At 41.0% G+C, this 243,793-nt stretch overlaps 3 protein-coding genes and 1 long non-coding RNA gene across 10 annotated transcripts; 2 read left to right on the forward strand and 2 right to left on the reverse strand.

The window, feature by feature from the left end:
- Window positions 1-3,784: 3,784 nt before the first annotated feature.
- igsf9ba (immunoglobulin superfamily, member 9Ba) lies at window positions 3,785-61,888 on the forward strand. Of its 3 annotated transcripts, none has more exons than XM_046389405.1 (21): window positions 3,785-4,164; window positions 17,885-18,082; window positions 25,006-25,152; window positions 31,311-31,462; window positions 35,664-35,781; window positions 40,692-40,833; window positions 42,815-42,960; window positions 44,943-45,085; window positions 45,494-45,634; window positions 45,727-45,846; window positions 45,974-46,124; window positions 48,295-48,418; window positions 49,913-50,088; window positions 52,544-52,770; window positions 53,165-53,249; window positions 53,368-53,529; window positions 54,076-54,121; window positions 55,029-55,115; window positions 55,833-57,452; window positions 58,886-58,928; window positions 61,382-61,512. In XM_046389405.1, the coding sequence occupies exons 1-20, from the start codon at window positions 4,101-4,103 to the stop codon at window positions 58,926-58,928; spliced, it is 4,092 nt and encodes a 1,363-aa protein (XP_046245361.1). In that variant the 5' UTR covers window positions 3,785-4,100; the 3' UTR covers window positions 61,382-61,512. The 3 variants fall into 3 exon arrangements, with proteins under 3 accessions (XP_046245361.1, XP_046245359.1, XP_046245360.1); XM_046389403.1 differs by lacking the exon at window positions 58,886-58,928 and adding an exon at window positions 61,607-61,888 and having other exon boundaries at window positions 3,786-4,164; XM_046389404.1 differs by lacking the exons at window positions 55,029-55,115; window positions 58,886-58,928 and adding an exon at window positions 61,607-61,888 and having other exon boundaries at window positions 3,787-4,164.
- Window positions 61,889-67,759: 5,871 nt separating this feature from the next.
- On the forward strand, window positions 67,760-96,139 carry arhgap32a (Rho GTPase activating protein 32a). 2 transcript variants are annotated; one of them, XM_046389402.1, is made up of 22 exons: window positions 67,760-68,484; window positions 74,574-74,687; window positions 75,587-75,692; window positions 76,472-76,563; window positions 76,885-76,969; window positions 80,523-80,609; window positions 80,701-80,838; window positions 81,032-81,124; window positions 81,907-82,029; window positions 82,151-82,228; window positions 83,002-83,083; window positions 83,192-83,341; window positions 84,375-84,477; window positions 85,284-85,428; window positions 86,202-86,284; window positions 86,763-86,870; window positions 90,537-90,682; window positions 90,771-90,984; window positions 91,534-91,679; window positions 91,794-91,868; window positions 91,984-92,658; window positions 92,834-96,139. In XM_046389402.1, exons 2-22 carry the CDS (start codon window positions 74,599-74,601, stop codon window positions 95,104-95,106), a joined length of 5,091 nt encoding a protein of 1,696 aa, XP_046245358.1. In that variant the 5' UTR covers window positions 67,760-68,484; window positions 74,574-74,598; the 3' UTR covers window positions 95,107-96,139. The 2 variants fall into 2 exon arrangements, with proteins under 2 accessions (XP_046245358.1, XP_046245357.1); XM_046389401.1 differs by having other exon boundaries at window positions 67,761-68,484; window positions 91,531-91,679.
- Window positions 96,140-107,995: 11,856 nt separating this feature from the next.
- On the reverse strand, window positions 107,996-240,623 carry cadm1b (cell adhesion molecule 1b). Of its 4 annotated transcripts, XM_046389406.1 has the most exons (11): window positions 240,481-240,604; window positions 149,831-149,851; window positions 144,194-144,340; window positions 139,273-139,425; window positions 137,520-137,657; window positions 132,766-132,924; window positions 131,107-131,203; window positions 130,637-130,809; window positions 121,125-121,175; window positions 112,160-112,288; window positions 107,996-112,010 (listed from the first exon to the last, which is right to left on the reverse strand). In XM_046389406.1, the coding sequence occupies exons 1-11, from the start codon at window positions 240,554-240,556 to the stop codon at window positions 111,892-111,894; spliced, it is 1,263 nt and encodes a 420-aa protein (XP_046245362.1). In that variant the 5' UTR covers window positions 240,557-240,604; the 3' UTR covers window positions 107,996-111,891. The 4 variants fall into 4 exon arrangements, with proteins under 4 accessions (XP_046245362.1, XP_046245363.1, XP_046245364.1 ...); XM_046389407.1 differs by lacking the exon at window positions 149,831-149,851 and having other exon boundaries at window positions 240,481-240,623; XM_046389408.1 differs by lacking the exon at window positions 121,125-121,175.
- LOC124059434 lies at window positions 222,091-223,727 on the reverse strand. The gene is made up of 3 exons (XR_006843390.1): window positions 223,633-223,727; window positions 223,260-223,521; window positions 222,091-223,063 (listed from the first exon to the last, which is right to left on the reverse strand). It is a non-coding gene; the product is annotated as an uncharacterized LOC124059434 (long non-coding RNA).
- Window positions 240,624-243,793: the final 3,170 nt, after the last annotated feature.

Here is a 243,793-nt window from a genome sequence, read left to right on the forward strand (position 1 = left end):
AGTCATACTCCATATTAGCATATGCAAATCCAAATGTATTCTATACTCTATATATATATATATACTACAGTGCATATGTAGATTATTCTGCACTTGATTTTTGGACTTCAGGTTAATGCTAAACTGCATTTCAATACTTGTACTCTGCATATGCCAAGACTATAAAGTTGAACTCAGTCTAAGTTAGAGCCACAACATTAAAAACATCCATCTATTAGTTTTTCAATTAATTGTTTATAAAATAACAAAAACAAAAAACAAAACACACATTTAATAAGCTGGGAACAACAAATGTTGCATTTTTGCTTAGAAAAACTACCAGAATATTTGATTAATTAGCTAAATATTTACCAATATTTAATTCCCTGTTGATAAGACACAACTATCTGGTGCCTCATATCATCTTTAATAATGACAGTCAAAAACAGAATATCCGGAACCACAGCAGCTTATCTCCAAATGTTATGAATTTTAAAAATAAAATGTATTATAGTACACAGTTTGTGTACAATAGTGGTACTTTATACTCCACTGATACAGTTAAAGACTCACTGGATTGATTATACTGTACTGCTGAAATTTTGAAATGTTCACACCAATGGGATTTCTTCTTAACTCCCAGTTTTCTTACTATGATTGTATCTTCACCTGCTTAAATAGACGAGAAAGTGAATGGTTTGTGTGCAATTCATTTCTAAAGATGGATGAAGTGAATAACAAACAAACGAAACCCACAAAAGAAAACAGCTGGAAATCGTTTTGTCTCTTGTGCACAACACTGCTGACCACTACTGGTCAAAAGTGTGAATTATACTTGGAAGCAGCATGAGACTATAAGGACATACACGGCTTGTAAAATACCATAAACAGACATGCGACAGAACATCTGTTCAGCAGCTGGCGTGCGCGACGTCTTGTTTGGTGCATGCAGGTTATTTCAGCTGCAGGCTGACTGACTGATGCCGGTGGAGGCCCTCAGTGTACACATCCATACGTCTCTGTCACTAAGGCATCTGAGGCTGTGCGAGCGTTTGGGTCTACGCTTAGTCACACCAATGAACGGTTTTACACAGCGTGGGGGATAAAGGAACAGTGCAAGAATTCGCTCTGGTTTTGGTTAAACGTCTTAGAAATGCCATAATTGGGATATTTTCTCAGTTTTCAGTTTATCCTCCTGTTTTACTGGACAGAAAATAAAGACATCAAAACGTTGCCTGCCAGCAGTGACAGACTGAGAAGATCCCACTGGACAATGACCCTAAAAATAAACCAATGTGCTACACTTGAAGACAAATATCTATTAATTTTTTATCCCATTATTTTTGGTAGCGCACCTGAAAGGCAGCAGATACAATGACTTTAATCTTTACTTGCTTCAGGACTTGTCAGAAAAGAAAACACTTTCTTTTTTTATTGAATGCTGCTTAAAAGTACCTTGTTATTGTTAATTCTGCTGCATAGCCGAGAAAAATAAAGAAAAAGCAAAGCAGTAAAGTTAACCTAGTTTCAGATTCGGATTCAGAGTTTTCCAGAGTGCGTTCATGCAACAGTTTCAAAAATAGTTGAGGGGACGCAGTGGCCATTAATGGGATAAATCCTATTTCTGATCACTGAGAGGCTGCAAAGTCAAACAGGCACATGAGACTCCCTGCAAGAGGAATCTGATGAATCTTGCATGTAACAGAGGACATGAGTGTTTTCTACAAACAATAATCCTGAAGTTGTTTTTTTTTTAAGGCAGCACCACTGGTCCCTATTTCATTTACAATTCAGAAACGCTTCATGTTCCCTCCGTCCCCTTTGGTGAGATAGCCGTCCCATCTCCCCTAACAGTTACGTAAGAGATTATCTTAACTGTTCTTAACTTTTCTCTGCCCTGCTTGTAGGAAATCAAATTTCATCATGGAAATATATATATAAAACAAAATCTCCTGTGGTTTATGAAGCAAATGCCATTTACTGTGGAACCAGACTTTGTGCTCATCGAGCCTCCTGAAGCCATAGGCCTACAGCATGTTCTGCTGTTCTGTCAGCACTTCTGTAACTTTGTGTGAGGGTTGGACGGGGGTGTGTCGGCATAATGTGACCTTGTTTTGCCATGCAGCAGTCACAGCACACTACTGCACACCTCCCCTGACAGTAATTGTGAGAATCTGATGGATGCTCCACCTTCAAAACGGCTTGGTCACTGACAGTAACAATTGCTGCATGCAGTCCTGTCTGAGGAGTTTAAAACGTCCTGTTTATGCTGCTCTCTTACAGGCACAGCATTTGTAAGAGGAGGTTTTTCTTTTTAGCTGCAAACCCTGGATCTCCCATCTGCACTTGCTTCCAGTGAAACACGTACAGGACAGGATGTATGTTTCCCAGCCGGGAGGGTGGAGCTCACAGAGCTGGGGAGTATCATCCAGATGTTACCTCATCCCAATCTGCTCACTATATTCTATTGTGTAAAAGGCTGTCTCTGTTTTAGGGCAGCCCCAACCCTTTTGGCTTGAAGTCCTTTAAAGTGAAGCAATGTTGACCCGTGTGTGAGCGGTAAGAAGTTGGACCAAGGAGTCATGTTTCCTTATCAGAATCCTTCGTCTGAGCAGTTTTTTTTAGAGGCCTTGAGTGGTAAAACAGCCCAGAGTTTCACAATAAAAACAAAGATGAGAGAAATGTCAGAAAAAATAATAAACACAAGTGTTTAAATGTGTAACAGTAAGATATTCTTGTTCTTGTTTTTCTCATTTCTCCCATCTTGTTCATCATCTGGCAACCTCTCGGGCTGATTCGACTGTTTTTGAGAAACACTAACATACAGGCAGTGGAAACATTTAAGGACAAATCTGAACAAATGTGAGTGAACAGACATAACAAACGCATATAAAACAGGGCGTCAGCGAGCGGTTTGATTTGTAGACGGTAATGTGACAGTCTCCGACCGAGAAAAAAACAAAAAGAGAGAAGAAGGGTGGGGAGGAGCGCAGACAGACACACTCAAATGCCGAGACAAAAATGTGACAAAAAGATTTGCAAAATGTGGTCCCGAGACGATCCTCCCAGACCACCTATAGCATGTTTATCTCCCAGTCCCACGCAGCAGCAGCAGCAGCCGCTGTGTGAGCGCAGATCTGGGCTGATGTCGAGCAGCCGGAGGCGCACATCAGGCGTCATGAATCCTCTGTGGTCATGCATGTAGGAAACAGAGGGAGTGAGTCTGAGGGAGCCTTATCAGTGCTAACCATGTGTGCGCAGTGGGCAGCATGATGGAGCTGCATCGTCGCGCTCGCGGCCATCGAGGAAAAACAGGCGAAGTGTATTGTATCTGTCGCCACACCCATCACATAGAGCCAGACACGGCGAGGGGGGAAAAAACTGAGAAAAATGAGAGTTTTATGTTGGTGACAACGGCATGACAACAGCCGAGGGCTATGGCTGAGCGACAGATGAGTCACACACACACACACACATACACGCATCCACCAGCGCCCCACCACCACCACCACCTCCCCATTTTTCATCGATACAGTAAACCTGCACTACCAGCAGGATGGCACCGATATTGATATGGCGAACGGCGCAAAAAAAAAGGGCTGAGTGCGTGGATGGTCGACGGGCGGCGGTGGGTGCACGTGGGGGCCAGTGTAAGGAGAGGTATTTAAAGATGTGGACACGTCTCTCTGTCAATGCGCATGATACTGCGGCTCCACTACTATGGCACGCTCCAACTCACCTTGAATCGGCGCACGGCCGCTCTCCTGTCATTCGGGTGCGGGGCCGTACGGAGAACCAATACACGCCCCAAAACCTCAATCAGCAGCCAATCCGATGACAGAAGAGGCGGACCTGTGGCTGCATTCTCACACTTGGTTTCACTATGCGCTCGTAAAACGGCTCTGTCTACTACAAACGCGGCGGTGCAGGTGCTCTGTCTCTTCGGGAGAGGATGCGGATGGAAGGACGGGGGAGGGAAGGGATGAAGGGAAACGCCACGAGGAAAGAAAACAGGATATGAAAAGGGGCTTTTGTTAAGAGACCGTGAGGTGCAAGGTCGAATATGAGAGATTGGTTGAACGGGGCACTTTGCGTGGTAATAGCTGGTCGGCAATAGTACTATGATTTGGTATGTGGCCACTCTGATAGCAAGTGTATTCAGCACCAGAGGAACGGCCGCTCAAGGTGAGTTGAAGTGCAATATATCTTGTGCCGCACATAGCATATGATTTCTGCTGCCTCGGTGTGCGCTCGGTCCTGCTTTTTGTATTCGCATGACATTTTTTTTTTTTTTTCCTGTGGTGGGGTGTTAGGTCATAAACTGTCGGGCTATTTCATTCTAACAAATGGCTGCAAATCTTACATATCACGTGAAAGTTCAGCCCTGGTTAAATCGTATCAGTGAAACAACAATTGTCTTGAAATGGCCTGGCTCACATGCGTGATGTGTGAGACTGTATCATTCACATGTCTGTGATACTAAATGCCACTGAGCAGAAGGACTGACCGTGACAAATATAGCTCGATTGATGTAGCCGTGTGGGTTAGGCCTGTATTGGGACGTCTGTGGGGTTCGTTTGCGTGATAAAACAACGAGCAAATTGGAAATAACGTCCCCGCTGCTGAAGGGGGAAATGTGTGCTTTGTATCATAGCAAGCGGTCCCATTTGAGTTCTCCAGAGAGGGGTGTGACCGTCTCAGCCCTCAAGACGGAAAAGTATCTAAATAATGCATTGCGTGTCAGATAAAATGCACTCTTGAATTGACAGAGCCCATTGCTGCATGCATGGGATTCATATGGAGAATTTCACACCGCACATGGATGCAACCACAGTGCTGTGCTGTGTGATGCACTTAGCACATTCATGCTGCAAGACTCGCATAGTGCTGGTCTAAAGTGGTTCATAAACTAGTCATTCCTGGAGCCACAAATGGCACAATATTCCCTTTGTGCTTATTTTTCTCAGCACTCTGTATTGACCCATGTACTTACTTAACCTTGCCTTTCCACTCGTGTCCAGACGAGGGAGACATGTGCCAAGCTGTCGCCTGGTAACTGATCCCAATGACCCCACATACCCAGTCAAAACTGGTCTGCTCACAGGTCTGGCTCCTCCTGTGATGACAGTCAGATCCAAGCCAAGCACAGTGTGAAAACTTCCTCTAATGATGCAGCGAAACACGTTTGATTTAGGAACAGAGAACCTCTCATGGGTGTGATTGTTTGAAGCAGAAGTTCTCCATTTTATGAAGGCGTAGATGTGGCTTAATAATATCGACTCAGAGGTGTTCTGCACTGCACTGAAGGTGATTTACTTTTGAATAGGCTTACAGGCTGTACCAGAGAGTCACAAATCACAACGTACTCTTCTAGTAATTACAAATGAGAGCTGGTCTATTTCTTCCATTACAGTGTCCCAGAATATGGTGTCTGAACCCAGTCTGCTGCTGCAGACAATCTCTGAATTGCGTGTTAGCTCATTTTCACCCCTCTTTTGCTAACGATAAAGATAATACATCCATCTGTCATCAGAGTTTGACATTTTATTTAAAAAACTCATCCAGTTTTGACCTCTTAAATGCTTCGTTTTCTAATTATTTGTATCATAATCCATTGGCAGTCTGAGGAACATGTGAAAAGTCCCAAATAAGTACAATACACAAGAAAAGAAGTCGCAGTGTGTTTGAACACGTCGACACTTTGGGATGTAAGCTTATTCGTTTTATTGTTGGGACTCATTTAAGCTGAAATCTTATACGATAAGCTTCCTGTTGAACGCCAAAGGATTGTCACCTGTTTTAGCACTAAACACTTGCACTGAACACAAGCAGAATATAGTGGGAAAAGACAATAGACGGTAATCTGTCATCACCTTATTAGCTGGCAGTGTTAGCACATTATGATGCCGCCAGGGCAGAGAAAATTAGGTAGCTCATCATGAAAATGGTCACTGAAGATATGCTCCTTTTAAGCATCCAATGTGGATGGAGGAGGCTTCCATGAGCCAATGGTGTTTGTTGAGCCTTAGTACAAACTATAAACTATCCTGGCGAACAACAGCTACAAGAGTAGAGAACATATAACATTATGAGTTTAGCTGAGGGCTGATCAGCAAATTGCAGATGAGGTAGCTAATAGGCTACTACTGACAGTGTTGTTAAAGATCTGTGGCTATTGCTAACCGTAACCTCAACCCATATTTTCGCTTGGATCTTCATTTTGCGATTACTCGATAATAACTCAATTACTCAAGTACTCGAAAACGGAAATGACTTAAAATATGCATCCTTAATTAGGGCTGCTTTGTTTTGGCTAAAGGAAGGAGAGTAACTGTTTTACCGAGCAGAACGTCTTCTATAAGAGATCAGATGTAACTTTCAGTTAGCAAACACGTTCAGGTAATACATGAAACTCACCTTGGTCTGCACGTCACCGATCTTAAAGCTAGAAAGTGTTACCTTTGGAAATTAAGACCAGCAAGAAACAGACATAGTGGCCTTAAAGATGGCGTCATCTGCAAATGGAAGCACTTAGAAAGAGTGTGTGTAGGAACATTTATCAGTGGACATGGAATAGATTGAAATCCTTTTGAGAAGTAACACAAAGTTATGGGTAATCAAACCACTATTTAAGTTATTTACTGCATAAATATGTCAAACTTATGTCGCTAACAACCTGTCAAATATGAAGATAAGCTAGCCTTATTTTTTTTTTCGTAGCTGTATGCTGTCACAGGCATTTGTAACTACCTTTAGGAATTATCCACTGAACAAAAGGGAAAAATAGAAAAAATAACTACTAGTGAGTATCATCATTGCATCCCTGTACTAGGTTGTTGTCATAGAGAGGCTGTCAGATAAGTAGAGTCAAATGTGCATGAAATGTTATCGTAGTCAAGGAAACCTGAAAACGCAAAGGGTTCAGTTTTAGTTGGGTTTTTTGTGGCTGGTACGATGGTGTTCACAGAAGTCATTTCACAGAATCCATGCATATAAACTGAGGGTGTCAAGACAAAATGTCATCTGTGACGGTAAATTTGCCTGATAAAGGCAACTGAAGCGGGACTCAAGCAGTGAATCATGTCAAAAGTAAGTGCCTGAATATGCAAGCAGCATTTCACAAACACAAACAAACTGTAGTGCTCTACCTGTATTGTAACTGACCCCTAGCACAAAAGTGACAACTACTCGACTGACTGCAATACAAGGTCATGGCATGGTGGAGAATACTGGAGGAATAATTTGTAACATAAAGTTTTGAATTGTTGTAAGATCCTTCTTCATACTATTGTAAAACGCTGTGCATTGTTTTGGTGTCTGATAGTGATAAGCCTTCAAACCCACAGAGCTTTTACTCAGACCGGCCCTTCTGGATCTTATTTCTCAGACAATACGCCCCCACCAACGCAGCTCATTGCATTGTTGAATACAAGACTGTTTTCAGTCTAAACATGTGGTAAACAGCCTTGCTCCCTGCAGCCGATAACTTCACTTGCACCTTGTCGACCATCTCATGAATTTGGCAGTCTTCTTATTCTTGGCAAGTGTTGGAAGTGTTGGGTTTTGCAGTGAGCTGTTGTATTAGCCTGCAGATTAGCTGTTTCATTAAACAATAAGTTAAATTGAAAAAAGATGGAAAATAGCTTATAGAGCTTTAAAGTGAATATTAATTAGAAAAAAAATCCAGTCAGTTACAAATTTAAAATTAATTATAAACAACTGACGCAGTCCACTACTTTCTGAAATGATAGTTGAATTCTGTTGTGCATGAAGAAAAACAAACCTATTTACAAAAACTCTTCAGTGAATATAAGTTGAGTATATGGACCACTATTTTTCAATGATTACGTTGTGCTGCAGGACTCTTTACAACCAGTTACCACATCAGTAAGTGTAGCTGAGGTATGAGCTAATCAGTCACAGTAAATGGACAGTCAAAGAAGTTTTCTTGTGCCAAGTGGCCATTGGGGAGACAACATATGGTCAGGGAGAGTTGAGGTTAGTTCAACAAAGTCAATGGTGACTTGGCAACCAATCAAGGTGACGCAAGAGGGACGCTGATGGCAATACAGGAGTAATTAAATGTCATTGGCAAGTGTCGGGGAGTGGTGTATTTGAAGGACTGCTTTTAGCTTGAGTCACTGATGGCAGACTGTCTTCTCTCAGGTCCTGTGCTGGGACTTGGTGTTTTTTTAAGCATTTGCTCAACTGGCTCTTGGGCAGATGGTGTCCATCTGTATTTCCCTTCTTGTGAGCCTCCTCCTTGATGTTTCACATGGATTTCAAGCTCCCTTGTGAACCGTGGCTCGGCACACTTGTTCTTGTCACTGCGTTTCTTCTGAAGGTGCTCTTTATCAAACGCAGAGATATATAGAAGCAGACAGTATTTTATGAAGGTGTCGAAACTGCCAGTCATACACAAGGCCTCCCAGTAGCACCAAAGCAGTTTCTTGAAACCCTCCTCCTGTGTCTGGGGTCCAGCTTCAGATTATGGTTCAGAGAGATTGGGCTGTCTTCATTTTTCTTCTAGATGTTGAAAAGCTTGGACATTATGTGAGGCTGATTTCCATGAGATGGTTGAGGATATGTTTTGACAGCTGTGAATTTGTCTAACATCTGTAGTGTTTTCAAAAGTTTTAACGATACGGGTGAGGGATGTGTTTGCCTTTCTTAAAGCAGCTGCCTCAGTGTAATTTAGTGATGTTTTGTGTTTTGACTGCTTTTCTTGTCAGTATTTGTTAAAAATCAGGGTACAAACCTCATAAAATAACAGAACATCACTTTTGTAAAAGAGTGAAGTGGAGTTTGACCCTCAGCGTCTATAAGAACCTGATGATATTTCAGTGTTTGCAGTCTGGTGATGGGTACTAAATGATGCAGTCCCACAGGGTAGCAGAGACTGGGTCATTCATTTTTAAAAGCTGTCAATCCTGCCAGGAAAGAAGTAGTTTTTGAAGAATGTTGCTGGTTTTAGCATTATATATTTTAACCAAAATATGTCGCACAACTCTTCTCCAGTACACCATGGTGGACGGATCCCCTGATGAAGGCAAGACAGACAAAAAAAGTTGTGAAAACGTGCTACTTGTTTTAATTCTGTGTGCGTCCTCAAAGTCAGAATTTTTTAAAATATATATAATGAAGAGCAAATGAGAAGCCAGTTTTATAGAAAAATAAATAAATAAATCAGTCACTGTCTTCTAGTACATCAGGAGCACAAAGAGAACAGGTACAGACGTGGAGCAGAAGTTGTAAACTACCTCTGAGGTCACTGTACGCTGCTGACTACAATATACTACAATCTGTGCTATGTGCTGGTGTTACCATGTGTTGCTATAGTGATAAGGCCAGTAGTACTTATTGTCAGCAGTGAAGGAAGTATTCAGATCCTTTACTTATCCTTTACTTGTAAAATAAGTAATTCTACAGTGTAAAAATACTGCCACTACAAGTAAAATCCTGAATTAAAAATGCTGCTTAAGTGAAAGTATCAGCAGCAAAATGCCTCAGAAGTATCAACTCATCGTTATCATCATCATCATCGAATCATTTTTCTGTTGCAGTTGTTCAAGGTGGAGCTTATTTAAACTATTTTATATAATGTTGTATAATTACATCTATGGAAATAGTCATGTTTTATAATCCAATGCCACTTAAAATATTAATTTGAGATGTACAAGTAACTATAGCTGTCATATTAATGTATTGGACTCAAAAGTACTGAAATGTTGTGGAAAAAAAACTCAAGCAAATACCACTAACTGCATTTCATAAAACCCTAATTCAACGTCCTGTTTTCTCAGAGCATCAGGACACTGCACTAGCTCAGTTGTTATCATCATTAATCTTTATTTTCAGCAGCATTGTGTCATTTCTTTTCTCATCTGTCCAGTTTTTTGTCAGCTATGAATGTATGTTTTTAACAGATTTTGCTTGACTTAACCAGCCCGCCAACACATTCTGAAATGATTTGGTCCAACCAGTTCATTTTCCAGCAGACAAACAGTACAACTTCATCTCTCTTATTCATTTTTTTCACTGCTGCACTTTCTCGATCACAATCATAAGAGAAAAGCTTAGTAATGAGCTCAGGAATGGGCAAGTGCTCAGGCTATGGATGGCAGACTTTCAGTACTGGGCATGTGCCAGCTCTTTCTGGTGATGCCCCCCTCCCTCGCCTCACCTCTTCTCTCCTCCATCAGCTTGTCCCAGCAGACTTTCCTTGCAAACAAAAGCCTGCAGCATTCTGGGAAAGCCAGTTTTTCAAATCGTGTCGTTCTGGTTGGATGGGCTGCTCTGCCAATCACTAAACCGTCATCCCTCTGAAAGCGTGCACGGCTGTTCATAGTAATAGAAGTGAAATATGATATTGTGTTGATGTTACACTTACCGTAGGTCCAGTTATGTGATCTTTACAGTGAAATGTATCCGTCTTATTATGCAGACCTGCCATTGATCAGGCACTCGACCGATAAATGAACTTAATGATTAAAAAAAGGGGTTCCAGTGATTTAAAGTAAGAGAAAGAAAAAAACAATAGTCAGCGGTTCACTATAATGTGATGCAGGTTTTAAAAGTTACTGAGGTCATGATTCAGGCTGTGAAGTTTTCTTTTAAAGTTTTGTACATTGAAGTTTTGCATGGCTGAGACTCACATTGAAAATTTCACTTGACAGTTAAACATTTGGTTGGTATCATCCACACTTTAAGCATGCTGTAATTTAACTTATTCCACATGATACAATTTAACATTTCACATCATTATTCCGATTTTAAGATCTGCAAAATATTGGAAATAAAACATATGAATAACAAATCTCCACATCATATCCCTGCTCCAGAGGATGGATTTTTACTTAGCAAGTGAAAAAAACTTTGATTTTTCCTGTAATGTTGTCTTGCTTCCCTTCAGAAATGCTCTCATTAAGTCGGTTAAGTTAACACATTATGAACACGTATTTCTGTGTGAATGCTTTCAGTGCATTTTACTTACAGGAAAATAAATGTGTCCAAGGTATTTGTTGATATTTCAGACTCAATTTATGCCTTCCCTGTCATAACATGTAAAACTATCAGACAGTAATGTTAGCCAGGAAGTGGTTGAATACTAACTGTTAGCTAATACTATTAGCTGTTGTCTAATGTTGGTTAAAATATTATCAGATATGTCAGTATCTGTTGTCTTTTCATTTGCTGATTAGTCAGAAAGTGGTGAAACGATTTGTCAATTTGTCAGACTCACTAAGTTGCAGCATTTGGGATTCCCACCCAGAGTGTGATATTCGAGGAAAGTAGCTGTGAAAGTGGCTGTGAATGAATGGTCTATAGGCAGGACTGGAAAATACCCTTTGGTGTGCAGAATGTAATGTAAAATCTTTGAAACAAAGTCGTGGGAAGTAAATGGAATTATGCGTGTAAGTTAATAGTTATTATGTGTAGATGTAAGCAGAGTTTGTGTCAGACTTTCTCATTGTCCGTCACAAAACACAGTCATTGTGCCTTAAAGGACAAATATGAGCAATGCAATTCTACAGAATGAAATAGTTAAAATATGAGCTATGAATATACATATCTGTGTATATGAATTTCCTGATCCTGCAAGCACTCACTTCACTGGGAGGAAATCCTGCAGCATGCGCCCTTTTTCTGCACCAGGTGCTCCAAGGCCTTCAGACTGTAGCCGGCTGCTAGCAGGACACTGAAGATGCATTGAGTACAGTGTCGAGGTCAGGTATAAGACCCACATGCTGCGAGAATAATCTTTGTTTGATAGATTATGTAACCGGTGCGATGTACAGCTCGTCATCTGGTTATTGACAGGGTTACTGATATCGTATTGATATTACTGATATTTTTTTCGTTTTTTGTTTTGTCTGGTTTTTGGTTTGAACGTACACATTATGGTACATGTTGCTTGTCGCAGGGTGGTAAATGTAACTAGAACCCCAAAATTGCAGAAGCATACATCACAAATAACCAGGTGAATGTCCAAATATGGCCAAAACCGGGATACCACAGCACGTGTTCTCACCGTCTAAATCTCTCTACTGTTTTCTGATGCAGGAAGAGTTTATATTCAAGTTCTGACCATATTGAATTATACAGACCCAGATTAACACACTGATATGTATAGATGCACACACGTATGTCTCCAACGCCACACACACACATACACTCACTCAGGCCTTTCTCTGATGTGACCTTCAGCACATGCAGGCTGGCATTCAATTACCGCCCCGTCAGTGGCCCATCCAGCCCAGTGGCTGCACGTCCTTGAGATTCTCTCTCCAGCCTCCGTCCAGTCTATATTCCATTACATCCTCCACATCGGGCACTCTGTCCAGCACAAAGCAGCACTCATATCCTGTGAGGCACACACACACAGTTTGATGTATCCTTTACAAAATCTCTAACTGCAGTGAGCAATGGTTATCCTCGCTCATTCGCTGAATCAAATCCAAGCATGAGGTAGATATTAGATTTTAGTGTTACTGGGTGAAATATTGTGCTGGTGTTGCCCAACACGAGAAAATCCAAGCTCTGCTCCGCAAAAATTGTGTCTTATTGATTGAACTCCCTCAGTTTTCTTATTTTTCCACAATATTGTTCAGTGTGTTATTGGACGTCGTTAGAGTCCAAACATTTCACCGGCTCTGCTCGGCCTGATTGTTGCCCCAAAATTGCCCTTAGAGTCTATTTACTGTAGAAATCTGTGATAATTGCTGAAAGTACAGTGCAGTGTGTTTTTCAGCCACGGTCGCCTAAAAAAAATGCTCTGAGTTGAAATCTGTGGATTTAACCCTGCTTGCCCCACTGTTGTGCATTGATGATTCGAGTGCTGGTCTGCACAGCTGTTTATTGACCTCCTACAGATGTCCCTTAGTTTTGTTACATCCCATTATATGTATCAGTGAACAGTTTTCTTTGACTGCTTCACTCAGTTTTTAATATTTGTTAACCTTTGTGCTTTGCTGATATTTTTTAAAAATGTATCTCTTAAAAAGCTTCGTAAAACACCTCTTGGAAAAAGAATTAAATATATGAAGATAGTTAATGATTATTGACTGAGCTGTTAAATAAAAGCAAAGTTCACACTAGAGCTTCTGTATTGACAGAAAAATAATTGCCAACTACTTTTATAACCCGGGTGGAACGTGGGTGGAGCTGAGGCAAGCCAAATGAAGCCACTGATTCCTGAAAACACATCCACCTAACTTGGAGCAGTGACACATATAAAGATGGACGATGTGGCTCCACTTCCTTCCTTTGTACAAAGGTGAAGCCAAAATATTCCTGATATGAGCACTGGCATCATGTGCTTCCTACCCATACACCCACCTGAACCAATCGTTAGCAGCAGTTGTCAGTCATCTCGCTCCCTTTTTATAGCATGAAACTGAACAAATATCAGCTTTATAAGAACTACCTAAAATCACAGCAACCATCTTTGGGAAAAATTTATTTGATGTGTATTTATACAGTGGCTTGGAGCTATGAAGCTAGGTGAAGCTAAAAAGCTAGGCTAATAACAGAGAGAAGGCACCTTGTGTGTATGTCTGTGTGTTTGAATTCAGTTTAGCCTCTACCTTAAACTAAACTAAACTTGGTCGTCAGCCGTGAGACTCCTGTGTCTTTTCTTTTTCCCATATCCTCTCTGTATGTTCATAGAGCAAAGTACATTCCCCCTCCATTCAGCAGTCGAGTGAGAGAGAATTACAGTGGCCTACATTACAGTGGATTTTGGCAGTTCCACCCTCACTGCTGCTGACGTTGAGAAGCAAGAGTGAAGATAAATCCGCTTTTTAATTCCAAAAGTTTGAAAAATAAACTCTGCACTCTTCTTCCCGTCGGTAAACGGCTCCAGATCAGAGCCGCGGCAGAATCTGGTGACTCCGGGTGTTTATTTCTCCCGAGGCTTTGGGCTCTTCCTTCAGCTCTCCTCGGCTTTCTCCGGCTCTTTCTGGCCCGTTGCAGCTGCGTACCGGCTGGTGTCTGTCCCACACCACAAACACAACCGAAAGGTCAAGTTCAGTGACTCAGATTAGCTGAAGTGAAGCCTAGCGAACTTGTGACTGAGCTGTCACTCAAAGCAGCCACACCTTTCGTTGGAGGTTTCCGCATGCTAATTTGCTGAACAACAGACACAAAGATGGTCTGGTATCTGGTTGATAAGCAGTATAGATTTAGAAAGAAATGAGCCGGTGTCAGTCATATGCATTCAGTATCAACTATTATTAAAACTGCGTGACACAATCCACTTTGTATGTTTTGTTGACTTTCAAAAGGCATTTGACAGGATGATTAGAAATTTCCTTGCCTTGGAACTCATGGAAGTGGTTTTATGTATTTACTGATGGGTTTGATACGCATTTTGTATATCTATGGAAATAATGTGTGTTTTAATGGTGTTTCTATTAAGCTTTGTGTAGAAGCCAAAGATGTTTAGTTGTACATCTGATCTGGTGTTTGCTTTTTTGTGAACTATCTGATCATTTTTACCACAAAAATGTATTCGTGTAGGATTTGTAGAGGTTGAATCTTGTGATTTATGGACTTCTGACACCTCTGACAACATCCACAAGTAAATTTTGGACTTTTTGCTACCTTACCATCATCTTCAGGAAAATGTAACAGGCGTTTTTCACTATTTTACTGACCAAACGATTAATCAGGAAAATAGCCTTCAGATTAATCAGTAATGAAAAACTAATTCACAACTGTTGTACTGTGTGTTTAACCTTTGCCAGACAATGATAAATTATCCCTGCTGTAGTTTGCTTTTGTGCATGAAGTGCCTTGCTGTACAGATGATTTATCTGGCAGTTGACTGAATTGTCACCCTTCAGAAACTCATGACTGTAGCAGTAAATCCGCTCTTTGCCGAGGATAGATACATAAAGCATATTGGTCTGCCGGATTTATTAGCTGTCTGCTGTCTCTTTATGCAGATCTTACTCAACAGATTTCTACCTTTTCAGGCCTTATTCTGCAACTTCAATTCAGTTCAGATAACATTTACAGTACCAAGGCAATCAGCTCTTAACTGTACTGTTTATTTGGAAGATCTTAAGCATGGACCCTTGTATAACATTTATGTCTTGTTGAGATCATAAATATTTTCCCCTGACTAAGCCCCCATAAACCCTGCTGGGCCACCATGTCTCCATTAAGGAAATGAAAAAGGCACAAGTGGTGACCAACCCTGCGCTGATAGTCCCCTCATGAGGATCCCATAAAAGAATCAGAGATATTAGCCCTACAGTATATTAACTCAAGCCTTTAACGTCTTTTCTCTGTCCAAGATATGCTCCCGTTGCCACCAAGATCCAAAAATAATTCCACCCAGAAACCCAATCCTCTAAACTTCTGCAACCTGAACTGTCTGCAGAGAAAACAATGGATTTCAGCAGCATGCAGTCGTGCCACAAGGTTTGAGCCTGTGCTTCATGTCAAGTGACTCTACTTACTCAAACCAAACAATGTATCCAGTGTGTTTCATTATGGATGCGAGCCTGCTCTCTGTTCTCTCCTGAAAGTCATAGAGTGCAAGTGCAGGGCCCATAAACAAAGACAGGAGACACTCCACTTTTTCTTCCATAATTTGTTATCCAACAATCCTGATCTGAAAGCCTACAACATGTAGTAATAACAGTCATAATAAAGATACATACAGAATATTTTACAGTCAAAAAATCAACTTGTCTAATAGTGACACTTTCTGAATTACCTCAAACTTAGATTGACATTTCTGTACTGCAGAACAACACAAATGCTACAAAAATACTGATAGATCTTCAATAATCTACTATCAGCTGATGCGTTGACATATAGTGAGGTCTAGATGTGCTGGTAGACAGATTTTATTACATTTGGACGGAGCCAGGCTAGCCGTTTCCCTCTGTTGCCAGTTTTTATGCTAAGCTAAGCTAACTGGCTGCTTTAGCCTTTTATTTCACAGACGGACACAAGATTGGTATCAGTTTTCTCATCTAATTGTTGACAGGAAGCATTTCCCAAAATGTTCCCAAATTGAACCATTATTTTGAGGCACCCACGCTGGGATTCATTATCTGATTTCAAATTGACTGGACGTTCCTAAAGAGCATTTAACAAGAAACCTTGGAGCATATGCCTCAGCAGACGCCCTGCATGGGCCGTTGAAAGGGGTTATTATAATCTGTTTTAAAGGTGTTATAAATGAGGCTGCAATGGAGCGTGCTCAGGTGTGAATTTCAGGCTTTTTGCAAGCCTGAAAGGATTAGTTTAGCAGATTTCTGATTTTGCTGTGCTCATAACTGCATGGGACAGGTTTCCTCTGAACGTATTAAAAAGGTCATGGCTTGTACAGATTGCAGGGCAGAGCGTCATGCCTGCAGAAGCTCTCTGCAACAATCTTCTCTCCTCTCCCTCAGTCTCATCAGTCTTTATGCATTTCGACAAGCAACATTGTGCTTGATCAAACACCAACTCCCCCTCTGTTTCATCTTAATGAAAAATGAATTATTACCGGCATGATTTAGATCTTTTTCTTTGATGTAAAGCCTCTGCGGCATGTAGCTGTCAGTCAGCTGCACTAAGATGTTTGACTCACAACATTTGCGGAGTGTTTATTGGGTATTAATCCTGAGTTAGGTCAGTATTCAGACTTGTGCAGCTTTGTGTATTCACATGCTGGTCATGTGCGGTTCACTGAGACATGCACATGTGTTTCATTTGTGTTGTTCAGCAGAGCTCAGAGTAGCACAGCATTGCTGGTTTTCCCCTCTTAACAAAGAGGCACATTAGCACAAGCAGATTCCAGCACCGAGGCCCATAACTGGCAGACCACATCTCTCCTTTTTAAAAAGTGTAATTTGATTAAATCTGCTCTGTTTCAGTCCAGAATCTGTGCTGGCTGAAACGAATAAAGTGGATTAACTCTGTCACAGGATGATGCAGATTAAACTGGTAAACACAATCACTAAGTGATGCATATGGCCTTTAGGGACAAGTTTTATTTTTCAGGCAGAACTGGGTGAAAATATTGAGGTTTTAACTCCAGCGTGTGCAGGTGAAAAGGCACAGGGATGGTGGTGGAAGGTGGAGAAGAGAAACATCATAACAGATAATAACCAGTGCAGCTTGAGCCCATAATACCCGCAAGTCCCACCGTATTTGTTCTTCTTGTAAAATTAGTTAATGCAAATGATACTGCTAATGAAAGCATTAAGTTATTCAGCTGGTGTTTCTCTGGAGTGATACGTCAGCATGTCTCTTGATCCCTGAAGCGATTTTCCCCCTGGGCGAGGGCGGGTAGTCATGCTTGCTCTGACAGTGGAGATACAGCCAGTTCAATGAAAGCGGGGGTGGCAGCTGGAGAAAATCCATTCCCAGAATGAGCGTTCTGCAGAGGCAGGTATGCCGACCTTTCAGTCATCTGATAGGTCAACGCTCGGCAGCGTGCCTGGACATTCGTGGCTAGACGCCAGGCCTGGTGGTGCTCATAGTAAAGCTTATCTGAGCAGCAGCCAGCTATGATCAATGGAACCCCTTGGCAGCTCATTAATAGTACAGTATGGCACAACCACAAAACACTCACCAACAGATGTAGGTGACAGATGATGATAGGCTGTTTTGTTGCGGGATGAGGAGCGCTGATGAAAGGGAGATGGTTTACCCGTGTAAAAGGTGACCACTCTGCACAGCCATCTCAATGTAGGCCGTGATTACCTTGAGCAAAATGTAGTTCGCCACCGAATTATTGTTCCCGAATCAGCCCTGGACAACTTGAACATTTTTCTGCAGGAATTGGATGGAGAAGAATATGCCTGCAGCTTGTTTCCTTGCATGCCGCATTCCTGCCCCCATTGAGAAAAACGCTCGTCCTTTGTAGTGAAATGCTGCCTCTTCTTCTTCTTTCTCTCAGGTGCCCACGGAGTGAGAGAGGAGCCCCGGTTTGTGACGGCGCGCGCCGGAGAGAGCGTGATCCTGGGGTGTGACGTGTCCCCTCCCCTGGACGGCCAGCAGCCTCCCTATGTGGTGGAGTGGTTCAAGTTTGGAGTGCCTATTCCCTTCTTCATCAACTTCCGCTTCTACCCTCCTCATGTGGATCCAGAGTACACTGGTGAGATGAGATACTGTGAAAAGTCTGTTTCATTTGTAGCAGATTCAGTTGACTTAATGAGCATTTGGAGGCGTGTCGGCGCGGATCGGGATCAGAGCCTTTGCACTGTAGTTTGCCTGGCGCATTAAATCCACAGGACTTTGTGTTGTTGACGCTGCAGATTCACAGCGCATGAAAATAAGCAGGGACCATAAAAGATGGAAGGTTGTCGTGATGTCACCACCACAGGGAGACTAAAACACATGTAATCCACATACTCTGAGACTACACTCTGCACCAGTTTCATGTGTTCAAGGTTTTGAATTGCATTTTACCACATGTGAAAGATGGCGGCTTGAAGATAAAATCTTACTCGAAGCTGCAACGTACAGCTGCACGGATTTAAAGGAGTAGTCTGACGTTTTGGGATGCAAGCTTGTTTGCTTCCTTGCCGAGAGTTAAATGAGATTTTCGATGCCACTCTGATGTCGTAGCATTAAGACTGGAACCAGGAGGGAAACACTCTAGCCGCTTATCTCCACCCTGAGACCTCAGTAATTATCACATTAGAACTCGTTTGTTTTGTGTTAATTAGTGAGCTTTAGAGGTGGATCTTGTTACATTACACACAATAATAATGATATAATAATGATATAGTACATAAATGTGACAAATTTTAGCTTCTGTAAACATTTCTGGGATTATACAGGGTCTTGATTTCCCTATACCGCTGCAGACCCTTATGAACTTCTGGCTGAGAGCAGAGCCATATTATCGTGTACATACTCCTCCCAGTCCTGTTTTATTGAGAAGATTGACCTGTAATTTCAGTGTGCTCCAGCGTGTTTTCCTTACATCAGCTGTTTGGGTTTTAGGTATTCTTCTCCTTTCTGTTCTAACATGGCGTTCGGGGCTGTGCAGGGGCATCTGCTGCCTGTGAGTGCATAGAGGGAATTAACTGTGTCTCAGCAATTTATGACTGCATTGTACGTACATTCCTTCCTACACACTCCAGTGACAATGCAGCACATATAGTATAGAGTCAATACAGTATATTGAAAAGAAAGAACCCCTACATGCTGTACATCTGGAATGGGGGTTTGTGAACTCTGAGGAAGAAGTATTCTGATGAAAATAAAGCATGAAAAGCTATAAGCAACAAATTAATGCCATTTGTTAAACCCGCATACCCTGGCTGTTAAAACACGGAAAACATAAAACTGACATGCACTAGTTATCAGAGATGTGTTTTTATTGTTTTCTCTACCCTCTTTGATATTAACTTGTGGGAAAAATGATAGAAACGCCATACAATTCAAGTGCACCACAATCTGCAGCCAAGCCGCAACTGAATGTGTTATGTCTTTTTCGGGTGAAATTGTTAATTTATGCTGCCTGCAGATACAGAGCATTGGTGGGATTATTTTTGACTCATGTCTCTTGCAACCTGTTAAATTTAAGTCCATTATTCACTCTTTATGCGCCAAATGTTCCGCTGTGTTCACCAGCTAGTTTGCCAGCTTCGTTTCTCTGATGTTTGCTGCCGGGCCTGGTGGGGTACAGTAGGTTTTTAGGACTTTTTTGCTGCAAACAGCGGGGGCCAAAAAGCGTCAGTTTGCAGCCTAAGTAACTGAAACTAACTGAACGGTGCTATAAAGAGCTGAAGGGAATTTGGGTGTTTGGTGCTAATTCTTTGTGGATTCATTATGATGAGCAACCAACCCCCATCCATCATTGCCAGTAAAATATTGAATATAGCAGCTTTAAATTTTAATTAAACCAATATATGTGATAGGATGAAATATGTTTTTCTTCACATTCATCACAGCGTTGCAGAACCTTAAAATCTCCCTCTCTGGCTTAGACAATCTTGCCACTGCCTTCACTCAGACTACTTGCAGCAGGAAATTGGTTCTTCTGATGTTGCTTCAGTGTCTGAGACAAGATGGCGAGCTGTCAGAATGGGGTCAGAATTATCCTTTCCTGTTCCCACCTCTTTACCAAGTACAAAACCCCTCCCTGACCTGGTAATGTGCTGTGAAATAAAGGCAAAGGATGGTTTGTCGAAAAGCTGGAGGACTCATCTCCCTTGTGTGAGACATAACAGTTTTTTTCTTACACAAATATAGTGGAAATGGTGTAAATGATATTGAATTTATTGAAATTTCTCCCCATGGGCCTCTCAAGCAGGGTCATCACCGGAAAGAAGACTTAATGGCAGTGACTCACCGTCTGGGGAACCCTCCTTTCTGTTTTGTGGTAGCTCCTGCAGATGCTGCTGGAGTGTTTTCTTTGTTTACCGTAACCTTCTGACTAGCAGCGGGGTATGAACAAACAGCGCTTTTCAAACAGCATCTCACTCCTCTGTGCACGCTCTGGCTCTGGTGGGCCTTTGCCATGTGGCATCAAGTCCACTGTTGAGGAATTACCAGTGAACAGATGCAGCATGAATATGGCCAGTCTCATTACATAGATTAAAGTTTGTTCTGGGGATTGCATGTGCATGGTGACAGTGTTACAGTCGCACTGGACTGTAGTTGCCGAGATACACTTTGGTGCCATGCAGTCTCAGAGCTCATTTGGGCTGCTTCCATGGATTGTTATCACTCATTATGAATGAGTTTGGTAAATAGGCTAAATGTGATATTATTCCATCACACAGCTGCTACCAAACCAGAAGAGATTATCTGTGCATACTGTACTTACAGTATGGACAAATCCAGATATTTTCACCATGCAGAGTTGTGCAGATTGGAGACTTTAGTAGAGGGTAAATCCATCTATGGGTTTATCATTTTGTCTGGGTTAGTGAGCGTTACCATTGTACAGTTTTCCTTGTTGCTATTTGATAATAGACAGTACACTATATGCACAAAAGTATTGGGACACCTGACCATTTCAACAACAGAAACATTAATGACAGCCATAACAGCTTCCACTCTTCTGGGAAGTTCATCCATTCATGCAGTAGAGCATTTGTGAGGTCAGACACTGATGTTGGACAACAAGGCCTGGCTAAAAGTCTCTGTTCCAGTTCATCCCAAAGTTGTTTGATTGGGTTGATGTCAGGGCTCAGTGTGGGCCAGTCAAGTTCCTCCACCCTAAACTCATCCAGCCATGTCTTTATGGGGCTTTCCTTTGTGCACAGTTATGCTGGAATAGAAAAGGGCCTTCAACAAACTGTTGCCACAGTGTCTTGGTATGCCGAAGCATTCAGATTTCCCTTCACTGGAAGTAAGGGGCCAAGTCTAAGCCCTGATAAACAGCCCCATACCACACCTGAATTCTATAAAGATCAATCTATATAGTGTATAGTAATGCTAATATGTAATTCAAGACCCCCAAAGAAAATTCTTTTTTTTTTTCCTCCACATCACAGCTGTGTGTTTTCCAAGTCTAATTCACTGCTAAGTGAGAAATTGCCCTTATATTTCCATGCAGACTAAAATCTATCCTGGATCATCTGTCCCTGCAGCTATATGGAAATTACAACATTTAAAAACATCTTTTTTTGTGCCCACTCAAGCAATGATGCAATCAATAATTCAGATGTGCAGCTTGTGAAATTTTAGTGTCAGATTGTCCCGCTTTGGGACAAGCTATTGGGAAACTAAATCATATCTCCCCCCAGCAGCAGCTTTAGTGAGCGCCTGTGCAAGAATAATATGGATATGTATGTAAAACAGTCTCGTCCTTTCAGGAGCTTTTTTCCGGCACTGTAGGCTACAGGGCTCTGATTTAAAATCCTACATTTTTTCTTACTGTTAAAAGAAGGGGAGAGTTAATGAGTGTGTGAACATACAGATTAAAGTATTTATTAGGGCTTTTTGTTGTTTTGTAAAGTGCTGTATTCTCCTAGAACTGAAGTAGCAGCCACAATATTTCCCAGTTGGCAAAAAGAACAACAAGCTAGCGGACAAACGGCTGCAAAACCTGAATCACTCCATCACAATCTAAACAAAATCCAATATCAACTCTAATTCATGTAATTTTGTAATTAAGTCATTAACAAGCCCCTCAAAATATACCGTGCCTACTAGCTGTGCATTTATATTTATAATTTATATTTTATTAGATATTCCGCGACCCTGACGGATAAGCGGTATAGAAAACGGATGGATGGATGGCCTTTATTTGATATTTTATTTTATATGTTTTCTATTTCTATCTTTTTTTTTGTTCCTATCTTTTCGTTGTCTTGGCAGAGAAAATATCTGTAAGAAAGAAAGAATTTCCCCTCAGGGATAAATAAATGAATTATGATCTTATTGGCCCCAAAGATGTTTTATCTTTTGAGAATAAGACCTGTCTGCCTGGACTGTACATAGTTTATTTTAGGGACACACACTGCACCCCACTGTAGCTAACATCTTCATTCAAAGTCCTAGTCAAAGAGGTAGCATCTCAGTTACTGTCCTCTCCAAATGGGGCGGTGAACAGAGCAGATGTGATCATTTTATTTGCCTTAGTATGGCGAAAGCATGACCTGCCCTATTCATGCCTTTGCTAGCCTAAGAGAAAAAACTGGCTTTCAGCACACTACTGAAATATGTGCTGGATGCAGGGGGATTTAGTTGGCATGTGCAGACTAAGTAGGAATACACCTTATGTGTGTGTATACCATGCACTACACCACTGAAGGTTTCCCTCTTTTCATCATAGCGCTTTGGGATGTAAAGTTGCTCTTTTTACCGTAGCTTACCGTGTCTGCCAACTTTGTCACTTCCGATCTTTCGCGTCTGCTCTTCAGAGCTTTCCTATCTAAAGCCGTGACGTGATCTGAACGAGGCGTTAGCTCGTCTGTTTTCACAGTAGACAGAACCCTGTGCTGTGTAAGTGGTGTATGCCCTGGGGGCCGGACCTGACGTGGATACAGTGCTGTTAACTCTGTTTACAGCAGCACCCTCTCACTCTCTGACAAATGGGAGCTGAGGTTGATTCCTACCCTTCACGCCACCACCCGCCCCACTCAGCACTTCAATGCTCAGGCAAAAATAGACCTGACTTTTAAAGACAGGCTACCTTTTTGCTGCAAGTCTGCAGTCCCCACTCTTCTCTCCTTCTATTGATTTTCTGCTAACAAAAAAGAAAAAAAACAAAACAAAAAAACTGTCAGTTTTCTACCCCAACTATGGCAGCAGTCACACGGTTAGCCTATCTATTGCCTTTATATACAGTGCTGCCAGAGCAATTCAACCCGCCCTCAACGTCAATATATTCGCTTGACATTCAGTCTGAAGTAACAGGAAGCGGTGCTTACAGTACATCTACACATCAAAGTTGGGAAAAACGCTCCATCTGAGAACACTCGTCAGACTGAGCAGAAGCGAGTGTTTTAGTCTGTCGGGCTGTCAGAAGCAGCCATGTGAGCAGTGAGCTGGAGGCTTGAAGACAGACAGCTTAGCAGTTGAAGATTTCACCGCCTGGTTTCCTGAACTTCTCTCATCCCTTGTGATTTCCTCCTTTTAGAATTCCAATTTATCCTCAGCCTTGAAGAAAGAAAAAAAAACGAAGTGGGGATGGAGGAGTTTCAGAAGAAATAGATGATTTCTGTGAGGTGGAAGGCTGGTCTTTCTCCACAGTCACATCAAATACTTTATTTTAATCGAGCAGTAGGTGCAGGTAGTTTTGTGGATGAATCTCAGGGCTGGAATGTGGCTGGTTTGTTCTCAAGCAAGACGGCTGTTGGTTAAAGGAATAGTTCAGCATTTTGAGGAATACGTTTATCTGCTTTCTTGCCAAAACTTAGATGAGAAGATCGGGTCTTAGCTTCATATCTGACGTCTAACAGATCTACGGCCAGGAGGTTACCTTAACATCAGCTTAGCAGTAAGACAGGAAGCTGGGGGAAGCAAACCAGCACGGTTCTGTCCAACGGTAATCAACTAAAAATCACTAATTGATATGATGTAACTCATTTCAGAAATTAGCTTTGTTGAGTCAAACAATCGTCCTGCACACAACACATGACACTCGGTTGTGTGCAGACATGTTAAATTGTGGTGTTTGTTGAGTTTTAAACGCAGTGGTAGGCACATTTTGTTACCTTTGGACAAAGCCAGGCTGTTTCTCCCTGTTCCAACTTTACGCTCAGCTAACCGTCTCCTGGTAGTGCTATCGCTCTTCTCATTTTGCAAAAAAAAAGCAGATAAGCAAATTTCCCCAAATGTCAAAACTATTGTTCTCAGTCTACAAACTGAATTTCTTGGGCTAATAATCCTATGAGTTTGTGTATCTAGAGTTGGCACGCTCTTTATATCCATTTGTGTTCCTTCCAACTGTCAAAAGACTTGCAAGTCAGGCTGATTGAAGGCTCCAAATTGCACACAGGCAGGACTGTACAGTAAGTATTAGAGACTGTCTGTCTCTCTTAACTCTGTGAGAGACTGGCAACATGTCCGGGGTGTTTTCCTGTCTTCCAGTGCTTGGAAAGCCTCCAGACTGCTGCAATCCCTGAATAGGAATGAGCAGGTATAGAAAAAGAACCAAAGAATGAATATGTTTGCTTGGACTTTGTGCAGACTTGTGGTGTTTTAATAAAGACTGAGTGTATGGAGTCCTTGCTGAGAAAAGAAAATAAGAGAAGGCGGGATTTGTATAATGTTGCGCTGACGGTACTTGACGGAGGAATATATTTTATTTGTCTTTTTAATCTCTTTAAAAGACTAACTAAAGCACTGTTTTTAATCTGCACGACTTGGAAGGCTACAGCTGATACAAAAGGAAATCTGTTTCATTCTGCAAGAAGGAGAGGTTGAAGTAAAGCACTTAACCCCCAGCTGCTATGACGAATCTTTGTGGAGCCCAGCAAAGCTTTTAGGTGCGAGTTTGAAAAGGAGCGCTTGTCCATTGCTGCTAAATAGCATGTAGGTATTTTTGAAGTCATTCAAAGACAAATGCACAAGTTGTTAATTCTGGTGAGGTTTTCTTTTTTTTGTCTCCAGGAAGAGCCTCTCTGCACGGGAAGGCCTCCCTACAGATCGACCCAGTACGCTCCGAGGACCAGGGCTGGTACGAGTGCAGGGTCCTGATGCTGGAGCAACAGTACGACACCTTCCACAACGGCAGCTGGGTGCACCTCACAGTCAACGGTGAGTCACCTGCCCGCGGTGCCCGCTCTCTCACCTGGGAACATATGTGTTAGAGGGTGTGAAGAGAGAAAAAATAAATGGAAAACCTGCTTCATGCTCTTAAGCTCCATATGAAATAAGGTAGCGTTTTCTAGACGACATCGAGCCTAAGTACCTCGAGGTCAAATGTACTAGAACAGGAAGTTTCTTTTCTGTGTGGAGTCGGTAGTGATTTGAAGTTTTGAGGACATTCAGTTTTGTTTACTTCCAGCTATGCTGACTTTGTATGCGTCAGGTTTTTTAAGGTTTTTCACTCAGTTTTGGTTTGTCTTAAAAGTTTAGCAACAGCGAAAACAGAAATGATTAGTTGACAAATTAGTTGTCTAAATGTTTGTAAATTGAACGTCTATGGGTCAGATGGGCAAAAACAAGACATTTAAAGACTCCACTGAGAAATTACTGGCATTTTATAAAATTAAATATTTAAGTATACATTTTAAATTAGACTCCCCTGTGCTGAACGTAGAGACTGAAAGGACAGACTTAAAATGGCAATTTTGATTCCTTTTTGTGGACCAACCTTTCTTGTACGCTGCTGGACTTTAGAAAATAAAGAAAAATGAAGAAACTAAGCCCTTTCAAACAGCCTCTCAGTCACACTGGTCCTACAGAGTAAATTATTAACACCCCAATCCAGTCGCCCATTGGTGACGGTTTATGGTTTTCTGTGTTTTTCTCAGACCCAGTTGAATGAGTGATAGTTACACCCTGCTTTAGATCATTCCTGCAGATCCTTCCAAAGGCCTCGGGGGAAAAAAAGAAAGGTGATGAGAAGCTGGTTAGGGGAGAATTGATTGTGTCCTGTTTAAGGCGGTTCCGGCAGGGATCGTCTGTGGTAGTCTGAGAGCTATCAAACTGATGACCAGGCGGAAAAAAATCTGCACCTTTGCATTTCCCAGGAAAGCCCCAGTGGCTCAGAGAATCCTGTGTGAAGTGTGTCTTCACACTGTTGGAGCGCACCAGAGACTACAGACACAATGGTGCCTGATGTGTTTTATGTTTTGTTTTTTTTTCTTTACAAAGCTCTGCATCTGTTTCAAATGAGGTATGCTTTTTTTAGACAGGTATTCCATTAAGCTGCTTCATATGTTTTGCAGGTAGTAAATTCTTTCTGTTTTGCACAATGCAGCAAAGATGCGGTCAAGTAAGTGCAGGAAATTCATGTGGCCTTGTTGCGTTCGTTGCATTTAAGTTTCTGCAGTCGGTTAATACAAACCTGGGGGGAATATTTCCTCAACAACCGGCTTTTAAAAAAAAAAATATTCCAGGCCAGAAGCGGTGATTTTCTTGTGTTAAAGCTTCACAGGTCTCAGACATCAGAGGGCTGTAATCCTTTGCGTTGTCAGGGAGAGATTTTGAGAAGCGCTGTCAAGCGTATTCACGTATATATTTTTGGTGCTTGTGAGTGCTGTGCGAAGCTCATGCATATTCGATTTCATCATCATGCATATGTTTTATAATGGATGCGATCCTTGTGTTTGAATAATGATTACAACGTGCTGTATGCGAAATACTGTGTAAAGAGCCATTTACAAAGTCCACTGCACAGCATAATCACTTTGGAATGAAAAATGCTGATCTGTGTAAATGCTTATTATCAATGCAGAACATAATGTTTTTCTTTTGTGCGTGCTGGTGCGTCGTGAGTGTGTTCATGCACCACGCAGTGTAAATGGGGGTTCTGCGCTGTGTTCTGTGCGCGGCGCATTGCATCAGCATTGACATGAGAGCATCTCATTGTGTGGATTTGTATGCGGCTTAACGAGATCTTTGTCTGCCGGTTGAAGTTGAAGTCGGAGAGTGAATAGGTCATACCCTGCCGTCACCTGCACACTTCCTGTGATGTTTGGTGTTTGGGAAAATGTCTATGGTGTGTGTGTGTGTGTGTGTGTATCAGTGTTTTGTTGTGTATGCATCTCTGTAGCTTGCCTCATCAGTATTCACTCTTAACTGCTCCCTCCCTCCCTCTTCTGCTGCTCTCAACTCCTGTCAAGCCTTTCAACAGAAACCAAGCTCTTTGGGCTGTAGCAGAACTAATAATATCCCTGAATGTCATATGTATTTTGCATATTACGTGATGGCATTTTACATGACCTTATGCATGTAATGTGTCTAGCTACAGGGATACAGAAAGCCTGCGTTTGTGCTCGGGGGAGGAAGTGTTTGACTGGTACAAGTATTTAGTTTTTCCCGGGGCTGTTATTTGAATTTAAAGACAGACGTTCATGGAAATACCAAAAGCTGCAGTCGTTCCAGAGAGCAGATATCCAGAAAGGGAATTCGTATGAAGACTTTATGCTACTGTTGCCCTATAAATGGGTGTCTGTGATCGAAGCAGGTGCCATTTTCGCCTGGCCTCCACACAGACACTGAGGACCCCCATTTCCTTTGGCTGTTGGTATTTGCATACACTCCTCCTTTGAGTTCCTGTGTGCTGGCCTTAACTTCCTGCCAAGCGGACAGGGAATTCATGCCCACTCAGTGGCAGGTGTCAGATGGCAAGGCCTTGTGCCCAAAAAAGACACTAAGGCCACTCTGTCTCTTTGCCCTCCCTCATTCTCATCCTCTCCTCTCTAGCGTCGTCTCGCCTGTCCTTCCCTTCTCTTTAACTCAGCATCAGCAAGCTTATCAGACGTGGAAAACGCACAAGTGCAAGCACATTTCACGTGATTTTGAGTTAACAATCTACCCTGCAACACACACACACATATAAAAAGGAAAAGAAGAAACACTGACCCTGCCGCAGTGTCACTGGGTTACTGATGGGCTGGCATTTAGGGCCCATTTGGTCGACCCAGCTGGGGCCCAAATGCCAGCTCGTTTGTCCACTGGCTCCATGTGTGTCGGTGCTCGTCACTCACAAACAGGCCCACTGTGGCTACAAAGTGGAGCCCATGTGAACGATCATCCTCAGGACCATGTGGGATACAAATTAAAATTGCAGTCGGGGACAAATGGACAGAACCTTTAAATAAGACGCGTTCGGAATCAGACTACACACTTTCAATGCAGTAGTGGTCCAACCAGAGAGACAACGCAGGGGATAAAAGTTGTGAGGTGTCACATGATGGCGCTGTGTGACATTGACCCAGAGGTGCAGAGAGATGTAACACAGCTGTAAACATGGCAGACATTTCTACTTCACTGCAGTAAAACGGCAAAGTTAAGCTCGTGAACAAGAGTGAAGAAGTGATTTAAACATGAATTAAATGTTCATCAAAAGTCATGTTTTGGCTCCACTCTTTGGATTAACATTTAATTTATGTTAAAATAACTTCACCCTTGTTCATTCGTTCACTGCTCCCTACCTAACAGACAGTAGATCTTTGTGTAGCGAGCAGTAAACTGAAAACTTTGCAGTTGAAAACAACACTCTGATTTGGAAGACGTTGTTTTGTGGGAATGTTGGTAGAAAGTACCTGACATGCACTCTGGGAACTTTATAAAGCATATATTTTACACCCAGTATTCAGACAGTCACGTAAAATGACAAATTCACTTCACTATATAGAAAACAGGAAGCAATATCAGGGGCAGCCTGTCATATTGTAATGACTATTGTAGTAATTATTAGTTTAGTTTTGCGCATAGCGTTCATTTCAACTTACTTGCCACACTTACTAACAGAAAACAAATGGATCATCACTGATGAGTAATAACATCATTCAGTGTCCTTAAGATATGTGAACCTGCTTCTTTGGTATTGTCAGCTGAACTGTGACTTCGCAACCTATTATTGGTCAGCGACGTAGCTGCAAGACGTTTAATTTGTGTCAAAAGTGGGGACTTCAAACTATGAACAGGTTTTTAAATTTTGTAGTATGTCAAGTAAAGTTATGATGAACAATATATGCAATGCTTTTTCCTGAACATTGTCGTCACATTTGCTGCGTATTTGGTGCGAGTTTCAGAATCAATATAAATAAATTTTATAAATAATTTGTGTGTGTGTTTTATTGTGACACCTGATTGTGTTGTAAATAGCTAGTACATAAAACGCCTGAGGCATTTACTGCATTTTAAGGTAAATAGTTGTAAAGAACTTGTTGTTTGCTAAATTTGTACATAATTTTTGAGATTTACAATTTATAGGCAAGGCAAGGTAAACCATTTTTAAGCTGAAATTTAAAGGTAAAATCAAAAGTAGTCAAAAACAGACAATGTCTCCAGAGGGTTAATGTATATAATTGATGACGAGCTGGAGAAAGTAGGGCAGCAATGAGATGCTCAGCTTACTGCTTTTCTGTAGACCAACTCCCAGGTTCCCCAGCCACGGAGACACTTCCCTCCGTGACAAACCGTACCTGACGGCGTGATCCAACTCCCAGGTTCACTGTTGTACCTGCTGTTGTCACCGCCATGTGTGCCACCTAATTCCTTGCAACTGATGTTTAATCCCCTGAGAAAAATCTGAATTAGGATCAGAATTAATGTAAGCGCCCGTGTCAGAATTTAAAAATACTCCATTACAAGTATTAAAAGTAAAAATACTCACTCTGCAGAAATCAATCAAAGTGTAAGCAGCATTTTACCATTGAGGTCGTTTCCCAACCTGGCGGTGTAAAACGATAAATCTTGTCATTGTGGACCTCAAAAAGTTATTTAAAACTATGTGAAAAGTTTAGAGGTTGAATCTTTTCTTGATTCCGCTGCTGACATTTAAATAAATTTATTTTATTACCATTTCATCTTGTTGAACAATTTGGTTTAGTCACGTCAGCGAGACACAATTAAATAAATATCCAATTAAATATCTTATCTGATAAAAGCACAAGGTGATGGTGAAGCATCCTCCCTCGATCACTAAAATGATGCGTCATGATGCGTTTAATGCAGCTGCTGACACCACATGAGCTAAGAGACGCATAAAGCGGTCATGCATTTTATTAGCATCTCCATTAATCTACTGTATCATATAATGATGTGAGTATTAGCGAGTGAGAGGGCAGCATGGACAGGCAGATGTCTAAATGTGCTAATTGGACGATTTGTTTACTCCATGCCAGGTGCTTGTGTGCAGTCTGAAGCATGGCAGGCCTCCCAGCGGCGAGCAGTGACCCACTTGAATAGTAGCGCTTTAAACACAGTGCCACTATTTATAATCAAAATGTTATGTTGAGACACAGAAAGCAGCTGGCTGAGGAAGCTGCAGTTTATTGGCCTGCAGTACGTGGTGAAGAGCTCCCTTGTGGCTGTTAGTGAACCTCAGAAACATCAGGTGGAAGTGCTGTGATGTCGCTAAGTGGTTTCTGCAGGTATTCTGGTGTCTAACTGATTCAGAAAACGGTGGCATCACCTGTTATGAGAGCAACTTTCTGTCCAAGAGGGCTCTTCTTCCTCTTCTTCTCCCGTCCTCCCTCACCAAATGCACAATTGTTGCACAGGCACAGAAAATGGACCAGCATCATGCATTAATTAGGACGAATGAGAGTCAGCCAGACTTTTTGTCCTACTGGCCAATGACGGTACTACAACAACAACAAAATAAAAATCCCCTGTGGCCCAAAAAGGAATTTCCTCATATATCAGTCTATGAGAACGGGTATTTTCTTTTCTTAGACATTTCTCAGAGACCTTGACAAATTTTATTTTTATGTACATGATGTCGTGCCAGTGTAAAGTCTGTTGGCCCGAGCAGGACATGCAGTTTTCAAACAAATGGATGTTGTCTTGGAGTCCAGTTCTTATGTAACCCGCCTCGTCCGTAGCCAGGATCGCATTAAGGGAGTTTTGGCCAGCAATGAAAATGTGTGATTATTAAGAAATAGGGCGGCATGGTGGTGTGGCGGTTAGCACTGTCACTGTCGCTGTCATGTTCTCCCTGTGCCTGTGTGGGTTTTCTCCAGGTATGTTATTACTCTTGCAGGTAAAGTACTGAACAAAAGTTTTGACCTGATGATGATACCACTAGATTCACTTTAGGATTCATTTTGTAGGAACCATGAATGTCAAAGTTTTGTGCCAAGTGTTGTAATAGTTGGACCAGTTTGGTAGAGTTGTTAGTATAAATCCAAAAACCTGTGGAACCTTAGCGCGGTTTAATGACGAATTTGAATGACTGTAATAATAATTGAACTGTTGTAACTGTGGTAATGATCCATGTGTTTCTTCCTCCACAGCCCCACCTTCATTTACAGCAACACCGCCACAGTATGTGGAGGCGAAGGAAGGGGGAAGCACGCTGCTTAGCTGCTCTGCCCAGGGAAATCCAAAACCAATGATCAGCTGGCTGCGGGAGGGGGAGGAACTTGCAACCAACGCAAAATACTCGGTAAGAATGATGCTGAGTAATGTGCATAATTTAGATTGTGGACAAATACAGAAGCAGGGTTTGTGCACAGATGGTGTCATCCAGGAGTCCATCTGCACTGGAAGCGTGTTATGGACTGTAATTCACTCAAAATCATATCACTTTGTTTTGTTGTTGTGCTGCAAAGGAAAACACATTTTCTTGTGGCAAAACTTCCATCAAGAGTTCAGTCTTTGAAATCCGTTGTGCCGAGACAAGAATGTAGTTCTCAGAGTGTTTCATACATTTTAAACACAGTAAGTCAATGTTTTTAGTTGACAGCTAATTAAAAGCTTCAGTCCTTCGACTGGTTAATGATGGCGGCCAATCATTGTAGTGGCACATAGCTAATTCCACCTCGAATCACTTAAGCAATGTTTAAAAAAAGCCACTGGCAGCACACCTCGCATTTCTGAGCCGTCTTTGTTGTCTGGTGATGCATAATTTTTTTTATTCAAATGGATAAACTCCCAAAACTAGACAGTCTGATGTCATGACAAGATTATTTCTGGCGCAGCCTCGGTGTGGTTTGACAGCAGAGAAATGTCTCAGCTGCTTAAACCATCAACAGCTAACATCAGGTTTGCGATATTAGTCGCGCAGAATCAAACACGTGTAACGCGCCGTTCCATTATGGATGACTCACAGACGCCAAGAGCTTCTGAAGACGATGAGGCATCGCAGCCGCACGACGTTGCATCTTTAGCAAAAGGGGCAAATGTCACTTTTTCTCGAGTGGAGAAGCTCTTGCTGTCCTGCTCTCACTATACTATCACTAACGCTCCGCCTACATGAAACATTGGTACGCTGCCGACTGTCAGGAGCCATTCTTGCAAAAGTAGGAATTTGAAGTCGATGAGGGAGGTCAGGCCGCACAGAAAATTAAATCAGAGCGGCTCATTACATTACAAAAAAATAACTCAAAGGAAAGCTTTGAACATAACAGGTTGTTGATTCTGCATAACAAGAACAGCAGCATCGAAGCGGATCTTTTTATACTGCTTGTAATTGTTTCTGGAACTTATTGAAAGGGTGGATGCCTCCTTCCTCCTTCTGCCTGCCTTCACAGTCTCATATGTCACTGATATTGCAGTCTGCTGCCTGTGTGTGATGCAGGAAGTGAGAGGAGCCTACAGGGCCTCTTTCTCTTTCATTTTACCTCATTTGCTCCGCCATCTCTCCCTCTTTTTAACACCATTCCCCCCCGTAAATGATTAGACAACATTCTGATTCGTTATTAATCTCTCGCTTCTTCATCAATATTACACGAGTCTTAATATGAATGTTACACAAAAAAAAAAGGAAAACCACCGGTGAGATCCGGGTGCCATGCTTGCTGGTTTCACCGTCATATACTGAAAAGCAGCATAAGCGGTGCGTTTATGAGCTTTCTCCCTCCAGTTGGTGGTGTCGGGTGTACGCTCAAGCAAAAACCTTAAACTTGGGAAAGCTCCGTCTTGTGGTGAGAAGAAGAGAGCTCAGCGTGTTTGTGAGCGAACACGATGGCTTATTTGCTCACCCACACGCTCACATCCATGGAGACCTCATGGAGAAAGGCAGGAATGTGACAGACGGGGTTAGAGAGAAAGAGCAGGAATCCTCCTCCTCCTCCTCCTCCTCCTCCTCCTCCTCCTCCCTTTCTACTTTATTACCTTATTTATTTGCACAGGAAAAAAAAAGAACCATAAAACAAAGATACTAAGCAAAGCAGTTGTGCAGGAGAGGACAGAAACCTGGGTGGGAGTATAAGGAAAGCAGGAAAACAACAGGAGCCTCCTGCTGTTTCAGAGGCCAACATCAGCCTCTCTGGATGTGACAGAAAGTGAGATTCTGCCCTCATCTCATGCCTCACCTGCTTCTTCTTTCTTCTGCTGTGGCCTTCCTCCCTCCCCCCCTTCACCGCATCCACTGCCAGCTTCCTCCTCCTTTTCTTTAATCTTCTCTCCCTCACGTTGGATTGAGTACAGCTACGGCACAGAAAGTATTGGTTTGGACAGACGACCATTACATATCATCAGATCCTGTTAAGTTTACTGTCTCGGAAGCCTGCTGCAGCCGCTGCTGCAGGCAGCACTGTAGGAGTGTTAGGATTTGATCCAACAGAGATTTGATTTTGATAGATTCAGAGCAATGTAAAATCCCAAGGAATGTAGTTTAACTGCGTGCTCAGACAGAACGTGAGGTGAATTTTAAGAGAATGCATACAAAGTTAATGGAAAGATGCCATTAGGCAGAAAGTCGCCCAGAGCGTCGCAGCCTGACACAGAAAGTGGAACTGTTTGGACTTGAGCGTATTTAGCTTAATCGGCTTCGTAAACATACAGAGATGAGAGGAAAGAGGAGAGAGACTGCAGGGGGAATATCAGAAAGAAATGAAATCTCTGGTGAGCTCTGAGATTGGTCAGAAACAAACAAACACACACACACACACAAACACACTCACAGTTGATGCAGCTTAGCTTACAGCTCTGTACAGTTGCTACAGTTGAATGTTTGGGGTAAATCAACGTGGCTAAGACGCACTGTTTTCTATGAGGCACGACCTTAGCAAGGCATTCTGGGAGTCGTTTGTGTCTGCTGTTAGGGGAAAGATCATTGCTGTACTGTACTTTCTGGGATCCCTGGTCTCTTCACATATGTGCAAAAGCAAACTTGGCACGTCATGTAAATTGCTGGAGAAAGTGCAAGTTGTTTATTTATTTCTGGTTGCTAATGAGCAAGCTTGTCACTAACTCGTGAGTGTTGACTGAGCAGCGTGATATGTTCACCTCATGCGCTCCTACACTTACTTTATTATTATCGATGCCTACCTCTGTTTTTCACTATCCACTTTGCTGCTGTAACAATGTGAATTTCCCCATTGTGGGACAATAAAGGAAATCGTTTCTTATCCTATCTTATATATATTTGCTTGCCAGCACCTTTTGCATTTCACTTTTACTGCTCTATATTTATGAATTCTCTAAAAGACTCAGCAGTGATAAAAATCACATCATGTCTCACTGAGAGGCTCTTATTTTGAAGGCCTAACAGCAGCTTAGTAAAAGTTACCCGTATGTGAAGGAGGTTAAACAGGAACACAGAAACATGCCAGACCAGCCAGACAGTAGTCAGTGCAAAAATGATATTTAAAAAAAAAACTGTTTAAATCCCTTCATAAATGGCAAGCCTTAAAGTTGATGTTTCACAACACTTCAATGTTTAGTTTACACTTCCAGCTCTCAGCAGGCCAAACGCGTCGTGTGTTACAGCAGCGATGCACAAAGTGTGATCTCGTGGCCGACAAACCGAGTGACGATGATTCAGTTTGCTAACAGAAGCTGAATGGTGCTCGGGTTGATCCACTAGTCGCATCTCTTGGCTGTAAACCCTTTGAGAAACAGATGAATAGGAATAAATGCACAGCCGTTGCAGATCCCCCCCCTCAGCTACATGAATGGACAGACCACAGCTGTGTGTGACTTGAATGGACAGAGCCTCTCGCAACCTGTTGCATAATTTATGAGGGTGTTTCTGTTAGGTTTGGTTAACGCGTTTCTTCGCCATTTATTGGTCCTCGTCCGCGGCTGCAACTCTGGGACGCCCAGCAACTTGGAGTTGGATGTTTCCAAGGTCACCGTGTGCAGGAATCAGATCTGGAGTTAATTAAAGCGAGACACATTCATGATTTAAGTGTGTGATGTGTTTTCTTTAGGCCTTCACCGCAACAACTTTGATCAGTGGGGGAATGTAATTGGATACTAAACTACTGCACTTATGAGTGAAATTAGAATTTTAGATACTTTAACTATTTTATGCCACTTCACTACCTTTCAGAGGATAATGTTGTACTTTTTGCTCTGCTTTCTTAGACAGCAGTGAAGATTTTACGGATCAAAAGTTCATAAAATCATTAAAAGCATATAAAGTTCGAGAAGAATAGATTTGTTTGCTTAATCAGTTAGTCAGAATTAATCTGCAACAGTTTTGCACACCAAGAAAATGATTCAGACTTTAGATGAACAAATGAAATTTGGACATTTTTTGCTTGGAAAATAAATTACATTTTCTTACATTTTCTGTTAATCAAAAAAATTGGTCAATCATTGGATCATCAATCTGAAACACGACTTGTGTTTATCACATCTTCTTCATGTTTCGTGTCGGAGGTTTGACGTTTATCTCGTCCTGCATGTAACCACAGGTACACGATGGCAGCCTAACCATCCTTGGCATCACTAGAGATGACAGAGGGGCGTACACATGCCGAGCCTACAGTGACCAGGGAGAGGTGCTCCACACGACCCGTCTGCTGGTTCAAGGTATTGTATCCTCTGTAGCAAGAGCCCACAATGTAAGAGCGTATTAACAAGCTTTCAAAGGCAAACAGAAAAAAAAAACAAAAACAGGACATGTTTCCAGCCTTTTACCTTCAGTCACATCTTGCATTTTCATCACTAAGGTCCTTTAGATTCATTAGTTATACCTGATGGCGTTTACTGTAGCAGCATTTAAAAGCAAAGCCGTGCAGGTCTCTGGTGTGCTGATGTATGTAACATACCCTCCGAGTCTGTATCAGTCGGTCAATAGCTCAGTCTGGGGCCTCTGTGTGTGCACAGCCATGTGTGCACAACAGGGCCTGTCTGTTAGAACGTCACTGTCTGTGTCCGGTCCATTAACTAGTCTCTGTGCTAGACACAGATCAGATGGATGGCTGTGATGCCAGCCCGCACTTGTCTCAGTCTCCCGATACTGCAGGGATGGAGGGAGGGGGGTGTTAACAGTGTGTATTTAATAAGAAAATGAGCTTCTTGTCTTTATGGGGGAGTAACGAAAGGTCTGTTTCAGCACTTCTGTTGGTGCAAACAGGGCAGAAGAGTTACTCTCCTCTTTTTAGTAAGTATCAAATCGTTGTGTGAAGAGTGAAACCAGTGGTGCATGTGATGCAACTGTATCAAGTCTGCAGGCCTCCAGTGGACCCACTAATAGTGCAATATCTATGTTATCTGAACCACAGCACGCTGGAGCAGTCGTAGTTCACTTGTGCACTACCTGTGCATAAGGCAGGAACACCTGAGATCGTGAAGCAGACGATACAAGAACGCTGCGGTTAAAACTGTCATATCGCACCAGCTATCGCTCAGTATTTCTTGGCGTATTGGAAGTAAAAAGTAAAAAGTTGTAATGCTGAATGAGATGTGATGAGGGCCTTCAGATTCAGATTTATTCAACAGCTATTAAACATTTGATAGTAAGGATTTTCCACGTTATTCTTAAAATAGTAAAACTTTGTGCTCAGGATATTGTAATATTTTCCTCACAATATTTCAACTTCATTCTCAAAAATGAAAAATGTTTATACAACTGGACTTACTTATAATTGTTAGTAGGATTTCAGTTAAGACTGTTTTCATCATTGATTAATCTGCTGATTGTTCTCTCAGTCGTTTTTTTTTTCTTTCTGTAAAGTCTTTGAAAATAATGAAATGTGCCCAATGCAATTGCCCAGAGGTCCAAAGTGAGATGTTTAAATTGTTTATTTTGTCTGACCAACAGTCCAGCAACCAGTGATGTTCATTTAGTTCATTTAAAATGATATTAAAAGGGAGAAAAGCACAAAATTCTCACTTTGAAGAAGCTGATAAATCTGCTGCTTTTGTCATTTTTGGCTTGAAAAATGACTGGAATCATTAATCAATCATCTAAATAGTCGCAAATTAATTTTATGTTGACTGAAGGATCGATTCGGCTGTGTAATATTCATAATTATTTCTTCCACCTGGGGAAGCGACTTAATTTGTTGCTCATTTAATTTACTGGTTCAGACAAAAACAGACAAATCCATACCACAGCCGTATATGTCATTGCATCTTATTGATTGATTAATGGCTGACCCGCTCTACCACCTGAGCTTTCTATCAATAACACAGCAAAACATTCATTGTGTGTGAAGTGTAAACACAGAAATGCAACAGACTTCCTTCCTTCTTGGATCCTATAAAAGCAGTTCTTATTGTGGGACTAGTTTATCTGATTACGCCACGCTGAAAGCTGTTCCTGTCCTCCTCAGAGGAGGGCTCAAACTACCAGCATCACGTGCGGCTCGGTGAGATCAGCGGTTTGAGGTGATTGCATGAGTGAAGTAGTGTGTGGGTGCAGCAACACAAACCAGACGACAAACTGTGCTCCGCGGGGTTTTAGAGAGGAGCGGCAATGGCGTCCGTGCTGCTGCTGATGAGCCCAGTGGGGTGAACTACCAAGTGAGATTAATGGGTTGGTGAAGTACACTGAGCCTAAAGCCTGGGTTTTCGGTGTGACGAAGGCGGCTCCCTTTTAACCTGGCCACATCACCATGGTAACTTATGCTGCACACCCAGACAGGTCTGGAGGAGGTTACGCTCAGAGAGTTTCAGATTAAAATGGCTCCGAAAAGTGCAGCCTTTTGTTCTCCGAGCGATGCAGAGTCTCAGCTGAGGGAACGTCTTATCAGTGCAAACTTCCTCAGCCGTATGTTAATAATGGCAGATGGCAGAAAATACATATATAAAATCTGTATGTATATATATTTTTTTATACTTTAAATTTGAGAGAAGGCAAAGATTGACGAAGGCGCAGCAACTACAGAGCACTTTGTGTGGTGTTTTTATTCTTGGTCCGGCTGCTTCCTGCTGATGACTGTTTCACACTGCTGGTATTGCAGCTAAGGCTGATTAAAAATCAGTGCAATGAATTTAACTTTGATTTGTCCAAAAACCAAAGTAATTTCTGAATGCAGTTCTTTTGCCTAATGTTTAAATCTACTGTATGAAGGTTCAAATTTCAGAGCTTTCCAGCATGCGCTTGTTATGTCATCTTATTTGCAGCAGGTTCTTCATAGCGCTTCGTTATGACAACCTGTTCCTCTTTACTGAAGGTCACGTGATCGGTCTTGTCTCGCGTAGCCCTTGTTTTGTAGTATACCCCTCAGGTGTTACCCGTACCTGCAGCTGACCCTCTGCCCCGCCCACCTCCATTACCTGCCAGGACGGCAGACAGAAACAGACAGGCAGGGCGGAGAGAGTTGTCACACGAACGCCAGAATAATTTTTGATTTCAAACGTACAGTCAGGTGCAACAGTGAAGCAAGAAAAATAAAATGTTTGCACTGGGGTCGAGTTCGGTTGAATATTGACACGAAAAGCGATGTGAGACAAAATGCGGTGTGTGATTAGGACTCAGAGCAATAACAAGCAGATTTCGGAGGAGTCGTGATTCTCGCTCCGCTGATCTGTTTTTAATTGTTCTGTGAGACGCCCTCACAGCGCCGTCAGTCGTCCCACCTGATGCATAAAGCTCCGCACGCTGAGAGGAAAATAACCAGGAGGCTTGTATCTGGGCCCACTCATAAAAGACAGCTTACCTTTCATGGCTTCTGCTGTTTTATCGAGAGCTAAGAGCAAACCTCGAGTACCTCGGGTGATGAAAAGTTTACAATGTGAAGCATGCATAAGCTCCAACGCCCCATGCTGTAAAAGCTGCCTGCTCACTGTATTTTACATCAGACTGTGGTGATATATTATAAATAATACGTCTGTATGTGTGTGTGTGTGTGCTTTCTCATCCAGATCCTAAAAAAAAATGTTGACCTCCCCAAAGTGGAAGCAGAAAAGGCCTGCATGTTTTTATGATTTGATGATGCAGATTATCTATTTTACACTTGATGGAACAAGTTGTGATTTGTTTTTGTTTTACGTCATCTTTCACTCAGTTAAATCATGTCAGGCCCACAAAAAACTCCCAGTGACTTTTAAAAAAAAGGCTGAATAGGTTGTCTGAAAAGATCAAACTCGGTTTTTATTCTTTGGACGTTTGTTGAAATTGTTTCAGTTTCGTTTGTCTGACATTTCTGAATGTTTCAAATGGAAGTATTCGAGTGAAAGAGAACAGCACAGTGACGAGGTAGATCCAAAGTGATGCTTCTCATATTTAGGAATAATAACGTTATTAAGATATAACACTTACATTTGGTAGAAATTCTGCTCATAAGGTTTTTATGCAGGCTGGAGTGAACAGGAAGTACTCAGTTAAAGTAAAACCACAAAACTGTGGTCGTGTTGCACCACAACACAGGAGTGCAGGCCAGAGGACTGAACCCCGATGCAGAGTCATAAAGGGCAAGCAGGCCGAGATCCAAAAACAATATTCTTTTATTTTTTAACAAAGAACTCAAAAACTGGCGCACACTTACTGTGGCTCCAGGATCAACAAAAAGTACTAAAAAGCTGTGGCAAAAACATGGCAAGACGAGAGAAGAATGTCCTGGCTTGGAATCGTGGAGACAAAACAACAACCTGACAAAGAGTGATGGGGAAGACGAGGACTAAATAGACAACATAACAGGAGACGAGTGAAGCACATTAAGGGAGGAGAAAGCAATCAGGATAAACCAAAGCAAAGCTACATGAAACAGACACATAAGGGAAGTGACGCTTTCAAAATAAAACAGGACATGACAAAAACTTAGAAGCTAATACATGGAAACACATGACAAGGCAACTTGAAACATGGCACATGGACTGAAAACCAAAAGACAAAGCATAACTTAAACACAAGGCGTGACAGCATCGTTTGACTTGATGTTCTTTGTATAGGCCGTTAATAAGTTTTCAATTTTACACATGTGTCTTATGTGTTTATATAGTGGGTTTTGAACGTTGTGCATAAAAACGCTTGTGTGAATAAAATGTAGCTCTAATGGAGACAAATCTGTGCAGACTGGAAATGGACAATTCATCCATTTGGCAGAAACTCTTATTTTAACAAACAAACAAACAAAAAAGTGTTAGTTAGTGTCCTGTGTGTAGTTTCTGTCTAAAGCAAGTGAAACATCAAAAGCTATCCAGCTATGATCTTTTTTTTTTATAGCAGCAGTTGATCAGATGACTGCGTAATGTGAAAGTTGTCAGTCTGCACTTCCCCTCATCTCTGCATTTCCTGTTTTGGTTTGCTCTCAGCGCTCTCGGACTCAACGGGGGGCCGGGTTCATGGAGAGCGCTCTTTAAACCCCATGCCAACCCAGCACCAAACCAGCAGTTTAGAGTTAGCAGCTAGCTGAGCCGTCATTTCTGTCAGGCGCTGCGGGAGACCTAAAATAAGAGCTCTGAAAGAATGTCGTCGAATGTGTTGTGTCATGCTGTAGTAGTCTGTTATGTTACATCTGCATAATTAATTCAAACTTTTTTTTTTCTCTTAGGGCCTCCATACATCGTCTCTCCACCTGAAAACGTCACTGTCAACATATCCCAGAATGCACTCTTCACCTGCCAAGCGGAGGCGTATCCTGGCAACCTGACCTACACCTGGTACTGGGAGGAGGATAACGTCTACTTCAAGAAGTAAAGTTATGATCAAGTTCACTTCTGTACCGTAGCCGCTGTAACCCTCCGTAGGGAGACATCTTAGTTAAGACTTAAAGGCCCGTCGCTCGGAGGCTCAGCCATTTAAATCACCACCATGCAGGCTGCACAATGCATTTGTGATGCGAGTGACATTGAGAGCCTCTGAGCCCTTCGCTGTGCTGTATTTTCAGCGCGTGTTTTGATATGTGTGTGCGTGTCTGTGCCCTGTCCTACTGTGGCCCCGGAGGCAGTAAGAGCGAGCTTGGCGGGGGCCCGTCTGGAAAGCGCCAGGCGAGTTAGTGCACTCTGATGACAACATCACATGACTCAGGCCTTGTGTCATCGTATGCCTCTCATGCAGTGATGATCTGAAGCGTAGCCAGGACCTCCGCGGGCTCCCCAGAGCAGGTCTTTAGAGCCTGAGAGGGTTTTACAGCCAGCGAGTGACAGACAGAACAAGTGGGAAGGGAGAACAAGTGAATGGGTGTTTGACTCGCAGTGAAAACAAGCGTCTGAGGAAATGCAGTCAAGCGTCCAGTCTAATTTTAAGCAGTTTTCATGGCGACAGTCTTGTTTAGGAAATGGGAAGTTATTCAGTTATAAGAGTTGTTGTATTCTCTCTTATATGTTCCATTTGTATGGTATACATTTCAGAGCACTGTATTATTTTTGTTAGAAGTTCTGGTTAAATATAATCTGCGTTTAAGAACAGCTCACTGGGACAGCTCATGCCGTCCATCCTCAGCCCAGCGCGACGATCTCGACAGTCTTTCAGTCCAGTTCAAACTGTGCTTGTGTTCGCACAGAAAGCAAAGCAGATGTTGGCCTTGTGTTATTTGCACAAGTTCGTGTTTGGTTGCCCCAAACATCCAGAACACTTTACTGTACGTTAGCCATGAGCTAGTGAGCAATGACAGGCACTGAGTGTGTGTGTGTGTGTGTGTGTGTGTGTGTTCAGTTCACTTTCCCTCCAGTCTCTTTTCTTGCGCCTCTCCTGTCTGTATGTTCATGAGCACTTCCCCTCAGCAGTCAAAAAGGGCGAACTGAGTCTCTTTACTGTAGCCTACGCTGCACCTCAGCTCACTGCTGTAGGCCGAGTGAGGAAGGAGATTACAATATTTAATCCCAAAAGTTTAAAAAAGTGCGCTCTGAGCACTCACCAGGTACATGGTAGGCTCTCTAATTTAATTTCCATTGAGATAGTTTTGTTTCTCATTCATCTCAGCCTGTCTCTGATGTGATCACATCGATCAGTAATGTTTTATAGTAATAATACGTCTCACTTGCGGTGTGCTAATCCCAGAAAACTAAAAACAAACTATAGGCACAAGGTAAATCTGTCTAACTAATACTAACTAATGCTTTACAAATCAGTTAAGAGCCATTAACAGAAACAACAGTTGAGCTGCCAAGCTTTGGTAATGATTATTAAAAGCTCACGAAGTTGTTGATTAATGGATTTTGTGCAGTCAGTCAAACTTCGTTCCTCTTTATTAATGGCCCATAACTAATCTGAACACCTTTAATAAATGATTTACTATCCTTTCATAGAGCCAACCTATAAACTCTATCTTATAAATAACGATTACTTCATTTAAAGACATCTTCTGTTTGCGCCTCGGTGCTTTTCCATGATAAAAGTGTTTTTCGTTTTTTCACTGTGTGGACAGCAGGACAGCAGCTCCGTCATCTCTGTGCCCGATTTTAATGATGAAATCGGGTAGAGGCGTGTTTCATCTTAAACATGTCGGCTGCGTCTGAGTTAGCAGATCTGTTTGAATCTCTTGCTCTGTGCTGTGTGCCCTCTGGAAGAGGCCCTCTCAAAGAGCTGAACTGCTGTTTGACTCTCTGCTGCTCTCTTATGGCATCTTGATGTATTTCAGCCAACAAAAGAAAAGAAAAAAAAAAAAAAAAAGATGGCTGCCCTGTCATGTCAGTGCGTTTCAGTGTGTGACAAAACGTCTGCTTCTTCTCGCAGTGATCTGAAGCTCCGAGTGCGCATCCTCATCGACGGCACCCTCATCATCTTCCGGGTCAAGCCGGAGGATGCCGGGAAATACACCTGCAGTCCGAGCAACAGCCTCGGCATCTCGCCCTCGGCATCGGCCTACCTGACTGTTCAGTGTGAGTGTTACCGTGGCAACAAAGTGGAGGGGGAGGGGCGGGGAGACGGTACAGCAGCTGTGTGAAGGGAACGGCAGCGGTATGGAGGCTGCTCGTGTTGGAGGCTGCCGTGTTATTTGGCAGCGCTGCTCTGCCGCCGTAATGCAAAGTAAGCTTCTTGAATTTCAAGGTCAGATGTGACAAGCGAGGGAGCTCACGGCCTCTTTGACCATTTTCACGTTCGGAGTGGATTTTATTGATACACTCCAGCCTCATTCCAGTGCACAAAAGATGGAGACCAGCTCGTCCTCAGACTCCATTTCTCCTGGTCTCTTTTAAATCTGGCTCCGCCTAAATGAAACTGTGACCTTCCTGTTCATCGGCTCTGACTGATGAGAGCAAAATGCCACTCCTGGCCATCTGACGTTTCATCGTCAGCCCTTGTGTGTTGAGCTAATTTGCTCCCAAGTTGCTGCTGGTCATTGATTTCTGCGCTACACTATGGGGAAGAGCTGGGGGATTCGCAGCACTGCAGGCACCGATTTCATCACTGGCCTCAAATACATCAGACCATAATGAAGCCAATGTCCTGGATGCTTCTTTCAAAACATAATCTGGGCCTGTATTTATCAAGCGTCTCCGAATCACTCCCAGGAATTGTGCTGAAAGTTAACATAGGACTAAAAATAATGAAACCTGAGAGAACTTTCAGCAAAGAGAAGGACGACTCCTCTTTGTAGTGCGAACCTGAGATGCGAAGTAGAAATTATTTGCAGAAAATGCAGAAAATAGTCCCACTTTTTACAGTTGTATGCATAGTTACCAAGATTGTAAAGGACAAACGGCATTAAAACTCATATTACTATTTACAAATGTGCTATTTAGACTGTGTGTGTAAATATTGGCAAGCCACTCATCTGGCTTGAAGAATAAATGTAGTCAATATGTTAATTAAAATAGCAGGTAATTTCACTCAGCTGCATCCACACCCCACCGTTTTATAGTCTGTGCGAATGCCTCACTGCAGTCACTCGTAGTGATGATGTTGAAAACTCTCCCGCCGCCTGAAGCCTAATCCACTGTCCCATTAATTCCCTTTTTTATGTGCCCTACAAGTAAGGAAATATTGTTACTTTTATAAAAACTCCCAGTCTTGGGAAATACACATGAACACATCTCTCAAATGTTATAGCAACTCTGTTAATTTGAGTAAATAAAAAAAAAAATTAGATAAAATTGAGATTTACTTTCATTATACAGGTGACATAATCTGTTCTCGGGCTCTTCGCTGTATTTTCCTGTGGTTCAGAAAAGTGTAATGTTGTGAGAACATGAGCTGCTGAGAAGAGATCATGTGTTCTCTTTAGTCCGTCTCAAAGGTGACTGTGAAAACGATCTTTGAATAAGCTTTGCCAACCATCCCTATCTCTGCCTGAGTCTGCCTGGTAACTCCTGACTAAATAAAAGCCCTGGGCTTTTCCATCAGGTAGTCTAATACACCACAAATACACTTTATAGACAAAAGTATCCACACACACCTCCTTATGGGGCCGTTCATCAGGGGGTGGACTCGGCTCCTTACTTCCAGTGTGGGGAAATCTTGATGCTTCAGCTAATGAAGACATTTTGGACAATGCTATGCTTTGAACTTTGTGACAACACTTTGGGGAAGGTCCTTTTCTGTTCCAGCATGACTGTGCCTCAGTGCACAAAGCAAAGCTCCATAAAGACATGGTTGGATGAGTTTGGTGTGGAAGAACTTGACTGGCCTGCACAGAGCCCTGACCTCAACCCCATCCAACATCTTTGGGATGAACTGGAACAGAGACTTTTCATCCAACATCAGTGTCTGACCTCACAAATGCTCTACTGCATGAATGGGCAAAAATTCCCACAGAAACACTCCAGAATCTTGTGGAAAGCCTTCACAGAAGAGTGAAATCACACATTTGATTTGAGAATGCATGCAGTATCCCTAACACTGATCTTTCCTTTGCATCCAGACCCTGCCCGAGTGATCAACATGCCCCCGGTCATCTACGTTCCACGGAAACTGCCAGGCATTATCCGCTGCCCGGTGGACGCCAACCCACCTGTGACATCAGTGAAGTGGGAGAAAGACGGCTATCCTCTCAGAGTGGAGAAGGTCAGTGCGTGTCAAGGCTTTGTTTACCCTCCTCTCTCATTGCTACAGTACACTTATAATGTTACACTTTTACCTTAAGTTGGGGTAAGTGAGAAGGATCAGATCTAAGTCCCCCGATTTAACATTTATAAGAAGTATACAAACAAATTTAATTTAATTCAGTTATAAACAGGTCTTACATTTCAAGTGTTTATTAATTTTAAACCTTGTTAATCGTATGAAGACATATTTTACATTATTCCAAATGTGTTTTACTATATTTTCATACATTCATGCCACTACATTTACAAGGGAAACATTTTGCACGCAACTACATTTATTTAAGATCTCATTACTTTTCAGAGTCAGATTCCTTGAGGAAAAAAAATCCTGAAATCAAGCATTTCAAATGCCCCCCTTGTCTTGCAGTACCCCGGTTGGAGCCTGATGCCAGATGGAAGTATCCGGGTGGCAGAGGCCACAGAAGACTCCCTGGGCACCTACACCTGTGTGCCTTACAACGCCCTGGGTACCATGGGCATGTCCCCCCCTGCCACTTTGGTGCTAAAGGTACATCACCGCCCCAGGTTTTGCTCAGTTTCTGCATGTTTTAGCATGGACTGGTGTGCCCATGTTGGTCTGGTGTTTGCGTGTTTATGTAGGATCCCCCTTACTTTAATGTGAGGCCTGGGGGGGAGTACCGTCAGGAGGCTGGGAGAGAGCTAGTTATTCCCTGTGCTGCTTCTGGAGACCCTGATATACCAACCATCACCTGGAGAAAGGTGCAGTAGATGCAACACCCAACCGTTCTAAATAAATCATCTTGTACACTCGTTTCTACCTTTTATGTGCTGAAATACTTGTTTGCACTTCTCAACCATATCGCCATGATTTGCTTGTCCATTGAAGGTGGGGAAGCCAAGCAAGAGTAAGCACAACATCCTACCCAGTGGCAGCTTACAGTTTCTGTCCCTCAGCAAGGAGGACCATGGAGAATGGGAGTGTGTCGCCACCAACGTGGTCACAAGCATCACTGCCAGCACGCGTATCCTCGTCATTGGTAAAGAAAAATTTACGCCCAGCTCAACTGATTTAATCAAAACGTACCTTTCATAGTCATTTTTCGTCCTCTCTTCTGCATGGTTTGAGTGAGTTTCATAAAGAAGACAATCGTCCCTCAAACACCGTGCCTCTACCCGACTTCACCTTGGGCATCATTAAAATTTCATTAGATCTAATCTGTAATAGTTTAATTTAAAGCCCGAACCTGTGACTACATTGTGGTATCCACCAGCCAGCTAAAACGCTGTCACTCCAGCCTTTGTCTGCTCAGTCAGTGCACCAAGGACGTCTTTTTTACATTTAGATTGATTAACTGAAGTGTCAACGAAGGCAAGCAGGGATGTGACGTTCTAACAGATTCTCTGTGTGTACAAACATTGTGGTACAAGAAGCTGGCAAGTTGAACACAGTAGAAAGTCTCCTTTAATACCTGTAATGCAAATTGAAGGCTTTAGGGTGGAATAACTAATCACAGAGTCATTAATAACTGTAGTGTTCTCCTGTCCGGTTGGAGATTGCAGCACTGATTATGCCCTTAGTTTGACTAATTTGTGACAATGTCTTTACCGTTGTAATTGCAGCCATTTTGAGTAGAGAAATGCTCCGCACGAAACTGTATATCAGCCTCATTGACATATGATGACTGACATATATGATAATGCTGCACTGACAATCTGTTTGGTGAGTATGAACTGTTAAAGCCCTGTAGGTTGGAAAGATTTTCAGATGTTTCAGATGCATGATTGAAAATGAGGACTAAATTATTAAATTTTTTGGTGCAGCAAAAAGCAATATTTGTGACTTAAGTGTTCCTTAAAGCTGCACCAGTAACCGCTGCAACATGTAAATGTGTTTGAAGCAATAATTTGACATCGTGGGAAATAGTTCTCATCTAACTTCAGAGTGAGATGAGACGACTAATACCACTCTCCTGTCTGTATGCTACGTATGAAGCGTACGGACAGGACCTCTACCAGACAGTTAGCGTAGCTTAGCATAAAGATTGGAAAACAGGAAGAAAACAGCTAGCTTGGCTCTGTCAAAACTGTCCTGCTAACACCTCAGGGGCAATTAACATGTTACATAGGCTTAAGAAAAGTTTAACTTCATACCATTCAAAGTGACTATTGTTTTGACCATTTACTTTAACTTTGTCGTCACAAGAGTCCAGCAAAAAGGATCCTGTCACCAGCAATTTAGCTGTGCGAAAGACTAGTTCTGAGTCGGACCCCCTTATGTCCTCACTGTAAACCTGAACTCTGCTGTTTCTGCAGGCAATGCAATCAACATATGCAGGACAGGACTTCCATACTTCCCAATAGGATCACATGCTCCTACAGCTCCAAATTACGTAATAAAGGTTTAAGCAGCGTAGACTCAAAGTCACTTTTGTATAAACATTTTTTTTTTGTTTGACATGCAGTGTTTCAATCACATATCATTGCGATCCCCATGGAAACACACATCAGTCTAGAAGTATCCCGATGACTTCATGCTGATTTTTTTACCAATCTGAGCTAATTCTGTTCTGTCTGCAGAGAGTCTGTGAGAGTGGTAGGAATCTTTTCATCTGACCTACACAAGAAAAAGGAAATAAGGTTATTTGTAAGAGGTGTGACATATTCCTTTAAGTCTGAGTTTGTGTATAACCTGCCAGTCTGTCCTGGTACCCCATTGCCCCAGTGTCTGTGGATTTGTTTTAACGTAGCACAGCTGGCAGCGCTCAGCCTGCCTCCGTGTGACCAGCCCTCAGCTGACAGGTGTCACAGGGCGATGGAGACAGCTGTGCTCCTCAGACCACGTTCAGGTCTCTCTTTTATCCCGGTGAAGAGTAACTGGCCTCGAGCCACACGGCACAGCTGTTACGTGGGTGGGAAGAGCAGGGCTGCAGACAGCATCGCTGCTCTTGAACTTGACCTTACGCTGGTCGCCACCTCAGCCGGTATCATTTTATCCACCGAGAGCAGACAGGCACATGATGCAGACAGAGCATTTTAGGGGTGAAAACACCAACAAAATGCTGCTCATTTGACTTGGAGTGCATTGTGTGCCTTAAGTCTAAAATTACCACCTGTAGTTTAATTGCTGCAAGTGATATTAAGTAACTGAGTATTTGTGCTTTTTAAATGTATTTCCTCCCTCTGTCTCTGTCTCTGTAAACCACTCAGGCACCAGCCCACACGCTCCTGGCAATATCCACGTATTGCCCTCGACAACCTCTGCTAATGTGTCCTGGGAAGCAGGTTACGATGGCGGCTTCGAACAGACGTTCTCTGTGTGGTACGGTCCAGTGTAAGTGCTCTTACTTTTCCTCAAATCAATGGCATCGGCCTGCAGATGTGGAAACACTACCTGGAGGTTATCGACCTTGTTTGACACACAGCACGAGTAGGGTTGTCTTTTTTTTTTCTTTTTTTCCTTGCATCTTTTAATGATGATGATAAAATTCGAAAATGGACTTTCCTCTCGTGTAATGATGTTTCACACGGAGTTGAAACGATACATTTATGAGTCAAAGCGCAGTAATTACCTTGGTGAGAGATAATCATATATTAAATACACTTCATGTTACAGCCCAGTGGAGTGGAGCGAAGGGTTGTGGCTGTAACACACAACAAAATACCAGTGACCTGTGGTTTATGTGGCTGCAGTGATTACTGACAGAAGGTTGTAACTCAAGCAGGTAAAATGCACAAAAGAACTAAATAGAAATGTCCAAATCTAAGAATATAAAATGAATTTAAAACGAAGACTTCCTTGCTGTAGTGACTTTATTGCCCAGATGGGATCAGTCAGTTAGTCTTAAAGGTTAGAACTTATTGCCAGTCGTCGTTGTATGAAAGCTCTGTATTTATGACTTGGCTTCGCAGTTGCTTCTGGTAAAACATCTTTAAGAATAAAATATTTTCTTTTAAACTCCATCCATCCTATCCATCCAGTCGATCTATAGCCCCATTTTAAAGGATAATGACACCAAAGGTACTGAATTACTCCAGACTGAATGTTACAATGCTTTATTTCTTAACACTGTTTTTCTTTAACTTTTGTTATCAATCAGCCAAACTTTATTTGTGTAGCACCTTTTGTACAGGGTAGTTTTAACTCAAAATGTGGACAAGCTAATAACGACAGGGTAAACATAAAAAGAATGAATGAGACTAATTAACACAAGTAGTGAAAATGATGAAATGTATTGAAACTAATAAAATAAATTCAAATAGATAAAAAAAACATAAAAGACAACAGCAAATGTAAAGCATAAATATGAAATAATTGGCTACAAAAAATACAAAAAATAAACAATGGCTTTAAGACCTTTAAACTGCTCTCAGATCCTCAGGCAGACTCTTCCAACAGCACCGAGCACAAAAACAAAAAGCTGCCTCACCACAGGTTTTTTGTCCAGCTCTTTGGAACAATGAAAAGCCTTAGAGGACCTGAGGGGCCATACTGGTTCATACATGGCAAGCATGTTAGACAAGTAGGCTGGAACGAGAACTACACAAAGTGCATTAATAAGTTGAATATTTTGACTGAAACAGAAAGACAGTCTTGAAGATAGATAGATAGATAGATAGATAGATAGATAGATAGATAGATAGACTTTATTGATCCCAGGCTGGGGAATTACAGAACAGAGAGATTTCCAAACACTTAGACCTATGCAATGCAGGATTTTGGTGACTGATTTGACTAATTATAGTTAGGACAGAATTCTCCATTACTCAGTTTTACCCTTAAATCGTGTATCATTTTTCTGTTTTTCTGCCTCGTTTCTGCTGTTAGGTCAAAGAGAACAGACTTCGGCCCTCACGACTGGCATTCAATGCCAGTTTCTGGTGCTCAGACCTGGTTGGTGGTGCCAGGACTGGAGCCTGGGACAGAGTACCAGTTCAGTGTGTTGGCACAAAACAAACTGGGCACAGGCCCATTCAGCGAAGTTGTGACAGTCAACACAGCAGGTGGGTGCTTAATCAAAGGCTTTTCCGTCCATATTTGCTGCTTCTTGATTTCAGATTTCAACCCACTGAGTTGCACTGAAAGGCTTCACCATCAGACATGGTACAGAAGATGCTGCCCTCTAGTGATGTTTAAATTAATGTATACAAGGTCATCATTTCCGGTGGGGAAGGGAGGGGAGCGTCCACTCGCTTTTCTTGTTTGATTTTGACTGTCACACTGAACTCTCCCTCAACATTTTCCTCTGGCTTTCCAGCTGCCGAAATCCAGGTGTGACAAAATGTCAGATGATGAGAAATGTTGGTATCCTCCGTCGCCTTCGATTATAACTGTGCATTAATGAGCAGCAGCGAAGGGAGTGGCAGGTGCTTTTCAGGTGCCCTGAAGTGCCTCTGCAGTTTCTCTGGTAGAGGTTGGTGCCACACGGAGCCTTCAGGGAACACCTGAACACTCTGTTCAAGACAGAAAGTACTGCCACGAGGCAAACAAGATTGCGTCTGCTGTCTGTGCTGAGATTCTTAGGGTTCATAAGTGAAGAGGGTTTGGAAGCCATTCAAATGTGCACATGCACAGATAATTTGAACAGGTTGTTTTCTCTGCAGATATTTTGTATTGTCTTAACAGGAGAGGCCCAAGTGAAACTAATCACATCAGTGATGGCACTGTTCCATTTAGGTGTGCTATTAAACCAGCTTTCACAATGCCAGAGTCATCATTAAAGCTATTAAAACCACTTGTGTTTTTACAAGTCAACTTGTTTGATGTGATTTATTATCGAGTGGTTATTCAGTCAACTGAGCTGAAGAGCTTTTTGAAGGTTTTTTTTTTTTTACATCTCTTAGATTCTTGTGTGTTTTCATACCTCAAGGGTACAATCTTTCAGTCTTTGTGCGCTGTTGTGTGAGAACAGAAACTAAATTAAAGTGGGTGTTGATACTTGAGACTATAGGCAGTATGGAGATGCAAGACAGATGCACAAGGGAGAGAAATACAGATTCATTACTGTGCATTTATTTCACCAGCAGAACTTGGATTTAACCAATAATTTGCTGAAATCTCAGTCAGGGGGAATAAACGACAATACAACCAGGCCACGGTGCCCCCGCTGGTGGTTTTGGCTACAGAAACCCTTAGCAGCGATAAGCCTGGGTTTGTTTTTGCTCTGCAAAAGACGCAGATGTGATATCGTTCTGACTTTTTTTTTTTCTCGCTGCAGTCACAAAACGCCAACGTGCCTACCCTACTAACCTAATTCAAAATATCCAGACGAACAACAAAAATGCATCTTGAATCGAGCAGATTGGGCCCAAGGCGGGCCGCTCTGGCTCCGAAGGAAAACCAGCCTCACCCTCAGCCCTCAGTATTTAAAATAATGTGTCAGCAAAAAGAAAAGTTGCATTTGCTTAAATATGGAACTCGAAGCATTAAGTGACCCTAAGCTGTGACGAACTCAATTATAAAAAGTATTCGTCTGAAACCAACCTGAGAATTGATGATTTAACAAAACACAATCTCGGACACTTGACAACAGTAGCTTCTCCACAATGTTGGCTTTGTGTTACAGTGTAAACCATGCTAACAAACAGTGTGTTGGGAAGTTTACCTTCATTCAACAAAGGTTAAATGAGGCTTGCAAAGTTCTGACCTGGTTCACACACTCAGAGAGCAGCCGTTAAATGAATGGCACGGTTTGGTTTACACTGAGTTGTTCTGTTACATGATCTTATTTTCTTAAACTGGTAAATCACAAAACTTCCTGTTGTTTTGCCTCTGAAAACCAGGGGAGATACACTGTGTTGTGTTGTTGTGTTATTGTGATATTCTGTTATCATACCACTGGTTTGTGTCTGACATTCGTGATGTGAGAATTACTACATCCATTCAAGAATTGTGATTTGGTCGCATCAGACATTCAGTTTTCTTTTGGGCTGTAATTGCTCAACACACGAGTGTATTTCTATGTGCATCTGTTTTTATAGGCTTTTATATAGCTGTTTGTGGGTAATTAGGAAAACTGTGTCAACAGTCATACAAAAGAGCCACCAAATAATTTTTGTTATACTCAATAGTGTTTGTAAAATCTATTTACTGCCACGCATTGGAAGGTGGACTGCTATGAAATTTTGATTTGGGATTTGAGATAAATCCCTGCTCACCTTTCCTTGTAGGTCAAAATGTCTATTTTCTACAACCAAAGCCCTCTCATCATCCTCAACTACTACTTAGTTTTCATTGCTTATGAGCAAATGTTAGCATATGATAATGAAGGTAAAGTTAGCTTTGTCATGGTGAGCATGTCAGCATCATGTGGTTAGTTGAAGTTTGTTTTGTGTGACTGTAGACTCTTAATCTTATTAGCCGCACTTTGGTTTTCAGAGCATTTCACTGGAAAGGAACGTTCAGCATTCAGTTTATCCTCTGTTATCTTTCGTGTTCATTCTCATTTGCGGCCCATAGGCTCTCCTCTGGGTACCCCAGAACCACTGGTGCTTCTTACTCCACCACGGTGCCTCACAGCCAATCGCACGCAGCACGGTGTTCTCCTCACATGGCTCCCCCCAGCCAACCACTCCTCGCCCATAGACCGATATATCATGGAGTTCCGCCTCGGGGAGAGGTGGGAGGTTCTGGATGATCTGATCCCATCCACTGAGACTGAGCTCATAGCTCGAGACCTCGTTCAGGTCAGTTGCGCACACGTTTTGATAAGAGACATGGCTGTAACAAGTAAATTAAGAGTATAATCATATATGTAAGATATAGTTATTAGTTTTCCCATTTTGTGGTTTCAGTGTATTTTAACAACCATTCAGGTGTAGGCTGCAGTTGGCTAAAAACTACAAGAATATAGTTTGTTGGGCTTAAATCACTAAAATAACAATAAACAAACAGGACAGCTGCAAACTGTAATTATTTTTTTATGATACAAGCAGTAATACATAGAAGAATTATCGTGCACATCATCATCATCATCATCAATAGACCAGTTTTTAAAATACAATCTCAAAGTGATTTTTGAACACACTTTAGAGTGACTTGGTGATGGAGAAGAGTTTGTTTGGTGTGTCTCTCTGACAGGAGTCCTGGTATGAGTTTCGAGTGATGGCTGTAATGGATGACCTGATCAGTGAGAGCAGCAATGTAGTGGGAGTGTCGAGCACAGGTTTGTTTCTCTGGAAAGAATCATTACACATGTACACGTACACACAGAAACGCTTGGTCCTTGTGAGCAATAGATTTGTCATTAACCTCTAATTTTACCCACTTGTCTGCCATATTAGATCCTTTCCCACCTGCGGAGTTGCCTGATGAGGGGCTGGCGCGGCCTGTGGTGGCGGGTGTTGTGGCAACTATCTGTTTTCTGGCGGCGGCAGTACTGTTCAGCACTCTAGCAGCTTGTTTTGTCAATAAGCAGCACCGCCGCAAACTCAAGCGTAAACCAGGTCAGTCTCCCTCTCTACTTAATTTACACATAATAAATATAGTACGTGTCTGACTATGGATGGATTATTGAACGGGTTCTCTGAGCCAAAGTCAATGAAATTACTACAAAGAGATGAAACATGGCACAAATGGACCACAGAAACATTCAAAACAACCACAAATAGACACAAAACGGCGACAAAGAAATGCCAAACAACCACAAAGTGCCTCAAAACAACCACAACGAGCCACAAAACAACCGCAAATAGACATAAAACAACTACAAAGAGAGACAGGACCTCAGAGGCAGAAACCAACAAAGAGATATAAAAAAACTACCCAAAACAACTGAAATGGGCTGCAAACAATGCCCAAAGAGACAAAACAAAACCACAAAGAGACACCAAAGAGCTACACACACACAGACATGTCCTATGCAGGATGGGGTGGGGAGGGCTGTAACATGTTGCAGGGACACATTGCCTCATAATTCATCCATGTGTCTGACTTCTACTTGCAGTGTTTGACGGAAGAAATGCTAAATTTAAACGTTTTTGTCCTCTCAGATCCTCCCTTGTCTGTGACACACTTCAGGAAAAGCATTGAGTCACCGTAAGTAAAGTCAACACCGGGAGCCCCTGCAAGCTGCCAGAGGTGGCTACTATGAGCATCTTCTAATGCACCTTTCACAAAATGTCTCTTCCCATGCACGCTGTGACTAGGAATACATATTTAGCAATGGATAACAGTAAAACCTATAAACAGGTTAAGTTTATTTTGATGCAGCTGGAAACACAACATTTTCTGAGGCTTGTTAGGGAAGCTGATTATTACACACGAAATTGTTTCCTCCCTGCGTTTAGACAAGAGGTAGCATGGCGACAGATGGTATATTTATGACATTGCACAAAATGAACAAACATGCTGAAGAGGAAGAAGCAAAGGTGGATGATATAAAATAAACATTGATTATATGTCCAGGCAACTTGAAGGGTGTGGAAGAACATGTACATTAGCAGCCTCTAGCGGTTTGTGGGCAGATTAAGGAAAGTTCAAAGCAGCAGAGTCAGCATTTTAAGCACATTATCCACAGTGCCCAAGCTACAGTATGTGTACTGATTGTTGATTCATCTGTACTCTTTAACCCCAAACGCTGTCTGCTTTCTGCATGATTCTTAAGTGTTGAATAACGCAGTCTTTTGTTTAGCTGCACATTTAATGTACGGTATCCGCTACATGTGTGTGTAATTGTCTGTCTGTCTGTCTGTAAAACTTGTGTATACATATGATTGCATTTCAATCTCAAATGAAGCTCATTTGTGACTATAATCTGTGTGTAAATCCCATGCCAGAACAAATGTTTGTTTGCCTGAGACTTTAGGTAAATCGTCACTAGCAGATCGCCTTTCTTTACTGTAGTGATATGGTCCAGGCAGATCAGGGAGTTCACGCGTAGTCTTTCCTGCAAATGGCACAGTCAAAGATAAACCAGGCCCATGTCGTTTGTCTCCCATCGCAGGCCTCCTCTCACCCCCTTGCCAGGGGTAGAGCCCTGCTGGGACGAGCCTGCCAGGAGCAGTTTCTTGCCCCCGCCCGCCAGCCCCCTGTGAGTGCCTGCCTGCACCAAAATACAGAGTGTGCTGCACTACACTGGCTTGGCTGCATGGTTAATGTATTGCATAGAAATTATGAACTGATACTGACTATTTGCTGTAGTGAAGCCTACTGCTGGCGTATTTGCATGCACAGGTTGTCACGCACCATACAGGGATTAAATTGCATTAGCTCAGCTGCATGTACAGTTCAGTGCTGTGTATATGCACTCTTAATAATGTATGTCTATCTGATACATTCAGTGACCCAGTAAGTGTCGACTGTGCTGCTCCTGGTGTGGGCAAATGAGGCCTGGTTAGATGTCATCTGCTTTCCTCACATCACCATTTGGTGCAGCATATGGAAATTGGTCTCTCGTCTGCTCAAGAAGACGATGCAGAATCAATAGATCTGTGATACGGTTGTCATGGTTGCGTCGTCGGTTCACCTCTCATCCTGTCATTCTGGCTTGGTTCATTAGCTGCTGTCCTATCAGGACTCTGCTGCTGCCATAAACTGGTCATTATCATAATGCAGTTCATTATGGCCGCCTCGATAGCGTGCTTAGCTTTGTTTTGTGTCATCAGTTTAAGAATGAAGCTGCATCCATGCCCATTAAAGCCTCTAAAGGGTTTTTCTTCCATTTTGAAAGGACTTGACGCAATTCAACTTTTGGTTTCATCTAGCGTATGTTAAAGTAAGTGCCTTCTGTTTGAATTTTTTTTGTCAGGTTATCGTCGGGGAAGATAAGTCCAGAGAGCTCCCCTCCATCTCGACCACGCTCTCTTTCTTCAGAGGGTTCCCACGGTCCAGGCCTGTACGTGCGGAAGCTGCCCAGCCCTCAGAGAGAACGAGAAAAAGAGCTCTCCTTCTACAAGAAAACCAAGCGTGCCATAGCCAGCAAGAAATACAGTGTGTCCAAGTATGAAGCAGAGGTCACCACGCCTATTGAGCTGATAAGCCGTGGCCCTGATGGCCGCTTCGTCATGGAGAGCAGCCCACCGCCTCGCCGCATCCAGGGCTTCCCCTTCGCAGAGGAGTCTGACATGTACCCTGAGTTCCGGCAGTCTGATGAGGAGAATGATTTTGACCCCGGGCCTCTGCCGCCCATCATGCCCACGCTGCGGCCCCAGCTCTCCCCAACGTCCTCCAGCCTGGAGTCAACGCAGCCCCCCACCTACAGCCCCCGCCTACACAGGCCCATGGAAGGTATGAGCTTTGCAGAGGGCAGTGCACTTCACGCCTCAGGGCAGGCCCCGGCCTCCCGCTACAGGGGCTTTCCCCAGGGCCCATTCTATGGGTATCTAGGCAGCCGCGGTGAATCAGGGATTCCACCACCATTCTACATGCCTGACATCAGCCCGCGTAGCTCCGCTCTGTCCTCCCCCCCAGGCACCGCCGAGGGGCCCTTTGGTTACCCTTCCATCCCCGAGGAGAGTGGCGAGACGGAGCACCATCAGTACACTGCCTCTGGCCATTCTCTGTCTCACACACAGAGCCCTCCTCCTCGCTCACCTGAAAGCTGGCAGCCTCATGAGTTACCCTTCTTGGGTCTAGAGGGTCCAAGGTTCATATACCCACCTCACCATCCCTTACATCATCCCCAGGACCTCCCTGACCCACCCCCATACCCTCCTCACTCTCTACCCACCAGTCGCCTGCAACTCCCTCCCCTTAAGGATCCAACAAGCCCTGGACTCCTGCAGCTGGAGGTCCCTGTGGCTCCCCCAGGCAGAGACAGGCCCCTGGGGCCTCCGGTTAGGCGTTTAGCTATGCAACAGGCCCAGAGTCTCGGCCAGCTCAGACACACGGCCCACGGTGTGGGTGTACCAGTGTTGCCTTACCCTGACCCGGCAGCCCGTGCAGGGAGCCCAAGCACAGCCCCCAGTAGTAGCCCTCAGTCCTGGCTTAGCCCGAGGGCAGGGCGCCGGGCAGACCCCAGCCTACCCCCACTAGTACTTCAGCCCTCCCGCCTTTCTCCACTCTCCCAAAGCCCACTTAGCACCCAGCCAGGTTCCCCAGATATTCTAGTGCGGCCCCCTCCACGGCCCAGCATCCTCCGCACCTCTCGGTCTCTGGAGATGCCTGAGATCACCTTGCAGCCCTCAGCCACTGTCAGTTTCTCCCGGAGGTCCTCCCTGACTGCCTCTCCCACTCAGGGCGCCAGGCAACCCAGCCCCAGTTACCACGCCCACATGTCCTATGCCTCCACTGCAGCCAGTTACCCCTCCCAGTCCCCCTCTCCCCCTCTGGAGGGCAGGGATGTTTTCGGGCAGAGGCCATCCCAGAGAAGGACAGAGGAGGAGATGCTACCCTCAGAGCCCTCTCAGCTCCAGATATCAGCCTCAGGGTAGGTGATCCATTCCAGTAGAGAATAGTCACATATTTATTTAAAGGGGAGGCTTCTCTCCTCGTCTGCTCTCTATTCCAAATTTCCTCAGTATTTATCCACAGTTTTACATTGATGTCGTCATTTAGGCATAATTAAGATGCATATTGTTAATTAATATGCGGAAAGCATGTAATTGCATTTAGCACACTCTGAATCAGCTCATTAAAAGATTTACCTAAACCTGATGGCATGTGAAAGCTCAATTTGATAGTAAGATAATGTATTATTGTCTTTACTAGTTGACAGTACATATTTATTCTCATAAAATATTGATTGTAAAGTCACCCTGCCCCCCCATTTTTAATATTGAAACTTTGAATTAAACAATTTTTCACAACTGAATAGAAAATAAACTTACTCAAATCAGTTACTGAAAGAAGTTATTTTCATCTTCAGCCTTCATAATTAACTGTATATTTATTATATATGTTATTACGTAGTACATTACCCTTTATTTCAAGAAATACAATTCTGAAAATTCACCCTTTATAAAGCATTTATAAGCCATAAATAATGCATTTATTAATGGTAATAAACTGTTTGCTAATTCTTTGTAGATCAGTTATTACCGATTAATAAGTGCAACTTTTTGGTTACCTGGTTGTGAAAATTCTGCCTAGCTGTTAATAAATCAGTTAATAAATTAATTGAGGACTAAGAGTTTTTCATTTTCCAATAGGCAGCAGATGTTGGGAAGTCATTTTTGCAGTATTCATACATTTTAGTAAGTTAAAATAGAGGGTTCTTACAGTAATTAGAGAGTAATTATGCAGTTGTAAATAATACTGAGTTGTTAATACAAAGATCTAAGGTCAAACAGTTGGATGAATTCATGAGCCGAAAAGGCAAATCACGTATCCTGCTGGAGGAGGATCAAAATCAGCACACAACCTGGTAACGAAAAAGTAGTTATTATGGCTTCTAGCCGTGTTATAAAGCATTAGTAAATGATTCATTAACCCTTATTAAGGTATCCCTTATTACAAATCGGTCCCTACTCTATGAAGATATAAATCCTAAGCTTTTTGAATCTGAATAAATAACAGAATCGAATGTTACTAGAGGGGATTTCTCCAGTCCCCCCCCCAACCCCACGACAGTCTGATCCATCAGGGCCCCTGTACACCGACTGTGAGACATAAAGCAGGACGTTTTATATTTTTACACCTATATACAAACATATATGAGACTCATATACCTTTACTGTACTCATTCCTGCGCCCCCTCACACCCACCTCACAACCCTAGAAGCTACAGTCATACGGTAGCTAAAGCCAGGAAGCAGAGACTCGCTCCTGTACCATCACTGGCCTTTAAGGGAAGGTAGCGTATAGGGCTGCTGCTTTATAGAGGGTAAGGGTCTTACATGATTTGTTTTTGATTGATCTCAGCTATCTGGGCAGCGTTGTGACCCGGTCCCCTACGCCGCAATAGGTAAGGGTCGGACCCATGTCTGAGAGGGGAGGGGTCAGCAGGGGGAGGGCTCTAATCACTCTCTCCTTTAAAGGGGAATCGCTTTGGGTTGTGCCTCTGTGCTGGATTCAAGTGAAGTACAACTAATAGTAATATTGACTGCAGGACACATTTGTCAATACACTTCCAAGGCACAGTGAGCCTGCTGTGGCGTAGGCTGCAGTAATTAGGCTTATGAGCAAGGAGGAGGAGGAGGTTTTGGACTATGGAGACGTATTTTTGTCTTTTGATTGTTTGAATACAGACATGTTTCCCTGCACCAAAAAAAGCCTTGAATCAATAGAGGACGCACATGAATGATAGACTGGAGTATTCCCCTTTAAAGTTTTGTTCCATGTGCAAAATGCCATGCATGCATTCTCTAAACTTCTTTCTACGACCAAACAAATAACAACAGTTCTCAAACTAAATTCTTTGTCACATTTGTTGTCCTAAGTGCTTTCGTTTTCCTGTCATGTGACTGTTTTTAATGGCCATTTCCTCTTCCTGTCATGTGACTTGTTCTTTAACGGCCATTTCCTCTTCCTGCCATCTCCTCCCGTCAGCATGGTGAAGCCTCTGTACGCAGTGTTCATGTTTATGAAAGTGTGCTGTACAGTGTTCATGTCTATGGAATTGTACTTTATTTAAAGCACTGTGGCCTCGGCACACAGTTTATGTGATAATGGAAATGTTCTCTATCTGTCCAGGACTGTTGCAATTCTCAGATTTGTCTCCCCCCCTCTGCTAATGGTTCTCAATCTCTCTCTCCACAGTGACAAGTGATGGACAGCATCTCTAAAGCTTTCTGTTCCTATGCCTTTTGAAACAATACATGTTTGGCACAACAGCCTGACTTAACGAAACATTAAGTCAGGTTTTGAAGCTGTTTGTGTTCAGTTCTTTGAAAGGCAAAGACATTGAGCCAACACTGACCCTCATGAACCTGAACTTAAATCCTAAGAGTTTGTGAGGTTACTTGGATCTAATTTAATTTTATTGCATCTTTCTATGAGAGATGGACAACAAAACCAGTGTTCAGTATGAGGTAAAGCTGTGTCTAAGACAGACTGCATACCGTGACAGAGAAGATACTTTTTCAGCTTGATGTGATTATTTTTTTCACTGATTGAACATTGATTATTTTTCATTAATCGTAGCATGTATCGCTCATGAAATGAAAATAGTTCCCAAGACTTCAAAAACAGCTGTTAATTTTCCTCTTTCTTCAACATGGAAGCTGAGAGCAACCGCGCTTGCAAATATTTTGTTACCTCGAGAACACAAAAGGTAGATTTTGGGAGATAACAAGATAATTATCATGGGAAAATGACTTTTGTTTTCTCAAATCTCAGGATTATCATAACGAACTAGAAAATAAGTGCTTGGTTCATTGATTACATCTGGTATCAAGATCACCGTCATGGCTGCTGGGGAGCCTTTGTAGCTGATCAGTACAGTTACCTCAGTGGTCAGCAGGATCACAAAGACACAATACCGTTTCTGCTTGTGTTTGACCCTGGCTGAAGTACAGTCCGACACTTCAGCTAAAATCAGTTGCTCCAGTTGTCAGTACGCCATCTATGCATGCTGACAAGGCACTTCTGATCTCCGATAAACATTATAATTAATAACAAGAAACAAACGTTTGTTTTCTCGAGATAATGATATTAATTAGCTCGTGATCTCGAGATAACAGCGTTAAAAAAATAACTGCAAGCACGGCTGTTCTCGGCTTCCACAGTTTTAAAACACATACACACTGAACTTCCTGCTTTGTGTAATAAAACTTTATGGCTACTGTTACAGTTCTAGAAATTATTTTCATTTTATGAGTTTTCTATAGCAAAGAGATCAGTATAGCTACATTTCTGAAGCAGTCACTATTTAAAGACCCAAACCTGAATGAGCACAGTAATTATTTTCTTAACCTGGAATATGTTTTTTTTTCCATTTATTTTTAGGACTGTTGGTAGGACCACAAAATGTTCCAGATTTTACAGTTATAAGGCTTAAAATGTGAGGACGTAGTGACTTTGTATCACCAACACTTTGGCCTTTGAGGATAAATATGTAGTCTGCATTACCATACTTCCTGTAAGGGTCTTTAATGTGATGACTGTTTGAGAAGAAACTCAATAGCTAATAAATTCACCAAATCCACTCCCACCTTAAGTAAGCTATTCTTTTGTTCTTTCTTTGCCTCTTTCTTTTTGTGTCTAACTTTTGTCATCCATCAGTGCAGATAAAGTGGAAGTTTATCATTTTAGAGAAAGGGCTCTGAGTAGAAGTACAAGAGCCCATAAAAACATGCAGTAGCGTCTACTGTAAATACCGATGCAAAGTTCTGTCTTTTCACGTCTGAGATGGGACCAAAACATGACTGTTGAATTAATGCAGGACAACCTATGCTGTGCTGTTTCTCCTCGTCTCAGGGAACCTCTAGGTGCGTCTAGTGATCCTGCCGGGTCTGAGAGCTTACCAGCACTGCTACACCACTGTATTACTAAAGCCAAGGGAGTGGCTGCCAACAACAATAACAACACAACCTCCGCAAGGAGATCAGGTTCGTCTGACCATTAGAGAAAGGACACAAGAGATTCATCTTAAACTATGTGGATGGTGTGTCACTCCGTGTTTTCTCTCTGCCTCCCTTTCAGGTGCATGTCCCTCTCAGACCCAGCAGCAATCTCAGACACCCCAAGAGGGAGAGGATGTCAGCCTCCACAGAAAGCGGAAAAGGCAAAACAAGAAGAACCCCTATCTCTATTTGACCTCCTTCCTGCACTGCAGGCGGTCTGAGGAGGACCAGACAGGCATTCTGGCCAGTGCAGACTCCGAGGGCCCAAATTATGGGACTCTACGCTGACCCGTGTGCCCACCAAGCCATTGGACTCGACTAAACTGACCTCCCCCAACAAAAAAAAAAAAATCTGAAACAACAACAACAACAAAAAAAAAAAAACAACCTCACACCTCCCTGCTCCCTGTATCAAACTAATGCATTTCTTATCATCTCAGAAAGTTCGTCTGTGTTTGGGGAGCAGGGAGAGTATCCAGCTGAATACCCCCGGGGGTTGGAGATCTCATTCGAAGACAAGAACAACCGCTTTTCTGAGTCGTCATCACTACTTGTCTCTGAGGAATTTCACTTGAAAATGCTCTGAAAATATATAATGTATATAAATAGTAAAACAAGGGAATTAAGCTTCCTCCTACAGTAATAACAATGTGTTGGTTGAGTATGTCACAACACGTTAAAGATTTTTCACTCACTGGTCATTGAGGGGTCCATATCGTTTGGTTTTTCAGTGATACAGTGTACTGTGAAGCCTGGTGCGTCCTCGGACAGGGACGAGTCTACCTTTCCTACAATACAAATAGTGTCAGTATTTAAACACAGGGTTCTTACCACAAAATATACCTCAGAGTAAACGCAGAGTTGCTGTAATTCTTGTGGTATACTGTACGTACTTGACCTTTTTACCTATAAAACGTATGGCTAAAAAGGTTTATATCACACACACACACACACACACCACACTCATTCAGAAGGATAATATGGCCTAACTTTATCTAATTTAGAAGCTTTTTATTATCAGTAATAGCTGGCATATTGTGTTTATTTTGACTTATGATCCAATGCCAACCATTAGAGGACTGTCTTAATTTTAGTGCTTGACGGCTCAGTGTGTTTACACTCATCGTTACGGCACCATATTAAGATAAAGATCGCAGCCTTCTTGAGAACTCTCTAAATAATTTGGGACTCACGCACTCGACAGAGGTGGGACTTGTAGGGCTTAGAAGAACAGGGTGATGAATTGTGACGTGTACTGTAGTATGTACTTCATCATTAAGGAATCATTTGTGAAATGTGGCACATCTCGAGGTGCCTTTTTTTTTTGCCTTTTTCTCTCTTGGTTTTTCTAACATAAACTGCCTTTTCCTTCGCCTTCTCATATCTGTCTCTTCTGGGGGAGTGAGGGACTCCACTGTTATTTGTGTTTTTACTTTCTCTGCCAAGGACACATGAGAGAAAATGCTACACGATGCATAACTTGTTTTTTGTTTTTTTCTTTGACATTTTAAATGGGTACCTGCTTCAACTGTGTATATCCAAGAAATAGGAGAGAACCAGAGTACCCATTACAAATAAGACAACAGAAGCTTAGACTCAAAAAAGGCAAATAAATCAATAAATATTACTTGAGTGGAAAAGCACCGAAGAGCTCTACATGAGTTTTCATGCAGAGAGAGCAAACCAGGAGGATGTTAATGTTTAACAAAAGCTGTCGGAGGAAAATGTGTTCAATTCACAAACCTGTTAAACAAGCAATGAGAAATATTCAAACAATGGCCACCCTGACTGTTTATCTTTAACAACTGTATATTACTTGCTAGCTACTTCTCTGTATGTTTGTTAATTTTTCGACACTAACCGATATTGAATGTATGTTTTGCTGTACAGGAAATGAATGTCCCGACGTCACAGTACATTGAATGACCCATGACGTTGTTTAGAGTGCAGCTGCAATTGGTGAGATGAGCGGCTGGCACACACAAGTCCAAGCAGTTTCACTTCTCTGTGATATTCCTGTGTGTGGTAATAACTAACGGGCTCCACACGGGTTCTGAGCCAAGCTCCCTTCGTTCTGACGGTAACAAAAACAACCGGTTCCCTTTTATTGCCAATGCTAGTTCAATCACTCAAAGACACAACAGATACATTTCCACCTGATACCCACGTTTTTTGACAAATATCCACGTGAATGAATCGACTCAATGTCTGCTTATTGAAATCGCAAACTCTTTTGACAAGTGAGAAAGTGATGATTGCCTGAAAGTGAGAGTCTACTTTAACAAATTGGTTATCGTGTAAGATACGGGGGAAAAAAAATATCTATATTTGTTATGTACTGTACATGGTATGTATTGTATTTGTAAAGATAAATCAAACCGTGTTTTACAGGAAGACGTTCTTGTACGGGGATGTATGAAAAGACGGGAAGGATAACAAGGAAAAAGAAATTAGATTATATATAAAAGTATTTGCTTACAGTACGGCTTTAAGTGGATAATGTTTCTAAAACATTTTAAGGTGCCTCATTTGTCATACTTTAGCAGACATTATTTTACCTGAGAAGAAAAGAAACCTTAATGTTAGAACCGTACAATGTATTATTGCCATAGCCCGCTGGCTGCACAAGGTTAGTAGTATTTTCTCTGATGTATAGTACGTGAATGCCCATTTGGAAAAAGCTTTAGAAGCAGAAGTGTGTTGCCCTCTATAATAATATTTCTGGAACAAAGTAATACTGTATTTCGCCCGTTCATGAGCACACATGTAGATTCACTCTCGGTCTTTCGCCTTCAGGTGTCCAAAGCAAATAAAACTGAAGGAAACTTTTTTCTAAGAGTCACAGACATGCTATAGTCATGTACAATATGTGCTGTGGAGGAAATTGTGTTTACATTAGTTTGACAAAGAACAGTGTGTTAGGGCATAGTTGCTTTGAACATTACGACTTGGTGCTATGTTAAACTTTGTGGTGCTGTAGAATAGAGGTCTTAAAGATTTTTTGGTTTTCCGTTTCCACGAGCAACTCTCTCGGCCCTGTGTGTTCGAGCAACTAAACTAGCTCCTGGTAGACACTATAGGTCCTCATCATAACAGTATCATGGTGTGATGGCAGTGATAAACAATATTGGAAAATAGTAGTATAACCTCAAATAATAGAGACTTGTGACATTCAAATGAACTCCAAGATGACCTGTTTTCTATAGTGTGTTTGCAATGTCTGTCTGTGCTTCCAAGGTACCCTCTCTAAAGTATATTTGTGATGATATTGAGAATATTAACCCAGCCTAAAAGGAGAAACATAACCTGATTTAGATTAGTACACGACACAGGACACACGGGAGGGAGATCTGAGAGCGTCGTCAGGTCACGAGGGGATCTTTTCTACACACTTCCTGTAGGTCTACCATCTTCAGTTAACAGCACTGTTTTTCAAGCACACTACTGCAGGGGCGTGACCGTCTCACGTCATCTCTCCACCGTTTTGACGATAGAATTCCTACTAGTACTGTACGGTATAGCCATGAGTAGTCATCAGACCACGTTTGTATTTATTGCCGATTATCCTGGTGGAAAGGTCTTGGGAAAGCTCGTACATCCCCTTCATGGGTTTTACGAACGGATGTCGTCTTCCGGGCTCTTTTTTGCATACTCAACAGAAACATGTACAGTGTTTAAGAGGGCTGCTTTGGACGTACTGTTAGCTGAGTATTTTATTTGATTTTATTTCATTTTCTTTTTGGGTTTTTTCCAACTTTTCTGCTTACAGCTTTTAGTGCATCACTAGGTGCTGGTAGGATGATACTTAGAAACCAATTTGATTTTTTATTGTATTAATCTTGCATGTAGAGTACAATACAAAAAAAGAAAAAAAATACGCCTATTTAGCAATCATTCATGGACATCTGAGCTGGTTGTTATTGGACGGAAAATAGAAACATGTAGTATTTTCTATATTCTCTGTTTTTTCATGTGTACCAGCACTGAGAAACTAGAATGTATTATTATCGTAGGCTACAATAAGCACTACATCGTTGACTGTTTTAGCTTATGCTCATACTCAAGCAAACCAAGTAGTGCTTAAAAAGGAACAAAATTTACAACATTTCATTTCATTGTCATCCACTGAAATCTGTGCTGTACATCACATGTTTACATTCTGTATTATATGTTGTTTCTTCTGTTTCTGTTTGTACATAATTTGTCCCCATGATGTTCTTTTAAGTTGTCTTCAGCAGTGTCCATATGTAAATATTTCAAAGCAAAAACATTTTTTTTTTTTTTTTTTTACTTTTCTCTGTTTTAAAACGATAAACCTGATGTTTCTCTCTCTTTTTTTGGTCAGTTTTTAGACTTGTCATTCTGTTCTGTCACTACATCAGGTATTAAGCTTCACTTAACTTTTTGTGAGCAATTAACTCATACTGTATGGTGCTGTACCAAAGCCTTATGTATAATATTTGTATTACTTTTCTCTCGTTTGCCACTGCTGTCCAGTGAATTCTGTATCGTCTGAGATCATGTCTCACTCACTCTTCATGTTCAACTGCCATGGATCTCGTTTCTTTATTGAGTAAACAGAAACCTGAATGAACTATGATGTAAAAACACTCTGGCCTGTTACCAACATGGCCTGGATATAGTCACCATCAAAAGCCTTTCTAGGGAAATTACACAGGCTCACTCCCGGTGGCTCATCATGACGTAGACATGGGCCTAGCACATGATCTATGCTCTATCTATGGCATGTCTGTGAGAATATGAAAGCAGTGTTGTATTCATGTCACCATATCATTTCAAAAGCTTAGTCCCATACGAAATTTTCCTCTCAAATTTTTGTATTTTGATATAATAAAAAAATCAAAAGAGTCTTTGCTTTGCATGTGGTTTTGTCTCTCTGAGCTTCTCTGTTCGCTGTCTGTGAAGAGGAAGGTGTAGTTCATGTGCTGGACACAGGGTGTAAGTGTTGGGTAAAGAGTGGGGAGGACAGTGTGGGAATAGGAGCAACTTAATCAGGTCAGGGTTTTGCTTTGTTTTTTTTGTTTTTTGTTTTTTGGCAGGGGGGGTCTTAATTCCAGGACACATAGGCAGCAGCCTAGGAGTTGAAGAGCCAGTTTTCATTTTTCCTCTCAAAAATAAAACAAAAGTCACAATTATCCCACAAATTTGGTCTCAGAACCGAGAAAAAGCAACATAATTTAGAACAAAGATTATTCAAGGAAGAGCAAAGGCTGTGTTTAAATGCATGCATACTGTTCAATGATTAATATTTTGACCCCGGCTCTGCCGCCTCCACCCAAACGTTAAGGAATGAACTGTGTGGCGACTGAGCAGAGAACAAGGAAAACAAATAGCTTGAACGAGGATGAGGCCTGTCAAAATGACCTTTGGGCTTTTGTTCAAATTCCCCTGGCAGGCTGGGAAACAAACAAATGAGCAGCCATCTGCATACACCTGAGGAAAGTGAAAAGTGCAGTTAATCCAACACACACACCTTTAAGACTTAGTCTCATAAGTGTTACACGATCTTGTAGATTATTTTAAAAATTAAGTTTAGTGGTTTTGTGTTTTTCACCAACCATTACAGTGTGTTTTAGCAAAAATGTATTCCTGTAGGTGACTTTCGTTTAGACTGCAGTTCATGGTTATTCTCTGGCAGTTACCTATCAGAATTTCTCGGCTAAAAGCAAAACATCACATTATAAATTAAAAATGTTGAGACATTTAAAGTATGCCAAGAGTTCCAGGTGATTGTAGCCTACCTGTCAGATGCTAATACGGCAGTTAGCAGCTAGTTAGCTTAGCTACTAGCTTGGCATACACAGGAAACAGCTGACCTGGCTCTGTCCAAAGGTAGCTAAATCTGACCTCTGAAGCTCAGATATAAACCTGAGTGTGAAAAGCACAAGTTAAGGTTTTAGAAGGTAATGCACTATCTCTAGCTTGACAGCTAGCTGAGACAGAGTCCCTGCTACCTGTTGGCTTCTGAACAGGTTAAACAGAGCTGTTAGCTTTAGCTTTAGGGCTGCTGGTAAGCTATTTTTGAACTTTGAACAAAGCCAGGCTAGCTTTCCCCATTTCCAGTCTTGTTTCCAGTCTATGCTAAATGAGCTGTTTCCTCCTGCCTGTAGCTTCATATTTAACAAGACAGTAGTCATGAGAGTATCTTTCCAAAAATGCTGCACTATTGCTTTAAGAAGATGCAACCAATGCTGTTTTTTGTTTAATGGCATAATGACCTTATTGAGCCATCTGATTAATCTTTTGATCAAAGAACCCCCAAACAGGTCAAATCGGTTGCAGGGGCCAAAAGGGAGCATAAAAGGGTCCCACTGACACCACAGGCAAGAACAGGAATAGCTGAATTTCCCATTATTTTCTTCAGCGGACAAGCACAGTAAGATGATGTATGAGGATGAAGCGATTTGCACACCAGGTTTCACTCCTCTCACTGTTACCACCCCACCTACACTACATGGTTATGTAAGTCTGTACCAAGCATTACCTAACACCGCACAACTTGCCAGATGGGGCTCCTCGTGCTGGTGAATATACTAAAACACGAAGTGCATACCCTGCTGCCTAACTCGCACACGGGTCCTTGACATAGAAAAGGTCTGGGAACCCCTGGGGGTAAAATATATCCGAGGCGCGGGCACGAGATCATTGGCGCGCGCTCCCGGTGGCGAGTGCAGATCCTCCTCAGCAGTCTGTCAGTCAGTCAGTCCGACCGTCGCCGCGCTCCGGGATGACTCCCACACTGCCTCAGCGATGTCGCACCCGAGCACAGTTTTTACCCTGAAAACATCTACCTCAGACGGTCGGCTTTAAGCCCGTGTGTGCCTCTGAGATAAGCGTTTCTGGAGTGCGATGCTGACAGCATGTTTGCTCGTCGAGAAGCACAGCGCTGTGCAGCATAAAGGAGGCAGCAGAGTGGAGCAACGTGCACAGTTACAGGTAGGCTGTTTGACCGGGGATTGTCACTAACTACCACACAATGTGCAGACGTGGTGTTTAACGTGCTGTCATTGAACGTGTCATGTAAACACCTGGTCATTTTTTTTTCACTGAAGTTGACAAATAACCTTCTGTCTTTGTGTGTGTGTGTGTGTGTGTGTGTGTGTGTGTGTGTGTGTGTGTGTGTGTAGGAGGGGTGGTGGTGGTGGTGGTGGTGGTGAGGGGGGGTTCATGCATGAGACTGACTGGTGATCTGTCAGGCCCAACAGGTCAGAGTATACTCTGCTAATGAAAGTTTTCCCTGTTGTGTTACCCAATTGAGCAGCCATTTGGTTTTAGTGCGGACTGGTAATGAATGTTTGGTTGCATCAGAGCTTATGAAGACAAATCTGAGTTTATCTGTCCAGAGGATTTTGGTGCTGTTTTTTTTTCTAGGAATCCGTGTAATGCAGTGGGAGGGCACCCAATGATAAAGACCCGTGTAATATAATGCAATTCTGTACCACTACCCTGCAAGAAGCGCTGCCTTTGTGAAGATTTCTGAGAGTTGTATTTTATAGTTTCGTGTTTTTAAACCTTTATGAGAGCTGTTGGCATTCGGTTGTGTGTTATAGTGTTGCTCAATTTATTTATTATTTTGGCCATTAACTGACTAGACAATCAGCTGAAATATAGTCAGAAACTATTTTAGGATTTTATTTATTTATTTTTTGAGAAAAAAAATGCCTTGCTGTTTCTGCAATTTTATCCACCAAATGACTTGATGATTAATGATTGGTCAATAAAGAAAATAATAATTAGTTGCAGCGTTGTGAAGAGCGTTGTGAAGCCTCTGCACACAATGTACAGGACTCGTACGTGTGTTGGAAGCTGTGGGGTCCAAACACGAGGAAGGTTTAGATTTAGGTTTCTGATGTTGATCTGATCTAATTATCTGTCATTTTCCAAGCAAAAACACCAAACATTCTTTAGTTTCCAGATCCTCAATTGTGATTTCAAAAAAACAAACCAATAATCAATAAAATAATCAACAGAGAAATTGATTTAGGTATTTTATCGATTTATGAGGACTGAAGAGTAAGTGACTCAAAATAATCACTAAGCATCACTTAATTCACTGATTCCAGCTTGTCAGTTGTGACGATTTACTGCTTTTTCATGTCTGATAATAAACTGAATATCTTTAGGTTTTTGGATTGTTCAGCTGACAAAACAAGGGATCTGATGACATTATCTTATGCTTTGGGAAATTGTCACAAAGTTCTGATAGAGCTGCACATGAGCTTTACAAAGGTAGCAACTGTTGCTCGGATGTTGTATTGGATCGCATGAGATTGGGCGGGTGATTGTGATCTTCTATAACCGTGTGCAACATCCAATACTACCTGAGCCAATAACATAGCTGCACAGCTGTACCCTCCAGAGTTCTTGTCATATTCTTAAAATATTTGTAAAATTTCCTCTTTATCCTTTATTTTTAAACCGAAAAGGCCTGTGCTTCGCTGTAAGGCTTCGGTGACGGATCAGACTGTTAATGAAGTATTTGGGTCTTCGTTGCCTACAACTTAATCGCCCTGCTGTTCATCCCGCTCTCTGCCCTTCATCTGGGATCATGGTTGACTCTGAAGGTCGCAGGACAAAGATCAGTGTGAAATGAAATAAAGTTAATCTCACTCGGGTAGATCTCAAGAAGATTAAGGGATCATATGACCGCCACCTCCTCCTCCCCCAAGGAGTGAAATGATTGACAAAACCGCAGTAAAGGCGGTCAATTAAAACCAATATTTTGCATTGTAGCACTGGGCGTGTCTGAATGCCGAGGGGGAATGATGATGTCATCTGCTCGGTCAGACTGACTTAGTGGCGATGTCAAAGGTTTTTCTGAGACTTCATTTCCCACCTCAGTCTGTGGGACCACATGTCTCTTGCTGCTGTTGACTGCATTCAGTCCAGGTCTCTGAATGAGAGCATGAAACCAGCTTTCCCCTCACAGTGCAGCCCTGTCACATCCTGTGGTTGAGATGATTTTTTAAATTTTTTTTTTTTATCTGCATCAAATTCAAGATATGTTGAAGTGCAATCAAAGCTTCTATTATTTTTTTTTATGCTGATAATTGGTTATATGACTGCATGCAGTTTAAAGGGATAGTTCTGCACCAGCCATTAACTCTGTGGAGCATTATACCATTATCCCTTCTGCACTGTCTTTAAGTCAGCTAAAAAGCTCTATGAACCATCCCAGCGCTAAACAGCAGACAGACACACTTTGCAATTAGCTGGCGAACATAGTGAACAAATGCATTATAATGTTGCTTCGTATCTGCTGGTCATAGTCATAGTCAAAGTCATTTTAGTTCATACTGTAGCATCGAAAGCCTGAAGTTCATTTGCAAGGATTTAAAATGTGAATGTTAAGTTTAAATGCGTCAGGTTTTTTTTTTCCTGCTTTTGCAACCAAATTCTCCTTTTGTTAAAATGTAGAAAATTCCTACGCACCATTCTTGCATTTTCAGCTGTATTGTAAGAGAGGACAGCGAGCAGCGATAATGAGAAAAGTCTTACTGTTACTCGCCTCTTTGTCAAAAGTAACCACAATATCTGCTTTAATAACTCTAATTAAGTTTGTGTTATGAAAATGTGTCTGGATTTGCCATACATAATAATCTTAAACAACCTGCCTTGATATTATTGCCTAATCATCTGTAGAGCTCCATAATAGTACTGCAGAATATCCACTTATGAGCTATTTTAGCATTAATGTGTGTGATGTCAATCCCTGACACAGAAACATGTGAAATGGCAGTTTCTATTTTTTATTCCGTTTCCTCCTCCTCAGCCCTTCCTCCTCCCTCCTCTGATATGTGAAGAAGTAGCTGTGACTCACAGATGCATCTGCTGTAGCTGCAAACATGTAGGCAGCCATTCTTCATGCGAACACATTAGCTGATTTCATAAAGACCGTGCAAGATTTGTGTAGGCTGCCCTATTTTTCTTGAGAACGCCATGTAGGCCATCGGATAGCAGGGCAGCATCCTCGTGCGCTGCTCAAGTCTCCTGACATCAGAACACGTTTCTTCCTTTAAGTTTGGCAGGTGCACGGCTTCTTTATCGCTGCATCCGGAATAGTTTTACTTGATTAGCACACAAGTAGTGGAGAGAAGATTTCCGCCGCGTTTGAGTGATGTTGGTTCCCAAGGTGTCAGAGTTTTAGGTTTCGATCTATTGTTCTCTGATGCTGTGAAAAGTGTCGGTGTGTTTCCACCCATTTTTTTTTTTCTGTCATGGACGATGCCACATGCAGTAAAAAGCAACATCACCTCCTAAAATCAGGATCTTTCTTCCTTTTTTTTTTTTTTTAAGCAATCATGACAGCCCTTGTCTTTTAATAGTTACCCAAGTTATGTGGCCCATTTCCAAAATACTTGACTTTTCACGCATCTCTTTGCTTCCTATAGGAGCAGCTTTAGTATTTTTAAAGCACCCAGCTAGCCAGCCTCTCCTGCAGTGTGAAGTACGACATGTTCTGACACACTCACTGCGTGATGTGCTACAATCAGCAAGGTCAGGCTGTGTGCCGCGTACTCTGTGCGACGTCTTTAATCATGGCATGCATGCGGCCTCTAGGAATCGCTGCCCTTCGTTTGCACCGCATAGCCAAAATATTTTGAACGGGGGAACGATAATTACTGTAACTTGGAGACTGTGCAGCTTTGATTTTGTGTTGGTATCCATATGTAAGATGCACTGAGAGGCATTGCAGAACTAAATGCTTGAGGATCACATGTACTCCTCATGCATTTAGTTCTGCATAATTTGGTGACCCCTGTCTTATTCCTGACTTTCCAAACACTTTTTCCCCCAAGTGACCCCTTCTGAGGACTTGATCTGTCACGTATCAACAGTAAATTAATTTGCTGTAATGCATTGGCTCTCCTCAGCAAGGTTATGTTGTCTGTTAGAGGGGAGAGACGGTATGAGATGTGGATAAAGTGGAGCTCGATCAGGCCTGTATTCCTGTCTGCCTGCTCACATTCTGCTGAGTCATGAGGTTTTGTGGAAGTCAGTCAACAGCAACTAAGTGAGGCTACAGGCCAGAGGGGCTGGTGGGAAACTGCTACTACAGCAGCAGTTGGGGCTGATAAATCTCCTTGTTGTGTTTATTAGCAGATCTGCTTAGGAAGTGGTAAAACTTCTTCATGTTAATTGGAGGGACTTTTTCAAATAATGAAGTAGAGGCTTGGCTTTGTGCCCACATGTCTTAAAGTGTAACGCTAAGCACCCACATTTGTTTGGGAGCTAGTTGTGGGAATATTGTCAAGGAACATTAGGAAGAGTCTAGTTTCACCTCTTCAGGACATTCCTACTTCTGTTTGTTTACAATACAAAAAGAAGGGAGTAGTAATCATGGAGTCTGGTAAAGAGTGACAGGGACAGGGACTATCCCGATCTGTCTTCTCACTGATTGAATATAAAAAAGGGTCTGTATCAGAAATGTTTTCCCAGTGTATTACATTGAGTTGTTATTGTGACAATATTTCAAGAAACATGGCAAAAATTGAACAAATCCAAAACTGGAAAAAAGAGGCCTAGCCCAAACCATGAAAACCAACCACTGAGTAAAAGTACGTAAAAGCATGTCCACGTACCGTAGTTAGTACTTCATGTGATGAGTGCTGCATGACCCGTACTGAAGTTGTTAGCGCTGGTGCCTCACAGTGAGGGGGTTCTGGGTCCATACCTGACAGCTTCAGTTTTCCTGTACTTTGCTTACGCTGGTTTCCTCCCACAGCCTTAAGAACATTTGCAGGTTGGGTTGATGTGCTAAGAGAGGCTGGTGAGTGTGAATAGTTGTATGCCCACATATATTAGCTTTGTGACAGCCTGGCAACCTTTTCCAGTCTGCAACCTGCTCAAGGTCTTCAGACTCCAAGGGTCCCCTTTAAAAGAGAGGAGAAACAAACTGGGTAATCCTGCAGGACCCACCTTAGTTGATATTAAGTGGTTAGTCAGTTCATATGAGCCCATCTTTAGATTTAATTTATTTTTTATTAGTTTTGGAGAAACTTAAGCCTTAATTGGCCAGGGGGCACTAACTTCATGTCTTCATCATGTTACATGTGAACATACACTATATAGACAAAAATACTGGGACACGTGACCATTACACCAACAGGGACAGCTGTAACAGCTTCCACTCGTCTGGGAAGGCTTTCCACAAGATTTTAGAGTGTTTCTGTGGGAGTTTTTGCCCGTTCATGCAGTAGAGCATTTGTGAGGTCAGACACTGATGTCAGACAAAAAGGCCTGGCCCAGTCTAATTTTATATTGATATTATGTATTTGCACCTTATGCCAAGACAAATTGCACGTTTTGTGTAAACGTATGTGGCAATAAAACTGTTTTAATTCTAAAGCATAACATTGTTTAAAATGTCTTGATGTGCTGATTCCAGGGAAGATTTCCCTTCCCTGGAAGTAAGGGGCCGAGCCCAACTCAAGCCCAACTCCGTCTGGATACATTTGTCTATATAGTGTATAAACTTAAGTAGATTTTTTTCCATGACAGGGGTTGATTTTCATTTTGGGGTGGACGTTATTAAAATAATACAAGTACGTATATACAGTACAACTTTTAATTGTTCGTATAGTGAAAAAAAAATATTCAGGCATCTTAAAAGCAAAAATAATGACCCTAAACCTGCTTAAGTTATTCAAGGACATGTACTGAAGCAGCTTTCACAGTGTTGACGTTTCCTTGAGGAAGATAATGTGTTTTTGTCTCCAGCTAAAACCTGTCAGTACTATGCAAAAATGGAAGCAGATATTCTCATGAAAACCATCCCGTGAATGCTCGGCCTGACGTGCATTCTCACTGAAGCAGCTCCTAGCGCTGTAGCATTATGTCATCGCAGATAACAGTCTGGGCTCTGTGGATTGTAGCCTTGAGTGTCGCTCTCGCTGCAGCCTCAAGTGGGTTGACGTCTGGCGGCGGCTTTATTTCACCAGATTCGTCTTCCTGTCTTCCTCTCTGCCATCCGCTCGCCCACCCTCGCTCTCCTCCTTTTCCCTCCCACTCACGTTTCTCTACAGCGGGCTGTTGCAGTCAGGCAGCATCATGGAGGCTGCATGTGTGGTTGCCGCGGTGATTGAGAATGCTGCCTCAGGACCCCGGGGTGAACCAGGAAGTAGTGACGTCCTTGAGCGGTGAGTTACTCTCTTTTCCTGCGCTTCATGTCAGCTGATGAAAATTATGTAAAGCCACATAGACGTGCAAGACAAGAGAAGGAGTGTGATGATGCATGGATAAACGTGGTGTAATGGCAGGGCTATAACGTGACCCTGTTCTCACAGTGAGACGGGGAGAAACGCTGCTCCGGTTTTAAAGCTCCATCAGCTCCTAAACTAATGGTATTTCCAGTGAATTTTCATTGCGTGTATGTAATTAGTTCTGTCGCTGTGAATCACATGAATTACACTGTGTGTCAGTGTTCTTGGCCTCATGCCCCGATCTCATCAGGCTGAATCACAGTGACAGATCCAAGGCCTGTCTCTGTCCTCTCTTTGTTGCTGATAAAAGTTGAGCTGAAACAACCTCACCCTCCACTCCCGAATACATTGAGTCACATTTCAGGCTTTGGAAGGTTTTGTGAAGCACTCCCTTGTGGGTGGATTTCCTTTATGGCTCTCTGAATAGATGAGCTTTGCTTTCCTGAACACATACAAAAGACACGATGGCTTTTTGTTGACCCCACCATAGTGTGAGATGTTACAATTCTTCACCTGCATCAAGATTTGTCCCAATCTAGAGCTGATTGGATTTTTTTTTTTTTAATGTTTAATTAATATGTTTACCTCTGAATATTGGAGATTCAAACACCACAGTCCTAGTACATCTTTTTTGCCCAAGCTGGTGCAATGTCATGCTTAGAGCCCGGGCCACATATTCTAAATCTCCCTCACTTGCTCCCTCTGGTGTATTTTTTAAAAACTGCAAATCTTATTAAAAAATCCCCAGACAACATGAATGCTATTGGCATTATGAGATGCCTCCTTTTTTTTGTCTTTATTAATCGATTCTGTTGTGTCTGTTTCTGTTTCTGCAGAGATTTAACACCATCTACTGACCTGGGCAAAGATGATGCCTTACCTCAAACCACCAACAGTAATCCTCCAGAAGAGAAACAGCTACAGGAGATATCCACTGCCATGGTACACGCCCACACACACACACAAATACATAAACACACACTAACAGACATGTCTTCCATGGGACTGTGATTCACACCATGATGTCACCATAACGTGATGTCACTGAAGTCACATGTCAAAGTCAGTGATCAGTGCTAAGCTGCCGCTCAGGACGTCTCACGTCTGTGCTGGGAATGAGAGTGAGGTGGTGTGTTTGAGAACTGCTGAGGTAAAGGTGTTAAGCTAATATTGTCACAGGCCAATGAGGGCGTGATGACATCATCAGTTTACTTCTGGTTACTCTAGTTTTGTGTAATGGGCGTCCACAGCTCCACCTTTGTTTGCATCTAATCTTTGTCCTCATCTTTGTCATCTCATGGGTGAGTGACATAACATCTCCAGCTTTTCAGTTCCAGATTTTATGCATAGTGTATTCTTTATATAGTTTGTACTTTAATTTGTTCTGATTGTGACGTTACCCTTCACACGCGTGACACGTCCGTAATTAAAACCAACTGCAAACTGGACAAACAAAACAGTTCAAGACCAATATTACCAATGTTAATAATATTAATATCCATACATGTCTCAAAAGCAACCTTACTGTTCAAATATTTATTTATATGAAATATGATATTGTGACCCAGTTTATCTTTACGTAATATCAGCATAAAATAGCATAGCACAACAAACAAACCCAAATCTTTTGCAGCACAGACACATCGTACATACATTATAGCAATCAACATGCCGGTTGTCCTGTGCATGACCGACACTTGTCTGCTTTCTGTGTTTGGCAGGTGAGGAGTGATGACATCACAGAGCACCCGGCCGAGCCCCTCCTGCGCTCCTGTGTCAGCACAGCTAGCATGAAGGTCAAGAACATGAAGAAGTAGGTGTTCTCTGCCACAGTGTTGCTGCTATTATAGGCTGTAAAACAGGGCTCCTATCCAGGCCAGTGAAATGAGGAGCTATAAAATGATGTGTACAGACAGACAGACAGACAGACAGACAGACAGGCAGACAGACAGACAGACAGACAGGTCGGCCAGCTGCATCACTAACCCCGTTCCCTCATACAGGCCTGATCTCTCTCTCCCTCTCTTTCCCCGCCTCTTCTGCTCTCTTTTGCTTTGCTTTGCTTTTCTCTCCATCATGCTTTCAGTGTTTTGAATACCGATGAGGTGCTGTTGTGCTGTGTTTTTTTCCCTAGGCTGACGTTCCCCAGAGGTCATTTCCCCAGGTTGGCAGAATGTGCCCATTTTCACTATGAGACTGTTGACTTTGGCAACGTCCAGGTGAGTCCCGAAAACACTGACACTGTGGCTTCTGCAGCAGAGAGTTACTATGTTTAGTGATTGTGTCTTTGGATTGAGTTCAGTGGCCCTTTTCGGGGGATTGCTCCACAGATGCATCAGTTTTCAAATGCAGTGTGGCATCCATGTCCTTGTTTGTCTTTTGTGGATATTCTTGTCATCAGTATTGCATTTTCTGTCTTTTTCCTGAAATGTCACGTTAGAGTTGAGCTCGGAAGGAGCTGCAACACATTAATCTGTCCAGAGTTATCCTGTGTCGCCCCTAAATCATTACGTTTTCACTGTTAGAGAAGCTCTTCACCCCGTTCCTGTTACAGCCATGATCAGGTTCCAGCAGTGTGTTGATCCTCTGCTTTACAGTTTATTAATGTCAGACTTGTTTGACTTCTGTAAAACTGGGATCCCACGTTATTTGTTTGGCTTAAGCTCATGATGTCAACCAGTGAGTCGATGAGACAACAGTAGTTTCCTGAATAGACAGCTGAGTCTGCCAGGGAATCGTAGGAGCTGACTCATTTTTTTTAAGTGAAAACTTGCTCTGACAAAACAATAGAGCGTAAGAGCAGGAATTAACAGTAAAACATAGCTGGAGATTCATGCTGTGTTGTCGACGTTTTTCACAGTTGAAAAAAATGGAATCAAACGTTTTAGGGACATCTGTAGTTTGGAGTGAAATGTCTCCGTAACTATTTGATGGATTGCTGTAAAGTTCAGTTCATTCATATTAAGAATGAATTGCATTTTGCCAGTTTTTATGAGCTTCAGCTGTAATTTATGTTTGATGCTGAATGGCAATCGCTACCATTCTGACACACTAAACTAAGAAGGTTGAACATAGTAAACATTATATCTGTTAAACATGTTAGCATATTAGGGTGCTGACATTAGCATTTAGCTCACTGTGCCAAACCGTAGCCCCTCAGTGCTTATTTTCATACACTTTTGAATGTCTTGTGGCCTTGAACCTGTGACAGCCAGTGGACTGTAGTTATTATACATCTCACCAGGCATCAAGTGATTTGGATTTATTGGCTTTTTAATGTTTAAGAAAGAGTGTGTTTGCAGCAGTGATAATAAGAAGCAGTGAAGCACTGGTTGTTGCTCAGTCACATGGGGAAAGGGGCTGTTAACCGCCTGGTTAACCTCAGTGCAGTGTAGTGTGCTTGCCAGCAGAGTGCAGCATTTGCCTCTGCACAACCAGGAGCTGCCAGTGGAGCTCCACACAAAAGGGTGCACGAGCAGTGCATGAACGCTGCAGGTCTGAATCCCTACATGTAACGTTAATGGAATACAGTGAAGCAGGCTAGACAAGACTTAAATCCCAGGATGCTGTCACTGTCTTGGCTAAACGTCGTGCTGTGGTTGCCATGACTGTGATGGCTTCATCAGCAGAGTGGATTCAAACAATCTCGGTGACCTTGAAATGCTCCACAGGGAGAAGAAAAGCCGAACTGAGCTGGAAGAGAAATATCAGACTGGGGAGTCGCTGACGCTGAAAGCTCTACATGCTGTCCAGAGACACATGTGCACACATAGAGTGGGCACACCCCCCTGTGCAAACTGAACTGAAGTGATCTGTTTGTACTTCTGCATATTATTTTAGATGAATTTCTTAGCTTCATCTGAGAGATGAGTCTTTGTTCTTGTTTTATCTCCCATGATGCATTGGCCCGTCTCTGTGTTCACAGACTGTGGTGGTGGTGGGGGGGGGGCTGCTGATCAGGTCTCATGTATCCTAATCACAGAATAGCACAAGGACAGCAGGCTGTCTCTGTCTGCATCCTGCCCGACTGATTCCTCTGCAGATTAGCTCCAGTCTCGCCTTGACAGTGGAATGAATGAGAACTGTTTTGAAATGAAGAAGGGTCGTTTATCTGTCTTGTGCAGCTTTGCCTCTGTATGACGGATGAGCTTGTGCATCTCTCTGTGCCGGTTGAGCCCATTTACTGCCAAACCCCCTTTTGTCACCGGAGAAAGAAGAGCGGTTGAGAGAGCAAAGGGGGGGAGGGGGATGGATGCAGAGTACAGGAGAGGGAGGAGGGGGGAAGAGATGGAAAGAGGCTAGCAGGAAAGGGGGGGTGTGAGACACACAGCAGGAAGCATCCTCTTTTCATATTTTCTGCTTTGAATCGAGCAGTGAGCGCATGGCGATCCGAAGCCCTGTGAGTGAGTATTTTACGTGAGGTGGCAGGGGACGGCAAACAGGAAAGTGAGGAGCAGCATTTAAACTCTGCTGCCTTCAGCCAAGATTTGGCTTGTTGGAGGGGCTTACTGAGGTCCAGGACTGCGTCTGCACACAAAGAGGGAGCCACTTCCTCCTGCTGCGGATGGATATCTGAGATGCCTTAGTGGCAGGTAACCATGTGTGGACGATTGTGTGTTAATTTGCGCTTCTGGTGCGAGATGTTTGCCAATAAAAAAGTAATAATGATAACGCAGGCATGTTTCTGTGCAAAGGGTTGAAGTCTGAGCTGTGTGAGCATGTTTTATTTTGAAGGGAGTAGTCTTAAAGGTGTGAGCATCATAGAGGAAATGATGCTCGAGCATGCCTTCAATGAAAACTTTAAAGATTTTTGCTGGGCTTTTTTTTTTACATTTTTATCAAGTTTTTTTTTTTTGTTTAATGGAACAACATCTTGGTTTATCCATAATTCTCTTTGATCCTGCTTTCAATCTTGCTTTGGGCCTTCCCCCCCACCCCGCCTATCAGTACTTAATTCAGATACTTAAGTCGGCCTTTCGTTTCAAACAAACCCTTGTAGTGAATAAGAGGTCCTCCATCATGACTAATTCAAGAACAAATTTCTCATCCTGCGTTCTTTGTCAGTCTGGTTTGCTGTCTTACCGTTGAGGAGTAACTGGGTCGCTGTGTGTTGTGTAACAGTGTATCTGGATGAGTTGCTAACAGTTATAAATAACCAGATCAGCCTTTGAAGTCTTCTGCAGTACTGTCTGTCAATGTATTCCCAAACTTCTGTGAGGCTTTGATCTCCTCGGCTTTTTGGGGCATATAGAATAGTCTTGAGGAAGAAAAAGAAGAAGAAGAAGAAGAAGAAGAAATCTGCGATGAATCTATGCTGCCTTCAAGTGCTGCTATTTTATCATCTTATTTATTATGCATTTCATATTGCAGGGTTTTAAGGTGAAATAAGAGTATGAATCACTTCTCTGCTGGTGACAGAGGAAATGTACTTTACTCAGTTTTGAGATAAACTTTATGATATTTAAAGAACATTCACAGGAATTTGTAGAAAAGCTCTTAAAATCTTTTGCACAAATATCGTTTTTTTTTTTCCCCAGGTAGATTTCTTTGTTACTCGAGTGTTGAAAGTTTCCTACATTCAGACCCGCCGCTCAGTTTAAAAGTGGTTTTACGAATTCATGGAAAAATTGAGTTGGACATGGTTTTATTCTTGTATAACAGGTCACATACTGAGAGGTTTCTGTATTACACGCATCCATTATTTACAATGTAGGCCATCTCAGTGTTAGCTCCTCTGTCTCTCTCTCTTTTTGTGGGTATTTTCCCTCATAGCTGGCCTTCGCAGAGGGGCAGAGCGAAGGACTGAAAGCTGGTCTGGACTCCAAAGAGCTGGTCTTTCTCATCCAGATCACTTGCCAGGTACCATCCCTCACTACATTTGGAAATATAAGATAATTTTTTTTATTTTCCCTCGCTCTTATGAATGTTTTTTTCTCTCTTTCTCTGTCAGGGTCGAAACTGGCTCATCAAGAGATCCTACGAAGACTTCCGGGTGCTCGACAAACACGTGCACTTGTGTATCTATGACCGTCGATACTCGGAGCTCACGGAGCTGCCAAGATACGACACATTAAAGGACACCGCTGAGGTACCACAGAGCCACAACTCCCATCATCTCAAACCTGCAACACAAAGTCCTCACACATTAGAAATGAGGCTTCATTCATGCCAAAGATTTATCCGGTAGTGAAGTGAGTCAGTGAGTTCTGTTGCTTGTTGACGGGGAAATGACTGTTTAGTCTGCCTTCACTAAATGTTTACATTCTTGTGTCTCCGTTCAGTCAGTAACCAAGATGTTGGCCACCTACCTGTCCCGCTTTTCCGCCATCGCTGACAACAAGATCAACTGCGGTCCAGTGCTGACATGGATGGAGGTATCTTCTTTATCAGCTGTGTCTTCTAACATCTGCGATCAGTTATTCACTCTCTGGAAATGACCCCATTAAGTTAATTCAATATTTAATTTTCACTATTAATATTTAAGTAGTTAAGTTAAAGGAATAGTCGTACGTTTCAGAAGGAGTCATTTAACAAAATGGAGGACTCACATTTAATACTTGTAGAAATAAAAATGTAAAAAGAAGACGTTGTGGTTCAGAAATAGCTATGTGTTTAAAGTTATTTCATGAAGGACAACTGCAGGGTGTCCTCATAGTGGTCTAAGGCATGTTTAGCAGCACCCTGCAGCTGGAGATGATGTGGGTTCACATCGTGGGGTGCCAAGCCTTTGAATTATGACAATTAAATGTCGGAGGATTTTGGTGTGTCTTTTTCATCTTAATGATTGTGTGGGAATGGACATAAATGGACGTTTGTCCCTCCTTTTTTTTTCAAAATCCAAATGAAGTAAGATAATAATATGAATGGCTGAAGATTTGGCCATACAAACCTCTTGGTAAATACCAGACAGAAAATTGATTACATTGTTAAATCCACGCTACGGTAACATACTGTACTGCTGCTCAGGTGGAAGATGCCTTTACTGTGCGTTTTATGTGTCCGCTGTGTCACCCCAAATAAAGAATGACCATCTGATTCTCCTTGAATCAATTCTTTTCCAGCTCTTTTCCAACATATCAAACTCAACAGTGAAATGGCAAAATTCTTGAAATGTCAATAATGTTATAATTTCCTTTTTTTTTTTTTTGTTTCCCAGATTGACAACAAAGGGAACCATCTGCTGGTGTCTGAGGAAGCCTCAATCAACGTCCCTGCCATCGCCGCTGCCCACGTCACCAAACGTTACACAGCCCAGGCTACAGACGAGCTGACCTTTGAGGTGACCTCACTTTTATGAGACATATGAAGAGCATAGTCATGTTTCTGATCTCATCCATCATAATTTCTTTTAACGCGCTCAGCTGTGATGAGACTTACTTGTCAGTCACTCTGTGATCCAGGTGGGGGACATTGTGTCCGTCATAGACATGCCTCCTAAAGAAGACACAGGCTGGTGGCGAGGGAAACACGGCTTTCAGGTGAATCATCTCCTGTGCTTCATTTGCATTGTGGTCACATCGTGTAGACAGCCAGCTTAAGTTTCATTATGTTTAATAGAGATCAAAGGAAGAACAGCTTGTCTCCTCTTCCAGTGATGATGAAGTAGCGAATAAGGCTGCAGTTAAAACAGAAGTGAGAGCGTCTTTAGCTGTGGTTCTGTGACATATTTACGGTTATGATAGAGATTCAAACCAATAAATTAGCAGTGAAGCCGTCAGCACTCGAAAGCAAGTATGAAAAACCGTCGATGATGCACAGCAGCAGAAAGGAAACGGACATATTTGCGAGCGCTGACGGCTTGACACAGAGCTGAGGACTGTTGACCTCCCTCGTCCACTGCTGTTAGACCAGGAGGAGGATAAGCCTGAAATTCAACGTTAGACCCCAATTTTTCACATTTCCAGCATTTTTGCATCCAAATTACATTTTAGGGATCCAGGACATTCATAAAGACAGTTTGGCTTCATATTTACTTAAACTGAGATTGTGTGAGTTGTGCCATTTGTTTTTTTTTTAAATCACAATAACAGAAAGAAGTTTAGTTTGTTGTTCAATGACAACCTGAGATGCTTTGCCCACTAACGCAAACCGGCTCATTTCAGCCTCGTAGCTCCTACCCTCGTGATGACTGACCTGTTTCTGCACCTTCACCTCGTGCCGAGCAGCCCCATTGGTCCTTTGAACTTCCAAACGTTGTCTTCATCTCTGAGTCTCCTCTTTACTCTGCTCATCCTCTTCTCTCTACTTGCAGGTTGGTTTCTTTCCCTGCGACTGTGTCGAGCTGATAAATGACAAGATTCCCCCCAGTGTTCAAAGCTCGGTGCCAAAGCCAGGTGTGTGTGTGTCCTACCACTTGATGATTTATTTAACACTTGCTCCCGGGATGTGAGACAGATTGATTAAAGGTGACGGTTATGCGTGTGTTTATGTGTGTCAATCAGTGTGTAAGAAGCACGGAAAGCTTGTAACGTTCCTGAGGAGTTTCATGAAATCTCGACCGCCGCCGCAGAAGCTGCGACAGCGCGGCATCCTCAGAGAGAGGGTGTTCGGCTGTGACCTGGGGGAACATCTCCACAACTCAGGACACGAAGGTAAATTATTCCTACAAAGGCTTCTTTTTTTTTTTTTTTTTTTTTTAATTTCCCCTCTTATTTACCATCGCGTAATTCTTACCTGCTGGCGGTTCACACACATTATAAACACCCCAAGAAGAGATTACCCAGTGAGTCGGCCACCTGTGCAGTGGATTTGTGATACATTGCTGTGGTGTTTGATGTGAATTGAGTCAGTGGTGTGAATGAGTGTTTTGTGTTTTCCAGCAGGATGCGTTTCAGCATGGATCCCTGTAGATTTGCAGAAAGCTGATTTGATTTCTGTTTTATTTCTTTTTCCTGAAGTGGCCTGAAGTGTGACAAGCTCACATTAATTTTAACCATTACTGTCATGTCAGTTTATGCACATTATTGGATTAAAGCTACATCTGTACCATCCTGAAACATCATGTAGACCAGTTTTTCCAGTGGCCCCAGGATTGTTTATCATGACCATATTGTCTCAGGTTGTTTACTGTATGTCTATGGAGGCCTCCTAAAGCCTCCACTGACGATTTTGAGGTCATCTGCTCTGTATTTTTAAAATTTTAACTTATTTTCCTGGAGTTGGTCTGCAGTAAAATAAGATTTTACAGGCTGTAGGTAGTTTTTGACTCGTTAGTTCATGTTTAAATTATTTTCAAGGTGCCCCTGGGTGAACAAGATAAGAAGAAGTTGTGACCTTTAGTATTTATAAAATCCTGGTTAATGTGGATTCACTGAGCTGCAAGTAATAAGCTGTAATCACATGATTTGATTTGGAGTGATTGCTAGTTGCCTGAAAAGGTAAAATGAAAGAAATCTTAAAAAAAAAAAAAAAAATCATCATAACGCCTTAAATTTATCTGGAATTCTATACTCTAAGTCAGGACATGAACTGGGGTTTGTTACTTCAACATGATTTGGGTAGGTTGTCTTATCATCACATGTTCAAATGCATTTTGAGAACTTTTCCTCGTGTTCACAGGACACCTCATCTTTTGTGTTTTCAGCCTGTCTCGGCCTCTCACAACTCTCCCCCGATCTCCTGTAGTCCCACAGGTTGTTAAGAGCTGTGCTGACTTCATAGAGAAACACGGAGTCGTGGATGGGATCTACAGGCTGTCTGGGATCTCCTCCAACATCCAGAAACTGAGGTCGGTACCCTTTGATTCATTAAACTGATGTCTTACGTTTGCCGTTTAACAAGACCTTGAGAAATTCAAGGCGGCAAATGTGTGTTTGCATGGCAGACTAGTTTCTGTATGGTGTTATGAAGTGACCTCCTGGACTAGCAAATGCTGATTGGGAAGCAGTTATTGGAAATATACACAGAGTACAGCAGCATCAATAAAATATGTTTGACTGTACGGCTCGCTATCAGCATGATGGATGCAGCTCTCCAAGTGTTCTTGGAGAGGCTTCTTCTGAAATCCATCAAATACAACTTGATACAAGCTGCTCCGCTCTGAATGGCTGTAATAATTTTCTCATCTGTTTCATGATTGCCAGGGGGAATTCGTGAGACAAAGCACCAGTAGTAGTTAAACTGAGCCACGCGTCATCTGATTGGCTGTTGGCAGCCAATCAAAGGGGATTTTTTCTCACATGAACAAAACTTGTTGACCGTTGCCATATCAGAACATTAAGCCTTCCATCTCAGTGTTTTAGGAAGTGACAAATATCCGCTGACTTCTGGATGATTCTCACAGTTTGCACTCGTTAAGCGTATTGAAGGACCTTCATCTACACGTCACTGTTAAATATTTTTTAGCTTGAGGAGGGATTTTTTTTTACAAATTTGGCTGCTTTTGTTTTTAACAACGTAATGCAGAGAATAAGCCTCATCAAATGTAGCTTGTACTGTTTAAATGTCCATCTTGTTCTTGTTTTGATACTCGCAGATGGGCAGTAGGATGACTCCCACGCTGTTCTATATTTTCTCCTTGTTTCGCTCATCTAGGCACGAGTTTGACTCCGAACAGATCCCTGACCTGACCAGAGACGTGTTCAGACAGGATATCCACTCAGTGGGCTCCCTCTGCAAGCTGTACTTCAGAGAGCTGCCCAACCCGCTGCTCACCTACCAGCTCTACGACAGATTCTCAGTAAGGACCAGAGGAGTGGAACTGGGGCAGGGATAAGAAGGCAGTGGAGGAAGAATTCAGACCCTTAACTTGAGTAAAAGTACTAATACCGCACTGTGAACATACTTCACAACAACTAACAGTCCTTCATCCAAAACCTTAGTTAAGTAAAAGTGGGAAAGTAAAGTCAGTATCAAGATATATTACAATATTCCAGCTAATCCAAGAGGGGGTTTTAACAGTTTATTTATCTTAAGAAGTACGAGAATCAGCACATGAAAGAACTCTTCACCGTTCAGTTTATCACAAACGTTCAATGATACACAGAGCAAGCAAATGTAAAATTCTAACCTGAAAGTAATCAGCAGCTAATGCTGACGGACAAAAATGTAGCCAAGTAACAGTAAAATACTCAAAGAAAGTACAAGTATCTTGAATTTATGCATAAGTACTGTGCTAGAGTAAATGTACTTTGTTACATTCCACGGTTGGCATAGCTGTTTATGATTGTGAGAAGAAAAGGCCACAGAGGACAAATCTCCTGTTTCTCAATGATAAATCAAAGAACTGGAGTAACAATACAAGAATTTCAGTCATTTTTTTAGTGCTGCTGAAAATGGGGTCATTCTATTGAGCTCTCTAGGAACAGCAGGGGATGTGCACGCTGAAACCGAATAGCAGATTAAGTGAGTCAAAACACTGGCTGCTCTGAATATAAAAGGGAAAAAAGAGAGCGAGAAGGTTAAGGCAACAGCCCACTCAGTGATGTGACGCTTTATCCTCTGCCTTCACAGGAGGCCGTGTCTGCAGCCACAGATGAGGAGAGGCTCGTCAAAATCCACAATGTCATCCAGCAGCTGCCTCCTCCGCATTACAGGTCAGGTTTAAAGCTCAATGTTGCACCCTGGTGGCCTGAAGTGTAATTGTTTGATTTCTAGAACAGATTAGTGCTCCATGTGATCACCTCAAACTGTCAGTGCTGTAAAGCAAGTTTGATTTTGTAAAGATGATGTGGCACCAAAAAATGTTTCTTTTAATACTGTCACACCTGCATAGAAAATCCAGCTCTGCGATGTGAAAGTCTTCTAAAAATGGCGGTCTGATCACTTATGAGTGCAGAATAACATTAATGCTGCACGTCAGGCATTTTAAATTAGGTCTGTGGAAAGAAATATTAATCCTGCTCGTGACTGGATGCCCTGAATTTACCAGTTCTGTGACTGTTCTGACTCCACCTGCTGGTAGCAGTGAGGATAACAGTGTTAAAATAAGCATATGATCCTCTTCTGTGACTCAGGATTTTACATATTAGCAGATTAAACAGATCCTGAATCTTTGTCTGTCTTTACCCGCAGGACTCTGGAGTACCTCATGAGACACCTGTCCCACCTGGCCACCTTCAGCTCCATCACTAACATGCACACTAAAAACCTGGCTATTGTCTGGGCGCCAAACCTCCTCAGGTGAGCTTTGACTTGATCATTCTAGATCAGGGGCGAATGACTCATTTGACATTTGCTTTCAAAATAAAACTAGCTTGGTTTTGAAGGCTCTGACGTTTGCGAACATTTCATGCACAAACTGGTGTTTCCCTCGGAGCTTCACATTCAGCTCATTCATGTGCGTCAGTATGTCCACAGTGAAAGCTAAATCACAAAGCCAATCTTTGTCAGTCAGCTCAGGGAAATTGTCAGCTTTGTCTAGTAGCTCCAAAAATCTCTTTGAAAAACTCCCTTCAGGCAGGAGGTTACGGTCCATTCGGACCGAAACCTCACGCCACAAGAACAGTTTCTTCCCCTCTGCTGTTGGACTGTTGAACACCAACTGACTAACATGCACTTCAGTTACTTCAGTACAGGCACTGATTTCTGCTCATGTCATTATCCACCTGCTGTTCATTTGCACTGTTTACCTCACCTACTTGCACTATACTTCCACCCTGCACTACCTCACTTTTGGACTACCTCCAAAACCATATTTATTTTACTTATTTTATTTTGTTTTACCTTATTCTATTTTATTCTACTATTATATGTTACTCGTTACGTGCTATGTATGCACCAATCACCAAGACAAATTCCTAGTAATGTGAAACCTCTTCACTTACATGGCAATAAAGTCAATTCTGATCCTGATTCTGATGAGGTAATCTCCAGTTTGAGCTCCCACACTCGTTGACATATTTTCCCCAAACTTAATCAGGTGTAAGTCCTGGTAATCAACGTCAGATTCTTCAAGAAACTTAATAAACTGACGATGCTGAAGTCCTCTTTCGCCCTCTCCTGGATTCTTTTGAGCAGCCCATAGTTTCTTCCAGTCAGATTTGGCGATCCATCTGTGGTAACATTGGCAAGCGCACTCCAAGGTAGCTTGTGCCTCTCAGTGACCCCCGACACTCATTCATTCAAGTCCATGGCCAAAAACTCTTCCGTCACCTCAAAACTGGCATTAATCCCTCTGATAAAAATTAAAAGCTGGGCGGTGTCCTTTGTGCCAATGAATATAACGTAAATGACTCCGCTTTTTTGTTTAACTTGCTCACTAAATCTTCGTCAATTAGCTCGACATGGCGGCTCACTGTCCTGCGCGATAAGCTAATTTTTCTTGCTCTCAGGACACAAGATACCTGCTGTCTCTACCATGCACTCTTGGGTGGCTGGTCTTTGCTAATTTGAATGCCAGCAAATAACTTGCCTTCGTGCTTGATTCTTGGATGACTATGCTGCCCTCGCACTGCGTTCCAGTCTGCTTGCAGAACTAGACAGCTAGCTAACATGTAAATGAATGGTCGAGATCCCAATAAATCAACAAGGCGCTCTTTTCTTGTTTTTACTGATCTTCAGTCACTCGTACATTCACTTGTATACTTTTTGTAAAACTGCAACAAAATACAGAAATAAAGATACATAAATTCCACGTAATAAATGTGTGTTACATTCAACAGAAATGCTATTGACAGAGCTCGTGACGAGAGCTAGCATGACTAGCCGCTAAACATGAATAACAATCATTACATCTAGAGCCAGAAAAACTAACGTAATCCAGTCAAAATCAGTGTAGTTCCACCTTATATCACAAGCTAACACAAAATATCTACTTACAGACAAATAATGTCCAAGGCTCCAGTGTGTATGTCGAACGTAAATGCAGCAATGAAACTCTATTCACTGAATACAAGAGTAGGAAACTAAACAGGAAGCTTAACTTACGCAGTTAGCGCAGTTGCGCATAACGCCCACACGGTGGCAGTATTTCCTAAGCTAAATCAGCTAAATTAAACTAAGTCAGAGTCAATATAATGCATGACTTCTTATGGAAGGCAGAATAATGACAGTTTGTCAGATAAAGGTGTTTCGCCGAGCCTGCAAACTAGCTGCTCTCAGCGGTAGCCGTCCGTTCTTGCGTTGGCTGGTTGTTAGCGTAATTAGCATGCTTGGTGGAAAAGTGACGGCTGATGTTATACTCCTTTAAAACCTTAGCAGTTCCTTGGCAAATAAGACATACAACCTTTCACCGGACTTGAGTGAAAAAAATATTTGGTTGTCCATTCCTTCTTAAACACTCTGCACTCACTGTCGACTACTTTTCTTTGGCCCACTCGTTGTTACAGATGGGCTCAGACCGGTGGCAGAGTATAGAGCTCGAAAGGCTGACGTAACGGAGTGAGGAAACCGCAATGCATTGTGGGCTTTGCCGGCAACTGAAAACTGTTTACGCCGGCTGCGTGCGTGACGCTGCTATTGTGGTCCGTTGTTTTGTTTTAACAAGTTTAAAACGTGGTGCAAACGTGCTGTGTCGTTAACTGCCACAATCGTTCACATGATCGCCGCGGTTAAAAACAAAACTATCGGGTGAGATTTTTCTCATTTCCAGCGTGGAAGCAAAGCCAAGGACCTCGGAGCTGTTAGCTAACGGAGAGACGCCAGATGGCCTGGGTAGCAGCCGTGAGACGACCAAAGATCACTTTCAACGCAATCACCTGACACATGTTGGTGTGTTCACGGCATTTGGACACTGGTGTTGGTGGTGTTTTTCTGAAAATAACATGAATGGCTGTTAATCTTCCTCTGCTTATTCCTATTTATCCTTAACATGTCATTGATATGTTAGGCACAGGAAAATCTCCTCACCTGTTGCTTGCTCATATGGCGACAAACACCAGGCCTGCGCTTTACAAAGAAAGTTAATAAAACCATGCCTGATGGTGATAAGAAATATTGTAGTTCACTAGCAATATATGAAACTATATTCCAGCTACTTTAATTGAGTCTTAAGTAGTCCTCTGTGAGATCATGCTATTTACTCAAGCAATAATGTCTGAACACTTGTTGTTTTTTCAGTGTAAGTCTTTTCAGTTTATTACAAACATTCTTGTGCAGTGCAGTGACGGTGTTAAAGTTCCAGTAACGGTGCAAATAAGGTGCCAACAGCAAAAGACTGTGTGCCAACAGATACAGAACACTGCAAATGAGGTAACAAATGAAAATACAACGTGCAAACCCAGATAAATATCACTGCACGTTCTCATATGGGTCGACTCCACCAATTTTATTATTTTTTTCGAGGTACCGAGCCTTTGGGACAGGGTCCAGTTTGTCTTGGGACAAGGTCCAGTTTGTCTTGGTACGGTCCATAGCCTTTCTCTTTTGTAAGGTCCATTTTTTCATGGTGTGTCTCTCTCTCTCGTAGCACCATATCTAACGCGAAGTGATGTAAACAAAAAACCACAAAAATGGCGCCCGCAGCCCACAATGCATTGCAATATCACGCGCCCTTTTGAGCCCTATTAACAGAGAGTAGCCCTGGCTCTGCAAAATCAAGCCAATGTATCACCACGCCTAATGCGCCACCTGGTGGAACGCCTGGCATTACAGGACAAGGTCAAATGAATGCAGTCACAATTATGATATGATTTGATTTAGGCAATTCTGTACCAGTCTTTGGCGGGCCGGATGTGTCCCGCCGGCCGTAGTTTGCCCACCCCTGTTCTAGATGGCTCCATGCAAAGTGTTAAACTGGAACTGTTTAAACGCCAGACTTGCTTCCCTCTACTGTTTCTGTGACAGTGAACTGGGGCATGTCTCAGTGGTCCAGTGCTGTGAAATAGGTTGTGCTGTACTGTGTTTCAGATCCAGACAGATCGAGTCAGCCTGTTTTAGTGGCACAGCGGCGTTCATGGAGGTGCGTATCCAGTCGGTGGTGGTGGAGTTCATACTCAACAACACTGAGGCTCTCTTCAGCCCTAAACTCAATTCCATAATACGGGAAAGCACAGGTGGGTCAAAGTAGAAGCAAAACAACAATGAGGCGTCGCTGCTGAGTCTACATGCGTCTCTAACACACTGTAACCAATTCACATTTAGGTAACAACACCTTATCCAGACCTAAGTCTCTGCTGGTCTGCTCCCCATCCACAAAGTTATTGTCTCTGGAGGAGGCCCAGGCTCGCACTCAGGCACAGCTGGGCTCCCCTGCCACCACTCCCTGCCTCACCCACAGCGACTACATCGAGGTTGGGGAGGGACCCGGAGCTCTGCTCGGCAAGTTCCACACAGTCATCGAACTCCCGATGGAGAGGTAGTTTAAGGACTGCCTGACCAGTCCTTTTTATTTATTCTCTTCTTCTTCAGGAGCATGAGTTAGTGTGTCATCATTTGTGATTTGAGTTACCCAGCCATTTTGCTTTTACTGTGTGTGATATTTTCATGTTTTGTAGTGCTGAAACATTTAGTTGATCAACTAATTTGTAAATAGTTAAGACAGTTTTCGTAGTCTGAAAGTAATTCATGTTATTTGCTAATCAAAAATTGATATACAGTCCCAAATATTTGAGACTTTTAAAGTTTGTCACATGGGGATTTGCTGCACTGGGAGTTTCACTGAGTACCTTTGTGTTTGTACACAGCATTTAAAGATGTCTTGAAACCTGAGGAATAGACATTTTGATCACTAAACAATTAATCATATTAAAATATCATGAAAATAAGTTAGTTGGTGCCCTGATGTTTTATATTTTTTTTTTGCCATTTTTTTCAATGTGTTTGTTTCTGCCTGTGTAAGATAACTGGAACTTTTGTTAGATGAAACCGGGAGTATTGAAGATCATTTGTTTCTGTGTTGTAGCAGCAAGCGGCCCCCTGCTAAATCTAAGAAGTCTCCTGTGGGGAACTGGCTCTCCTTTTTCCACCTGGGCAAGTCCCAGTCTGTATCTAAACGTAAACTGAAGCGACACCCCAGCGAGCCTAACGAGATAAAGAGCATTGCACTGCCAGGTCAGATCACTGCTGCTGTTACACAGCCAGAACATGTAGCTTCTGTTTCTCTTTTTAGAACTGATGAGGATTCATTTTATTGCAAAAAATAATTTGCACTGACAACATTTGCAGGAGGAAGAGGAGATAGCGGCACCTTGCGCTCTACCAAAAGTGAGGAATCTCTCACCTCTTTGCATAATGTGGAAGGTAATTGTTCACTAAAATCAGGCATTTTGCACAATACGGTTGGCTCCCACGGGTTTATGTTATCTACATTTTCTAAGTCTCCTCTTAACTACACATGTGTTTATTTTCATCCCAGGCGAACCTCCGAGTTACTGCACCCGCAGACCTCGTTCAACCAGTGAGGCCATTTCTGCTGTCTGTAGAGATGACTTGCGCAACACCAGAAGTATAGACAACCACAGAACTCACCCACTGAATGACAGTCGTAGTGGTGCCGATCGTGTCCGCACTCCAGCATATATTTCACCTCCGCACCAGGAGGACGATCTCGATCTTTGTCCACCAGCTGCGGGCATCTCTAGTTTGGACTTTGACCCCATGTCTTTTCAGTGCAGCCCGCCTTCAGCGACGCCTGGGCTGCAACGCAACAAAGATGGGAATAAATGGAGGAAGAGCGCGGGGTGTTCGAGTGAATCAGAGCCCATCTCTTCTCCTAACAACAATATTAGCTGCTCTCAGTCTCCAGATATTAGCCCGCTTCTCAGTAAAGGTGGGAAGAAGGTTACCTCTAAGCCACTCTCTCCTAAACTCAGGAAGAAATCTTTTAAGACTCAAGTAGATGTTCAGAATACGTCAGCCTCTCCTCCACCTCTTCCTTCTTCTTCTCCCCCAGTGGAACAATGTGAAGCTCCATTGGCAGATGGAAAGGCGGCGAAAGTGCCCTACCAACACTGCAGTCCACTCAGCTCAGCAAGCCAGGCATCAGCCTTGACTGACCTCAGTCAGTCCGCCCAGAACCTGCCTGATCCAGGTCAGTACCACTTTAACATCATGCGTAACATTTATTGGACATAGATAGTATCTATTTAAATAATAAGGCTTTATGTAGTTTCTTATGAAAGCTTTTGTGTCTTGTCCCATCATGTCTTACCATAGCTTTGTTTGTCCTGTCATACTGTAGCGTTGTTTGTCTTATCCCTCCCCAGGAACAGATAGACTTATGAGTTCAGTGTCTGTTCTCCCTCCTCACCCTCCCCTGACGAGTGCTGCACGCAAGTTGGCTTTGGCTCTGGCTGAATCTGCCCAGAAGGCCAGCAGTGTCTCACAGAGAAAAAACAACATCCCATCACACCCTCTCCAAAGAGAAGAAGCTGCTCCCGGCCTGGACAGACCACCCCGACCCTCTGTTCTTGATCTTAAAGTGTACCCCCAGGAGTACTGTGGCCCTCATGTTTCGTCTGTTTCCCAGTGGCAGACATCAGTAGCTGACCCAGTGGAGAGCCACTGCTGCCCTCATCCTGTTACCCATTACCCTGATACCCATTTCCTACCTGCCCACCTCAGCACAGAGCCGTTGCAGGTCACCGATGGACAGGAAAGCGTGTACAATTTCACACCTAATGTCAGCCCGCTCGGGTCGGGGAGCTTGGATGAAGGCAGTGCTGAGAGGAGCAACCGCAGAGAGGAAAAAGAGCTTAGAGATGTCACACAAGCAGAACCCACGTGTCAGAGCATTGGCGTTTCAACACCCACCCAGCCTGTGTGCTCCTCTCAGAGCCCGTCAACCTCTCCTGTGTATGTGAACACTGACTCTATCAATATATTTAATTTCCGTGCTGTTCTGGCAGAGGCCTCCATGCCTGCCTCAGTCGAAGAGGTCCTTCCACGTCCATTACAGCCCTCCTCCAGTCATCACTACAGCCCGGATGAGGACAGACCTGTAGGCCTGGTTGAGAATGTCTATAGTAATCATCATCATCGTCATCGGCATTGGCCAATTCAAACAGGAAGAATGCCTGCACCTCACTGCCCTCGGCCCGATGCTCTGCCACATCACCTTGTGAGGCCAAAGAGTATGTACAGGCAATCCTCTGAAAGCCGCTACAGCACTTTAGGGTTAAGGCACCCTTTGTCACCTCAGTGCAGACGCTACCATAGAGATGAGCACCTTATCAGTGGCTGCCACAGGCAACAAAGCCCGTGGCAAAGGTCAGAAGACAGACTAGTCGGCCACCCAGCCATCCGTAGGGCTCGCTCCTTCCATGCCCCTCAGATTAGTCACTACGAGCTGGCAGGCACAGAAATCCTGCCCCCTGACACCATGTTTTATGTCGAGCAAACGTCAAGCCAGGAAGTGCCCTATCAAAGGCTGGTTCAGACGGGCATCCAGCCTGTTCGACCACACTATGACAACCCACGTGCTGACTATCGTTACAGCCCGTATTCTGATGTGAACCCAGTAGATGGTTCCTGCTATTATGTAGAGCCCTGCCAGGAAAGTGGGATCCGACACAGTCAGTCGTACACCATGCGTTCCACAAGGGATGGTGGACAATCAGATTACTACAACTACTCTCCACGCCGCATCCCTCCTGTGAACAGGGAGCTCTACATAGAAAGCAGGGACACTGTTGTTTACCAGGCTAGAGACTCAGAAGTTTTTGAAAGAGTCATATATCAACCAGTCAAGCAGGAGAGTAAGTCCAGACATAAAAATACATGTCCAGCTGCGTTTCCTCCCGAGAGCCCGGACTCGGCAACTGACACAAGAAACAGAGACATAATGCACACAAGAAGCAAGTCAGACCCTGGAAACGGCTGCCTTCTGTCCAGCAACAGAACAGAAAATCTAAATTCTGTGTTAGGTACGTCACCAACATCCCTGAGGTCTCAACAGGCCGACCCTGAGGTCACCAAGCAGCAGTATAGTCACCGGCTGAATGTTGAGCCAGGATCATCGAGGCGGATTCAGATCAGGCAGCAGCCACCACTTCGCAAAGTCCCCTCGCTTCCAGAAAGGGCCTGTCCCAACCTCAAGAACGTGGAGCACAATAACAGAAGCCATACGCGGGGTCATGACCAGGATCGATTAATGACCAGTGCTGTCAACAGCTACTCTGGTGCTGTGAAACCCGGCATCCTTCGGAGACCGGGGAGATCACAGAGCACCAGAGAAAATCGTCACCACTACCATCAGCATTCCAAATCCCCTCTGGATCCTGAACATCTGGGATCCTTTTCCACTCAGCCCAACAGAAGGACTCAGAGCACTAAAGTCAGGCCCACACAATATGACCACATGGAGGGGTATTATGCGCTGCCCAAACTTAAACCCACAAGATCTGGTAAAGCCGCGGCCGGATATTTGCCTGGCCAGGGTTGCATGTCTCCCCTCGGGCACAGACTGCTGTCCAAGGCTCTGGGTCATGAGGCTTTTTATCACGCTGCACCGAGATCAGAGGCCGGGGTGTACGAGTGATTCTGACCACTGGTTTTATCTGATTCCACATCGGGGCCAAAGGAGAACAGCACTTTATCCTCTGCCAGACCAACAGACTGTTGTGTTGAAAGCGTGTTCGTTTTAACCTTCAGGAGCTGCTAAAAAGTGTGAAGTGAGGCTGCTGCTGGGGATCCTTCTGTCGCCTTCACTGTTAGCTTCATACGTTGCAGTGGCTTTTGAGGGAGCTCAAAGGGAACAAGTGAATCATATGCAGATATTGTCTTAAATTTAGAGGTTTGAAACAGTAAGAGAGGCATGTTGGAGAAAATGGTGGCTTATATATTTTATTTAATGTCTAAACAAGAGATGAAAAGCTAAAGTAACTGGTTTTGTTAATATGACTTAAGTATAGGAATGTGTACAAAATAACATTCATTTTAAATGTATTATATTTGTATAAATAACACACAGCTAACATGTGGCCAATGTACTGTACATTTTGTTTTCTATTCTAGTCTGCTCAGACTTCAACAAGCACTTTTGAGAATAACTGTGTCTGAAACACATTGTCTTAACGTGGTGTACATGAAGCCTCTTGATATACAGTATATATTTTTTCTCTACAAAACGGCTTGCTTTGAATCATCGTTAAATATTAAATTAGCACTTTTGGGGTATAAAATGGATAACCTCACAGTTTCTGACTTTTGGCTTTTTTCTTCATTATCACACATTGTATAATGCATTCTTAAAATAACAACCACAATTTCTGTTAAGGTCAAAGCTACTGTGGCAAAATATGCTATACATACAGTCAATGCAAATGAGCTCATTCAGTTAGGTGAAAAAGTGTATTTTGTATGGCATTGTGGTTTTGTCACAAAAATGAATTTTTCTTTCCTCTTTTAGGGAACTTTTAACAATGTGGTGTTTTACATAAATTATGAGGTTGTTTTATTCATTGAAGATGCTATTTCAGATCATGTAGATGAGGATATTCTGTTAAGACATGTTAAATGCGTTATTTTAGTGAGAGTCTTAAAAAAAAAATAAAGATATACTATATCAATGATCTTAGTTTGTTGAACTGTTTTGTGTTTAGTGTATTTTAGAGGAGATAATTGGAGCAGTAGCTCCCATTTTTCTCTAGTTTCACTGGTTAAAATAAAACACAGCCGCTTACCAAAAAGTAGACAATTTACATTTACAAAAATATGCAGCTGAACTGTTGAGGTTTTACTCCATCTTGCGCCTACTCTACCCACAATGCAACTCATTCACAGTGATTGGTCAGAGATCTGGGACTTCTAAGTGCTTGGGTGGTCACTTTTTAAAGCCAGAAAGACTGGAACCTGAAAAGTTGTTTATCAAGCAAATCTTTGCTTTAACTCCAATATTACACATTACACATACAGGAGTCCTGACAACTAATTATGAATTAAAACAGAGATTATTTATTTAGTCATTCATTCATTCATTATTTAGTGTTCATGAAGACACGTTCAGGATTTTCCTCCTCCTGCTGCTGCTAACCACAATTAGACTTCCCTGCAGATCTTTACCGACTTCTCATTTTTATACAGTCTAAATCTGTATTCTAGATTTACACATCTGTGCACATGGTTTATAAAAACATGCTCTTTACTTCACACAATCCATGTCCACAGGTTTGCAGTCTCTGAATGTGTCAGTTGAGGTGAACAAGTCCAAATCAACCAGTATGAAATTTCAACTCCATGATGTGTTTCTCCACTGTTAGGTTTTAGTTTATGTGGAGATGATTCTGCGTCTGCATTTAACATCATCTGGAAAATTTGTCATTGCTTTTGACAAATTAACCCTTAAGAACCCAGACCCATTTTTCTTCATAGGAAGATTGTGGGGTACATAAAACGGATCAAATGGACCACATGTAACACATCGAATTTCCCTTTTGGGGATCTATAAAGAATTATCTTATTTCTGAAGCTGTTTGGGAAAAAGTACCTCCAGGTGTCCAAGATCTGTACTGTTACACATAAGTTACATTGGGTGTTTATAACAATTTTTTTCTGCATTTTTAAGTTTGTGACACCTGTGTCACTGTGGGTTCTTATGGTTTTAAGTAATATAATTATAATGCATATTGCAATTTAATTGAACAGAGTTATACGCATAGAGTGACACGACTAGTTTGCGTGTTTTGTCAGTGATAATAATTATAGAAAATGACAATGTGTCAGCCTACAAGCTGGCCTCAAATAGAGATAAGGAGCAGTTTGTATCTGTCTGGTAAATTCACCTCCTAATTTTTTAAACTTTTCAGTCTTCAGCCACACAGCCTTGTGTTATGTTATTTATCAGACTTGACTCAGTGTTGTAAAGGCTTTATACAACCTTTTTTCAAAAATGCACCCATCTAGCTCCAGTTTGTGCCTTTCATGTGTCAGCATGTGTTTGGGTCACAGAGGTAACCATCAGTTTTCTCTTTGGGAATTCTCAGAACAGCAGTAAGTGTTCTTAAATTCCTCTCTGGGTTACACCATTGCCAGTTAATTATCTTCAAGCGAAACTGGTTATCTGTGCTACCTTGAATATCTGCTAATAAAGGCGCTTGAATGATTTCCCCTTCTCAGATGTGTGTCATTTCAGTACTTTTAAGACCTTGAGAAGTAAAAGGTAGTCTCTACCAGAAGAAGAAGAAGCAGAAAAATAAGGAAAAACACAGAAAAACAAGCAATTATTGTATCTTTTTATCCTTTTTTTTTATTTCCTGTTAATCATCTAGCTGACACCCCAGGAGGAGCTATGTTGGAGTACTTGTAGTTTAATAGAGGCTTATTCTCACCACCAGGTGGCACTGTAGCTCTGAGGAAATGACAAGGCTCCTATTGCATTCTGGGGGAGATCACAGACTTGATTTGCTTCTCAGACACCTCGTATGGGTTCAGAAACATTTCAGAGGATCGTGACTGTTTTATTGTTTGTATTGCTATTGAAGTTTTAGTGGAGGTCATTATTAGAGCCACCTTGATTTGATGTAGATACATTCATTCAGATCTGTCCAGTTGACTACAGTATAAAATGACCTTAGCTGTAGATATCTCTGTAAATGCTTTGAAAACAACTATGAGGCTATTTCTCACATAAGCTTCCTACTATAGAAAGCCCATCCAATCACGGTTTAAGCGCGTTGAGTGGCTGGAGGATAATCAGTGGGAATCGGCCAAGGTTGTCCAAAGTGCCTTGGGAATTGCTGCTTTGTTGGAAATTATTAAAGTGTTCCCCCTCAGATCAAAACAGCCTCCCATTCACAGCTGACTGAAAGGCCTGGTCTGTAGCAAAAACCATTAAGAGAGCCTGTGGACTCAAAGCAATGTCTCCTGGCAGCCCTGCATTGCTCCTGGAGCAGCGAGCCATTGTTTATTCATCGGCGCATTGGCATTCAAAGTGCATCCTCACTGTTCTCTCTCATAACCAACAAGTTGCAATTTTTATGCATGTGAAGGTTGAAGGCAAATTATTTATGGGAGACTGGACCTGAGGAAAGAGAACGGCCTCTAGCAAAATGGTTTACGTTGAGAGCAATCCTTTTCTATAGGCTATTGAATTCGCTGGATCACAGCAAGATATGCATGTATTATTCAGCATTTCAGAGAAAGAAATGTTGCCCTGCTAGACAGCCTTCTGCTTTTTGGACATTGTGATGCATTTGAGACACGCTACCTTTCAAGATCAGGTTAAAGTCTTATTTTTCAGTGGGGGGCAAATGAAATGAGTGGACAAAAAAGGCCCTCCAGTGTCCCTCCCTCCTCGTTTTCACCTCACCTGCAGCAGTGATGGTTTAAAAGTGAGAAATGTCTGAGCAGAAATTGCGTGTGCGCGCCTTGATGTGTCTCAATCGGAAGGAATGCAGCACACAAAGTTGAGGTTCAGCTGTAAAGGGAAGGAACTTTCACCTGTATGAGAAATTATTCAAGAGCATCTGGTGTCGTCCAGATGCGGAGATGGGATGTGTGGTGCCAAACACCAGCAGCTGCAAGGTGAAAGGACTGTCCCCTCTCCAGGGGCAGGTGATCTGAGGGGTAATAGTTGCCCTGCACACTTGTGGAGATGACTCTTCAGAATTTAACCAAAGTGTGCATTATAGACACTTTACATTCTGGGGGAATAATTCAATCCTTAATGGTTCTTACTGCGACTGCAGTCTGCAGATCTGTTAGTAATATAGCACATGGCAGGAGCTGTGTTTCTTTGGTTCACAGCACTTCAGTGGCTCCATAAAGAACCATTTCTGGTTCTTCATTACAGCGTAATGTTCCATTACAAAATATTATTGGAACTTTATGAACACTTTCTCGTTTTTTTCTTTGATGGATCTTGACTGTGAAGTGCAGAGCATATTTAAATACTAAAATGGTGCAGTAGAAGCATCTACTTTGAAAAACTTTCATCCAAAAGATATGAATCTTGCTGGGGTTTATTTTGGAATTCATCAGTCTAAATATGTGTTGCTTTTTTTCCCCGGCTCATGACTATGTATTAAGAAATAATGTCTGTGTTTAAATGACGCTTTGCAATGGCCTGAAAGAATTTTTGGTAAACACATAAAGCACTATCACATCTTATTACAAGCAGCAACAACTTTGGTGCTTTTCCTTGTTCATGTGACTGAGGAAAATTCTGATCTGCACTCTGCCATCCTAACTCGGTGCCACATTGTCCTAAGTGTTGACGGTTAGGAGATGAATTTCACAAGAGCTAAACAAGAAGATGGCAGTTTCTACTTTTAGGCACGTTCCTGTTATCTTTTAACACCTCTCCGATAATGGAGTTAGGAGGAGGCTGCTGCATTTTGTGCCATAGTCTTCAATGAATTTTAGATTTTCTATCATTCTTGTATGTTTTCGTAAGATGTAGTGATGCCACTGATAAGAGAAGGATCATCTACGGCTCACTTAATTGTCTAGTTAACATGACAATAGATTCTAATTTAATTACAGCAACCAAGAGAACCTTGTTAGTACTTCAGATAACCAATTAGACCCTGGCTATGGGCAGAAAAATATATTTTATTCAAGTGTATCCATGGTTTTTGAAATAAAAAATCAGCTGCTTTTCAGAGGGAGCGATGGAGGAGAGCAGGGACGCAATGCTTAGTGATTGAATAAGTGATTAGACCTCAGGTTTACACAAAGGCTCCTCACTTGCAGTAATGGCCGCCTATTAGGGCTCAGTTTTTTAATTTGACATTCACATGCATATCAAAGTGACTAAGCAACTAAATGACTGTGTGCTGCTTGCCCATACAATGCAAGACTCAGTTTGTGTTGCAAATAATGCCCTTGACCTTTAACTAATGAATAATAGCCCGAAAAACACAATGTAATTATCCAAGGCATTACAGTTGGTTCAAAAGGTAACCACCAGTTGAATAAGCTTTAGCCATGTGAATCCATTTAGGGCATTTACTTGTAAATGATACATCTGTTATTTTGGGGCATGATGCTGAATACAGTTCAGTGATCCTGAATTTAACAAAATTTAAAACCATTAAGCATTACTAATGAGGAAAAGGAACAAAAGACAAAAAATTAAATAGGTTCCAGGCAACAGGGGGACTGGGTTTTATCCATTGAAAAAATAAAGCTTCCATCTGCATCACTGAGGATTTAGTGTAGCCTAACCATCAGATGAGAGGTCAAAGTAAACAAGCCCTTGCTCAGTTGCTTTGCAGACTCAAAGGTCGTTGATAATGTTGTGCCACTGCTGCAGGTGGACATGCTAATTTACAGCTGGCCAGTGACCCTGTGGTCAGACTGGTAAGATCCACACACAAGATAGTCAGGCAATGAAAATTATATGTTAGGGAGGAAACTTCTGACTAAGCAGAAAAGCAATTACATCCATGCAGTCATTTAACCGTCTAGAACAGAGAGGCCCACTTGCTTCAGGCTCCTCCTTATGTAATTTCACAAGTGTTTAATTTATGCATTTAAGACCTCAATTTAATTTCTGCATTAAGAAACAAAGCATGCTCGGATATAATTTATCTTTCTGACATGCCCTTTTTAAATTGGACTAAATCAAATATGCCTCAGGGTGGAGGTGGAAATGTTGTCTTTGAAATAAAATCTTTTTTTTAAGGTGTCTCAGCAACCACTTGCACATGTATTAGGTCATATGGTTAAACGTTAACTAATTGCATTACCTCCCCTCTCTGTTTATGTTGCATGCTTTCCTCGTAATTTGAAAAATAAAAATAAAGTTCGTAATGTGCTTGTATTCCAAAAATCATCTGATGAATTAATGCTCTAATAGAAGTGCATCGACGGCTCACTGAGCTTCAATAACGAAACTCTTTTGCTATTAATTAGAGGTAAATAATACAGACATCGATCAACTTCATGCATAAATGCAGCAAAATTGTTATTTTTATTTTCTTTTATATAGACTGAGCAAAACAAGCCTTTAACATGTGGAGCAGGAAGGACCTAATGATGTGTTTAAAGGTAATTATCAACATAATTGGAAAAGGTTGTTCATCTTCACGTTTGTTATAATCACTCAAGGCCTAAAATAAAATTCTATGAATAACACAATATTCTTGGTACTACTACTGTTCCCCAACATTAATTAACCATTGTAGAAAAAGTGTGTTCCATCTTGTTTCCATTAACTTGTCTCTTTTGTTCTTTTCTGTACACATTTTTCTTGTTTCAGTAGCTCAGTTTTCCTTTGTTCACATCACAATGACATGGTAAGAGTACGCTAACACTGGGTACTTACTACATCTCAGGCTCAGACTTTCATGTCTTAAAATGAATACCCAGTGATAGCACAAGAATTATACTTTAGATGATGGCTTTCCTCGTCTGGTTGCGGTTTCTTTACACTCAGTCTGTGTACAGTCTGAACTGTTGTGTGAAAGTAAACGCAGAGTAGATGTGGAGAGATGACCACACAGACAAACTAACAGCTCTGCTCAGCGTTGTTTTACCAAGAAAAATCTGAATCCTTTGCACAGCTGAACAATTGAAATGAATACCAAACAGTTCTCTGTATGTTTTCTGCAAACCTTCTAATCCAGTTTTTTTTAATCTGTGCTGGTTTATAAAGCCAAAACACAGTAACTAGACTTAAGACATTTTACCATCAAAATAATTATTGTTACATCATACCAAATAAGTGTGTCATTTCTGACAAGAAACACAACATGAAAAGTAAAACCAAACTACAGTGACTGCACTCAACCTTATTAAGGCTGGCTGGTGAAATAGATGCTAGCTAAACCTTATTTCTTTCCTTTTTCCGGCGTTACATGGATTCGAAGAAACAATTTTGATGCTCCAAACTGAGTTTATTATATCACATAAATAAGACAAAAGTTAAATCTTGAATCTAGAAGGCTGAAAGAAGGCTGACTGAAGTGGAAACTAGATTTCATGTGCTTAAACTACCTTTAAAACATATATTTAGTGTATTTAATTTACACTATCAATCAATATGAAAGACATGAAATTAAGGTTTTACATACATATGTTGTAAAGTGTAAAGTGTGTTGATTGATTGACGATGCCAACTCATACATTCAGTAACATTTGTTTTCTCCATTCTGTGGCTAGCTAACTTTAGCTACTTGTAGTAATAATGAAAAGGCAGCAAAACACTCTTTCACTCCCCTTTCTTTTCATTGCTTATTTATTTGTGATGCATTTGAAAAGAAACATGACAATGTAAGCCTGTTAAACTTGGCCAGCCTTTCCTGCATCCACAACAGCTGGCGGAAATGAAAACTAATTTAACTACATTTTCGTAGCTTAACTTATTAGATGAGCTTCACATCTGCCTGCAGTGCAACTTTTCCTCAGAATGGATGTTTCGAATGCGTCTTTGTTTGCTCGGTACAATAAAGTAAATGAAATAAGTCAAACTAATAAACAGTACTTGTGTTCATTTCACTACCACCTACTACATGCTCACTATGTAAAACTAATAAGCTAGATGCTGACTACCTATTAGCCTAATAATGTTAACATGGTGAGACTACTGGTAAAGTCTAACATTTGATCATGTGGACTAATGTACTATGAGGAACAGTGGTTATATAACCTTGAAAACGAGCCAAACATTTTGTTTGCAGATGCTTTTGTAATGTACTCTTGACCAAACAGAGTGGCCTATTTAAGTGTTTGTTTTTTGGGTTTTATCCTTTATAAAATCTGTGAAAATTGTTATACAGTTTTACAGCTTTTGTATCTATAATACAGTTTGGCTGAGAGCCTTAAATCCTTTTCTTTTAATCAACTGACTGTTTCTTCAGTCACTGCTCTCTGTCTACCTAAGGCAGTGCATTGTGTTACTATCTCTAACTCTTATTTCAAAACAGACTGACTGTAATGGTTACAAAGCATGAAGGAGATAATTTTTTTTTAACTTATCCACATCTTCCAAAATGGAATTGAAATTAAGTTCAAGCTCCTTCAAGCTGATGAACTTCATCCCATGATGCCTTTTTTCCTTGTGTTTGAATTCAATGCCAATTTAATTAAAACATGTAACTTTTAATTACCTAACTGATTAATTTAATAAGTGAAAATAGACTCAGAGTGATAAATTATTGAGGTGGCAATGTTCCTGCTTGCAACTCACCGTCTCACTGAGGCTCCCTTTGACTTCAAGGCTGTGTACAGACATTTTTAAAGACTGTAACAGACTTTTCCACAAAAATAGAACACTTTCATATGCAGAAGACAACACACACCACACAAAAACATAAGTGAGAAAACATCCATGGAGGTGCTGCGGTGTATCAGAAAGGAAGCTGGATGACTACATAAACTTTTAGTGCAACAATGCCAAATGATGGCATTTTTACAGCTATCTTGAAAAGATAATCATGAACAGCTATCTAAGTGTTTCAAATTAAAAATCGACTTTAAATGAAAATTAATCATGTATCAACAATGCTAAATATGATAGAGAGATAACAGTAGCAGAATGAAAGATAACAGAAGAGAGGACGGGGGGAAGTTTGCTTTGTATCTGGCTGGTATGAAGAGGAACTTCAATATAAATTTGGCAAAAGAAAACTTTCCTTTTGCCTCTGCAGAAAGGAGTCACCTTGAGATTTAGTTGAGGAAACTTCAGAGGATGCTGCTTGAAGCTTCGGCTCAGCAGATAATTACAGATTTCCTGTCTGAAACACTTAACCTTTTTTTTTGTTTTGGGTAGAGGAATAAGATAAACCTAGTTTTTCATCGCTTTTTCTAATTAATCACACCTAAAACTTCCACATCAATTTTGAGCACATTTCCTCCTTCTGGTAAACATCAATCTCTGATTAAGTATTAAACATCAAGCAGCAACATCACTGACATTAGAGCCTATAGTGCTGTTCACAGCATCTTTCGGTTTGGAGTTAATCACCTCACAAACACACATCTCTTTTCCCTGACACTTTCATACAGGATTAACAGGCTGGGTGTGTGTGCTTTAATTAATGCAGATTTCTCTGGGTCATACTGTAGCAGTCGGAGATAATTGTGTTGTGGTTATCACAGGCTTCAGGTGCTTGTCCTTCATCATTGTTTGAAACCGCTAGCTCAACTGTTTCATGGAAAATGACTTGGCATTTCCCACCCCCCACCCCCCCAACACTTTGAAGATCCAAAAGAAGTCAGATGATGTTTTCTCTTTAACTCTGCATGGTTTGAGTTTGTCAGATTGGGATTAGTTTTCCGTTTTCTTTTTTTTTTCTTTTAAACCCAGCTTCTCTTACAGTGTTTTATAGCTGTTTTGGTTCGGTTTTGACATGGTGTAGAACTTAACACTGGCTTGCTAAAATCTTACCTTTAAATTGCTGCATGTGCTCAGTCAGTTTCCTCGCATTAGGATATGTTTTGCATGCTTTACCGAGTGCAAACAGCATTTATCCTGATTTTACTCCCCCCAGTTGTGCATCATTACAACATAAATGTGTGGCAGTAAATAAAAGAAATAAAACAAGGAAAATAATTGTGATTGATTTTGTTTAATCTTTGACAATTTTTTTGCAATGCTTTGGCTGTTAAATTAGCGTAAACTGTGGTTTACTGCAACGTTGCACGCTCCCCAGCGTCACTGTGACGGCTAGCTTGCTGTATTTTGCATGGCTGATGGAAAGTGGTCTGAGGTGACCTGAATACAGAACAGAGGCTTAGATCTGATGCAGTGAAATACAGTCACAGTCATTGTTTTGCTCTGTATGCAGGACTTACTGTAGTGTAAAATTCATACTGTACACTAGACGGCATTGTTTATATTTACAGTAGGATACATGCATTATGTAAATAAAATCTCTACATTATTGCCTTCTAACTAGCTAACCTCCTGTGGTTTTTATTTCTGCAGCTGAAAGGGAAAACAGGTCTACGTTGGACAAATGGTTGAAATTAGCTAAAGGTAATAAATAAATGGCAAAAAGGTTAAATTGTTGTTGTTATTATTATAGTTATTATTATTATGGGCAATGAATTCAATGATTGATATACTCAGCTTGTGGTAGAAGTACAAAGTGCAAATTAGGGACATGACTTGGTCAGAATTACTCATAATATGTAAGTACTTTGCCTCTCACAAACGCACATGAAACCAAACCCCGTATTATACTGGAACCAACAAAACACACTTATACTAGTGACATGCTTTCACATACAAAAGTGAAACACTCTCATGCTGAAATATTATAAACTCACATGCATAACTGAAGCAGCCTCATGAAAACTACTGAAAAGCTCGAGAAGTTTCCCCATATACACAGCTGAAATGCTCTCATAATGTTGTAAAATATCTCAATACAGTCGTGAATACGAGTATTAGATTCAAAAAGGAAGGCCTTTCTTTCATCTGAAGGAAACTGAATTTGAAGTGCTTTTGAAATCCGTACATCCTGCCAGTAAATACTGTATACAGTATGTGCATTTCTATCAATATGTACGTCCAGATATATATATATACATACACATAAATAGGCTACATGTATATGTATGGTAAATCTGATTAATGTTCCCAATAGTGTGCCCTTTCATTTGACAGTAGTATTTGCTGACAGCTTTTTAAAATGCAATGATTAATATTCAGTGATAAACATATACAATGTTTTGATGTGCTGCATCGTGTGTCAGCTGGTGTGATAAAGATGTTTTCATTTTGTTTGCTATGGGACCAAAGTACAATTTTTTCTTATTTTTTTTTTTTTTTCCAAATTGAAATTCTGTTGCAGAAAGTGAGCCAAAATGATTGTGAAACACTGTATCAACTATTTCTCTGTGAGCAGTCATCATGCATTTTTAATTTTAGGTAGAAGCTTATTTTTTTTTATCTTGTATGTAAAATTGTCTAAATTTTCTGATGGAGCAAATAAGAAAAAAGCCCTTGAGCTTTAAAATGTGATTTAAAAGCACCGTACTAGGGGGATTTGTTCTCTTGTTAACAAGTAAATCTGCCAATAAATAAGTAAAAAAGAATTATGCAAGTCCTTTAGTGATTGTGCTAAACAGGAGTGACATAGATGGAGATAAGTGTGCAGACAGAGCCTGTTGCATTTGCCTTTGTTCACTCACTATTTATTCCCACATCATTTAATTATACCTCAGCCAAGCCAAGTGCTACATGCCATCAATCTCAATCAATCAATTAGCCAACTAAACAAGCCATGCTCAGACATTCGTTCACTCTCAATTTCCCCATTGTGCTAATTACACTTAAACATGTCATTCCAAATTAAAACTGAACATTTAAATGGGATTAGTAGCATCTAACTGAAACATCACCGTTCTACATTCATGAACTCACAAAGCACTGACAGGAGGTACAGTCGAACACCAAATGCTTGCACCTGCTTTAAGTGAGGTGGTGCAGTGATTAGCACTGTCGCCTCATAGCAAGAGGGTTCCAGGTTCGAATCCCGGTCTGGGCCCTTCTATGTGGAGTTTGCATGTTCTCCCTGTGCCTGTGTGGGTTTTCTCTGGGTACTCTGGCTTCCTCCCACAATACCAAACACCAAAACATGCACATTAGGTTAATTGGCTAACCTGCATTGCCCCTAGGTCTGAGTGTGAGAGTGTGTGGTTGTCTGTCTTTGTGTGTTGGCCCTGCAATTGACCCGTGACCCTGACAGATAAGCGGTATAGAAAATGGATGGATGAATGGATTCATTTAAAGAGTTTAACCTAAAAAAATTTGTACTTTCTCAGAATTTATGAAGTTAAAAAAATATCAGTAGGCAGGTATTTAAGATTCCTTGTGGGAAACATTACATTTCAATGATTTTATGAGTAAGGGAAAGAAAGAAAAGTGGCTGGTTTCTAGGGTTAAACTACTCCCATTAAAGTTTGAATAATGTTATTGACCTTTACCTTGGATGGATCACTTAAAGTAATGGAAAATGGCAGCACTGACAGAATTATGATGACAGAATAGCTGATGGTTATGAAGCAGCTCTTGTTCCTCAAAATGCCTGTCAATTTGTCAAATCATCAACATTCACGTGTTCAGCTGGAAACCTTAAAAAGGGCCTCTGAGCCCATCAGTGTCAGTCATTGTGTTGTTTCTCACGTTTCTTGCCTCTACCACGGCACAAGTATCAGTCACTGATGGGAGCTCAGACTGCTGCTGCGACTCACCCACACTGGATCTACGTGGATACAGTATTTTTTTTTTCCCCCCTCAAGATGTTTCTTCTTAAGGAGTTTGACAAGTATCAGCAGCTCAGGATGAAGTGAACACGTTCAATCCAGCTAATGTATTCAGCACGTTGAACAGGCGGAGTGAATATGACAACAAATACAAGTTAATAAATTTCGCCGCCTGCGTCTCCTTGCAGGACAGGACTACAAAGTGAAGCCATGTTGGGGGGGGGGTTCTTCATTTTTTTTTTTTTTTTGATCGAATCACAACAGCACAGCACTTTAAACATTGATATCTTTTTATTAAGACAAGTACTCTTCTGATTTTTTTTTTTCTTTTGTAAAAATGTTGGTGTGAACCAATACAAAATATGCATGGTCATATGAGAAACATCCTCTTCACTACACAAAAGAAAAATGTCACCTGGGTACAGAGAGAAATTTAAGATTCAAAAACAAAAGCAACCATTTCGGGCAGATAAAACAACCAAATCCCCCCCCCCCCCCCCTCTCTTCCTCCCTCCCCAGGTTAAATATGAATTTCATCCAAATAGACATGTTACAGATCATTCATAAAACTTCATATCACAGTAAATACACCAGCTTTTCATCTGTGAAAATGTATGCATGAATTGACTGAATGCGAACAGATGCTTGCTTGACTGACTGTCTGTGGTCACATCCTATAATTACTAAATAAACAATACTGTTTAAGCAAAGTGTTACGGTGGAGGAGGAAGAAGGAGGAGGAGAAGAAGAAGAAGAAGAAGAAGAAGAAGAAGAAGAAGAAGTTTCATGAACATCATTGTGATTTTGTTGACATTGACTGTACATATTTTTCGTCTGCTTAACAAATCTAGTTGTCTTTCTTTCTTTCTTTGTGAACTAGGTCTATGCAAAATAATATTCAACGTTTACTGTAACAGTGCACCATATTAAGAACACATAAACATGTACAAATGAGAAAAAACATGTACATCTTGTGATTTCTTCACTTCTTGAATAACTGTGGTACTACAGTATATACTTGGGGCCTTAACTTTGCATTCTACCTGAGATGCAAAAAAACACAACTATTAACACTCATGAACCTGAGAGAGTGAAAACATACTAAATATCAAGTATTTAAAACAAATCGGAAATTGTACTAGAACGATGCCTCCGACAATCTTTTTATGTTTGCCTTGATTAAAAGCACTTTTTAACCATTTTAGACAAATATCAAACCTCAAAATAGAAATTGTCATGCACTTAACTGTTTCCATGACACCAAAACTCTAAAATCCAGAAAATGTACTTTTATTGTGGCTTACTACAGCTTTTACTACTGCGTTCCTCTCTGATAATACTACTGAGCCTTGTCCTTGAAGATATCCGAATAAATAACAAATGTGAAGCAGAGAAAATAACTCGGACCAAATTGAAATTGTTTCGCAATCAATAATTAAGACAATAAATACTACATCCTGGCGTACGACATTCTAGTCAGTGGAAGCTGCCACACCACCCTGGTAAACAAAGAAATACATTTTTCTTTTAAGCATCAAAATTCTTCTTTTTTATGCTCCAGGTCATAACTGTGATGCAAGTCTATGGTGTGTGAATACAGACAATGTGTATCAGTATTGGCCCTGTAAGTTAGAAAGGACAGATATACAAGATCTACTTTAAGAGTGTACATGAGGATAGTGTACGATACTAACCATATGCCTCAAAATCAAAGAAGGCACTAAATTAAGTCCTTCAGTCTTCCTTTATAATGATAAGTATCAAGAGGTGGGTTTAAGGCAGTGGTTATCCTTTTTCATAATACATGTACAGATTTTTTTTTTCTTTTTATTCAGGCAATACGATGAAATCACTCGCTAATTACCGAGGTTTTTACTCTTCTAGCCATGACAGAGTGAGAGGCGTGAAGCATACATGGCGTGCACAACTGCATCTCTGTCTGCAAGCTTAGGGTCTTCTGATTTGTGTTGGTGAGAAAAAACAAAACAAAAAACAAAAAAAAAAACAAATTTGTAACAGTGGACGGCTCCTCTGTGAAGGTTTGAGGCTGTGGTACGATGGCAAGAAAACGATCTTTCCTTAACCAAGTCTAAAGCTCCAAGCAAGTCTTTGATAACTTGTAAGGGCTCTCGGCCTTACAAGTTATCAAAGACAGCCCAAAGGTAAAATGTCTTTACAGACGGGAAGGAAATATAACTGATTCATGTTTGCAGTGACTGAATGTCTTTTTACTCATGTATGGGCAAGGGCAAAAAAGTAGAAAGGGTTTCTAAGCCAGGAAATAAGCAATGAAAATGTATTTTTCACTTGCTGTGGGTATTCACACGGACATACCTTGAAACTTTTCCTTTCAAAGTGTTAAAGAATAAAAACCTTGGAAAATAAAATAAACCAGTGTCCAAGGAAGATTTCCAGTAAATGGTAAATATATTGTATTTTCTGTAATACTGAAAAAATGTATTAATTAGAAAGGAGCACTCAGCACAGTGGACTTTCAGGGTTTGCAGTATACAGGTAATATTCACTGTACATATGCACACTTTGAGAATTATCTGGTCGAGGATTGACCATGTGGGTGGCATGAAAATGTGAATAATTTCATGTTTAAACCAACAGCACACACAGCAGGTAGTTTCAATATCTAACAAAGAATACATTTTAATAAAACTGAACGATCAATGCAGCAGGACCAGTTGCTTTACCAGATTTATACCCTGAAAGCAAAGTGTGACCTTAAAACCAGTAGACAGGAAGTTTTTCTGTCCTTTTGGCTCTGTGATTATTAGAGCAACGTTTTCTTTCGTGTTTTTGGTCCAGTCATCCATTGAAGATTAAAGTTAAATAAAGTTGTAAAGATAAGATAAATAAAGATAAAGTTATTAAAATCATTTGAGATACAGACAATGTTTTTAAAAGAGTAGTTTGACATTTTTTGCAAACATACCTATTTGCCTTTTTGCTGTGAGTTAAATACTGCTCTCATGTCTGCATGCTGAATGTGAAGCTTCATATTTAACATAGAGACATGAGAGTGCCTTACGCTGGCCAAGAAACCAGGTAGGTGTATTTCCTAAAATGTCAAACTATTCCTTTATGATTTTTTTTTTCCCAGAACCAAATACTCAGCTGATGACAATCAAAAATGAAAGAAAGCAGATGATGGACATGTTATCTGCTATTGTTGTCCTCTCAATCAGCAGAAAACCATGATACACTTTGTGAAAAAAAGAATAAGTAGCTCTGATTTTTAACTGTATATCATGACACAATACGGTTGTCGGGATGTCTTAGACTGGACTCCACAATACCCTAATCAAACACTAAACTGACCTCACATCTACTAATCGCCAGCTGTTTTCTTGACACCAACAAAGGACCAGTTGCACTTGGAAGTTCGGTGTGAAATGATACTTGACTCCAACTTCACTGTCAGGAACAAATACATTCTATGATGAGCATGATTAATCACAACTGTTACATCAGTAATCAACACCAAAAACCTGACCTTGTAAGGGGTGAGTGAAATCTTTGCTGAAATATGTTGAAACGAATCAGACCTGCATGTGTCGGGGGAGATGTTGGACTTTGACCCAGGAGGGAGAAATGTGTTGACACTGTGTTCCAGTCACTGAACTCTGGAGATTACTCAAAAAAATAAAAAATAAAAAGAAGTGTGAAGTGGATGAGCTGGCTCCTCAGATCTGGGTACATGAGCTAAAAGGTAGCTGCAGCACACATAGACAAATACCAGGCCTATTTAATCTCCTCTGAAAGCGAAAAGCAACAAAGGATCAGGTGGAATACATGGAAAAAAAAAGAAAAAATTCAATCCATCAAGAATGTGAAAGGGGGAAAAAAACAACAACAAAATAAACAAAAGAAATAGAACAAGGCACAAAATTGTCTGTAAAATAATTGAACTGTACAGAATAGGCCCCAGCAGTCCAGGAAGGGTCGGATAGGAGACTCAGCAACGCCTCTTCTTACCACTTGGCCATGCCAGTCCTACTTTCCACTTTCTTCTCGCCGTCTTTAAATCCCGCCCTCCCCTCCCCACCCCCAAGCCTTCTCGTAACCAATCGAAGTTAAACATAATGCTCCGACGACAGCACCACCACCACCACCACCACCACCAGCATTCCCACCCGTCTCTCCTGGCCCGTCTACTTTAGATATAGTACTCCTTCTTCTCATCTGTGTTGTTGTGTCCCCCCTCCGCATTGATGATGGCCGTGTCGGCGTCGGCCGCGTCGTCCGCCCCTTTGGCTTCATGTGTGAAGTAAGTTCCTACAGAGAAAAAAAAAAAAAAGTACAGACAAATTAGCTGCACACCTCCCCCTCATCCTCTTGTACACTTCAATTGCACTCAACTTGCAACAAAAAACACTTGAACTCTAAGACGTGTTCATGATAAAGTGTGATTGCCGGTGCTTTACCTTTGTGTCTGGCAAAGTATCGACCAAGAACAATGAGTGCACAGAGGATGGCAAACATGACCACAGCAACCACTCCTCCGATGACAGCATGGTCAATTTTCTGAGGTGCCCCCTCGCCAGCCCTGGAGTCTGAAAACAGGACAATAACCGTAAATAATGTCATGATCAGTAAACCCTATCAGCCAGTCAGAAAGCTAATACCTTCAGCCAGACACTGACCACAATGGGAGCTATGGCCATTAAATCATTAGGCTCCCAAAATAAACTGAATTGTTTGCTTGTTTTTCTTTCTCAAAACATTTTAGCATGACCCAACCGCAGAGGAAACACTTGAAAATGTTGGAGAGAAAAATGCCAACTTATGTTGTTTACCACTGAAAATGAGATGATACCAATGCACAGTGTGGTCCACGTAGGACAGTAAATGTAAATAGTTCTCAGTTTGCAATTAAAAATCCCATAAATAAGCTTTCAAATCATGTAGTTCTTACTTACTGACAAAGCCACTGCCAGTAATTCAGCTTTACAATACTGAAACTTCTTACTTACTAAAATTTGTAACTTGCTCAGATCTCTGCTTTCCTTTCCAGCTTTATGGACAGTGTTGTGGTCCCATGGTCCATGACACACTTCAAATTCAAAATCTATTTAAATCTACAAAATTAAATTTAAATCCACAAAATATCTTTTCATATTATTTTTAAGGGAACAGTATAATATTTTTGAACGTATTGGCTTTAGTTCCTCCAATTAAATGAGAAGATCAGTACCATTATCATGTTGCTGTCTGTTAGCTTAGTTTAGCATAAAGACCAGAAACGGGGTAACAGCTTGGCTGGCTCTATCTTAAGCCAGCAAAAATTCCCACTACTAGCACCTTAACACACTGACACGTTGAGATTTGACAGGGATTATTTCATGTGCCAGACTATTTATTGGCCAGGTGCTCTGACTTCCATGTTTCCAGTCTTTGTGCTAAGCTACGCTAATTGGCTACCGATAGATATTAAGAGTATAATCAATCTTGTCATCTAACGCTTGGCAAAAGAGTGAAAAAAAACAAACCTATCACCTGAACATGTTTAAAATAAAGTCTGATGTCTCTCTGAGTTGTAAGCCATACATTTATGATGTTATACTGCCGAACCCAACTCGTTATATGAGCGTTTTCAGGGTTTCATAGAGTTGAAATGGCTGCCTTAGCCCCTTGAGTGAGCAATGTTGAAAAATGTTTTAAGACAGTTATTTCACCATGAAACAGTAGACGCTGTCTGCAATTTCACCAAGAGTTCACACACTGTAAAATACATTGTGATTTAAGAGGCCATTTCTGGAAGTTACAGAACTCAATCATCAGAAATAGACACAAGTCTGGAGATAAATTGGCACCCGAGTCCCCATACAGAGAAATACGTGGCTGCCTCAGGTGTCAGAGAGTATCGCTGTCTAGCATTTAGCCAGATTTATCCGTGCACCACAGAAGAACAAGGCAAAATCTGAAGCCTTTAAATTTCCAGTCTCAGAATAGTTCAGAGGCGTTTATCAATAGTCTATATCTGGGCACATTTGGACTGATGGAGGAGTGGCAGGCGAGGGAATGGCTGCACTGTTCTTTGCTGCATGAGAGAGCAGCTCAATTTTCCATCAATCTCACTAGTCATGCTCTGAACTTGAACGATTTTGATAAAAGATGAGCGGAGGGTGCAGAATTTCTCAACACTGTGAGGGTGTAATAAGTCAAGTTGAGGGGGTCTCAACCTAAAAACAACACCATCTCCCTCAGGTTGCGTTCATTTAGCACAAGGACATCTTGGAAGACGAACTGCAATGAAACCAATTAATTAGAATAGTTTTGTTTCAGCTGAACGCTTTCTTAAAATGGACCCGTCTTCGTCAAGCAAGCTGGTGCTGTGCGTCAGTGTGTGTGAAGCAGGGATGTGCAAGGCGCAGTTTGTTTACTGTATCGGGGATGTCAGATAGCACAGCTCATTCCCCCGAGGAGAGGGAACGAGCCCATGCTCCATGCTAATGAACATTCACCCACTAAATGGCCTGTGCACAGTCCTGTCTTCCCTTCCTCCCCTCCCTCCCTCACCTCCCATACCTTCCTGCCCTCACCTTGCTCCCTGCTGTCTCCCGCTTGACACATCCACAAGGAAACATGCAGGGTCTCGGCCGCCTCTGCACAGCGAGGGAGCTTTATTTAACAGGTGGAAAAATTCGCCCAGAGTAAGCATCGAGACTCTATCACAAAAATGTCAAAGAGAAACTCAAAATCCCTAAACACCTACAGTATCAACAGTTATGGTTGGCTGCATATCATGTTGCCTACATTAAGTACACGGCTGAATGCTGGTTTTCCTGTTGTCAGTTCAATAAATATCAATGTTGTGCTTATTTTTATTTATTTTATGGTGTTGCTGCAGCCCTTATTATATTGTAAGGAGATTATGAGGTACATGATAGAATGCAGTGAGACACCGACATCTATTGTCTATAGTATTACTAGTAATGAGCTGTTACAAAGAATGTATTCTGTGGTCACTATGTAAAATAACCCAAAAAGAAAACATTTATTATGAACTCAGAGTACAGATTCGGGGACTAATATGTCAGCCTATAAAGCTTAAATTTTGGCTATATTTGTTATTTGTCACATGACTAAAATTCCACACCGATACGCGATAGCAACAATCCTCCTCTAGATAGCAGAGCAAACTCCAGGCATTGAAGAAGGTCAAGTAATGTGGCTTGGGAGAAAAGCGGATGTTGAGATAAGAATATTTTAGCAAAAATCTTTAGTTTTAAACGTCTATATTTATTTATATAAGTTGCCTATGGAAGCTTCCTCTCGTTCACTCACTGACACTGTGACCAGTTGCTGTTCGCTATCGTGAACAGGAAGACAACGACACGCTTTTTGTACTGAGCCACTCCTAAATCTGTCACCTGTGAGTCTCTCATTTTTATGGACCATAAATTGCTGAAGTATCCCTTTTATGTTCAGAGACATTTTTTTTTTTGCTCACAACGTGGACAAAATAACAGGAACATTAGGCATGTGATCCCAGCATCAACAGCACAATCTTGAATCAATACCGCCATGGACTTTTGCAATTTTGTATCAGGTGTTCATGTTATTTTGTGCACTTATTTCATTTGAGGAACACAGTGAAAAGGGTGGTCTAATTTCCAGAAGTGCTGATCTGTATCCGACCCTGATCTTTAACCTCAGTAAGAACAGATTTTCTCATATCATCATTACTATCATTCTTCCCTCTTTCTGTGCAGATTATGTTGTCTTTCAGTACTCTCCAGGATCAGGAGTGTGATCTCCTAAGGCCATCCATGTTCGATATATATGCATTCATAATACTACAAGGTGCTTTGACAAGAAAAAAAGCCTCCAAATGACAGACAGTGTTATTACAGCAACCTTTGTGGCCTCACACTTGAAATAAGTAGAATTTGATTATGTCTGTAATGTGGCTGGTGTCCATACTGCCGACACAGCTCTGCTCCCGGCTTGATCGGGGAGTGTTGACATGTCCACACCGGCGTCCTGACAGGGTGTGCACAGCCATGGGGATTTATGGTGGAATAAAGAGGATTTGCAACTGATGCCTGTGTCTGCGCGGTGGCGAAATCTGGTCTGCTGAACTCCACAATACCACATGCTTTACAGTCATACCTTTCCGTCTCCGTGCTGGAATGACTAATTGCCGCTCTGGTCAGCAACAGAGCATCTGTCAGCGTGGAGATCAGAGCTACAAGCTTGTCACCAGGCTGATTACATGGAATATGATTTCAGTTTCCACAGCCTTTTTTCCCCTCCTTTCAACAGTTTCTGCTGCCTGAGGAGGCATATCACACATGCTCTAGACCCCCAACACATACACACACAGACACACACATACACACACAAGCACATTACAATTTATAGATGTAATTACATGGATATAATTGAAACAATGACTCTCTTGCACTGGTGGAGCAAAGCCTTCACTAGCACTGAACAGACTCTCACAGTAACCCTTTCCTGGACAGTGACGGGACAATGGAGCAATGTGGCAGAATCAACTTAAGGACCATCAATAGCCATTTTTGCAACACTGAACTGCCAACATCCGCAGCTTTTGTATTTGTTGCTGTTCGAAAAGGAAATGAATATAATGAGATGAGCACACATGGGCAATCTCTACCGAATCATTTTTGGTATTGCTGTTGCTGCAGACCATCAACAGAGCACAATAAAAGCCTCACTTGAATTCCAATGCTACTGCTTGGCCTCTAAATAGATTCCCTGAGTCCTTTGTAATAACCCAAACAATGATTTGAAGATGTACAAATACAGCTGTGACATTTAACAGAGGTGCTGCGGTGCAAAATGGCAAACGAATGGAAATTGTAACAGTAAACTTGGACTCCTCGATAGCAGTTTATTCTGTCTTTTGAGAACAGCAAAATACCCTGCACAAAAGGCGGCTGCGCCCATCTTCCACTTCAACGTGTCCCCGCCCCCAAGTAGGGATCAAGGCAAGGGAAAAGGTTGAGAAAATAATACAAATCACTATTCTCTTCCTAAAGCGGAATGAAGCAACTTGCCACAAAAGTACACCTCAGCAGTCGAAAATGAGGACACAGTGTGAGTTCATAACATTCAGTCTTCAAACACTAATGTGCTAAGTAGAGCTCTCATAACCATTTGCAACTGCTCAATGAAAAATAAAATTAAATAAATAAGACAATATTACTGCAGTGAAACACTCTCTTAACTTCAGGGTGGGCTGGCATTACTAACCTATTCCTTGGAGACCAATTAAAATGGACCATTACAATATTTTCTTTCTTTAATAACTGTTTAAAGGATAGGGGGAAAAAAAACCTGCAGGTCAGAAAAAAAACAATTTCATCTGGGAATCAGAGTAAACAAATGTGAGAAAAAAACTAATTAGCATTTCCAAATGATTCTTTAATTTTTCCAATGAAATACTTCAAAGAGAAATGATACATGTGAGAGTTAAAACAACGCTGCTAAATGTTTAATGGCTAATTATGTTGAATACTAAATGCACTCATAACAGTCTTTGTTGAAGTCAATAGTGTACGAGGAGTTTAAGGCTTAAATCCCAAGACTTAACAGCAGTGGAAACCTGCCAACACCTAACATGTACCAGCACCGAGGGAGGAAACAACACACAAAGCTCGTATGAAAACACGCCAGAAATGGATTCCTAAAATACCATCTGGCACTAAATCACATGATTTTAGTCATTTGGAAAAAAAAAAAACATCCATGTGTTTGTTGAAACAAAGATGAGAGAATTACCCTGAAGTCATGTATGTATTCTGTGCACCACAAGTTAAGTCATGAGGATCTACAAATCCCTGACGGCTTAGCCAAGCAGACGATAAAAAACTATATTACGGTTAGTAGTATTATCAAGTCTAAAGGGTGCAGTATAAAGACCAGACTCTGATTCGTGAATAGTGTAATGCTGGCCTGCAAAGCTCTTGCTGGCAGTCAATTTACTGCTTGTACTATCCATAAAGCAGAAGGCTGTTGACCTCAGAAAACCACCTTTAACTCATCACACCCCAAAGACTCTTTAAATGTTTAGTTCCTGAGTTTTTATATTTCTGCACACCATTCAACAGAGGTCCAACTGTGGCATGCTAAACAACACTTTACCTTGTAACTGCAGATCTGCAGAAACATCGGGACTTTTTAATCAAGTCTACAACATAATTCCTTGTTTCCTTGTTCCTTGCCTTTCCTCTGGCTCCTCCCAGTGAGCTGGGGGAGGGGGGGTGTTACTAAGGGCTTAGCCAGGATCTGATGTCCCTGCCTTGGATCATCTCTGAGCATCCGATGAGCTGGAGCATTATTGTCACAGACTCCCTTTATTCCATCAGAGCTGGGGATTCTGGGTAAATTCTACCCCGTCCCCCAAAAGAAATTTAACGACTGACAAGAACTTGAGGAGTGCTTTTTTTCCCTGTCAATCTTGAGGACAATATTCTGTTTCATTCATATGAAAATGTATAATTCAGACTAGCATACGGCACGCAACATGCTGTGTTTAGTGTGATATGCCTAAATCAAGGGTGTGGATCTGTGAGACAGAAGGTCACAAACGTCTGTCAACTTTTTCTTGATACAAGACGTCTGCTAAAAGCTTTGTGTTTCAGTGTAAATAGGCAATAAAACCACATGCAGAGAAACAGGATCTGAAAACTTTCAAACACATGAAAGAAATGTTCCTCTGAAAGGGTGACTTATCTCTCCCATGAGGTATGCACACACACACACACACACACACACACACACACTGTATCTTTAAAGAAAGTGAAAGACCTGACAATATTAACTCTTGTGAAACTTTCTAAACGCAAAACTGCACAGAAGACAAACAAGCTTCGAGCTTCTGTGCTTTAATGTGGCATTTGCACCCCGACTGCACAAAACTATTTAGGCGTTGAACAGAGGCTTTGGTGTGTGAAGCTGCAGCAAGAGGAAAAACAATGGAGCGAAGAAGATTTAGCCAGTGAAATCATAGAATTTAGGAAATTAAATCAAATTTTTGTATCTTGAACCACCAAAAACATCAGAGAGTGGGTTAACACAATTCTGAAAGCCCCTTACATGTTTCTTTCATACCACAGAGGCAACACAGCGTGACCACATGGCACCCATTGCTTGTGCAAATACTTACTTCTAGGTAGGGATATTAAAATACAGCACAAAATATGAAATTTAAAAGAGGCAAGATGTGATCAACCCAAAACAACTGAATCTACTATATATTTACTTGTTAATTTTATTGGATCTCCACTGGCTTCAGCCACATCAGTTGCTAATTTTATTAATATAGCGTCGAATCACAACATGACACTTTCCAGAGAAAGCACATTTAGATTTTACTTTGAAGAACCTTGAAACAGACCCGAGCTCTGGGCAGGCAGCCATCTGCCTTAACCTGGAACAAAAAAGCATATAATACAAACAAGATCCAACTAAAACATAAATTAATAAAATAAATTAATTAAATAATTAAATTCACATCATTAATTACCAAAAATGTCAATAAAAGGTTCAAATTGCAACCAGATTTAAGTACTCAGCCATCCATAGAAGTAATAAAAGACGAGGTGTATATGTTTTACCAGATTATTAAACACTTTCTTCATTAAATCTGTAATGAGTTACCATTTTTTAGTTTACCAACACACAAAAAAAGATCAAGAAATCAAACTCAGTGTGTGTTTATATGACAATAACAATGAAATATATGCACCCAAAAATACTGACTGAACCTTTAAAATCATGGTCATATACTATAGTAGCTCAGCTGCCCCTGATTACAACAGAAACTCACAGCTGGTGCTGCCAGTGGCCATGCCAATTCACACCTATAATGAATGAATGAATAAAAAATTGCGCCGTATACTTCCTTACTGGCAAGAAGAAAATGCTCTACTGTGCTGTTATGCTGATTACGGCAGCGCAAAGCAATCTACCGCAAGACAGCTTACCATTGCCCCTGTGACAGGGTATTTAGAAGAGTAGTGAACTGCAAGAAAGCTCAATTACATCCTCCCAGCATGTACTGCATAAATAATGGTAAATCCTCTTTCAAGCCTGTCTTTCGGAAATTACTGGAATGTTTCAGCAGAAAACACGGAGACGGCTGCATCAGTGTAACTCTGAGGAGAGCTGAGAGGGAAAAAAAGTGCAGAGTAATGCACACTCCTGCGAAAGCGACTTCCTGTTTAGACTTGAGCCACACCCACATGGAGTGAGTGAGCAGAAGTGAGGCTTTGTCCATCCATGCAGCATGATCACGTTGCTGCTAACTTGATTTGAAAGAGGAAAAAAGAAAACAAAAAACATGTTTGAAGGAGAAGTTTCAGACTTGAGGAAGTAACTTAAGGCATGCACAGGAGAGGAGCTCTGTCATAATGAGCAGAGATTTGAAAATAAAACTCAGCAGACCTCATGCACTATTGATCATGTGACTGTTGAGCCTGGATACACAGTCCATAAGTGAGCTATTAAAAAGTAAATTGTTTGATCAAATAAATGGACATATGAACCTTATCTGACAGCTGAATGAGAATATTGCAGCTTTTGATGCCGTCTCGCACTGAGTTTCAAACTTATTTGCTCAATATTATTACTACATGTTTATGTACGTATCAATTGCATAATGGTCATTGCAAAAGGGCCAAAATTGCTGCATCTCTAAAACAGGCATTGATAAACCGATCTATTCTTTAAGGATAGTTTTTTTGTATTGAAATGTCACATTCTGGCATATCCAAATGTCAGCTCCCAAGGTTGCCTCGCCATCTGTCTAGCCTTAGCAGTGCTTTTGAAATAATAGCGATTTAAAAAAAAAAAAAGGTTAAAATTAAAATAAATTTTTGCAACATAGCTAAATCAAAGTATAAAATAGTGTGTACAGAAGATGCCAAAAGGTTGCTCTGCTATAAACTCTGAAAATGAACTGCCTTTCATTTATTTCATGTCTTTGAGAAAATAGTTATTGATGTTTTTCGGCCTTGCAAAGACGAAATGTGACTGGCATTTGTAGGAGAGATGTAAAGGGCATTATAATATGATGGATGGGCCAGTGGAGATATAGCTGCAGATGCTGATAAGATAGCAGAACAGCAAAGCAGAGTTTCTACATTTTCTCAGATCAAACATATGAGTGGAAAGGACTATGACAGGTGTCTCTGACAGCCCAGAACTGCTTGTCCTCAATGTCACCTATCAGCAGCACTATCTGATTAAAACTGGCCATCCATGGCCTCTCTTAGCCTTAGGTACAAGCCCTCGTTCTTTCTCTCCCTGATCACCTGATCACACGTGCATGCAGACTCCCACGTGCACATACACACACACACACAGACATACACACACATTGCTGAGAGGGACAGTAGTGGGGGCATACAGTACCTTGCGTGTTGACTGGGTTGGTGGTGGGTGTGGGGCTAGTAGTGGGAGCATCTAGATGAAAAGAGTAAAAAAAATAAATAAATAAAGAACATGTATAAGAAATAAAGGAAGACAAGAGTAAAGAAACAGATAAAAGTCATTGAAGATGAGAACCTGTGCTATAAAAATCATACCATGCACGTTTTACCTTGTGTGGTAAGCTAATTTTGAAGAGCCCATGCCCACACAGGGATGCTTTGAGCTAAACGCTAAAGTCAGCAGGCGGACGTGCTCACAATGGCAATGCTAGCATGTTGCTGTTTAGCAGACACATTGTTTATCATATTATCATTAGGGGTTTTCACACAGAGATCCTGCAGTACTGCCTGAAGGAAGATCCAAAATGCTTGACTTTTTTTTTTTTTTTTTTTTTTTTTATACAGATGTCAATTCAACTTAAGCTTAAGGATGGGGCAACAACAATACTCCATGTTTGTAAGTTTAAATAACGTTTGCACCAAGTTGAACAGCCTTTAGCATGTGTGTGTTAGCATGCTAATATTTGCAATTATCACTAATCACCTGATGGAAAAGTCTTTAATTTAGCAGATATTTGCTCTGAAACCAAAGTGTTGGACAAATTTTGTACTGACCTATGATGGCATTACATGAAAAGTTAAAGGATCCCCAAGTAACTCATCCTGCAGGGGACATGAGTGTGTGCAACAAATTTCATCTAATAGTTAGTCAACATATCCAATGTTGAGTCAGAAAAGTCAACCCCATTGTGGCACTACAGGAAATCGGAGAATCATCAAAGTATCAAAGTCATTAGGATTGATCCTCTGGGAACCATAGATGTCCATATGAGATTTTGTACTAAGCCATCATGCAGCTACTGAGATGTTTAACTGGATGGACAAAGTTGTTAAAATGTATCCTCTGGGCTCCATAAGTATCTGTACCAAATTTCATGGCAATCCCTCCAACAGTTGTCAATAGACATTTCACTAAAAATGCAAAAATGTCAACTTCTAGGTGGTGCTGGTGGAAAAGCGAGGATATCATCAAAATCGTTAGCTCATATCATCTGGGCGTAATGTCTGCACGAACTGTCATGGTGATCTATCCATCTGTACTTACTTCTTTACTTCGGTCTGGATCAAAGTGGTGGACAGACTGACCTTCAGACAGACATGACAGACTATCCACTAAACCACACCCCATAATGTGGCTAAAAGGCAGAGATAATAACATTAATATTTCACTGAGCTGGGATTCTATATATTATACATTATTATTATATCATATTAAATTATAGTAAGCTATTGTATTTCTTTTTTGATATGGTTTTTAATTAACTGGGAATAATAATGTCTGGCAGTCATGAAAAGGTATTGCTATTTTCCACAGTCTCTCTCAATAATTAAGTCAAACTGCAAATTAAACCACTCTGGTGGTCTCCCGCTGCAGCACAGCAGAGCCCAGAGCAGCATCCTCCGCCCCACACTGTACTGATTAGGCCTGTCACTAACCCCCAAACAAAATAATCAGAAAGACAAAATGGAGGGCAATTCAGGTATGCAATGGTACTAAGGAGGGCTGAAAGCTTCCTCATCAGGGGAATATATGCCTGGATCTGGTGCAGGGGAAAGATAGCATGACCCCTTGCTGTGGGAGAGTCGCAGCAGGGGAAATTGGCTGGCTGTCTCCATGCCTTTACTGTCTGCACTCCATCAAAAGACAGCAGTGGGGGACCACACACTCCCAAACTAATGATAAAACATCAAGGACAGCATAATGTTGCCGCCGGGGATGGAGTGTATGGCGGAGGTGGTGTTGATGGTGGTAGGGGGGCATCAGGGTATCAGGAAAAGATTCTCCTCTAACAGTATTTGAAGAGGGGGGTGGGCTAGATTTCTTTCCCTGTGACCGAAGGCAGTCTGATAGCTGAAATGTCAGTGTCTGGAAGAGGGAAATTGGCCATTCAGGGAAGAGGGTCTTCACAAAGGCCGGGATGGGATGTGGCACATATAATATCCAGGCGAACAAGAATTCTCCATGAGCAATTTCCAGGCTGGATGACTCTGGGCTCAGCATTATGAGGGCTGAAATATGAGTATATTTTGGAGAGGCCATATTTTCAGGGAGCATTTGTATCAGTGAGGAATTTGATATGAGAAAATTTAACCATAAAGTGAAACAATGCAGGAGAAATTGTTTATCTATGCCTGCTTAAACCTACCTGTCAGCACGACAGCAAGGAAGAGATTTTGTCTTCTTTTGTCTATTTTTTTTTCTCTCTTGCTTAAAACTTACTTTGACATGATGTTATATAGGTGTTTTTTTTTTCAAAAACAGGGGGAAATGTCTGTAAAAGAAGTTGTTATAGCTCATATTATGAAAAAAGAAGCTACAAGCTGACGTGTTGAAAAATGTTCCTCGCTATGTTGCACTTTTTTTTTTTTTTTCATAAAATCAGTGTGATTCACAAGGACAGTTTCACAACAGACTTTCATAAGAACAGGGAGACTCATGAGTCTTGTCTGCTTATGTTATGTCAAAACCCTTATAACCCCGAATTTCCAGTTGCTTGTGAATCTTTGACTTCTCATCCATGGACGATTTGTAGGTCAGAAAGTCAACTGTGGGCTAAACCATAGCAGTAAAAGGCAGCATTGTTCTCCTGCCAAATGGCAGTATGAGTTATAGTGCAGGTAACCTCTGAGAGAGAAAGGCCTCTCTCTGGCCAACTCACTCCCACATGGCACTCCAGCCAGGGGGCACAATTCATAGGCAGCTGCAGACACACTCGTGTGGAGAACAGCATGACAAGCCTCTTTCTCAGCCTTTTCGAACCAGCCACATACAATACATGCACCACAACAGGACTTGATTTGACGTGGATTTACATCGGCCTCACACCTGTCCAGGCTGTCGCGCAGTGAAAGGTCATTAGTCTTTTTGAAATAGGAAGAGCCTGAAGGACTAGCCCCGGCACAGGGTGGCAGCGGGATGAAAGAGAATTGATGGACAATTCAGCTTTACTTTTTCAATAAGACTCACAAGCAAATATTTATCAGGAGCAAAACAGCTCATTAAAATTAAGCTATTTGTTGAATGCAGTTAGCTAAACAAAAGGTGCTTTTTTTTTTGACAGGCGTGTGATGGCTTTAACTGAAGCGAGAGCTCGTCAATTACAAAACAAAACAGTAAAAAGCCCTCAAAGGGGAAGAAAATTGTAATTTTGCTGAGAAATGAGACACTGCAGTCAGTGGGTGGCATGAGAGTGGTGCATTTGTTTGAGGTCATGCAATGCTGCTGAAAAGCTACACAAAAATAGCACAAGGCTATCATGCTAAGACCTATCTGTGATGCAGAAACACACACTAATTAAGCCACTGTAGCAAGCATGATTAGTCTGGGACAACAAGCTCTCACATGGACCACAACATCATTTTGTCTAGTATTAAATCCTCCAGAAAACAGAAGTGGGAGTCGCAGACATAATTATACATGGTTATGAGCACCTTTAACCAATCTCCTGTGTGTCATTAAAGCCAGCTGAAGTCATAGAGCTTCCAACGCTTGAACACTAGAGAGACAGTGTTAAATGGAAACTGGCAAAATACATGGATGGGAGGTTACTACTTAAAGACGTCATGGAAAAGGCACAAACAAGTGACTGTAAATATAATGTTGGTAGAAAAGGTTAGTTGTTTGTGGACCAAAGAACATTTGCCTCACACTGATTTTTCATTCATTCATGCAAGGGTTATGGGTGCAACATGATGAAAATAATATATGAAATTAACAGCAGTAGACACACACACATCATTCATGGGTTATGAAAAGCCTGCAAACGAGTTTTATTTTTGTGAAAACCTCTAAATTATTAAAATATTTTACTTTAAAGATCTGTGTTTGAGAATAACAAGCGTGATTCTCATAACTTGTTCATTAAAAAACACATTATGAGAGGGAGCACTGTAATTCTCAGCTTCTTCACACAGCAATTAGGAATTTAGTTGCTATAGCTCGAGTAAGTCTGCGTTGAATGAGCTATTTGCTGGCATATGTTGTCCTTTTGTTTGGGAGTGATCATTATGGGCCCATTGGGAACAAGCAGATGTCATCATGTGCCTGGCAGAGCACAATGATGAATAACCATGGGGCGGCAGAGTTATGAGAGTCACAGAGAACCTATGTCACACTGACAAAGTCGCACGTGTCACATGGTGCAACAAAACACGCTTCTGTGAACATCAACCAGCCTACAGAAATGTTGAAAATCATAAGATGATGTGAAAATCTGTAAATGTTTCAAAAACTGCGCGCTGGGAGTTGTTTTGTTTTTCACACAATTGATAATATTTCAGGGATGGAAAACTGGAATGAACGGTTTGGATTAGTGAGATTATACAGTTTGTTTGAAGCCCAGTTTATAAGACACTCTTAAAAAATGTGGCTATTCTTCCTGCAAATTCAGAACATCAACATCCATTAAACCAGGGAAAAAAACAGGGCTCACCAACTACATTTTTCCAAGGGCCACAGTTTTTCTAAGAGTCCATTATGATTACTAAATATTTAACTAAAGGTTGTCCTCGGAATGACAGTTTGAGACTCAATTCAACAGCTTAGACAGGAATATAAACCCAACTGAAACCTCTTGCATCTAACAGACAAGCTTCACGATTCTCCAACAATTCCAGAGACAATACGTCAGTACAAATAAAAGCCCGACATGTAAAATCCCACTTAAGCACATAAGTATTAGCAGAAAAATATTATTAAACTATCAAAGTACTGGTTTGGTCCTTCTGACTGATGGATTATAATGTAGGAGATCTTTAGATTATTAATAATGTGTTGTTGCTGCTGGAGGTGGAGTTGATTTTAACTACTTCATAGTTATGTATGCAGGGACAGCAGATAAACCTCAGGGGTCCTCAACTAGTTAATTGGAGAGCAAAGAAGAGAGAGAAAAAAAAGTTCTGATATGCTAATTTGTCTTCAGTTTTTGGAAAGTTCCTCTAATTGTTAATTTTTGGTGAGACACGGGACCGTTTGAAAATTTATAAATTAAAGAAACACGATCTGGTGGAGCTGTTAACAAGTCACAGACATCTGAAATGTGACCCTGTCTACAAACTGCGCTTTGCAAAACAGCAGCCGAAGAGGTTGGAAAGCATGAAATGAAAATACTCTCAGGATCACTCCCATGCTGCAAGCCTGATGGGACCCATGTGCTGCGCGTTGACAATCACCGCACTAAACCATTAAGGAATCAAGAATTTCAGTTTTTATAGTTTCCAGGTGTAGAAATCCAATTGAAACACTGCAGCAGTCCTGCACCCACAACACTCCCTGCTTTTGTCCTTTACTGTCTCCTGACTCTGACAGGTTTTCTGACGCCTCTGCTCAAGACCTTGTCCCTCCATTAATATCCTATTGCCCTGCAATCGGCGAATTGGTGCTGACGTTAAAACTATTGCAAATGCATTTATTCTCACAAATGCACATTTTCAGCAACTGCCATTAACATTTGCCAGCTGGACAGATGAAAAATATGTTACATTGCTGGTTTTTGACACACAGGTCATGGCTGTCAGCACGGCCTAGACAAGCACAATGAGTCATAATCAAAACAATATCATGATTCTGAAACTGGCAATTGGCTCCCATAAAATTCACAATGAGCCAATGTTCAACAGCAGCTTTGCTTTTCACTCTGCATCTCAGTTCCTCTCCTCATCTGATCCTGCTGCTTTGGGCCCACGTCTGCTTCGAACGTAAGTGTTGGTTTCAGTGGCCAAATCAACAATTTGCATCAGTGTGTGATGAATCAGGTGTAATGATGTGCTTTTGGACCATAGTATTACCAACTAGGGGTTGGACTGTTTCGAATAATGACACGAACGCTTTAGCTGTTTTCATTGTTCTCTGAACAGTTTGACTCCTCACACAAGGCTGAAACTATCAACAAAATAAAGTGGACCAATCTTGGTAATGCAGTGAGTAAAAGTTACCTTAAGTGTGCATTCATTAAAAAAACAAGGGCCATTCTGGGCATGGGACAATTAACTCAGAACAATCAGCTATTTGCCAACTTAATCAGCCCACGCAGTTTGGATAACATGCAAAAACACATATAACACATATAAATAGAACAAATTATAGCACTACACTACACAATGGATATGAATGAAATGTGTATTTTAACTTTTCTAATGCCCAGCAGGAAAAATTGTTAGTGTGTGGTGTAAAGTACAAGAGAAATGCTGAGATTCATTAATATATCGTATCCTAAAGATCTCCACCAGACATGTTGCACGAGTTTTCTCCAGGCACACTGGCTTCCTCCCACAATCCCAAAAACATGCACATTAGGTTAATTGGCTACTCTACATTGCCCCTATGTGTAAGTGTGTGCATGTGTGGTTCTCTGTTTATGTGTGTGAGCCTTACGAGTGACTGGTGACAAGGCCCGGGGTGCACCCCACCTCTCACCCATAGTCAGCTGGGATAGGCTCTAGCCTCCCCCGTGACCCTGATGGATAACTGGTATAGAAAATGGATGGATGAAATTAAAGTATATTTACTTTTTCTTGCTCATTAAATTAAAAAAGGGAGAGTGAAAATATTATTCCTGGACCAAGTTCACTCGAAGGTCCATTCCCAGTGTTCATAATATGAGCACTGGGGCTTTCAAGTTTCCACATCACGCCTTGTTTCAGGTACACATTGGACCATGACTGGCTTCTAAACTAGTGTCACAAAATCAGACATGCACATCTAAAACCCAGATTGAAGGTGAGCACAGAGAAACATTCCCTCTTCAGCAGATAAAAGTGAAAACAACCTTCTACTGCCAAATTCTCCACATACATCATTCTGCACGCTGAAGGTCAAACATCCGAGTGAGGCAACAATAAGCCAAACTCATTTTTGAATGGAGTGGGTCATTCTGAGGGTCAGTAAATGCACCATGGATTTACCATGATTCAAAAAACTCACATATATATTTTTCGTTTTTAATATCTGTAGTTTAATGGACAAGAAAACCTTAACCCAAATGTGACCTCACATCAATAAACATTACTATTCCTCACACTTGTTTAAAGCATTACAAGCAACCAAGTCTTACCCAGCACTGGGTCAAGATTTCAAACTGAAAGCATCAATTTTAACATATAAATCACATTATAATCCATCCATCCATCCATTTTCTTCCGCTTTAACATTATAATAATATTTCTAAATGTTTTGTACATATTAGTGAAGAGTGTGTAGCGAATATCCACCCTTCCTAGTTCTGGGTGGTCACTGGCAGTCAATGTTCTTGGCACACAGGCAGTAGCAAATTGAAACTTGGGAACAAAATACAAAATCCTTCTCTAAACAGCAGGGAGCAAGTGCTCCAAGGAGAGAAGGCTAAACTCACCAACAATGGCTGCACCTGCTGCAAATTTATTTTCCCCTTGTCCTCCTCACTCCTGAGAGCCACCAAAAAAGGTCTGAGGAATGTGTACTTCGTGGGTGTCACGTTACTTGATTTCTAAATGATGAAGTCCTCCTCCTTTTCAAAACTTCAAACAGTTACCTCCTGCTGTCCCCCCTTCAGGGATTTCAGAGCAAATATGCTCAATGCACTTTTAAATAGTCAAGTTGTTTGTGAAAAACTTTTGGGGATTATGTGTTTGTGGCCAAATGAATTCACTGACAATGGCCTCTTATCTGTAATCCTGTCTGTCTATTTTCATTTTTTTATGTATATGTTATTTATTTTATATATTTGGGTTCGCTTTTTGTTCTATTGCTGTTGTATTTAGGATTGTCATGTGTTGGAAAGAAAATACTAATGCAGAGGCCTCAGTGAAGACGGGTTCAAACCAAGGGGCGCAAAATGCCTGCTGCATTTAAAGTCTGGTCCTGGGAGAGATGGTCTCTCTATTGTCCTTCATTGGTTGCTGCAAAACTCCACCCATTTTGATGTAAGTAAATGTGAATATGAAGTTGATTTTAACTTATAGCCAAAAGTGTAATTATAGTGAACAATCTCATGATGCTTTGCTGAACACTAGTGCCAGACTGACTTTTACTGTCTTTCTTGCCAAGAGTTAGATGATAAGATTGATACCACTCTCATATCTGTCCATTTAATATGAAGCTACAGCCAGAAGCCAACTGGCTTAGTTTAGCATAAAGTCTGGAAACAAGGGAAATATCTATGGCACTGTCTAAAGGTAATACAACTTGAGATACAATATGTTAGTATGTGAGCTTTAGAGGAGTTGGTAGGCAGACTTTATTACCTGACTACAGAGCCAGGCTAGCTGTTTCCCCTGTTTCCCGTCTCTACGCTAAGCAAAGCCAATTGGCTGCTGGCTGTAGTTTCATATTTACAGGACACACATGAGAGTCATAGCAGTCCTCTCATCTAATTCTACACTCCAGCCCAATAAAATGGCTGCTCTGTACTCGGCCCTAAAAAAATGATGCATTGTCGTTGTTCTAGTTTGGGCAATAAATGAATACTGAGCAGAGCGATCAAAGATTGTAAATACTGTGTGAGAGTTGGTTGGGTAACCTTGTACAAACTACCATGATGGCCCATGACTACAAGAGGTACTCCATCAGCGTTGGGTAGTTGGGGCTGAAGACTAAAAGTTTGTAAATGAAAACAATCTGGGGTTGTGAAGTTAGAACAAAGTGAGCTCACTAGACCTCTATAGCCTGCTTGCCATCACAGCTTGAGGCTGCATTAGCCCCTTTTAGCTTAGCACACATGACTCACTGGCTGAACTGTAAGAAGGTGAAATTGCATTATGGGTAATGTAGGCAACAAAAAAATGTGTGGAATAAAAAAGACAATCCCTCTGGTTCTGTTGAATTGATTTTGATCTTTATTGTTTTCAGCTGTTCGTTGTGAGTCTGACAGTGCTATGGGAGTGCAATGATAAAACGCTGGAGTTTTCCTTTCAAAGTGGGTAAGGCTCAGGAAAGCCTGACAGCAAATGCTACGCTGTTTCATAGAATGGGACAAACAATGGATCAGGACATCACACCTGGCCAGGAAAACATCCAACTGATTCACTTTCTGCTCTGCTGTGCAAACTGGTGCCTCAAGGACATAAATCCACCATGTAAAATCTCACTTTCTGGACCATACATACAACTCCAAAGTCAACAGTATGGCTCAAAACTCATGATGCATTGATAGTACAGTGGCACAAATCCCAAACCAAAGTTCAGAGCTCTGTGGATTTATAGCAGCCACCTTCTGAGTTTTAAAGTTCCTGTCCCTCTCAATAATGGCGTACGTACATAAACATTTGAAATGCAATTCTATTTGTTGCACAAATGCTCCAGTAACTCCCTATAGTTCCAATACAATCTCCTGACTGCCAAAAGCTGCTTTAGGCAGTTAAGTCTATAAACCTCACTATATCAGCAATCCAGAATGAGTCCTGGTGTAAAAGAGTGGTGGAGGCATTTAAACATCGAGTGCAATGAAGCATAATACCTACCATATACATAGAGGATGTAGTCGTCATAGGCCTCTCCCACGGCGTTGGACGCCACGCAGCGATAGGTGCCATTGTAGGACTTGTTGAGGTTCTCGATGTAGAGGTCAGACCCGGTGACCACAGCGTGAGGTGGTACATCCTCGTCTACTCTCAGCCAGTTGATCTGATGGGGACTGAAGAACATAAATACCACACACATCACTCAGACGCTGTCTCTCCATGCTAGAAATCTGAAATAAAGGTCAAATCCGAGATTGTCTGAGGAGGGCCATCGGCAGACCCTGTTTAATGATGTGTTTTATTCAGCATGCTAACAACTGGTAACATTTAAATGGTACAATGAAATGTAAAGGTTAAGGGGGTGCTCGGACTGCTGGAAAAGGGTTATACAGTAGAAAGTATGAGACAAAACAGATATTCCAGTGTGTTTTGAGGTGTGTTGAAGGGCATCCATCTGTGTGAATACTCACTGTGGTTTTCCTTCTGCGATACATGTCAAATCTAGATTGTCACCCTCTCTAGTTAAACCCTCAGGGTATGTCACCACGATCTTCACTTCAGGTTTATCTGAAAAGTAAAGTAGTAGAGTATTTCTAAGGTCAGATATGACGACAAAACTGCCATTTTCAAAGCAAAAATTAAATGATTATTGGACTCTAAAATGAACCTCTGAGAGAAACAGACTTCTAAAAGAAGGCAAAACCGCCAAAAATTAAACATAGATCAGGATGAAACAATTATGTTCTATACTCAGGAGACATCCAGTCAGTCTACAGTACCTTATAGCAAAATGATTTCTTTCCTCTTATCAATGTGAGCCAAAGATTACCAAAATGTCAAACCGTTCCAGTCAAGCTTTCTCTTTTTCACTGAAAGGTCAGGCAAAACAGTTGTCTACCCGATAAAACTTAATATTCTACACAGACTACAAAAGGCTACCTTAACCTTTTTTTGACGTTTAACAGTGTAAGGCGGACTGTACCTCTTCAGTCAAGGAACCATTTTAAAAATACCTAAACATCATTTGACACAAGAACATAAGGGTTTATCCCCCCCCACCTTTGTGGTGACGGTATCTCATGGGCCAATGCACCAATAGGCTGCAAGACTTGAATACCAGGGCTAAGACGGTAGATATCAGATAGAGCACATCTATGATCCGATGGTTAGGGGATACACTGTGAGTCAAGTAGCTGCACCTGGTTGAATGCAGCTTGCACACACATTGTCTACTCTTCGTACAGTTCGGTGGAGTCACAAGTATAACAGACAGCACTGGGTTTAATAGATACCTTTCAACTCATAGACCCCGGTGAAGCAATGTTTTCCTCCTCTCAAAATCTTTTATGGAGTTACTCTTTAAAGGATAATTATTGCTTACTTCAACCTGGTGTATTTCCCATAATTATGGCTCTGTAGGTCATACTAGCTTTGCACTTGCCACCTCCATTTTAGTTTGGTTAGAGAATGGGGGCAGACATTCCAGGTGGCTACTTTCTGTGCTTACTTTTAACTGAACTGAACTGCAAGCATTTGAATTTGTGGAAATTTCAAATGTTGTTTTTCCCAAGTTTCCCCAAGGTGAGTGCCAAGTTAGCATGACCTTAGAGCCACAAAAGTCAAATGAATGGAAAATACAGTACTGGTCAAAAGTCTTGGATTGCCTGCCACAAAAGCTTGACATTTTAAAGGGTTTTTCATGCTTTTATGGCTGTAAAAACTCCTCTTTACAAGTAGATGTTATTTTGTATGAAGTGCTTGCACAAAAGTTATATAGAGAACAAAACTAGGGTACATTTGTTGAACCGTCAAATAAGAATATAAGAAATCAGTCATTGGTATGATAAATTGAAAGCTTTGCATTAAAATCTGTGCAGATTTAAATAAGAACAGGCTGAGGTATTCGGTGTCAAGTTGTGCAAAAAACGCACAATGATCTGACAAATCACAGGTTAAATCATGTCAGTCTAACCACTATGAGTATTATTTTACCCAGAACATTTGAATCTGATATAGACGAATGCCATGTAGTCAAGCCTCCAGCTACAGCCCAGGCAAGAGAAAATCTCCAGTACTGTCTATGTGGTCTAGTTCTATAGCTCGAATAAGTACAGCTTTAGATCACTCACACAGCACTTCCAAGTGTCTTTGAGCCAGGAGGTCCTTTGCAGCTGGATGGTCAATGATGCAGTCCACTGGCACTCCATCATCCTCTTTGGTGACAGAAAATCTTACTCGGCTGGTGACAGTAAACATCCTGTCATACATCTCCTCAACTGCTGCATCACCTAGAAAAACATCACAAGCATGAGAGGCGGGAAAAAGTTAACAGCTAAACAGCTCAAAAACAAATTTCACATCCTGCACCAGCAGTAACCTGCAGTGACCATAATGAGCAAATAGTCATAGCTATTAAGCGCACATTACCTGTCAAAGTGGAGTGCTTTGGAATGGCATTTACATTTAATTTATGATTTGGTGATATGATGCCTGAAGAAGACTTTAGAGGATTCAAACGGGCCCTGGGCCTTCGATTCTGACGAGAAGCAGTCGGGTCATATAAGTCTGATAATGAATGCTTCTGCAGCTTGAGGGCTGAGTATTGTTGGGGCTAACCCTGCAGTAATCTGCTGCCCACAAGGCCCTAGGCTGTCAGAGGGGCATTCATTTAGAGAGCATTACAATGCCACAGGGGCATCGCATTAGCTGCAGTGCTGAGTGTGATGGTTTACTCGCACTTAATGAAGTGAAGAAATAATTACAGCCCCACTCTGACCTGCAGCACACTTCCATTTCAGCCTTGTCACAAGGGAGCCCGACTGGACTCATGGAGGGCAAAACACTGTTGTTCCATAGTTGATGATCACCAATACACACATATGTGGCCTCTTGACGGATATTAACCCCATGCAACACACACCCACCCACGCAAGACCTGCCTACATAAAATTTAAAGTACTCGGATTGGTAAGTGGTCAGTGCACTTCAGGGCATTAAATTTGACCACTGCCAACTGTGGTGAGAGAACAGGCTGCTTGAAAAGCACACTGACTGGTGGAGAAGAACAAGTAAGCAATCGTGGCAACATAATGATATTAACAGCAGGGATACAAAGTGTGATAGTATGATGAGAAAACATAAAAAATAAGTGTCTTTCATTTACAAATTGTGATCATTTTGCTTTTCCGTCACAGACTTAATGAGATGAGCGACCAGTTCAGTAATTGACCTTTAAATATGTTGAAACCCAAAATGAGATAACAGGATGTAGAACATATGATTTACTGAAGGCATAAAAATATATCTCATGTCCCTCTCTTTGTTAGCTGTTAAACACAATCTCCATGCGAGTGATTTGACTTCACTCTAAATGGCTTTGGAAGCATTAAAGTGACGCAAAGCAAATTAGTTAATCCCAACCATCTTTAGTTAGAGTGCTGTGATCAGCGGTAACACTCATAGAACAATGTCACCTTGTTACTCGGCAAATAACGACAGGTTTTTCACATTAAGAGCTCTATTGTCATCGCGCAATCACAAAGACTAAAGCACCGCGCCAGGTCACATTTGTAAGGTCGATGGGGGCGTTTCCAAAGAGTTGGGAGAAGTGGCGTATGAATTGGAGGGGTGTGATGGGGGGTGTTGATGAGTCATTATCCTCTCAGCTAGTCACAATAATTGTCTCATACTAATCACAGTGCTGCATTACTCAAATGGCTTGGGGGAAAAAATGGCATAAAGCAACCATGGTCAGATGGAATGGTGAAGTCGCAATACCAATGTGGACACTTTCCAGTGTATGTTGTTTGCTGCTATCACTGCTGATTCTGTGCAGAAAACAGAGCTGCTGCTGACATTGCTGTGCAAAGAGATCCTGTCTTCAACTACCTTGTCAGCATGAAAATCCCATGATGTCGTCTGAACTCTCCATCATGCAAAATGCCAAAGGGACAAGCAAAAACACATTCCAAGGTCAGGAAAAAAAAAGCATTGCTTGTGCTCATCACAGCGCTGTCAAGAAAAGAAAAACGACTCCTTAATTCGACTTCTAAAATCGATTATTTTCTGTCATGATTCTTCTTACACAGCTGGCAAACTTCTGAAAGTTCTGAGATGTGTTTTGAAGATCAGACACGTGCAGACAGAGCCATTATCATTGTACAGACCAACCAACGCTTGTCAATTATCAGTGTCATCCAAACCCAGATGAGGAAAACAACTGTGGATCAGGTCATGGAAGGACTTGAATTTGAATGCAGAGGAGATTTGAGTATTGCAGCAGAGATGTCAAATCAAACGCTCTTGTGAGCATCAACCACTGATCAAGCCCAGAGCAATCAAGCATAACCTCCTCTCAGGGTGACATTTTCTTTCAGTCAGTTTCTAACCCGAGTCTTCTGCCTGCCAACATACTGAAAAGCAGCCACTCATCAAGCTGTTTGAATGCCTTCAACAGTAATGTAGCCCCAGCATTTCCACTGGTAAAGAAGGCTACAATTAATATAATATAGATTCTACTCTGCGCATGTGACAGCTGTGCCACAAGACTTGTATATTTTAATTAACGAGGCGTCCTTTATAGAGAGTTTACACACTGTAATTATTGGCTTTATAATAAATGCTATAAAATGTTATAAACCATTAATAAGAACAACCTTTGGGTTGCCTTATTCGGTGGAAAATCTGAACTAAAGCTCTGGCACGCTAGCTCTTTAATTCATCCCCCTCATGCTGGAGGAGGATTTTCAACAACCTGGCAACCTGAAAGTTTTTTTTTTTATTATTTTTAATTGGCTTATAACCTATTACTAAATGATTCAATAACTCTGGAACATGAATTATGGCTTTTAAACTCATTTAAACCTTTTTAAAAAGGTTGGACCAATATTACATAAAAACAACTGACCTCACTGGTTTATTTTAATTTTGCAAAAGCTGCTTATGTAATGTCATAAAATATTCAGCAATGGCTTTTTTGGAATGGATTTTTTTCCAGCTTCTGACCACATCCCACTACCATTTCGCTGAGTGGGACTTGCTCAGATGTCAGGAAGTACTATTCACTGAAGAAGAGTGTGGGATACTGGCAAAAAGTGACTGAATGAGCCTTGAGTCGAATATGAATCGAGAATAAAACTGCGCTCAAGCTCTTAAAAGGGAAAAGGTGAATCAAGCTTTCATTTGATCTACTTAGAAATTTCCATATATATTTTTTACCGAATATTAATTGGTGGCATAATTCACAATGTTTCAAAGCTGAATTTCAAACGGCGGCGGGTTGTGCATCTTTAAAAATGTGGGAGAATTTTTTTTTACAAAATAAAAACAAAAAATTTCGAATTGAATTTTTAAAGACACAAGGTCTACTAACTTTTCAAATTTCTGATTGAGTCTCCTGCTTGCACTTTCGATCACGTACAAATTTTAAAAGGCATAATTTAAATCCGTCTGTCTGATCTCCTCCTGTTCTTAAGCGGCAGTAGCAGCAGAGCTCTGGGCTCCTCACATTTAAATAATATTGCAGCTGTCGTTTATGCTAACAAGCGTTTTGCCACCTTGTGTGTTGAGACTCTCTCAGGCCAGGGCCCATCAGTCCCCTACCTGCCAGCATGATAAATGGTTGCAAAACCAATTCGGCCAAATTGAAAGTGTGCTTAAACTAGTTGGCAGATTTCTTTCCTGCCATTACGGCTGTCTTGCCTGCACACAGGCGTAAGACAAACATGATCACAGAGATTCTATAAAACCCAGTGTGATGTGTGTCTTTTAATCTCAATACATGCAGGAGTTAATGAATTGTTTAGCACATTCATAATGAGTAGTGATTTGTGTTTCCTGGGGTACAGGAGGACGTGACTCTTTGGCTCTCTTTATGTATCCACTGCCACTATGGATTAGCCTCGCTCAGCATGTCAGTGGCATTTCGCTGATCCAGCCATCCTGTTGTCTCTCCCACCCCTACACAACACTTGACAACTCATAAACAGAAATTGACTTCGACTCCTGTAGGGAACACTGGAGGCACAGATGGCATTTAGCTTCAGATTCACTCTTGTCTAAATATTTCATCTCTCAACAAGCCAAATGAATCCTCTCCATTCTAATACATATATAATTTGACAACAAGCCCAGAGATATCCACTCTGTGTAAATACGATATGACTAAAATGAATATCCCCCTTGCTGTACAATAAGTATGTAATGAATAATTGATGACCCCTAATCATAACTGAGAGGTAATAAGGATTTTCACCACCCCAGATTACAAGCCCCCCCCCCAACAGTCGGGAGCCATCTGAAGGCACTGAAAGGAAGATAAAGTGTGCAGATATGAGTTCATAACCATGTTTACTATGTATAGATGCTTTAAAGCAAATGAAAAAAACATTTAGGGTTGTTAAAAACGTGTGGAATTACTCCAGCATCAACTGAATATCCGCGCAAAATATTATTTATAAGTGATTTGGAATCTAAACAAGCACTTCTGAAAGGAAAATTACAAAATGAGAGGTGCGTTTAAGGCAAATGTTTTGTAAAAAACGTACAGGAAACATAACATGAGCTGACATGCATCTCCCACTGCAGGCTGTACCTGAGCACTGAGCAAGCAGTCCAGGTGTACGGACAAGGAATTATACACAGAGAAGAAGAGAGAAAGAAGGCCTACTCTCCTCCAGCTGCATGTACCAGATATGATTATCTACTGTGATACTTCCTATACATGTCAGAAACACACTTTAATGAGTACAGCGCACATTAATGTTTCAGAGGAGAGCTACATTTTGTTACACAAAGGCAGCGCCTCCAGAGACCAGGACTTGTAGGGAGGTGGACAGGCTTGCAGCATGTGAAGCAAACTGGGGGAGGCTGTTATTCCACAGACCTGTCAGCTCTTCCTCCCCTTTCATCCATCTGATGGAGGCAGCTGGCTTGCTGCCTATGGCTGTGCAGGTGAGCTCTGTCTCGTTCCCCTCGCTGACCACATCCTCACGGCTCTCGATGATTGGACTGCCTGGCGGGACTGACCCACGGTGATGGCAGCGGTCAGAAGGACGCCAGCATTGCAACAGACAGACACACACACACAAAATGTGGTAACACTTAATATAAGGGTACAAAACAAGTGTTGTAACTAATCCTTGAATTCCTGTTTCTCACTCAAACTTTTGACATCAGTTAACACTTCATCATGAGAAGAACGCAGCTGAATTTGTTTCAGGACGACTTGATCAGCCTGTCTGAAAGCAGAACGGTTGGTGTTATGTAAATAAGTGAATAATACAACAATCACTGTCTTGTTACTGTCATGACATGTACACAAATACAGGTAAGTTGTAAGCAATGGTGATTTGTCGGGTAACTTGCGGTCCTGCTGTTAGCTTTAACGCGTCTGTCCGTTTTCCTCTGACTTGTGAACTGGCACCTGCTGGATGTTTTTGATGCTTGTAAATGAGACATAACCAAGGACCGCTGGCTCATGTAACAATGTGTACATTGCATCTTATTACCAGTCTGATGAAAAAGGTGTTGTTCTGCTTTCAGAGAGGCTGACCAAATGTGTCACTTTCTAAGACACCGGATTCCAGCTAATGTCTTGGCATAAATTAATATATGAAGTAACTGAGTCTACCTTAAGAACATAAAATGGCTTCATTCAGATCATCGACACAACAGGGACAACCTCGCAAAAGTTGGTTTTGTTTTGCAAGAAACCTCACCCAACTTTCCATCAGCTTTAAAAACGACTGAATTTTCATCCTAGGTTGAGCTGTTCCTTGACATGACAACAAAGGTCCAGCAGACCTATGGCTGGTACTCTCCAACACCCATATACGTTGTTTTGGGAGTGAACACGTTGTCATTCCTTATAGGTGAATAACGGGAAGTCATGACACATCCAGAAATTCATGCATTTAATCCTTCTGAGTCACGCATTAGCTTTGCATTACTTAAGCGTGTGTTTTGCCCTCAATTCTTTGTCGAAGTCATGTAAGTATACATGATTACATCCTATTGTTACATGGGTATACGCAAAATATAATAGGACAGGTTTTCCTCTCTCACTTGCATCAGTCATTGCAGCAAACTTCAGTGGAACTTCAGTTACTTGAAAGCAAAAAGTCAGCGGGGTGTTTATTTCAAGGACTCTTCAATGCAGTCCTTGGTTCAGAAATACTGCAGCTAGGTTTCAATTGTACAACCAGAGTAATTACTTTAAAGTGCTTTTAATTCCTTTCAATCCCCCAGGATGTCTGCATGTATAATAAAGCTTAACTAGAGTAATTTCACTCCAAAGCATCAAAGTGTGGCACAGCTGACTCTCAATAGGGAATCGTTTGGAGCAGCCAAGTCAACATTCACCAGGATTCACAGAGTCAACACAGCTGCCAAAACCAACATGGTCTGAGCCATCAGTTTCAGCATCTGCTCCTTTTCGTTATGCTGTTGAGCACCGCAAGAGCCTAATTGGCTGACATTTTGTTTCAGTAGCTAAAGATAACAGGATCAAAGATTACTATTATTTCATATTCACCATCTATAACAGAGCGAAATACAATAAAAGTGTGTGTGTGTGTGTGTGGAGGGGGATGGGTGATATATGTGTGTGAGGTTCACACATGCACCCTCACACCTACCCAGGACAGTGATGTCTGCGTAGGCTTCCTGAGGAGGATCTGTGTAGAGCTGGCACACATAGCGTCCCTCATCGGAGAGTGACACATTGGACAGAGACACCCGCAGTTCGTTGTCAGAGAAATTCACCAGCTGGAACCGGCTGTCCTTCAGAGCTGTGGGGATACATGTGAGACAGAGACAGTAAGGATGCAGAGTACAGGGACACAAACGTGAGACATGGAGTTAAGGGGGGAAAATGGGAAAGTGGAATGAAGGGGTGAGAATGAGCGAGGGGATGGAGGAAGATAAAGGAGACACAAGGAGAAAATGAGACAGATAGGAGTGGAGCAGAGGGGAGAGAGTGCTGCCCTTTTGTGAGCTTTCTCCTTAATTGAGTAAAAGAAAAGTGAGTTTCAAAATGATTCATACAAGTTGATTTATAAAGTAGCTTTACAGTCCACAGAGCACTCGCAGAGACAGGAAAGTGTGAAGAGTGCTCATGAGGACTCCTAACAAGCTAGGAACTCTTAAAATGGACTGCTGCTGGTCATGGATGGATGCATCACACTCACATATTCCAGAAAAACGAGAGGCATTCAAACATACATAATGAATTAAATCACAGCATGGAGTGAGAGAGGGTAGGATGCTTGAAACTCGAAAATCAAAAGTAGCCGGGTATCTGTATACTAATTCAGGTATAGACTGGCTGAAATTTCTTTTAATGTCATCAAACTAGGTTAGCAATCTCCCTCAGTGTTTTTACTCCGCTTTTCATTTGGGTCAGCCCTCATCCCTGAGCACTCTTTTACATAAACAACTTGGGCTGATTTGATTGGGGGCCCTTTTGATGTTTTGACCTGCCTTCTTTATCAAGTCCTCTCTGCATCTGTCAAGCTAACGAACTCTATTCAGCCCCTGTTTAAAGCACGGGGAGTTTGTTATTCCCATCGGGGTTTACACTTAGCATCATGATCATTACCCAAGGTCTCGGGGCAGTGTCAACATGAAACATCATCCCTCGATATAATTTGAGAGCTCTTTGGAAGTCTCTCCTCAAAGGGAAACAATGACACTGATGCACTTTGAGAGCCAAAGCACCTGCTAGGGAGGGAAACCCTTCACCACTGAGACGCTGAATTTAGTTTACACAAGGCAGTTTCATAACTGGCTGACTCCTTTCATAGGAGCACGGAGGGTGCACAGTACCCAGTATTTATTACTTCGACCAGGGAGGTTATGTTTTCGGTCTGGATTGTTGATTTGTCTGTTTGTCAGCAGGGTTACAGAGAAACTACTGACCTAATTTTCATGAAACTTGGTGGAAGGAATGTAGCATAGTTCAAGGAAGAACCCGTTAAATTTTGGAGTGGATCTGGCGGGCAGGATAAATGAACTGCATTTCACGTGGACAGTGAAATCACTCTGTGATTCCTTTGAGTCAAATGAGAAAAGGTTATCTGCTTGTATTGCAGGACTACTGTCAATCAAATCTGCTCAATATGAGTGATACACTGCAAATAAATAACATCTAAAGGTGTTACAGAGAAATACTTGAGGTTTGAAGTCAGGTTTCCAAGGGCTTTTTAACTTACAAGGAGTATATATATTTGATGCTAAAAGGAAAATCTTTTGGCAGAATAACATTTTAAATATTAAACCTTTGCAAAACAAAGTCAGACAACTCCTGAGGAAAGATGCAATGAGTAAATAATGCCTTGATATTGCATCACCAGCCACAGAGGTCCATCTCTCCCGATAAAAGCACATTTTTACCATTTCAGATGACAGGTCTGCCAAATTGCATGTCATTTCGCATATATATATATATATATATATATATATATATATATATATATATCTACCAAAATAACTGGCTCGTCCCAACAACACTCGCTCAAGCGCTGTAACTACGAGATAATTCACCTTCATCTGCCGCAACAGAAATTTGTTTATTTGGCCTTCACTGGTACTGTAAAAGCTGTTATTGTGTTGGTATTTGCGTATCTGTTTCTGTGGCTGCCGCTTTGCTTGTAGCTGCTGTCCTTGTAGCTCCTTGTGTGTCTCTGTGTCGCTGCTGTTTACTTGCTTGTATACAAAGATCTGCCACTGTGTCGAGCGGCCCTGTTGACAGGTAACAATGCCTCTGGCTGAGGGGGGTCCCCACAGAACCAGCAGTCCCTTTAGGAGCAGGGCTGAGAATAGCGTTGCCATGGGGTTCAGTAGGCCCTATTACGAGGAACACAAACACACGGCCCCGTAGCACTTTAGCCACCTCTCAGAAATCTGATGTGTATTCAGATCTAATTGCAGATAAGCAAAAACCTTTGTTATTTTTTTTTAGCCGACAATGGAACTGCATTGATCGAGGCAGAGAAAATGACATGTTTACAGGCAGATTGAGCAGATTAATAAGGAAGGAAGAGAAAAAGATTGGCTTAACCTAGTGGAAAGTTTTCTTAACAGTTCAGGGCTGAAATTGACTGTCATCAGAATTTAAGAGCTAATTATTCATTGTTACTGTTCGAAACTGACATGATCCCAGTCTCTATACTCCTTGGTCAGAATAAATGTATTTTCAAGTTGCAGAGCACAATAGGACCTATGCTTCATATGAATCCATTCCTGTCTGTGATATTCACAGGCAGCATTGGGTATTTTGTGCAAATATGACAAAGATGTGTACTCAAACTCCCTTGATGCTCTTAGCAAGTGAGAAAATGGAACACGCATCTTGCTACCTAGACTTGTGAAATAACAGCTGGGACGCAATATAGACAGAAATGAAGGGTGTTTCTCGTTCACCTTGAATCTTGGCTCTGATCCCAGATACAAACAAGTAAAAAAACAGAGACAAAAACTCAGCTCGAAGTGGAAGTAGTCCATATGCTCATGCATAATCATAATGTTCAATATCCTAATCTAAGAGATTATCGTAAAATCGAACAGTGACAAGGACACAGAAGTATTCCCATTATGGTAGCAGTGTGTATTATCTCATATTAATCTTGCCGCATTCTGAGCTTAATGACTTTTGTAAAAGAGCCAACAAGTCAAGGACAGATGGAATCACGTTCTCATAGAAAATCTAACCTAAAGCTAGAGGTGATCTTCTGGTGATATCTGATACCTTCACTGTAATGTCAAAACATGAGAGATTCCTTTAGTACAGAATGTCCTGAAAAGTGACTGAGTTAGCAGGTCTGCTTCTGCAACACGAACTCGCCAAAGATGAAGTGGAAACTAGATGTTCTGGATACAAGGATGCCCCATAAATACGCTCTTCAGCCACAAACTGGATTTTACATCAGGTCTTAGTTGACATATTTTCCACATGAGACTGATGTAAGTAAAACATTCAAATTGTAGAATTTAAATTATTATTATGGGCAATTTAGTATTATTATAAGTTGTGGGAAAGGTCATGGTTTTAGTTGCTAAAGTTCAGCTAAAATCTAAATTTTATTGTGTTAAATCAACGCTGTGAGAATCAGTTCTAAGATGGTGCTGGTTTGCATTTCCTTCCAATCTTAACGGTTTTTACTTCTTGGCAAAATCCACGAGGATAAGTTAGGAGAGGCATGGTTTCACAGCTCTGTAGAAGGTGAGTCCCTAGCACTGCCCAATGACACCAACTCTCTAACACAACTGACTCCTTCACCCTTAAATCAACTTTTAACAGTATCATTCCAACTCTATATTTTAACTCTTTTGCTTAATGCTGGAAAACTAACACTGAGAATTTTGCTGTGTTAAAGGAAATGTTCCATTATAATTGTTGTTGCATTTTTAAACAGTATGCATGCATAAAATGATTTAGCTGTTTGTTACAGGACATGCCTTTACTCCAGTGAACAGGTGCCTTGTAGCGTTAGCTGAGCAACGTATTACTTGCAGAGGCAAACACGGACAAACCTGATTTAGTCACTAGCTGAGGCAAAATGCAGGTGGAACATGAAAAAGAGTGTGGGCATGGTAACAAATGAACTGCAGGAGAAAGAGTGGCAGGTTAACAACAGCATTAACACAAGCTGTCGCCCCATTCTTCAATCTGCTGTCACTAAAGTACTTTATGATAAGCTACTGTATGCGAGTTGTGTGCAAATAAATCTGAACAAATGCATTACATGTTGTAGTTTGAATTTTATTAAAAGATGATAGCCCTAATGCATAACTGCAGTAAATGTAAGTTGACATTGGACATCTACACTATAGAGACAAAAGTATTGGTACACCTGACCTTTACACCAGCAGGGATGATATTGCATCCTAAATACAGCTGTAACAGCTTCCACTCTTCTGGGAAGGCTTTCCACAAGATTTTGGAGTGTTCCTGTGTGAATTTTTGCCCATTCATGCAGTAGAGCATTTGTGAGGTCAGACACTGTTGATGATGTTGGAACAAAAGGTCTGGGTCACAATCTCCGTTCCAGTTCATCCCAAACGTGTTGGATGGGGTTGAGGTCAGGACTCTGTGCAGGCCAGTCAAGTTCTTCCACACTAAACTCATCCAACCATGTCTTTATGGAGCTTTGTTTTGTGCACTTGGGTACAGTCATGCTTCTAATAGAAAAAGACCTTCCCCAAACTGTTGGAAGTTGGAAGCATAGCATTGTCCAAAATGTCTTCATATGCTTAAGATTTAAGATTTCCCTTCACTGGAAGTAAGGGGACGAGCCCAATCACTTATGAACAGCCCCTTATCAATACCTTTGTCTATATATTGTACATTCTGATTTTATATCTTTATGTCCCCATATTTTCTGTGAAATTTGTTACCATTGAACTCGAACAATGTCCAACACCACAAAAACAAGTTTGATTTACAACTGAATTTTCCTTTTGTGGTGGGAAAACAGATTTCCGTGCTTTCGTATTTCGTAGGTTTCACAAGATTGCATGAGACATGATTAACATTGTGTCTGAGGCATGGGGACTTACGTCTCACATCTTTAAAGTAGATGGTCTGTCTGTTGGGGTTGAGCAGCTGTATGACGGAGTCGTCGTTGTTCTTCACTCTGCAGCTGATGGTGGCTGTTTCCCCCTCGATCACAGACACATTGTCAGTCGCCAGGTTCTGACCTTCAACTTCACAACACAGACAGAAAATGCAGATGGGGAAAATTACGTTTCAGATGGGAGACGGGATATTTACAGCCTGTCAAATATTTATATTTCTTACAACGGGGGCTGCATGTAAACACATGCGCAGTGTAAAGATATGTGAATAGGCTGCGTAGATTGTCTGTTTGCAGCCATGTCTAATCCTTTTAATATAAGAGCCATGTGCAGTGTTTGTCACTATTGATCTCCCCCAGCTCAGAGTGGGCCCTGTGAGTCAGTGCCAGATGGGCTGTAAGCTCTGCTGCCCACGAAGGTGGGGAGAGAGGAGAGGGTAGGAAGAGAAAGAGACAAAGAAAGAGTGTAAGAAAGTGGCAAGTAGTGGAAATGGGCAGGGTGGAGGAAGAGCGAAAGAGAGGGGGAGTTAAACAGAGAGAAAGAGAGAGACGGGCTGTGCTGGATGCTGTTTAAGGCTGAGCTTTATCAGAGCCCTCCATCTGAGGTTCCATGTGACCAATGTGTGCTCCGTGTGCTCAGCTGTTTGGTTCTGTATCTCTAGGAATAAATGTGCTGTAAGCATCTGAGTCACTCTCTGTACACTGGCATTGTTGCCACAGACAGACCCTGGACCTTGTCGTCGTAACTTACACCGCACATCAAAACCCCCACACGGAAAGCCTGGCTTTGTTTCCCCCAGTCTTCCAAGACAAGAGGAAGAGAATCAAAAGTCACCTTGTGCTATATTTATCTGGCAGGAGCCAAAAAAGCAAAAGGAGTATGGAGAATACGTTTTAATGCCTCAGATTCACACCAGCGGAGGAACAACACGCTCAGCCACGGCCCCAAGAAAACATCAAAAGCACATTTGCATGCCCGAATTGTCAGACACCTCTATTGCGTTCTGACATTTACAAAGTGGAGGAGAAAAAAACACCTGCATTTTCAGATAGTGATAATGGGAATAGACAGCCAAACTAACATGATTCAAAATGAACACTGTGAATGCGGCAAGCAATAAGAAATTAACCTCCTGTGGAGAAAAAGCTCCTCAGACCTGTCTGATGCAATGAACTACCCATTTCATTCCACTCTGCTGCCAGGGATCAGGTTCAGGACAAAAGGAAGGTAACAACTAAAAACACAGACATGGATTATGTCCAGAAATTACACATTACTTTACAGTTAATCCAAGATAAGTTTCCAATGCAGTTTGTATTTACTACTTGTCAATGCGCATCGAAATCTTTTAGATTCAAGGACAAAGACGTGAAGCAGCAGAGGGTGGTAGAACATGATTCTGGTTTGGTGTTTAGCATTCAGTAGCATCTAATAATCACCAAGCAAAGAGAATCCATCAGAAAATGAGCATATAGATGAGACAGTATGGAGATAAATGCATTGATTCTCAGCTATTTTTTTTATTGACTGTTTTTACAGACCAGCATGGTGCATATTGTCCTGACAAAATTATTGCCAAGCCAGAACATCAAGGATGATTCTGTAAAATCTCAGGACACGTTCAATGTCAATGCAATTTGTTGTTTTCAACAATGTCTGTGCAAGGCATATACCCCTGGGTTTTAGGATTAGGGAAATACTGACTCCCTAAAAACATGAAGCAGTCGTGTGTGCACACTATTCCTTGGCTGGGATGTTCCCTTTGTACACTTTGTTTTAAGTGCAAAGTAAACAAATCTGATATATATTGTTATAATAATATTATAATGACATTTTGAGAACATAGTTCCCAAAAATGTCCAACTGTTTAATTCTGTTTAATGTCCAACCTTTAATGTAGGCTACAGATTAGGTGACTAAACCACTTGGTCAAGGTCAGAGAAAGGCTGTGGTTCAGGTTAATATAAAGTTAGCATTCACACAGTCAGACTCACTACATGACCATCCACTACCCTGACCCCCACACTTGGTCCCCATAGGGCACAACATTTCCTGTACTGGCACAAAATATTGGAACTGGACATACATATTGAGGTACAGAATCATCTTATTTTGAAGTAACTGTGGTCGGTTCTGATAATCAGCATCCTGTTCTTGTGGGCTTTAGACACAGACGGACTGCGTCAAGGCAGAATGAATAGGATTTCCTTTAAGGGTAAGGTGCAGACTAATACAAAAGTGATCATTTTGGATCGTCACTTATGATCCACAAGAAGTATACGGCAGTGTCGGTATCTGCAGAGACCCTGTCGTCTGCCTGAATTTTATTACTTTTTTGTGTTTGGGACGTTTCCGGGCATCAACCTTTGGGCAGCGGGTGTATAGCCCTTAGCCAATGACAGCATGAAGTGTGTGAGGGTGAGACTATGAAAACATGATCAGGTGCATCCTTGCAATTGTAAGCATGCATCCAAGAGGAAGAAAGTGTGGCCAACTATGAATGTTGTCTTTACAAACTCACATTTCCTCTCAGCCCTGTCATAATGTGGCCCGGTACTGGCTTACAAATCACTGAATAAGTGAATGAATCAAGGAACAAGAAGAGTGAGCGATTAGTTACTTCCTCGATACATGAAAAAATAAATCAATAAAATGAGAGATAATCGTGAGCGTCAAATCAAAACTAATCTGATGTGTAGAGCCGAGATGCAAAAGTGTAATGAAATCAAGTGTGCTGGGGCTCCTCCGAACATGCACTAAGTGCTACAGAAGACAAGGCGAAGGCAATGTGAAGTGTTTTGATGTTTATTTTATTTCATCGCTGTAAAAGTAATATATTTGGCAGTCAAAACAGCAGAGCAGCCTCAAAGCAAGGTTATTCTGCTCCCAATCTGTTGGACTGAGAGAAAGGGAATGCAATGGATAAATTCTCCATAAGGTTTTGCAGCCCCAAGCAAGGTTGGTCCCCCTCCAATATCACAGCCTCGGCTCATCTCCAATTCAAAACACACATAAATAACGTCGCTGTGATTAGCAATCCCATCAAAGTGAAAACAGGCCACTTTGTGGAACATGGAGGGTTTTTGCAATTGGAGTAAACATTTTCAATTGCCTCAGCATCCTGGTCATGATTGGGTGCAAATGAGGAGAGGCAGTCATTAATTCTGGGCGGTGGGTGGGAGTGGAGGGGGAGTGGGCAGAGGCATGGCACAGATGACTGGCTGATAAATTCATACTCATTCCAGCAGCTGTCTGGAAGAGTAAAGTGCCTGTATCTCTACACATGGCTGCCCTCCTGTTCCTGCATCACAACATACTGAATGAAACAGTCAGAGGGAAATACAGACCTTCAAAAGTCTGTGTGCTCTCAGAGGGGATGTACAATCTGGAATCAAGTGTCTGGCACGGAGGCTCAGCTCATCAGCCGTACTCAAAATGCTAAACAGCACCTAACCCCACCAATTTGGACAGAAGTTGACGAAATCAAGAAATATTAGCAGGCCGGCTCCTCCAGCAGAAGTTCGGAGACAGGCACCTTTGAATCAAGTTGGCTTTCTCTTTGAACTTTCCTCTCTTGTTTTCACATCAAACGACATGAAAGGTGGGTAGCAAAAAGCAGGACAGTCAGCCCCCAATTCCTCTCCCTTGAGTCACCGCTGTCTGCAGCACTCGTGTCCTTTCAAGGAACAACACGAACTACAGACGGTCATTAACAATAAAAGTTTCTCCCTCTCGTTCTCTGATGCTGCCATTTCACTGCCGTGCGTCTTTATCCTGCTCAGTCATTAAACCCTGATCCTCATGATGAAATGCTGTTTTAAGGATGTTCCCAAGTAAGAAGGCTTCTGTCTCAGGGTATAATTAGCACAGTGCCATTTCTCCTAGATGCAGTGAATGGGAAGGTTTCAAAAAAAAATTTCATACCCACTAATTTGAGCATCTTTTTCTTTTCTACCAAAGACAAGGTCTCTTAGAAGCTCAGCGTGATGAGGCTATTCAACATAGAAAGGTGCGGGTCGTTTTTATGATAGAAATGAAATGATTGATAACAAGCACAATCAATCAATTTCAATCAAAAACAACGAAAACAAAAAGACACGGTTTGATTAGTGAAGTAGTGTTGGATCTTAGGAGCTGAAAATCTATCTGAAGCGACTCAGACAGATATATTCATAGATGAGGCAAAGTTTTAAAGTTTTATCCACGTTACATTTAAACGTAACATGTTTTAATTTAACATAACATTAAATCAAACTTCCATTCTTGCTGTCTGACTCTCTCCCACACATTCTCTGTGTTTTTCTCTCTCCTTGAGACATTTTAATTCATATCATATCTTTCAGAAGGAGGAGAATATTCTCAACCCACAAAGGAACGAAACATGGATTCCACTGGACTCACTGGACAAGAAGGTTATGAAAACTTGTCATCTGAAAAGTAAGTAAAGTTGTCAGACAAATGTAGAGGAGTAAGAAGCACAGTATTTGCCTCTGAGATGGAGTGGAGTATAAAGTGGTATAAAATGGGAATAGTCAAGTAAAGTACCTCAAGCAGTACCTCAGCTTTGTACTTAAATACAGTTGCATGTTTCAAACTCAAAAGGGCAGCTTACCTGAGAAATTCTTAATGTAATAAAGTAAAAGCATTTAGGGCAGTGTTTAAAACTCCTTGGGATGCAGAAATCACAGTTTGAGTTTTCATGGCCAACACTGATCACGTATTAGAAAGTGGTACCAACACGTCTATTGTGTTTTGTTTTTAATTTTGCCCCAGTTTGGCTTTGCTAATACCAACTAAATCCAGACCGTCACTTTCAATAATTCACAGCAACCTCTTGCTATGTTAGAGAGAAAACAACATAAAGAACAGAAGGGTTAGTCCACTTGCTGTGGCGAGGTGTTAGTTTGCAGCTCAGAGAAAGGAGGAGACAGCCACACGACTCATGTTCAGACAATATGTGCTGTAAATGTTATTTGAGAACAATTGTGGAGTGATGGACTGATTACAGCAAAATGTTGTTTTGTTGTTACTTTATGAGCACAAATTTGTCCAATATGTTGCAAAACTAGTGATGTTTCCTTTAGCCTTAGTTGCACTTTAATACGCTAATTAAAATGACAGTGAAAATGGTAAACATTCTACTTGTTAAACATCAGTTAGCATTATCATTATGATCATTTTGGCAAAGTGTGGTTAGGCCTCACAGAGCTTCTTCCACGGCTTTACTGGTTCTTATCATGAGAGATACTTACAACCAGTATGATTTATTTTTGCTGTTGGCATCATTAAGAAAGGCAAAGTGCACCTCCTAGCATCTTAGAGCTCACTAAAAAGCTAATTAACAACAGACACACTAAAGCTGCAACCAATTGGCCTGATTATAATTGGAAATGTGCCATTGCATGTGGCGAGATGTTGATTTGAGAATTGAAAATAAGTGGATTGGCAAAGTGAGTGCGTGGCTTTCTCCTCCATCCTGAAAAGAAAATCCCAACATTCATATCAACCATTCATGTAAATATGCACAGATGAACAGACTGCTACGGACAGCCAATCAACAGACACAGACAGAAGCGAGCACTTCCAAATGAACAGCAGGTAGCAAAAAAGAAAGAGTACCTGTCACGGTTTCAGCAGCTCCTGTTGCAGTGCAGGCAGGGATGAGAGCAGAGGAGGAGAAAACAGACAGGTTGTGAGCAGACAGGATGCAAGCAGAGAGCAATATTCCACTTGTAAACCAAAACAGTCAGAATTTCTAAAAGGGGGTGTTGATATTCATTAAACTGAGGCTCCATATGCTACGTGTGCAATTTTCCATCAATTAAAAGCAGTACAAAAGGTGCCACAATGTGTCATTTTTAAAATCCAGTCTTTCTGTTTTGTCCACAGGTGTCTACAGTCCTGACATAATGAGCCATTTTTCTCTCTTCAGCCACTTGTTATATTAATATGGATGCACAGAGGGAATATGTGGACTTTGTTTTCTCCCCCCCCCCCCCCCCCCCCATACCCCTTTGTGTCCCTAATTAAGATTCCAGCCAATCCCCTCTGTGGAGCAGCCACTGCCTCCCCCAGGACCCACAGTGTATCCTGGAGAGAAGAGCACCCATTCGGAACGGTGCCCACCCAAAACTGGCATCTCACAGGGGCATGGGAGACTGGCGTGTTCCCAAGTCCCTGCAGCAATGCTCAGGGCCTGCACCCCCGGGAGAGCTTCCATCATTCATTGTCTGCTATTCATAAACAACCCCCCATCCCTTCCCCGGCCCCTCGCCCTCTTGCACACATCCATATCCACATTTTCACATTTTACACACCATCTTTTATTATATCGACACCTTGGAGCTTCTTCACTCGGGCTGTGAGGAATGTGAGCTTCAGTGGCGAACGTACAGTATGCTGAAGTGACTGCTTGTCTAGCCTGTCATTGCCGGCGTAATAAGGGTGTAAGGTATGACACATGTCCTTGTTATACTCCTTTGTGCATTTTCAATGTGTCAGCAATTCCCTCAGGACAAAGAAGTGTGAGTGACAAATCACACATGATGGGAAACAAATTTTGAACATTGTCCAGGAGACTGCTACAATATCTCAAGCCTTGGAGTCTTTAAAACTTCCAAGTTGTCAGTCAAATCTTTTCATGCGATAATGCCACATAATGAGGCTTCTGGGGTAATTCTGCCAAAGCTGAAAGTGACTTGAACAAAACGAGACCGCGAGTGATAGAGGTTGATAGCCAGACTCGAACTCAAGCTTGAATGAGCACGCCGTATGTGTCCCAGTCCAACCAGCCCTCAGGACAGCCCATAATGAGGCTTTTGAGCTGCTTTAATTGCCAGGTAATTATAATGTTGTAGCAACATTATGTAAATGACTCATTATCATCTTGTACGTGTAGTATATCTGCCCTCGTTTTATGTTACTTTGTCAAGAGTGTAACCCAGAAAAATGCATCACCATAACACTGGGGCATCTCAGCATTTAATCTTGTCAACAGAGACCTATATCTAAACAGAGAGACTTGTGATATAGTGTGGTGACACCTTCCCTAACCCTTCAGGATGATCCACTTCCTGCTGGTGGCCTCTGAAGGGGCTATAAATAGCGTTGTGGTGTGTCTGCCGTGCTCCCCTTCTCTCCTCTGTACCTGCAGCACATTAGGTAGAAGTTATGAGGTGCCAGCTCGACTGTGATTAGATGTCATGGCTGTCGCTCTGCTTAGACAGTGCTGACAGACAGATTTCTGGGGGAAAACGCGTGTGATGGCATTCGCGCGACTGCAGCCGTTGCACCAATCTGTCAATCACGCAGGATGAGAGCGGGCAGGCCAACCGTCCTCCAAATAATGCCTGTCCTTGTCTCCTCACCTCGTTTTCATCCAAATCCCATCCTCCTGTTCCACACAACGAGCAGCATAATGTTCAGAAACAGAAAAGTGGAACATTTCCCACTTTCTACCTGTACTGATGCCACGTCTCCTCCTGGAAACATGCCCGTGTTGACATTTGAAAGGGCACATTCTCGCACCAAACTATGTTTTCTATGAGAAGCGAGGCTCTAAGTGCTCTGGTATTCATGCGTCTGTGTTGAGCCCATTGCCACACCAACAAATTCATATGAATCTGCACTCTTTTTAAGATACTGAGGCAAACTGAGATCTCAGGAGACTGGATGTCTGTGTGGTAAGAGTGGCACATAGCCTCCCTCTCTCTCTCTCTCTCGCTGCCGCTCAGTAAAAGCAGTGGGGTAACACTAATGAGGCAACATTTCGTCTCAGTACTAGTGTGATGCCTTTGAATTAATGTTCTCTCTTTCAGGTAAAACATTCCCTTGCTTATTTATGCTCATGATCTGCAGCGTGTTGCATGTCAACCTAGTGTGTGATCGCACCGCATAAGAGGGCACAACAGAGTCGGATGATAGAACTCGGTGTAGTTGTGTGTGCGTGTGTGTTGTGTGTGTGTGGAGCGATGCTGTCTCACTGTGTGTAGCCCACTGTGTTTTCATTTAATTAGAAGGATCAGAGGTGGGCTTCAAACTTTTTCTCTTCAAGGAAATCGGATGGAAAAGCAAGCTCCTGCAGAGTGGACCCAATAAACAGACTTTTGAGGTCGGAATTTTCACAAAAGAAACCAATCAAAGAGCTTCAGCTGTCCTTGCAAAAGAAAAAATAAAAATAAAAAAAAAAACAACCCAGCGTCCAACACCTTAGTCTTTGTTGCCAGGCAGATTCATTTTCAAATCCACGGTAAATACTTCATATATTCCCTACAGATATTTAGACACCCTTTAATTTTATATGTCCATCCATCCATTTCCTGTACTGCTGCCTATACTGCATGGGGGGGGGGGGGGTATCACATCACACATTGGCGTGTCGATCACCATGACAACGGAGCAAAGTCGATCAATCAACAGGAAATGAATTTGCAAAAATTCTGATAGTTCATTAATCATATGTAAATAGCACTCTTGTAAATAATACTGTTCTTTACTGTTCTTCTGGTTAGATGCTAACTGCATTTCATTGGCTTCGTAGCCGTACTCTGCACATTCAAAATTAAGTTCAGTCTAATCTGATCTAAATAAATATATAAAACACTGACCTCAGCTTCTTAAATTTAATTATTATCGGCGCTTCCACGTCTGCCAACTGAATCCTTTAGGGTTTTTGCTGTTATTATATGCAAATTAAGGTTTAAGACAATTGTGATAGCCACTTTTCACCATCGTCTGACCTTTCTCAGACCCAGCGATTAACTGAGTAAATAAAGTGACGTACAGATGAAAATCATGACAGCTGCATGCCAACAGATCCACCTTCACAACACCTGAGAAAATCTAATCACAACTCTAATCATGAGCTGTGATTTTTCAAACTACCGTTTCTAAGGTAAAGAATTAACTTTCATGCTTATTAGTGGAGGCTTTTACTCTAACAGATTATACACGTATGCCTGTATTGGCTTGTGTTGCGATAGTGTAAAATTGCTTTTTTTTTGCTTTGTGCGTTTTTCAGTAATTTAGTTGCATTTTACGGCCTTGACCCGCTTCTTTTCTCATCATCAGCTGTCAGGTACATCTTAATCCAGCCCATCCTGTTGGTGAGATATCAGCAAACGCTTACCTGCCAACACTACAGGGAATACTCAGATTAGTTCTCCCCGGTGTCAACCAAAACATATTAATCTGGTAGGATAACAAGAGATGCAAAGCATGTTCCTGCATGATAAACTGTAATAGAAGGGAGATTTTGCAAATATCCCCACAGAGGAGGTTAATTGCTCTCTGTTAATGGGACATGCTTTGTAAAAGTCCAATCTATGGCCCGAATGTTTGTGTTGTACTCATGAAAAGTCAGAAGGGCACATGTAGCTGAAGACAGCCTTTACTCTTAGAGATTAAGGGATAATCCTTCAGAAATGCTGGCAGATAAAAAGCCGACATATTGAATTTGGTGTCCTTTTTTCTCTTAGATGAAGTGCCATGGGCATCCAGACTTGGACATAAATAATAATAGACAGATGTTATTATGAATAAAAGGTTAAAATAAGACATCAGTAATGCCTTTGATAGGGAAAAAAAAAAAAAAAAAAGCTGCATAATCACATCGGTGTACGTGACTGGGTCCTGTCACTCACCGTGCACATGAAAACGTCTGTGCAGCTGCCAAAAGTGAAAAAAAAAGAAGAAGAAGAAGAAGAAGCTGCAAACAGCAACCAGCTGCTTTAATGACAACTCAGGTAGTGTTCGGCTCTCACAGTCGTGTCAAGAAAAAAGGGAGCGCTAACACGTTTCTGACTACTGTAGACGCCAGACTGCTCACATGACAGACACTGAGTTCTCCCTGTTATAAAAATAAAACAGCATCAAAATGCAAAAATAAAAGCGGAATTAAAAGAGGCAGCGGTGGCTTCACATTTAGAGTGACACATCTATCAAAAAGGTAATTTGACATAATAAAACAAGACTGGGCCTGGTAGGCAGGATGTCTCAAATCAACATAATAACACACTATTAAGTAATGCTGATTGTGACAAATGCAGTGACTTCAGAGGTCTATAAATCACCAAGCAACTGCATTCGCTGGGAGGTACAATGATTTCCTTTTTCCTACCAGGCACAATCATTCACTCTGCTATGTTAACAAGACTAGTTGACTGAGCGTAGACTTAAGTGCAGCAGTGTGTTCTGCCCCCGAAAACCATGCAGCAGAGACAGATCCTCCCTTAAAGCCGAGACAAAGCTTAACCTCTGGCAAAGTGACACCTCACATCCCATTCACACTGTCTATTTCGGGTGACACGGCATCTTTTTTATGCGTCTGTGTGTGTGTGTGTGTGTGTGTTTATGCCCCCTTCAGAGGCGACAGGGACTGCAAGGTCTCTTTTCAGCCCCTCGATCTCAGTTTTTAAAAGAAAGTTGCAGCAGGAGTGTCTGCTTTTGTTACCGACGGAGAGAAACTGAGGCTGTGATTTAACATGCAGGCCTGCCTGGATCAAAACGTGCGCCGAACGATACAAATCAAAGCCTCTCAAAGAGTCTTTAGGGAGGGATTTTTGCTATTCTGGAGACGCTGTAATGCCTCACCTATAGTATGGTCTCTTGCCAGGAAAACCCACACGAGCAGCGTTCACAGACGCAATGGCGTGTGTGTGTGTGTGCTTTCTAGCCTGTCAGCCAGCATACCTGCTTACTCACTGTGAATGTGCGTACATCCACAGAAGCTTTTCTCTCTATGTGAGTGTGTGTGTGTGTGAGGGGTAATTAGGACATTAGTAGAAGCTTCTGACAGGCTTGTCATCGCCACAGCCTGCCCAGTGGAAAGGAGGTGGTCAGAGGGGTAAGTGGGGGTCCGGCAGGGTCAAGAGACAGCTGCTGCACCACCACTCACTGTCTGGAAGCTCTCAGTGAATATTAAACCACCGGGGCCTCGGCCAAGACGCTCCCTCATTTATGGAACACACAAAGCTGTTAGAGGTAGCGAGTAATTTATTCCACTGTTATAAAAGTGCTATTGTTTTTTTGTTTTTTTTCATCCTGAAATATGAGAACATAAACATAAAAAGACCAAAATAAATGCCGATGCCATCGAGATAATTGAGGTTATTTTGTAAATCAGTGGATTTAGAACACAGTGACTGTTGTTCTAATTTTTACACTCACACTTTGTTGTTTTTTTTTTTCATGATGATAAATCTGTGTGGTCTCACGCCTCCTGTGTATCTGTCCCCAGCAAAGAGAGCCTCTATTATTACAGTATGAGACATATTAAATACATCCCCTGAGGCTGATGACCTTGGCGATGACATATCATTAATTGTATAGATGGATTATTACCATCACAACAATAACACGGCTCCTTTTTCTGCTCCACTCTCCCTAACACCTGTGCCCATTCTCTGGCTGCCTCTGCTCATATACTCATAATCACATCTATCAGCCCAAAACGTTAACTGCATCCGGGGACGTTAAACACGTCCATTTGTTTGCAGTTGTAATGTCTTTTGTGCGCCTCAATCAGGCACCTGTCAGACACACACCTGCTACCTCCATGCTAAGAGAAAAGGCAGAGGGAGGGCCTTTTGTTTCTTCACAGAGTTTATAATCAGTGCGTTGTTTCCAATCTTCTTCCGCCATTTTTCAATTTCCCATTTCCCTTTTCTCACTCAAATCACTGCTATCAATCAGGTGCATGTTTTAGAGAGGGAGAAGAGCGAGAGATATAGTGTGTGTGTGTGTGTGTGTGTGCGTGTTAGACAGAGAGGGAAAGAAAGACGGGGAAGTTCCTTGATGGAACCATCTCCAGCCCTAGGCCTCATTAGTCAGAGACTGCAGGAAGAGATGTGTGTGTGAATGTGAGCGGGTGACGCATATGTGTGTGTCTGTGTGATAAAAATGAATACTGGTAGAGTGTGTCTGTCAATATGAGGCCATTTAACATTCCCTATTCCACCCGAATGATGCACAGCGGACATTATGCTCTCTATCTCAGTTCCTCTAAATGGATACTCAACCCAGTAAGTTCTATTATTTTTGCCCTTTCCCTCCACTGTGCTTACTGATATCATAGCAGAAGATGACCTATAATGTCTCAAAACAATTTCTGCGCATCCATGACAACATCTCCTACATATCAGCATGCCATGCTGTGAAAACATCTCAGAAATGAATGCAATACGATCAATATGAATCAAACCGTGACAGCTGCATTGGCACAAGCCATATTGATCTCACATGGCAAGAGGAGCTCGCGGTGCATCGATAGCTTTGAAGAGAGTCAACTTGCTCGCTTTGATGGTCTGTTCCACTGAACACGCCGACTGTTGCCACAGAAATAGCACAAAGTCCTCCGTTAACATTCATGAGGCACAAATTAGGCAACAAACACAAACAGTGAATAAAGGATGAGCAAACACAACGAGGCCACGTTATTGCCAACGTGGCAATATGCTCCATGTTTTACTGAGTGTATTGATTATAAAAGAGATCTATTTGAAGTGGCCGGACAAAATGGCAACTATAGTAAATTCACAATGGCAGAGTAATATACGGCTCCACTGCTTTCATTTATTCACAGCTTGACATTTCCTCCCTTCCACAGAGTGTGCTCTAACTGTGTGCCAATGGCCACATCATTTAGACTGGACCCGCATGAATATTTAACATTAGTGCCTGGCTCGTAGCTTGCAGAAAATGAATTATTTTTAGTGGGCTTTGCAGAGGCACCGTGGAAAACCCTCGCTCTGGTGATGAATCGCTGGAGAGTTTATGTTGTATTAAGCAGGCAAAACAAATGGCTATCAATCATTTGAAGCTTTTCACGCTTGCCAGCTACGCCCCCCCGCCCCCCTTCAGAGATGCTGTTGGTTTTTCTGGGGGATCAGCTGCCAGCCCTGAGTGTGTAAAAGAGGGTCAGCTTTGGGTTCACTGGTGTTTGTTGACAAGCTGGAAGAAGAAGACTCGGTGTGAATTACGGCAGGCAATAGTTAAGCGAAAGGCAAATGTAAATAAAAACATAGGTTGAACAAAAGAACTATATTGTTAAGTGTGCTTTTAAACAGTTGACAACCTCAATAATATTGACAATAAACAATTATTGAGCGTCTTGCACCTATCAGCATCTACACAGGGTTGCAACTTATTACTCGATTGACTGATTTATCGTTTAGTCTATAAACCAGAATAATGAAGGAAGCTTGTCACACTTTCAAGCTGTTGTCTTGAAATGGCGTTTTTGGTCTGACTAACAGTTCAGAACTGGAAACAGAATCAGTTTACGTACAACAGAGAACAGTGGCAAATGTGGTGAAATCCTTGGTCGCCACTGAAAAATGGTGATCGTGCAGTACTTGTGGTCCTGTGAGACACAACGGCTCATTTCCTGGTTGGTCAACTATACATAAGCTGTGTCAACGTCTGACATGTGACTATTGCTACAAACCACATTTACATAAAAACCAATGTCCGAGTGTGTGATGAAATGACCCAGAACACACTGAACACATAATGCCACCTCAACATGACATACAATGAACTTGTAAAACCATTTTGAAGCAAGAGAGAAAGACTAAGGCAAACTGCAACGCGCAAGTAATTATCCTGGAATGGACTCCAGTGCCCCAGCGATTGACTGGCGACCAGTCCAGGGTGTACTCCGCCTCTCGCCCGTAGTCACTTGGGATAGGCTCCAGCCCCCCTGCGACCCTGACGGATAAGCGGTATAGAAAATGGATGGATGGATGGACTCCAGTGCATCTTGTGAGCTTGGCTTTTGCTACAATATTGAATTCTGGAAAATATCCACTGAAAAGGAGCCAGCTCAACCAGATATGTGAACAACCAGTGATCACCTGTCTCACCTCATTTAATTAAATTTAATTTATTATTATTGTGAGGTTAAAATACTCTTTGCATAAGGAGAATCTCGAATTGTTAACACACAGTGATGCAAGAATCAAGTTAATTATGGGACCTTGGACTATCATTACCATTTTGCATCTTAATACAAAACAATACATTTTTGCTTTTGGCTCCTTGTTCACCCTCAGGAGTCGACAGACGCGCCGGCGCGTCCTTATCACAAGACCACTTTAAGACCACGTAGCTGCAAGACGCAGCCTCGCTGAATCTCAATTTCATCTTAATTTGTGTTGAAAGTGGGCACTTCAAACTATATACCAGTTTTTAAATTTTGTTAATATGTCAAGTAAAACCCGAGTTATGATAAAAAATATACACACTGTTTTTTTCATGACCATTGCCATCACGTTTGGTGCGCGTTTGGTGCGCGTTTGGGGCGCGCATTTTATTCAAGAAGACGCAGTAAACACCAGCGCATTGAGCGCACTTCATTCAGCGCATTTCAGCGCATTTTCCCCAGTCGGATTTTAGAGTTTTGTGTGATTTTAGGTCCAGTGTGTCAATACAGTATGTCAAAATGAAAAAAACAACAGTAAATCACACTTGTGAGGTTGTGCTGATCAAAAATGATTCAAAAATGGCAAGATAAAAAAAATTCTAAGCTGAAATATAAAATTAGAATCAAAAATAGTCAACAACTGACAATTATACATGACTTCAGAGGGTTAATGCTCAGTTTTGGCCATCTTTGCAAAAAATACTTGGGCACCTCTGACCTCACCTCTTCAATCTCACCACCAGGGCAGTCAAGACCGTCTCAGTTTGCAAAGACACCACATAAGTCAGACTGAATGCTGGTGGAATACGTTCTCTTGACGGGTCGTGCAGCCATGTCACTCAGCGTAAACAACATGTAGCTCAGATGAAGAGTCGAAACTCATGAAGAATATATTTGTTATGATACAGTCAAACCATGTAGGGTGATAAGATATTCCAACTGAAGAAAACTGGATTAAAATAGTTTCCAAAGACAATTGTTCTATTTATTTATTTTTTTTATTTTCAGTTATTTACTCTTTTGCTCGTTCACAATTAAGTGGGCTTCTGCATCTGCGGCACCTATTCAAGTCGATGCAGAAACCAACAAAGGTTTAGTGGAAATTAGATTTTTTTTTTCTTTCTTTCTTTCCCCTAACAGCCTCCATGTTTTTCAGCGTAGATCAATACCCATCTATTCAATATTTGTGGCGAGGGTTAAGGTTGATGTTTGAGTGAATCATCACTTAAAATGAAATCAAGATCATCATGTATCAAGAAAAGGTCTATTGAGTCTTGGTCGACCACTGCCAAGGACGGTGCTACAAAGGTGTGAATCTTGCCAATAAATAGAGTCTCCAGTACAAATGAACTAAAAACAAAAAAACAAAAAAAAAAGAAAACAAACAAAAAAAAACAACATCTGCTCCTGCAACATTAAGAGGGTTAAGAGATCAAAACTAAGATTGCATAAAAGAGGAGTTCTTATGGATGATTAAATCACCTCTTCATGCTTCCCTCTACCTGCTTTGAGTAGTTTTATTTGATTGGCTACGTAATTATCTTAACATCAGTTAATTGCTGGTTAATTTACCTCTCATAGCAATCACACAATCTTCTAGTCTGCCAATCAGTAATTTAAAAATCACGTATAAATTCAGTCAGGTAAAATACACACACATGCGAGTGCCCGAAACGCTGCCGCGACGCAGCAGAGTTTGCAGATTCTCAGATTACTTGACAGTTTCATTAAGACAGATTACCGTGACCCTGAAGTTTTAATCTTCCAGATAAAGTGAAGCTGTTTTTACACCCATCCTTAAGGATGCACTTCATTTCCAGCAACATCCAACCCGAGATGAGATTTGGCCTCTCTCAAACACAATCTGAATTGCTTCAATTGATTAAACAGAAACTGGCAGGCTGAACAGAGCAGCGGCAGAGTACAAACCTGTCCGCACAGCCACTGGCAACTGTGGACACAAGATTGAGGGTAAGATATCTGTGAGTGGCCTGGCACCTGAGTCAGAGAGATAGTCCTGCTTACACGGGGTGGGAGTGAGGGGCAGGTGGGTCAAATTGGAGACAGACTGGGTGGCGTTGCCTGTGTTTCCCCTTAAGGTTAATATTTTATGAACGTTCAATATAGTCCAGATGACAGCTTGAGATGACTGAGAGTCGGCGTGCGGGCGGCAAGAGTTCAACGATTTATTAGAAGGGAGGGAGTGCGGCACGATCGGAGAGCGAGGCTGAATCTGAGAAATGTGTTAGTAGCTGTTAATGTGAGGGGTGTGAAAATGACTAAAAGTTTGTGCTTGTATGTGTGTGTGTGTGTGTGAGAGAGAGAGAGAGAGAGAGAGATGAGTGAGCGCAACTGCAGCCCGAGCCCATAAAAAAGAAGAGGCACCAGCAGTACAGATGTATCTCTCTCTGAGCCCAACATGAAACACAGGAAACGGCCTCTTTGATCATTACCTTCCTGTCAGTCTGCCCTCCACTGGGACTGCATGTTACGACTGCTGATGTGCCACACTGACAGGCCAGAAACACACATGCAAACTCAACACACATCGAGAAAAAGGCAGCACCGCCGTGAGTCTGACTGGTGTCGGCATTCAAACTCGTCCCCGAGGAGGCATAACCATGATGACCAGCAGTGTGGGCAAAGCGCAGGTTTATTATTCTATATTTGGATTCCAATTAGCCTCAGTGACTGTGAGGCTTGCGCATTGGCATTCAAACCAGCGGGCAATTTGGCCTCCCCTCCCTGTGACTGTATGTTTATTGAATGTGGGAGGAAACATGCAGAAACCCATGTGATCAAAGGGAGAAAACATATGTAGAAGTAGTGAGTCAAAAGCAAACAAGTTTTTCCATGTTGATTTGTTTGTCTTACTGCTTCCACAGCGGGTATTTTGTAGAAGACCTGCAGAGAGAATCTGCAGACAAACAGGAAGACACGGTTAGCGCTGGTAACCATTGTGCCACCCAGTCTATAAACTTACACATTACTGCCTTCATCCAAAATGAAGTTTTCTTTTCTGTGAATAAGACTTGATATGTGAGTTCTCATCTTTTATTTATTGATTGAAAATTTGGATTTGAAGTGAAGTTTGGTGTTTATTTAGGCATTTTCACCCATTTCCCGCACAGCTTGTATGACCAGTGTTGCTTGCCATACTGGGCTAGAAATGTTGCCACATCCCCAGATCTCAGTAATGGAGATTGTGTGAGGCAGGAAAATAAGGCACAATTAAGACAAGCTGAAATTTCCTGTCTTTAAATAGCTTTAAAAGGCCAGTTCAATCAAATCACACACACATATTTTCTCGCTTGCCTTTCAGTGGTGGTCGTATATAAGATTGGTTGACGAATGAAAATTTTAACCCTGTCAACAGACAAAGAAGTCCGTAATGAAAGAACCTGCAAGAGGCTGAACTGCATTCAGCTGCAACATTTTTAAAAATCCTAAATCTTGACTATAGCAAATAAACTGCAGTTAAAGTGTGGTTAGGGCAGGGCTACAGCACATGGCTGAGGTCAGAGAAAGACTTTCTCCTGTTTGAGTCCAATGTCTTCAGCACTATACACCCCCGTGCTCAAAACCCTTAGACTGCCTCACTACATAAAAGACACCCTACTTCCTGCACTGGCTCTGAATGTAAATTGTGAGCTGTGGATTCATCCGGTATTGATGCAATTACTGGGGATAGTGAACTGGAAAATTTACATAAAGAATGAATAAACAGCAAAATCTCTTTCCAGAAATATTTTCCTTCAATACTCTGAATAACCCAGAAAACACATTGTCAAGACTTTTCATGGGGACTATTTCTTGTGTTTTATTAGTTCCAATGAAAACAGTTTTAAATATTATATTTCACTGATGTTTATTACCATAAAACACATTTCTGAGCACTTATATTGGGATGCAATCAGAAACAAGTCAGACATCTTCAAACTTGGGCTAAACTGAAATAAATGTCTCTAGGGAAATGAGAAAATACACTTTAGCTGACACTTTAATGTCATGCTGCTGTGCCATAGGGCTGCAATTAATGATTATTTTCATTATCAGTTAAGCTGTCCATCAGTTCCTTGGTTAAACAACTATGTGTCCGGTCAGTAAAATGTAATAAAATTTGGGATTTTTACTTAGAAAAAGACGATTAATCGCTGATTTAAAAAGCTGGCGATTAATTTAACAGGTGACAACTAAGCGGTCAGTCGACTAATCATTGCAGTTCTACTCTGCGACTGCTGTAAAGATAATAATTAGTAGGAGAACTGTCTTCAGCCTCCATCCTGTGCAAAGACCTGCTGGTTTGACTAAAACTAATATACTGTATGCGCCTGCACTGTGTCACCTTTGAACGTGTATCTGTGGATTAACAACAGTTGGTCGCCATTTTCAAAAGGAATCCTTTAGAGGCTCAGTTTGCTAAAGCTTGTTAGGGGAATATCTGCACCTTTATGATCAATCAAACAGTTTCTACATCCTCGTTCCCTCTGCTGCCTCTGTCGCCTTTTCTCCACAGTCCCTGCTGCTCTTGTTCTCTGATTTTTATTTTTCTGCCTCCGCTGTTTCCAGCTTCCATAGGTTAAAGTTACCTATTTAATCTGCTTTTCCCCCCACTGGCACCAAGTGTAAACAAATAAACAATATAATGCAGCAGCAAGTAGACACAAATTTATATGCATAGTCGTGTTGGGCTCTGTTTCTATTTCAGGCGAGTTCGACTTCGTTGTTAGTGTACCACCCACATGAGTTAGGGTGGTCACATTTGGTTGCAGCAATTTACACAGTTTAAGTTGTAATGGCTTTTCCACATCTTCCCCAGAAACAGCTACGACACCTCTGTAACTACTTTGGGGATACACTGCGCGACCGCGCCTGCGACACCATTAGCATACATTGTACTGTCAATTTAAAGGTAATATTTGCAGCTTACTCTAATGGGAATGAGTCAATTTGTTTTGAGAGTGGGTTGAGAATATGAGGACAGAGGAAACATGATGTCGTGCAGATTCAAGCAGAAACATTATATTGTATATGCCACATGCCTCCTGATGTAGTCTCCCATAATGTCGTCTCTGTCATGCTCCAGATCAGAGCGTCAGATCTTACAGCACAACATCAAAGACTCCTCGCTGATCAAGCGCACGCCAAGAGAACCAGAGTCCAACAGACTGATTGGCTCACACATATTCACAAGATCTTATTGCATGTGTATGGCCGTACGCCACACTGCATCCTCAGGTCGGCAAACACGATAACGCCGCACAAAGTCCGCTTATCTCTGCCTGCGCTTCTCACCTCAGACGTATTTCTGTCAGCTGTCTGTGTGTACATCTAGAACATCATAAAACAAAATACCATAAGTAAATTCCTGAGTTTTTTCATGCACAGTGGTGAAGGATTTATTCAGCTTGCAGTTTAAACAGGCATTAGTCAAGTTATTTGATTTAATAAATCATTAGAAAGTAAATAACTTTTATAATAAATAAAGTAACCGTGCAATATAATAGCTATGGAGAAATGACACCATTCAGACTGGTTTCCTATAAAACCCTACATTCACTATGCAGTTCTGTCATCCACCCGGCATGAAATCTTCCAAGAAAATGAAGGCTGACTGGTGATCCAGTATCAACAGCATCAAAAGAAATACCTGTCATTGTGCAGAGTGCGACTGTTGGAGTTATATTATATATATTACACATTATATTGTTGATTTCTGGTAATACTGAATGGATGGAAAACAGAATATTGACGTTTTACTTGCTGAAATGAAGCTAATTTTATAAATGTTGTTTTTTTTCATTTAACCATACATCATATCCATGGTCATAAAAAATAATAATAATAATATTCATGGTCATTTACATGGTCATTTAGGTTTTTAAAGGCTTAATCTGCAAAGTAAATAGTTATTCCTTGTCAGACCTTGTTGTGAGCAATTTCACGAAGGAACTATTTTCTTTCTATCGAACAACAGAATGAAAACATTAATGGCGTCCTCCTCGGCTAAACTGTAATCTTAGCTAGCTTAGTTAGCTTAGGTAGCATGTCAGTTAACACCTGCGTTTCAATACTGATTGCCAAATGTTTTTTTTGTGCTTTACTTTGAATGATGAAATATCTGATTTTCTTCCAAATTCCCTTTTTCATTTAAGGTTAACTATTGTCAAAGCACTAGCTGTCATGCAGAATAGAGTCTAAAACTGTAAAATTTTGACTGAACAAGACAATTAATCTGACTGGACTTTTGCCTTCAGTACATGAGAGCTTTTAATACTCAGCGCCACAGACACATTTGAGTCAGTATCATGAACATACTGAGGTTTGTTGTGCATTAACATGCACTGTATGATAGCTGGTGCAAATGTTTTTTTAATGAAATAACACTAATATTATGGTTCTGATACAAAAAACTGCTGCTAACAACAACTATCCAGCTGCTATTATCACAGCTACAACTGATAATAATAATAAAATATCAACGTAGGATGTTGCACAGCAGTTTGGGAGGTGATGAACACAGAAGAGACGATGATGATCATAGAGGAAATAAAGGGAATAAGTCGGCTAATCTATGGCGCAGCACTGCTGACAACTCGTAAGATTAGAGACGCCTCTCAGTCTAAATCAGTCGTCTATCTGTACGCTTAGTGCCATTACTTGCTTTGTGGGGTGCCACCCTCAGGGGTGTATTGCCCACACAATGAGAGCAGAGAACACACATGCACTCACATGCATGGACTTATACTCACACAGACACGAGTGAATTGAATACGATTATTAACAAGGGAAATTTCAGGGAAATCTTTCCAGAACGTGTTTGCACAGTCACAGTGGTGGAGACTCCCGAACAGACATGAATCACTTCTCAGGAGCTGCCTTTCTTCACTTCAAATTTAAATGCAAGCTCTTATAAGTTAGGTTTCGGCTTTGGATCCCCTCCCCCGACACAAAACACACTAGTGAGAGAATGTTTTCCAGGAAGATCAGGGTGATGCATAGGGTATTGTTTGTTTTGGGCAGACATGAGCCTGCCACTGGAATGCCAGAGTAAATACCCAGTTTTGTCAGTTCTCTGTGCTGCTGTTTAGGATCCAGAGCAACCGCAGGATCAGCATCAGAGAACATTTTCATCCTTCGGCTTACAGACCTACTGAACTGCAGCTCTACATCCTCTTCCTAGCCTTACTGCTCTTAGCTGTGAGCCAGCATTACTCCTTGAAATAACCCCACAACTGCTCCTCACATTTGATTTGTGTACAAGGTTGAAGGAGGCACAGTGCATTGGCAAGTTCAACTTGGGATTTTCGCTTTTCTCATTGCAGTATGAGGGAGTTAATAAAGGAGCCTGTTGCTGATTGTTGTTGAGATCATTAAAATAAAATGATTTCTATAACAACTCAAGTCAACTTCGCTCGTCTTGCAGCAAAAACACTCAAATACAGCTCACCTTTCAAAAGCAATCAGTTTAAATTTGCACCTTCCCACTCTGTTTTGTATTTGAGAGGTGTAGCGTTCAGATGATTTTTTAAATTCAATTACCAGAGTCAATTTCAACAATGCAAAATACTTCGCATACAACCTGGCACTAACGCAGGCCTGTATAATGAGGTAAAATAAAGGCTAAATGAATCCAAATCAAAGGAGCCATGGGACTGGGGGGAATGTGCACTGTGAACAATTAGCCATCTCATCCTGAATACGAATCAGCTCCTGGCACATTACACACACGCTGTAAAACTCATTACTGCTGCAAAACACACAATCAGTCGATCAAATTCAGTGACAGAGCAGTGAGCGAGCTCCATCAGGATCCGCCTGTCATTCAACTCTTTAACCCGCTGCTGCACCCTAATCACCCGGCGCAGGCACGACAACAGCCTCATGTTGTGTTTTAACAAGTCATGCTTCGTTATGTGCAGGACTTTTCCCAGACTTTTTTCCATTCTTTGATGGATGCTGACTGTTGTGATGCTTTCATCTCCTCCTTGAATCCTTGAATGCAAACACCCATGGTTAAACATAAAAGGACTGAGATATTTTAAAACTGACATCACTTCAAAGGGAGCGAACACATTCAAAGGGTATCACAGGAAGGAGATTCAAAAGCCTGCTAGTCACCTGTAATCCACTGCTAATACTTGGTCCCCACAACTGCATATTAACATTCACACCAGTCACACACGCCCCGGTTGAATATACAGATACATGGAGGCAACGAGTTATTCATTAATATTCATCTGAACACCAACAAGATGTACAGCTGCAAGAATTTCTCACATAGACATTTTTGCAGTTGTAGCTGCTCAGTCTGTATTGATTCAGCATGCCAAGAAGAAGGATCTATACAAGGATCCTCTCATGAATATGTCAGTGTCATTACGCATCAGCAGCTGTTTTATAGCAACAACTATCTTGTTACCTGGCATCCACTTCTCTGCTGCTCCTCTCTGTGTCTAATTCTTTCATCACTCCAGCGCTTTGTCTCTGCCTCCACAGTCTTTGAATTTGTTGCCTCAGTCAGTTGTGTTGAAAGGTGTAGCTTTAAAAAGACAAACTATACCTCTGCTTCTAAATAAAGCGAGGAAGGAACTGTACCTTCAAAGGCTTGTTCTTCCAACCAGGGAAGAGGCGTTTAAAGTTTTTCAAAAGTTTAAGAAAAAAGTATTAAATCTTTGATGCAGCACAAACAAGGATTTAAGTCTTTGTGGTCACAGTAAAGGGTGATAAGATAAACTGTCACATGATAAAAGAAAATGAGGGAGATCACATTCTAACAGGCTCTTTATAAAAGGTTTATAAGCTCTAATTACTGTCTTTATTACTGTTTAATCCTTTCACGCTTTATAGATCAATTAACCACAATTAAGAACAAATTATAGAATGCCAGGTTATCAATAATCCCTTTTCAGTCAAAGCAATTTTTTTATGACCTGGCAACCCACAACATGTGCAGTTTATAATGATAATGGTGTCAGATTTACCAGCAGAATTCTGGCCAGCTCGATTTTGAAATATCAAATTAAAATCTTCTAAATGGATCACCAGTGCGGGCCTTGTTAAATTTAGCCTCAGCGCTTCAGCACAATAACACATAAGTCGCCAACGACTGGATATTGAAGCCACTTTTAGAAGTTTATTGGTTTTTTTTTAAATTAATCAGCTGGAAACATTAAAAGAAAAGTCTGCAGATTGAGTTTTAACCATTTCACACAGTTTTAACTTCAGAATTATGTCAGCTAGCTGAAGCTAATCTAATATGCTAGTTGTTGTTTCAGCCGACAGAATCCAAAGTAGAAATAAGTAGCCTGTTTTCTGTAATCACAGCAAGACCCACAGTGGGAAAAAAATCGCAGTGAATACTTGGTGATAAATTTTCCACCATCATCACTGTTAAACTGTGGGGGGTTAGTGAGTGAGTGCAAGAAAGGAAAGTAAAAAATTAACCCCATATACCCCAAGTCTAGCTGTTGCAAGAGTGCAAACATTGCAGAACCAAATAAAGAGCAGGACAAAAGATGGATGTCAAATAATTCAACACTGACTTTTAGTTGTACACAGGACACAGAATTCTGTTTCTTGGGTAAACTTTTTGCGATAGACCCATCCACTTACCTTGGTTACCTTACAACTTTTATACTACAATACTACATCTTCATACACGTGTACTTTTCACACCTAGAAAAAGCAAAGCTTGACACTAAAATGGTATCCTCCAGAGTCTAGTGGATCCACAGGTCTGTTACACAGTAAGGCTGGACTGGGTAAATAGTAAGCTTGAATGCTAATGCTTGCAGCTTACATTAAACACGCCTTTTAATCTGTTCCTCACACTTTTACGCTTGAGTTTTTGCTTGGAAAGGTGATGTAAAAAAAAACTTCTTTCAAACTATTTTGTTTGCTATGGTTTAACACAGTGGCTGTTTTTAGTGAATAGTCAGTTGCTTGTACATGTAATTGGTCCATAAATCTTTAATAAAAGACTTACTGAATGTCGAAGCTGTTAGTTAAAACTTTTGTGAAAGATAACTTACTAGAAAGTGCCATAACATGATACTTGTGTCATTTTGAAGAAATGCCAAAGAAACACTAGCACTATTGTTCTTAAAAGTAATCTCAGACATCAGGCACAGTGAAAGTGTAAACAATGTAAAACAGAAGGAGGCTGTGAACATCAGCCAGTATACCCTTGGTACAGTCGATGTGAAAAAGAGAATCACACATTTTGGCAGAACACTCATAAGCTCTTAAGGGAAAAATGAGCTTCATCTTTAAGCTGCTCAAATTTCCATTTCCATTTGATTGCTCTCTCAAACTGCTGCGTATTAGTTTGGCACAGCGGGCAGATAGAGTCCACTCTATGAAACAAATCTTTAAACCATTTTGTTTCTGGGCATCTTCACTTCGACCCAAAAATCAGCAGATTGTGCAAACAGCCAAGAGAGGATAAATAAAAAAAAAGGAATTAAGAACAAGAAGAGCACGATAAGTTAATTTGTAGACCATTTAAAGAAAAGAAACATTTATGATTCCATGTGGTCACAGAGACTACAAACATTCATACTTAGTTTATTTTTATTATTATTATTATTATTGTTACCATTATTCCTACTAGTATTTTCTCTAAAATGCTCTCAGGTTGGTTGTCTGCACGTGATAAGAATTTGACCTGTTGACCTGTTAAAGCATGTATCCCATGTACAGAGGCTGAATCCTCAGCTTTATTCAAGCCTGTGGCCCTTTGCTGCATATCTCACCCCCCACACACACAGACACACCCATCTCGGTTAATCTCTTAGCTATCCAATCTAAAGGCTAAAAAGCCCCTAAAAGATATCTTAAAAAAGCAACCACCCTTCAGGTGAGACTGTTCCACCTTAGTTGTTTCTGATGATAATGCATGTCTTTCTGTTATAAAACAATAAAGGTGAAAACTGCCAATCTGTCCACTTTGATTACTGCTGTCACTTTAGATTTATACATTCACTGCGTGCAGATTTGGCAGTCAATTTCATAGCCCTAAAAACAATCTCCCTGGGAAATGTTAAGGTCAAGAAGGATCCATAAATAATCCCTAAGTCTGTGACTCTTCTGCTAAACGTTATTCAAAGAAGATCGATAAGATGTTGTGATTCAAACACAAAAACCTATTCTTTTGCTTATCAGCAAAGCTCTCTCCCAGCACTTTCTGGTGATCAATTATTAAAATCTACTTCACATGGTCCCGACGTGTCAACAAAATGGGGAAGTCGGATTTATTCTATAGGCTAAGACTTTTGAGAGGTAATTTTTCATCTGAGTGGCCTTTAGCATTTCTTATTAAAATACATTATTGTTCTTGTAGATTTATTTATTCAATGTGATAGCTCATTAGTCAGATTAATGTAATGTACTTTCCTCTCACTAGACATGATATGCAGGAAAAGAGGTCCGTGTTGCTGTATAAATAAATGACACAAGGTAAAGTTCAAGTCTTTACTTTTTGCCAAAGCACTTTCATTATGCATCTATTGTTAAGAATGCTAAATTTAAATTTCAGTACTTCACTTGCCAGCACACAAACTCTTAGCTTCACAATTCGAAACTTACTTAAAGTAGCAAAAGTAAGCAACATTTTATTGATGTTGCTGGTAGAGGTAGAGCTAATTTTAAGATGAGACTTGATGTATATTGTAATGTAATTCAGTTTACTGAATAACATTGTGTCATAATGAATAGGCTCGTTAGAGGCTTTTAAAATCACTACCCGATAACTGTCAAGGTGGTAGGCTAATACAAGTACATCAGAATTGTACTTTGGTAAATCTAGCCTAATGAGGTTAGTTAATTTCTACATAATTTGTCCCACTTCAGAACATTCACTACTAATTCACTATGGTTATGCCATTTAACAAGAGAAGAAGTCTGTAGCCATGCTAGCAGCTCTGTGAAGTTTACACACAGTGAATTTTGCATGTTAGCATGCTAACATTTGCTGCTTAGCGGTAAACAAAAAGTGCAGCTGAGGCTGATGGGATGGTGGTGTAACAGGAAAACATCCAAAGGCATTAACAGTTGTACAGTATTACATTGTAATCTATCAAATTATTATTTGGATATTTCAGTTTGGACCAGAGTGAATAAGATAGGGACAAACTGACATCGCATTTTTTGACAGTAGCACTGTATGCTAATATTGGAGTCAAAGCAAAAATACGTCTATTATTTCATAAGAGACTTGATATTTTATCCTAACAGAAACAAATGAAACCCTCACGAATACAGATAATGTACACAGCTTTAATACAAAGTTCTACATCGTTATCCTGTCTTTTACTTTTCAGTACATCACCCTTTGTTCTGTATCAGTGCTAAAATAAGTCTTTCCAAAAAAATAAACTTGTATTCATAAGCATTAAACTTAATGCCACTTTGCCTGTAAGGATTATTTCTTTAAATACCCACTGTTAGTCTGTTTTCAATGCTGCTGTACAAATCTCTATCACCTCAATTATCACAGAGGATGAATTCTTGTTATTATCTTGGAAGGCTGAACTTTAATTAAGGTCAAAAAGAAACTTGTTGAAATTAAATTACTAATTTATATACATACCACGTAATTCAAGAAAACCTATCCATTTTAGATTTTACAAGTTAGTTTACTGACAAAACCTGTGTTATTTAATAAATCAGAATCAGAAATCAGAATTAATGTCTTTTGCTTCTTTGCTATTGTTTGTCCCAAAGCCTTACCACCTCTTAAGATTCTTCATGAAATAACAGAATACAAAGATGGTAGATTACTTGGAAGGAATGACTGACACTGAAAGGTATTAGCATATTGTCTGCCTTGAGTCAGAAGTTAAATGACTGCACATACTGTAGTGTAGGAGTCTGAGGATTTCACAGTGCAGCTCTTGGATTCATTAAAATGTTTATGTAAATACAAATAAAAAAAAAAACTTCATGTTCGTTGTCGGTTTTAAAAAACAGTACACCAGATGTGTCTCTGTCTCAAACATTCGCTGGTTTCACACAGCAGCAAACCAGATGCACGGTGACAAACTGTGGGTGGCGGCTTGGCATATTATCATTATTACTATTATTATTAATGATAATGTGCACCTTTGTGAAAACCACATAACAGAAAGTTTCTGAAATGGCACTTTGCGTGTTGTCAATCATAGTAAATTTTGGAAGGTAATTATCATCATAATTAAGGACAAGAACACCAGCATGCCAGTCATTCACTTATCCACTATATGAATGTTGGCTTCTAAAAATTACATTCACATCCTACTGATGTAATACATTATTTGAAAAAAGCCCAATGCCACCTGTTATATGTTTTATTAACATAAAGATAGATATTTTCAGTCAACCATTTGAAAAGTCACAACATATATATCTGCAAAATGTTCACCCACAAAATTTATCTTGTGTTTTCCCTAAAATATTTGGTTGCGTTTAAGCATTTCAAAGCACTTGCTTGTGGTTAGTAAAAGATCATTCACTTGGTTAAATATTGAAAAAGTTCATGCTGACTGGAAGCAGCAGGCAGACCATGTTTACTTCATCAATATTTAACCAACATGCGTCTCTGACCCTGAAGGACCATACTGTACCACTGGCGTTGCATATTTTAGCTAATTTCTAACAATAAATTGTGCTGAGTTTCAGAAATGTAAATGAAATTTATTACTGGTCCAGGCTGCCACTTATTTCAAATAGTTTAAATACAATTTTTATCAAAATTACATGATTGTTCTCAGGTAATGCAGAGCAAGACTACCATACAATGATCAAGCAACACTGACAAAAAGTTTTCTGTGATACATGGATATAACTCAAAACAGCTTAAGGTGGCTTAAGGTCAGCTTTGTTTTTTAACATAGTGCATTTATACACTTAGTTCAGCAGTTGTCGAGAAAACAGATCGCTTCTTTGTAGAAGTTGGAATCTTGGACTACCAGGAAATGGTCCAAGACAGTGAAAACATCATTATCACTGTCAAAACCTGCAGTACTTCCTTTACATTTCTGAAAACAGAGGCCATTACCTTGTGCGGGTACCTGACCGATTAGGCTTTCTTGGGACATTCCAAGTGGAAGTGGTGGACCCAAGTCTCATCAATGGTTATGAACTGCTGGTTAAATCTCTTGGGATGTGCCTCAAGCAAGCTGACACTTTTGTTACTTGGAGTTTGTTGTGGGTAGCTGCACAGACACATTCATGGGATATACCCAGCTCTGTCTCGGTGTAACATTGTCTTATTAGTTGATCTGTCAAGATCATGTCATTGATCTTGTCAAGGGTCTCCCGCGTAGTCCACAAAAAACATTAACTTCTAACTGCATAGTCAATCAGAGAGTTTAACTGCACATACAAGGAACAAGAGCTGTATATCTCTACTACCTTAGGCCACAAACTAAAACTTACAAACACATTGGTATGATCCTTTAAGTGTTTATCAATAAAAAAAAAGTGTAAAAGCTCAGGTTTGTGCTAATGTCACCTTTAAATCTTTATGTGTTATTTATGCTCAAAGCCTTTGGGAGTCAAACTATATTGAGTTCTCAGCCAATAAAAGAATTAAAAACGATAATTTCTCACAAAGTCTTCCAAATATATTGCTGGGAAATAATAACACACATGATATTTATTATGTCTTTTGTTTTGTTGCTCTAATTTCAAAATGCAAACACATTCCTAGATTCAACACTTTATCAGTCTTGTTCCAGCTCTCAGAAGCACAGATTGTATTGCACATCAAAGTATTTAAATTGCCTCTCTTACTCCTGTGCAAAGTAGGACACACCTTCACTCTGGGGAAACACTGGCCATCTCTCTGGCTATTTGAGGAGCTACTTACTCCCTGAAGGTCTGATTTCTAATGTCAACAGTATTTGTATAAAATTATGCACTGACTCATCTTCACTCTAAATGCCAGCCTCCACTCAAGGAAAGAAGGTAAAATGATGTCTTTTTCTTTTTACTATGTCAGAAGAAAAGACAGCGATTACAGATAAACACTGTTTACAAAAAGTTCTAATACTGGCTGTTTGAGATGATGTGAATCCAGTGTTTGATCACAGTCCTAAGGCAATTTTTCAAATCTATCTGCACTACAAAACAGTCTGATGGAAAAAGCATTTGCTGTGCTCTGATTACAGATTATTACAACCCAATGAACAAACATTTGTCTTGTCAACATCTCCAGTATGAACTACTTCCTCATGATTGTGATGCTATTTGAATTTCACCGCATGCTATTTTTCATGTCAAAGAGTCACTTTCACACGTATCACTCATCAAACGTGAGAAAAGCTGCTCGCAGGGCATCCTGCTGGCCACAGAGTCTGAGGTAGACACAATTTCAGCACAATGTCTTAAGTTTATAAAATCGGCTGAGGACATTTCTGCATGTCATCCTCCTTTGTCTTTTTTTCTTTCCACGCTTGTCCTGTCATCCTCCACCTCTAACAAAATGCCAAAAAAAAGAGAGATTCAGCTTAACTTGCAATCTGCAACAGACAGAGACAGGGCTGAAACTGCAAGTATGTAATAGGTAATATGGATGCTGGAGTCACAATATTGAAATTTTGTCTAGAGGTAGGATGTATATCATTAGCTTACTTATAAAACCTTTCAATGGAGACGACGTATTGATATTTTAATGAAGATAAAAAATAAAATAGTGCCAAAAAAAGACTGTTTTGGTGAACATATTATTAATATTGACATTATGAGTCAACGCAACCAACTACACCACAACTAATTAACTTTGTCTCCATTTTCAATAATAATAATAAAGGGCTTTACGATTAAATAAAGGGTTATAAGATTTTGAAGAATTACTTGAAAAATGTCACAGATTCCAGTACCAAATTGCATAGTTCTTTCCGAGAGATAAAATACAAATAGACTTATTTAAAAAAAAAAAAAAAAAAAAAAAAATTACATCTGTGGGAATAAGTTTTAAAATCCCATTATAAATAACTCAGTCATCTGTAAAAGCAGATGAACAGAGACTGTGACAGCAGCTACAAAACAAAGATGACAGCTGAAGTAGCCTCATAAACTGTTACACAAAAAGAAAAATGTAATTGTCTCTGCAGTAAACTGACAGTGACAGAGTCTAGCGACATCCAGCATTAAATATGCTGTTTATTTTTATCGTTTTGATTGTTCTAAATAGCAGTACATTTGCATTCAAATTCTGCTTCAATCAGTTAATCTCGACATTAACGTAACAAGTTTGTGTTAAGACACAGATACATAAAAAGGTACCATGCAACATAAACATCTTGGATGCTTCAGCCATACCACGTGGCCATAACTATGTAGACACAAATGTTTGGTGAGGGGCTGTTGGCATTTTGGGGTGTTTGATTTGGAACTGATGACTTCAAGTTTGAAAATGGAGTAAATCTTGGTACGTGAAGAAGTGAGCTTAGCGCACCTCTGTGACTCTTTCCATATTTCAGCTTGAGGAGCTAGCTACAGAGGCTTCTTAACCGCTACTGGCATAACACACCCAAATCTCTAACCACACTGTGGGCATGTGGTAGTTGCATTATGGGTAATTATAGGCACCATGTTTTGACAAGGAAGAAAACGAAAAACGGAATTCTGCTGCGATAAATATGATTCTTCTTTAACTTGGAGTCAGACAATGTTATAACAGAGAAATGTTCAATCTGTGGACCCCTACCCCCTATGCTATGGCATGTAATCATATTCTAAACAATAATGTGTATCCTAGGAACAGTTTCCAGTCTCAATATAACAATTTCTCCCTGCAAAAAACAAGACCCATAGAGATATGGTTTTCCATGGTGGTTTGATGTGGACGAACCTAACTGGCCTGCAGTTAACTGAATCATAATGCCTCTATTATTTGTGCAGATTGTACCCTCTAAATTCTGGTACATCTTGAAACAAATGGCTGGCAGTGTTCACCACTAGACAGGCCATTTGGTGAAGTTTGGCACTAAGAGCCTCTCTGGACTATCACCAGGAGGGATTTCTTTTGCACCCTTAATTTATTCTTTTATGAGATCTAAAATATTTTTTTCTCTAAGCCAGGTGTGGGCAAGAGGGCAGCACATATGAAGTTTCAGACAAACAATGCATTATCATATTACGAAAACAATCTCATAGCCCTAAAAACACAGAAAGGGAGAGATGAGAGAGCAGTGTCACAGCCTGGAAGATAACAACTTATGCAAAACAATAAGTCCCAAAGGATTCATCTTATACAGCCCTAACTGAGGCTTTGAACTCAGTGAGAGAAATTAATTTTGAAAGTTTGAAGTTTTCCTGCAGGCGATTCAACACAGACGATGAACTTCAGGTTCAGTCAACGGAGCTGAAGGTTTGAACCATGAACTTTCCTGACCCCGACTTCACTGCCTTAATAATAAGCAGGAAGCTGTTTTAATAATAAATGGCCCTTCAATAGTTTTATTTATTAATTGTCTGCCACTAAGAACGAGAATATATACAATTCAGAGATTAATATGAATAATTAAGCCAAACAATATATAAGGTCACAAGTGTAATGGAGTCTTTTCCTTCTGCTGCAGAAGTGTCTCCACGCTTGTTTCATTTCTAATTTTCTATTTGTACCTTTTCTGTTGTTATTCGATACTTAATGTCTCTACGGAAGCACATTTCATCCAAGAAAAGAAAAAAAAGAATAATTAAAAAGTAGGCATGTTAAGAATTGAATAATATGGTACAGCAAAATGTTAACTCAAATGTCAGAATTATGAAAGAACCAGTTAATATTTTCATTTTCTTGGGGCTTTAGTCACAATTTGGACTTAGTATTACAGTATTTTAATTTAATGAATTTACATGTTTTATCTACTTTAATAAATTACTAGTTTTGATGTATTGTGTTATAATTTTGACATACTTTTGATTTACCTTGAGTATGTTTTTATTTTTTTTAATATTTTCTTCTCATGGAATTGTATGCTTTCTGATGTGTCTTTTAGTTTGTGTCTTGGGTTGTGCACAACACATCTCAGGATCTCTCTATGGAGCCCATGTTGTCAGTGTTGTAAAAAGATGACCTGAATTTGATCTGTTTTTATGTTACTGCAGGATGCACGTAGACCTGAACATGTTCATTCTGTCTGTCTGCTTTCAGAGGAGTCTCACGTAACTTCTGCTGGGGGCTTTTGTGGCAAAACCGATTCCCACAACTCCACTCATGTGCAGCCCTATGCAAATCCATTTACCGTCAACGTGCAAAATGAAGTCATAAACCCTCCACAACCCCAACCCAAGCTCTCCATGCTGAGGTTGTTGGTGTGGTTTTCCCTGTTGAGGCCACCTTATTAAGCTGAATAACAAACACTTCAACACTTGAAGTGGAGAGATGCTGCTGGGGAGGAGGCATCTGCTTTCCCACATTTTGGTTGCTTGTTAGTTTTCCAGAGTACTTTATTATTCTGGTGAGCCATTTTGAACATCATCGACTTTACAGCCTGTTGAACTGTTTCCTGTTTGGCTGTGGGTGGAATATGACAACTATAATTACTTTTACTCAAGTACTGATAAGCAGAAATTTCAGATACATGTACTTCACACGTATTACCATGTCATGCTACTTTAAACTGGTACCTCACGACAATTCACCATGAACATTGCACTTCTTTCTCACCTACAGTTATTAGACACCTACAGTTATTTCACAAATTAAGAGTTTATATACAAAACAAAAGATAAAATACTTTGCTTGATATGTACGATGGCTGACGTACTGTTGTTAGTTCCCAGCACCGAGTCCACTTACTCTTCCTCTTTACAAATCTGAGTCATTTCCATTTTACTTTACTTTACACTTTACTTCATTATTATCATTTATTCTTAATTAATGTCTTTCCAACCTTTTATCTGCCACTGCAATTCAGGGGGGAAATGTTGTAGCCAACTTTTCACATTACATTTATTTCCAGTAATCTACCATATATATTAAATATAACACATGTGCTTATAAAGTATTACACATTATTATAGATTACTCAACCAGTATATAACATGTTCAAATGAGCTCCATGTTAACTAACTACAACAGTACTTAAATACATACAAGTCATCCAGTTTAATGCAGGACTTGTAAGAGTATTTTTACAGTGTGTTGCTTTTATTTTAAGGTCCTCCATTTTCAGTATGTTTTTCTATCCGTTTTGTTTATCTCACACATGCACAAGTAGATGCGACACACGCAGTTCCAGTCCTGCCAATGGTTTCACACTATTCCACTGATCACCAGGTAGTGGCAACACACTGAGCAATGCATCAGCAAAGGCAGGAAGAAGACTGCGAGCTGGGAAAGAGGGATGTAAACCATGCTGGATTTAAATAATTTTTATGATTAAGGAAATGTATTCAACTCATTTGTCAGTGCTTAAAGAGTCACACAATGCTGAGGAGCAACACTAAATGTAAACACAATTTTTGTTGTCTGCAGGGCATCTTTAAGGAAAGGATCTGAATACTTTTTTCTTTCTGCAGCACATGCACTCACACACATGCACACACGTTTCTGTGGGTGGGGAGGGGCGGACTTGGTGAGCCAGGTCAGAGGTCAGAAAATCAATACCAAATTTGAGAGGTCAATAAAGACTGAACTCAAATGTGATATTTAAATGTATTTTTCCCTGGAAATAAAGTGCAACCTCACATGACAGCCCAGGTCCAGACTAACAGGGCGAGCAACGCTTGAGGCACTGCTGCCACAGAAATGCAGTTTAATACTTGCCTTTGCTGCAGCACCAAGAAATTTTCCCCCACTGGCTTTCTAATTCAATGTATGACCTCTCGCCAGAGAGTTTTAAAAGTCTTCAGGCAAAGATCCAGCAGCTTTAGGTCCGGCCAATGACAGATGAGCCGCAGAGGCAGGAGCAAGACAGCTTGCCCTGGGAAAACCACGGAGCTTTGGTCAGCCTGCAGGGTGAACTTCTGCTGCAGTGAGGGGAAGGAAGCCTCTGTAACATTATTTTCTTTCTACAATATGGCAAAACCAACCACCATTCACAGTATGCATTATGTCCAACTAAACAGTAGGAGATCATTATGACCCAGGCAGTTTGTCTTGTCTTATTCTCTGCCTGAGCCATACTGCAGACCATAACTGGCAGCTGTTTGTCACAGGAGACACTGGGCTCATCTCGCTGTGCAGGAAGTAGTCACCTGTACAGGGCATTTGTGTGCGAATACAGTACTGTTCTTTCTGCACTTGGATGATCAGCGCAGATCACAGTCCGTAGATTCAGCGGTTAATGACACCAAAGGGAGAAAAATATGAGAGCAAGTAGAAGACAAGCCATGTTACCCTCTGGTGTTACTAATTGCTACCATCGTGTTTTGTTTTGTTTTTTTTTTTTTTATTCCATGAGGATTTTTTTAAAAGTTGTTGGAATGAGGCAAAGCTCATTTAGTAATTGGATATGCAAGCAAGAAAGTGAATAATAGATCTTAAGGAGTAAAAGGGCTGTTTTGCATATGAGGGGAAGCTGCTATTTTGCATATTGTAACTCGTACACTTGAGTATGCTGGTCATTTTCTTTCACTGATGAATGAGCTTTTATGTTTAGATGATACATGACATGCATGAGGACACCTGTCTCATGATTAAAAGGCACAGTTTTAACCACAAACATTTTTGCTTTAATCCCTGTTAAAACGGCTGGCCCTGTGTTTCTTGTCAACAGATCATGCCCTCATTTCCTTCTGTCTTTAAATATATCATTACATTCAGTATCAATCTATTGCTTTACACGCAGATGAGTTACTTGTGCCTACAGGGCTTTTAAAATTAAAATGTTTAGAAGCTAATTAGCTAAGACTATGTTTGCTGCATTTCCATTGCCTGTTATTTGAGCATTTCCTTGTCTCCAAACTGCTTTTGCTTTGACTCATGCATACAGTAGATCTTTGCTAAGCAGCTTCTGTGCCATTGTAGTCCAGTGCTGGAGGGAAGCTGCCCTCCAGTTATGCTGTTATCAGGCAGTTGATAAAATGTTAACAAAGAAGACATTAGAAAGCAAACGGGAGACAGCTGGTGCAATCTTAGCAGAGCAGAGCAACAGTGGAGATGTCAGACAGTCATTCTGAGCGGCTGCCAAAAGCCACAATATGGTCACTAAAATTGCACTGCATGGACAATTTGCTTCTCTGTACAAGAAAAAAAAGGAGGCTCCTGAAGACTTAGTAGAGCATAAGAAGAGTTCTTTTCACAGCAATTCATATGTGTCTGCTTTTGAAAAATATCCTTACCTCACAAGGCTCACTAAAATCAAAAAAAAAAATCTAACAAAAATGCTCAAGAACAAAAATAAGCCACTATTCTTTAAAGCAGTTTTGTGGATATTATTTTCATGTTGGAGAACCCCCCTCCCCCCTTAATTAATCTATTTATTTATTTTTTGTAACACCAGTTAAATTAATTTTGAAATACACTTGTAATCACCTTCACCTTCACCTGTGAACCAAGTGTTGCTTGAGGTACCCACTAACACCCAGTTAAAAAAGAAACAGTTGTTGAACATGCCTGGAGTCTATCTTGAAAACAAGTACAATCACCAGCTCTGTGTTATTCCTGCGGGAGGAGCAAGTATTTGAATAACAGCCATTAGCAAATGTTTAAAGGGACATCACCAGACAGGAACCAAAGATCTCGTACAACCACAGCCTCAAGCGTCTGCAATGATCACCTCCGGCCCTGAGACGATTCAACTATTGATGTTGAGTACAGGAATAAAATCGTTTTTGAACCACTCTTAAAGAGAAACACGGTTCACAACAGGTCATTTTGCTTGAGTGTATGTGTCGCTGTGGCATTTAACAGAGTTATTTGTTTATTAGTGAGAGCTTAGAACGTAACAAACTCACCACTCGCACACCAACTAAACGAGCAGGGTCACTTTAAAGAGCCGATCCTCTCATCACTAGATTCAAAACAGGGAGCAAAAGAAGACAAATGAGATATCTGTCTTCAACCTCATTTGGTCACAAGTGCCTGAAGGTAGCATAGCTCAAAGCCTGTTGTTGACAGTAATGGATCACACGGACAAAAAAAATACTTTTGCGATATGTTATGGTTGAAATCAGGTGTTTAAGTCAACTCAATAGCTGATCTAGTCTACTCATCCGCATGCCACAGGGTTGGGTTACATGAAAGATTAATCAGTTGTGAACGATTCAGCTGGTCCTGTTGTTTCTTTGAGTTTATCTTTGAGCCAGCGGGGCCAGTTTCTGGCCTAGCCTGCAGCAGAAAGTCCCAGCAGTGCAGACTGCACATTCGTCATAGTTGTCTGCAGGCAAAAACACAAAAATAGTATATGCAGTTATTGTGCAGGTTTTCTGCTTTAACAAGTAAACATACTGTGGATGAGCACGCCCACCTCTACTAGTGGCTGAAAGCAAGTTTGGCGGCATCATGAAGTTCAGGATTGGCTCTCTGAACCATGAGTGCTTTTTCTACATACTTTGCAGTCATTGATCAAAAGTGTAAATACAGATAATGATCAAGGAAAAGACAAAAACAGTGTTGCTTTTTTGAGATTCCTGGTAAGAATTTTCAAGTACAAATCAGTTTTGTGTCATTTCTATCAAAAGACATCAAACTTCTTGCACTCCAGCGTGTTTGCATGTATGTGCAATGTTAGTATTACTGTAGTGTGTGGAGGGGGAGATCTGTAATATCTTTTGTTGAATCATACGTGACTGCCATTCATCAAATCGGGTGACCTCTGGCCAGCGCCCTTAGCCACATCCACAGAGTCTAGCTATGATGGATGCCTTATTAGAGTCCTTTATTAGTGTACTTTAGCCGGGAGATAAACTTTGTAATTAATGTCTCAGTTTGAGTATATCTCATTTATTTCAATCGGATAAAGGTGACTCTTCCAGCCGACCGGAGAACAATGGCCATCGGAGAAGACAGCAGCTTGGCAGCCGAGCGGAGCCCAGGAATGCTGAATAACAATCCCATCATCCATCATGGTATGTAGGGAGTCGGCAGGCTGCGTTCGTCCTGAGGAGAAGCTCCAAGGAGCAGTTCACAACCACGAGGGATGGCAAGACTGAAAACGGCCATTTTCCCTTCACTCTGTCTTCAAAACAGAGCAAAATGGTAGGCTTGTACTTCTTTGCGGTCTTTGGTAAAATGGACTTGAATTGAAATTGAAAGCATTTCAGCAGCCAGCACCAATACATACTACTGGCATGTTTCTGTAATCTGCAGTTCGATATTGCCCACGCATCATTAAAATCAGAGCTGATGAATGACATAATGATGAGAGCAGCCTGAGCTCTGCTCAGCTACGGTCTGTGATGATGGCAGTAGTAATTTTCCTGTTAGGCTGGCCCCTCCTGTTTACTTAACCTTTCCACAGTCCTCATTAACTCACCAACACCAGCAACTATGTTGGGTTGCCAAGGGCAGACACAATGGGCAGATGGAGCCGAGCTGAGACCATCACTTAGCTGGGCAGAGGTCACTCTACTATCCTGCTGGTCTGAACTCTTCGTTCTGAGTCTTAACATGTCATTACATTACTCCTGCTGCCAGCTATGCAACCAGCAATAACCAGTACGTAACAAGCTTTATTTCTTATTTAAGGATAAGGCGAGGTGTAAATCAGCGGGGCGTTGAGGGGACAAGATCTCACAATATTTCCTTCGGCTCCGAAGATACTTTTTTTCTAGAAATACCCTTCAGTTTAGCTCCAAGAGAGAGGACAAAATGCAAACCCAGCACCAGGGGTAATGGGATATGCAGTCATTCATTCTGCTGCTGGTTCATGCTCTCTGGCCAAATGACATCTTGGAACACAGCCACACTGATACAGTAGCACCTTGTGAAATCACAGCTATTATTAATCCAGAGAAGGACAGCAGTCTGATTACACACAGCCATAAAAGACACAGAGTCACAAAACACAAAACACTAAGACGTAGCTGTGCCCATCTATAAAGAAAATCTTAGCACACCGCTGAAAAAGTGTGCAATTAAATTTCCAGCAAATCCAATGCAGTCATAAAAACACATCTTAAAGCTGCAATCTGTTACTTTGCTCACATTCAAAGTACGGCAAACATTAGAGAACAGCTGCTTGGTTAAATTTTACAAAACTATATTTTTCTTGTTGTTGGTAAACCTGGAGTTGTGAATATATAATTTGCTGAGGATATGCAGTGAGATTGGGACCTGACAAACGTGTTTTATCAGTAGAAGATGATGGAGAATGTGCTGTTTGGCATTTCACAAACATACAGAGGCACAGTTTTATAACATTCAATTTAATAAATTCAGTTTATCAGCTTTAACAATGAGCTACAGATCACATAAAAACAAATTCGAGCAACTGCTTCATCTGGGGTTCATGGTAACACTTTTGGTTTAACAGCTACGGTGAAGATTTCAGCTTAAAAAAAAAAAAAGGTGTAAATAACAACCAGCTGTTGCCACCAATTGTTTGGAATCACAACCTTTCTGTGAACAGGTTAGCTTTCCAACCTCTCAGTGCTCCAAGCCACTGAGGCCTGGAAGAGAATTGCTCCTGAAATCTCAAAATCTAAAGAAGAGCAAAACAGAACATGCAGAAGAAGTAACCTCTCAGCAAGATATTTGGAGAGGCGTGATCCTAAAGGCTGGACTGCTGGCACCACTTATAAAAGTACTGGCACCAGTTCCAACCTGTTTATAAAGCTGGCTAGCTTGGGGCTTGGGGTGGAGACTATGGAGATCTTGTATATTTGGCGTCAACAGTGGTAACAGGAGGATACTTCATCATAGTCACAGTCACTGTCAGGTATCTGAGACCTTGCCAGCATTTTCAATTTCTCCTGGCCCCATAGCAATTTGCCAAGCAGAGAAATAGCAGTTGAATTGCAATTTGTGTGTGATTTTATTTGTATAACACAGTGGAGGGAGTGACCTAAATGGGGCTGAAGGACACCTATAGAGATATAACCAGTAAAACTGTCTGAGGTGCTTGGCTGCCACTGGAGAAATGTCTCGTAGTTGCTTTGAGGATGTCACCAGATGGCATGAAAGTCACCAGCTTTCACTCCTGACAAACTGGAAGCCTGTTTAATAGAGACTGTTGTTTACTTTCTGATAAAGTGTTTGAAAGTGTCAGTGAAACCAAGCACAACTGAAAAAACAAACTATCTGCATGGCTAGATGCCACTTTTTTTGTGTAATTCAGGTGAACAAAATCTTTCACATTTACTGATGTGGTTTTCATATTTTCCCAATTTGGTTGACACCTCAGACTGATGCTACAGTACACGGGGTAATTCAGTCACAGTGACAGTGTGTCAGGATAAGTGCAGTTCACTCGGAGCATGTCAAACAGCAGTATTGGGCAAATGGATTTCCCGTGTGTCCCTTTGGGTTGTTTCACTATCGACAGGAGAGTGGCTAAAGTCCTGCCATTCACAAAGCTTGGAGCTGATAACATGGGGGAAGGAAAGCAGACACTGCCACAGTTCACCTGTCACTCCGGCTCCTGTTCCAAATGGCTGCTGTTGATTTAACTGATTGGAGATAGGCCCACTTAAACAAAACAGAGTGCCTGTGTCCCGCTGAGAGTGTTACAGAGACAAAACACGTTGGTATAACCAGCCTCTTGTTTACTCTAACATGGCAGACGTGACCTTTCGTGAGCATTTCAAATCACCAGAGGGACCTGACAGAGGGTAAGTTGGGCTTAGGAGAGGAAGTTCCTGCTTGTGCTGACATTACTGGCCATCTGCTTTAACTGCGCGACGGGGAGACCAGCACAGAGGCAGGTACTTAAAACCATGCAAGCAGCTTTAGAAGTCAATTTTTGTCATATGGGCTTCACTAAAAAGATATAAAAGCATCGGAGTTACTCCTGTCATGCTATTTCACTTAATTTTCTTCATGCAACCTTCTAGGTAGGGCTGCAAACCCAAAGATATTTTGTTTACTGTTACACAAGACAAAAGAAAAGCAGCAAATTTTCACAAATCTTCATTGTTCCTCCAAAAAAAAAGGCTTATGTGCACAAGCGTGCATGCACGTACATGTGTTGCTGGAAAAGAACAGCACAGATCGACACAGCTGTCAACTTCAGTAGAACTAGTTCTGTTTTTCTTCCATGCATTTTTGGACCGAAATCCCAACCCGTACTCATCATAGCTCGTCACATACCTCCACTTTGTCGCGCCTCATTTTACAGTATTTGTGTGCATATGCATGTTGGAGTAAAACAGAGCACAGCACCACAAACCTGAGTGCCAGTGTATGTGTGTCACGCCAAAATACACACACACAGCTGAGCTCAGAGGAAGAGACAGGTTATGAAGGAAGTAAAGTGGTTATCTGAGATAAGAAATGTCTATCCTTCAACTGAAAATCATATTTCTCACTCCACATTTTATCTGTGGATAACACCTGTTGCAATAACAACAAGTCGAATGGATACAGACACATGAGGGGTATTCACTTGCCAATATTCTTTTAGATCCAGGGCAGGAATATGAAGCTACACTGTACATGGTATCCCATTTAAAATCACTCTTTGATGTGCAAATTTGTGCAAAGTCACATGGTGACTGCAAACAGTCGCCCTCACTCTGTAAACACCTGTGCTGAACTAGTGCCTCCTTCAAAACCAGAGCTACCACAGGTGGCAATTTAATCTAATCCCACAATCGCTGATTCTCAAATCTCAACGTAAACACGTTGCATTTATCCCAGAAAGCAAAGGCAGACAAAATCTGCAGGTCGCCTAAGTGAATCCACGGTAATGTCCCCTTCAGTGTCCATCGATCAGGTCAAACCACTCCTTTAGCTTGGGGACATTTTGTGTTTTGACAAGCCTCACTAGACTGAGCACCCTGTGTTTAAGGCTGAAAGCCTATGTTTATGTGGCTGCTGGCAGACTGGGCCCTGAACTACATGTGGTGTGGAAACCTGATCCATTTATCGTTTGGATTGTGAAGATGCATCTGACCTTGCTGCCCTGAGGAAATGTTGATAAAGCTTTTTGCCTCAGAATCACACTTGATAGCATTAACTTTGCTCTGGAGCGTCAGTATTACAGATCAGCTAACTTGTGCAGACCGCAGAGTGCACTGTGGGACTCTATGGTACAATATGTGATGGCTTAAAAGTGGATGTTTCTCCATTTTATAATGTAATGTTTTGAAAGAGTCTTCAAGTGAACTGTTTAAAGATTTAAAAAACACTGAAAACACTGTGGCGCTGCTGAACTGAAAAATTTTGTTTTGGTGTCAAGACAATAAAAGCTGTAGTTACACTATCCTGCACAATACACTGCAGATATTATACTTTAAGAGTGATTCTGGACATGTATATGTTGCAAATAGTCATAGTCATAGTAATTGTCCAAATGGCAATGCACACTTTAGCACAGTTTCTCCTCAAAGGCTGTGTTGCACTCAAAAAGAGGCAGAAGAACTTGTGTGAAGAATAATAAACATAAAGCTTGGTAAAGAATTTAAAATTAGGCGTCTTTTCTCCAATGTGTGAAGTGGGCATACTGGTAGGATCGTATATCACAGAAAGTTACAAAATTTGTAAGTGGACATAATAAAGTTTATTTAATGTTTATTTATAAAGGGACAAGTACACTATATAGACAAAAGTATCCAGACAAATCTATTTTTGGAGTTTGTCAGGGGCTGGACTCCACTGAAGGGAAATCTTAATGCTTCAGCATATGAAGACATTTTGATCAATGCTATGCTTCCAACTTTGTGGCAACAGTTTGGGGAAGGACCTTTTCTATTCCAGCAGGACTGTGCCCCAAAGCTCCATAAAGACATGGTTGGATGAGTTTGATGTGGAAGAACTTGACTGGCCCACACTGAGTCCTGACCTCAATCCCATCAAACACCTTTGGGATGAACTTCAGCGGAGATTGCGAGCCAGGCCTTTTGGTCCAACATCAGTGCCTGACCTCACAAATGCTTTACTGCGTGAAAGCACTCTAAAATCTTGTGGAAAGCCTTCCCAGAAGAGTGGATGCTAGTATAGCTGCAAAGCTGTCTATGTATTTAGAATGTGACGTCATTAAAGTCCTTGGTGGTGTAATGGTCAAGTGTCCCAATACTTTTGTCTATATAGTGTATATACATGTGGCATAAATTTCATTTGGTCGCCTTTCGCCTGACCTTCTGGGAGAAAGACAGGGAGTGAAGGAAGTTGATGACTAAATATAATGTGAATAAAACTTTAAGAAATTACCTTGTTTGAGAACATTTCTGCCTGAGTCATATCAGATGGATTTTCATCAGGAATGGTGGCTGTTTTACAATGAAAACAACAAATGGTCCACCCCAGGGCCAGTACAGATCCACTTGATCCCATCACTTTCTATTACTGTTGAGGCTCACCATTAAACCATATATGAGAAAGTCCAGCTAAGCCCAAGTTCTACCACTAGCTGTACCAACAAAGGGACAACAATGGAAGAAGATTAAAAATGGAATGTGAAAATTTTATAAATGTGGATGGATCATGAAAGGATGCACCATCCAGAATGCCTAATTGAATTTTTGTCAAGCCAGATGGATATTCTTCTTTACCTTCACGTGGTTCTCTTATCAGCAAGGGTCCCACAATACTAAGCCTCTCTCTTGCCAGTTCTGCTTCATGACCAACAACTCACCTTCGTCCTAACTGATCGCTAGAAGATCTTGTCCTTTGTGGGGAACCCAACAAAAAACCCAACAAAATTGTGTGCCTTACTGTGGCAATAATCCTCCAAACTACCTCTTCATTCCATGTTCAGACTGTTCTCCAAGGGACACTCTTCAAATCCCATCTATGTTCACACACCTCTCTAGGATTTGCTACTTGTCTATCCCCCTCTGATGGGAAAACAGCTTGCGGTAACTGATCGGTTCTCTAAGATAGACCAATGCCTCTGAACCAATGGCCAAACCAGAGTGCAACAGTCACATCTTGGGTTTGCCTTTCGTTGTCAAACTCTGCCTGTCCCTGACGAAGACAAAACAGTTCACAAATTTCTCAGTCCTCCAGGTCTTCCCTCTCCACCCATGAATCAATCAGTGATTTTGCCGACTTATCACAACCTCCACTATGTCTCACTGATGGTTCAGCTGGTTACAGTTCGAGCCAGTCATCCCAAGAAAAACAACAGCATTAGTCAACAAACCAAAAGCAACATATGCTTACATGACACGTGACAAACATGATCCTTGTTGTTCATGAGTGAAGGAGGAAGCATTGAAGAAGCAGCAAAGGATGAAGAAGGTCAGCCAGGTTGGACAGGACAACTGCAAGACAAACTTTGAAACTGCTGTGCTGTTCACTTTCCATTGCATACCAACAGTCAACACTGCTTTTTAATCATAACATAACATCAAGCAATTATTGTTCTACCCGTGACAATGAAGGTCATTAACCTCAATGAAGAATTAACTTCAACTCCAGTCACAATGAGTTTCTTGTGTGTAATTTGCTGATCTCACTGATCAGTTTTTGACTATAAGTACCTTTAATTTGATCTTGATAAGTGACACCATTAATAGTGATTAAAATCTCCAGCAATCATTCCAGTGTTCTCTTGCTGTTTGGACTGTAGATGAGCTCAGTGGTTGAGCAGAGAGCAGGGAGGCAACATTAGCACCATGCAGAGCAACAGCACTCTGATTTACTGTTCCCAGGGCTGGTGATTGAGGAGAGCATTACGTCACAGCTGATCAGATCAGAGAGTCTTACAGCAGTGAGCAACTCCATCAACTGCTGCCGACAGTAGTGTTAGCGCTGACAGCCAACGAAAATGGAGAAAGAAAGAAAAAAAAACCCCCACAGATGCTCTGCTCACTGACACAACATAGTGAGAGCGCTTACATGCACACAAACACACATACATACACTAAAGGTGCATAATTCTTGTGTGCAAACGCCCACATTTTAAAACACATCGACTTTACATTACTGTAGTTAAACTAGACCAGCTCAGTTACCAGTTTTAAATGTTAGAACTGTACATTTCTGTAAGCCAGATGTTTGTTTGTTTTTACATATCATACTAACATTTCTACAATATAGCATATGTCATGCGCTGATTACAGTATATAACTTTAATTTCTCACTGAGAGGTGGAGGAGTTGGCCCCATGGCTACCAAGCCAACCAACCATCAGCCTGGCTCATATTAGAGACCTTTGTTACATTTTTTTAATCTATCTTTGTGGCAACAAAGGCCACAGAAATGATATGCACACATAGGGGATATGAATAATTTTTCTTCGGTATTCCTCACCCACCATTATGAGTCATGACTCCTGCTGTTGCTGTTCTGTGTATAATGACATAGCCATAAAATCATTATTCAAATAATCAGTGTTTACTCGGAAGGGTCAGTATATACTGGACGATATTAGCTGAGACCTCCCCATGGACTGTAGGTTAAAAAAATAGTTAAGATGAAAAATAAATATCCCAATATTGCAATACATTAAAAAAAAGATTCCAGGCCAGAAAAAAATTTCTGAAGGTATTTAAATGAATGATGATTCAATGAAATGATTCATTGAAAATATATACCTGTACATCTGTTGACTTTACAGCAGCCAGGCTGATAATGACTCACCACACTGAATAAATTAAACTAATGAATCTCAGGAACACAATTTCCATTAATTTCCTGATCACAGACATGTAACATATTGGTCACATGTCTGTGATGTTTTTACCTCTGAAGTCTACTCTGTATTACGTACGCTACATTACGGTATCAAACCATTACCCAACAAAAGCACATTTTCCTGTAATATACAAAATGATGTGCGTTTTTCCCGGAAGCTGAGCAACCGACCCAACTTTGATCTACCCAGCAACAACAGCAGAAACGCGAGTGCTATAGGCCCTGCATACCAACTGCTTATCAACACAAATGCTAATGTGACCTTTAATATTAGAAACAAAATTATGAATGAGATTCAGATTCAATAGCTGGCAGACATGAAACCCATTTTCTCACTTGATGGGAACCCACAGCTCCCACTCTGTGAGTAGTGTGGGTTAATTGAAGTTAGTCTGTTGGATAAACATGTGCGCTGTATCTCTGACTCAACAAAAGAAGTAAATGTAGATGAGTTATGATACTAGTTCATGCTCAGACACATCACTTCATTAGAATTAATGCAGTAGGAATACTGTACTGATACTAACTAATTCAACCGGAGAGAAACATCCTGAAAATCTCCACCGTTCACTTGAACCTCTGCAATATGCAGGCAGGCTAAGCTTTTCTCTGTACAAAAACAGGTAATGATGACAGGCTTGATCAGAGGGGGAAAACAACAACATTCACATTCCCTAATGTGCACATAATATACAGTAGAGTCAGCCAGTCACAGACTTTCTACATGCTGCATGATCACCGTCAGATCCATTCACTTTCTGTAATAAGAGAGATGATGACGTAAACCTGACAGCAACATGTGTGGCACGCAGCTCCAATTTAACATCTGATCTGTTTATGTTTATCTGTGCATCAAAAAAACAAAAACCTTTAAAATCTAATAGATATCATTTAAACTTTCAGGAAAGGTCATGTGTGATTATGTTTTGATGCAAATTAAGATCCAGGTTTGTTTGTTTTTACCTTTTCATAGTAGTTCTTAACACTATCAAATTGGTAACATGCTACAGTTATTTAATTTTTTAAAAAATATATACTGTATATTTTTACTTTAACCACTTTGTCACTGATTTGCTGAATTATAACACAGTGAGGCTTAGAAGCTTAAATACAAAAACAAATCCTTTTTTTTTAAGTTCCCGTAGATATAATAAGTCCAATTTCTGAAATAAATATGGTTTGGTGTTTATTTGACAGTCCACTCAGCACCAACTCTGCATCTAACACAGGCATAAAACTCAGCCTGCCTATAGGCAGCCTCAGTACTCCGTATGCTGCTGGCCGGTTTAAATTCTAGCAATGCATCAGATTTTATGAGCTCATGTAAAACCGCATGTAAATTCTTAAAGTTACAAGTTACTGCCAGGCCAACAGAGCCTTCAGATAAATAAATATCTGAAGAAATAAATAAATGCTAAAAAAAACTGTGAAATAAAAGTGATGTTATATAAAATGTAGATGTAATAATAAATCAGACATGGACTGTAAGCAGTAGATATTTTAACCTCTCTATATGATATATAGACGTTAACATTGTTTGCAATTACTTACTACCAGAATACACACACACACACACACACAGTCGTGTTTCTATCCCTCTTGGCTTACATTAATTTCCTGGAGGCTTAACCGCCACCTGACCATAACAATAAACATTAATTGCCTGATCCTAACACTAACTTCAACCTGACCTTAAAGCAAGTCTTCACCCTAATATTTAACGATTTACGTTGTGTAAACAGATTTTTTGTCCCAACAACTACAGGAATACACTCCCCCCCCCCCCCCCCCCCCCCCCCCCAAACACACACTCTCACACACACACGCGCACATGCATACCCAACAAATCATATAAAAGATTTATTTTGTTTTGTTATTTCTTGTTTTTTGGAGGAAGAGGTCACATTTCGAATTATCTGCACAGCTGCAGTGCAGAAGGGATAAAGGAGTCCCTTCAATTTTCCTTAATCAGATGTTAGAAAACAAAGGCTGCCTGATAGGGATTATTTTGAAGACTTTTTGTTGACGACAGACTGGGTGTAATGCGTATTTGCAGTATGGTATGTGCTTATTACGGCTAATCTATAGACTTCCTGAGGACATCACGTGGCTGTCTCATTTGGCATATGGCGCCTGGACAAAAATGCTCATGGGGGGGAAGCACTTCATAACAACCACTCTGAACCCACAGTTAACAGTCATGTGCCGAGGTAATCTTTTCAGGTTTACACATCCACAAATAAAGCATGGTTTCGCCATTACACGTCTCACAAGGTTGCTGCCTGTGTTTTGCCCGCAAGCAAACTCTTTTCCATCCCAATCCAGAGAGTGATGAGCCCAGTTATCCAGATTGAGGTGAGAGAAGGGTTGGTCTCCTGCCTCCAGCACCATCTGCTACCAAAGGGCCACTTTTAGACATGCTGAATAGACAATACTGTACTTGCAAACACAGACAGTGATTATCAGAGCCATGACATCATCAATACAGACATGGCAGAAGGGCTGGTAACGGTTTTAGACACAGCTGGCCCTGGATCAAGCTTTTATACTGTCAGTGTGTCCTATAACTTGATCTATAGTGCTTAAAAAAATCAATATTGGGCCCTTCTATCTTGAATTACTGTAGGTTATTTTCAAACCGGTCCCTTATCAGCAAAACCCGTGAGTAAAAGCAACATATAATCAGTTAAAGCAGTTTGCCATACATGGCAAACTGGATTCTGATAAGCTCACAGTGCAGAAAGTGCATTCGTAAAACTTCTAAAAGACCTCAGACAAAGTCATGTTCTTGGCAATACATCCATACTGGTCCTCCTCTATCTTCAATTCACGCTTGATACCACATATCATGCTGTGCTAACAGATAGAGGAGGTTGAGTTGTGAATTGGCATATTTATGATTTCATACCTATTTGACAGGGACATGGGTTTTTCTTTATCTTTTTTTTTTGTCGACCATGCTTCAAATACTCATCTTATTCCACACGGTGTTCCACAGGGTTCAATATGTCTCTGGGTGTCACCAATTCTGGAAAAAGTTATTGACTATTGAGATTCATTTCCAGGTCATCAAATGGCTCTGTGGCTATTTGACAACCTGGGAATGAGACTGACAAATCCTGCAAGTAGCTCCAAACGATGAGTTAATGTTTATTACATGTAGAACCCAAACCATTTTTTTAATCATAATATTCAATGACGAATTTAACAAGCAGGATGTGCTTCAACCTCATATCAACTCAACAAGGCTAGAAATAACCAGTGCCTGGAGAGAGAGAAAAATGGCTTTCCTGCTCCTGGATCAGAGCAACAGCCCAACCTTTGAACCTACAACTAAGAGAAACCCAGCCTCAGAGGGAGGTGGAGGAGGGCTGGGGAGGGGGCTATTGACCGAGGGGGAGAGATGGGGCCGAAGTAAGTGGGATCCGAGCTGGGAGTTTCCGTGTCAGTGGGCTCATCTTACAGCCTCCCTGATGGAGCACGGTGACGTCCCCCAGGGCCCAGATGGGATTCAGTGGTCAGCTCGGTGACAGCTGGTGAAGGGTGGTCAGACCTCATGCATAATGGAGGCACAGCAGACCACACCACAACCTGACTGCTGCACTGATGTGGAGGTAGTTCCATCTCTGTGTCAATACCGAAGGGCTACCTGAATATTAACTGCTGCGTAAAGCTTTTCGCCCACTATGAGGAGCATTATTAGCTGAATTTGATTTAAATATTGAAGCCAACAGTGCATTTCATTCAAAGTGTTGATGATATTGGTGTTTGTGAAGTCTTAACACAACATATATATATAGTCTGTGACAAATTGGGTGTAGGCAGTTAAGTAACTATGAAGGTCTGGGAACACCGCAGTGATGGCCAAAAAGGTAGGAAAGGTGAGCAGTCAGACAATCAAACAGGCGATGAACATGTTTATCCACCTTATCTAAACTGTTTATTTCCAGGTAAAACATATCTTTTGGTAAATCTGAAAGCAAGCACAGCTAAAAAGTAGATCTAACTGTAAACTCAACACTGACATTTTATCAGTTTTTAAGTGAACCTGGAAAATGGGTTGGCAAACATTCAAATATTTGCACATGCAGCAGATATGGAGCAACACCAACATTCATTGGAAGTCAAGGAAGAGGTGTGTTTTACTTACTTACTATCTTGTATTTTATTTCATTTATTATTAAATCTGTGTGAGTTCTACCACTGAGCTGACTACAAGATGAATTTCCCAGCGGGGAAAAAGTGGTTGGGGTTGAAATGTAATGGACGCTTGCAGTGGTAGATTTGAGTCGTGATTTTTTTTTTTTTTTACTATCTTCTTTTGTTTTTTATTGTCGAAACATGACTTATCAACTGATGCTACATGAACCTTGCCTTGTTGGACCTTTTCAGTTTCACATTACAACTTCTCATCAATTACCTCAGTGAATTATTATTACCAATATGAACTAGTGCCAAAAAAGATAGGGAAAAAAAGACCCAGGCTGTATGAAACTGAAATTCCCCCTTAATAAACTGACTGGATAAACTACTTCTCTGGCTGTGAGCAGTGTAGTTCCTCTCGGAGCTTTATATTTCCAGGGCACCGAGTCCTCGCTTGTCAATGTGTTGAGGAATCAACGCTACCAGCCATTCTATTGTGAATGGACACGCTGCAGAACATCACCTCAATCAGTCATCCCAGGCCTCATAGGCAACCACCATGGCTGGCGACTCGACCCCCATCCCTGACACAGCAGCGAGAAAGTGCTTACCTAGGAGAAAAAGACAGAGAGGACATTAAATCAGTGAGCATAATATTCTAGTGAGCAGCGGACTCGCTTTCACAGATTAGCCAATCTCTCTTCAGCACAGTGTACTGCCACAGAGTTTTAACCCTCTCCAGCTTCAATTGAAATGGAGAGAGAGAGAGAGAGAGAGAAGATTATCCAATATATTTTGGTGCTCAGCATTTTTTAACGTGTTTAAATACAGGCAGTAGCTGAGGTCGACACGCATGTATTTTTCTCGGGAAACAGTACGGGTTTATCAAGAGTGAAAATCTGACAACAGATTTAACAGCCCAAACCGCTGGTTCCTTTATCTTATTTTTTCCAAACATTCACACAGCAGAAGCGGCTGTACCGAAGTCCAGATAGAGGGATGAAAACGACAAAAAATAAAAGCAGGCTGTGGGGATTCGGTGCTTCAGCTTGTTAGGGATTGAGCCTTCCATTCACTCCGCGGCTCACTGTGAAATGTTTTTTCACTCGACTCGATCAAGTCTCTCAATGCCGGATGTTACATCACACAGCTTGATTCTTCACACTCTCTCATCCATTTCTCTGCTTATTTGTACCCATTTAAGGCCAGGGGCCCCTCACAACCCCTCCAGCAAGCCGAGCAGGCACCCAAACAAGGTTAACGAACAACAGGAGGAAGGATCCTGCATGACTACTGAGAGAAAACAAATGGAGATGCATGTTGTGTGTGGAGGACTTCAGTGAATGGGCTCTTGATCAGTCACGTACCTTCTGTTGACATTATGTATAATGTGATAAAAAACTAAACAAAGTGTTGGTTATGAGTAAGGGAGTAAAAGGATTCGACCATCTGAAGTACAAATCATTAAAGACACTGACACGAGATTATACGATCAAACTATGTTATATTAAATATTGTTAAATTGGATTTTCTTGTTAATGACCAATTGCATCACTCCCAGAGGTTTCACACCTACGTTGTTTTTGGAAAGCAAAGTTACAATACAGCAGTGTAGTAGAAGTCCTGCACTGAAAATTTTACTTAAGGGGAAATATAATGGAACTAGAAAGGTCAACAGCAACGTCTGTTCCCAGGAATCACAACCTGGTTGCTCAAGATAACCCACAGACTTCTATTCTAGACTTCTGGTTCTATTATATTTTAGGGTGAACTCTACCTTTAAGTAAGAGTAGATGAGCAGCAGCATCAAAATATATTCACTCTAATATTGCAGCTGGTAAAGGTGGAATTAATTCTGATTACTTTATATAATTCCAGCTATCTTATGAATTTCATCTTTTTATCAGTGAAGTCTTATCTTAACCAGTGTATTAATAAATCATAGTCTTCAGAAGTATCAGATAAATGTAGTGGAGTACAAGTATAAAGTGTCATATCACGTACAAGAGCGTCAAGATTGTATATATTACAGTTACTTTTCATTGTTGCAAACCATTTAATAGCTGTTTATATACACTGCTCATTAGTGCTAATTAATCGGGTTTAAGTAAAATATTTTCCAGAATGAAAAAACAAGGAATTACTAGAAAATGTGGACCAACACAAAGTAATACAGTAGGTCGTTTGAGGTACTAATATTAATATATAGGATTTAGCTTTAAAGTGTGACTGAGAGCAGGCTCCAGTTAACCTGGTACCCAGTTGGCTGATCTGGGTCCTTCATTAAAAAGCCCTCCACTCTCCTTTCTTTTGGTCTGTGGACCGCAGGTGCTTCAGAGATGTTGTTTTCTTTCTTTCTTTCTTTCTTCTCCTCCTTCTTCTACTTCTTCTTCTCCTTTTAAATTGGCCGAGCTGTGACAGCCAGTAGAGCAGGACTGAGATCGACTCACACAGACAGACTAGCCCACACAAAGCCTGGGAGACCTGAGGCCAATGCACACTGTCTAGACTGTTACTGATAACCAGTCAAAATGCATCGGCGGGTCAATGGTTAGGAGGAGTTCAAGGTTGCCCAGCTGAGTGGGTCCCCATCAGTGGGAGCTGGCCATTGCCCATTCAATATAATTAGCATTGGCTCTCTGTGAGCTCTGAAAGGACACAGACGATCTACAGGGCGAGCCAGCTTTACACACTTTATTTACCCAAAAATAATGAGATGTCTCTCCAGTGATTTCCATGAGAAAACCTTTACTGTACATTTAGCACCAAGTTATCTCTCCTTCAGTGTTCATTCCAGCATTTCCAAACATAGTTTTACTGTTGTCAACCCTTCACAGAACAGCTCCATCAGCTCCTGCTCGGTGGCCTTGGCGAAACAACCAAAAACGAAATACAAACTCTAATTTCCAACCTTGAGTGGTGTTAAGTGCAAAGATTGTTTTCAGCTACACAAAGTGCTCTGAGCCATTAATTTGTAACAGGGAGCTGAGCTGCAACCAAGGTCAAAACTTTAACAAAGTTATACAAGTCCGGATAGAGAAAGGTGATCTGAAGACTCTTACCAATACAATAACACTGTAGAAAATACGCTAATGGCAGTTAATATGGCTCGATGATATAATATGATGCCAGACAGTTCCAGCTTGTCTGACATAGCAGATTTGACTGTATTTTTCATGCACTGTAGAGTTAACTTTAATACCTGTGGTTGTATTAGCGCAAGGTGAGAGTTGCTGCTGAATTACTTTATGGTACCATAACGTTACTTACTTCGGATTCATCACATCAGTGTGAGAAAAAAGGAAAAAAAAATCTTTATTTGTAGGCTGTTTCATTTGTAAATTGTGAATTTCTCATCGGAAAAGGACAAACGCATTAAATGTTGGGCACGTTACAAAAATAAAAAGCCTGAGGATGTACCAGTATTACGAGATTTTAAGGGATAAAAGTCAAAGTTAAAATAGTAATAATGATATAGTAAGTCAGGGTTAAGACATTGTAAGTTAAATTTATAAGATGGTAAGACAACAACGACAAGATACTAGGTCAAAGTAATGAGATGATGACTGAAATACAAAACACAAGCTGCACAGTCACATGTTTTGTGAAGTGGTACATCATAGTTACTTAACAGACTACAACAAAGATACCAACAAGCATTTTTATTTTTTATTATGTATACATTTTCATCTATTGTCTTTGTTCTTTTCTTTTTAATTCGGAAAAGATTTACTGCTGTGGACTCACTCAGTTTTGTTTTGTTGCATCTTCATAAAGTCGACTAACAATAAGAGAATAACAAATGAAGTTCATCAAACTAACTAACTGTATGTTTACTTACTGTGCTGAGATACACAGATCGACGAGAAAATAGCTGTGGTGTCAGACACTTATAAATACTTTCATCTCCAGTGATGTAATTTATGCATAACACTGAATGATTATTCATTTGTCAGCTAAGACCATTGATTAACAATAAATCAAGTGATTAAATAATTAACTCAAAGCCTAAAGCAATTACTTCCCCACTGCAGGTGAAACCTCTAGCTGAGTTGTGTCTGTGCCGTATTTAAAAATACATTTGTACTGTTTAATCCAGTATGTGAGTGTCTGCGTGAAACCATATGTGCAGATCTGAAGTCTGGATAAACTGACATTCTGCTGAGGAGTTAGACTCAACTGAAGTTAAAAAAGTGCCTGTTTGGATTTTTCCTCAGGCAGTGTTATGCAAAACGAGCCTGTGAACCCTATCTACACTGCCCTCAGCTTTGAACTGAAGACTCTGAGCTCACCCAGGGTTGCCAATGCACAGCACATACTTACAATTTGCTCCTGTATCAAAAACAGAGTCATGAAGAGAAAATAACAATCCGAAGATGCATAATTTCGCCGACAGACAAGGGCATGGTGTCAATACTGAGTGGCACGGGCAAGATGGCACTCTGTTTGGGCACTGTGCAGCATTTTAAACTACTGAAGCAGCTTCATTATTTTTAGAGGCCTTCTCCCAGAAGCTGCAGCTCCCTGTGGATCACATCAGTGTCAAGTCGTCATCTGTGACAGCAAACCGAAGACAGCAAAAAGCACCTCGGGTAAACGCACGGCAATGACAAGAGGCCCTGTTTCAGTTAAAAAATTCAACATCTTCTGACAATGAAGTTAGACCGCATCAATTATCAATTACACTTAATGGTGGGGGAGAAATTGAATTAAAAAAAAGAGTCATGGCTGACCACAGGATATGAAGAGATATTGTTCTTGGCAGCCGCATTCTATTCATTCATCATTGACGTAAAGGTAATAGGACTTCAGAGCTGTACTAATGACCAACGACATCCTCTCTGTAAAATAGATGAAAGGTGTGCCATTATGGGGTGGACTCATGAGAGGAGAGGCCATGCGGCTAATGACTCATTAGAGACATCTATAGCCAGACAGGCTGGGAGCCAAAAGGCCAGGAGTCCTTTTTAAAGACTCAATACCCCAGCTGACACTAATTGTAGCCGTCAGGATAGCATGGATTTTCATCTCAGATAATAACAGTCTGCTCCCCTGACACATCTTGGCCTGTTACCCACAACTGGCACTACCCAGGTCTGCTAGCCCTGCTCAACGGTGTCTCCCACCCCACAAAGAGTTGATGCATTTGATAGTCCAGCCACCATAAAACAATGAGCCCAGTGCAGCAATGATGGTTTTTAAATCTGCTAAATGTAAACTACCAGGCCTAAAAGCCACCCTAAATGCTGCAAAAAATGCCAGCGAAATTAGATTTTTTTTAATACTCTCACTGTATCATTCATTACCTGCAAGCACCTGCAGTGTTGAGTGCACACTCTCTCATTTGGACAGAGACAAAAGTGGGATGTTTTATGGTCTAGGCATACTCCCCGTCACTGTGCTAATGTGAGTCACTTCCAAAACAGTTACAGGAAATGAGAAAAGGTACTTTTTCCCCACAGTTGTAGCACTCAGACATGATACACATGGGGCTTTACACTGCAGGGGGGGGATTGACAAAAACCTTTCATGATACATTGACATAAGGGTAGGGGAGCACTTATTACAGACTGCAGCGGCAGCAGCGTGAGATTCTTGAAGCTAGGATCTGAATGTAGTAAAAACTGCGGAGGAAAGATTGGTGGCAGTTCATTACACTTCAAACTGAAAATGACAGCAGCAACTCTACCCCTGGGCCTCGTATGCAACAAGAGCTGGAGTACTGGATTTTACACAAGGCGCACTATCGAACATGCTGACAGCCAAAATAATAATCAGGAAGAGGCCCACAATGCCTGCAGTGTTAAAAAAAAACAAAAAACAGGCAGGCTATCCAAATGCAGGATAGTCTGACAGGGTTAAAGTGAAAACAAATTTTCTTAAAAGGAAAGCAAATCGGTGCAGTATGTGGTCGTACTCAGCAGAATGTGCGACTGCGCCCGAAGTGAGTGGCACTTTAAGTGTTGACTGGTAAACACGGTGGTTTCTGTTAACATCAACTGCAGGCTCATTCGAAGGCGATTATTTCCTATTTCTTCATAAGAATATTTGATTGTGCTTTAGAAGAGAATAGGCCCTGTTTTCTGATTTGCTCCCTCTTTATTTTGATGCTCTTTGTTCTTATTTTAAACTCAACATACCCTTGATGTTGTCTTGCAGTTTCATTGAAGTCATTTGTTCCATCAGAAATGCCAAACACTCTGTGGTTTCAGCTCTTGTGATGATTTTCAGTTTAAATCTTCTTTGTGAAGTTAATGTCTTTAGGTTTTGGACTGAAATTTGAAGAAAACTGTGATTTGAATATTTTTTTTATTTTATTTTATTTTAGGTTTTGTAAACCAAATGACCAACTGAGCAAATAAGTTTCACAGCAATCATTAATGACAATGACTTTTAGTTGAAGCGTTACAGATTTGAATTAAACTGCTGTTAATCTACGGTCAGAGAAACTTGGTGTTTTTCACATTTTATTTATTTTTCAGAAATATATTACAAATGTTGCTTTTATGTCATTGACTATGGCTTTCGCTGACTTATCGTTTTCATCTATGTGTTTGACCCTTGAGGTTTATTTTATTTTCAAACAAACTTCTTTGAAGTAGGCTTTTAATTTGAAACATCTGCAGGAAGTGTCCCATACATAGTCATATCAGAAGCTGCTGGAAATAGTTATTATGAAATGAAAACAGTATTTCTGTTAGAAAAGAAAAACCCAGAAGTGCTGATTGGTGACTCTGCAGTTGAGCTGATGGATTGGGTGCTTTGAAAATGAACATTATGATAAATGTATCATGTACATCACTGTAGTAATTCCACCCCTTTGTTCTGGCTATTATTTGAGACTCTGCAATTACTTGAATGGTGGCTTTTACTGGATAATTTATGGTCTAAAGTAACCACAGCAGTAGAATTGAGGCTTGGATTTAAATGTTGGGAGACAAAGCAAAAACTGATTTTAAAAAATGTGCCACTGACTGTTGATTGTTACAGGCCACCTTGGAGTCAGTGACAACTGGCCATTTTGGCGACTTTTGGTCTTGCTGCACTGAACTCTTTTAGCAGACTCCTACTAACCAAGGCAGCCCTGGGAAGACCTTGCATAGCTGCACATCTTCAATACTGAATTACGTTGAGGGCACTGCATCTACTTTTTATTATTATCAATTGTAAAAATCTACCTTTCACCCTCAGTGGGTGTGACCAGGGCCAAAAGTGTTAGCCTAAAGAACCGTCAACAACCTATTAATAGGAAAACAGAGTGGGAAAATATTGGCAATGAACTAGAGGAGGAAAGAGGAGCAAATGAATATGTTTACTTTTGAATTTTCCCTTTCTGTATGCATGAGCTGATTTAGAAAAATAATGTACAATATCATTTTAAATTTGCCGTATACTCTCCAGTAAAAATCCAAAAAGATTAAAATTAGCTCAGCTTTTGAAAACTTGAATAACTTACATTTTGACTTGCAACTACCTTATGAAGACTTGATAGGCTAAATAAGAGCTCGAACATGTATCCACAAAGTATTCATTCATGCATTCATTCATTCATTCACTCATGTATCTGTCCCTAACGGTGGAGAAAAGATATGCCGACGTCCACAGATGAGACATACTGCTACAAAGCAGAGGAAGCTTTGTGTCAATGAAACCGCGTGTGCTTGTATTTTAAAGGGCTTCCAACGGCGAATTAAAACCATGCCACCTCAGTCAACCATCTCAATGAGAGGAAACAAATCCATAACCACTGGCTTTAAAAGGCCACAGGACCAACAAACCTTTTAAAAGACCAAAAGAGGTGTAAGCTGAGAAACAAAGGTCAATCTAATATGGACTTCTTTAACGATTGTTTCGCTCTTTGACTAATTCCCGGAGGCAAAAAAAGAAAGAAAGAAAGAAAGAAAGAAGGGAGGGAGGGTGAGGAAAGAGCCAGTTAACTTGTCCACTCCCTCACTGCTTTTCTCTGCCTATTGAGAATACGTCTTATGCCACAAAGATCCCACTGGGGATTAAACTGAGGTGAGGTTTTCTCCCACCCCTTAAGTCCTCTTCAACTAACCTTAAAACGGCTCTTTGAGGTAACGTCCACAATTTTCATAAATATTTCAGCATACAGTACTGTAATGATAACGGGGGCCAGGCTGGCCTTGCCTCATGTCTGCTATTACTCGGCTAATCTAAGCTCCCCGTGAGAATTTCTAGATTTAATTTAGGCATTTGGGGATGATGCTCAGCGGAGACAAGGGCCATCCATCTTCTCTTAACAGTCCTAATCTTTATAGAGGCTCCAGACTTCAGGTAGTGGATGTGATGGATAGCACCCCTGGCTGAGGACAGTCCATTAGTAAGAGAAGAATACCTCAAAGCCAAAGCCCAGTTACACTGTCTTAAGTGCAATTCGGCAGTAGTGGCAGCTCTGTATACTACATTACCAAAGAAAAAGACTGTGTTTTGGAACAAACGTCCACCACACTTAACCATCTCAGTCCCCCCTCGTAGGTTCAGATTATAAAACTCCAAGCCTGCAGAGAGTTTCACCTCGACCGCCACAGAGCTCAGCAGCCATTAAGGAAAAGCAACTCTCGAGTCAACAGTGGGAGTATTATTCTGACTTGAGGCAACAATCACAGAAGAAGAGGCGACTAGAGCGCATCCACTCTAAACGTAATTTTGAAGCTTCAGACGTGAAAAAATCCAAGACATGTTCAATGGTTTGGCCCTGAAATAGCAAATAAAAACTTCTAAACTCTGACTGACAGAGCTCTTGATACAGTAGGTTGACTGACAGCATGTGACAGCTCAGTCAACATTTGATATCAGTTGAAGTTAAGTTTTCGTCATGACAGACAGACTGAAAGTAGGTCTATATTTTGGATTTCAGACAAATGTGTAGGTGGTGGTGGTGGGAGGGGGGGACAACAACACATTTTCTGCCCGGAGGACCTAACCTTGAGGGTTTAAGACGTATACCACTAATCTGTATCTGTTTTAAAACCCTTCAGGCATTAAATCACGCCCATCTTTGAATTTATCACTGATGCTAATTTGTGTATCCAGAAATCTCGGTGACCTTGCGCCGCGCGGCATTATTGGGATGATGTTACATAAACAGAAAATAAACAGAAACACAAACTTTGCTAGTTAATCAGCTCAAGTAAAGATGATGTGCTTTTACTCCCCCCATGATGTCCAATTAAGAGTTGTGTTTATCACTGGAGCTGTGCAGCTTTTTACAGGTACCCACTGCTGCTGCCACCACTTTCATCTGCACAGACAGCAGGACACCAGTTCAAAACAAAAACATGGATTATGTATAAAGTAAGGGAGGAGAAAAAAGTCTCATCCATATTTGCAAAGACTTGTTTGTTAAATCATTCTGAGCAAACACAAAAACACTGTTTATCACACATTCATTTGGCATTATAGCAGGCTTCAGTGCATTTCAGCGGAGTAAATAAAGGGAAGATAAAATGCAGTAATCCATCACAAATCATCTCAGGCCTCCTGTCATCTCACACAGCATGCTAGCCTGCCTTGGCTTTAATTAAGTTATTCTGGAACTGCTGACAACAAAATAAATAAAGAAATAGAGGGAAAATAGAGAAGAGTGTGAAGTGTGGGGAGTTTCTATGGAGACCTGAAGCATATGGCTTGATCCCAATAATTTGTTCTCTGCCCTCTTCATTTCTTTCCCTCCTTCTCCTTCTCTCTCAAGTTTATACACACAAAAACTATTTTTTCCTCTCACACACACTCGCGTGCCTTCGACGGCACACAGTCTGATCATAATCACATCATCCTTCAAACATCACAACATTTCATCACGTCAAGGCCGCAGAAAATTCTTAAAAGCCGAGTTTTCTTTTGCCCTGATGCTCTGGTTGGGCTCCTCTTTAAGAGCTTACAATGACGCACTTAATGTTGTTTTATCGCCTTGATGCTCCATGACTTGGACCGGTTTTATGAGAAGTGATTTTAAGTGTGACTTTTAAACGGATGACAGAAAATGACACATTATTTCTGTTTCAGAGACCCCAGCTGTAAAACATGGTAAAATTCACTGGATGTTATGCTCTGCACCTGTGATTGGACGTTTAAACGGCACCATCCTTCTCACTCATTTTCTGTTATTCAGAGAGTTTCTGTCTGTGAGTAACTTTTTGGAAAACATTTGCGACATGCGACAAAATTACACCATATTTTCTCGTGTGCTGTATTAACCGATAACAATAACAACACGCTGCTTCATGCTCATTTCTACGTTTTGTGACCTTCATCAAATGTGCAAGCCCATACTTGTAATGGATTGAAAAAGAAGCAAAAAAGATAAGTCCAAAGAAAAGATAACACGCTTTTTACACACTTTAACACACTTTTTAGTCATCATTGATATTATTTTTATACGTGAAGAAATGCCATCTGTTAGGACGTAAAGCTGAATCCAACAAACCAAAGGGGATTAAAACTCACAGAAAGTGCTCATTAGTGATCTTTTTCTACAAAAGAACAATGTAAGAATTAGTAAGTAAAAACATCCGTGAATGCTGCGATTAAATTTTCATACATGGCAAAAATAATCACGTGAGAAACCCTCATTAGAATCTTTATTCAACAGATGTGGATGGATCCGCCGGCCATCAAACAAAACCATTACGCAAGGAAACATCAGCCAAATTCAGCAGAGCGAAAGACGATAAAGCATGTAAGACCTTCCCCACATGCTGCTTCTATCATGTAGGTACCAGTATATGAAGGAGCGTGCAGCAGGATAACTAATGGTGTAAAGTGCTAAACTGTGCCACTCTGCAGCATTCAGTCTCAATTTGGACAGTGAAGGAGCAACACCTTTGAAAGCCTGAGGCTTGTTTCAAAGCGGTGATGGAGGAGGTCGTAACAGCCTCACTACAGCTGATATTGGGGAAAAGAAGAAGAGGGGGATGATAGATGGGTGAACTTTATATTTGACCCAAAGGAAAACAGAACACAATGTAAACTGTGTGCAGACGGGTAAGCCAAGAATTCAGCCAAGAAGATTAAAGTTCACTTATCAAATTGAAGGTTCAGAGACACATTTGCAGTAAACTTTCACTTGATGCTTTGGTCAGATTAAGATACCGATTGGTGTGTCTTTGAATGAAGTGCAATCTGCTATGTGATAAACTAGACTGGAGTTAAATCGTGCCATTTGGTTGTCGGGGGGAGACGTCCTCTTTTGCAGAGCTGGTTAATATTAGAGTAATTAAAATAAACTTCTACCCTTATAACGTGTCAGAGGGCTGTGATTCCAAAAGCATTCGATCTAAACAAGACAAAAACGACCAGGTCAGATCAGATCCTTCAGTGTAAAGGAACGTGCTCTGTAATGACGAGATTAAGAATGCTTCCATACCTGTAGCTCACGTCATCTGCTCTGGACAAAAGGACACACAGAAGATTGTCCGTGTTCGGGCTGACCTTTTCAAAAATAATCAAGAGCCGTAAGTGCCGAGTCACATGGACTGAACGGCAATTCACTGATGGTTTGGCTGCATCATCAGCGCTACATCACACGTCTCATGCTAGGAAATCAACTTCACTGCAGGCAGGTCGTGCAGCATTTTGCTCAACCTGACGTATGAATAACTGATTATGAACATGATTAATTTAGATTATTGTTGTACCATCGTGTTAAAGAGGACAGTTACCATGTTTCACTTGCTTTTTATTCAGGGAGTGATGAAATGCACAAAGTAGGAAGCTGACTGATTACAGAAAATCCTCACACTCCCATGATGGCTTGTATGTGCAGTATGTGTTGCCATAGTAACGAATAATCTCGCATTCAGGCTACACAGACTGGGAGATCCCGATTTAACAGCAAGAACCTCATCAGTAGAGGTTCTTACTTTCAGCCGGAGTGGGTTGTTGTTGGGTCTGGACCAGACTTCACTGCACCACAGTTCACGAGAACAGAACCAAACATGTAAGAAGTGAAAACATCCGTACTCTCAATCAAAAGTGACTCGGCATGCAGGTGCAGCATCTATTCCTCCCTACTGAATTTCTCCATTTACATGAGAAGGTACTTTGGGGTTTTCAGTGCTGTTTTTATAACTGAAGCAATGTTGCAGCTCTCTTCTAATTATGGACTGCTTGAAAATCTCACAAAGAGCCTAAAAAAAGCTTAAACCTGCAGCTACAGTCTTGGCACAATTTGCGCTGACATGTACAACACAAACATTATTATCAACTAATTTAACTGACTAATTTTTCTCTCTCTTTTTTTTTAATGTATACTGACTTTGTGATTTAAAAAAATTAGGTCATATTTGAGGATAACGAATCAGTTCATTAGCCCTCTCAATGTTATCATTTCAGTCATCTGCTGCTCCAATTTAAATATTTACAGTTAAGTCATTATGCACATCACATTACTGACTTCCTGCTGTCAACAGCTAAGCAACATAATGATGTACGAGCAAAACGGCAGTAGTATCAGTGGGCACAGGGATAACATTAATTGGATATGAGAAAGCCACTTATGACTCCTTCAGACTGAGGAGAAATGACAGTGCCTTAAGAAAACTTTAAATTTGGCATTTCTATAAGGACAATAAGTGCAAAATGTTTCCACACAAGACAACGAGTGGGCAGTTTGGCAGATTAGATTTTTGAAATAAGACAAAGCAGAGTGGAGGATTTCCCCATGGGAGGAGAAACCTTGGCTTCTCACTCTGTCGATTGTCTCCTGGTCTTTTATTTCCCTTTATTTCAACAGAGGGATAATCTGCTTCAAATGACACCATATTGTTGATAGCAGAGAGGCTTATTGTCCTCCTTTCATGTCTCTGATAAAAGACACAGAGAGCTACTGTTCCACCCGCCAGGATTGAGAAGAGAGTACCATTACACTTCCTCATCTCCATAAAGCCTCCATTCATCCATTTACCTCTCATGACTCTGGGCTCCACCAGCCTGAAGGAAGAAGCAGTCGAGTGCAGAGAGCTGCTTCACGTTGCTCAGGCTCGGTATGGCGTGGCACCCGAGCTGATGTGCTGAGTTGTGACAGTCAGCAGATTCGCTTTGTTGTGCACTTTCATTTAGGCAACAAGGGACTGCTTTCGTTAAGTGCAACTCACTGGGATGAAAGAAGCAGAGTTGGCGAAGGCAAGCAACGTTAGTTTTACTCCATCACTTTGAAATCCAGACTATAACCATCTGTCTAACTCACTCCAGAAATTCAAGACAGCAGAAGCAGGGAATGATTATTCATCTCCTACAATGGACGCAGCTCTGTGGTTGTGAAGCATATCGTTGCAGCACTGATGCTGAAACTATAGAGCCTTAAAGTGATCACAATTGAATATTAATATCGCTTAATTATCCTACAGGGGAGGTATCATCAGTCCAAACAAGGCATCATGGGGAATGCAGGACTTGCTGGAGCGTTTTTGCTGAGCTTTTTAATGGCTCATCGTTAATGGGAGAGGAGCTCAGAGGAGACAAAAAGGAGCACTTAGAGTTACAGAGCATTCACAGATGATAGTGTATGTTTCTCTCTGTCTGTCTGTCTGAAAAACTCTAGAGGACAGTTTGAAAAGAGTCCAACATCTCAGTCCTGCATCACGGCCAGACGGCTGAACACTAGCAGGAGGGGCTGGAGTCTCAAACCCGACAGTCACCAAATTCACACATTCACTGACCCCGGCCGCCTACCTAAACCAAAAGTCCTCCCCACACACACACACACATAGAGTTATGTGTGTTTACAAAACAGAGCCCTCGAGGAACATAATGGCCAGAAAAAGCTTTTGTGAGCTCTGAAGAGAGGGGTGACTAACCTTCACTTGGCCATCTTCATTAAAACCTCTGCTAGAGCAAAGAAAGCTATAGGCCAACGCTGAAGAGGTGCGAGGCTAACAGCAATCTCCCACAGATGCCATACACACACACACACACACACACACACACACACTTTTCTTATGCCCCATGCTGACAATAGCCAAGGCTGGAGGTATTTTGTTTTCCGGTTGTCCATCCATCATCCAAACACCTGCCCCATTCTTGTGAAGGCAACATCTCATGAACACCTTGAGGTAGTTTTACTCAAATTTATCACAAACGTCATTTGGACACAAAGATGCCCTGATTAGCTTTAAGGTCACTGTGGCTTCACAGAAGACGTCTTTCCCCAATTCGTGTGCTAATTATGACAGAATTTCACACAAATGTCTGATAAAATGATGGCGTGAAGACATTTTACATTCAAAATGTCAGATTTCTGGAAAAACACTTTCTCGCCTTTTTTCTAACATCCTACCTGAGGAACAGAAGGGCAGATTGTGACCATATTTCACATATGGCCAGATACTGAATTGGCGACACTAATCTTGGGTGTCCACATTGAAACTGTGCTTATTGCAGGCAGGGTGCCAGGATTTCAATTCTGGATGGGCCAAACTAATTTTGACTGGGTCGTTTAATTACAAAAGTTAATTCTGTTTGCCTTCCTTTGACATTTTCCAACTAGCTAAAACAGAAATGGCTAATATCGTTCTGTGGAAGGTGACTAGCACACCTGGTTGATTGTGAAACTTTTTAGATATTTTTTCAAAAATATATCTTATTATTTACCAGTGACAGTTTGCACGTATTTAAAGCTGCTCATAATGCGCGGAAATTAAAACCATTTTGTGCTACAGGTTGTGTAGAACACTACAGCCATTCAATTAGAACAATGACATAACTGAGTTAAAAGCCTCCTGGTTTGGACGATCTGGGTGGGTTATTATTAATATTATTATTTGTTTAAGACGACTGCAGGGAGAGAGAGAGAGAGAGTGCAAGGTGAACTAGACTGGCATTTAACACGAGAGAGAGAGCGACGGTCTGCACAGTCAGTTCATAAGCATGTCTCAGCCCAAAGGGTCTGCGCTTTCAAGCCAACATGGAGATGATCACGCCAGGCAGGAAACTTTAACTCTACCTCCGTCGTGCCCACACTGTTTTCTGGGTTCTTGCAGTCTTTATAGGAAAAGCATTTGCAGCTATGAAATTAGACAGTGACGGCATCCATTCTACACGGCTGATACACAGCTGGAAACTGGCGTGATTCTGCCAACTTTCAAGTTATTTATAAATCCATGTCTGCTGTTTCATAACAATGAATTAATTAAGCTGTAGGCTGCTATAGCAGATAGTTTTTCAAGCAATTTTTGCACATCATCTGCCACCAAACAGTGACACACGTGTGCGTGTGTGTGTGTATGGATGCATATTACTGTTGTTGTGGGGACAGAAATTTGTTTATACAGTCATATTGTAAGGGCCTGGCTTATTTATGGGAACAAAATGCAAGTCCCCACAATGTAAATCACTAAATATTAGGGTGAAGACTTTAGGGTGAAGGTTTAAGCTCAGGTTGAGGTTAGTGTCCGCTGTCACCTGTACAACTTTATGTTCTGTCAAAATCAGCTTTATTGGCCGAGCATGCAAAGACATACATGCAATTTGAGCTTCTTCCTTTTTTTGTTTGTTTGTTTTTTTGCTTGTTTCTCCCAGTGAGTTTACACAGTACAGAAATACAGCAGCAGTCCACCACAAGCTCGTTGGCTTGGCTGATAGTGAGCTTCAGGTGACTGTTGTTGCAGCATGTGATGAAGCTCTCTATTCGTCCTCTGTACTCCGAGTTAAAAATAGTCTCTAAGTGGAGAGAGCAAGTTTCTCACTGGAAATTATTCACTAGATTCCCACACGTAAATGTAGTGATAACTTCCACTTCATGAAATAAACACCCTATATACATTTTATTAAATTCCCCCTAAGTCTTCACTACATATGTGAGTCTGCTGGACAGGCACGCATGTAAACTGGAGTTTGAATAGCTGGAGGTGGCATACAACCGCGAGCTGGTAATTCTAGTTTATCAGAAAACAATGATTAGACAAGCAAACTGTCAAAGTCTATTCTCACATTATAAAGGTCATATTCACAGGTGCAGGGTTTGTTTAATTGCGCATTTCATACAATCTTGAGCCCCTGAATGGAAACCATGAAGGCATTTCTAAAGATAAAAAAGCAATAAGAGCTCACAATATTGTGTTTCTCCCCAAACATATTTACTGGAATCATTGGCATTCAAATTACAGAGTATATTTTCCAGCTGATATACTTTAAACAAGATAATCATCAGCAGAGGGAAGTGGGGTAGAAATTTCATTGAGTAAACAATGATTATTTTATTCATAATCCAGAGGAAAAGGAATAGGGAGAATATCAGATGAGATGATTCAGGGTGAGGCAGACTTAAAGTCTCTTCTCGTCAACATCAACTAGTGTCTCATACCGCCGGAAATAAACAGAAAACAGTGTCCTACAATCAATAAGATGAAATGAGGGTGGTAAGATAAAAACCACACTTGAATGTAGGAGTGGACAATATTTCAATATTATATTCTTTATCGCCGCTCCATGTTACCCTAACCTGACAAAATTCTCATATGGAGATATTGTGGCTCACAGTTTTCATGTGTAAATGAATGATAACACATTTTGCTAAGACCTGTCACAGCGTGAGATCTGAAACACTTGGTAACATATTGTATATACATATTTTGCTCTATAAAAGCACGTACTTTAAACATATATTGCCAAGATGACTCATGGAAGCATCCCGCAGCTCAGTGATTAGAAGTACGTGGTTTTTCTTGCAAAATACAGAAATGTTTGAAAAGAATACATATGATGGGTGTTGCACCAAAATGAGACACCAGCCGTACCCTCAGTCCCGTATTTCTCTCTGACTAAGCTGATGGGCCTTTTTCTAAGCAGTTACAGTAGTAAAAGCAAAGGCGTTACTAATGACATTAACCATGGCTCTATTCTGTTCCAGTAAGCCATGACATTGAGCCAGCATGCACGGTAACTGGACCCTGGAACTGGAGCAGCTAAATGGAACTCAGCCATCATTAATATTATTATTTACACCTGTGTTTTTCCCTGCACATCAAAATGTCCTCAGTGAAAAATGCCTGTTATGGTTTGGCTGAGATTCATCTTCAGACAACTGCTTATGAAATGGTTTATTTTATGTTTTCAAATACTACCTGATGAATATTTCTCTATTTTGGAATGAAAACCAGGCTGTGCACCGTAACTTTTGCCCATAGTTTGGGAACAAGGCTCATTGGACATCTCTTACATTGTGACTCAGTCCATCTTAATCTGTTATTGAATGCAGCTCAGAGATTTTGCACACAGTCACAGGCTGTAGATTTTAGATATTGCAGATGCAGATGATTCATCAATATCATTTTGTATCACTGACAGGTGAACAGTCAGATGTAACATTTATCTGTAAAATGTATCATGTGACAGCACAAATGTATGTCATGTATGTACAATGTGACACATTGTGTTGTGGGATTGTTTTGGGTTGGTTTTTTTTGGGGGGGGGGGGGGGCATAAAGAAAAAGTGTGCAGTAAATGGGGAGTGATTTTGGACTGAGTCATGGTCAACATTTGTTAGTTACGATACATTTAATAAAATTCAGAAATCAAACCGAACCAGTTTTCAAAAAAAAAAAAAACACAATCAAAACATCAGTAGAAAAGGGATGGGAGCTGCTGCAGGAAAAAAATAGGCAATTAATTGATAAGATAATTGACAGAAAATTCATCTGCAACAATTTTGATACCCAAACCTGAATTTTTATAGGTTAAATTGCCAATAAAGTCAGTAGTGCCAGTTTCTCATATAAGGTGCATATTTGATGAGCTTTCAAAAGAGCAATCTGAATACCTTTGGTTTTGCTTATCAGATATCTGATACCATGACGAGCATGTTTTTCCCCTTTTTTCTGACACTGATTAACCGGGAAAATAATCATCATATTATACAAATAATGACTAGAGAAAACACGCCGTAAGATCTGGCCCCAAAGAATTCATCGACATGACAATTACAGTTAGCTTACTGAATAGTGAAACTATTTGTTGAATATGATTAAGACTGAGGAACATAACCATTATCAGGATGTTAGACTTAATCGTTATCTATTTCAATGAAAAAGACCAGAACTGTGCTGGCAGAAACCCTAAATGAAATGAGAGTATTTTAAAAACAATGTTCAAACAGAACATACTGGGTCAGTTTTTAACACTCTGCTCAAAGGTGGCTTCAAATGCAACTGCAACTTCATTTGTTGTTACCCTGGGAGGTGTTGCACACGCGCACACATCTCTCTCATCACCATGACAACTAATGTTGTTATGACAGCAGATGATTATTGTTCCAACACAAAAATCAGATCTGGTCACTTGCAAATTACATCATGGGCATTTCTGAAAAACAAATTTGCTAACTGGATATCACCTTCAGAAAAGGAAAACAGCAATGGAAATAAAACAAAAGCAAAAAACCCAAAAAAAATTATTGCAACAACAACAACAATAACAAAAACCTTCCTGTAAGAGAATTTAAATCAAACCCGTGAATGCCTTTAAGTGCATCACTTCAAATAATAGAAGAGGCTCAGCATGATGGGTGAGGTGTGAAGTGAGTGTGAATTGATCTTTAGTTCTTCTCAGTATTGTTGGAAATGTCAGAAACTATGCCTGTTTGAACTATGTCTCTATCTCTGACAGCTGTGAACTGCAGCTTCATGAGTGAAAGCAAAGCTTCTGAAACTTGGTTTATGTTGCTTTTTCTCATCAACATCGTGGAGCTACCGTGCTTTTTCTGAACTTTGCAGTGTCAAGGTCTTACCTTTTGAAAGTGTCGGTGGAAATCATTAAAACGTTTCAATAAATAAAATAAAGAGAGTGATGTTGTGAAAAAAAAAGAAACAGAAGAAGAAAAAAGGAATTTTAACCTCAGTCAGTTTCAATTGGTTTGGGAGCTAAATGCCAACGTTAGCATGCTGACGTGCTCACAGCAAAGATGCTAACATGATCTCAGTTTAGGAATTAACTTGCTAAAATTTGCTAATTAGTGTTAATCACAAAGCACAGCTGAAGCTTATGGGAATGTCCTTAGATTTGCAGGTATTTTGTGTATAAAATATTGAACAAAATGAGATTTGGACCTAATTATGGAAGCCCAGCTTGCTGAAGTGATAAGCATTTATCCTCTGGGCACAGCTTTCTTGCCTTACCCATCAAAAAATTGTCAACACATTTCGCCAAGTAGCAAAAGTATCAACGTAGCACTAAAAGAAAGGGGATAATCAAAGTGAGAGGGCTCCATCCTCTGAGGAATATGAATATCTGTGCCAAAAAATGGGTTGATAATCCATCTCCGTTGGGGTTTGTCTGCCTCTGATTGCGGATCAGGTCTAATAATCACTCGCTCCCACTGTCTTTGGGTCCATGCATGTATGTAGGTCTTTGTTTTTGAAAACACACTGGGTTGTAGTTGTTCCTCAGGGTCCTCATTTCTAATCAGGTCATTGTGAAGCTCTTCCACCCACAAACACTGACAACACACGTGCACCTTTGATTAGACGACTGAGCTGCCAGATACTGAACCTGGATCTGTGCACGGGTGGGCAAGCGTTTAGCCTCAGTGTTACCTGTGCAGCTCTTCATTCTTCTTTTTGTAATCATAGGCTTACCCACGTCAGCAACAGAAAATTATACTGCTATGAGCCAAAAAAAAAAAAAAAAAATTGCAGTTGTTTTATCCTTTTGCAAAATATCAGAACTCTTTGGTGCAGCTGAATAATTAGGTTGGCATTGGTTTAAACACAAAGATGAAACATACTATGGATATGCTGATATGTTTACAGAATTTAGTACACGTATGAGCAAACCCGTGGGAGACAAAAACAGTCAGATTTAAAGAACTGCTCAGATAAGTCATTAAATACAACTTGTTTAAAAAAAAATCAAAGTGGTAAAAAGAAATTCCCCAACATAACTCACCCTGGCAGAGAAACAAAGACAAAATACTGTCTGCATGCCATCACCTCTGACCACCAAGAACAGTCTCATCAATAAACGCATCTATACTTTAACACATCCAAAGTCAGGCAAGATAAAACCTGACACAGAGCCAGAGCAGCTTCCATTTTGTGAAAGGCACACACCTCGAGACAGATCCGAGTCTCGATGACTGCTTCATCAAAACTGAAACTACCAAATAAAACAGACTAGTAAATCATACGTAAGTCCCTCACGGATATCAACATTTCCTCTGAAGCCTGCTTCATTTATTTTTCAGCCATGCATATTTAACAGTTGCTCTCACTCGGGGAAAACAGGCCACTTCATGGAACTCATTCCAGGAATTCATCAGCACTCTGTCAGCCAACATGGCAGCCAAATATTTTTATGTCAAAAAAAAAAAGCTGTAAGGAAATAGGACATACTGATGATCAACTGTACTGGAGACACGATGAACCAAGAAAAGAACAATTCTTAGAAAATGAAGCAGTCATATTATGCAATCATTTAGATGTTGTGGAGCTGCTGATTCCATTTCCAAAAGTTATATATTTAAAGAAGAAAACAAACAGCCCATAATCCCCTTACCACCCATACATGCAATCTGCTTTTCTAAAGATGACTTCCTCTCTTTGTGCTGTCAAATTTTATCATCAGCGTTCGTCTCTCTTTGGATATTTGCTGCTTAGTTCTAAAGATTAAAGCATGAAAGCAAGATAACATAAGAAGATACTGTGTTTTCTCTGACTCCACGCGATTCTCTGCACTTACATCGGACTTTTTTAGGATTTAATTCTGTCTTAATGTGAAAAAAAGAAATCGCACAAATTCTAATCAGAAAAGCACAACAGCAACATGCTGACAAAAATGCTTTTTTTATCTGCAGGCAGTTTATTTGTGGCAACTGCTAAACTTGGGAAAGGCAACAAAATAACAACAACAAAAAAAGAGAAATATTTGGTAGACTGCCATGAAAAGCCCAAGTTCAAAGAAATATGGACTTGCGGTGCATTGCATCATGTGGGGGCACACCACCGAGTCATCTGCCACAGAGCTCATTCCAGACAAACCTGCAGACGAGTATATGCAGCAGAACAGAAAGAGCCATTGATCTTTTCTTTCCCACAACCATCACCTCATTTAAAAGAAAAGAAAACAAAAAAACAAAACAAAAAAAAAACTCCTGCGTGATATTTATGGGACATAAATAAGAAGTAGACAAATGTAATTTATTTCAGGGTCAATTCCATCAGCTACCAGTGTCGGCGCAATCAATGGGAGTGAAAAGATTGTTCCCTTAAACTAAAATGAACAGCAAGAAGTAAAAAAAAAAAAAAAACCCTCCATAACTGCAATTGTGAGATTCAGAGGGGCTACGTGGCTGCATCATAAAGGTCTAATTTAGCCTGTTTTTCTAAGCGAGAGCTGCATGAACACACCCACTGATTGCCACATGACCTCCGCAAAGAACTAAAACACAGGGTGTTTTCCCTCAGCGCGGCCATAATGATACATTACTATTTATGTTCCGGCAGCTGGTGGGTGGCTGTGCTGAAAAGTCACTCAGTCTGCCTCCTGTATTTGCCCCCTGAATCTTGTAAGGCAGCGTGAGGTTCAGTTTTATGTGAATGCCTCTGTTATTTAAGCTGTAAGTTCCTTTTACAAGTTGAGTGATGCCTCAGAGATTTATTTTTGAGCTGTGAATGAAAAGATCCTCATCATGTAAATGAGTTCTCCATGTAGACTTGTTTGTTTGGCGCAACTCTAACTATGTGTTCAGTCAGACTATTGGCTACTTTGCTGTGACTTTATTGGAAGGAGGTCTGAGGTCCAGCTTAGATTATTCTATATCTGATAGCAGATCAATCATTTCAGTCAGAGAAATATCAGACATCTACAGTTTCTCAAAGTACTTGCTGATTTCCTTTGCCACATTGTAAACTGAATATCTTCAGGTGGTAAACTGACCAAGCATGCAATTTGCAGACACTACAGAGGAATCTAAAAAAATTGCGACGGGTGAATTGTCTCTGCATTGCACAGGCCAAATGATTTAAAGATTAATCGAGGAAAACAATCAGTAGCTTGCTGCAGCTCTAGCTTAAAAAGCACCACCGTGTTTTAAAAGGAAAAACAAAGGAACGACATGATGTTGAAATGAAAAGTTGAGCTCTTAAGAAATTTCACACGTTGTTTAATACATTCAAGGGTTTCGCTGCTACAGCAACCGCGGTGGCTAATGTTAGCTAACACAACAGAGACATCGTTGTGTAACTGAGCAAGTTCGCTGACTTCTTTCCTTCTTTGCTGTTGCCTTCAACAAAATCAAAGTATTGGAAACAACAACACCCGAGCTGAGCGCAGGGCTCAGGTTTTTCATGTTTTCACACCTTGAGAAAAGGTGTGCAGCTGCTTCCATCACTGCGGGTATTTCACTGTGTTATGCAAGTATGTCAGAGATGGTGTCATGTTCATATACTCTGTTTTGGAGTGTGGATCCATGAACCTCAGTTTCACTTAAAACATGAGGTGCATGGCAACATTTGGTAAAGGAAAGGTTTCAGCCAATGTTATCAACATATTTAATTATTCTACCATAGAAGATCTGCAGTACAAGCCACAGGCAACAAACGAGGCTCCTCAGAGGTACCTTGTGACCACGTTGTCCCCATCTGGCACTAACTGTTAGCACGTAGAGCTTTGGCCTCATCCATCTTTAGAAGAGAAATCTTTGAAGAGACTTCTTGTCTTTGTTTATTGAAGATCAATACCTAAACATTTTGGGTCACCGTGTGCTCCTCCTCTGTCTCTCGTCTGTTCTCTGCTGCCAAGGGCACAGCACAGTGTAATGCAAGCAGCACTAAACAGTAGGCACGCCGGGCACATGATGGGAGGTTAGATATGCCTTCTTTAGGCATTAAATACCGCACGCAATCAAAGGTGAAATTAGCACTTTCTGGTTTATTAAATCCCAGGAAGGGAGTCATTTGATTATTCTGCTCCTCCACTTGTGCTTCTTACTGCTGTCACACCTCAAACTACAAATTAATTGGGTTAAAAATGCAAAAATAATAATAAAAAAAAAGCTCACAGTCTTGCTAAGTCAAAACCATCATTTGATTTTCAACTCTAGTTTCCCCCACAGAATTTTCCTACATCCACACCTATTAATACATAAATTTACATGTATATGATTAGTATTCTCCTCAAGCCAGACAGCATAAATGTGGCACTTCTCCACAGATAATTAATTGTGAAATATAGTCTGAGTGTGAGGGCATCTCGGAGGAATTTCCAGGGGGAAAGGGTATATTTTAACTGGTTCATAACAAGAAATATTACAGAATATAAGGTTTATGTTGGAATATAAATTCTTCAACTCTTCCACGCTATGACAGTGCAGCTGTTGATTTAACAATGAAGATGTAATAGCGTGATTATATTCTGTGGTTTCAGACATGTCAGTCGTTCTCTAAATGTAGAGACGCTTATTTTCAGTATTAAGGTAAAGTTAAGGTTCAGTATTAAGTATCATGAAAATAGACTGAAGGGAAAAAAATCCCATTCACATGTTAATTAAAATTTGTCAAAAATGTCACACTTTAACTCTTTAACCTCCCGTTTGCATTTAAAAGCAGCATGTAGACAATAAATTATTAATAACACCATAATCTAGGCCTATTTGTAATCACATATTGGGACATTCTTAAGTTTATTCGTTTATAACAAGAGCGTTTAAGAAGACATATTTTGTATGACTGCAGATATGGAATATTATATATAACACTGAAAGATTATTCAATATCTGCATACAACAATTACATTACAGTGTCTTATAGGCAACTATTAACTGTTTATATATTGCTCATAAATGCTGAATAGATGTTTAGATGGGATCATTTGGAATTTAAATGCAATTAAAACTATTCTCATAGGCGTAATCTCTGAAGCTGTAATTAATTATAATTTGCCCTATGAATTATCTGCTACTGAAATGTCAAACAAAAGTAAAGCATTCCAGTTATAATTCCCCACAACCCGAGGAAATGTTTCATAATTACTTACTGCCACCACGCAAAGATATTCAGCTCACTATCATATAGGACAGAGAAAAGCCTCAAATCCTCACATTTGAGAACCTGAAAGCAGAGTGTGTTTGCTTTTGAAAAAATAAAAGATTATCTGATTATCAAAATCTTTGCCAATTAAATTTATATCAGTCTACCAATCACTGCAGCTCCCTATTCTCCAAATGAATTGCTCCGGCCATCGATTTCCACAACCACACACTGAAAGCTGCATCGGCCTCTGTCAAACATTATCAAGGTACTGTAAATAGCTTGTCTCTAAGTTCAATATTGATTTTGAGCTACTGCAGTTCTTTATCTATCTATGCGTTTGAAAACGGGGCTGCAATGCATCGTTCAGTCCTGTTCTTCTTCACATGCAGGACCGAGCTGTTAGAGAAAGAAAAATAAAAACAATTCTTAAGCTGCTGAACTAAGAAAAAAAAAAGTTTTTGACTCTTTTTCATCTGTAAATTAGCCATTGACAAGATCCAAATGGGTAACATTAATTAACTGAAGCTGCTGCTCTCCAAAGTCTGAACCACCTGGCTGTCAAACAGGGAACACAGCTGGCCACCGATGTGCGGTCAGCGAGAGACGGACTGTCCGTGTGTGTGTGTGTGTGTGTGTGTGTGTGTGTGTGTGTGTGTGTGTGTGTGTCAGGGGGAGGCTGAGTATGACTGAACTAAAACTCCTTATTAGAATATTCACATCATACATACAGCATCTCTTTTCATTTGTGACATATGCAGAATTTTACTACAAACTACAAAAAGAGGAAAACAGTATTTGAAATCCTAGACATTATTATATCTGATGCAGTATTGGATTACTGACACTGTTGCATTAAGTACTTTAACGCTGTACCTGCTTGAGGTGGAGACGTCATACACAGTTGGGAATTTTAGTTGGTAACAAATCAACACATTTTAGAGGCAGATAATGCAGTAAATGTTGTAAATAAAATCTTAATGTGCAAAGTTACTACCAACTACAGCTGTCAGATAGATGTGGTGAAAAAAAAAATACAATAATGTTAACTGCTCACTGAAAGATAGGACCCAGATGGCAATAATGATGGAACAAATTACTCTCAGGAAGTGAATGACACTCGGGAGCCTCCTTTAAACGACTGTGTGAGGCACAGGATGTTTGACAAGACAGAAATATCTTTTTTTTTAGTTAGGCTTGTATATTTCTTTTATAAATGCATGAGTGAAAGGATGAGGTGATGGCACACTGATATTGATTTCCATGTGGGAGTTACACTCGTGTACTTTTCTCCTAGAACTGCATTGTCTCTTTTTTCTTTTTCTTTTCTTTTTTTGCTTTATTTCTCAAGGAGCCACTTTACATTTTGGTTGATCCCTCTCGTTTCTGTGTTTGAGTAGCCTGCGTCCACCGATGTGACTGACTGGCTGTGCAATAAGATGACAATCCCGGAGTGAAGTATGAAGTTAAATAATTACCTCAAAATTGTATGCACTCAAGTACTTTTACCCAGTGTTTAAACAGCCTTTATGTTATGGATCATTCGCTTTTGTTTTTCCTTCATCTATGTAATAATGATGTTCATTTCCAAGTTTCAGCACAGTCTTTCAGACCGGTTCGAAACTTTGTTGCAGCCCAGTAAAATGTCCTACTTATTAACATATGGTGTCTTTGAAAAGAAAAAGAAAAAAAGAGGACAACCCATTTGATTCCAAATGGTTTCATCACATCCTGCAAATGCAGCTTTAAGAACTGCTAAGATATCACTAAAGTTTTTAAAGGTCGTATAGTTTGATCACTCGCTCGGCACGACGGTGGCAGATGTGAGCAGGTCGTGCGCTTTGGTTGAGCTTACGCCTGACCCAGAAAATTGGACAGAGAATATTCATGTCTGCGTCCTTGGAGAATTCCAGAGACTCTCTCTTTCATGACCGTCATACGACCCTTCCTGCAGCACACATGGGCAAACTGCCACACCATACTGTAAAAATGCTACCAGATGGCCTCCGCATCCTCTTACTGGCTGACTCTGTGGTTATGGGTTAACCGGGTGACGCCCACTCGGGAGTATTTTCACTGTGATTGTAGCTAGTGCTGTTTGGCCAGACACAAAACAGTGCAGTCAGCTTAAAAATCATCTCCACAATAATAAAAGGAGAAAACAGCCAAAGGGGTGAAGAAGATTTTTCATTTGCTGCCTTTTATTTTCTTCAGAAAATAAACTATCCTGCAAGCTCGCGCTGCTTTGTAATTAAAGAGAAAGAGTGATTTATCCAAAATATATTTGTTCCACAGAGAAATTCTAGCAGCCCTAAATCCAAATTTTGGCTACATACTTTGCTGCTAGCCCCAGTTTGTATCTCTCATGTATTTACCATCATGCTGAAATCACGGAGCTAAGAGTCCAATTTTCTGAAAACAAATACCTGGAGATCTTTTAAAAACAAACCCAGATGGTCATTTAAAAATACTTCCTGCTGTTCTGAAGGTATTTACAAAATCCTTTTCACTGCAGGGATGAAACACTATTAAAATTAAAACAGCATTTTAAACCTTTTCTGAATATGCAACTGAACTTATTTATGCACGAATACCAAAAAATGGCATATCACAAATGTTCTTGCTGTTTTTTGTAAATTTTTCATTCACTAACTATAAAATATCAGAAACAGTGTTTTTGGTTTTCTGTATTCTTGTGTAGTTTTTCTTAAGGTCTGCTGGTGTCTATCTATCAATCTATCTATTGTGTTAGGAGACAGAGGTGCAACTTGGAAAACAAGTTAAAAATCTTGTCTTCAGTGAACCTTTTTTTCATCCAGATAGTCAAAGGGGTCTTTGAGGAATCTGTAAATATCACAACAGCAGTAATTGTCAAACATCCCTCTGGGTTTTTACAGAGCCTTTTAACTCTATAAGATCACATATCCATGACTAAATGTGCAATAATTAAACCTGAAATACTTTTTAAAAAATCCTCATTTACCAAACTTTGTTATCTCATCAAGACTATGCTTTCATCAGATTTCATCGGCAGTTGCCCGACAACCTTCTATTGTTGCTAAATCCTGATTGGTTAAATTTAGCCCAGACCACTTCCACTTCAAACCCATGAGAAGAGTACAGAGAAAAATACAAAATCCCTCATGTGAAAAAAAAAAAAAACATTAGCCAGCTTTTGCAGGAAAAAAAAAGTGTATTCATGTGGAAATTTCTTTAAAAAAAAAAGCTGTGTGAGAAAATAGGTTTTCATGGCCTTTAAGCATTGTGATTGTAATGGTGAAAATCAAAATAAAAAGCAGCCTGTCAACGCATGTGTTGTGTTGGATTGATCCTGCCCCACACATTTTACTTTAATCGTGATGGAGTAGTCATTGAGGTGCATGACTGTCTGCTTCTACATTTCACTGAACGTAAGGTGATTTACCTCACTCAATAACTCACTTAGCGCGGCATCTCAGAACTGGAGAGAGGAGGAATGTCAGAATAAACAAAACAAATCAGGCCTAATTGCATCTAAAATTAGATAACCGCAAGACAGGAGGATTTGTAACAGTGAGGGAGGTAGCGGATGAAAGAGCAAATCAAGGCGAGATCATCGAGAGGAGAGTAACAAAAGCCTTGACTGCCAAGCTTTGCTGTTGGGGGAGGTGGGGGGGCGCCTCACCTCAAGGTTACAAGCAACCAGGCTATGTGAAGCAAATGAAATACTCAAGGAAGACATAAGTCTCATTAAGGCCCATAAAGGACATCCCTAATAAAATCCTCAGTCTGACATGCAAGAGCTCTCCAGTGATGGCTGATTAATTGCTGGTGCAAATGAAAGCATGGGCGATAGCCGAGGCTCTGTAGCTGTAATTTATCCTCTCCTGTCCTGTCGTGTCCTCAACAGCCTGGGGAGATCGCCCAGGAAGACAGGAGACTGAGAGTGGGTGGCTGCTTTGGAGGGGAGGGGGGGCAGGGGTATCATCTTCATATTATGGTGGAGGAAAACATGTTCAGGTGGTCGGTGAGATCATTTGTTTAGATTGCTTCAGTTATAACAAGCTGTATGTGTTGACATCTGGGTGTTTGAATGGGGAGAAATGCTCCCCGAGCAGGTCAGACTGATAATGATGACTGCAACATGGTCTGTGAAGAAATATGGTGGCGGCAAAGATGACCCAAAATATATTCTCGGTAGTCATACATCAAGTAAAGACTGTGCTATTTTATGACAGCCTGCTCTGTGATCCATCAATAATATAATCTTACTGATTCTCAGTCAAGATATATATTTCATCGTTTCATCACCTCCTTTTGTCAGATTTCAGTTTATGATTAATGGAGGGGCTTCCAATGCCAGGAGGGCATACTTGTCAAACATATGGCTAATGAGTGAGTAATTACCTCCATAAGATGCTTTGATGCTTTGCCTTTAATCATATCGAAATCAAACTAAAGTGGATTAATCAATGGGAAGGGCAGCTTTAAGAACAGCCAGTGATGTTTGAGGTGGCTGCAGCCAAGGTTATAAGACAGACATGGGGGTCCAAGGACAATCTGGGCCAGGATAATGCCCAGCTGAGGCCAGACACACACCTGCCCTCTAACTGTAATAAGAGGCTGTGGCACATAAGAGGGACGAAGACAGGAACAAAGAAACGAGGTGAAGGAAAAAAAAAACCAAAAACAATGACTCTGCTCTCCTGTTAGCAAGTTCGATCATATTAATGTCATAATTTGCTGTAACAATAAGCTTATAAAAATCACACTACAAGTATGAGAAACAAGGTGTTGCTTTAAACGTACAACAAAAAAATGAAAAAAGAAAGAAAACCTGGCAGTCCTTTTCTTGTTACAATCAGGATCCACTACTGAGAAAATAATTTCTGTTCCCAGTGTAACAGGCTGGCAGTGACACCTTCTTTTGTTTTTAACTGGCAGAACGTGATTTCTTTAGTCAGCACCTCGAGAAGAAATACCCATTCTGACAAATGGTTTACTCAGTGTCGCGATGACAAAGGTTTGCATCGACAGCTTCATCTGAATATCACCTCAAAGGATAAGGCTGGCAAAAAAAATCTCAAGTACACCAACTGTACAACAATTGCACAATACACTGAACACTGCTGTAAGTTCATATATATATATATATATATATATATATATATATATATATATATATATATATATATATATACAGCAACCATTAATCTATCACAACTGGTACAATGCAAATAGACGTCATAACAACACAAATAAGGCCCATGTTGTATTTTTCCTTGCACTTAAATATGACTGGGAGCCAGTCGGCCTGTATAAAGGTAGACAGCTGAGCTTAGGCCGAACGACATTTGGACAGACAGTAGAATCAAAGCACTGTCAGAATCTGCCGTCTAACAAGCTGCTTCAAGCTGATTGAAGCCATGAAAAATTCAACTGGCCACATCACTGAAACAACAAGTAGGACAAAAAAAAAAAAAAAAAAAAACCTGGAGAAACATCCCTTGAACCTGACTGGCAGTTTAAGTGACGCTTAACACAACAGCATGGAGGCGATGGCTTAATAACAGGAAACAGAAGCATCAAACGACATGCGGCTCGCTGCCAGACTCATTGTCACTGTCTGCTGGTGGTGGCACGTATGCTGCAGCATCTAACAGGTGATATATCATGTGAACGATCATACAGATGGCCAGAGTGATGATGATTTAAAAGGCTTGGTGAGAGGAGACAGCTTGTCTGAAAGTCTTGTTTCACTGTGTCCGCCGTCTAACGTGACGCATCCCAGAGTCACCTTCAAATGCGGCATCCTCTTGACTGAAGGCTTTATGGGCGTCATAAATACCAGTCGTAATTATGATCCAGCAGCAAACAATCCTCCATTTTTCACACCATTCTGACAAGAGTGAGGATAAACCAAGTAGGCCTCGCTGGCATTTTGCATATCTTCTCTGACTGATGTGTCATTGTGATGGTTTAATACTCCATAATTATGCCATTGTGGATGTCTGATGGCCAAGCTGGTCCGGGCTGGCGATACACGGGGCCGTGGAGTGAAGAGCGAGATGTTTTGCCACAAATTGCATCTGTGTTGATGACACAAGGGGGTGATGAATATTCGGAGGTGACCTACTCAACACAAAGAACGGTGGCTGCAGACAAAAACAAACACACAGTTGGTTTGTCTGCTTGTGTGTCGAGGGAATTATTAAACGTAATTATGCGTAATCGCTGGACAAAACACGTCACCCATCACACTAACAGTTTGTTTACTACGAATGTATCATTTCAAACTTTAGACGTTGCATAAGCACAAGGTGACAGAATTTCCCTAATAATGTCACTTACGTTTACAATGTATTTTGACAGGCAGGTGCTTCCCCGAGGGCCCGCCAGCTGTCACTCAACACTTCGTCAGCCATGGGCTCAATGTGTCATCCAGGTAACCATGAAAGTTCTGTCTGCGCTCTTTTCATCTACCTGAGCTCCTAATCAACAAGTTATCAAGTCAAAGAGACAACAAATGTCTCTTTATTCTGCAGGAGTGATGTTCACTGGAAATGTCAGAGTAAATCTCTTCATATGTTGTTTGCTGACTTTTTTCCTGTTCCTGACAAAGAGGTGACAAAGGCGAAGAATTAGCATAAAAGTGTCTGGTTCCATATGTGGAATCACAGATATCTGCTCTGATCCATATTCCTCATATATGTTTGAACCTTACCTAATATTGTCATTTCGGTTCTCTTTATTGTGATTTCACTGTTGTTATTTCTGTCTAGCTACTCTGTAGGCTACATGCAGCATCTGATTCATATCAGATCCCTCCTCTGCTGCTCAGAAAACATGCATATTCACTGTTCTGAAAGTTAGATCAGAAACTGGATACCGTTTTCTTATATGGCCACTAAATAAGCTAATGCCAGGAGACATTTATCAGTTAGCTTAGTTTAGCATAAAGACGAGATGTTGTTGTTTCCCCGTTTCCAGTCTTTATGCTCAGCTAACTGTCTCAGAGCTGTAGCTTCAAGTTAAGCACACAAACATTACAGTCAATTCACCTATTTTTTTTTTCTATCCTCAAAATAAAACTGGCTTGACAGAACACTGGATATTTAAACTAAACTAAACTAAATAAAATGTTTTGTCTGCTTGGTCAAGTCCAGTAGGATTTAGATAAGGATGTCTACTGTTAAATCTTATGTGTCAGCTCATAATAAAAACACAAGGTAGCACTATGGTGAAAAGGAAAATACCGATAAGGGTTGGTCATTGCTTCTGTGTCAAAGCAACTGAAAGTGTATGTAGCTAATCAACAACATTCAGATTCAGATTCAAAACAAAATTTGATCAATGAAGCACCACAGTATGAAGTGTGATTGAGATTAAGGTTAATGTTTTGACCTTAGCTGAAGCACAGCTGCTTGATTCATTTTTACACATGGGTTTGTTATATACACATTCCAACCTTGAGAGTGGACAAAGAGGAGGAAAAGGAATAAAGAAAACTGTGCCCCAGCTCCATGAACTGGAGAGCTGACATCTGTGTGAATGAAAGCATCACATAATACGTTGAACTGAACTGCAGCCTTGACTGAAATCACTGAAAAGATGAGTACTCGAAAAAAATTAACAAAAAAGTTTTTATATTACGACTTAAAACCATGGAATTTAAGCCACAAACTAAATAGCACATGCTAAAATACTATAGAACTAAATCTAAAAGACCAATACGAATAGAGGATATTTTGTCCACATTATTATAAAGACTTTCCTCACTGCTGCATGCAAGATACCATTATATTTCTGTGAACAAGATATTTTATTTAGTTAAAAACAACAGAACTTGTAAATACAGGGATGGTAGGTGAAATGGGGGTGCTTATCAGTAAGGTGATAAAATCAGACCTCTTTGTTGCAAGCAATTGTCACCTTTAGTATGGTGATGACACCCTGTTTTTATTTTTGACGCCGCACTTATATGCAGCAGAAACGTCCTGTTGAGAGCAATGAAAATAAATAAGGTACCAGGCCAGATGTGGCAAGTAATGAGGGTGTGTTCGTACTGAGGACTTTCATCTTAGAGCAGCAAGTGCATAGTGACAAAACGTAGGTAGACATTGGCAATAAACAACTTACGAACGTTACTAACGTTTGCCAATCATTACGAAAAACACTGATTTCTCCTAAAAAAGGACCAAAGCATGACATAAAATATGTTGTTTACTGCCTTTTGTTGCTGAAAACACATTAAATAAAAGAGACAGACAAGGTCAGATGGAGAGAAAAGACTTTAGTTCATCTGCAAGGTGAATTTATGCCATATATATCAATAGATTTCTAGACTTTCTCATTCCCTGGGTGAAAACTTTCAACAGCTTTGACTCAAATATCTGCCGCTTCACCACAAGCAAGGCTGCTTTCTGATGATTCAAATAATTCCAGCCCCTCTCTTCAAATGGAACATTTTGATGGATTATGCAGTGTCAACCTTCACCGCACTGAACACATTTGAATAAATGTAGATTTGAGATTTACTGAAAGATGAGGCCAACATGTCAAAGTGATACACAACTGCATGCAAATGCTCAGTACTTTCAAGCTGAAGCATTTCAAAAATGTGGCGTGGAATCTCGCAAACTTCCATGCACCAAGTCTAAACTGTTTTTCATGTTAATTTCAGACATTCATTGCGGTGTCACACCACATATTGCAAATAGTCACACAGCACTGACAGGCAGTAATAAAGTTAATGGTGATTTGTCTGTGCTGCGAGATCTATTGTATAAACTGTCTTCATTACAGAGTTTTCATTTGCCATCATATCATTACAAATTCAATCAAAATATTTTAAATGTGAAAAGGTTCACTATAAATTGGCCCGAATGTAGAATATAATAAGGCAGAGGGACTAAAACAGCAATTTGTGCACACAGTGAGAAACAATCAGCACAAACCTTGGAAGATGTGACATTTGGGTACAAGTGACAAAATTAAATCATGTCCAACAAGCCTATTACACATGTACGCCATTCGACAGCCCTTAAGTTTACTGATATTTGAACCAGAATAATCCGCGCTGCGCAGGTCCAGCCTATTTATTCATGCACAGATCGCGATTCTCTCAGGCTTGGGAAATCAGCTCTTGCTTCAATACCGCCTTTGTCACACTCATACTTCCCTGCCCTCGCTAACTACACTATCTCCCTGCCTGTTCAAGCAAAACTTTATGCTAAGTAAATCATTTACATCTCCCAAGCAGCCCATCTACATTTTCCAATAAAACCCTAAATTGATGGATGTCATCTTAGTGCTCACAGGCAATAACTCCTGCTGCTTCGAAATAACAATATGTTTTGGTTTTATGAGGTCTAGACATGCTATTCTTTTTAATGACATCCCTAGGCCAGTGCTGTTTACATTTATTGATATCTGTTTTTAGATTGGAGCCGCTCCTTCTTCCTCTGAGGTTTTCCATACAGAGCTAAGTTTGACTTACGCTAACAAAACAAAACTTTTCATTTGGTGAGTTTAGACCACTGACCAATGTTTTGCTTATATATTTCTTTGGGATGTTTCTGCTATATTTGGAAATTAATATAAGACAAATGTGAGCAACTTTACCGAGTTGTTTTATTGATTTTGACACCTTATTGAGGGTTTCAAATGACATCCACTTCTGCTCATCCATTTACAACTCAACTTAACATTAGATTTACAAGGTATAACGCTTAAAACTTCCATTGGCATACACATAAGGTGAGTATATTGCACCAAATTGGGTAAATGCTAAGAAACAAACACATAAATTTAAGCGTAAATACACTGACGGCCCGCAACACCGCAGCCTAATCCCAATGCCTGATTTGGTCTGAATGAGGCCTTTCCCCCAAGACGAAACTCACACAGGAAGTGAAGTAGTTGTGTGCAAACATAACGCTGGCAAAGTAAAACTGACAAAAAAAAGTTTCTATCGCTTTTTAATTCAAAAGATATTTTGACAGCCCAAAATAATTATAAGAAACACCAAAAATCTGTCTAGTTTTGGAAGTTTGTCTTTCAATTAGTTGAATCTACATGCAACCAAGTCACGACTGGCAAACAGGGATTGAAACAGTGTTTATAGCTGCATTAAGTGACGATTCCAGTAATCATCCTTTTCACACCTCACAAATAATGATCGTTTTTATGAACCTCTGTGTTTCATGTCTTGTGTCCTCTTGGAAACAAAGCCCTCCCACTTCATACTGGGAGATGGTATATTGATAGCACTTCCATTAAATGGACTGACAGCTCTCATAAGAGAGGGAACCCTTTTTATGTGAACAACCTTGAAGCTTACAACAAAATAAAATCCATATATGGTTCACACACAACATGGTGGACAGAGCAAAGTTCAGTGTTGGCACACACAGGTTCAGCATTGAGCTGCCGTGTCCATTCATTTCACGAGTTCAGGTAAACTCCCTTGTCGTAGAGCTGGATCATTATTGTGCAATAACATCAGGGCCCGTTAAAAGCAGGAAGTCAAAGAAGATAGATGCTGAACCTTTTTTGTAAACAAGAGCTCCCTGCTAATGAGTGCTGGCATATGTTCTGCCTCAGAGGACAAATGAAATCCAATTGAAAGACAGTTTCACAGAGGGCGCAGACTTTACAATGACTAATTAAATTTATGTGAGCATCACAGACTATCATAAGTTAACTAGACCTGATTTCAGAAAAGATCTCCGAGGACTAAAGCTACCTCTTTGTGAGGACTGAACTTTGGGTCCTCCTTCAGCTTGTGAACACGCCAAAGTCTGCAAAGCTGCAACACTGTCCACAAAGACAAAGTTCTCTCCTGCTCAAGAGTTAGAGTGCGAGAAGTATACCCGAGTGGGTGGAGGTATCACTTTTTTATTCTGTTGTTGAGCTGTCTTAGTGCTTCTTATTGTCAGTCATTTACTGTATTCTTGACACTAAAGGTTGAACATGTGCGTGGGGGTTGGATAGTAGTTATTTCTTTGCCTGTTTGTGTCTGGTTACTTGTCAATATTTCAAAGATGTTTTAATTTGATATATATATATTTTTATTAAGTTAATAATAAGATCATATTTCATAATTGGCAAGTGTAGTGTCAACGGGTGCAACCATAAAACATAAGAGCTTCACAAAGTAGCATCAAAAATAGTATGCTTTTGAGTATATTTATATATACCAGCATAACTGCTCTTCTATTTTATTTCAAGAACTGGTGGAACAAAGAACAGAGAACAGATGAAAGAATTAACTGGGTGAGCTTATCTAGTCAAATGAATAGCATTACAGGTCTGCTGCTGAGATATGCCTACAGTGAGCACTTCAGCAGTTGAAGTTGTATGACTTTAAATAGTGAAGCTCTAAAGTTCTGTAAATAAGAAGAAGCAAAACCAAACATCAACACAACAAATATCAACAAGTAATAAAAAAAAAAAAAAAAAAAAAGCTTGCCCCGGTGTCTCCATTTAGGCCCTTAGCTCATTAAGGGAGACTCAGCAAACTTCAGCAAACCATTAGACCCCATTGGGAAAAAAGAAATGAGAAAAATATATCAGCTGCTGTGTAACAAGTTTAAAACTGTTTAAATATACAAGGGAATATGAAAAGCTTGCAATTAAAACTTCCTTACGTTTTTGGGAGCTTTGGTTGCAGTTTGACGGCCAACAGCAAGTACTGTATCATTTCCTGTTAGTGTAAAACAGTTACATACATTGAATTCTTGTGTTATAGCTGCAAAAGCTGTGTAGATTCGGGATACAGTAATAATTTTTATATATAATAAAATAATCATTGTCGGCAAAAAATGAAGATGCAATCCATGTACACTATATGGACAAAGGTATTGGGATGGTGCTGTTAATCAGGCTTTGAGCTGGGCCCCTTACTTCCACTGAATGCTTTTGATACTTATATAGTCCATATAATGTATAGTCTACTATTCCACCTATAAAAGCCCAACCATGTGTCAGCTTTGACAGAAACACACTGATGGAAGGTGTGTATTACGCAACAAACATGGATCAGAGCAAATTGAAATGCTTCAGTTATGCTAAGCACAGACATGGATTTGATTTAGAAATAGAGAAGCTTGCCCTGCCGTAAGCTCCACATCTGTACTGGAGGGCAGCTGATCGTTTGGCAGCACAGGGTTTACTCTCCTTGTTAGCTACAGACACACTGCTATTTGGGAGCCAATGGATCAAGCCCATATTTCCTTTCAAATACATTTACCTGTCATCTTAGATGTAAACAATGTGACTTTGAGTTTCCCCCTTCCATTAGCTCTATTGCCTCTCATGTCTCTCTGCAGTGCAATGACTCAAGTATGAGAAGTAATCAATAGGCTTCTGGTTTGGGTGAATGAGTCTTAGTGCTTGGTTTGCACAGTCTTGATCAGCCTGACAATGACAGATTATGGTGCTGTATCTGAGAGTAATTAAGATGGGTCTATCGTGACGCTGGTAAACCAAGAGCATGATGCCTTCCTCCCAAGGCAGGCAGCGCCAACCTGTCAGACAACAACTCTCTTCTGAGTAAACAGCATCAAAATGTTCTTATGATTCACCTTGAGAGGAAGTTCTGCATCAACTGTAAATTCTATTGATCATCTTGTATTTCACATTCTTAGCCTTGTTAAAGACTACAACGACTACAATACTGGCAAGAACCACTTTACAATAAAAGATTGAGAATTCACACTTTCCTGCCAAATTATCGCCCAAGCAATCCACTTAGTATATTAGATGCTACCTAGAGTAAATAGAGATGAAAAATGCCAATTTTTCTAAAGTCATAAAGCATTTCAGGAGTCTCTATTTTGTGATCCTATTAATCCATCAACAATCCTGTCATAAATATCCGTGTGCTTCTGCCGCACTTTTTTTTTTATAGCGTCGCTGAATGTAAGTGACACGTTGATTTAAAGGCATACAATGCAAGATTTGTCCATTCCTATTTGTACACACCCCGTTAAGCAATTCTAGAAAAAGTTAGTTCTTTATTGAGTCGCCAGTTCCCATTTTCTATACCGCTTATCTGTCAGGGTCGCTGGGGGGCTGGACTGGTCGCCAGACAACCACACACTCTCACACTCATACTTAGGGCCAAAGTAGAGTAGCCAGTTAACACATTAACTTAATATGCATGTTTTTGGGATTGTGGGAGGAAGCCAGAGTACCCGGAGAAAACCCACGCAGGCACAGGGAGAACATGCAAACTCCACATAGACCGGGATTCGAAACTGGAACCCTCTTGCTATGAGGCTGCAGTGCTAACCACTCCACCACCGTGCCACCCGTCGCCAGTTCCCAGGTTATCAAATATTCACCAAACTAAAACTTTGATATGAGACTCAACCATCAAGTAATTTTCTCCCCATTCATCCCAAACACAGCAACAAACACACAACTAATCGGCTCCAGTTACCATGCTCAGGAAATGAACATGAGAGCGGTGTTCATCTTCTCATCTAACACTGGGAAAGAAACAACATGAGTGTATTTCTCAAAATGTTGAACTACTCCTTTATTATGGCATTGTTTTATTGGGTTGTATTACCTGTTTCTCATATATTTGCTTCTCTGTACATGTTCTTGAGGTGGTCAGAATATTAGAAAACCTTATCAATGTAACGCCGTCCAATACTGCACCTGTCTGTCAAATGAAACACAAGCACACAACTATCTGAAGAGGTAGTAGTGCTGAAATGAAAAGCAGATTAACTGATTAAGAACAAAAATCAAATATTTATAGAATTTACTGTTGAAGTCATTTTTCAAGCAAAAACTGCAAACATTCCCTAACTTAAATTTCACTTTTGTGAGGATTTGCTGCTTTTCTCCTTTATATGAGTGCTGTTCTCCTACATGATTAATAAATTAGCCGGAATATTGGCAACTGAACGTTTCAAGTAACACAGGCTTCATTTCAAAGTCATTGCCTGAATAAATTATATGTAAGTTTCTATTCTTCTGCTCCTTTAGTCTATTTAATGTTGTTTCTTTAAGGCTTGTTTGTTCATTCCAACTGGCATCCCTGAGTGTATTGCTCAAATAAAATCAGAGTAACATTAGGGTGTAATGGAGGCTATTCTTATGTTGTCCCCAAGTCTGACTCTTTCCTGCTGCGTAAGGGAATAATATTTCATTCAGTCTGCATAAATGCATTTGCAAACAGCACTCCAACAAGAAAGGGAGTGGCTGATTCCAGGGGGTGCTGTTTAGAAATTGACACACTTGTCCAAATAGTCAGTGTCTAAAGCAAGAATCTGGGGGTGGGGGGCGGGTTATTTAACATTTTTACCCTTATCTGACCTTATCTCTGAGTAAAGTACAAGATCAGTAACACATCGCCTTTTTATTAGCAATGTAAAATTTATTGATTAGTGTAGTGTTCGAATTCTGCTGGCCCACACTGGCACAGAGTTAGTGCATTTTTGATTTTCTTCAACCAATGTGCAGCCCCTTACAGAGCACACAGTGGTTATTTTATCGCGCTCACATCTGCCCAAACAAGGCCAGAGAGGGCATGAAGGTTTGGCTCCCCCACTGTTGTCTGGGATGCAAGGTGCAGCAACTGAGCTCTATGAGACGGAGGAGACTCTCAGCTTCAGATGTCCATACAAGAGAATGATCTACCATCAAACCGCAGTGGATATAGTATAGGACTGGTCCAGAGAAGGTGTGCATTGTCCAATACCAAAACATCCCCTCAGCTCAGCATCTCTGAAGGTAACCAAAACAAGAAACTATGTGGTGACAATGACAAAGACAAACACCCTGCGGTTTACAACACAGGAACCTTTTTCATTCCAGTTCAAGCAGTGGATTAGTGTGAGCTCGATAACTAAATGTATTGATCAGAGGTTCAGTCTTCTCTGTCAGAATGGGTCCTTTCTCCTCCATATTGATCAACAATTATTTGGCCTTAATGTTGTCAGTTCTGCTCTGACTCTCGCCCACTGTCGAGGTTTTCTTTTTGTCGCTGAACTAAAGACAGAACAGTTTCTTTAAAATATTAGATTTTGTCTTGCATTTTAATATGTCTCTAGATGGTCCATTATGTGAAACAAACGAGGCGACCTCAAGTAAAAGATCAAATCACTGCATTTTCCTCTTTTTTTTGTAGGCTGTAATTGTGCCTCCCCTTTGGTACAAACAGTACAAATTTGGAAATGCTTTGATGGAATAAATTATCTAATATTGTTGAAAATCAGGTCATTGGTGGCTCAGACATTGCATATGACACAGGAATGAGTGAATAAATTATGTCGAGCGCCCCTTTGGGCTGATCAGTGTAATTTTTGATGATGTGAGATGTATCCGAAAATTCTGATAAAATTCGACAAGTGATCAACAAGAAATGTTGATCTGCTTAGCCCACTCGGTACAACTTTAAGGATGCCACAATGGAGCAGTGAGATAGACTTAATTAAAATCTGATTAGAGACAATAGAGAAACATGACTACAGATGTAGGACAGGGCTGATGACACATGATGATTAAGCAGTATATTAAAATAGTGTTTGAAAATTCAAAAGGTGTTCTTGTCATCACAGTCAAATCACAGCTGCAAAGAAGCCCTTATCATAAATTAGTTGCATTGTTGAGTTTGTGCTACGTGTGCGGATTAAACGTGGACACACTTAAACACTTATTTATCTTCTCCTAAACAACCAAAGGGTGCTGTGGAAAAACCTCCAGTGACAAGAAAATGAGACCATGGTGAGTTCACCACCTTCTTAGCATGCTAAAATTTCCTAATTCTCACTAAACACAAAGTGCACCCGAGGTTAATGGTTGATTTTCTTCTGTTTCATGAAGCAAAATATGATGTTAGCACCAGTTATTAGTTATAAGTTCTTTCATTTCTTCCTGAGGGGAACATAAACGAGTGTATGGTAATGAAATATTCACCCACTTGTAGCGATATTTCAATTTGGACTAAAAATGTCAAACTCAAGGTGGCGCTAGAGGAAAAGTGCACTAATCATCAGAGTCTTCAGGCTTTATCCTATGGGCACTAGCATGTCTCTCACTGCACATTTATGAGAAGGCTCGGTGAAAAGCAGAAGTGACAGCACACAGCAGATGGATTCTGACTCCAGTCCCCGTATAACTTTATCTGAAATTTATTTGGCAATACGCCACATAGTAGTAAAATTTAGGGGAGGTTTAGAGGTATCAAAATCCGAATCTCATCCAGCCTCAGTAAAAAACACAATTACTGGCATCTGTCTTGTTACGCGTGAGAAGGCAGACGAACGGTCAGACGAGAGGATGATCTACAATGCCTCCCCCAGCATCATTACGGGAAGCACACTGACGCAGAATGAGAGGATCGCTTTTAGCCATTTGAGCCATTTGAAGTGGATTCTCATTTGTTCTTATTTTGCTATTTGTTTGTTTGAATTATGGCACGGCGCAGGTATGGAGGATATCTGCCCAGTGGAGTTCTTCATTTAGAAAGTACTGTGCTTTGATGGCTCCACAGCCTTAATGGTGGCTTGTAATTGCTCCATCACCCATACTAATGTGCACTCTACGCCCTTTTCAAAACAAAAACATTGCATTTCCTTTTTTTTTTTTTTCATTGTGGACCTGACAGTCACCGTCTAAGCGCTGCAGCCAATAGAGTGAGGTCTCTCAGATCCAGGGAACAGAGAGAACAATGTCATATTCATAAGCAGAGACATCAGCTCTCCTCCTCATTACCACGGCACAGTCAAGAATGGAAGCTTCTGTCCCCACCGTCATGAAAGGACCTGTCATCTGGCTGTCTGTTTCTCCTAATTGACTGTTTACTACATTTCAGCACAGACAGACAGACACACAGACAGACATATTTTTGATCATCCTCAGTTTGTCATTCAGTTTGACAGTGCAGTAGACTACAAATGCCTCACAAATGTCCCCAGTTTTATTTTTTTTTCCTTTATGTGTTTAATACATGACCAGGGTTTTCTAACTCAAAGGCAGGTCGGCTTTGAACTATTGTCCATTTGTTCAAATGTTGCAAAGGTTTTGTGATTTTTTTAACAGCAAAACTATTGAGCCTTTTATCAGCAACTGCTTTGACACACTTAAACTAAGGCAATGGATGAACGGCACATTCAGTATTTCCGGAAGATCAGTGCAATCGATGAACTGCTGATATTCTCAAAGCAAACACGTGTGTTTGTAATGAAATCTCAAGTTACAGGGGTAAACAGGACTGGATATCGGATAACATCGGGGGTGTACTTTTTGAGTGCCGATGCTTGCAAGATCAATTTGGAAAGCAAATTTCCACTGAGTTAGTTTTAATTCGACAGACATTCACTCTGGATCCAGCAGCATCTTCTCACTTCGGTATTTCAGGGTTGGCGGTACAAGGAGGGGCTAATCATGCCGCTGAGAAGGGTGGGGCTGGCGGCTAAGAGCCCTCACTCTCAACCACAAGGGTCTCAGGTAGGGACCATCAGCGATGGGTAGAATCGCCACAAACCCTACTCAAATAAGAGTGCTGCGACTTAAAAGTGCCGTCACCGTTACCAAAACGAGTACTCAAGTAGAAGTATAAGTAGCTATTAAAAAATAACTACTCGAGTTAGAGTACAGTCAGTAAGTACTATAAATATTTACTGATAAAAGTTACCTAAGTAGCAAGCAACTTAAGAAAATGAGAAAAAGAGAATCTTTTATTTCTTGTGAATATGGCGGGAATTATTTCAACCACAGACGGTCTTCTTCAGGTAAAGAAGTGAACTCACACCTGGATTTATCAGTGCTGAAATGACGAGTCAACCCGCCACACACACACACACACACAAACACACGCTCACACACACCAGGACAATATTTCTAGTCTGTATCTCGAAAGCGTGATCACAAAACACTACATTGACATGTCAAAACGTAAATATAAAGAGTTCCAACGTGGTGTCCTTAAACTTATATAATTCCAGTATAAATGACCCAGCTCCCATCACAGACAGCTTCAGACCAGATGTGATCATCGAATCGCATGAAGACAATCGAATCAGAATCCTTCACTTTTTCCCGAGGAAGACCGTTTTATCAGCCATGTCCACTTGTTAAAGCAGCCAAGTATGTTTTGGGATTTTTTTCTCTCTCTCTTCATCAGGCTACACCAAAGAGTGTGACTGTTTAAATGTACACTGAGCTCACACATCATTAATGTAGTGCAATTAATGCCTCCAAGTAATGATTTTTCTCTAAAAATCTACTCAAGTAAAAGTATGAGCAGCATTAAAACTACTACAAAAACTACGACAATTGACTTAAAAAGTTACTTAATTAAATGTAATGGAGTAAATGTAACATATTACTTGCAACCACTGGGGACCATCAGTAAATTACTCTTTTAATCACAGTCAGCTTTGCAAAACATATATGAATTGAACAACATATAATTCATGAACATTTTCATGAATTAGAATTTTAGTTTTTTAAATGGCTTCCATGTCATGTGACTCAGCAGCTCCACATCATCACCACAAACTGTATTACTACTACTATTACTGCTACTCTTTTTTTTTAAAGTGCTTCTTTTATTTCATTTATTTGTTCTGAAAACTTGCATGTAGCATTTTTGTCAATAATTAAAAATGATTTGATTTAAGTATTTTAGTTTTACATGAAAATTTCATCTAATTTTGAACTGAACCCCGCTGAACTCATGTAATTCAAGAGGAATTTTAATAGCTTTGCATCTGTTCATTGGTCACATTGGAAAGATCTCTTCCTCCATCATTCTTTTCTTCGCTTTCTTCCTCAGCCTTTGGTGCCCTTTTGTCCTTTTCTGTCCCGTTTCTTTGACTAACCTCAAGTCATTAAGCAAAAAGTAAAATCTGGATTTTTCTTTCACTTGAGCACACAGCACCCACACGCCAAGCATGCAACACGTGTCCTCCACCCTTTGCCACCTTTATTTCGGACAAATCCAAGGAAAAGCAAGCAGCCCTCCTGTGACTTTGACAAAACAGCCAGACAGAGTATTTACTTGAAGGTCCAACTATAAAGTGGCACAATACTCTTGTACCCATCGCCGAAGGTGACATTTTTTAAGGAGACGCTGAATTCTTTCAGCAACTGAAAAGAACATAAAGCCAAAGATAGAAAGAAATTTTCAGGTTTTTGGTTTTGGTTTTTTTTTTTTTCTTTATCGACGTTGGCCTCCACAACACAAGAATCAGAATCACAATAAGAATCGGGTTTAAGTGGCAAGGTGAGTGTGAGCATACGCAAGAAATTTGTTTAAGCCACTTCTCTAAGCACTGACTTACTACAACTTGGAGGAACAAACCAAAGAAAAATCTGCTTATTCACTCAAGGACGACAAGGACCATCGACTCCCACGTCAACTGATGAACGTTTTCAGGGTCAGTGTGTGATCGTGGACTCACATTAACACACTGCCATGCTCAGAGAGGGTAATGATGGTTTATATACATTCGACTTACAGGCGAAACCTTGCGCCTTCACACAGATCCACGGCAGCAAAACTCGAGAGCAGGAAAAATTGCCCGGAGGTGTGATGTCCTCGGTGAAAAGATAACAGCAAAGCCCACATCACTTACTTTGTTAGATCTGATACCAGTGGCTAAATTCATCCTCTGCCAGCCCCTCCCTGTTCAACAGTATGATTAGCTGCCACTGCATAAAGTAGTGCCATGCATTATCTAGCAATTAGACTGAAGCCTATTAGGCAGAATTTAATGTAAATTTAATGAGCAATAAATTCAATTCCTTTAAATAGAAGAGTTTATTATTCTTACAAATGATGTACTGTGGTGGTTTCAATGTACAGCCAATGAAATACTTCACAAGCGGGCACATATCAATGGGCCATTAAGTGCATTATTAAATGTATCCTGAAAGACAGTCCTGTGTAAATGCTTTTTTTATACAGTTAACAGAGAGAAAAGACCACTTCAGTTTGCCACAGAGATAGCACCAGTGCGCCGCATGTGGCTCTAAGTACAGCTGAAACAAATGATCAAGTGTTTGAGGCATCTCCCGGGCACAAACGCCAAACATTCTCTGGTTTCGGCTTCTCACTTGTGAGGATTTTCTGCTTTTCTTTTATCTTTTGTGAAAGTAAGCTGTTAAAGTCGACAGTTGATCGGAAAAGAAAAATGAAATTTGAAGCCATCGCCTCTTTTATTATTATTATTTTGACATCATCAGACGACTTAATCTAGAAATTAATCAGCAGATTAATCTATGCTGAAAACAAGTCGTACTTTATTTCCTATTCTCGGTGGTAATTGGTTTGGCCCAATTAAATGGCACCAACTGGACAATTTACAGGCCATCGTTATCAGCAGAGCTCGGCTTCGATGGTGGTCAGTGACTGTGTGGCCTCCACCAGCCAACTTCTCCATTGTGTTTTAATGACCTTGAGGGAACATAACAAAAACTGAAAAACTGCTCCAACTTAGATGTTTTTTTTTTTTTTTTTAGTATGGTAAGTTTGATCAGCTGACGTCGATGTTCAGTGATACAGATGTATTTAGGCATTTATTATTTTGATGTAGATGCTTAGCCTTGAGTCAACAGTGAAAGATTTGCTCATTTCTGTCTCATTTTATTTGCAAAGCATCATTATTACATCTGCCCTTGAAAATCTGCCATCTGTCGAGTCTAATGTACTGGAACTAAGAACATTTACTTAGAGCTGTACTCGAGTATTCTTCTGACATACTTTACAGCTGGCTATTTATTTTGAAGAATAACATTTCACATTAAAAAAAAAAACTATCACAGGCTACGAAAGAAACCTTGCACTGTTGTAGAACTAATTAGTTTTTACTTCTCAATCCATTTACTAACTATAACATTAAAACTGCTTATACATACTGTTAATGCAACAGCAAATATTCCACTCACGCGAGACATTTTCCTGCATCATTTGATATAAGTACATGTTGTTTTACAGTATCTTTACACTGTTGTTCAAATACTTCCGCTACCGCTGGCTCTAGTTCTTCTAATGACTTTATGTTCAGCTCTCAACATAAGTATGCATATAAAGGTGTGGATCTACTTCCTGTAAGGCCCAGTAAGTGCCACTGACAGATAACCACAGGGAGGTCATACACTTGTGTGATAAGTGGGGAAATAAAACACTACCAACCTCCAGATCACACGCACTGTAAGGAAACACAAACCGAGGGGACGAGCAGCACACTGCTAGCAGATTTCAGCAGCATCTGTTTCCAAAACCCCTCCGTAAGCAGCAAGAGACGCACATCTTCAATTACTCATCGTGTCACGTGCCAACTGGCGACCAGGAGCCATAACGACTGTGTGTTTCCTTTTGTTTCTCTGAGACCCCCGTCGTTCAGCGCTGCCTCGAGACTTCATGACAGCTCGTATTGATCCACTTCACCATCACTCAGCCCTGACGAATGAGTTTAAGCTGGCAATAAGTGGGATTATGCAACCTCCTGAAATTCAACCATCTGATATGCTACAACAGGCCGAGCCCCAGGAGACGCAGGGAGAGAAAAACTCCTAAACAGATTATTTGTGAAAATGCAAAGTCTCCGTGTTTCATAACAGGATGCTCAGCCGAGGCAGCTCTTTGGCTTTATGAGTCACTCAAGTTTCTCTTAGGATGCCCAGGATCATCTCTCTCTCTCTCTCTCTCTCTGTCTGTCTGTCTTGCCTTTAATTAGCCTTCTTTCCTCGTCTTTACAATAAACTGAACACCTTTTGTGTTGAGCAGCAGTCCAGTTAGTGGGATTGTTTTCCTCTCACCAGATATGGAGGCAAAGTTCAAATCCACTGATTCTGGATTATTAACAAAGAAAAATTGGAAGCTGTCAAAAAAACAGACTGTCAGCACTCCACAAAGCAAAGGCTCAGGCTCTGTTTTTGCTCCCAGCAGCTGGCACAAAGACAATCAAACACATGAAAAAATAAAAAATAAAAAACCTGAGGTCAGATCAGACCATCTCAGGCTTGGGGATTTTTAGGTTTTTCTGTTGCTGTTTTTTGTTTTTTTTCCCCCCTCTGAACCAAGAGACCGCATCAGCTTCCCGAGCCTGTATTGAGCTCGGGGTTATTGCACATTCACGATGCATTGTTTTATTTGACTGAGAGGTTAATTAACCTAATGTGACAAGGAGGCGCTAGACAATGCTGTAAATGTCATTCAGCCGCTATTCGGCATAAACCATAACAAATTTCAACAACTGTGAAATGAAAGCCTTTAAAGAGCTGAGAGGAGAGAGCTGCAAAAGGAAATAAAAAAACCAGTTTAAAAACAATCCGTAGTAACCTCATTTGGGGCGCAGATTTTCAGCCTCACCACACACACACACACACACACACACACGCTTTGATGAGTTTCTGCAGACCTGTTGATGGCTGCAGATACCACTACTGTAGGGTAGCCACTAATGACAGTATCTGAAAGAGGAATTAAAGCACTTAGACGGAGCAGTCTTCAAGCGTAAACCTGTCACCGCGTTTGTTGCTTGCCGTTTTTAACAACGCGGGAACTGACAGCACAACGCGTCCATCCTGTTAGCTGGGAGGGGTTTAAACTGACATTTTAGCCGCTTTACATGCGTCAGTGTTGTCAGCGGATAGGCTACGTTTTCCAGGAGAGAGACACCAAAAAAAAGAAAAAAGAAAAAAAAAAAAACACTGACGCATGCAACTCTGATGCAACCGCGGTGGAATAACGGGGAAATGAGCGGACTGGGGGACTGCAATGGTCGTGCACATTTAGGGCGCCCCTGGTTCGCGCAGTTGCACGCTGTAAAGCACAACAGCGACATGGCAGATTTACATCTCCAGCCTCACTGACAGGAGGAGAAGTGAAGACTGCGGACTGGAACACGCACACACACAAACACACACACACACACATACACGCACACACAGGCAATCAGAGGCTGCAGTTGTGCGGCCAGAGGACACCGTGCGAGACTAGAGCTGCAATGCGTGTTTTTCTCCAAAGCGCACCTGAAGCGCAGACTTGAGAGATTTGAAGACAGTGGGATGAGTTGGGACAATGAATGCGGTCATGACTACAGGACACAAGTGCGCGTGAAGCGTGTTGTTCTCTCGTGGTTGGAGAATCGGTCTCGTTTGATAATAAAGAGACGCGTATCAGTGAGCACTGTCTTCAACTTGCCCTGCAGGTCTATAAACTGTACGACCATTTCACTCCATTATCACCGGTGATACTTTCTCTCCGCCGAAGCACTAACATTACTTTTTTATAGCAGCCCTCGTGTAGCCTATTGCGGTGCTACAACTCAGGACAACACCCCATCATTCAGCTCTAAAATCACGAGATAAGTAACCTAACAGTGTGAGAAACGCCGCGGCTGTTTTGGAGTCGACAGCGGCATCAGGAGCAACAGAAAGTGACTCTGAGATTTAAGGGGAAGCTTGTGCGCATCTAGCGCGCAAACGCACCACAACTTCTCCCCGGTACTCCTCAGGCTTTAGCTGTGTGAAGGGGGGAAATTCTGCATCACAGACACACACACACACATGCACACGCGAGAAGCCCCCCAAAAAAACTTACCTTTCAGAAGAAACGAGGCTGAAATCACGAAAACAGAGAGAGAAATAGCGAGAGATCCGCTCCCCGTGATCGCCATGTTGGACACCTGCTTGAGACTGGCGGCGCTAAATCACCTAGAGACGGCCATGGGATGAAAATGTAGACATATGAGAGGCGGAGGGAGGGCTCAAGCAGGGAGTCTGCCATCATATTGGGCTGCATTGTGTTGCAATGACATCTAGGCCTATAAAATAAATAATGTAGGGATGTTACAGTGATTATGGGATTTTTATTATTATTATTATTATTTCATAGAAAAGTACAACTGTACTGTGCAGATTACCACTGAACACCAGTGACAATGTAATTCTCAATAGGAATATTGAAGGGACATTACAGGGACACCATGGGAAGCGTAAAATACAATGGAGCGCGGTGAGGTAACCGTAAACTCACCACCGAGAACCACAGACACTTTATAGGAATATTATAGCAATTTGCTTTTATGGTTATAGCCTGTTAGTTCATGTGGGTGAGTCCAACCTATACTCAGCTGGCTGCGCTGCAGTACAAATAATACTGGGCTAAAACAGCACTTAGTTTGGCTTTATTATACAGTAGACGGGCCGATAGTGGCGTAAGCTGCTGTTACCTAAACGCACCGTGTGTGCCGGTGCGTGTTAAAGATTTGTCAAAGAACATTTATGCTGTTTTTCATCAATAAACTGAAACTGTAGAATGATCGGACCTGATGTCTGCACTGCCCGTTTAAAGGAGTAATCAGTAAAGTTTGGAGAAACTGCAGTTCCCAAGCCAATTGGTTTAATGCATACTCAAAGAGCGCCCCCTTTCCTTTGACCGGTGAATTGCAGTTTATAATTGTAACTGACAGCGAGTGCCGGAGAGAGGTGGCATGCTCTTCAAAATTGGTGAAAAGAGAAAGAAAAAAAAATCACATCAGAATTTCACATTTTAAAAATCACACCGCTGAAAACGGAAATGAAATAGTGGAGATTGTTAATAAGTGTGACCAGCTGAACTCTCTCTTCTTCCCTCTGTGTGCACGTTTTATTATGTCTGGTGATGTTTCAACTGAACCCCGAACTTATTCGCACCTGAAGAAGTACATTTGGAATATCTTATGGGAATCAGAGAGCTACACAGAGCCGAGCATGACAACGTTGAATCTCATTTCCCTTTTTCATTGTGTCAAAACAGCACAAAGGCTGCTAATTGCACAATCTATTCTCTGAGACTGCGTGTCAGTCCTCATTCCATGGATGAGTAGATAGCATTTAGAGCTTCACTCTAATGCTGCAGCCGTCCCTATCACTACAGATTGAATTCCACACATCAAATTTATTTCAGATGTTATTATCTGTGGCAGCTTGCCAGTTCTGCCTGCCACTCACACACAACGTCTCCACAAGGTGTTTTCTCCTCACAGAAGGCCACTTTATTTTCCCAACAGCATCGGTGGGCACCAGTCCACACCTGGTGGAGGTTTTGCTTAATAACTTCCACTTTCTCATTTTGTATTTCCATTTTTTTTTTGAATTTGTTACTTTTTTTGGGGGGATTTGCAATAATCAGATTTACAGTACGCCTCATGGTTCATTTCATTCCCTGTGCCCTCACACTCCCAACTTTTGTTTTCACTCCCTGGTGATTCACTCCACTATACTGCATGGCATTTCCTTTGCTCATGAGAATAGATGGGGTTCCTGGGTCTTTCTGAGAAGAGAAGCCCAGAGTCTCTGTCTCCCCGAGCAGGATGAATAATGGATGCGAATGGATCAGATGACTGAACTGCTTCATCTGGATCTGCTGTAGTAACGCCCAGTCATAGATTCTCTGTACGTCTGCATATGGCACTGTGTGATTATGTGTGCTCAATCTGTGCATTACGTGAGGAGTGGTCATGCAGCCTGCGTGCATACGGTTAAGTAGTTTATTTCACATATGAGCCAGTCACACGCTGAATACTGGTGGTGCCATTTAATAGGGCAGCCATCAGCAATTTCTATTTAAATTAGCGGGGAAACTGGTAATAAAAGATTTTCGCTCAGGCCTCTTTCTCAGTTAATGTTTGATTAGAAATGCAATGGTTTTAAATTAAGATTTCTTTCCCCCCCTTGGTATGAAATCAATCAAATTAACGGAAATTGAATTATTTGAGATGGTAATCTATTTAAGCAAACCATTCACCATGAAAATGTTTTCCTCCTGTTGTGAACAGAAGAATAATTGAATCAGACCCTTGTAAGTGACCCCCAATGACTGAGCAAGAACAAGGCTTATTGAAACGAAATGTAGATTTTCTCATTCTTGGACCCCATAAGTGAGCAGATAGGGGTATGTAAAATTCAATATACTATACATAGCATGTACATAGACTCACGTGTGTGTGTGATATGTAACATACAGCGGCAGGATTTTAATTTAATTCAATTTTTAATTTTTTAATTTTAAGTTACTTTATTAATCCCAACCTGGGAAATTACTTCTCTGCATTCAACCCATCACTGATTGAAACACACACACGCAACAGCAGTGTGCAGTGAAATACACGCTGCTTTAAGTGCCTTGCTCAAGGGCACATCAGCCGGCTAATGGAGGGGTGGGGACATTATCACTCCACCACACTCAAATTTTTCCAGCCCATCCGGTGGGGGAATCGAACCAGCGACCTTCCGATCACAAGCCTCTAGGCCACGGCTGCCCCAGGATAGAGCCGAGAAAAGAAGGACGTACTGTAATCACACATGAGGGAACGTGTGCGAGCCTGGTCACATTTTTTAAACTTATTTTAGCACAACAGCATTTATAAAGTACACTATAGCACTACTGCACATTTCCGTCTTACCCACCTCATAGAAAATTATTGCAGGAAATGATATTCCAAATATATCACCAGAGGTCATCAATTCTTCATGCCTTCGAGGGATGAAACATGTGCACGCAATTGGTTTCCTGCCTCTTTTTTGTCACTCTTACATACATGGAGGAGCCGCTTGTGAATCACAGTTCTACATGTTCCTTCAGAAAGCAAATCCTTGACGACAGGTAAAAGTCAAAGGAAGCTGTGCCCTGACGCTCTGCAACGCTTTCTCACCCTATTGTTTGATAATTTCATGGTCTAATTTAGTAACATTAAGTTGATGAAATGATATCAGTAAATGGCCATTAGAAGGTATTTGGAGGACGTTTAACTTGCTTGTTTGCCAAAGAAAGCAAACACATAAAGACACCCCCCCCCCCCAACACACACACGCTCACACACACACACACACAAATACTGCATCCTCTGTTCTCTCAGTGTTTTTTTTTTTTC

Source organism: Scatophagus argus, chromosome 5 (genome assembly GCF_020382885.2).
Source record: "Scatophagus argus isolate fScaArg1 chromosome 5, fScaArg1.pri, whole genome shotgun sequence".
NCBI classification, from domain to species: Eukaryota; Metazoa; Chordata; class Actinopteri; family Scatophagidae; genus Scatophagus; species Scatophagus argus.

Excerpts from the sequence above, each read along its gene's own strand:
- cadm1b (XM_046389406.1), bottom strand. The coding sequence starts at position 240,556 with ATGGCGATCACGGGGAGCGGATCTCTCGCTATTTCTCTCTCTGTTTTC. Across the intron at positions 137,658-139,272 it reads CGCAGACATCACTGTCCTGG|TCCCGCCAGGCAGTCCAATC; the intron begins GTAGGTGTGAGG and ends ACCGTGGGTCAG. Across the intron at positions 112,289-121,124 it reads CAACCCAGTCAACACGCAAG|ACTCCAGGGCTGGCGAGGGG; the intron begins GTACTGTATGCC and ends TCCTGTTTTCAG.
- igsf9ba (XM_046389403.1), top strand. The coding sequence starts at position 4,101 with ATGATTTGGTATGTGGCCACTCTGATAGCAAGTGTATTCAGCACCAGA. Across the intron at positions 45,635-45,726 it reads CTGCCACTTTGGTGCTAAAG|GATCCCCCTTACTTTAATGT; the intron begins GTACATCACCGC and ends GTGTTTATGTAG. Across the intron at positions 53,250-53,367 it reads AGTGGGAGTGTCGAGCACAG|ATCCTTTCCCACCTGCGGAG; the intron begins GTTTGTTTCTCT and ends CTGCCATATTAG.
- arhgap32a (XM_046389401.1), top strand. The coding sequence starts at position 74,599 with ATGGAGGCTGCATGTGTGGTTGCCGCGGTGATTGAGAATGCTGCCTCA. Across the intron at positions 80,839-81,031 it reads CATTAAAGGACACCGCTGAG|TCAGTAACCAAGATGTTGGC; the intron begins GTACCACAGAGC and ends GTCTCCGTTCAG. Across the intron at positions 85,429-86,201 it reads AGCTCTACGACAGATTCTCA|GAGGCCGTGTCTGCAGCCAC; the intron begins GTAAGGACCAGA and ends CTGCCTTCACAG.